Source organism: Drosophila suzukii (genome assembly GCF_043229965.1).
Source record: "Drosophila suzukii chromosome 2 unlocalized genomic scaffold, CBGP_Dsuzu_IsoJpt1.0 scf_2c, whole genome shotgun sequence".
In the NCBI taxonomy this organism is placed as follows: domain Eukaryota; kingdom Metazoa; phylum Arthropoda; class Insecta; order Diptera; family Drosophilidae; genus Drosophila; species Drosophila suzukii.
This window is the reverse complement of record NW_027255896.1, coordinates 7784836-8073193: the sequence shown is the minus strand read 5'-3', so window position 1 is coordinate 8073193 and position 288358 is coordinate 7784836. Positions and strand designations below refer to the sequence as shown.

General features: G+C 40.6%; 1 protein-coding gene across 1 annotated transcript; it reads left to right on the top strand.

Moving 5' to 3' along the window:
* Positions 1–110616: 110616 nt before the first annotated feature.
* Positions 110617–115928, top strand: LOC139354282 (uncharacterized). Its single transcript, XM_070998502.1, has 2 exons — positions 110617–111009; positions 111180–115928. Exons 1-2 carry the CDS (start codon positions 110617–110619, stop codon positions 115926–115928), a joined length of 5142 nt encoding a protein of 1713 aa, XP_070854603.1.
* Positions 115929–288358: the final 172430 nt, after the last annotated feature.

The following is a 288358-nucleotide window of genomic DNA, read 5'->3' as shown; positions in this document are numbered from 1 at the left end:
CCAGCCATGAACCGAAACAATGGAAGTCAGTCGTTTAACAGACAGAACAGAAATTCCTAGAGGCAGACTAGCAGACTTCAACAACATGACGGGAACATCGAAAATGACAGATCAATAGAAATACTACCCCAAGAACCCGTAACGTATATCCTGGACCGCGGTACATCAGCAGCTCGGTCCACTGGAAGAAAGCAGCAGGCCTTTGCGGTGCCAGCAATTGTTTATTCCAGTGCAGGGCAATGCCGTGTGGACTTCACTCGTCATCGGCAATGTTTCAACGGGCGCTGGGCCAAGTAATTGGACCCGAAATGTCACCAAACGCGTTTGCCTACCAGAATGACATCATAGTGATCTTAGGCGCGTTGCAAGAACACAAGAGAAACCAAAAAGAATTCTTCCGACGGCTAAAGGGAGCAAACCTGATGTTCTTGTCTAAGTTAGCTAGACAAAAATCGGATCACTCCGCGGGACGAGGAGGGGTATGGACGCTCGTCGCGGGCACGGGGACGCTGTGTATTACAGTATGATCGCGTCGCGACACGGGTGACTACGGGTAGCACGGTGCCGGATGACAGGCGATATGGACTGTGTGGGGAGAGTTAACGAATGTTCGTGTAACCGGGGATCAACAATGTGTTGGGGTCACGCCGCGGGACAAGGGGGGTACTGACACACTTGTCGCTGGCACGGGGACACTAGATAGAACAGGACGATCGCGTCGCGATACAGGTAACTAGAGTAGTACGGTGCCGGACCACAGGCGATCGAAGAACTGTGCTAGGGTCAGTTGACAAGAGTCTCCAGGTGATGAAAGTAATAAGTCTTGTGGGTGTTTAGATTTGTAACTGACTTTATTGAGCTGTTGATCAGAGCTTAAATACTATCATGACCAGGAAGTTTGGGTGCAGACATTATCTGCTACGTTAAGCCTCATGTTGGGGTTTCACCTACATTTGTGTTAACCTAGTTTAACTTTAACTTTAACCAAGCAGTATGCTGTTTGTTGCTGCTGTCCCACTGAGTCTTGACCGACTGTTCCATACTTGTGCTGCTACTGTGCGCCTGGTCGCTGTTCCGTATAAGTTGCATTGGTCGTATGTCTACTCGTCTCTTACAAGGACTGCACCTTCTTTATCCAAATGGTTCTAACATCTTTCGTCGAGGAAATCAACTATGGATACGTAGTCCGATTGGTTTTGTTTGGCGTAACCCACGATATCCAGCTGATCGTGCTGTCCAACTTCATCCTGAGTCTTCTCTTATTGGACGACGGGTCCGTTTTTCGGCGTGCTGTCCTGGCCTTGCACCGTAGCGGTAGTCCTGTTTTCCGCGGCAGATTTCGGTGTTGAATGCGATATTGGATCTGCCAGTGTTTAATACTTAATAAATTGCTTTCTCTACCATTAAATATGTATATATATTTATGCTGAGGTCTCGTTAGTCATCTATAAAAACTGCGGTGTTCTGTTTGTCGCAATGGTGCTTGAAGATCATTGCGAAATCGTTTTGGACCTTGACGGTTCGATGCGTTACACTTGTGTTCCCACCTGTTGGTCTTTACTGGATAATATCCCAGGATCTTATGTACGTCGTAAACGCCGTACGGTCTTGATCCGTACTCCATAAGGGCCTATTATAGATGGTCTGCGTTATCCTCCCAATCGGCCTGTGACGGTCCACGACGGCTCCTTCATCCTTCTTCTAACAACCGTTTTGCTGTTGTTCGATTTGCTGTGCTTGCCGTTACCTTGCGTGGTCTTCCAGTGCCGGACGCCGATCCCCTGAAGATGTATTATGACTCCACAAGTGATTTGGGTCATTAGTAGTAACCACGTCCTCCTTTTTTTTTTTGATTTACTTTAAAACCTCAATATATTCTTACATCATATTGATTTTTGTATATTTTTTCGCCGTCAGCGTTTTCACCCGACTTATAGGTATTTGAGAAGTGACGCTCTGTTCTGCGACGTTCTCTTGGTGACACATTCTTGTCTGTTTACTCTTTTTGATAAGTACAAAAATTGCTGCTAGCAACAGTAATATTACGAGTCCTTCTGCAATGGAGATTGGTTTAACGTAGCTCACCTGCATATTCGATGTTGTCTCTGAATCCCCTCTGTCTAGCTGCTATGGAAGTTGATGGACTTCTTCCTGCAGATGATTTATGTTGATCGTTGTACTGCTATGTATTTTCGTGTTTTGATGGCTCTTGAACGAATGTGTAATAATTGTCGCCGGTTAGAGAAAACTCTATTGTCGACCTTAACGCTGGGTGTCCCTGTAGCGTAACGATTGGACCCCATGCAATGCAGTTGCCACTGCAACGGCGGCATATTGTTTTCCTTTATTACCACCAGGTCTCCTACGGCAACCGTCTTTTGTTTTCTTGTCCGGTTTTGTAATTCCTGCTGGTACTCGTGGCTCCATTTTTCCAGAAATCCTGTCTCACCTTGTCTACTTGTTTCCATCTTGTCACTAGCCCCTTCTTGTTATGAATGTCGGGAGATGCGGTGCCTTAATGTCGATAAAAACTGTTTCTAATTCTTCATATGTCAAATCTGCCGTTGACACCGTGCGGATCAACAAATGTTTTGCAGATTTCACTGCCGCCTCCGGAATAAAATGGAATAATTGGAATAAAATGGATAGTAATTGTTTCTCGAGCCTTATCCGAATATATCGTAGATTTTAACTCTCGCAACTCGCTTTTCGCCACGACAAAATTCGTGGCGTTGTCACAATAGATGCTCCTTGCGACTCCTCTCCTTCCATTAAATCTTTTAGGTGCTGCCAAGAACGTTTGAGTGGTTAGATCCGACACCACTTCTAAATGTACTGCCTTGGTGGTGAAACAACAAAAAATGGCTAATGGATAAATGGATTTCATCGAATGCTAGACTTGAGTTCTGGAGTCGCCCTCCTACTCGTAGTACCTTGGTATTGTCCAGAAACGGGTCTAACGACCGGTAAGGATCTGATACTGCCACACTACCGTTCTTCTGCAACTGAGTAATAGTGGGCTGGAATGCTATTCCTTGTATCTGTCGTAATATTCGTTGTAACGCCTTTGCTCGTTGTTCCTGAGTTATTGGTCCTGCTTCTCTCTGAGTATCTGGTCGACAATTGTTTCCAAAACGCAACAGCCATGCTGTTATTCCTACCAGCGTGTCAAATGACCCGTGGTGACTGATTTCCGTGGTCCAATCATCGATTTGGATTAGACTCAGGACGGATTCGTGCTCAGCACATGCTTAGTTTGTTGATTCCAGGCTTCTCCACAACTCCTTTCTCCTGAACACCCTCTTGACGCAAGGTCTGCTGGGTTGTCTTCTGATGCTACATGCACCCATTTCTCCGGATTTGATAGTTCATGAATCCGAGCAATTCGGTTTGCCACGAAAGTGTAGAACGTTGATGCTGTTGCGTTTATCCATGCTAAAACTTTTGAAGAGTCCGTCCAATATTGGACGTTATCGATCCTTATCCGTAGATCCCTTTTGATTCTTTCTCCTAGCTCAGCTCCTAGCATAGCTGCACATAATTCTAGTCTAGGCAATGTTTGTTTTGCCAAGGGTGCCACTCGTGATTTTGCGCATAGCAGCCTACTTACTATTGTACCGGAGGATGTGATCGTACGAAGATATAAAGCCGTTCCCTAAGCGACTTCTGACGCATCAGAAAATATGTGCGGTTGAATAGCTGCTGGGTCTGCCGGTGGAAACGGATGCCTGGCGAGCTCAATGGTAGCCAATACCTGACTATCATCTCAAAACGCCTGCCAATGGGTTGTATCTTCCTTGTTCAATTCAGTATACCAGCCTAACGCCATAGTTGCTGCATAAATATTTTAGCTGCTGTCGTTATAGGGCATAGTAACCCTAGTGGATCAAATATTTTTGTTAATTCACAGCACACAACTCGTTTTGTGACCGTCCCTTGTTCGTATGGCGCGGCATTGGAGCTTATCTTCCTTAGGGTTCCAAACTATCCCTAGTGTTTTTATTGTTGAATCCGAGAATTTGCTGAAATCGAGTTCCAACGCCTGGTCGTCCCTTGGAATATCCTTAAGCAACTCGGGGTGGTTTGCGCACCACTTCCTCAACCTTAGTTTTGCCGACCCTAGAATTGCGCAATTTTAATCTCGTTGCCTTATCGCCTCTTCCAGCGTGTCGGCTCCAGATAAGCAATCGTCGCTGTACCTCCGTCATGAGATTCAAACGTTCAGACTCATCCAAAAAACTCACGTATCCTTCTAGCATTGCCGGATCCCGTTCTAAGCGACGTTCTAGACTGGAAAATCTCCGTTGAGCCAAAGCTAATGTTTTCCCTAGTACCTTTGGATTTCCTGCGAACGGCCACCTTACCATTAGTCATTGATCCGGGCAGAATTGGACGTTTGATAGAAAGTGCTCTTCACAAAGCCTCTCTTGGACTGTCATTGCTGGTACCTCGGTGTTAAACGTATCTAGCTTCCAAAATTTTTCCAGGGCTGGTAACGGATCCTCCCGTGTGTTGTCATGACATTTCCTGCCATGGCTGCTGGCAATCGTCATCTCACTGCGCCGAACACAATCCACCCAAGAGAGGTTTCTTGTAGAGTTGGCTTATCATTCCCCAAATCGATAAGTCCGGGTCTTATCAATCAAGAGTATACCTCGGCTCCCAGAAGTAAATCTATGCTTCCGGGTTGGCCGAACTCTGGGTCCGCCAACACTACCGTGCTCGGAATACTAAGTCCTTCATCTATTTTTCGTCAGTTGTGGTAAGATAAATACATCGATCTCTTTTTGAAAGTCCGACCTGAACGATGACAGCAGCACACGTGCCCATGACGAAGATCCCTGCGCCTGTTGTTCAACTCCTTGAATACCTTGCGATGTGCTAAAGGTGGGGAGAGCAAGTTGATCTGCCATCCTTCTGAACATGAGATTTAGCTGAGAGTCAAGGTCGATGATTGCTCGACAATTTTCTCGCGTTGCGGTTTGTCCTTGTATTGCCACAATGGCTGTGGCGAGTAATACGTACGTATTCGGCTGTTGTTCGAGGGCGCAGACACCTTGTTGATCATTGGGGCTTGCTGACTTGGACCTGAAGCATCCATCGCTTGCAAAGGTTGATCTCGGGTAGCAATGGCAACAACCGGCGCCGTGGAATCTGGATGTTTGTGTAACATGGAATGATGCCGTTGACGGCAAAAACGACAGGTCATTGACAACGGGCAGATGTTTGTCTTATGGTAGTTTGACAGACAATTGGCACAGCCTGCAATCTTCGTCATTGCCTGCCGACGTTCTTCCGAGTTCATTCTTCGAAACATGTTGCAGGATAATGGCCGGTGTGTGGCTATGTTGCAAATTTTACAAATGTTATCTCGTGATACCAATGTTTTGGGTTGAGCGTCCAATGTTTCCAACATGCCGGATCGCCGTTCTAGAATGGCTAAAACACTTTCCAGCAACGGGACTTCTGTCGGTGAGTTGGCTGAGTCTTCGAGAGCGGCTAACGTATACTTGTCTAGTTTCCGCCGCACTAAGAACCCTATAATTGGATCCCAGCTCTTTGTGCACATTTCCAGGTTTTTTAGAGTACTCATTGAATTCTTGATCGTGTCATGTAAGGCTCTGAGTTGGCGTGAAGAGCCATCTATAGGCTTATAGTCAACGATTTTTGCTATGGCGGCGAATACTAGTATTTTTCCGTTCTGATACCTGGCCTTTAAACGCAACCAGGTGTCGTCATAGCCACCCTGTGAGAAGGCTGTGTCTGTCAAGACGCTCCTCGCTTCACCACGAAGCGAACTCTGTAGAATATGTAGTTTTTGACTGGCCGAATATGGTTTGTTATGTACCAATTCCACAAAGAGATCATGGAACCGTGGCCAGTCTAGATACTCGCCATTGAATTCCGGAATGCTAATTGGCGGTAGTGCCAAGTTTAGGCTCATTGGCGCATCGTTTTCTCGAAGCAAGTTCATTGAGTATTCCTCATATAACGTGTGGAATTGGGCTAGCTCTGCTTCTGCCCGAGCTGCGGCTACAGGTGTGCTATCCAATTCATCGTGGGCTTGCCTCAGTAATGCCCAATGGAGATCCAAGTGTCTTTGTAGGGCTGGGGTGACGGTTGGAGCGTTTGAGGCTAATGTTAATGATGATTCCAATTCGTTGCATCTTCTCTGCAACTGTCGAATTACCGTGTCATTTATGGAGCTTCCCTTTACTTGCTCTCCTGTTGTGATCTTGATGTTGGCTTAAGTTCGTCTGGGGGCCTTTGGTGGATCGCTTCCAGTCGGTATATTGTCATGGAAGACCTTTTGATACTTCTCGACCAGCTCCTTAAGTGCGATTAGTCGTGAGGAGTATTCACTTCCCGTGGGTAGTGCCGCTTGCTGGACCTCTTCATCCAGATCACAAAATTGTTGCCAGAGCTCCGTTAGTTGTTATAATCTGCCGGCATAATAGCCTTTTCGGAGGCGTCGGTCGGCAGAATCTTTGCCATAGTTCTTAATAAGCTGTTGTATTTTTCCTTTCAGCTCGTTTTGATCGTCTAACAACCGATTGTGTAAATCGATTCTGGTTTGGTTTGTCTGCTCGATGAATGAAGTCGACATAGTCGGGGTCACCAATGTTCTTGCCTAAGTTCGATGGACAAGGTCGGGTCACTCCGCGGGATGAGGAGGGGTATAGACGCTCGTCTCTGGCACGGGGACGCTGTTTATTGCAGTCGGATCGCGTCGCGACACGGGTGATTATGGGTATCACGGTGCCGGACCACAGGCGATATGGACTGTGTGAGTAGAGGTACCGGATACTCGTGTAACCGGGGATCAACAGTGTGTTGAGGTCACGCCGCGGGACAAGGAGGATAATGACACACCTGTCGCTAGCACGGGGACACTAGAGAGCACAAGACGATTCGCATCGCGACACAGATAGCTAGGGTAGTATGGTGCCGGATCACAGGCGATCGATGAGCTGTGTTAGGGTGAGTTGACAAGAGTCTTTACGTGAGAGAAGTAATAAGACTTGTGAGTGTTAAGATTTGTAACTGACTTTATTGAGCTGTTGGTTAGCGCTTAAATACTATCATGACCCGGAAGATATGATGGACGTTGATGCACTACGAGCAGTACAAACACGTGGCCCAACGACACCAAGCACGTGCTTGTTACGCGCGGGGCCCTTTTATCAATTTTGGCAAAAAATACGAGTTCGCGAGGAAGATACAAAAAACAAATAGAGACGGGACACAAATGAAAATAAAAGAAGCATCTAAGATTGAAGCAAATGAGTTAAAATATTTGTTTTAAATACCGGGATAGAAGTTGAAGTGCAAATTAAATGATAAAGGTTGTTATAATTATTACATAGAACGCGAAAGGGCTCGTGCAGACAAAAATTAGATGTACATCGTGGCAAATTTAGGGGATAATAATTTCGTGTTAGTCTAACAGGAACATTGAAAGTTAGGCGGTTTACAAGTTCTACAGAATTAATATCACTGTTGGGGCGGTGCGGCTTGATCTTTGAAATAATTGAAGCCCCAAGATCGAGTGGTACGCATAAAAATACGCGGGTACTTTTGGGTTTTTTACGCGACGTGCGTAGGTGTTTATTAGTACACTTTGAAACATGAACTGCTTAAGCCTAACTTAACTTAAGCGCTCCAGAGCAGAGCGGAGACTTAGGGGAGAGATGGAGAGGGAGAGCGGACGGCAGTGCGAGCGCGCGAGATATAGAAATCTGGATAAAACTGCCGCTCGACACTGTCTCCTGAAATTAAACGCGCTTTTGGCGTGAACATTCTCCCCCCCCTTGCGAGGACACCCGTAGCAAGAACCTCAGGATAGTAGGCTCAGGAATATGTTGGAAGTGTAGATCGGTCGTCCGTATGTAGGAGAGTGTGGTGGGCCTTTCCACACTTGTGGCAGTGATGACCACTGCGGCAGGAGTCCTTGGAATGATTGTGAGCCAAGCAATTGGAGCAGTACTTCTGGATATGTACTTCCTGAAGCCGATTCTGGGGGCTTAGCCGTAGAAAGTGGTGGCACTTCCGTAGAGGATGGATCTTTTGGCAGACTCGGCATTGGTAGGATTTAATACCTCGAGTACGTCTGCCATCCAAGGCGGGGTATGGAACCCAATATTCGGATGGAGTATTCTTAGGAGGAACTTTTTGTACGGAAACTTGCGTTGAATAGGACGAAATGATGTGTGGAACTGAGGCGGATACTGGCCTTGGAGGGTCGGATGGAATCGTCGGAGTAGTAGGACCGCTGTTTCGATGCAGCAATGTGTGATGCCGATCTTGGCAAGTGAGACAGTTGTGAGCGCTTGTGCAATCCCGGAATTGATGGCTACTTGCAAAGCAATTGGAGCACAACTGCTTCCTTTGGATATAGGCTAAGCGATCTTCTACCGTCATCTGTAGGAAGCGTGGACATATACGCACGGGGTGGTTCTTCTTCGAACACAGATCGCAGCCTTTGGTTATCGGAACTAACCTTGTGTTGAAGGAATTTATTTTTGGAAATTCTGCCTCTCGATTTGTGTCTTTGGACTGGACGTGGTGGAAATTGGCAGATCGGAAGCTATCGACGGCCTCAAGAGTTAGATGGCGCTCCGTCAAATATGCATCAAGCTCAAGCCACGTAGGAATTTCGGCTTTATTTTGGATGGATTGCTCCCATAATGAGAGAGTGAGCTTTGGTAGTTTTGTCGAGCAGATATAAACCAGGATAGGGTCCCAATTCTCAATATTAACACCGGAAAATTTTAAGGAAGTTAAGCAACCTTGAAAAGTGCGTTGAAGTTCCTTTAAGGCTGCTCCCGACTCCTGTGCTATGGATTGCACATTGAAAAGTGTTTTCAGGTGACTGTTCACCTGCAATCGCTTATTTTCGAAACGCTCAGTTAGGTTATTCCAGGCTGAGCGAAAGCCATCATTGGTGAGTGGGGATCTTGAAACTATGGAATGAGCTTCGCCACTTGTTTTTGAATTTAAGTGGAATAATTTTTCAACGGGCGTTAGACTCGGATTGTCTATGTATATTGCCGTGAAAAGGTCCCGGAAAGTCGGCCAGCGAAGATAATCGCCAGAGAAAACCTCTGTGTCGATAGGAGGGAGCCGACAGCCATAAGACGTCGAATTTTGGGACGGAGTTACTGGAGCTTGAGGTATTTGGGAGGAGCCCTTTTGGATTTGTTCCATCAGCTGCGCGGCAAATATTTCGTAAGTGGAGTACGTTTGGTAATACTTGGACTTTAGTATGGATTTTGTGTCTGCGGCGCTCTCGCCTGCGGCTATAATGCAGTCGGAGCATATGTCGTATGCTGCCTTTACCGTTTGCCACAAGGAATTGAGATGATCGCGACGGATTTTATAGGCGGATAACGTTGGTGTAGGAGCACCTGGAGCGTTCACAGTGGCCTCAAAGTGGATCAGACAGTCAGCTGTGGCCATAAATCGGGTTAAAGCGGATTTTACTGATGTTGCCATGACGTTAAATAATTTAGAATTTTAATTCTGATGTAAGGAAACGGATTGGAATCAAATTGGAATTTAGGAACCAATTAAGATTGTAAATATATACGGTCACACTGTCGGATAGGCAATAAATATTTAATATATCGGATGGTCGGACTTATGTAAGGAATTAAGGACTTTAATATTGTTTGTTTGAAAGGAACACTTTTTTGTGAGCTCTTGACCCACTGTGCACTGGCGATATACGTATGTATGTACACTGTACATATGTACATATGTGGGGTGCGAATAGCGGAATAACGTTGCGGGAATTGGAAAGACTTCGCTTATGTTTGTATGTCGGTGCGTTTGTTTGTCACCTGCACAACTAAATTGCAAACGATTTGCTGGAGTAAATTTGTGGATATTGTCACTTTGTTTTTAATTTTAGAAATAGTTTAGCCGTATTTGTAGGTCGAGAAAAGTAGTTGGAGTGGACTGTATTAGATTGTTTTTGTAAATATACACATGCAGCTGGAACACAGTAAAAAATAAAGAGTGCAAATCTTAAGGGAAAATTTTATGACCGGGAATTTTTTACTGCGGCTGAGTTATATTTTACACACGATTGGAATTGAAAATATATTTGGGCAAAGGAAACTGGAATATTGTCGGGCACAAGTAACGGAATTGAAATACATATATTAAATGCCGTTGCGTCGGATTAATCTCTTTTGGATTTAGACAATATATCATACAGAAAGTTAGTCGAAATAGGGTTCGAAAACCTGGCTGTATGACCGGCAATTATAGTAAGCGGAACTTATCTGGAGTGTTTCAAGCATGCTGGGACAAAATCAAAGGAAACTCCAGGAGAGGAAAGTCCAAAGATTTTGAAATCCGGCTCGAACTGGACCAAAATGTTGGGGCGGTGCGGCTTGATCTTTGAAATAATTGAAGCCCCAAGATCGAGTGGTACGCATAAAAATACGCGGGTACTTTTGGGTTTTTTACGCGACGTGCGTAGGTGTTTATTAGTACACTTTGAAACATGAACTGCTTAAGCCTAACTTAACTTAAGCGCTCCAGAGCAGAGCGGAGACTTAGGGGAGAGATGGAGAGGGAGAGCGGACGGCAGTGCGAGCGCGCGAGATATAGAAATCTGGATAAAACTGCCGCTCGACACTGTCTCCTGAAATTAAACGCGCTTTTGGCGTGAACAATCACCTCTTATAAGATTTTGCATAAAAATAGTACCAAGCATTGTTCTAGTATTTGCAAGGGTAGGTAAATTAAGCAATAGTAATCTACTCTGATAGGAAGGTAGCCTTATGTTTTGATCCCAGTTCAAACTACGAAGGGCAAAAAGAAGAAATTTTTTTTGTACCGACTCAATACGGTCAATATGCACTTGATATTGTGGACTCCAAACCGAAGAACAATTTTCCAAAATAGGACGGACAAGGGAGGTAAATAATAAATTGGTTGTATAAGGGTCATCAAATTCTTTTGACCAACGCTTTATTAACCAAAGAACACTCATGGCCTTGCTGACAGTGGACATTATGGGGCAGTCAAATTTAAGTTTTGGGTCCAGAAGAACGCCTAAGTCATTAACTGAATATATACGGTCGAGTGGCGTACTTTGAAGAGAGTAACTAACAAAAGTTGGAGTACCCCTATGAAAAGTCATAACGTTGCATGTAAGGCAGTTCAAATTTAAAAGGTTATACTCACACCATCCCTGAAAACAATCAATATCTGACTGTAAGTTGAAACCCGACGCTATATCATTATGTGATAAACAAAGCTTAACATCATCAGCATACATTAGTACACGAGAGTGTGTTATGATAGAGGGAAGATCGTTAATAAACAAAGTAAACAGCAAATGGCCCAAATGACTACCCTGAGGCACTCCAGATGTCACATAGATCAGTTTTGAGGCAGCGTTCTTGAATAAAACCCTCCTACCATTCAAATACCTTGAAATCCAAGTTAATAGATTACATGGAAACCCAAGCTGATTTAATTTGAATAAGAGAAGAGAGTGGTTGACAGAGTCAAAGGCCTTACTAAAATCTGTGTATATAACGTCAGTCTGCATTTTATTCTTAAATCCATTTATTACAATAGATGACAATTCCAGAAGGTTGGTGGTGGTCGATCTTCGCTTAACAAAACCATGCTGACACGGTGATATTAGCGAGGAACATAAGTGTTGCAAATGAGAAGTAATAATACGTTCAAATGCTTGAGGAATTGCCGACAATTTAGAAATACCTCTGTAATTCTGGGCATCCGCCTTCGCACCCTTTTTGTGAAGTGGAATGATAAAAGAGTCCTTCCAGATAGTAGGAAAAACTGACGATGAAATAGACAAATTAAAAAGTTTAAGAATCGGTTTACATATGGTTGACGCACAAAACTTAAGCACACACCCGGGGAGTCCATCAGGACCGGGAGAATAAGTTGGCGTTGTTTTTTCTAAGTCTCTTACGAGAGAAATTTCCGAAATTTCAGGGGTAAAGATACAATTTGCCTTATTTAAGGGATTAGGGTAGTTAGAATTTGACCAAGCAGCCGAACTATAAGTAGTTTGGAAAAACTCGGCAAAAAAAATCAGCAATTTCAGAATCCGTCGATGCCTCCATTGAGTTAAAACGTACCGATGAAGGCAATGCTGACGACTTACGCTTGACATTGACAAAGTTATAAAACAGCTTCGGATCATCTGAAAATTCAAATTTACATCGACTTAAATACATAGAATAGCAATGACTATTGAGAACATTAAAATCCGATCGAGCCACCACATATTTCGAAAAATCAGATGGCCTACCCGATTTCTTATACTTTTTATAAGTGTTTGTCTTAAGGTTTTTAAGTCTTTGAAGCGCATTGGTAAACCAAGGTGGCCTGTTTGTCTTTGAAGGAAACCTATCAGGAACGCATTCATTAAAAAAGGTATTTAACACTATATAGAAGTGTTCAGTGGCACTTTCAATATCCATACAATTGTACAATTCTGTCCAATTATATTGAGAAATCATGTCGTTAAGTTTTTTATAGTTACATTTTCGGAAACATCTCACTTTAGTTTGAGAAACTAAAGGAGAGAGGGTATCAACGCATGGGAGGCAGATTGTCAATTCCATTGTTGGATGATATCGGTCTTCAGGTACAACAAGAGCGTCAATTCTAGATACCGTGACTTCAGACGGGTCTGAAACAAACACAAGATCTAGTTGTCTATTTAATTGATTCCGTATAAAGCTTACTTGCTGTAACGATAAGAAGACCATCAACAAAATCATGGGCGGATAGAGGTATAGCGACTAGTGAGTCAGTAGGAGGAGACCAAGAAATATCAGGGAGATTAAAGTCACCCAAAACAATCAAAAGGTCACTGTTAGAAAGAAGGGATAGAACAGATTTTATCGCAGACAGGTGGTGCTCATAAATTATTAAATCAGAGCCAGGTGGAATATAGGAACATGTAACAAATATTGAGAATGATTGCAAGGAAACTTTCACACTAACAAATTCAATTTCATTAGGAGTATCAGAGTGAATTCTCTCGGATGTTAGGCTAGTGCTAACGGCAATCAGCACACCGCCTCCCCTACGTGAGGAGCGATCGGTCCTATAGGCATTAAAATTGTTTGACAGAACTTCATTGTCAGATATCTCTGGTTTCAGCCAAGTTTCCGTAAAAGCCAAAATATCAGCAGTAAATGCAGAGGAGTCAGCATAAAGCTTGGGTAGCTTCATATTTAGTCCCCTAACATTTTGATAAGCCAAAAATAAACTTTTTAGTTTTTTGGCGCAGTGGAAGGTCTGTTATTTGTTCTCGGTTTATTGGGAACAAATTCTTTTATTACTAAATCATCATTAAGCCAAAAGCTTTCAGAAAGTAGTACCTTAAACACATCAGGCGGAGCAAATATTTTAAACGACGATATACTACGAGCATATGAAAATCTAAATTGTTCCACTGAAATATTCTCGGATGGGAATTTTTCACGAATAAATTCCAAAACATCCTCAGATGTGGTATCTGGGGTGAATCTCGAAACAAATAATTGTTTTCTTTGTGGAACAACTGATAATTTCTTACGGCCCCCAGCAGCAGATTGCACCTCACTAAGCTGAGAGCCAGAAACGGTAACTTCTGTACCTATAGGTACGGTCGGCACCGTAGCCGGCACTGAAGGTTTGTTTACCATCCGACTTCGAGAAGCAGTGACTTCACCTAAAACAGCTGTATCCATAGGCGCAGTGGGTTCACTTACCACAGTGTCAACAGAGACTGCTGCAGCCACCAAGTTCGGATTTGGGGTGGATACCGTGACCGTATTAACTGCCGCTGAGCTGGTTTTTTTTACGTTTGGGCGACTCAGTTAGTAATTTTTAATTATTAAATGACCACATGAGTCCAGAATTCTGATCAATGAAGTCTTTGACTCTACCAGTAAATCCTGCGCATTTAACGTGCATTATCGACTCGCAGAGCCAGCAGAAAATAAAAGGGTCTTTAGTTGAAGACGAAAGAGTACAATTTTTTTTAGAGCAGATAAGAGCCATTTTAAGGAAATTAAATAAAATAAAATAATATATGAAAAATACCTCGAGTAAATTTGGCACTGGGATCAAATTCCAAAACCACAAAAGCACAAAACACGAAAAAAAATAAGAGCGCGAGATCGCGTATAAAATCAAATGTAAGAGAGCACGAGGGAATAAATCTTCTATCGACTGAGCATTGCTTGTGGGACACTGACAACTTTACGCAGGAACAGTAACAATGCAAAGCAAGCAAGAGAGAGAGAGAGAGAGAGAGAGAGACAAGAGAATAGCACACCAAAAGTCTACCAGAAATTTGGCAGGTTCAGAGAGAGTTTAAGTTACAGTTGTAATATAGAGCGGGAGAGAGAGTGAGAATCAAAGAGTTTTAGCAAGTTAAGTGAGCATGCAAATTAATACCTTAACTCGTGAATTTATTAAAAAAATTTATTTTTATTTTTTATTCACTAAGTTACACTTTACAACATTTCTTTAGTATCGACTTTTATTCTTGGCGGTTCTTATACAACCGATCTTCTCGGATGCAAAAACGGACTGCCTGGCCAAGGGCCGCTTATCTGATAATCAAACCTCGGTTTAAGAGAATTGGGGAACTCATTAAGAGTTGGACAAGGGTTGGACTCAAGAGAGTCGGGAAATCGGATGATCTAATTCTCTGCTCGATTGCCAAACGGATTACGCTGCAGTTTTGGGGCTCGCCGGGTGTTGACCGGATGCTTGTGTTTACATTAGCTGGACCCAGCTTAGTTTATGTTAGGAGGACTGCGGCGCAATTGAATCTTAATAATGAACTTCGATTGAAGTGGAGGAGCTAATTGAGATTCTGTGGGAACGCTGAGTAAGGGGATCCCAGCTAAGAATTGTTTATAGGAAATTGTTTACGACTTGGGTAAGGCGGCTGGGCGCTCGAGCTGGAAAGCGTTCTCAGCTAAGAATTGTATATGAAGAGTTTGTTTATAAATTGGGTAAAGAGGCTAGGATCTAGCTGGTTGTCTATGCTGCAATGTCAGCAGTATGCTGCTTGCTGCCTGACCCATACTGCAGCGCCGGCACTATATTGTGCTGCTACTGTGCGCCTGGTCGCTGTTCCGTATAAGTTGCATTGGTCGTCTGTACTGCTTGCTGACAACTTAGGGGGTTGGGGGTTGCGTGCGTTTGACCCGTGCTGCGCAACCTTGCTAGATTGAGCTGAGTACTTTGGTTACGAACATTCTCCCCCCCATTGACGGGTTCGTCAATAAAAAGCGGAGAGTAGCCAATGTTTGTCTGTTGTCGACATGTTGCTCGTTCCGTATACGGATCTTGTGTATTAGTTAGCAAGTGAAGAGGAGTCTACTCGTCTTCCACAAGGACTGCACCTTCTTTATCCAAATGGTCCTAGAATTTTTCGTCGAGGAAACCAACTGTGGATACGTAGTCCGATTGGTTTTGTTTGGCGTGACCTACGGTATCCAGCCGATCGTGCTGTTCAAATTCATCCTGAATCCTTTCTCTTATTGGACGACGGGTCCGTCCTGGTTTTTCGGCGTGCTGTCCTGGCCTTGCACCGTAGCGATAGTCCTGTTCTGCGCGCTGACGTGTCATCCTGGTATGATGACTCAGATTCCGGTGTTGAATGCGATATTGGATCTGCCTTTGTCAGTTTTTAATACTAAATAAATTGCTTACTCTACCATTAAATACGTCTATATATTTTTTTGCTGAGGTCTCGTTAATCATCTATAAAACTCGGGGTTCCGTGTGTTGGGTCTCAGTTTGTTGCAATGCTGCTTAACGATCATTGCGAAGTCGTTATGGACCTTGATGGTTCGATGCGTTATACTCGTATTCCCACCTGTTGGTCCTTACTGGATAATATCCCAGGATTCCATGTACGTCGTAAACGCCGTACGGTCTCGATCCGTACCTCATGTGGCCCTATTATAGATGGATCGCAATCGGACTGTGACGGTCCACGACGGCTCCTTCATCCTTCTTCCTAACAATCGTTTTGCTGTTGTTCGATTGGCTGTGCTTGCCGTTACTTTGCGTGGTCCTCCAGTGCCTGACGCCGATCCCTTGGAGATGTATTACGACTCCACTAGTGATTCGGGTCATGAGTAGTGACCTCCAATTTTTTTTTTTTGATTTACTTGATGACTAAATATATTCTTACATCGTAATGAATTGTGCTTTTTATTATTCTGTGGTCGTCAGCGTTTTCACCCGACTCATAGGTATTGGGGAAGTGACGCTTTGTTCCGCGACGTTCTCTTGTTGGCATATTCTTGTTTGTTTACCTTTTCTGATGAGTAAACCAATTGCTGCTAGCAACAGCAATATTACGAGCCCTGCTGTAATGGAGATTGGTTTAACGTAGTTCACCTGCGTATTCGTAGTTGCCTCCGAATCCCCTCTGTATAGCTGCTCCTGAAGTTGATGGACTTCTCCCTGCAGATGATTTAGGTTGCTTGTTGTATTGCTACGTATGGTCGTGTACTGCTGTCTCTCCTGTATTGGACTCTTGAACGAATGTGTAATAATTGTCGCTGGTTTTTCCTCTATTGTCGATCTTAACGCTGGGTGCCCCTGTAGCGTAACCACTGGGCTTCTTGCAATGCAGTCCGCATTCATTGTCAGGATTCCATTATTATGCACTTGTATTTTTCCTCGTTCATCCCCGCACACGTAGGTTAATGTTATTTCTTGTGTTGTAGCAAAAATCCAAGAATTGTGAGTATCAAGAGGGTACCACATGCTTGTCGTGTTGATCCTTTCGGGCTTGCAGCTGGATTTTTGTTCAGATTGAACGGCTGCTAGGGCGCATTGGAACAGCTCGTGCGCGGGGCCCAACGTTGTTTGTTTTATATTGCACAGCATTGGTCCTTTTGACATCTTCGTGCATTGGTTCAGCTCCTTTACCGTTAGTGCGAAATGTCGATCCCGATGATCACTAATCGCAAGATATTTGGTTTCTGTCTCCGTTGCGAGTATATGATTGTGGGTGGCTACTGGAATTGGCGTTAGTTGATACACGTCTACTAATGGTATTTTAGTATGGAAGAGTATTGTCCAATTCCTGAACTTCTGATACGATCACCTGATAGATATCATGCAACGTCTCATGCGTAACAGGTAGCCGCCTCCCCTTCGGGAGATGGGCCTGTATGTTTATAAGCTACTTTTGTAGCTGAGTTACGGAGATTCAAGCTGGGCTGACTATGCCCCTTTGTGATCCGGTTATGATGTTGATAACTGCCGTCTGTGTCCTCTTGATATGCCCTGCTATTAATGTTAGCTCTGATGACACCTGCGCTATGTTCCCAGTTCGTATGGTGTTTTCGAGGTCTGTGACGTGTGTTTCCATGTGTCTTATCCTGCGTTCCATTTCATCAGTACTCGTTCTCATCACGTTTATTGTGCTATCTAAGATCGACGTCTGATTCTTGAGTAAATGTGTGTTGTGCAATTCCTTGGCTTGGATTCTCTTCCATATTTTGCGCATATTGAGAGTCTTAAACTATAAATAGACCGTTGGCGAGATTTCCTACCAGATTCAGGGCTCCTCTCCGTTGTCGATGATGATTGAATAGCTGTTGACCATCATATAGCTCGCTGGCCTCTTGTTCGATATTATTGTTGGACATGACCCGCCTCGAAGGCACCAGGTTGATAATTCTTCAATATTTTGCTTAAATGCAGTGATTTCCTGCGCTAACAGCTGCGCAAAATATGATAAGATCGTCCATTCTGCTGACATCAGAGCTATTCTATTCCTTAACTCTACATATGTTCCCGTATTATTAGGTAATGGACCTACTTTTACGGGAAGTTCAGCCATTATTGGGACGGCTTGGGTGATGTTGGCAGCGGCCAGCAGTACTATGAATTGGAACATAACCTTGGGGATCTTCTGACACCCTTTTCCACTTCTTCGGGTGCCCTTTGAGTGTCTACTGGTAGCACCGCAAGCCGATGAATCGCTCTCGTGCATTCTCCTGCAGAAGTCCGGATGCTGACGATTCGGACTGCACCGTCCTTTCCTGTGTGTACCGTCAGTATTCTCCCAAGCGGCCACTGTAATGGTGGCATATTGTCTTCCTTTATTACCACTAGGTCTCCTACGGCAACCGTCTTTTGCTTTCTTGTCCATTTTGACCGGTTTTGTAGTTCCTGCAGGTAATCGTGGCTCCATCTTTTCCAGAAATCCTGTCTGACCTTGTCTACTTGTTTCCATCTTGACACTAGACCCGATCGTACCTCCTTGCTATGAATGTCGGGAGATGCGGTTATTGGTCCAGACAGATCGCGTGGGCTGGAAGAAATAGGAGTAAGAGGCCGTGAGTTTAATATTGCCTCTATGTCGATGATCACTGTTTCTAATTCTTCATATGTCAAGTCTGCCGTTGACACCGTGCGGACCAACAAATGTTTTGCTGATTTCCTCCGAAGTGAGGTGCCCGTAGTGGAATAAAATGGAACTCTGTTCCTAACCTTGAGCAAGTTTTAGTAATCGTCTCTCGAGCCTCATCCGAGTATATCGTGGTTTTTAACTCTCGCAACTCGTTCTTCGCTCCGACAAAATTCGTGGCGTTGTCACAATAGATGCTCCTTGCTACTCCTCTCCTTCCATTAAATCTTTTTAGTGCAGCCAAGAACGCTTGAGTGGTTAGATCCGACACCACTTCTAAATGTACTGCCTTGGTGGTGAAACAACAAAAAATGGCTAAATAGACCTTATGGGGTTTCTTTCCTCGGATTTTGTAATGCACAAAGAATGGTCCGCAGTAGTCCACCCCACTAAGATTAAACGGTCTTGCAATTTGTACCCGATCGGTTGGTAGCGGACTCATGACAACACAGTGTGTTGGGGTCACGCCGCAGGACAAGGGGGGTACTGACACACTTGTAGCTGGCACGGGGACACTAGATAGAACAGGACGATCGCGTCGCGATTCAGGTAACTAGAGTAGTACGGTGCCGGACCACAGGCGATCGAAGAACTGTGCTAGGGTCAGTTAACAAGAGTCTCCAGGTGATGAAAGTAATAAGTCTTGTGGGTGTTTAGATTTGTTACTGATTTTATTGAGCTGTTGATCAGAGCTTAAATACTATCATGACCCGGAAGTTTGGGTGCAAACATTATCTGCTACGTTAAGCCTAATGTTGGGGTTTCACCTACATTTGTGTTAACCTAGTTTAACTTTAACTTTAACCAAGCAGTGTGCTGTTTGTTGCTGCTGTCCCACTGAGTCTTGACCGACTGTTCCATACTTGTGCTGCTACTGTGCACCTGGTCGCTGTTCCGTATAAGTTGCATTGGTAGTATGTCTACTCTTCTCCCACAAGGACTGCACCTTCTTTATCCAAATGGTTCTAACATCTTTCGTCGAGGAAAGCAACTATGGATACGTAGTCCGATTGGTTTTGTTTGGGTAACCCACGATATCCAGCTGATCGTGCTGTCCAACTTCATCCTGAGTCCTTTCTCTTATTGGACGACGGGTCCGTTTTTCGGCGTGCTGTCCTGGCCTTGCACCGTAGCGGTAGTCCTGTTTTCCGCGGCAGATTTCGGTGTTGAATGCGATATTGGATCTGCCAGTGTTTAATACTTAATAAATTGCTTTCTCTACCATTAAATATGTATATATATTTATGCTGAGGTCTCGTTAGTCATCTATAAAAACTGCGGTGTTCTGTTTGTCGCAATGGTGCTTGAAGATCATTGCGAAATCGTTTTGGACCTTGACGGTTCGATGCGTTACACTTGTGTTCCCACCTGTTGGTCTTTACTGGATAATATCCCAGGATCTTATGTACGTCGTAAACGCCGTACGGTCTTGATCCGTACTCCATAAGGGCCTATTATAGATGGTCTGCGTTATCCTCCCAATCGGCCTGTGACGGTCCACGACGGCTCCTTCATCCTTCTTCTAACAACCGTTTTGCTGTTGTTCGATTTGCTGTGCTTGCCGTTACCTTGCGTGGTCTTCCAGTGCCGGACGCCGATCCCCTGAAGATGTATTATGACTCCACCAGTGATTTGGGTCATAAGTAGTAACCACGTCCTCCTTTTTTTTTTTGATTTACTTTAAAACCTCAATATATTCTTACATCATATTGATTTTTGTATATTTTTTCGCCGTCAGCGTTTTCACCCGACTTATAGGTATTTGAGAAGTGACGCTCTGTTCTGCGACGTTCTCTTGGTGACACATTCTTGTCTGTTTACTCTTTTTGATGAGTACAACAATTGCTGCTAGCAACAGTAATATTACGAGTCCTTCTGCAATGGAGATTGGTTTAACGTAGTTCACCTGCATATTCGATGTTGTCTCCGAATCCCCTCTGTCTAGCTGCTATGGAAGTTGATGGACTTCTCCCTGCAGATGATTTATGTTGATCGTTGTACTGCTATGTATTGTCGTGTTTTGATGGCTCTTGAACGAATGTGTAATAATTGTCGCCGGTTAGAGAAAACTCTATTGTCGACCTTAACGCTGGGTGTCCCTGTAGCGTAACGATTGGACCCCATGCAATGCAGTTGCCACTGCAACGGCGGCATATTGTTTTCCTTTATTACCACCAGGTCTCCTACGGCAACCGTCTTTTGTTTTCTTGTCCGGTTTTGTAATTCCTGCTGGTACTCGTGGCTCCATTTTTCCAGAAATCCTGTCTGACCTTGTCTACTTGTTTCCATCTTGTCACTAGCCCCTTCTTGTTATGAATGTCGGGAGATGCGGTGCCTCAATGTCGATAAAAACTGTTTCTAATTCTTCATATGTCAAATCTGCCGTTGACACCGTGCGGATCAACAAATGTTTTGCAGATTTCACTGCCGCCTCCGGAATAAAATGGATAGTAATCGTCTCTCGAGCCTCATCCGAGTATATCGTGGTTTTTAACTCTCGCAACTCGTTCTTCGCTCCGGCAAAATTCGTGGCGTTGTCACAATAGATGCTCCTTGCTACTCCTCTCCTTCCATTAAATCTTTTTAGTGCAGCCAAGAACGCTTGAGAGGTTCCGACACCACTTCTAAATGTACTGCCTTGGTGGTGAAACAACAAAAAATGGCTAAATAGACCTTATGGGGTTTCTTTCCTCGGATTTCGTAATGCACAAAAAATGGTCCGCAGTAATCCACCCCACTAATATTAAACGGTCTTGCAATTTGTACCCGATCGGTCGGTAGCGGACTCATGATCTGATTTAGCAACCTTGGCCGAGCTCGACAGCAGGTGATGCAGCGTCGTACTGTCGTCAATGCGAGCTGTTTTCCCTTGATCGTCCAAAATTGTTGTCGCGTGTTTGCCAACAGTGCCTGAGGGCCACAATGCTTAAGCTGCCGATGCTTGTTCTCAAATATGAGCCGTGTTACTTCATGACCTGCAACATGCAGCAACATAGGATGTTTTTCATCGAATGCTAGACTTGAATTCTGGAGTCGTCCTCCTACTCGTAGTACCTTGGTATTGGGGTCTAATGACCGATAAGGATCTGATACCGCCACACACCCGGTTTTCTGTAACTGAGTTATAGTGGGCTGGAATGATGTTCCTTGTATCTGTCGCACTATTCGTTGTAATGCCTTTGCTCGTTATTCCGGAGTTATTGATCCTGTTATGGTCCGTTGTTCTGGGTCCTTCGTGTGCAGCATATGCTTAGTCTGTTGCTTCCAGACTTCTTGGTTTGTTGTCAGAAATGGTTGACCATTAAACCACAACTCCTTTTGTTTAAGCTGTGTTGCTGAACATCCTCTTGACGCAAGGTCTGCTGGGTTGTCTTCTGATGCTACGTGCCCCCATTGCTCCGGATTTGATAGCTCATGAATCCGAGCAATTCGGTTTGCCACGAACGCATGAAATGATGACGCTGTTGCGTTTATCCATGCTAACACTATTGTAGAGTCCGTCCAATATTGGACTTCATCTATCCTTATCCGTAGATCCTCGTGATTGATTGAGTTACTCGTGATTTTGCGCATAGCAGCTTACTTACTATTGGACCGGACGATGTGATTGTACGAAGATAAGCACTTCTGACGCATCAGAAAATATATGCAGTTGAATGGCTCCTAGGTCTGCCTGTGGAAGCTGGTGCCTGACGAGCTCAATGGTAGCTAATACCTGACAATCCTTTCGAAATGCTTGCGAATGGGTTGTATCTTCCTTGTCCAATTCAGTGTCCCAGTCTAACGATTTTTGCCATAGCTGCTGCATAAATATTTTTGCTGCTGTCGTTATGAGGCATAGTTAACCTAATGGATCAAATATTTTAGCTAATTCAGAGCACACAACTCGTTTTGTGACCGTCCCTTGTTCGTATGGCGTCGCGCGTCCTTGGAGTTTATCTTCCTTAGGATTCCACACTATCCCTAGTGTTTTTATTGTTGCATCCGAGAATTTGCTGAAGTCGAGGTCCAACGTCTGGTCGCCCTTTGGAATATCCTTAAGTAAGTCCGGGTGAATTGCGCACCACTTCCTCAACCTTAGCTTCGCCGACCCTAGAATTGTACAAATCTGATCTCCTTGCCGTATCGCCTCCTCCAGCGTGTCGGCTCCCGATAAGCAGTCGTCGACATAGAAGTTTTGCTGAATGGCGATCGCGCCTAGCTGCTGGCTTGTCGGCGCGCTCTGTGCCAGATGTTGTAAACATTTTGTTGCTAAGTAAGGTGCATTGAAATGGAAGTAACGTATTTTTTCTAGTGGGTTTCGTCACCATACTATGAGTTGATAGCCCCTGTCTTGAGGATGAACCCAGATTTGTCGATACATTTTTTCTACGTCTGCTGTGAACACGAACCGGTGAGTCCGGAACCGTAACAAAATTGATAGTAAATCACTCTGAACTGTCGGCCCGACCCTTAGAATGTTGTTAAGGCTCTTTCCTGTTGAGCTAGGCGCCGAAGCGTCAAGAACAACTCTTAATTTTGTGGTGGAGCTGTCTGGTTTCAGGACGCAATGGTGGGGAATGAAGTAATGATTCCTTGGTACACTGGAAAGTTGTACCGCCGTCATGTGACTTAAACGTTCATACTCATCCATAAAACTCACGTATCCTTCTAGCATTGCTGGATCCCGTTCTAAACGACGTTCTATGCTGGAAAATCTCCGTTGAGCCAAGGCTAATGTTTTTCCTAGTTTCCTTGGATTTTCTGCGAACGGCATTCTTACCATTAGTCGTTGATCCGGGCGGAATTGGACGTTTGATACAAAGTGTTCTTCACAAAGCCTCTCTTGGACTGTCATTGCTGGTACTTCGGTGTTAAACGTGTCTAGCTTCCAAAATTTTTCTAGGGCTGGTAATGGGTCTTCCCGTGTTATTGTCATGACATTTCCTGCCTTGGCTGCTGGCACTCGTCGTCTCACTCTGTCTGGACCACAATCCACCCAAGACCGGTTTCTTGTAGAGTTGGCTTACCATCCCCCAAATCGATAAGTCCGGGTCTTATCGATCGAGAATACACCTCGGCTCCCAGAAGTAAGTCTATGCTTCCAGGTTGACCGAATTCCGGGTCCGCCAATACTACCGTGCTCGGAATACTGAGTCCTTCATCTATGGATTCCGTTGGTAGGTTTTTCGTCAGTTGTGGTAAGATAAACACGTCAATCTCCTTCTGAAAATTCGAACTTAACGATGACAGCCGTACACGTGCCCATGACGAAGAACCCTGCGCCGTGTGTCCAATTCTTAGGATACCTTGTGAAGTGCTGAAGGTGGGGAGACCAAGTTGATCTGCCATCCTTCTGGACATGAGATTTAGCTGAGAGCCGAGGTCGATAACTGCGTGACATTGTTCTCGCTTTGCGGTTTGTCCTTGTATTGCCACAATGGCTGTGGCGAGTAATACGTACGTGTTTGGCTGTTGGCCGAGGGCCAACGCAGACACCTTGTTAATCATTGGGTTTTGCTGATTTGGACCTGAAACATCCATTGCTTGCAAAGGTTGATCTCGGGTTGGAATGGCACCAGCCGGCGCCGTGGATTCTGGATGTTCGTGCAACATGTAATGATGCCGTTGAGGGCAAAAACGACAGGTCATTGGCGATGGGCAACTGCTTGTCTTATGGTAGTTGCCACAGCCTGCAATCTTCGTTATTGCCTGCCGACGGTTGTTCGGATCCATTCTTCGAAACATGTTGCAGGATAATGGCCGGTGTGAGTCTATGTTGCAAATTTTACAATTGGTTCTCGTGAGGCCAATGTTTTGGTATTTCCCATGGGTTGAGCATCCAATGTTTCCAACATGCCGGAACGCCGTTCTAAGAAGGCTAAAACACTTTCCAGCAACGGGACTTCTGTCGGTGAGTTGGCTGAATCTTCGAGAGCGGCTAACGTATACTGATCTAGTTTTCGCCGCACTAAGAACCCTATAATTGGATCCCAGCTCTTTGTGCAGATTTCCAGGTTTTTTAATGTACTCATTGAATTCTTGATCGTGTCATATAAGGCCCTGAGTTGGCGTGAAGAGCCATCTATAGGCTTATAGTTAACGATTTTTGCAATGGCGGAAAATACTAGTATCTTTCCGTTCTGGTACCTGGCCTTTATCACTCCACCCTGTGAGAAGACTGTGTCTGTCAAGACGTTCCTCGCTTCACCACGAAATGAGCTTTATAGAATATGTAGTTTTTGGCTGGCCGAATATGATTTATTGTGTACTAACTCTACAAAAAGTCATGGAACCGTGGCCAGTCTAGATACTCGCCATTGAATTCCGTAATGCCAGAGCTGCGGCCCCAGGTGTGCAATCCAATTCATCGTGGGCTTGCCTCAGTACCTTTGTAGAGCTGGGGTGACGGTTGGAGCGTTCGAGGCTAATGTTAATGATGATTCCAATTCGTTGCATCTTCTCTGCAACTGTCGGCTTACCGGCCAATTGTGGAGCCTCCCTTTTCTTGCTCTCCTGTTGTGATCTTGATGTTGGCTGAAGTTCGTCTGGGGGCCTTCGGTGGATCGCTTCCAGTCGGTATGTTGTCCAGGAAGATTTTCTGATATTTCTCGACTAGCTCCTTAAGTGCTATTAGTAGTAAAGAGTATTCCCTTCTCGTGGGTAATGCCGCTTGCTAGACCTCTTTATCCAGATCACAAAATTGTTGCAAGAGCTTCCTCAGTTGTTCTAATCTACCGGCATAAAAGCCTTCTCGGAGGCGTCGGTCGGCAGAATCCTTGCCATAATTCTTAATGAGCTGTTGTATTTTTCCTTGCAGCTCCTTTTGGACGTCTAACAGTCGATTGCGTAAATCGATTCGGTTTTGGTTTGTCTGCTCGATGAATGAAGTCGACATAGTGAAGGTATTCAGTAGTTCGTAGCCGACTGCGGTTCTTAAGATAGGCTTGACAGGAGATTGTGTGTTGCTGTGCAAACCGGCGTGTGTGTTGTCATGTGGAAGGCGGATGCTGAAGTGCGATCCTTTGTTTGTAAAGGATCACGTCGGGGTCACCAATGTTCTTGTCTAAGTTAGCTGTATAAGATTCGGGTCACTACGCGGGACGAGAAGGGGTATGGACGCTCGTCGCGGGCACGGAAACGCTGCGCATTACAGTATGATCGCGTCGCGACACGGGTGACTACGGGTAGAACGGTGCCGGACCGCAGGTGATATTGACTGTGTGTGGAGAGTTAACGAATGCTCGTGTAACCGGGGATCAACAGTGTGTTGGGGTCACGCCGCGGGACAAGGGGGGATAGTGACACACTTGTCGCTGGCACGGGGACACTAAATAGAACAGGACGATCGCGTCGCGACACAGGTAACTAGAGTAGTACGGTGCCGGACCACAGGCGATCGAAGAACTGTGCTAGGGTGAGTTGACAAGAGTCTCCAGGTGATGGAAGTAATACGTCTTTTAGGTTTTTAGATATGTAACTGACTTTATTGAGCTGTTGATCAGAGCTTAAATACTATCATGACCAGGAAGCTTGGGTGCATACATTATCTGCTGCGTTAAGCCTCATGTTGGGGTTTCACCTACATTTGTGTTGACCTAGTTTAACTTCTGGTTAGTTGACTGGTCGTCTACGCTGCAATGTCAGCAGTATGCTGCTTTTTGCTGCTGTCCCACTGAGTCTTGACCGACTGTCCCATACTTGCAGCGTCGGCACTATATTGTGCTGCTACTGTGCGCCTGGTCGCTGTTGCATTGGTCGTATGTTCTGCTCGCTGACAACTTACAACTCCGTCGTGTTGGGGGTTGCGTGCGTTTGACCCGTGCTGCGCAACCTTGCTAGACCGAGCCGAGTGACCTTGGTTACGAACACTTGAGGCTAAACCTGAAAAAATCAAATTTCTTAAGAAGAAACTGCTTTACCTGGGACACCGAGTAACCGGCGAAGGAATAGGCACAGATCCGAAAAAAGTGGCAGCCATTGTTGAACAGAGCCCTAGACCGTTAGAGAATTCTGGCAATACCTGGGAGTAGCTTTGTGGTACGGCCGAATGTGACAGATTTTTCAACAATTGTCAAACAATTGCAGTAAGTAGGTGTGGACACCGGAGACCCAGATGGCGTTTGGGGAAGTATATAATTAAATGTCTGTACCATAAGTGTATTATAAAAAAAAAACTTTATTTAATTTACTCTTACACTGGTTACAATATTTTGGGTTGGAAGAACACCGACTTGCTGTTGACGAATCTCAAGCTGAACTCACTGTCTAACTCCTACTTCATTAACGATCATACCTCGGTTTTGAGCTTTAGAGCTTTTTGTGAGTGGGACTTATTTGGACTTTGGACTCCAGACTTAGGTCCCGAAATCTGAGTATCCTGAATTGTGGGAACGTGCCGATAGTCTGAACAGCGGCTCGTTCTAATTGTTTAGTCTATAAACTGTGGTTTTTTGTTTCATGGTAATTTTCCTCTTGCTTGCTTATAGTTCGGTAATTTTCCGTTGGCTTGTTGACAATTAAGTTTGGGTTCTTATTTCTTAGAGGGTGTCTCGAGGGTGACTGCGTTATGTGAGCATGTAAGTATAGGTGTGTGGACATGTTTTTTTTTTAATAAATGAAACTTAAATATATACAGGAATAAGAGTGGTAGAAGAAGAGAAGAGATAGAAGTGTTCCGTGTCTGCGGGACTGCCGCAAAGCTATACTTCGCGGGACGGATCGTCATTATGACTCGTTGCGTCGACTCCGTTCTCGACGCCTTAGATCCTTCAGGATGCCAGCGGCCATGTTGGCTATCGCGTCCCACTTGCTTTGGTTTTCCAACATGCAGCTGATCACGTTGTCCGCTGTTAGGTTACAATCGGTTGTTGTTTCAGCCTTGATCGTGTTACTGCGCTGGGTGCTGCTTCCGTTGCTCCCAGTTCTTCCCAGGTCTATCGGTATAGTACCGGCTACCACTAGCGCGTCTTCCTCAGATACCGTGCAGAAGTTCCTTGTGATGCGCAGTGCGCAGCGTCTGTAGACAGCTTTGCACTGGCGGCTGTATGATGCGGTCTTCATAGCTTCGGCCCATATGGGCGCGGCGTACAGTATAGTAGATGTCACCACTGTGGCTGTGATCCTTCTGCTGTGCTGCTTTGGTCCTCGAGTATTGGCCATAATCCTTGAGATGGCTGCAGTCGATCTGGATGCTTTGGCTGCTGCGTACGATAGGTGTGTCTTAAACGATAGCCCGTGGTCGATTAATACTCCAAGATACTTGATTGAGGCACTTCTTTCTATTGGAGTTGATCCGACTCGTATAGTTGCCTTCTCCACAATCTTCGTGCTGCTTATGAGCACTGCCTCCGTTTTGTGCTCGGCGACTGCTAACCCGTTGTCTCCGAGCCAGCACATGAGGGTGTCTATCAAGAGGCTGCATCTATCCGTGTTCTCTTCGAGGGTTTTGACTACTGTTACCAGCGCTATGTCGTCCGCAAATCCCACAACAGTGCTTCCTTCGGGTAGTACCTGCCTTAGGATTCCGTCGTACATGACGTTCCATATTATCGGGCCCACGATTGAGCCTTGAGGTACTCCTCCTGTCACCTGGTACTCATACTCTCCGACATCAGAGGAATATGTGAGCACTCTGTCCTTGAAGTAGTCCGCTACGAGGTCGATCAGGTAGTCCGAGATTCCCATGCGATCAAGTGCTTGCAGGACCAGGTTCCAGTTGGAAGAGTTACACGCATTCTTGAAGTCCAGGGTGCAGACGAGGCAGTAATCTTTTGAGCCACCTAGCACCCTTTCTCCTTCGATTGCGTTAGCAGCCAATTGGGTGACCGCTTTGATCGCGTCAATGGTGCTTCTTTTTATCCGGAGGTGTGTGGGCATGTACATCCGTTGAATTTGGCCTGTCCTCAGGCGGATAGTCTTGGGTATAACATTACATTGTCTTCTATGTTAATCTGATTGGGTAGATCGTTTACAATTTCTGTGCCCTTTGGTGTTTCTTCCTTTGATTTTACATATTTTACAATACGTTTTCTTGGGATGCTCTTAAACTTATACCATAAATACAATAGAATGCTTATAACAATGATTACAAAGGTTGTTAAAGTAATAGTTTGAAATACATTATAATATTTTGTATGTGATTCTATTATCTCTTTTGTTTGAATATAAGACAATGGTTCTAATTTTGTTACATTATTATTTATTTAAACACTCTGTGTGTAATCTAACATTGAATTTGAAAGAGTGAATTCATCTAATTGTATTGAACAATTAAAGATTTTAACGAGGTTACTTCCGACTATAGAAATTTCCTTATTAATGCAATTTTGATTCAGCAATGTTTTAGGGATATTTCATGTCAATAAAATATTGGGTTCAACATAATTGTTATTATTTCACTTATACAATCATCAATTACAATTTTCCCCGTTTCTTTATTAAATATTTTATCTTCGTATAGGAAATATTTATCAAGTATATTTTCTGTTAAAATATTGTTATTTTCATCGGGATAAGGAATAATTTCAAAAACGGGAGATTTGATTATCTCTGAAGGAATGTGGGAAATAATCAAAATTTAATTTGTGTCTGTTTTAGGCCAAGTGGAAGTTTTGATTTTCAACAATTTCTCAGGGTTCATATTTTTTAAATAATCGTGTTTTAATAGTTTTGGATTAATCAGTCCCAATCTTGTAATTTGCGTTCCAAATTCGATATCTTCTTCATATTCCGTAAAGTGTTGTAAGTTAAATAATAAAACGTTGACTTGCTGCTCTCTTTCTCCGTTTTCTTTTAATTTGTTAAATATTTCGATTCCATTATTTATGACATCGATAATCATATTTAAATCTATATTTTGAACTCTAGTATCTACCAAATTATTGATTTTCTGTTCCATCTCATATTTATCATCCTGATCTAAGGTTCTGAATAAATATTTGTAAACTGTTCCTACGATATTGAATAGACCTCTTTTACTACGTTTTGCTATTGTAATTCCATTGATTAAATGTTCGAGTGTATTCGTAATGACCATGTTTTGTTGAGAATGCTGTTTTCGCTACTGATTCTGGCTAAATCAATGGGAGTGAAATGTTGACATCTTCCTAATCTCTCCAATATTTCGTACATTCTGGGTATTAGGAACATATCATTGATAGTGATTTCATTTAAATTTCTGTAATCTACCACTAGTATGAATTTCGGTTTTCCTGAGGCATCACTTTTTTTGGAACTATTGGTGAGCAATAGGGAGATTTTGATTTGCGAATTATTCCCTGTTCAATCATTTCGTTTATTTGTTTGTTAACCTCCACGTCGAAACTTTGAGGATATTTGTATGGCTTTCTATATACTGGGTCCTCATGTTTTGTTTGTATCGACCGATGGTGGACTAAGGCATTTTACTGCAGTCGTGTCCTTTACTATATTGTTTTCGCCATACTTTATATAAAGTTGTGTGTCTCCTAGCATAACTGTTTCTTTTTCGTTATGTATTTTTGCCTTACTGTCTTTTAAATAGTCTCTGCCTATTAGGATATCGTTATTGTCGGAAAATTTATGTAAATAAGATTTTTGGTTAGTCAGACAAATTTTGCAAGGATCTAATGATATGCTTTTCTTCAATTCCATTGATCCGTTTATTGTAAACACTTTTAATTTCTCTTCTTGTTCTTTATTGTTTCCAAAGTTTTCTGTCATTAAATTGATAGATGACCCGGTACCTATCATTGGTCTAAGGAGTTTTCCCTTAATCATCACTCTGACATATGGGCAACACTTTCTAGTCCGAGGCAGTTTGCTAAAAATTTACATCCATTCTATTCTGTGCACCATCGTTTTCTCTTTGTCTTTTGATGGGTGCGTTTGGGGAATTATTTGATGTAGAGGGTTTTAGGCCCTACCATGGTCTAAGTTTCTCCTAAACTCATAAAAATTTCCCTGGTTTCTAGGGGAATTTGATTTCGGTTCGTTGAACCTTGAGGATTTGTTGAATTGTTTAAATTGTTATTGTAATTATATCTTGGATAACTATGTGTCTGAGAATTATATTTTTGATAGTAATGATTTTGATGCGAAAGGTTACCTCCCGAATTCCTTCGGTTATCTTGACGTTTGGGTTTATAATTGTCAAAAGGGTCTGAGTCCCAATGACCTAAAATCATTGCTGCTTCTTTTAAGTTAGCATGTGTTGTGATATCCTTTTTGGATAGGGAATTATATAATCTATCGGAAAGTTTTCTCTCGATACAATCTTTAATTGTTTTGTTTAAAAAATTTGTCTAACTCTAACTTATTATGTACTTTTGAAGAACTAAATTTTAGTTCATTAACGAACTTACTAATGCTTCCTTGATATGGGGTGTCCCGAACACGTTGTATGATGTCCTCGTCTGGCTTGTGATCCTTGGTCGCACGTTGGTTTTTTGAAGTGTCACGCCCAGGTGCCCCGAAAACGGCTACCACGGAGGATAACGTGACAAAAATCCACGTTCTCGTATTGGCAGACCGCCAATTAAAGCATGTAGGCATGTCAAAAGACCGCGTGGGTCATATCCTGCATGACATTTTGGGCATGAGAAAGCTGTCGGCGCGATGGGTGCCGCGTTTGCTCACTCCGGACAACAAACGCAACCGTGAGACTACTTGAAAGCAGTGTTTGACGCTGTTTAAGCGCAATCCGAAGGAATTTCTGCCTTGTTTCGTGACCGTCGACGAAACATGGATCCACTAGTACACACCAGAGACCAATGAACAGTCGAAACAGTGGATTTCCCCCGGCGAACCGGCTCCGAAGAATGCGAGGACTGTCCCATCGGCCGGAAAGGTGATGGCCATCGTTTTTTGGGATTCACAAGGTGTGATCTACATCGACAGTAGGGTGTATTTATATGTTCTGGATAAAACGATGGTGTATTTGTATGCTCTGGATAAATTTGTATTGTATGTTCTGACTCACTGTTTCGCTGGTGCGGGGGCGCTTATCGCTTGCGTAAGTTGTTGTTGTGGAAGTTGCTAGGGCCGCGCTCACTCCCCCTCCCACTCCCCCTCCCAGTTCCCCTCCCGCTTGTCCTCCTGCTTGTCCTGGTGCTTGACCCTCTGGGGGGTTGCGCTCACTCCCCCTCCCACTTCCCCTCCCACTTCCCCTCCCACTTCCCCTCCCACTCCCACTCCCCCTCCCCCAAATGGTTAAACGTAAAGGCATATTTCCGTATAGCTATTTAAATTCAGTTGAACGCTTGTCAGATACACAATTACCGTTGCGCGAAAATTTTTATAACCAATTAACTGATAGACACTGTTCTGAAGAGAGTTATCAGCACGCTCAAAACGTTTGGAATGCCTTCGAGTGCACAAATTTATTAGATTATTTATTATTATATTTGAAGGTAGATGTGCTGTTGCTATGTGATGTTTTTGAGAATTTTAGAACAGTATGTAAAAAAATCTATAATTTAGATCCTTGTCAATATTATACAACTCCTGGTCTATCGTGGGATGCTATGTTGAAGACAACTAAAATTGAATTAGAACTACTCACAGATATTGATATGTATAATTTTATAATGAAAGGTATTAGAGGTGGTCTTGTTCAATGTAGTAAACGTCATTCTATTGCAAATAACAAATATCTAAATAACGATTACGACTGTGAGAAAGAATCAAATTATATTGTATACTTAGATGTTAATAATTTATATGGGTATGCTATGTCACAAGCTATTCCGTATAAAAATTTTAAATGGCTAGAAGAAACAGAAGAGGGAAATTTTGAAAATTTTGATTTAAACACGTGCGTAGATGATCAACCAATTGGTTATATTTTAGAGGTCGATTTGGAATACACTGAAAACTTACACAGCCAGCACAATGATTTACCATTTTGTTCGCAGAACAAAAAAAATGAAAATATGCAACAATCAAAATTGATTGCAGACTTGACAAACAAATATAATTATATAATTCACTATAGAAATTTGCAGCAATGTCTTCGACATGGACTGATTTTAAAGAAAATTCATCGAATATTACAATTTGAACAATCTGATTGGCTTAAAAAATATATTGATTGTAACAATCATCACAGAACATTGGCTGTTAATGATTTTGAAAAGAATTTTTTCAAACTGCTAAACAATGCAGTCTATGGCAAGACAATGGAGAATGTCGACAAGAGAAAATCAATTAGATTAGTGTCCAGGTGGGAGAGTGATGGTAAAAAATTGGGAGCTAGAGCACTTATCTCAAAATTTAATTTTAAGAATATATTGCAATTGGCCGATGATTTCTTTGCAATTCAAATGAAAAAAGTGCATGTTGTCTATGATAAGCCTGTCTACATTGGCTTCACCGTTCTAGAATTATCAAAATTTAAAATGTACAATTTTCACTATGACTATATGAAGCCGAAATATCAAGAAAATATAAATTTAATGTATATGGATACTGATTCTTTTATCTATGATATTAAGACTATAGATTTTTATGATGACATTCGTTTTGAAATTGATCAGCATTTCGATACTTCAGAATATGATAAGGATAATGTTTTTAAATTACCATTGATAAACAAAAAAAAATTAGGTATGATGAAAGATGAGTGCAGGGGGGATATAATAAAAGAATTTATTGGACTCAGAGCTAAAATGTATTCAATACAAGTCTCTAATATAAATAATGCTGAAACAACGGAGATCAAAAAAATTAAAGGAGTAAAGGCGAGTGTGACCTCAAAATTAACTATTAACGATTTTCGAGATTGCTTGTATAAAAAAAATAAGCAAGTTGGAACAATGTACTTATTTAAATCGAAATTACATCAAATTTATACGCAAGAGTATACAAAAGTCACCCTAAACTATTTAGATGATAAGCGCTATATAAAAGAGAATAATATAGACACACTTGCATGGGGTCACAAAGATATAGCCTACTAAGTTAAGCTAAAAATAAAAAAAATTGTCTTTTTTGCTTTATACAAATATATTACATTTTATTTTTTCGAAATAAAAATTTTAAACATAAATGACCACAGTTATATGTATTGAATTTTTGTTCATTTCTATAGTTATATTCAATGGGTGGTTTTAAATATTTCACAATTTCAATGGGCGGTTGCAAATCACCAAAACTATCATAGTATTCTTTATAATTTCTATTCTTGAAATATGCTACCCAATGCGTACCACTACCGCTTTCGTTATCTAAATTAATTATCCCACATTCGTTGGTCCATGGTTTCTTGGGGAGACGATCACGCATAAAAACACCACGAAAGTGTCTAAAATGCTGTTTACCAAAATCAATTAAATCAATATCGGTAAGTGCTTGTTTGGGTAGCATATTTATTAGTTTTTTGCTGAATATGGCTTATAAAATAGTCCATATCCTTTCTTATAAGGTTTCAAGAAAAGTCCTTTTCCCATCGCAATTGATTCCATATAGCGGTTATGACGTGTCGCTTCGGCTAATTGTTCTTTACCATTTTTGACAGCGTTTATTGCTTTAGCAACAGCAGATCCACCACTAGCAAGACCACCAACTGCACCAAGTGCAGTCAATATTGGTATCAACGGTAGGAATCCTCCAATTTTTGGTAATGGTATCACCCTCGGAATATTGGAGATATTATTCGCTAGACCTCGTCTTCGTCCTCGTTGTCCTCGTTGTCTTCGATGAAAACTAGGTGGGATTGATTGTTGAGATATCTGAATTGCTTCATCGATACTCGTAGGATTTCTTCGTTTCAAAATTCGCTTCGTTTGACTCACAATGCTTGCGAATGATTTTTTTCTTGTTTGTCGATGACGTCGACGTTGTTTTTTTTTATTACTAGCTGGTTTCCTCTTACGTTGACGTCGATTAGATTTGTTTTTAGACATACCTAGACCGAATTTAACTTTTGTTTTCATAGCGTTAGTCACAAACCAAGCAGCAGAACGTTCTTTTAGACCGCTATCTTTTGCTTTAAAACGTTCCCACGCTCTATCACCTAAAATATCATCGGCTTGATGACGATTTTTCAGGTCTTTGAATTGTGAATATGCAATATCGTGTTCTCGACACGCTGTATCTAGCGGATTAATCCCTTTGTCTCCACGTTTCAAACGCTCTGCAAGTTTTGTGCCTGGTCCACAAAATTGATATCCTGGCAAATGAAGTTCAATTGGTAGTTTGTTAATCAAGTTGTTAACGAGTCCACTACCAATTCGATACTGATATGAATTTAATTTATGTTTATAATTTATACGCATTATTGCATTTCCTTTTTTTTGTTTTTTGTTTATGACTATTCTGTTTCAATGACAATCGTACATTAAACAAAAACGAAATATATACTCAAATATTTATAGTATTTTCATTAGTAGTTGTAAAAATTTGTCCAATAAAACAACAACAACAACAACAACAACAACAACAACAACAAAATGAGATTTATAAAACAAACCAGACAAATTAAAGTTCGAAATGTCGATCAAATTTGTGGTGAGGGGGATAGGAGTGGAAAAATTACACATAGCCCATTGTTACCGAATTCGATACGTGCTCTAATTGTGGGGCCATCTAATTGTGGAAAGACAAACGTAATGATAAGTTTGATCGAAAGTCCCAATGGACTTAAATTTCAAAATATATACATTTATTCAAAATCGTTGTATCAGCCAAAGTATCAATATTTAATGAAATTGATTAAACCAATTAAGGGGATACACATGTTCACGTTTTCAGACAAGGAAAAAGTCGTCAGTCCAGAAAGGGCTAGACCACACTCAATAATGATATTTGATGACGTAATCTGTGATAAGCAAACAGCAATAAGAGATTATTTCTGTATGGGTCGCCCCAAACACATAGACTCCTTCTATCTATGTCAAACTTATACAAAAATACCAAAACATTTAATACGTGACAACGCTAATTTGATTATAATTTTTAAACAAGATGAAATGAATATTAAACATATTTACAATGATCATGTTATAGGCGATATGACTTTTAAGCAATTTATAAAAATTTGTGAGGAATGCTGGAAGCAAAAATATGAATTCGTTCTCATAAGTAAAGATAATGATATTGATAAAGGACGATATAGAAAAGGATTCGATAGTTTTATACATCTTTAATCATCATCATCTCTCGATCAGCTCTGGATCAGCTCGGCATCAGCTTTGAATCAGCTCTGAATCAGCTTCGGATCAGCTTTGGATCAGCTTTTGGATCAGCTATATATATATATATATATACATATATATATCATATATTTTACTAGTAAATAAATGGTTTTTAAACAAACAACAACAACAACAACAACCACAGCAGCAATGGTCAAATCAAAAAATAAGACTAAAGTGTTGGATGATCTGATTCAAACCAGATTGTTGTTGACACAGAAATTGAAGAGCATGAAGTCGAATGAAATGGATCGAATTAATATGCTGGAAAATACCTTTAAACCAATTACAAAACCTTTGAATGTGATTGCGGAAAATTTTCTAAAAAAGAACAAGAAGGCAAACAAATACAACAACAACAACAACAACAACAACAATAATAAGCGTGAACTGATAAAATATGATGATCATCAGCATCGAGGTCTTCAAGAAGGAGAACAACAGCAGCAGCAGCAACAACAACAACAACAAAAACAACAACAACATGTTGAAATGCTTAAACACAAAAGACGATACTCTCCAAAGAGGGTTATGCGAAGAAGACTAGATAACACCGACAACACAAACAACGATTTGGAGATAAAAGTGAGAAAATTTAAATCCTATAATGCAAACAGAAGGAAAAGAAGACCTTATCAACGAAGAAACATCCAGCATGAGGATGCTGCTGCTGCTGCTGCTGCTGCTGCTAATGATGATGATGCTAATGTGTTTGATATGGAATTTAATCGTCCGCAAATAACGAGTTTTCCAATAACCAACAACAACAACAACAACAACCCACCCGACTTGATAGATACTTCCAACGAAATCCTATCAGACTATACTTCATTTTTGGATAGTCAAAGAGCAAAATACTCTAATTTATTAGAAAAAAACAGTCCTGCACACACACTAAAACGGGGGAACGATGATGATGACCACAATGCAGTAGTTAGTAGTAGTACATCTGCTGCTCTCCCTCTCCCTCTCCCTCCTGCTCCCCCTGCCCCCCCAGCTCTCCCTCTCCCCCCTGCTCCCCCTGCCCCCCCAGCTCTCCCTGCTGCTGCTGCTGCTGCTGCTGCTGCTGCTGTTGATGATGATGATGATGATTATGATTTAAAATTAAGTCTTTTTAAAAATCTCAAACGTAATGCTAACATTGAGAATTTATCTTTAGCAGCAGTCCAGCCTAATAACAAGAGATACAAATTACCTTTTAATCTGCTACAAAGAGATTCTATGCTTGAAAAAAGTCGTAAGGTCAATGGTCCCAAATTTAATAGATTTAAAAAAACAGCACAGACATCGTCATCGAACATTATAAATTTTATACCGAGATCATACACACACACACACAAAAAACGAAGTGCTCACACAGAAAATTTACCTCTGCCTCAGTCTTCTTCTTCCTCTAATAAAAGATTAAAATTAATCGAAAAAAGAGATTCTATGCTTGAGAAAAGTTTTTTGATAAATGGACCCAGATATCCAAGATATAACAAGACAAAACAACAGCCACAACAACAACAACAACAACAACAGCAACAAAACAACAACAATGTGATCAAAAAGGAAAAACAAATTGCAATCAAGAGAAAAGTTTCGATCAAGAAATCACCGTTTTTGCATAATATTCAGCTCTTAAAAAGTCAAAAACAATTGGACATGTTGTATGGTCTGAATATAAAAGAAAATGGTGAATGGTATTTTGCCAATAGTAAATTGAAATATAATAATAATAACACAATTATTATTGATAAGGAAAAATGGAAATTGACTCCTGGTCTATTTCAATTGTTATTTCACACGAAGCCCGCGCATTATTCAAATCTGGACTTGAAAAATTATCGAGATATTCTCTTAAGAACAAACGCACACAAACGAAAATATCAGAATAGTTCACAAGTTAAGGGGTCTAAATCCTTTAAGTATCAGCATATTATAAAAAATCTATTCAAACCGAAAACACAACTTATTGGTAAAGGTTTGCTTACAACACAAACAGCAGCAGCAGCAGCAACAACAAAATCTTACTCCAAGGAGGATAGAGGATACAAGTATTGGGATGATCCGAATGAATTAATCGAGAGATTACGATTACTATTAGCATCCGAGAGTGCTGGAAATACCAATCACAAAAACGAAATTATATCCATTATTGAAGAGCTTAGAGAGGCAAATATAATAAAATGAATCAGATTAATAAATTTGGTGAAAGCTTGTCGTCCGGAGGAGTAGGATGAGGAGGAGGAGGAGCAAGTCTAAAAAAATATATTTTAAATCGACAAGAGAAAACGGATATTGATTTAAACAGCTTGAGACAGAGCATAAATATTTTAAAAAGCAAAATAATTACATTGGAAACAAACCTTCAATCAGAGGTCAGTGAAAGTGCGAATCTTATAAAATTAGCTCTAGAGGACTACTCTCAAGATATTTATACTAAGTATATAGAGCGATTAGAAGAAAATATTCAACGACTTGAGGACGTTCTCTTTAAATTACTCTCTACACAGCTACCTACGGATGAGGTGAAAAAAATTAAAGTACAGTTCCCCATTGTTGTTAAATATATTGACAATAAAATAAAACAAAATGAGTGACAACAACAACAATAACTTGAATGCGGATAAAAGACAACTCACCGAAGAGTTGCATAGACAAGGACGAAAAAATTTTATCAGACGACGTGTGATAATGAAGGGGATAGATGATTTATGGCAAGCCGATTTAGTTGAAATGATACCCTATCAGTTATATAATAAGGGATATCGTTATCTTTTAACTGTTATTGACACGTTTTCGAAGCAAGCATGGGCTGTTGCTATTAAAAACAAAACAGGAGACAGCGTCACAAAGAGTATGAAAAGCATTTTCGATGATGCACAAAGAAAACCGAAAAACTTACAAACAGATGATGGTAAAGAATTTTTCAATAAGACATTTCAAAATCTGATGAAATTAAATCATATTAATCATTATTCAACGTATAGTATTTTAAAAGCCAGCATCGTTGAACGATTTAATAGAACCATCAAAAATATGATGTGGAAAGAGTTCAGCTATCAAGGTAGCTACAAATGGATTAATATCTATAAGGCATTGATTGCTAAATATAATAACACATACCATAAAACAATTCTGATGGCGCCAAACGATGTAAGTTTTCTAAATGAAGAATTACTCCTCCAAACCGTTTACAATCATCTGAAAATCACTCATAAACCAAAATTCAAAGTTGACGATTATGTGCGAATAAGTAAATATAAACATGTGTTCGAAAAAGGTTATACTCCAAACTGGACAACTGAGATATTCCAAATCAAACGGATACAAAATACCAATCCCATTACGTATATATTGAAAGATTATCAGGGAAATGATATTAAGGGAGGATTTTACGAATATGAGCTGATGAAAACTAAATTTCCCGATACATATCTAGTGGAGAAGGTTATTAGACGTCGAAATGGTAGAGCATTCGTTAAATGGTTAGGATTCTCATCAGAGCATAATTCCTGGATTGATTTGTAAACACACACACACACACACACGCACACACACACGCAGCATACTACATATGTGTATGTGTAAAGCCTATAAACATTTCATTCCCTCCCGAACCGTTAAGATGTCGATAACATTAACACTAACAGGCAATACGTCAGTACTTGTTGCAGATTATTTTCCTCCAATTGAACTTGAACAGAACTATCAGTGTGCGTTAATCAGTCTGGACACTTATAATTCGATTCCAAACGTTGACGTAGACAATAATTTATTTCATATTGGTAAACATTTGATAAAAATCCCCGTAGGTTCCTATGAAATCAGCGATATTAATGATCTATTGACACGAAAATATAGAAAGTTTACACAGAATGAGAGCGACGGAAGTCCCAAATTCTATCTAGTTCCAAACTATAACACTTTGCAATCAGAAATTTTCTCTGCAACTGATGAAATATATTTCAATAAGGAAAAGTCAATCGGCTCTTTATTGGGATTCACTTCGAATATATTAAGCCCTAATATATTACATACTTCTGATAAGGCAATTGATATCACAAAAATTAATACCATTTGTGTACAATGCAATATTATAAATGGTACATATATAAACAACGAAACAACACACACACTACATCAGTTTGCGCTTGTCGTTAGTCCTGGATATAAAATAACTGAGGTACTACAAAATGTTATATATCTACCAGTAAACACAAAAGAAATACGTTCGATAACTTTAAAAATCTGTGATCAAGACGGTAATCTGATTAATTTTCGCGGTGAAAGAATTACAATAAGATTACATTTAAAACCAATATAAAAAAAAATGATTATATACAACAACAACAACAACAACAACAACAACGTCTATAAAAAGGCATTATCACTCAATTCTCCCTCACTCGCTTCACCAACGCTGACCAGATTAGCTAATCGACAACAACAACGACGGCGACGACAACAAAAACAAATCCCATTAACGGAGTGCAATAAAAAATTTTTATTGAGTTTAGGATTCAAATTAAAAAAAAAAAAAATGTCACATATAATTAACGTGCTCGAGAAACCGACTATTGATAATTCAATAATAAAGAAAGATTATCATAGTTATTCACCCTATTTGCGATCGTATGAGAACAATGACGAAATTCGGATTGCCATACAAAATCAAGATTTGTATGTGTTGCCGAGCGAAAGTTTTCTTCACATTCAAGGGCATATCCCAAAAGTTGATGATCAAATCGAAACCACAATAGCTTTATTGAATAATTGCATGGCGTATCTATTTAGTGAAATACGATATGAATTGAATGGTATTGAAATTGATCGAACACGACATTTGGGTGTAACAAGCGATTTAAAAAATTATTTATCAATTAAACGAAATCAAGAACACTTGCTCGAAAATTGTGGATGGTCCATCACAGACAATTTAAAACTTGAAAGAGGAAACTTTAATTTTTGCGTGCCGTTGAATCTGTTACTTGGATTTGCTGAGGACTACAATAAAATACTGCTGAATGGGAAACACGAGCTAGTTCTATTAAGAGGAAAAGATAACGATGATGTTTATAAGAGCACTGCTGAAGCTTTAACAATGAGTCAATTGAAAATGACGATTTCGAGCATTGTTTGGAAAATGCCCCATGTACAATTGTCTGATGCTTATAAATTGTACATGTTTAATGTGATAAACAAACAAACGCCATTATTGATTCCCTTCAGGAGTTGGGATATATACTATAACCCAGTAGTTCCACAGACAACTACATTTATTTGGAGTGTTAAATTAGCTGCTGAAACTGAACGCCCTCGCTATGTTATTATCGCATTTAAAAACAATAAGAAGTATGTTCATTGTGATTTAGTCGATGTGAAAGTATATCTCAATTCTGAAGTATATCCGTATGACGGATTAAATCAAAATTTTTCTTATAATAGATATGCACTATTATACGATATGTATATCAATTTTCAAAAAAGTTACTACGGCTGTGAGTCACAACCGTTATTATCGCTAGAGACTTATAAAAATAAGGCTCCCATTATTGTCTTAGATGTAACGCATCAAAATGAAGCAGTAAAAAGTGGACCCATTGATATACGAATTGAGATTAAAACACAAAGTAATATCCCTTCAAAAACATCTGCATACTGTCTCATAATTCATGATAAATTATTCGAATATACACCGCTATCAAACGAGGTTAGAAAAATATTATAAATATATATATATATATACAATGTACGTATATGTGAATATTTTTTCTATTGCGTTCTCTGTGAGAATGCAAGCAAGCAAGCAAGCAAGCATTAGTAGCAAGTCGAACTGCAAGCTAGAAACTACAATCAAAACGAGAATAAAAACCAAATAAAAAAAATATAAAAAATAAAAATAAAAATGTTGCGAATAATAATCATTGTAATTATTTTACTATTCGGTTGCAATTTCGGGGAGGGAAACTGTAATCCTATTCCGAATCCTGAATTTGCTTCTATTCTGAATATCACCAATAGTATCAATACAAATACAAAAAGTGTAGAATTTAATATAACATTATCGAACAACGAGGTGTTAAAAGTAAACCTCTCATTAGAATTTATGAGACAACCATCATCAACACCACCACCACCACCACCACCACCACCAACCACAACAATAAAACCCAGTGAGTGGGTGGAATTGATAACTGAATCGTCAACACCAACACCACCAACATCAACAGCTAACGATGAGGACAATGCCGAGGATAATATTAAAGTTACGGTTGATCAAGTAATCGAATTGTTTCAAGCAAACCTAATAGAAAAGGAGAAAAATATTGGAGGAATACTGAATGCAACAGTACCATTCTATAGGCACTTTAATCTCCAATATAAAGAGTCGGCTATATCAATTCGTTGTTTGTATAAAAGCAATTATGAGAAGAGAACACTAAATATAAAATGCAATCAATATATTGAGACAATCATTATTGAACGTTTATTAGCAAACGGTGAGGTAGAACAAACATTTGTCGAAAAAAACCCCAACACCCTGAAGAACATTATCCTCAACGAAGACATCAACAACTATATACAAACTGAGACGATGACAATCACTTGAGAGAGAGAGAGAGAGGGGCACGCGCTAGAAGTCGATTACAACACACAAACAAACAGACGCAGCCAATAAACGATAATCAGTGGAGAGCCGGAGCCCCGAGAGAAAGAGAGCAGACAAAAAAAACTTTTTTAATCTTTTTTTATACTTATACCTATATATATTTATATACACATACTTTATTCATGCATTTACTTACTAGTGTTGTTGTTGTTGTTACTAAGCTATCAGCCCAAAACAAATGCAGCTAATACTCAATAATCAGTAGAGAGAGCCAAAGCCAGAGCCCGAGAGAGAGAGACGTCAAAAAAAAAATTTATATTCTTTATACCTATATATTATACATGCATTCATGCATTTTTTTACTTTAATCACAATTCTGTAAAACTAGTCTTTAAGCATTCACCCACAGGGAAAGTATATAATCGCATAATAAAAATTAATAATAAATACACAAAATAAAAATAATTATGGTTTTGATATTATTATTTGTACTTGGAATCCTCGTTGGAATAGCGTCAGTAAAAAGCGAATATGATATCAAAAAAATTCCCTACCAAACGGAAATTAAATACTCTAGTTTTGATCTCGTTGTAAACGAAACATTGACTGTCAAAGTAAATTTAATTTTTGAACTCAATACCGCATTTGTGGAAGTGATTCGAGAGAGCAGCAGCAGCAGCAGCAGCAACAACAAAAATCAAAATGATATTAGATTTAAACGAGATTTGGTACTATTCGAACATATGCCTCTTACTTTCCCCACGATCGATGAGGTAGTTGAAAATTTCCGCCGAGAGTTAATTAGAAAAGAAGAGGATATTGGTGGAATAATTGACTCACCCGCTGTAATTTGTAGATATTTCAAATTAAAATACTTGAGAAGTATTGTCAATATTCGATGCAATTATCATAGCGATTTCGAAAATAAAACATTACGAATTTTTTGTCATCACTATAATGCTGTAAGCAATACCAATGAGCGAAACCTGATAGAGAAAAATAATTTTTTTGAACGAGACTTTACCAACGATGAGGGAGATGATTATTACGATAAAGCCAACCCCACCAACCTTCAGTTAGAGAGACACATCGGAACGTATAACATCAATGATTATCAACAGGTTTGTCATATGAATATTCAATAATAACAACACACAAAAAAAAATAATGACATTTACAAAAAAAATTATTGATTTTATTCAAAATTATCTACACATTCTGTCGCCCGAGGATAAAGAAACTCTCCAAAGTATACATATGCGATTAGAACATATTAAAAATTTAAATATTACCTTTGATCAAATGGAAACGAATAAAGAGATGAGTACAACTTATGCTGCTGCTGCTGATGATGTAGTAGATTGTGAAAAAGAACAACATTTCAAGTACATACAACAAAAATTGGTTGATGAACATGACGCATTACAAATTATGACTTCCTATCAAATTTTGTAAGTATACTACTTATAAATATATATATATATCAGTTATTTTATTTGTTATATATATATATATTTCAGATCATCATCATCATCATCATCGTCAACATCTAGTATATCCGAACAATAAGTGGGAGGCTTCCTGTGTTGTTTGTGTGTGTGTGTGTGTATTATAGAGCGAGAGATTGTAAAAAGGAAAACAAAGAAAATGGGATGGAAAATTAAGGCAAGATAGAATGTGATATATAGTATATAGATTCAGCTATAAAATTGAGTGTATGTTGGTCAGTAGATTTAGTATGTTGAAAATTATTCTCGAGTCTCTCTCTCAAGCATTTCGAACAAAAAAAAATGCATTTTCGCGTATTCCTATTACTGTTAGTATGCGCAGTCGCTAAAATCACTTCAAATCAAACAACAGCAACAACAACAACAACAACACCACAGCCTCGACAACAACAGAAACAGCAACAACAACAACAACAACAACACAAACAACAACCAGCACCAAAGAACCAGACTCATCAGCAGCAGCAGCAGACAACACAACATCAGCAACACAAACAACAACCAGCATCAAAGAACCAGACTCATCATCAGCAGCAGCAGCAGCAGCAGCAGACAACACAACAGCAGCAACACAAACAACAACCAGCATCAAAGAACCAGACTCATCATCAGCAGCAGCAGCAGCAGCAGCAGCAGCAGCAGCAGCAGCAGACAACGATGACATTTCAAAAACATCACTTGTACCAAAATATGTCTATCATATTAACATTACTATTATATTTTTATTATTGCTTTTGTTAGTCTATCTTGCAATTGTAATATTTCAAATAATCTTTTCTTGTTATATAGACTGCATCAAAGTTGAGATGACTGAAGATGCAGCATCACCAGTTCGAAATAATAATAATAATTACGAACTTAATAATGCATATTGTACTCAAAATATTTAAAAAACAAAAAAAAAAAAATTAGAAATAAATTAAAATACTAATATTTCATATTGTGGTGAAACTAAAAAAAAAAATCGTATTTAATATTGGGGGTGAGCGGGAGGGAGGGCGGGAGGGAGGGCGGGAGGGAGAGCGGGAGGGAGAGCGAGAGCGGGAGGGAGAGCGAGAGCGGGAGGGAGGGCGGGAGGGAGAGCGAGAGCGGGAGGGAGGGCGGTAGGTAGAGCGAGAGCGGGATTTTTTTTTATCACTCACTTGTTGTGCAGTTGAGGAATTTAAATCACCCACTCAGCCAATAAATTTAAAACACTTTATTTCTTCGTTATCACAAGAAGAAAAAAAATACAAAAAATAAAAATACATACTTTGTATTGCAAGTTATTGTGTGTGTGTGTGTGTGTGTGTGTGCACTTATTGCGCAGTTGTGAATTTAAATCACATTTTTTTTCTCAAAGCATACTCTTATCATCCACTCAGCCAATAAATTTTAATGTCCTTTTTTTCTTCGTTATCTTTCACATAACTTTAAAAAAAAAATACCCAGCAAGCCACCTACTCAAATAAAAAAATTGAGCGTGGGGGTAGAAATAAACAAATTAATAATTTTTTTTTGCAATGGATGCAGTTATCGCACATCCGGTGTTCAAAAGGGATTTCAAACAAAAAACACTTACTTTGTATTTGCAAGTGATTGCGAGAAAATGTAGCGTCCACATACACACACTCAATCAGCGAAAAGTTTCCAATAAATAGCGCTGAGACAGTCAAATTCAAAGTCAGTTCATAATTGAATTAAGTACGTGAACAATATATATAACCAAAAAACTAAGCAAGCAAGCAGAAGTTAACATGGAGTCACAAACGATCAAATACAAGAAAGTGGTAGTAGGAGCAGAAGAAGCATCCGGTTCAAATTGGTTAAGCAAATTGAGTAGACCACCGAAAGCGCTTCGATGCTCCAATTGCAAATGTGTGGTGTGTACCCACAGACAACCCGGTTACGCAACCTCAGAAGAAGACGAAGAAGAAGAAGACTATACCGTCCACGATTACAAGATCTTAACTCAAATTCCTGATGACACCATTGAGGATAATAACGTAGGTCTCCACCATAACCATACCTGCTGCGCCTAGACAAAACAAGAAAAAAAACATAAAAAAGAATGTAAAATTATAATTTATTCTTCATCTCTTTTTTTATTTATATTATTTCAATCAAAAAAAAAAAAATAAAGGGTTCCAAAAACACACAAGTTTCTAAATCTATCATTGATGGTGATGGTGATGCTGCTGCTGCTAGTACTGATGATGGTACTACTGATGATGCTGCTGCTGCTGCTGGTGTTGCTGATGCTGATGCTGCTGCTGCTGCTGGTGTTGCTGAAAAGGAAGATCCTCGACCCAATAAGTTGGTTAAATCCACCACTGAGAGTTAACGTTGCTAAACGAAGATCTATCAACAGTGAAGACGCTGTTGGTGTTGCTGATCGAGAAATTCGAGAGTTAAAGGATGAAATTGAAGAGTTTCGTACGTTATACGATGATGTAATATCTAGCGCTGATCTGAGAACCTTACGCACTGTAAAAAGACTTTTGACAGTAAGAACAGTACTTACTCCGGGGGACTACAGAGCCTTACGCCCAATCAGGGGGCAGTTCATGTGGGGAGCGTTTAATTTAATGCAACGTTATCGCTTCTTGCGTGAAAACCTAACAAAAAAAATCCTAAAATTAGTATTGAAGATGATGATGACGTTTTCGGTGCGGGATACAATAATAGGAAAGAATTAAGCAGTTATGAGATTGAAACATTCGTTAATACAGACGAAGTTGATGAGCTAAAAAAAGAAATCGACGAATTTTGCATTGAATATGAAGACATTCTCCCTGATTTCGAACTACAGACCTTACGAAATATGAGAAAATTGATGACGATAGGGGCACACTTATCAGACAGCGAATTGACGTTTTCACGTAACATTAGAAAACGTTTTAAAGTTGGAGGAGGGGGATGGGAAGTGGGAGGGGAAGTGGGAGGGGGAGTGAGCGCAACCCCCCAGAGGGTCAAGCACCAGGACAAGCGGGAGGACAAGCGGGAGGGGAACTGGGAGGGGGAGTGGGAGGGGGAGTGAGCTCGGCCCTAGCAACTTCCACAACAACAACTTACGCAAGCGATAAGCGCCCCCGCACCAGCGAAACAGTGAGTCAGAACATACAATACAAATTTATCCAGAGCATACAAATACACCATCGTTTTATCCAGAACATACAAATACACCCTACTATCGACTACTTGGAGAAGAGCAAAACGGTCACAGGGCTGTACTATGCCGAATTTTTGGGCCGATTGGCCGCCGAATTGCAGAAAATACGGCCCCATTTGGCGAAGAAAAACGTGCTATTTCATCATGACAACGCACCGGCTCACACAAATTGGTCGAATTGGGCTACGAACTGCTACCCTTTCCACCATATTCTCCAGATTTGGCCCCGTGTGACTTCTTTTTGTGTTCAAACTTGAAAAAGGGACTCCCTGGACAGAAATTTGCGTCAAATGAGGAAGTCGTCGCCGCCACAGAGGCCTATTTTGTAGACCTCGAGAAAACGTATTTTTCAGACGGGTTAAAGAAGTTGGAGCATCGCTGGGTCAAGTGTATCGAGCTAAAAGGAGATTATGTTGAGAAATAAATTGCCACTTTTCCAAAATTTTAGTTTTTCTTTTGGAGGCTAAATACTTATCGGACCACCCTCGTAATTCTGATGGGTTTCCATTGAAATACGACAACTCCTTGATTTGTCCGATTAATTGATTCCAGTGAATCTCGGTCAACTGTGTTAATGCTGAAGGGTTTGACATTCTTTTTGTTCTTTCCAATATTTGCACTTTAAATTTTCTTTAGCGCGTATTGACCGATTTGGATTTTAAGTTAGTCTACTGGTTGTGGAAATTACACATAGACTTTTTGTTTCTCAATATTGGCACTTTTATTTTAGGTTTTTAGGCGCACATTGACCGAATTGGAGTTTATTGTTGTAAGTTATTTTTGCGAAATTTACACAAAGATTCTTATGCGGATCTTGATGATTGTCTTTTGTTTGTTCACGGATTTCTTTCGCTGATCGGGATAAACTAGTCGTTTAGTATTATCCTTCTAGTTGATCAGTACCGGTGACTTTTTAAAGGACTTTTGAGATCCTACCGACTGCGCCAATTTAATGTCTGTACCATAAGTGTATTATAAAAAAAAAACTTTATTTAATTTACTCTTACACTGGTTACAATATTTTGGGTTGGTAGAACACCGACTTGCTGTTGACAAATCTCAAACTGAACTCACTGTCTAACTCCTACTTTATTTACGATCATACCTCGGTTTTGAGCTTTTTGTGAGTGGGACTTATTGCTATTGAGTGACTTTCTGAATTTGGACTTTGGACTCTAGACTTGGGTCCCGAAATTTGAGTATCCTGAATTGTGGGAACGTGCCGATAGTCTGAACAGCGGCTCGTTCTAATTGTTTACTCTATAAACTGTGGTTTTTTGTTTCATGGTAATTTTCCTCTGGCTTGCTTATAGTTCGGTAATTTTTCGTTGGCTTGTTAAATTTGGGTTTGTATTTCTTATTCGAGGGTGACTGCGTAATGTGAGCATGTATGTGTAGGTGTGTGGACATGTACATAGGAGTATGTGGTACTATGGTTATGTCACTATATATATTTCTGATCAGCATCACTAGTCTGTTCATTTCTACAGAAACCTTCCAAAAAGTGTTTTTCCTTTCTATACTAGAAGTCGGAACGAGCCGAACCTGAAAACTATATCCGATAGCTCCCAAAAGAACGATAGACAATTTTTTTCTTTTAATGTAAAAAAAATATTACTTCAGAGATTTTTTTCTACTCTTGGGAATATTATTTGTATAATATTTCAGAATTTCGAATCAAATTAAAAAAAAGGATGACTTTATTATATGGCTGCCTAGGAACGGTCGTATAATTGATGTAAAAACAATACAAGGACCGTTATGTTTCGTTTTCGGTAAACACGTACGGTAGTAAATTAAAATGGAAAACTGTCTATATTTCCGTAATTAGTTTTAAGTTCTTATACCCGTTACTCGTAGAGTAAAAGGGTATACTAGATTCGTCGAAAATAATGTAACAGGCAGAAGGAAGAGTTTCAGACCCTACAAAGTCGAGTCGATCTTGCCATGTCCGTCTGTCCGTCCGTCCGGATGAAAGCTGAGATCTCGGAAACTATAAGAGCTAATCTTCTTGCGCAGTGCAAGTTTGTTTCAGCAGCGTAGCACGCCCACTCTAACGCCCAAAACTGTGACTCCTACAGTTTTGATGCTAGAATAAAAATTTTAACTGAAATGTATTTTTCTCATCAATGCCTATCGATTGACCCCAAAAAAAAGTTTCCTGCTCCCACTTCAATGCCCACAAACCGCCCACAAACTGCAAATAGTCGTATATATGAACGCAGATATCTAGAAACTATCAAAGATAGAGACTTGGGATTTCAGATTTAGATTCCGTAGTCTGTACGCAGCGCAACCCACCTACCGCCCAGACCTGTGGCGCACACAATTTGCATGCTAGACAGAAAAATGTATCTGAAATGTTTTAGTCTCGACAATACCTATCGATTGATCCAAAAAAGGTTTGCCACGCCGACTCTAACGCCTAGAAACCGCCTAAGCCTGTGGCGCCGACAATTTTCATGCTAGATAAAAAATTTTAGCTGAAATGTATTAGTCTCGTCAATACCTATCTATGGATTAAAGTTTACCATGCCCAATCTAACGCCCATAACGCTTTAATCTGTCTACCGCACACATAACTTTTTATTGAGATCGCGGGTAGGTGGCGCATTTCAATCTAGCTTTGCTGCTTGCATATCTCCATTCGGCCCCTATAGTTGAGTAACGGGTATCTGATAGTCGAGGTACTCGACTATAGCGTTCTTCCTTATTTAAAATTGGAAAGTTCTGTACATACAATGCTCCCACGAAAACAACTTGCAAGGCAGGGTATAGAAACTTCAGCTTGCCGAAGCTAGCTTCCTTTATAAATGTGTTACAATGTATATTATATTTTAAGACACTTATATATCCAAATTTTCAGCCTATATACCTACATTAGTGCGTGTGTGATCGTATTACGTCGCACTCAAATTTTGTTTACGTAACAAAGTGTTACAGTGTGTTTTCCCCTAATTGTACCAAGCACAGTGGCTAATTTTGATATGTGCATATTTCACAACCCTTGTTGTTCTGCTGGGTGTGCGGCAAAGTCGGTGTCAGGAGAGTCAAGTTCTGGCCAGCGATCTTAGCTGCAGAGAGACGAGCGGAGATCGGAAGGTGCTACCTATCCAAACTAGATGGTAAGCTAATCGAGGAGTAGCAGCAGGTGTCCGCAGCAGTGATGATTGGTGGAAACACTTAAACAGCCAAGGTCGACAGCGGCGCAACGGCGATCTTCGTTAGCGGAGAACTGGCGGATAATCTTTGTGCTCTAGGAACGTTTACAAGGTAGATACCGAAAGTTAGGTTGGCAGACAGAAGATGCAGTAAATTAAACGCACAGCTCGAGGTGATAGTAAAAATGATTTTTGTTGATTTACCCAGGGTAGTGGATTCGTTGTTGTTGGGATGGAACTTTACAGCACTTACTTTTTTATTTATTTATTTATTTATTTCGCCAACTGTTGGTACCTTAACTGGCTACTTGTCTATTACTAAACTAAATACTAAGGGACGAAAAGTAATTGTAAAGGGTTTTCTTAATTAATTCCCTTAAGGAGCATGGGTCCGCCCGCATGTGAGATGGAAGTTTGTTCCAGTAGAACAAGGCTCTACACAGAGGCTCATTAAAAGGGCAGTCTATTTTGGAGGACAGCAGGTCACAATGTTGTAGGGAAGAAAGGTGCACAAGATGACATTTCGCAGAGTAAGAGGGAACCGGGTCATTAAAGTTTAGAGAAAGAAGGGCAAAAGATAGGAATTTTTTTTGAACACGCTTAATACGATTGATGTGTGTAGTACCAGTCGGACTTCAGACAAACGAAGCATATTCTAATCTGGACCTAATGAACGACGAAAATAGGCTTAGTTTCGTGTACGGATCTTTAAATTGCGTGGAATTTCGTTTTACAAAACCATACATAGCGTATGCCTTTGCAATTATGTAATTTGTGTGATTAATGAAAGTAAATTGGGTGTCAAACATAACTCCTAGGTCCAGTGATTCATTTCTTAAGGAAAGAACATGGGAACTAATGGAATACGAGCTAAGGACATTAAGTAATTGTTTGCTGTACCTAACGTAGAAAAATTTTGACACGTTCAGAGGCAACTTATTACGAGAACACCAATTTCCCACCTTTTCAAGGTCATTTTGAAGAAGTTCACTATCGGAGATTGAATTCACCGACCTAAATATTTTAAGATCGTCCGCAAACAACAGGAATTCAGAATTTGTTATGCAATAGCTTAAATCATTAATGAAGATGATGAAAAAGAAACGGACCCAATGCACTTCCCTGAGGAAGGCCAGAAGTAACCACATACGGGTTTGAGAAAACACCATTGCTACTCTTTAAATCCGCCCATCTAAATAAGATTTAAACCAATTTCATATTGATGAATGAAATCCCAATTTCTGCAATTTTGCCAATAAAGCATTATGGGAGACTTTGTCAAATGCTTTGGCGAAGTCGGTGTAGACTACATCAACTTGATGATGACTGATGAACGAGTGGATGCAAAAAAGATTAAACGTAGCTAAGTTAGTGGTAGTTGACCTGCCAGGCATAAAACCATGTTGGTTAGGACTGCAAGAAAAGTTAGCTGCTTAGCTACAATTAGTTCAAACATTTTTGAGACATTACTTAGTTTTGCAATAATAATTTGAAACAATATTTTTGTAACCAGACTTGAATATAGGAGAAACTGTGGCAAAAGGAAAGAGACTTGTTGAAGATCATTTTTAGGGGCTCAGAAAGGCCATCGCAGTCTAATTTTCCTGAGTCGTTAAAACTCTCAGCCGCCATATGACAGTCCAAATCAGTAACATCTAAGCACCCAATATTTAGCATCGTGGAAATGGCACTGAGTGAATCATCGTCATTCCACAGCGAGCTCGGTTCAAAGTTAGATGCAAAGTACTTAGCAAATAGACTAGCGACCCCAATATCTGAAGAAGCTGAAAGACTTTCATATGACATAGGGGAAGGAAAGTAGGAGGTTGTTCGTTTAGAATTGACAAAGTGCCAGAATGCATTAGGATTGGTAGTTAGTTTGCACTCTATATCAGCAATATATTGGCTGTATAAGAATTTATTGAGGATCAAAGTCAGCAGCATCACCGCTTTCTATGTAGCGCTTACAGAATTTATTTCGGAGATTTTTGTATTTTTTTAGTCTTTGTGTGTACCATGGTAGTCTATAAGTACTTTGAACTCTAGTTTTAGCGTATCTGCCTATAATAGCAGAGAGAAAAGATATAAAAACTTCATAGGTTGTATTCACATCCGCATGCGAGAGGACTTCCGCCCATCTGATATTAGAAATATCACTACGGATAGAATCTAAACTGCTAGAATTAATATAGGTAAGAGGCAAGCGAGAATTATTTGGTGAGAAAATATAACAAGTAATTAAGATTAATAGGGGATTGTGATGAGCATCACACGCAGCTAGAGGATTATCGCTGCAACATAAAGTAAGGCATAAATCAGGGTGTACAAAAATTAGATCTAGAAGCTTATTTAAGTTATTAAACACATGGTTAATCTGGATTAATCCCATACTAAGAAGCTCATCGATTACTAAGATTTCGTGGGGAAGATGCAAATTACTGGGAACCATTGATGAATACTCAATATCATGAGCAAAGATAGGTTGAAGTCGCCCAAAACACATATATATTGGCCATCTTCCAGCTCCTGGTATAGGTGGGCAATGTTGTCCACATGCGCTTTATATAAATCAAAGCTGCTGCTTGGGGGTATGTATGATACTGTCAGGAAAATTGTTTCCGTAGGACCAGCGAGAGATACACAGAGTTGGTCGAGCAGAGAATCCTCGTTCTGGAGACGAATAGCAATCCAACGCAGCTCACGCCGCACAGCAATTAAAACTCCGCCACCTCTGGAGCATCGTGTTTTAACGGAATCTCGATCCTTACGGAACACATGATAAAGATTTGTATCAAAGAATTCATTATCGAAGAAATCCATATTGATCATGATCACCATGAGACGTTGCCTGGAAAATGGATTGAGCTTTCGTACGCATACCACCGATATTTTGAAAATAAGTATTGCAATTTGTATTGTTATCATGCTATCAATAACTGGTCCAGCATCATGGCCCGAATCCGTAAGAGGCCTCGCTGGGATTTTATCATAATTAATAAAATTATTTGTAAGAACCTTCAGTAAAGTAATGGTACGGATACGAATAGGCTGTTGATCGGCGCTCCAAATATTAGGTGGGCAGTCAATATTAGCATTCAAAATATAACTGCACGCAGGTGAATCCACTCCTGGTAATAATGAGCGAGAACGTACTACAGCAGCCGCAGTCCATTGTTGTTGTTGATGGCGAAAGCATCTCCAGAAAGCACCTTCAGAGAGAGCACTCTGAGAGGCTCGCCATCCAGCCAAATGTGTCGATAAAAGTTGTTGTAGAAAGTCGAACGACAGAAAGGTAGAGACGGAGAGCGCATAACTATTAGGCGATGAAGAGTGAGAATCCAGCCGACTATCTAGGTACTTCGGGAGAGAGGCGCAAGATGATGAGAGCGCAACTCCGAGGAGCGCGCCGATATTAGAGCCAGGCGGACGACGAAAGTCGCGCACGTGCAACGGGAGAGAGGCGCAAGATGATGAGAGCGCAACTCCGAGGAGCGCTCCGATATTAGAACCAGGCGGACAGCGAATGTCGCGCAAAGCAAACAACAAAAGCTCCGGCTGATGTTGTTGATGAAGCATCAGGAGAGCAACGGAAAATGATGTGAGCGCAACTCCGAGGAGCGCGCCGAAATCCGAGCCAGGCGGGCGGCGAATGTCACACAAAGTGGACAACAAAAGCTCCGGCTGATGTTGTCGATGGTGCGTTAGGAGAGAGTCAGAAGATGAAGAGAGGGCAGTGAGAAAGGCAAGCAGCTGCCGATGTTGTTGCCAAAACGACTCCGACAAATGAGGAAATGTTGCAGGGGTTTTTTGATGGCTGAATTGATGATGAAGTTTGTCCAGGCTCCGGCAAATTAGATAAGATTCCATCCCCTACCACAATGGCCCGTTCTCTATGAATAAATCTTTTGACCTTAACTGAGTGCGGCCAGAAATCGTTTTTGAAGACTGTATCGTAAAGCTGATCGGGGATACCATGCTTGAAATTTATAAACTTTAAGGTTGTAACGTTTGGCAGACCTTCTGCTCAAACATAGAGGAAACAGCCGATGCAGCTCGGCTTAGGAAGGTCCTCTCCAAAACAACCCCCTCCCTGGGGTACCTTCAAAAACCAGATGGCTCGTGGACAGACTCTAGTGAGGAGTCCCTAAGCCTACTACTAGACACCCACTTTCCGGGAAATCATGCAGGTCTAAGCATTGACTTGGAAACGCTTCTTTCCGAACGCAACATAAGTTGGGCCATAAACAGCTTCAAACCCTTCAAATCACCAGGACCCGATCATCTCTCACCTGCGCACATCCAACACGCAGGTCAACTTGCCATCAACTGGCTAAAGACAATTTTCCGTACCATTCTTAGGATAGGAACGTTGCCATCATCATGGAGGGAAACAAAGGTAGTCTTTGTACCCAAAGCAGGCAAAGCCTCGCACACGACGACGAAAGATTTTAGGCCCATAAGTCTGACATCCTTTCTCCTTAATAGCTTCGTGCGACTGATTGGACTGCACATCAGGTCAGTCATGGACTCGAAACAGTTATCAGCAGCGCAGCATGCATATTCAAAAGGCAAGTCCACCGAATCAGCTCTACACGCGGTAGTCAGCCAAATCGAAAAGTCACTCAATCACAAGGAATACGCACTTGCTGCATTCCTGGACATAGAGGGCGCTTTCAACAATGTTCTCCCTACAGCCATAACCGAATCCCTCACCGACCTGGGTGTTGAGATCCAAATCGTGGAGTTAATCCATAAATTGCTGATGAGCAGAATGGTAACCTCCACGCTAGGAATCTCAACACAAACAAGGTTCGTGAACAGGGGAACCCCTCAGGGTGGTGTACTCTCCCCCCTGCTATGGAACATCGCAGTAAATAAGCTGTTGTGCTACATGGAAGGGGGTGGATGCAAGGTTGTGGCATATGCGGACGATGTAGCTATTATTTTCTCAGGAAAATTTCCTCAGACACTATGCGATCTAATGACCGCCAAACTTAAAATACTCTCTGACGGGACAACAGAAAGAGGTCTAGGTGTAAACCCCTCGAAAACGGAACTGGTGCTGTTTACAAACAGATACAAGATTCCTCAACTAAACCCACCAATATTAAATAACTGCTCTCTCTCCTTCAGTAACAACGCCAGGTATTTGGGGTTAATATTAGATAAGCGTCTGACATGGAGACTAAACAGCCAAGAGAGAACGAGGAAGGCAACAATTGCCCTCTACTCCTGCAAAAAGGCCATCGGAACGAAATGGGGCATGTCCCCAAAAATCGTCAACTGGATACACACAGCGATAGTTAAGCCTATTCTGCTCTACGGAGTGTCAATATGGTGGCCCGCGCTAATGAAGCAGACAACCACAACAAACCTAAACAAGGTACAACGAATGGCATCCTTATGCATAAGCGGAGCCCTTCGCACCACCCCCAACGAGGCGCTAAATGCTATTCTGAACCTTCCAAGTCTGGACTTAGCCGGCATGGAACGAGCTAAGATAGCTGCGGTTCGGATGAGGGACTTAGGGCAGTGGAAGCCCCAAATATACGGTCATGCCAGGATACTCCAGCAGGACACAATGATCCCACCCAGTACAGATCTATGTAAACCTATTGAATACATCCACACCCCCTTTGAAGCCTTGCTCCCAACCAGAGAAGACTGGGAACAAGGCCAGCCGGGCCCTACAGAGGCAGTCAATTTCTACACTGACGGCTCAAAATTAAATAATCAAGTCGGAGGAGGTATATACTCCGAACAACTTAATATCAGGAAATCCTTCAGACTTCCGGATCACTGTAGCGTCTTCCAGGCGGAAGTATTTGCCATAATTGAAGCTTTGATGCTTCTGAACGATGCAAACTGTCAGAATAAACTGATTAACATCTATAGTGATAGTCAAGCGGCTATCAGGTCGATTATCTCGACCAATACAAACTCCCACACCATATCAAACTGCCGCAAATCTCTGCAGGAGATGGCTCTGCAGTTTAAAATTTACCTGATTTGGGTCCCGGGTCACCGGAACATTACAGGCAACTGTATTGCAGATGAGCTGGCCAGGCATGGCACTACCGTTCCTCTCCTTCCGGACAAGGAGAACATCGGTATGCCGATGGCCACCTGCAAGCTTAACATTAGAAATCAATACAAGAAACTTGCGAGCCTAGCATGGACACATGTTAAGCACTGTCGCATCTCTCGCCAGACATGGCCAATCATCGACGCGAAGAGAACTTCGGAACTATTAAGACTAAACCGTACCGAGTGCGGAATGGTAATAAGAGTGTTAACAGGCCACTGGTTGGTTGGCACACACGCAAGCAGATTGGGCGCGCCCCGAAACGATTTCTGCAGAAGCTGCAGGGACGAGGAGGAAGAGGAAACGGTGGAACACCTGTTCGGCCCTGTGCAGATCTAGACTGTACCACTTAGGGAATCCCTTCATGAACAGTCTATCCGAACTGGCGAACATAAGCCTAAAACGAATAATAAAATTCATTGAAGAAACCGGATGGGAATTATGCTAAGCCAGCTGCAATAATGGCAGCAGATTTTTAAGAAAGGGGATACAGATCCACGCGGTACCACAATGGACCTTTTAAGGACTAAGTGTGTCAATGATTTGGCAGCCGCTCTAACCTAACCTAACCTAAGGTTGTAACGTCAACATCTTTTTTTACAAGATTTACACAAGCGAGAGAACTAGCATCCACCTTAAGCTTGGTGGACACATATTTTAAAACAGTATTCGGCTCTGTATCAGTTGCAAGCTTTCCGACATTCAAAAATTTCTTGGTCGGCAAAACATGAAGATCTTCGGCATTAGGAGCCACTCCAACAACATGTTTGTTGGGCTTGTTGTTGTTCCTTCTCCTCTTATCTCGAACTTGTATGAAATTTCCTCTCTCAATATCCAGAGCATGATTAGAAGGGTCAACGACCGCGGAAGACCCGTAGCAGCAGCAGCCACATATGACTGGGGAGCTGCAGCTACGTTGGTAGGCCTCGGTAGACGAGGCTTGGGATTTACATTCTGATTCAATGCATCATCTTTAGGGGGGACCGCCTCCAAGAATTTATTATGAAGGCCCTGATATAAGCGCTCCAGGGCTTTCAATTTATCATCGAATTCATCGATTTTAGAATGCGAATTATTCGCAACCACACAGCTATCACATTGCCACAGTATATTTGGATTTAATAAGAGTTTGAGCACATCGTCCGGTACGGCTACGCAAGAAGTATGATAGGCGCGACGGCACAAAGAAGAGCAGCGAAAAGCATCCGAAGCGCGAGGCTGGGCCAATGTAAAATCGGTTTTGCACTCGGGACAGCGGAGAAGTAACATAGCGAAAATTTTAAGCACGTCTAAGCGCAATGAAAGCTAGATGACGACTTTCGTTTACAAGTCGGAACCGAAATGAAGTGTGCTGGACATGAGATTATAATACCAGCCAGGAACGGACACAATGGAAGTCAGTCGTTTAACAGACAAAGCGAAAAGAAGCCAGAGCACCAGATGGCGTTTGAGGAAGTAAGGGCAAGACTGGTGGCAGAACTGGTACTTGCGTGCCCGGACATTGAAACATAGGAGCCGACCGAGCCGAAAAAGTAATTTCCGACTCAACGGCGCTGAGAAAAACTACTCAACAACGGTGAAGGGGTGCTTTCCAATTGTCTGGGCGATCCGGAAACTGAACTGAAGGATCGCCAGATGGGACTTGGAGTTACAGCACTACGACTTTGAGATAGCGTACAAGAAGGGCCAGTGTCTCCGAATTGAGACACAGGTAGCGGAGGTCCTTATAGGCATAATTGTTGCTTTTATTAGCCGAACGGTCAGGTTTATTTAAAATGTGGTACTGAGCTTAAATTTGGTAGCGACTAAGTATAGAAAAACAGTTCGATACATCTGGCGCTGATGCATCGATGGCGGAAGCTTCAGAAGGCTGAATTTAAGATATGTGCGAAAAGATAAACTCCCAACCGCATAATTACCCGGACTACGTGATGAAAGGCATCGAAGATGTCGCAAAGTGCAAGATGTGCGTCCCAAAAGCGCTACGGGAAACTGCCCGGGGAAAGAATGGTCAACAGCGCGGCCTACCCGAGCTCCGCTGCGGTTTCTGAAGCGGGCCGCAGTCGAGCCTGAACCTGTCGTCAGCTCCGACAGTGAAGTGAAGATGGGGGATGATCCAAGCCTGAAGCGAAGCCAGTGACGACTTTTAAATGCCGCAGATCAGAAATGTTCGGCCGGCATGGGAGATGGAACACGCAACCCGAAAAACAACAGCGGCGGCAACCAAAACAACAACGGCACCAGCAACCGGAAAACCAACAGCAGCGGCAACAGGAACAGCAACAGCGGCAGCAACCCGAGCATCAACGACAGTAACAGTCTGAGCCGCAGGAATGACAACAACAACGGGAGCAGGAAAAGAATACATGCCAATGGCACACGGACATTCCTGTCTGAACGGACACGGTGGCGGCAGCTAAGGATTGTCAGGACGTGGACAAGCGACGGAGAGGCCGACCTGAGAAATAGACCGCGTTTGTGGGCGTTAGAGTAGGCGTGGCACGCTGCTGAAACAAACTTGCGCTGCGTAAGAAGCTCAGGAATCTGCATGCCAAATCTCAATAGCCTAGCTCTTCTAGTTTCCGATGTCTCAGCGTTCATCCGGACGGACAGACAGACGGACATGGCTGGATCGACTCGGCTAATGATCCTGATCTAGAATAAATATACTTTGTGGAATCGGAACCCCTTCCTTTAACCTGTTACATACCGTCCGACGAATCTAGTATACCCTTTTACTCTACGAGTAACGGTTATAAAAAGCGGCATTGTGGAGAAAGGAAGCTAATAAGGAAACGAAAGATGACGACCCAGAGCCGAGCTACTTACCGAATCTGCCAACTCTTCGAAAACTTCGTGGAGAGGCAACTAACTAACACATAGGGATCACAAAGGATCGTGATCCAATTTTAAGTTTATACCTTAAAAAGTATGAGGGTGAATTGGCTGGATGCATTCTGACAGCGGGTTGGACGAATTTTTCTGCATTTATTGCACAGGAGCCCAAATTAAAACGTACACATCCAGGATAAACAAGGAAGAACGCTATATTCGAGTGCCTCGACTATCAGACACCCGTTACTCAGCTAATGGGACCAAAGGGAAATAAAGATATGCAAGCAGAAAGTCAATCGATAGGTATTGATGAAAAGATTACATTTCAGTTAAACAATTTTTTTTTTTAGCATCAAAACTGTGGGATCCACAGTTTTGGGGGCTTGTGGGCGTTAGAGTGGGCGTGGCACTCTGCCAAATCCCAATAGCCTAGCTCTTATAGTTTCCGAGATCTCAGCGTTCATACGGACAGACAGACAATGCTAGTTCGACTCGGGTAGTGATCTTGATCAAAGGTATATATACTTTATGGGGTCGGAAGCGCCTCCTTCTGCCTGTTACATACTTTCCAACGAATCAAGTATACCCTTTTACTCTACGAGTAACGTATATAACAAGGAAGAACGTTATAGTCAAGTGCCTCGATTATCAGATACCCGATACTCAGCTAACGGGACGAAAGGGAGATGGAGATTGTACCAAAGCCAAAACATAAAATTTGTGTAGAGCTTTCCTATAAGAATACAAGAGTAGTCGTAGTCTAAATTCCCAATATATGCGAATCCCCTGCCTGCTATCCAGACTATTTCAAATAAACTTTCAGATAGGGATCAGATAGGTGACTTTAACATACCTAAAGTGACATGGTACACCGTAGAAACATCCAATATATTATTAACTTCGGTGCACTATAATTTACTTGACGGACTGCTTGTTATTTCACTATCTCAGGTAAATTATGTTGGAAATATGTTAGGATGCTTACTGGATTTGTACTTTGTTTCCAGTCCAGATTGTGTTTGCAAAACTAGAACCTCTACAATTACATTATCGGAAGACCCACATCACCCCATGCTTGAGCTGACTATCGGAACGGGTACAAAACTGAATAAAATATCTGAAAAGTCAGATAAATGAATTTACTGCTTTCGTAAAGCAGACTTTCAAAGCTTAAATAGGATAATAGCGTGCTTTGATTTGTCAGATCTTTACTTATTCACTAATATGACTGAGGCTGTTGATATATTTTCTAATGTATTAGACTCAGTATTTGATACATAACTAATATTCTTCGATTTCAAATAAGCCTCCGCGGCTAAACAAAGTGTTGGTATGACTGAAAAATTTAGAGTTTAGCCTCTACAAAATTTGAGAGCTCCCGGATCACAATCTGTCTCACTTTTCAAAACTAAAGTCCGCGGTCCGCGTATAAGTGAAAGCTTATATCCTTTATATTTGTAAAAGGGTTTAACTGGTCTGCTCTCCGGAACCTGAGAGATTCCCAGGCTATGTGCTCGGGTACTGCGCAGAGGGTGTATACCACTGCAAAATCTTTTAAACTTGTGTTTGGATACCTTCAAATTTTCACACAGATGGAAGGAGTCGTTTGTTATCATGCTTCATAGAAAGGGAAGCAAATTGAACGCATGTAACTACCGAGGTATCTCAAAGCTATCTGCTATACTGAAGCTGTTTGAAAACATTATTACACTCCATTTGGAACATAGATGTAGGTCAATTTTTCCTCATGCCAACACGGACGTGGGTCACCGACAACAAAGATTTTAGAGTTTACTTCATCATTGACAAATGGTTACATTTTCAGACTGACGTGGCTTAACCTGATTTCAGAAAAGCGTTTGAAACTGGACCCATTTGCGTTTCCATGTGATCTCATTAAGTAGATCTAATCCGAGTTACATCAGGTGTACCACAAGGAAGTCATCTTGGTCCGCTTCTTTTTACATTGTTCATTAATGAACTTCTTCTTTGTTAAAAAGTCACGTGCATCTTTGTACGCTGATGATGTTAAGTTGCGCTAGCAATATAATGAGCCCGCTTTACAATCAGATCTTGATGCATTTCAAACTTGGTGCAATAACGATAAATTAATTTTAAATGACTCAAAGTGCAATGTAATAACCTTATTTTGTGTAAGACCCCACTGCACCGACTATACTCTTTGAGATTATGAGTTAATTAGGATAACGCATGTTGACGACCTTGATGTCTATATGGATCCCAAGCCTAAATTTTTTGACCGCACTACTACCATAGTGAATAAAGCCAGGGGTGTTCTTGGTGGTCGAAGGAATTTGATGACCGTTATGTCACACAAACCTTGTTTAATTTTTTAGTCCGACCAATTCTTAAGTACCGAGCTTCGTTAATTCCCCAATACGGGGTACACATAGAATGGATTGAGTTTGTGCAAAAAACATTTCGACATTTGCCTCACGGGGACTTAACTGGGGCCTAAGCTTCATACTTCCATCCTACTCTATAACTAGAGTAGTTTTAAAAGACGGGTTCTGAGACAATTAGAATATTAATGGCCCTCCGGCCCCTTCCCTCCACATTAACATATGCGGGTTCCAGGACAATTAGCACAATTCAATAAATTAACTGATTTTTATGGGCTTTAAAGTCATAAAAATGTCACGATCATGTTCATAAAGAGTATAGTTAATGGCCCCCGTCGCCCCCACATCCCCATGTGACAATACTGATCATGTATCCTTCCCCTCATTATCCGCAATTAATAGTCACGTGAGAAAGGTGCACGCGAGAAAGGTCGCTTACCTATAGTATCCAAATTGTATCCTTCCCCTCATTATGTGCAATTAATAGTCACGTGAGAAAGGTGCACGTGAGAAAGGTCGCACAACCATAGTTTCCAAAGGTTGTTATCTTAGAGGAGCATATCCGATCATGTTGGGGAAAGGTGTGAACACGTACCCTTTTGCCTCATTATCACAGGTGTTGCTGTGCACGTGAGCACAGCCAAAGTATTCAAAGATGGTTATCTTAGAGGAATATGTCCGATCATGTTGGGGAATAATGTTTTCTATGATTGTAAAACCAATTTAGAAATCAAAACCCCAATAAAAAAAATCTCACAAGTTAATGATTCTCAGATGTGGAATATTTTCAAACACACATTTTTTTCCGCCCCAGAACGTTTAACTGGTAAATTGTCTAAGATTATCTTCTTTCCACAATTAGGTCATAAACATATCATAAAAGGGATTCAAGCCAGAGCTACAAGAACATGCGCACCTGTTCATTACCTGACCGCAATAAAAGGGAAATATGCACAAGCCGGAAGGCGCACGCTCATTGGCAAGCGCAATAAAAGGGACACATGCACAAGCCTGAAGGCGCAAGCTCAACGACCTCACGGCTGACAGCTATCTCTAATACGTCCCATAGTAGGGGTTGAAATCACGACCGCGAAACAACTCCCGAGTAGCCGACATATCTCAGTCAAGGAAATATTTTCCACTCTCCGTACCTAAAATTTTAACTCTAAATAAAAAATCAGAAGTTTATTTTGTAGCATAATAATTCATTTATTTTGGTATTGCGAACATGTTTTTTTATATATTGAAATTAATTGTCTGGCTTCATTCCGGCGATTTGCATAGAAGAGGCAGGCACACGTTTCCGACGTCAATTCAGGATTACAAAATGTAAAGTGTTCACCATAATTCGTAGTTTTCAGATCATGTCCACCTCGATTTATGAACATAGTTTTTGTATTAAGAAGGTATTTAAAATGTTGACCAATTATCTGTCCTTTAAATTGATCAATATATTGGTCATTTTCCTCATGAAATTTCATATAGTTAATTTTATTTTTTTGTAGGTCTGTACACATCTAGTCTGAACTTTAAAATGATGTATAAAAATTATTTTATTGTTTTGGAGCTACTTTTAAAAAATGTTAAAATATTGTATGCATTGTTTAGAGCACAAACCCCGCTCTTAAGGTGTGTTTCACAATAGGGAAACCGGTTTCCTTTAAACCTGTTTAATGACGGACAGCCCATTTCCTCGACATTAATGAGCTGACGACTCCCAAAAAACGTCTGTAGAAATTGTTTCTTTTCCACACCTTTACAAATAATTTGTTTTCCGCTTGTAATTGTCCTTAGATACTTTCGAGTTTGTGGAAAACTATTTTCTCCATCGTTCAAAAAAATTTTGTGATGTGTATTGGTTAACCAAATTGCAGTCTTTCGAGATTTTGTATTTAGCAAAGTAAAATCATATGGTGGTTCTATTAAAAAACTATTATTCAAGATTGGATCTTTTTCGAATAAAATTCCAATTTCCTTTAGAATAAAATTATTATTATTATCAAAGAAACCTTGAACATCAACCGAAACAGTATCTCTCAACATTTTTCTATTGTTAAACAACTCGTTGTGCTAGTCCGTTTAATTGGTCACATTCAATAAGAGACAGTAAGCTTGGGTATTTTCATGATTTGGTGTCTTCAATTCTATTGAAATTCTTACATCAATAAGACCAGTTTTCACTGATTCGTTTTGATATCAAAGAACAACCACAACAATAGGGGCCTTCAATTTAAATTCATTTGGGGTCAAAAATGGTTGTGATTCACGACTATAGTAACTACAATAGATTAAAATCTTGTATACATTTCATATAGGTGAGCATGCTGATTCTTACTAAAATCGACATTAAGATTATCATAGGGATATGACTCAGTATTCTAGTGAACCTTCAAGTTTGATAAATTATTTGTGATAAGTTCTCTAGTTAGTATAAATCCAATTATTGCAAATCTTTGTTTTCGCTGTTAACCGACAATTTCACATTCCAGCTGTGTTGACTCCCATACCCCAACTTGGGGTTAACATATGAATCCCAACTCGGGAATGCGATTGGTAGTTTTACACCACTTTTAATAATATTGTACATCTAGATTTTTGCAAAATCGGTCGGAGTTACATCAGGAATTTTCCAGGTTATATTCGTCATTTCCAGCTTAAAAGTTTGTTCATTTCTGGTTTGTTCAAACACATCACCAAGATTCTTAGATAATTTCCATTTCCACCCTCAGAGACGGGAATCTGCTGATTCTGGTTAAGACCAAAGATGTAGCCGAAAAATTTCTAAAAACCGACCGTCTACACGGTATTTGCGAAATTGAAGCTAAGTACCACGAAGCACTTAACTTTGTTAAGGGGACCATCAATGCGCCTTACTTAATCATCATTCCCGAAGCTAAGATAAAGGCCGAATTGAAATCCCAGAACGTCCATGAAGTTTTTAAATTCACCCGGCGTGATCTTGGTAACCTTTTACTTATACAACCTTCCGAGCAAACTGGATATTTGTTGGCACACAGTCAAGGTTAGGGAATGTATACCCAAACCAATGAGGTGCAAAAGCTGCCAAAAAATTGGACATACGGCAAAATACTGCAAAAGCACTGCTATGTGCTGTAAATGTAACCTCCCCCCTCACGAACCTACAACATGCACTAAACTGAATGCGCAAACTGCGCTGATAAATACCCTGCCTTTTCACCCGTCTGCCCGTCATATCAACAGCAAAAAGAAATACTCCGAATCAAAACTTCAAAGAAATGCAGCAAGCGCGAAGCTAAAATCATCCACAAGCAGCAACAACAAACTTTATCGCCAAAAAGGACATTATCGACAATACACTTCCAAAACTTTATCTACCCAAAAGCTTATGTTGGCTATTTTCACAACGTTTCACATAATAACTATTCGAGAGGGACTATGCCAACTTTCCTCTACAGTGGAAACCAAACTCTATTAACCACCAAGTCGCTCAAGTAACCAAATGCATCCGAGCCGCGGCCAATAGCAGTATTCCGCAAAACAAGTGTATACGGCACAAAGCCAAAGTTCCCTGGTGGAATAGCACCCTTCAGGAGCTTAGAAATGAAAAACAAGCTTTGTTCTACACTTTCAAGTCCAACTTCACCACTTCAAATCTCTTGAATTACAAGAAATCCAATTCCCGGTTCAAAAGGGCCGTCCTGACTGCTAAGCGATCCTGCCTGGAAAAATTTACCTCACGAATCTAGCCCCTGTCCAGCTCAAAAAAGATATGGTCCGATGTCAAGCGCCTAGCGGGAGTTCCTCCCACCCCAATCAATTGCCTAAAAGCCGAAGCTGGGTTTGTTACCAGTGAGTGTGAAATAGCTGAGGAATTTGGTAATACTTGGTCAAATTAGTCTGCAGACTGCAATTTCTCTCGGAATTACTTCGATCAAAAACAAAGCTACGTAAACAGCACAAACCGTCAAAACTCAATATGCAATGCTGCGAAGCAACTTGAGCAAAAATGCTGTCTATTGGAAATGGAACTTGCCATTCGAACTTCCAAAGGGAAATGTCCTGGGTACGACAGAATATCGTATGCATTGCTGAAAAATATTTCCCCCACTCTTAAGGAAAAGGTCCTTGAAATCTTCAACCTCACTCTTGTCACTGGTTCCAAACCACACGTCTGGAAATCAGCCACAGTAATTCCTATCCCGAAACCGAAGAAATCTCACCACAGCACAAATAGTTTCCATCCCATCTCGCTCCTCTCCTGCCTTGGGAAAATAATAGAAAAAATGATAGCTCGTAGACTCATGTAGCTTATCACCTAAAAAAAGGAGCCAATCTACCATGGACGCTCTGCTGGGATGTCAACACATCACGTCGAAGGCCCTTTCTACAAAAAATCACGAATACGTTCTGGCTACGGATTTTCACAATTCTTTCGACCGCGTTATACCAACTTGAACTTTGGGGTGTTGGTCCAAGGCTTTTATAACCTTATCAAAGCCTTTATGACCAATATAACTTTTAGGGTCCGAAATAACAACTCAACCTCAAAACTACATAAGCCCTACAACGGTATACCTCAAGGTTCCCCTTTATCGGTGGTGCTCTTTTTGGTTGCCTTTGAGCAAATCACCTCCATCTTTAACAGGCATAAAGATATATCCATCTCGCTGTATGCGGACAATGCCTTTATTTTTACCAAAAAAGGAGATCTCGATCCTGTCAAGGAAATTTTCTCTGAAGTTTTGCAAGAGAAGGAGCAATGGGGTGCTTCATCTGGGGCTTCACCCTCCATTGAAAAATGCCAGGTCCTACATATATGTCGTAATCACAATTGTAACTTTCCCGAAATTGTATTTAGGAACAAAAGTATAAGCTTTACGGAGAATCTGAAATTTTACGGATTACCTTCGACTCTTTGCTTACATTTAAAACACACTGCGTAATATTAAGAAAACCGCTAGAATCTCGCCCAAATATAATTAAATTTCTTAGCTCTAAGTATTCACATGTACATATTAATACTCTTATAAACATAACCAGAGCATTAATGCTCTTCAAAGTAGACTACGGTCTCCCGATTTTCGGCTGGTGCGCAGGCACATATATCAAGAAATTTCAACCACCATACCATGGAGCTGCATGAAGATTTCGTGTTTACAATTTAACAAAACTTTTTTATAATCCTCAGCAAAACCCATTCAACTTTTTAATGGTACAGAAAAGTAATTTCGTTTTCACAGCTCCATCCAAAATTTAATAAATTTGAATTATCCAGAGATATCAAATTTTTTAGGGTAGTAGTTATACCGACAAATCGTGTTTTATCAATATCACTGAATTTCATCCAAAAATTAAGCCAAACAATTATTTTTAAAAAAAGTGGTAACATTATCAGTTGTAGGTCCATTCGGTAAATCTTTTCTAATAATTTCTTGAAAATTAAGTTAACTTTCGTGAGGAAGCACGTACAAGTCTTGATTTTGAATAGTAATTCGAATTTCATCGTTTGGTTTAAATGTTTGATTATACGATGAATAAATATGAAACTCTTTCTTCGAAATACTCTCATCTGAGTAAACTTTTTTCCATTCAAGGATAATGCAAGTGATCTAGACATATTGAAATCTCTTGATAAACTGTGGGATTGTAAGTATCTAACCAAGCTTTGAAGTTACTCCTTAAATCATAAACAATTGATCAAATCCTTTTCTGTATCTTCCGTTATCCATTTCGTTATCCTTGCTAATTAATAGGAATCCGTGCTTGCCCTCCCAACATTTTTGACAAATTTTCACAAATGTTTAATAGTTCATATCAGTGTTAATATGGTCCCGATATATATGCCGCATACTTAAACAATCTTGTTTAAACATTATAATAAAGTTGGCATTGTCACGAATCAGATGTTTCGGTATATTACTATATGTTTGACATAAATAAAAAGAGTCGATATTTTTATGTCGACCCATACAAAAATAAGATCTTATTTTACCTTGTTTTTCACAAGCTACCTCATCGAATGTCATAATGGAATTGTTTTTGGCTTCACAGTGGTCTAGTACACCGTTATTATGGGAGAATGTAATATATTTCATTCCTTTAATCGGTTTGATTTATTTCTCCAAAAACTCATATTTATGTTGATATAAACTTTTTGAAAATATATAAACATCATCGAATCTTAATCCATTAGGACTCTCTATTAGACTTAACATAATATAAGTTATACCACAATTCGAAGGCCCAACAACTAGAGCCCCGTTTCATCGTTAATATTTCGAACTAAAATTTTTGTTTTTGAGTTATTAAACGCATCTTTTAACCTAATGTACCTCATTCAAAGAGAAATCTTTGATGATTAAACATCATTAATATGGGGAAACGTTTTTATAATCGCATCAGTCGTATTTATAATTGTAAACACGGTGGTGGTGTTGTCGACAAGCTAATCAATACATTATCGTTTGAAGCCCATATTCCGGGATATAATTTTTGTGGACCGGGTACAAAGTTACAGAAACGGTTGGAACGTGGTGATCAAGGAATAAACCCATTGGATGAAGCTTGCAAAGAGCACGATATTGCATATTCTCAAAACAAGGCATTGAGTGAACGACATAGGGCAGACTCCATATTAATTGACAAAGCCTGGTCGCGTGTCAAGGCACCAGATAGCAGTCTTGGTGAGAGAGCAGCAGCATACTTTGTTACAAATATAATGAAAGCCAAGAAAAAATTTGGTATGGGATTGAGTAAAACGGATAAGAAAGGAAGGAAAAAGATATTTAAGAATAAAATGAAGAAGACAAACCTTTCGACTGTTATTAATGTTGCTACTAAAACATTAAAAAAGCAAAAACCAGTAGACATTATGAGTGCAATTAAAGTTGCACGTAAATCAATTCATCAATCAATGGGTTCTAAGAAAAATGTTAAAGTACCTCGTGTAATTAATGTACCCAAAATTGGAGGTTTTCTACCAATCGTACCGATCTTGACAGCCCTCAGCGCTCTTGGTAGTTTAGCAAGTGGTAGTGCAGCAATTGCAAAAACAATTAACAATGCGAGAATGGCTAAGGAAGATATGGAGGAGAAAAAACGTCACAATAGGAAAATTGAAAGTGTTGCTGTAGGAGAAGGATTATATCTCAAGCCCTATAGAAAGGGTTATGGTTTCTTTCTTAAGCCCTATAGTAAGGGGAAAGGAATTAAGAAGCGAAAAAACTAATTTCTCTGCTACCCAATAGACCACTATCAAATATCGACATTATACATTTTGCTAAGAAATATATCCCACATTTTAGAGGAGTGTTTATGAGAGATCTACTCCCAGAAGCACCAAAAAGTAGGGAGTGTGGTATAGTAAACTTAGATAATTCCCGATCAAGTGGTACACATTGGGTTGCATATAATAAAAATAAAAATAATATACATTATTTCGACAGTTTTGGAAATCTTCAGCCACCTAGAGAAGTTGTGAAATACTTGGGACATAGAATACAATACAACTACGATAGAGTTCAAGACTTTGATACATACAACTGTGGACACCTGTGCCTCGCTTTTCTACTTTCTTTCGTAGAAGATATGGAGTCAAAACCGGTATATTTAAATGGTTAATTTACATTTGTTGGGTTGAAAATAAATGTATGGGTACGTGTACATGTAAACTCTGTATAGTATAAAAAGTGGACCTGCATGCGTTCAAGCTCACAGTCTAAGTTTTTACTTCACATCGAACGTCGTCTAGAGGGCAAGAATTTTTGACCATTCTCAAGAATAAATAATAAACTATGCTTATTACAACTAGTAAACAACTAGTAAACAGCTACTATACAGATAGTAACCATCTAAAAAAAGCTATTAACCAGCTAAAGCAACTAGTAAGCAAATACGAAACAAGTACTAAACAACTGCTAAACAGGTGGTAAACATCAAAATACAGCTAAATACAACGTGTAACAACTGTACCAAGTCCAAAAAACCTCAACATCCATCATGAATCAGGAAAACCCGATGAACATTCTAATTAAAGAGTTCAATACATTTAATAAACAGACACTGCTATCGAAGACAAGGATGCCTGAAAATGTAAGATTCCCGATCCTCAAGGCAGAGCGCAAAACAACAAAGTTTGGAGAATCTATTGCTCTCGAGTTGGAGGAGCACATCCTGAACATGCCAGAAAGGAACACCTCTCTTCAGGATGATATCATCAATGAAATGGGTGATGGACAATTTAATATACATAAAAGTAATGACAATTTGTATTTAGAAATTGGTCAATAATCATTAAAAAGATTGAGACTTTAAGAATATAACATAAATACACTTTTTTAAATATAATTAAGAAAATGTATAAAATCTTTTATATTCGGAAATGGTATATAAATATTACAGATTATGGCGTTCCCTAAACAGTCTTTGTTTAGTAAATGAGCAGTGATTACATGAATTTTGAAAATTTTAAATCTTTCACCTATAAAGTTTGAAAAATATACTTCAATGAATATTTTGTCACAGTTAACCAAAGCTAGATTTGCTTTGAAGCGAAAATTCGATGATCTCAAACAAGTTAAAAATCATACGAATTTACAATTGGAGGGAACTTTTAAACCCATTACTGAACCCTTACATGAACTCGTTAAGGAGAATAATAAAAAAAATATTTCTAATGTAAAAGATAGTATAAAAGTAAAGCGTGAAATGAAGCAAATTAAAAAATACGATGATGATGAGAGACAGCTTGACGATTTCTACTTTACAACTAATGAGAAAGATCTGATCTAAGTCTAATCAAAATATAAGTCCACCAAGCTCTTTCGATGATAGTGATTCCTATAATGAATTCTTTTCACAGACGAATATAGAAAAAGATATAGAAGATGAGAAAAAGGAGACGGAAAGGAGTGTAGAAGAAGGGACAACACCTCTACCAGTGTATTCCGGAAATTATGATTTTAATATCAGTTATTTGACCAGAGGAAATGTGTTGGATAGCTATGAACCTAAAAAAAATGCAATCAATTCATTAACATTGGGAGATAAAGAACTAAAAATTAAAAATAATAAATTAACATTTTCTAGAGGAATGAGTTGTAATCTGACTTTTGGTATGTACTCTCTAATTTTTCTTAGTAAACCTGAAAATTATGATGATCGAGATTAGAAAATGTATAAAAAAACAAGGAAGAACGCTATAGTCGAGTACCTCGACTATCAGATACCCGTTACTCAGCTAAATGGAGATATGCAAGCAGCAAAGCGAGATTAAAATGCGCCACCTACCGGCGGTATACAGATTTAAGCGTTATGGGCGTTAGAGTGGGCGTGGCAAATTTTTTTTTGGATCAATCGATAGTTATCGACGAGACCAATACATTTCAGTTACAATTTTTTATCTAGCATGAAAATTGTGGGCGTCACAGGTTTTTGCGGTTTGTGGGCGTTAAAGTGGGCGTGGCAAACTTTTTTTTGAGTCAATCGATAGGTAATGACGAGACGAATACATTTCAGTTAAAATTTTTTATCTAGCATAAAAATTGTGGGCGTCACAGGTTTTCGCGGTTTGTGGGCGTTAAAGTGGGCGTGGCAAACTTTTTTTTAGGTCAATCGATAGGTATTGATGAGAACATTACATTTCAGTTAAAATTTTTATTCTAGCATCAAAACTGTAGGAGCCACAGTTTTGGGCGGTTTGTGGGCGTTAGAGTGGGCGTGGCACTCTACTGAAACAAACTTGCGCTGCGCAGGAATCTCAGGAATCTGCGTGCCTAATCCCAGTATTGTAACTCTCATAGTTTCCGAGATCTCAGCGTTCATACGGACAGACGGACAGACGGACAGACGGACAGACGGACAGACGGACATGGCTAGATCGACTCGGCTAGTGATCCTGATCAAGAATATATATACTTTATGGGGTCGGAAACGCTTCCTTCTGCCTGTTACATACTTTCCGACGAATCTAGTATACCCTTTTACTCTACGAGTAACGGGTATAATTATTTTAGAAACGAATATACATAGAGTAGGCTTTAAACCTAATAACAGAATAAAGGGCATACAAATATAGCCATATTATTAAGAAGTTGAAAGACAAAGATTTCAGTCCTACAACGTCTACTCCACTTCGCTCAAAAACAGGTTTTGGATACATTACTCTTTAGAGATAAAATCCAAACTATGTATATTGGAATGATGTAAATGAGTAGCATCAAAAGGAGCCGGTAACACCAGCCACAATAACGAAATTTTTTCAATATTAGAAGAATTGCGTGAGGAAAGTATTATATTTGAATGGGTATAAATAGGAAGAGCAAATATGTTTTACATTTATAAACACCATATCTGTCGACAAGTTTGGACATTTTTCTGTTAATAAGGAACGATCAGAAAATTTGAAAAGACGTGTTAAGCCTACTGTAAAATTATTCATCGGTGAGGATGGTAATCTAAATGCTCAAAATAAACGCATCAAAAAAGAAACAAAACCTTTAGACAACAATGATCTAGTACGAAACAATATACTGATGAAATCCTCGGAAAGTTGGGAGAAGATTTAAGAAAAATTAGAACTTAAAATATTAATCGTCGACTCACAAAACTTTCAAGCTTAGGAAATAAAATTTAGTTGTATAATAAGAGGACAGACAGCGCTGACCAAATTTTTGCAAAATTCTGGAAAAGATTAAAACCATTGAAGACTATATATTTAAACACGTAACAAACCCGATATCATTACCGAAAAAAAAAACACTATTGAGCTAGAAGGTGTCACTTTTCAGCCTACTAGAAGAATATTATTAAGCAAAAAATCGTAAATGAGTTGCACGGACCATATCGAAAAAACTTTCAACGAAGACGAGTGATTACGAGGGGTATAAGCGATCTTTGGCAAGCAGATTTGTTTGAAATGGGAGCCTTTTCAAAATCTAAAGATGGGTACCGATACTGTTGACTGTTATAGACACATTTTCGAAATATGCTTGGGGTGAGGCATTAAAATCAAAAAATGCACATGATGTTTCCCAAGCCATTGAGAGAATATTTAATTAGGGTCATGGAACACCAAAAAACCTGCAAACTGATGATGGCACTGAAATCATTAATTCGAAATTTAATGTATTAATGAAAAGGTATAGGATAAATAATTATTCAACCTTCAGTACTCTAAAAGCATCAATAGTTGAACGTTTCAATAGAACTCTTAAAGAATTAATGTGGCGTGAGTTTAGTTTCAATGGAAAATATAAGTGGATAGATATGTATAAACAATTAATTAATAAATATAATAATAGAGAGCATAGAACAATAAAAATGAGTCCAAGTAAAGTCAATTCTTCCAATGAAAAACAAAATTTATAAACATCGTATAATCACCTTTAAATATTTGTTGCAAGTCAATTTCGTAAGCGGGACCACGTTCGTATTAGTAAATATAAACATGTCTTTGAGAAAGGGTATACACAAAACTATACAACTGAAATCTTTAAAATTAGAAAGGTGAAGAGTACATTTGAGAAAGGGTATACACAAAACTATACAACTGAAATCTTTAAAATTAGAAAGGTGAAGAGTACATACCCTAAAACATACTTACTTGAAGATTTAGATGGTAGCCCGATTCAGGGCGGATTCTATAAAGAAGAAATCAAAAAAAATATAAAATAAATTAGGAAGACATATTGTAGTATAACAAATGATTTATTTGATTAATTTTTATTTATATATTTATCTTATCTTATATTAAGTTAATATTAATATTTTTGTACAATGTTTTAAAGTAAAATTAAAAATAATAAATATACTTTTTACAAACTAAAAATCATTTTCATTTATATTTTCCAAAGTCTCGATCATAATAAAACATCTCCAATTCAACTGATTTATAGAAAAGTTCTTCTTCAATATGTTCCTATTGAAATTTAAGGCTATCTAATGAATCTCCATCGTTCACATAATTATTTTGTTTCATCTCACCCAAGCAAAATGAATTTGACTCTAGCCATTCAACATTTTCTAACATTTTTCATTTTTTTTATTAAATTTAACTGTAATTATTTTGTGTGCTTTTGATCCAAACATTGTTCTGTTACCATATAGTGAGGCCCCAGATAATAGAACGTTTTTATAGTGTTTAGTTTAAGATTCAACTTGATCTATTCTATAACAATAAACCTTAGAGCACAGACCTACAAATTCTGCCATGAGTTTACCGTTAAGCTCATCTTTAAAAACGCTAAACTTTTTTTGTTAACTCTTTTGAAGTTATACAGATTAATTCTTTCATCTGATGTATCAAATTTTGCTTCAAGATCTATTTCAATATCTTTATAAAATTCTTCAGTTTTTATTGTATAGATAAATGAATCAGTATCCATATAATTTAAGGGTAACTTTTCCTGAAACTTTGGCTTCATATATTGATAGTGAAAATCATACATTTTCCATTTCGATAAGTCTAGTACTGCAAATCCTAAATACATTGGATTATTAAATAGAACGGACAATCTTTTCATTTGAATTGCATAGAAATAAGCATTAATTTTAGTTGCACTATGAAAATTGGATTTATAAATTAAAGTTTTGGCACAATGTGCTTCTTGTCCAGTCTTCGTGCTATCCGGAGCTTCCCATGTACTAATAAGCTTAATATCGACCCTGCGCTTGGGATCTTCCATTGTTATACCCGTTACTCGTAGAGTAAAAGCGTATACTAGATTCGTCGGAAAGTATGTAACTGGCAGAAGGAAGCGTTTCCGACTCCATAAAGTATATATATTCTTGATCAGGATCACTAGCCGAGTCGATCTAGCCCTGTCCGTCTGTCCGTCTGTCTGTCCGGATGAACGCTGAGATCAAAAAATCGTAAATGTGAACGTGGATATCTCGGAAACTATCAAAGATAGAGAATTTGGATTTCAGATTTAGATTCCGTAGCCTTATACGCAGCGCAAGTTTGTTACGCGAATATGCCACGCCCACCCTAACGCCCACAAACCGCGAAAACCTGTGACGCCCACAATTTTTATGCTAGATAAAAAATTTTAACTAAAATGTATTGGTCTCGACAATACCTATCGATTGGTCCAAAAAAAATTTGCCACGCCCACTCTAACGCCCTTAAATCAAATATTTGATAATTCATTGAATTGTTCTATTTAGCAGATAGGATTAGAGATCATTGTCATTTCACAGGTCGCTTTAGAGGTGCAACCCACTCTAAATGTAACTTGGATTATAAAGTGAACAAATTTATTCCAGTATTTTTTCATAATTTTTCGAAATACGACGAATATTCAAGAGTTAGGAAAGATTCCCGGTGAAATTGCCGTAATACCAGTAAGTAAGGAAAACTATACTTTCATCTCAAAAAAAAAAAATGTTAAGTGGAAATAGTTTTGAAATTCGTTTTCTCGATATATATAGATTTATGCCATTAAGCTTAGCTAGTTTAGTTGATGATCAATTGCCTACTGTAAAGTCATTTTTTTTGGAAATGATATTGAATTTCAACTAATGCGTAAGAAGGGTATATTTATATTTAGATTCCGCAAGTAGACTCGAGGAAACTTCCCTCCCGCCAAGGGAAGCATTCTTTAGTAATTTAACGGAAAGGGAATGCTCTCATGAATTTTATGATCACGCTCTTAAATAAATATTTTTCTGATTATGATTCCTCGAAGGAGTCTTCGTTTTTAATGTATGTGAATGCGAATAACTTGTATGGTTGGGCATTGTCACAACCTTTACCATATAAAGATTTTAAGTGGATGTCTATCACAGCCATAGACAATTTTGATATTCATAATATTCCAATTGATAGCACATATGCCTATTTTTTGCAAGTGGACTTAATATATCCATACCGTTTACATAATCTTCATAATGATCTTCAATTTTGTCCGTTAAATAGTCTGGCCTCAAAAGAGGATAAGGTAAAAAAATGAATTGCTGACCTGGGAAATAAGAAAAATTATGTAACACATTATCGAAATTTGCAACAATGTATACAGAATGAGTTTGTACTGAAAAAGATCCATAGAGGAGTTGAGTTCTTACAAAAACCTTGGTTAAAGAATTACATTAATCTAAATACTTTACATAGGCAAAATGCAAAAAATAAATTTGAAAAAGATTTTTTTAAATTAATGAATAATTGTTTATACGGAAAAACAAGGAAGAACGCTATAGTCGAGTACATCGACTATCAGATACCCGTTACTCAGCTAAATAGAGATATGCAAGTATCAAAGCGAGATTAAAATGCGCCACCTACCGGCGGTATACAGATTTAAGGGCGTTAGAGTGGGCGTGGCAAATTTTTTTTGGACCAATCGATAGGTATTGTCGAGACCAATACATTTTAGTTAAAATTTTTTATCTAGCATAAAAATTGTGGGCGTCACAGGTTTTCGCGGTTTGTGGGCGTTAGAGTGGGCGTGGCATATTCGCGTAACAAACTTGCGCTTATTGTTAGTCATCCAAAGTCATTCTCTTAGGAACTATTTTGTGGAAGTACTCATCACCCAATTTAGTTAAATTTTTTATCAATGCATTTACAAAACTTATTCCTGAATTTTTTCCTGTTTCTAAAACAATTTTATCTAGTCTAGAATCAAATGCACAATTTATTTAATAAGCAAATGATATTGGAATATGTTCATTATTATTAAACAATTTCGGGCTCACTTCAAGATTTTTCGGTTCCTAAATGCATTTAATGTCCGCATAGGCAAGGAATGGAACTTGAAGCTGATGTTGAACTTGGGTAAATTCCACTGTGTTATTCTGGGTCTGTGGCAGCTTTGAGACCTTCCTACTACAGAGCGTTTTGTGTTTCAATGCAGCTTCCTCAGTTTTGGAAAAATTTAAACATACATTGGAGAAATATTTCTCCCTCTTCTGATTTTCTCTTTGAGCAGTCATTAGTCTTTGAAACAATAATATATACAAATTATTTGATTGCTTTAAAGAGATAAGATTGAATAAAGGAATTTACCTTGAAATATTATTAATGTACATACATTTCCCCCGTCTTCCAAAAACAACATATTGATATGAAGAGGTTTTTCCACTTCCGATTGAAAAAGTGGTCCAGTTATTTCCTTCGTATCGTCATTATATCCAAAAACGATTAAGCTCATATGAGTTTTCTATTTTAAGAAATGTTTTATACATTTTATTTCAAGGGGGAAAGTCAACCTTGTGCAATCTAACTTTATTTCATCACCTAAACGAATTATCTCCAGCGATATGTCAATATTATATGCCGAACATCTTTGCGGCCTGTTAACCATTTTTAAGGCAGAAATCAAGGCCCATTTAAAACAATATTGATCATTTTCGTTACAAACGTTAACTATTGCTATACTAGATTCGTCGGATATTATGTAATGGTCAAAAGGAAGCGCTTCCGACCCCATAATCTATATATATTCTTGATAAGAATCACTAGCCGAGTCGATCTAGCCATGTCCGTCTGTCCGCATGAACGCTAAGATCTCGGACACTATAAGAGCTAGGCTATTGAGATTTGGTACGCAGATTCCTGAGCTTCTTACGCAGCGCAAGTTTGTTACAGCAATGTGCCACGCCCACAAACCGCCCAAAACTGTGGCTCCTACAGTTTTGATGCTAGAATAAAAATTTTAACTGAAATGTATTGTCCTTATCAATACCTACCGATTAAAAAGAAAAAAAATTGCCACGCCCACAAACCGGAATACTTATATCTCGGAAACCATCAAAGATAGAGAAATGGGATCTCAGATTTAGATTCCGTAGCCTTGTACGCAGCGCAAGTTTGTTACGTACCGCGCCCACTCCAACGCCTACAAGCCGACCAAGCCTGTGGCGCCCACAATTTTCATGCTAGATACAAAATTTTTACTGAAATCTATTAGTCTTGTCAATACCTATCGATTGATCATTGCCACGCCCACTCTAACGTGCATAACGCTTAAATCTGTCTACCGCCCACATAACCACATATTGAGATCAAGGGTAGGTGGTGCAATTCAATCTCTCTTTGCTGCTTGCATGTCTCCATATTCCTTTGGTCCCATTAGCTGAGTAACAGGTATTTGATAGTCGAGGTACTCGACTATAGCGTTCTTCCTTATTTTACTTTGAAAACTATTCATATAAATTTCTTCAGATTCATCTTTAAGAAGTATATACTCTGCAAACAGTTCAAAGTTGACTTTTGCTGAAGTATAACTTTCTAATAGAATGCTGAGATGAGGTAGCAGTAACAACCCAGCTTCCAGTCCGATCCGTCATTTACATACATGTAATGCAGTATTTTTCCCTTGAATCCCTCAGAAAATTTTTTGACTCTTCCGTCAAGGGGTTGAATTGCATTTCGCTTATACAACTACGAGCGGTCATGATTTGCCCACTTATTATTTTGCAAGAAACACTTGCAGGATTGACAAAATTGATTTTGGTTATTCATTTTATTTTATTCTTTTTGTTTAAATTCTTTTTTCACGATCACTTTTACACTTTTACTTAAGTTGTGTTTGACGTAGCGGAGTATCCCACTTCAAGACTATTTTTGGTAGACTGACTATTGTCCTCTTTCATTTATAGTGTTTGTAGTGGGCGTGTACGATAATATTGAAGATGAGAAAACAGGTAATTCTAGTCGGTTACATCGACTATTCATTGGTAAGAAGAAATGAGAACTAAAGGGACACCATCAAATCGATAAAGGAGACACAAAATCATAGAATAAAGGAGAGTGTTGGTTAGAAGAGTTCGCACATACTTTGCTTGCAGGTCGGAAAAGAAAGATCATTTTTTATACACACCATCATACTCAGGTAGCCAAAAGGGTACAGTTTGAATAAAATCATTTAGACTTTGGGAAAAATCAAAGACTTTTATTTGTTGAATTTCGATAATGTACATCTTTAGGTAAAAGAAGAGGAAAAACCGAAGATTTTCATTTGTTGAATTTTGAGAATGCTCATCTTTGGTTAAAAGAAGTAGACGAAAATATATATAAAATTTGTTTACAAACTGTGTAAGCATATTTAAAAGTGTTAAACGTTGACTTAGATAGACAACATGCATTCAGTTAAAATAATAATTCTGTTCAATGCACACTATGTAGGGCTCCAGTTCATACAATCCAAATTCTTTGAATGTGATGGAGGTAACATGAAAACATCTATTCATGGAAATCATATGGACACCTGCGTATGGAGCAATGATGCATCCACTAAGGGAGTTGATACTTGTGTATGCCATTGAATTTCGGATTACAAAAAGGAAGCACTCAACATTATGAATATATACTATAATCTAGAAAAAAGAATTAAAAAGATTAAGTAACATAATAAAACATGTTCGCAATACCAAAGTAAGTGAATAAATGTATAAGGTTAGGTTAGGTTAGGTTAGGGCGGCTGTCGGTCCGACACACTTAGACCTCTATGGGTCCATTGTGATACCGCCTGATCTCGTTTTTCCTTCTCTAGGGTCCGGTTCCTAGTAGTTTCAACCTGAATTAAGCTGATCAGCATGTCTTCCACCCGGAAGACTTTATAAAGGCACTTATGTTTTTGAGATTAATCTCTGATATTTCGGTAAGACCGTCGATGAAGGGACTTCTTAAGGGTTTCAGTCTGAGTCTGCATAGGGCTGGGCATAAGCGGAGAAGGTGTTCTACCGTTTCCTCTTCTTTCTCATCCCTGCAACTTCTGCTGAAATCATTTTGCGGGGCTTCTAGCCTGCCGGCATGTGTGCCAACAAGCCAGTGGCCTGTAAGAGCTCAAATCAACATGCCACATTCTGTGCGGCTCAGTTTGAGTAATTCCGAGGTTTATTTTTGTTTATCACAGGCCATGTCTGGTGAGAGATACCACACTGTGGTGCGTTTTGCCAATGCGTTGCCTACGATATCCCGGTGACCCGGAACCCATATTAGGCTGATAGTAAACTGATTTGCCATCTCGTGGAGAGATCTGCGACAGTCTGCTATTGTACGGGAGTTGGTGTTTGTCGAGTAGATCGATTTAATAGCGGCTTGGCTGTCACTATATATGTTTAGGTGTCCCCTTTGGAGGCTTAAGTTCCCTAAACAGGTCAGTGCTTCTTTTATAGCGTGGACCTCCGCCTGAAAGACGAAACAGTGGTCCGGGAGTGACTGAATGACTTCCTGATATCGGATTGTTCGGAGTATACACCTCCGCCAACTTGTCCTTCTAATTTGGAGCCATCTGTATAGAAGCAGATTGCATTCGTTGTGCCCTGCTCCCATTCCTCTCTATCTAGAATCAGGGCCTTAAAAAATGTGTGACTATATTCAATGGATTTGCATAGATCCGTTATCTTCGGAATCGATTTATCATGCTCGAGAATTTTAGCATGGCCATAAAATTGGGATTTCCACTGCCCTGTGTCCCTCAGTCGAATAGCTGCCGATTTGGCCCTTTCCATGCCTGCTAGGTCCAGGCTAGGGAGGTTCAAGATCGCATTCAGCGCTTCATTCGGAGTGGTTCGAAGGGCTCCACTAATACACAAAGCCGCCATTCGCTGTACTTTGTTTAGAGGAGTCAGTATGCATTGTTTATGCAGAGTGGTCCACCACAGAGCCATTCCGTACAGTAGGATTGGCTTGACTACCACTGTTTATATCCAGTTGACTATTCTAGGGGACATGCCCCATCTTAGCCCAATTGCTTTTTTACAGGAGTAAAGTGCAATGGTCGCATTCTTGGTTGTCTCTTGGTTTCTTAAGCCCCATTTGAGGCGCTTATCTAATACTAACCCCAAGTATCTGGCGTGATCGCCAAAAGAGAGATTACAATGGTTTAGATTGGGTGGGTTCAGTTGTGGAATTTTGTATCTATTTGTAAGTAGAACAAGTTCCGTTTTCCATTCCGATAGTATTTTCAGATGATTAAAGATGATGGCGACGTCGTCTGCGTATGCCACAACCTTACAACCTCCTCCTTCCAGAATCCGCAGTAGTTTATTTACTGCGATATTCCCAGAAGAGGCGATAGTACACCTCCTTGCGGGGTGCCTCTGTTCACTAGTCTAGTCTGGGTTGAGGTCCCTAGTGTGGCTGTGACCAGTCTGCTTATGAGCAATTTATGGATTAGACTCACCATTGGCGGCTCAACCCCTAGTTCTGTGAGAGATTCTGTTATAGCAGTGGGGAGTACGTTATTAAAGGCTCCCTCTATATCCAGGATGGCGATCAGTGTGTATTCCTTGATGCTGAGTTATTTCTCGATGCTGCTTCTCGATGTTGACTTACCTTTGGTGTAAGCGTGCTGTGCTGCTGATATTTGTGTCAGGTCTACGGTGGCCCTTATGTGTAGGCTTATCATTCCTTCAAAGCTCTTAAGGAGGAATGATGTTAGGCTTATTGTCCTTAAATCCTTTGCTGTGGTGTGAGTGGCCTTCTCTGCCTTGGGAGTTAAAACCACCTTTGTTTCTTGCCACGCTGTTGGTAGTTCTCCTACCGCCAGGATGGATTGGAAGATTTTTTTAACCAGTTTATGGCTATTTTTCCTGCTTGTTGGATGTGAGCCGGTGTTATCCCGTCCGGTCCCGGCGATTTGTATGGTTTGAAACTATGAATAGACCATTTTATGTTGTGGTCTGATAGGAGTGGGTCTAATTTAAATCCCTCTCCTTTTCCTCTTTCAGGAGGACGACCTGCTTGTTGGCTCCCTGGGAAGTGAGCGTCTAGGAGCAGGTCCAAGGACTCTTTACTGGAGTCTGACCATGATTCATTTGCTTTTTGAAGATAGCCCAAAGGCGCGGCTGTCTTAGAGAGTATTTTCCTGAGTCTTGCGGCATCAGTTGTTTTTTCTATGTCAGAGCAGAAGGTCTGCCATGCCGTTCGTTTTGCTCTTCTAATGGCCATTTTGTAAGAGGCTAGTTCATACTTGTAGTTCAGCCAGTTAGTGTCCTCATTTCCCGCCTTTGCTCTGTTAAACAGGCATCTGCATTTGGTTCTGAGGATTGATAGTTGTTGGGTCCACCAGAGGGGTTTTTTCTTCCCCTTGGTTTCCCAGTGGGGCATGCCACTTTGAAGGAAGTGTTGCATGCCTCTGTGAATTTATATACTGTTCCGTCCAGCTCCTGTGGGTTTGTGATGCTTTCTCACGGTTCCATGGGGAGGATATTCGTCAGAACTTCTTTGTACCTGTGCCAGTCGGCTCGTCTGGGGTTAGCGAAGCTGACCGGCAAGGGCGAATCAAGGGACAATACGGTTTCTATGAATCTATGGTCCGAAAAGGAGTGCTCGTCAGAGACTGCCCAGTTTTTGACTGCGCCTACGAGTGAGTCTGATACCAAAGTTAGATCTATGATCGTTTGGCAAGCTTTAGTTATGAATGAGGGACATTGCCCCTATTGCACAAGAATAGGTTCGAATTTAGAATAAAATCAAAAAGAGTTGTTGTTGTCGTCGTCGTTGTTGTTTGGGCAACCCCACTGGGTGTGATGGGCGTTGGCGTCACAGCAAATTCCAAACCTTTTCTGAGCTTTTCGCATTCCTTTGACCAGCGCATCTGGGGCGTTTTCCTTTTCAAAGGCCAAGTAGGCCGATAGGACCCTTATAGAGCCACTTTGCAGCTCCAGGCTTACTGCGGTGTTGTATCCGTTGCTGTAATTGCGAAGCAGATATATACTAAGATGCCTTTTGGCTAGTATGCAGGTTCGAATTTTACCTTTTTTGGGGTCAAGCATAAGCTTGTATTCCTTTGTTTCTAGGCCAGCAACCTTGCCTCCTACTACCCAAGGTTCCTGTACAAGGACTAGGTCGGCTCCGCCTTCGGTCACGCGAAGCAGAAGTGAAGCAGACGCTGATTTACTGTGGTGCAGGTTTATTTGTAGAAGTCTTAGTGACATCTACAGCTGCAACCTCCACCACAGTGACGTCCTCTGTGTCGATGAGGTCCACGTCCTCGATAGCCGGTCCGAGCGCTCGCATCTCTCTGCTTAGCGATGAATCAGTAGAGTAGCCGGCCTCCGGCCCACCAGGTGCCTCCAACTCCTCAGCAAGCACCTGCTCGGCTGGGTTGCCGGCAGAGCTGCTAGCGGCGTTGGAGTCGCCCTTGTATACCTTGATGTGGATCGCACTGAACCTGAAGTTCAGCACTCCTCGAGCAGTCTCGATCGGAGCAACTGACTCCTTGTTCAGGACATACACCGCCTGGTTTACCCTTCGTCCTTCGTGGGGAGGTGCGGGTTGCTTTCTTGCAACATGAAGAGGATGTCCTCCGGCGCCTTGATCGCTGCTGGGAGCCAAATCCTGGCTCGGGGCCTACTGGGGACATCACACCAGTCTAGTGCGATTATGTTCGCCCCTTCGTTAACCTCACCGAGGTGAGGTTGCCTTGCTTGTCGCCTGTTTGTACAAGTCGGCCGACCGCTGACTGTCGCAGGCCACCACCTTGACGCTGCCCTGGTACCAGCCAGCGTCCATGCAGCAGGGCGATGTGCCTGGCTTCTCCCGTACCATGAGCAGGCAAAGAAGGGAAAGGTGGGACTCCACTGCCTTCCACTTGTTCCAGGGAATCCTGCCCTCCGGATTTGCCTTGTCAATGAGGCCGAGTAGGACTCGGTCCTTCGTGACTTCGGCGATCGAGACCGATGGCTGGATCTAAGATCTCTTCGCCGATGGTCCGGGTAGTTCGAGGGACCGCTGCCCTTTCGCCTGAGCCCCATCTTGAGTGGGCTTTCCCCGCCCGTAGTTAGGAAGCACCTTCCTTGCCCACTCTATCTTCTTTAGCCATAAATGTAGTATTATGCTACAAAATAAACTTCTGACATTTTATTTCGAGCTAAAATTACAGGTACAGAGAATGGAAAATATTTCCTTGATATTTCCCCTATTATGGGACGTATTAGAGCTAGCATCCAGCCGTGAGGTCGTTGGCGTGAGGTCCATGAACTTGTCAATAAGCGTGCGCCTTCAGGCTTGTGCATGTGTCCCTTTTATTGCGGTCAGGTAATGGACAGGCGCGCATGTTCTGGTAGCTCTTTCTTGAATCCCTTTTATTACATGTTTATGACCCATTTGACGAAAGGAGACAATCTTGGACAATTTACCAGCTAAACGTTCTGGGGCGGAGCCAAAAATGTGTGTTTGAAAATATTCCACATCTGAGAATCATTAGCTTGTGATATTTATTTTATTGGGGTGCTTTTGATTTCTAAATTAGTTTTACAATCATAGAAAACGTTATTCCCTAACATGATTGGACTTGTTACTCTTAGATAACCATCTTTGAATACTTTGGGTGTGCGACCTTTCTCACGTGCACAGCAACATCTATGCTAGTGAGGCAAAAGGGTACGTGATCACACCTTTCCCCAACAAGATCGGACATGTTCCTCTAAGATAACAACCTTTGGATACTATGGTTGTGCGATCTTTCTCACGTGCACCTGTCTCACGTGACTATTAATTGCACATAATGAGGGGAAGTATGCATGATCAATATTGTCCCCTGGGGATTTGGGGGCCATGGGCGCAGTTAAGTATACTCTTTATGGACATGATCGTGACATTTTTGTAAATGCAAAGCCCATTAAAATCAGTTAATTTATTGAATTATCCTAATTGTCTTAGAACCCGCATACGTTAATGAAGTGGTGGGAAGGGGGTGTTGCGGGGTCCATTAATATCCTAATTTTCCGAGACGGCATCTTTTCATACTACTAATTTTGTAGAGTCTTTTGTAATGATTATAATAGTTTTAATTATCACCTAGTTTCTACCTCAGACTACTGTCTATCTTAAAATAATTAATATTATTTGACTATTTGTATTTTCTCCTGCATGTGTTTTAATTGTCTATTGTTATATTGTCTTCTTCTATGTCCGTGATTTCGTTCATACGCCCAAATGGGAACAGGGCTCCGCGCGTAACAAGCATTGCTTGATGTCGTAAAGGCCACTTGCTTGTACTGATCTGCTGCCGACGTCCTGCTCTGCTCGGAGGATCTGTTGTCCCGCTGGACGATCTCCTTGCTCTGCGTAATTGGGCCTCGAGCTCTCGTCTTCGATATTGGACTCAAGGAAGCCAATGGCTGCCCTTTCAAGACAACTGTCGGGGTCTACAACCTATCGACTCCAGTTTATATATGGTGCTGATGCTTTTCTATCTCTACATTCAATTTGTACTGTTTTCGTTCAGTTTGATAATTATACATGTGTACACAAACACGAAGCCCTGAAGGGACCTTAGGGTTCTCTCGAATACATATTATGTAGTTAATGCTGACCTTAGGGTTCTCCCGAATACATACTATGTAGTTAATGCTGAAAACAATCGGGGGAGGACCGGCGAATTCGGAGAAATTTTTAGGTCTGGGTCTAAACCCTTGACAAAAATTTGCCTGAACCGGCAATAATACTCGCAACAAAACTACATACAAATATACAGTCACAGTATCATAATATAATTGGCACCGCCCATGTTTGTGCAAAAGGTGTAGAAAGCCCCCAGATCCTGCTCAGAGATGCAGCTGACGAAGAAGAGCGCCATAAAGCCCAAGCTGTTCACCTTGATGACACACGCAGAGGAGCTGGTTGGAAATTTAATAGGTGACGAGTTCCACTGGATTTGGTAGATTCCCTTCAAGGTAGCTAACGGCTGCGCTTTCCAGACAACCGTCGGGCGCTAGGATCGGCAGGATACTCTTCCCGAGCTTAACGGCATCTCGTTTAGATGGATTGCCTCTGATACTTTACTCAAGTTAGTCAAAGACTGCGCTTCCAGACCGTCGGGCGCAACAATCAGATAACTCCACGTCAGGATCGACAGGATACGTTCCTACTCAACTATTCGGGATACCGTCCGACGCAGTCCTCGCAACAGCCAGACGAGTCTCCACTCAACTTAACCGTGTATTTTTCTTTAAGGACCTTATCAACCTGTGTTTCAATTTGGAGACTTATGCTGTCTCGAACGACTCGACACAGCGATCTTGTTTCTTGCGGACTGTCTCCGCAGTATCTCCTTGACTTTGACTTGCTTGACGTTGTTTACTCGCGATCTGATTCTCGATGACTGCTTCAGCTTCCTGCGCTGGGCCTGCTTATATAGGGCTCCTGGTACCGTTAATCCTCGGGTTCTCCTATTTGCCCTCTGCGCAGGGCACCACATTAGCTCCCAAAGTGCGGCGATGTACCGTTGTTCCTTTGCTCACTGCACTCCTGCGCTCTGTCTTTCTCTCTTTCCTCGTAATCTGCAAACTCTCTCCAGCTGTACTCTCCAACTCTCTTTTCCCGCAGTGTCGTTACTATGCGAGTTCACTGCGTATTCAGCAACTGGCAGGCCTACCTACAGTTATTATTCACTTTAGTTGTGCGAAGTTATGTAAAAGCATATATGTATACACACACAAATGTATTCATATATACACACTCACGCATATCATGTTATCAGTGTTCTTGCTTTCATAAGAGTTCTACTTGGAGGTTGGAGACGGGTAGACAAAGGAAAGCAGTACTGAGTTATGTTGTTATCGATGCCTAGTCTGTCCCTGTACTGCATATGCCGAAGTTTTTCCAAGTAAGTAAACAACTTACAGACTTGATCTTCCGACCCGACTTGATGTTGGAGTTTTGATTGCAGTTGACTTAGAATTAACGTCTGAAGAACTTACTCTCGATGTAAGAATCGACATCGAATTTCTGGGTATAAAACTATCCCTTCCCGGTAGTTCTAGAAGCATAACATGTTCCTATATTCCGCGTCGTCTGAATTCTTAGTATATGCCAATCACCTGTCTGCTATCTAGACTATCTCAAATAAAGCTTCAGATGGGGATCAGTTAATAGTTTTAGGTGACGTCCAATATATTTTTACCTTCGGCACAGCATGATTTTCTTGTCGGCTTGCTTGATATTTCGTTATCTCAAGTAAACCATGTTCAAAATATGTTAGGACGTTTCTGGATTTGTGCTTTGTTTCCAGTCCAGATTGTGTTTGCATAGTTAGAACCTCTGCATTACGTTACCTAAACCCCCGTTATCAACCTTCACCCAACGCTTACTGAGCTAACTTCCGATTCGGGTACGAAATTGAATAAAATATCGGAAAAGTAAGCTAAACAAATTTAGTGTTTTCGTTAAGCAAACTTTTTACGTTTTATTAGGAGTAAAGCTTGCTTGGATTGGTCCTATCTAAACTCATGCCCTAATATAAATGAAACTGTCGATATAGAAAATAATGTATCAAACTCAGTATTTGATACATGTGTATCTACCTATTATCCTTCGATTCGAATCAAACCTCAGGTCTGGCCATAGCCGATCATTTTGCCCAATTTGTTCAAACTACTTACTCAGATCCCACTCTCCCAGTTCTGTCTTTTATGCCATATGCCATATTTATATATATATATATATATATTTGTTATCTCACTCATTAAAAGGGAAGCAAATTGAACGCATGTAACTTCCGGGGAATCTTAAAGCTATTAACTATACCGATTTGTAACAGTTGTAGGTGTCTTTTTTATAAAACGTAGGTCAACGACATCGATCCTTTTAGAGCTTACTTTATTTGTGACAAACGGTTTTGCATGTTTGATTCCTTAAGTCGCCCGCTTCTTGTTTAAAAATTTGACCTATTAGGGTTTCTATGTGATTTTCTTAAGTGGAACTCAAGTTATTTGAATGTCATGACACAACAAGTCATTTTTATTTATTTCTTATCTCCAATCCGAGATACTTCAGGTACACCACGAGGAAGTCACCTTGGTCCGCTTCTTTTTACGTTATTTATTAAATATCTTTCTATAGTCCTAACAAAGTCATGTGTACCTTTGTTATGTACGCAGATGATGTTTAGTTGTGCCAGCATTATAATGAGCCCGCGCCAGGCCTTGCCTCTCATTTTTTTTGTAGTATTATTTGTATCTTGACTATTAGTATTTTTCATGCATGCAAATTAATTCTTTCGCTCGTGAATTTATTAAAAAAATTAATTTTTATTTTTTAATCACTAAGTTACAACTTCGCAACATTTCCTTAGTATCGACTTTTGTTCAACGGTTTACAATTCTTTTCTTATTCAACCGATCTTTTCGGATGCCTGGCCAAGGGCCGATTATCTGATAAACAAACCTCGGTTTAAGAGAATTGGGGAACTCATTAAGAGTTGGACAAGGGTTGGACTCAAGAGAGTCGGGAAATCGGATGATCTAATTCTCTGCTCAATTGCCAAACGGATTACGCTACAGTTTTGGGACTCGCCGGGTGATGACCGGATGCTTGTGTTTACATTAGCTGGACCCAGCTTAGTTTATGTTAGGAGGACTGCGGCGCAATTGAATCTTAATAATGAACTTCGATTGAAGTGGGGGAGCTAATTGAGATTCTGTGGGAACGCTGAGTAAGGGGATCCCAGCTAAGAATTGTTTATAGGAAATTGTTTACGACTTGGGTAAGGCGGCTGGGCGCTCGAGCTGGAAAGCGTTCTCAGCTAAGAATTGTATATGAAAAGTTTGTTTATAAATTGGGTAAAGAGGCTGGGATCATGAGCTGGATAACTTGCATTTAAATTGCCTGTTGCTATATTGTCTTTTTCTATGTCCGCATTTCGTTTATACGCCCAAAAGGGGATAGAGGTACGCGAGAGTTACCTTAGAGGCACGGCACATTGAGCTCCCAGCCAACCCTCCCAGAAGTACCATTGTTTCGACACATTGAAAATAATAAATAAATATAAATTATAGGAACAACGACCAGCCGAAGTCCAGTCGTTGCTCGTTAGACTCACTTCTGTCAACAAAGAACTTGAGAAAACACCCCTCCTCCTCTCGAGCCAGGAAATCGGACAATCACTCAGCAGATCGCGGTTCGGGGCAGCGACATTTCTTATACGCATTTTTTTATTTCCGACGAATCTAGTATACCCTTTTACTCTACGAGTTACGGGTATAAAAAATTTGAGATGAACTTCTTCGAAATAAGCGTTTATATGGGAGCTATAAAATAAAGTCGACCGATCCAAAAAAGTTCGTCGCCATAGTGCTCCGCTGATTTAAGGCAGGCTTTTGCCTGTTGGACCGACTTTGCGCTATCAGGCCCTTATTACTTTGGGGCGACCTCTGCCTCGTCGTGGCGCCGCTGAATGATGCTCTTGGCCAGTTCGTCATCGTTTGAGGACTCATCTTGTGGATCGCTGCCGGTCATCTCGATGTCTCTCTATTGAAACCTGACACATTCATGAATTTAACATCTTTGCTGAACAGTATCGAGATAGTCGTCAATAAACGTGACAAAATATTTGTATCCTCTTATGGACTGGTACTGGAATAAACGTGACAAAATATTTGTATCCGCTTATGGACTGGTGGGTATCGGTCCGCACACATCACTGTAAACAGTTTCCAGGGTACTTTTAGTTATTCTCCCAGTGGCGCTTTTGTAGAGCCTCGCTGCTTGCTTTCTGTGATACAAATTTCACACAGCGAAAGTTTATCCCCTTGCTTGATGTATATTCCGTTTAAATGACCATGCGATTATACCACATGTCAATCTTGGTTCAACAGTATTCAGATAGTACAAATTTCCGTACCGTTTTGCACTAAGCTAGACGTCCTAATTTTTTTTCCACTGGTCCGGCTTCTTGTTTACGAATATGATCTTCATAGACTCTGTTCGTGATTCTTGAATCCGAAGTCAAATTTTGTCTAAGCTCCGTAACAAACTAAATTTCTTGCAGGGCTATTTTATTTATCTGCTTTCCTTTCCGACTGCATTTCCTTTTGCAGTGCTATGATCTGCCCCTTGCAATGTTTTTTCAACTTTTGAAATCTTCTCAAAGATGCATTCGTTGGGACTCATGCGAGTCGAGCAGCCGATGTCATCATACTACTGTGTCCTTCATCTTCTTGTTTTGACTTTTGCTTGTTTTGCCTTGCTCGTTTTATGCGTTACTTTTGAACTTCATTTGGCAATTTTGTGCAAGATGGCAGACCTTGTTATACGTAAATCATTTCCAAATTTATTTTTGAAACTTCTCTTCTTGGACTGACCTTACGGTCAGTTTTCGTCTTACGTGCTTGCGATTCCTCTAGAATTTTAATACAGAGAATATCTGGGGTTGGTAATTCGTCTTGTGTTTTAATCGCAAACGCATCAGACATGGTCTCAAAGGAATCCAGAAAAGAGGATCGCAATCAAATAAAATACTGAGTCAAAGAAATTATTGATGTGAGCACGCGCGACGCTTCCTTTACTCATGCGAGGCAATGCTACTCGTTTTAGCAAACTAGCTTTGCGTACAGGACCCTACGATTGAATTGTATTTTGGTGATATTCTCTTGCAGATCTACTGATCGTAAACAGCGGCATCTTTAGTTAGCTTGAAGCGAGTGAATGACAAAAATTCAAAAGTAAAAGAACTACAGAATGTGGTGAAAAAATAAACATGAGTCAGATCGAACTTCATGAAAGAGTTACCTGATTGGTATAGCAAGTTTGAACACCATGGCCTCAGGAAGACTTATGAAGTACTACTGAGAAGAAAACAGCGCTAAAAATATCATCAGGAGAGTACTCGAAACGAGATGATCCACAAGTGAGTGTTCGGTTCAGATCGCCAGCTAGTCATGTACGACGGCACCTGCAGCGCTCTTTGCTTATCCTTGTCGCCATCTTTCTTATACTAGCTTTCGCTTATCTATTCAGGAAGTACTTTGTAAGCCTGCATATGTCTATATGAAGATCTTGGAGCCGAACTTTTACACATTCCGTCTGCCGCTCCGAATCAACGCTATACATTTAATATAACCTATTCGTGCGTTGTTAATTATAAATATAAGGGCGGCATATTTGTTGTCTTCCCCACAAACATTTGGTGACCCCGACGCGATATAGTTCTTATCGGAGTTTGCAACTCGCTTTGTTTCGCTGTCGTTATCGTGCATTTGGTCAAAAACACACGAACATACATACATATGTGCATATAAAAGTGCACAGCCGGCCGTTTGATTTTTTGTACATTTTGCGCAGTGAAAAAATACCAAAACTGTGCTGTGCAAATAATTCTTAGCAAAGTGAATCGCATTTAATCTTTGTTAACAGCGCATATTACATATGCATATATGTACATATAGCCATAAATACATTCGTTTGCCAGTTACATATATCCGCTGTTGCTAGGCAGGCAATTTATCGGCAAGAACAACAACAACCAAGTTAAAGGTTCCGTTGCATCTCGGCGACGCTTGTTAACCTCTACATTTTCGCGGTAAAAGGTATACGGTGTTTTGTGCCTCTAACGCGGTCGGACATTTTATTTTATTTCATTTTTTTTGCTCGTGATTGAAATATGTCTGATACGGAAAACTCGGTTCGGGCTCAAAATGAATCCACAAGTGGCGTTGACTACTACCGAGTCAAAGCCCAATCTATTTTGCGGCAAATGAGCTCGATGAAATGTTATTTGAACGCTAAAGCGGTTAGTCAGTTTGACGAAGCTGATTTGCTGGCGCGAATGGAATGGATCAATTCCTTAAACCAGGCATTTGATTCTGCGCCGACATCGTTGGAAAGACTGGATTTTGCAGAGATCTCGAGCGACCATCGGATTGAATTTGCCGAGGTTTTCATGGATGCGAAGGCGAATCTAGGCCGAGGCTTGGCTGCTCATCGCAAGTCACAATTGCCGGCTTCAACCGCTGCAAATTCAACATTTATTGACATCACTTATGATGCGGATCTTTCTTTTCGATCTAGAAAGCCTCGGCTCCCTTACTTGGAAATTGGCCGTATTCATGGTTCCTACTCTGAGTGGCCGGATCATCGGAAATGATGATGAGCTAAGCGACATTGAAAAATTACAATATTTGCGTTCGAGTTTGGGCGGCGTGGCTATGGAAACCATACGCTCGCTCGAACCCTCGAATGCTAATTATAAAAAGGCTATGAATTTTCTGGTTAATCGATTTGATAATGAAGTTTTACACTTTCAGGCACACGTTCAGGAAATATTCGGTTTAAAGGGTGTCGAGAAGGGATCTTCAAAGGGTCTTCGGAAGCTTAGTGATTGCATGAATTCGCATCTGAGAGCAATTAAAACCCTGGCCACTACGCAAAAAACTTTGGATGGACTTTTAATTCACATCGTCACTCGGATAAGAGGACGCGGGAAAAATGGGAAGAGGATTTGTCAATCACTGAGCTGTCTAGGAAGTCGTTTTTGGAAAAGAGGTGCAGGATGATAGAAAACTTGGATCAAGTCTTGGTAACTCAAACACCAGGCCAGCAGGTGGGAAAAAACCTGCACAAATATAACCAAAATACACTTATTGCTTCTGCTACTAACTCAAATCATTTGATATGTTTATTTTGCGATGCACGGGATCATTATTTGCCAAAGTATTCTCGATTTTTAAATTTGAGTCCGAATCTTCGATATAGAGAAGCAAAGAAGTTGCAACTTTGCCTCAACTGTTTGCACAAGGGGCATAGTTTACAGCAATGCAAGTCGAGTCACTGCAAATATTGTCGCATAAAGCACCGTTCATTATTACACATGAAAAATGACCCAACCGCAACATCCACCTCATTTTCATCTCCATCATGCGATCTATCCTCGAGTTCTCAGCCACTACCACCTACTTCATTAGCATTAGTATCATGTTCGCATACATCATCGCATCCTGATCATCATTTACTAAACCTCAAATATTTTGCCGATCGACTACAATACTTAAATATCGCAATGGGACTCTGTACATGAGAGTACCAGTTTTAGTTTAGCTTATGTCTGGTCCCAATAAATCTCTGGTAAAATTCTCTAGTGAATGGACGCTTACCAATAAAACTTCCACAACATATGGAACGCAATCTTCATCAATCGATAGGTACTGACGAGACCAATTCAGTTAAATTTGTTTGTTTTTATTATCAAAATTATGGGGGCCACAGTTTTTCCCGGTTTGTGGGAGCTAGAGTGAGCGTGGCACATTGCGCTACGTAATAATCTGTATAATCTACATGTCTATTCCCACCCACTTTCTAGCTTTTGTAGTTTCCGATACGACAGCGTTTATACGGACGGACAATCAGGCGGTCATGGCTAGATCGACTCGGCTAGTGATCCTGATTAAGAATGTATATTCTTCCTGCGGTCGGAAACGCTTCCTTATACCTGTTACATAATTTCCTCAACAGTTTCGTTGCGAGTCTGTTAAACGCATAAGAAAGAAAAGCGAGCTTGACGCTGGAACTGTTTGGATCTGTGGATTCGGACTCTCCTGGCCAAAAGCATTCAGGTCATGGAATCAGCTTTGTAGCTTGTTATTAAACAAAAACTCCATCCACAGGGAAATTTCTAGTACAGCTAAATCTTCAAATAAAGCACCTTAGTTAGTTAGTAGCACCTTGAGCTAGAGCCAATCACTGTATTCCCTCTTGAGCCCCGAGATGAAGTTGTTAGGTCTTATAATTGCCAGTATGTTGGACACACAAAAGCGTTGGTTCTTGCCTGCCAAACCCGGCAAATGTGGAGGTGACCATGAATCCTGAAACCCTGTTTGGCCCGCTAAGTCTCAGGATTAATTAAAGTGCATCAATTGCGGTTCCAACCACAGTGCAGGCAACTGCAAATGTTCAGCTTTTCTGGAATCAAACAAACCGAAAAACAATCATCAATCAAACCTATTCACAGTGCTTGGGTCCCCGCCACACCCTCCCCTTCTTTTGGTTCAAGCAGTTCCAATTTATTGCAACGCCTGTATTGAACAGATGATTTCAATGATGTTGAAAATGATGGAGCTTCTTGTGAACCAGATTACCAGAAATTCCTATTCTGATACATCTAGGATCAGGAGACTTGTCTAATTTAGGCATTCGGTTCTTATTTTGAAACGCCAATGGTCTCTGGCAAAAGTGTCTAGTTAGGGCACTGTTTTACCGCTAATTCATTTGATGTGATGCTAATAAACGAATCGCATTTCAGCAGTCGCTCACATCTCCCGATGTGTAGATATGGTTTATTGACAGCCAGTAAATTATCCCTCTGACCGCCTTTGAGCAGGCACTGCTATTTTGGTCTACTCTCACTTGCAATACTCCCCTTACAGTACAGCCTCAACTGTAAAATGTCAGGCTAATGCAATTACGAGTACTACGCCTTCAAGTCTGCAAATCCTAGCTACAGGAGGACCTACGCATTTTCCTTCTGATGCAAGGAGGAATCCAACGCCTATTGATTTTGCTGTTTATAAGGGTATTTCGTCCATCCCAATATGCAACACCGAGACTACTGTCTAGTAGGACTAACATTGCACGTTTTAAGGATAATCTTACAAACCCTATTGAGTATGATGAATTTGCTAATCTGAGTTGTCCAATGGGTTTTGATGCTGCCGTTAATAACCTGACTTTCGAGAATCAGTCTGCCGCTGCCGCATCCACTGTCAACAATAATCACATTGCTGTTCCACATCTAAATAATGCTTTTTTATATCCGGCAGTAACGACTCTGGTTAAGCAGAAAAGATCACTACGGCGACGCTGGATGCAAACGCGTCATCCGCATGCTTCAAGGCCCACAAGGAAGTGTACTAGGCTCCCTCCGATATACTATATTCACCTAGGATCAGCCATCGCCCAGAAGCAGGAATGTTCTAACAGCTACTTATGCCGACTATACTATAAAACATACACTTGTTTGGTGTGTGTCGCTCACATCTACAGATACTTACTTGACCAAAAGAGAATCAACATGTAAGAACGCTATAGTCGAGTCACTCGACTATCAGATACCCGATACCCCGCTAAAGTGACCAAAGGGAGATGAATAATGCGCCATGCGCTATCGCAATATAGGGTTATGTTGGCGGCAGACAGATTTAAGCGTTATGGGCGTTAGAGTGAACGTGGCAAACTTTTTTTGGGTCAATCGATAAGTATTGACGAGGCTCATACATTTTAGTTAAAATTGGTTTTCTAGCATAAAAATTGTGGGCGCCACAGGTTTGGCCGGTTTGTGGGCGTTAGAGTGAGCGTCACCCTGCTGAAACAAACTTGCGCTGCGCAAGAAGCTCAGGAATCTACATATTTAACCCCAACTTTCTAGTTTTTGTAGTTTCCGAGATCTCAGCGTTCATCCAGATGAACAGACAGACGGACAGACATGATCGACTCGGCTAGTGATCCTGATCAAGGATACGAGATTCGTGCTGCTAGCTCAGTAGATCGTGCGTTCGTACCACCAAATTGATATAACGTGACTGCACCGTTGATCAGTGTGGAAGCACTGAATACAAAGGATTTCAGTGAGCTTATTTTGCGTTGCGTGCACCGTTGATCAGTGTGGAAGCACTGAATACAAAGGATTTCAGTGAGCTTATTTTGGTTGGCTTATTGCAGCGGGTGGGTGGCTCGGTTGGCCTCGATGTCACCACGCGATGACTTCTATAGCTGCTGATGGTGCTCGTTCTTGCTCGTCGACGAGTTGATTCGAAGATAGCTCGCCTCGTTGACTCTGTCCTCTGATCGTTCGCTGAGAGTTGACTCGATGGCTGCTTGTCTCGCCTTGGAATAGCAAAGCGATTGGCCGTGCGGGTTTAGGGAAGCGTTACCGTTCTTAAACTTTTGCCATTTACTCGCCCTGGGCATACTAGAATCGGCTCTAGTTTGGCTCGTGGGAAAAAATGCCGAGAGAATTTTCCCCTTTCCTTCTGCAACAATTAAGCTCCTTAAGACATACCACCTTTCTTATTTGCTAACTCCTTCCGTTAAGTCGGTTACTCTTAGAGTATAAATGTATACTAGATTCTTCGTACCCTATAAAGTATATATTATATGTTCTTGATCAGGAAATTCTTGATCTAAATGCAGTCTAGCGCCCATATTTTTGAAGATTTTGTAAAAGTGGAAATTTTTTTTTTTTCTATTTTTCTTTCATTCCAAAACTTGTCGAAATTGGACCATCAATTAAAAAGTTATTGCAAATACAGAAATATACCCCCGCAACGGAGCGCGTGGTGTGCAGTTGTGAACAGTCGCTTTGCTACATATCTCCATCTCCATTGCACTCCTCTTAGCTGAGAAAGTATTTTATAGTAGATGGTATGAACTACAGCGTTTTCTTATACTTTCTTTTTAGGTTTGCTGCTCGGCCTTGTGTTTCGTGATTATGTTTCCCGAACTAGTTTAAATTTTATTTGCTTGTAAAGAAATGCTCCCTGTCGGCATTTTAAAGTTTTATTTTTCGGCATTGCTTTTATCTACTCGCCGAACACCCTATTCCCCGCGACCCCCAGCCTTACCCGGAATGTGCTTTCAGGCCGACTTCACTGCGGATGCCTGCGCGATCCCTGCGGGTCACTTGTCTTGGGCGATCTCACGCCAGCGTTGCTCGTACCGGTGCCGACGTCTGCCGCATCAATTTCGGTCGCTCCGCTTTCTTCAGTGGCTCATTCTGCTCCACAGCCGCGGTCACGCTCTCCGTCGGTGTTGTTGTTGGTGTGGGCGGGTCCGTACTCGGCGTCAGCGCGGTCCACTACTCAGGTCGGCCTCTCTTCCTCGGGTCCCGAGGGGTCACACTAGGGGATCCCTCCTTCCATATCCTGGGCTCCTCTCTCGTGTGCCGCTCCATCGAGGGTCCCTCCGTCCACGTCCACACGATCCTCTGCTGCCGCCACCGTGTCCCTTCAGCTAGGAATGTCCACGGGCTGTGGCTGGCGCGTGTCATCGGGATCTCCGTCCGGATTTGCTGCTCCGCCGGGATCTTTTCCTGCTCCCGTTGTTGTTGGCGGTGCTGCAGCTCCGGTTGCTACTATCGTTGTTGTTCGGGCCTCTGCCGCTGTTGTTGTTCCGGCTGCCGCTGCTGTTGTTGTTCGAGTTGCTGGTGCTGGTGCTGTGGCACATATCGCAGTGTGGGTGGTCGAGCTGAAGTCCACGGTGGTGTAAGCGTTGATGCCTCAAGACCACTGTCTACGCTCTGCTCGACCCCCCTCGTACAGAGGTGTGGGTGGTTTCTCCGACATCCACTGTGAAGGTGACCACATCTTCTATTCCATCTTCCTTGCCGGACAGAGTTTTTCGGGCACGTATCTGGGTCCCATAGATGCCGCTTTTCCTCTTCAGCCAACTGGAGCCGGACTTGCACGCTGCCTACTTCTTATCCTTCCTTCGCTGCTCCTCGCATCTTCTCCGGGGCCCCAGCATTTCCCGGGCTACCGTTTCGGCATGCCCTATGGTTTCTCCTCGATCCTCGGATGAGCCTGCGACGTTCGGGTCGACCTCCGCAGAGCCAGTTGCGACAGCTGTCAATGCTGACGACGGGCTCGGACGCGGAAACCTCGTCTGCGGACCGTTTCAGGATCCGTCGCGGAGCTTGGGTAGGCCGGGCTTAATGACACCTCGGCTATGAGCCTTTCTCTTTGCTCGTTACCGCTATATTCTTCCTGGGCGGCTGCTTGCTTTCTCACGGTACAGCTCTCTTTTATGTGCTGCCTTCCACCTCTCCTAGGGTAAAAAATAAGCATTTTTCGTCGTTATTGGTGTAATCATGGATGACTCTTGCTTGCCTCGTTGCTTGGATCACGTACACCTTTGACCATGTGCCACATCCTTGCAAATGTCCTTTCCGCCTGTCGTAATCACGGATGACGGCAAATATCCGACGCAGAACCCTGTTGCCTTGCGGCCTGGCATAGCCATGGATGACTCTGGCTGTACTGAACTGTACGACGCAGAATCCTTTTGTCTCGCAGTTTCGATCACGTACGTGCTTTTATTAATCTTTCATGGTGCCAAAAGGCCACTTGCTTGCGTTTTGTGTTTGTTGTCGCTTAAGCTCGCCAACGTGGATAGTCTACAAGTACTTAGTGTTTATGTGGCGTATTTTGCAGATCATCGGAGAGTTGAAATCTACGACCTAGTAGTGCCCGTTATACTTCGGGGCCAGTTTTGTTGAGAATCCTTCGTCAGCTATTGATAGGTGGCGTTCCCTGACCCATACAACGTCGCCCACCCTTGCGTTCATTGCTTCCTCCTCAGATTGTTGTGATTGACTTGGTCCTAGGACACCTTTTCCAGATTTCGCCAGACATTCTTAAAGATCTCCCTGAGCTTGTTGGGGTTTTCGTTCGGGCTCACACATGGGCTCATGCGTCTCAGTGCATACCTGCCCAGTAGTATTGGGCTGCCAACCAACTGGGATGTTGTCCTATGGCTTTCTACGTGCCCCACTAATGGTGTGTCCTGGTTTTTCTTTAGCACTGTTTTCCGAAGCGATTTTGGGACGCTTATCTTCCATGATGCGACGTCTTTGCTGTCCGCTCTATGTGGTATATTTCTATATAGAGTCTCGCCTCCCATCACATAGTCCCGGTACTTTTGCGGTTGGGTCCTCATCCTTTCGCACATGTCCTTGATCTAGCGGCGACCTTCTGCAGCCAGTCTCGACAAGGCGTCCGCCACTACATTTAGCTAACCCTTTCTGTCTACTTTAAAGTGGTAACCTTCCAGATACGATTTCAGCGTCCGAATCGTCCAGACAATTGCCAAACACTTTTTCTCCCCAATTAGTATTCGTCTTGAGTAGGACGCCTCATTCGGTTTCCTGTGTTAGTATTGCTCCGATGCCAGTACAGGCTCTGCCAGTATTGCACTGATGCCGGTACAGGGTCTGCCACGAGTCTTGCCTTTACTTCCTCAAACGCCATCTGGTGCTCCGGTGTCCACTCACACCTAATGCTTTAGCATAGTAAGTCTAGACTATTTAAGCAAAATCTAGCACAACCGGCGGTACCAAGACGCCCCTCCCAGGTATTGTCATAGTTCTTTGACGGCCGAGGGTGGTTACAGTTCAGAGATGAATACTTTTTTCGGATCTGTGGCTGTTTCTTTGCTAATCACTAGATGTACCAAATACAGCAGTTAAAAAATTTACATTATTCTGCGAAGTTTTTACGGCTTTCCTCAGGTTTGCTTCCTTTAGATGCCAGATTATTTTATATTTTTCTAGCTTGCGTCCGATTACAATTATATCACACTGGTTGGTAAGTGCGTGGGGTGACATTTCGGAGCCAATAACTTTGTCCAAAACCAGCTGAAAACTAGTAGAGCCCAAACGGCATCACCCTCCACTACAATAGACCTTTGCCTGGCACTGTGAAAACCGTGTTTTGCACGCTGTTATCTTCCAAGGGGTACTGCCAGTATCCATCCTTTAAGTTCAAGCTGATGTTTCCGACCCCATAAAATATATATATTCTTGTTCAGGATTACTTGCCGAGTTGATCTAGCTATGTCCGTCTGCCCGTCTCTCTGTCCGTCCAGATGAACGCATAGATCTCGGAAACTATAAGAGCTACGCTATTGGGACTTGGGCATGCAGAATCCTGAGCTCCTTAGAAAATAGTTGGCCACGCCTACTTTAACGCCCACAAACCGCCCACAAACTTCAAAAAATCGCAGGTATGAACTCGGAAACTATCAAAGATAGAGAATTGTGATTTCAGATTTAGATTCTGTAGCCTTGTACGCTGCGCAAGTCTATCATGCGAATATGCCACGCCCACTCTAACGCTCACAAACTGCCTAGACCGTGGCAACCATCATTTTCATGCTAGATAAGAAATGTTAACTTAAATATATATGTTTAGATAATACCTATCGATTGATCTAAGTCTGTGGCGCCCAAAATTTTCATGCTAGATAAAAAATTGTAACTGGCATGTATTAGTAACGTAAATACCTAACGATTAACCCCAAAAAAGGTGGCCACGCCCACTATAACGCCCATTACGACTAAATCTGTCTATCGCCCACATAACCATATGTTGGGATTGCGGGTAGATGGCGCATTTCAATCTTGCTTACTGCTTGCATATCTCCATTTCCCTTTGGTCTCTTTAGCTGAGTAACGGGCATCTGATAGTCGAGGTACTTGCCTATAGCGTTCTTTTTTGTTTTTTATTTTTATTATTATTACTTTAGTAAAAGGTTAAAATGAATAATCACTTGTACACTCAGAGAGAAGAGCGTTCTTGATTTCAGTATATTCGATCTCAAAAGTTAGCCAAGATCGACTCATACTGAAAATCCTAAAATCGTCATCGAAGTCTTCTCGGATTGTGAACGGGCTTTTGATCTTTTTTTCGGTATGAATCGTTCTCGGTTTCAACATCGAATCGATCTCGATTTCGAGAAATACCGTTCGAAAAAACCGTTCTTGGTTTCAACATCGCATCCATCTCGCTCCCATTCTCAATAAAAAAGCTAAATTATTTCAATTTATATATACAGGGGTGGTCAAAAGTATTTTCACAAAACAAAAGTTAAATATACTCATAATACGGTACAGGACAAGGGTACCGTCTTTAATTAACACTGCAGGAAAATTGGAAATTTTGAATGGTACAAAGAAGAATTCGTATTGACCACTTTGGGTGACGAATGCGGTGTATTTGCGAGAGCTTTCCAGCACGGGGACATGGAAAAATCCGTTTGATAAGCCCAGCGTTGTAAATACTTTTCCCTTCTGAAGCTTATGTAAAACTTCGTCGATCAAGGCCATAGGGAAGTTGTTGCGGTTAATCTTCCGGTTCAATTCGCGGTAGTCGCAACAGGGTCTTTTGATGCTATCTTTTTTGGCAACCAACACTATGGGTGAGTCGTATTCGGAAACACTTTGACGATTCCTTCCTTAAGCCAATCCCTGATCTGCTTGTCGACCTTCTCAGTTTCCTCGTACGGTAAGCGCCTAGCTCTCTGAAAGACTGGGACTTCATCGGTGAGGAGTATTTTCCTTTCTAATGGGCTTGACTCTATCTTTAATGGCTTGTAATTTTGAACTAACCCAACCACTACTGATCTTATGTCGTTGCTCAAGTGAAGTAGATGTAAATCTGGAATTAAATTGTCTTCAATGAAATTGGATGCCATTAACTGATGAAAAGTTTCTGTCAAGCCTGAAATACCAGTGGAATACGCATCTACAGCCAAATTTTAATTGTCACTATAACGAATGAGATTTATTTCTACCTAAGGTGAGATTAGACAAATGTCCAAGATGTACTGGATGAACTGCGTGGAAAGCGACTACGTTTGCTCCAATTATTGCGGTTACAATACTAAAGACATCGCTACCGATAAAGGGTATCCCTGTAACGCACTACATGAAAGCACATATTAACGTCAGCGTCATCTAACTTCGTCGTAACTGTGAACGAACTTAGAGTGTATATCTTCTTCCCACCTATTCCAAGTAGCTCTTTAATATCAGGTTTGAGAATGTCGGGGTGTATGCGAGTGTAAGTCGTCTCGCAAATGGTAAACATTTCGCTGTTAGAATCGAATAAAGCCGTAATCTGGTCGTTACCAATGCTAATGTTTTTAAAGGCTCCGTTGAAAGTTAACTGTGACTTCTGCTGAATATTTGAGTTTTCATTTTCACTTTCTTCTTAATACAGCATTGATTTGCCTTGTGACCAAACTGATTGCATTGAAACCTTTTATACCTACTTCTTACAATCCTTTGCAATAAGATTGTTGCTACCAAACTTAAAGCAACGTTTGCCATCGTGGTTAGTTTTAACTAAAGAACCGTCAAACTTCGGGTTGGTTTAAACACCTGACTCGCGAAAATCTTCTCGAAAACTTTAAGTTTCTCACGAAACTCCTTAAGATTGGTCGCCTGTTACAAACAACTTTTATTTTGCCTCGAGTCTGGTATATCCTCCACTATGTATTCTATAATAATTTCTTCGTCCAACTTTGACTGATTTGCCAATGCGGTCATACTGTAGAAATATTCTATCAGACTCTCTTTCTGGGTTTTCTTCCTGTAAGCTTTTCTCCAAATTTGTAAAGCTTCTTTTAGTGCATCCCAATCATTTATTCCTGGTTGGCTGCCCAAGAATAGTTTTGCAGCTTTCTTTACCAACTGTCTGCCGTAAATGAAGATCAGTCCATCGAACTGTAATAGAATTAAGCTCAAAATCTGCAAGCTACTTATCAATATCTGAAGAACCATTTCCAGTGAATGAAGAAAGCGAAACTTCAATATCTCTCAGAGTGAATGCCATGGCTAAGGGTTGAGAATCAGAAGAATCTGACTCTACGAAGTTAGATTCCTCGTACACTGACTCCTCAGAACTTTCTGTGTTTTCCTCAAAATAGGAGACGAGTCTTTCCTGTAATATTGCTTTGAAGCCTATACTTGGTAATCTTAATTCTATTAGCTTGTCTTTAAGCTCTGCAACAGAAAATCGTGTGATCTCTTCAACATTCATATTTTCTAAACTTACATAACTTATTTTTTTTCTAAAGCGAACCAAATATGTACTGCTTATTTTTCTCTTAAATTAAAACATAAGAACAATTTCCTGCTGTATCTAGTCTTTTGTTACTCATCTCTGATATTTGCCACAGCTTTTCAAATTCGTCTTTGGTAAACCGTTGCAATAAAAGCTGCAACCGTTGTCTGCTCTGATGACTGCTTTTCAAACTGCTTTTCAACTCCCTGTTCACTCGCGCCTTCAACAACGCCTTCAATCGCTTTTAACCTCAGTGGCGTCACTTTGCCGCCTCGTATCAATCACCTCATCTGGATCTCTGCTCCGTCGTAATCTCCACCAGCATTTACGTTTTCAAGTGCTCCTCCTGGTCAAGTTGTCGCCTTAGCCATTATTGTCGCTGTCTGCGACAACGGATTGTATAAACGCCTTTCGTCGTCTTCCGTTAGGAATTTACTTGTCGCCCACAACCAATTTTACACTCAGATTGACAAACTGCCCAATAAATTTTGTAGTTTTGTAGTTTCCGAATTTTACAATACTTTGCAAAACTTGGTGGAATTGCGCAACAATTCCCAGCTCTTCTGGATGGTTTTTTAGTCTGTCTTTCTCGTAATCACCTCAGTTTTATAACTTTCTTGTTTCTCCTTTTCGTTATGTTTATTAAACTGCAATAGATGGATTCTTAGCACAAGAACTTGATGGTTGTTTAGCCGCGTATCACACTCAATTTTTCGTTTTCTTGGTCGAACCCCCTAAAATTTTAAAGAAAGGCTTCCATTGGCTTCCGTACATTTATTTATTGATTGTTAATGGTTTATTCTTCGATTAATAAACTTCATTGATACAGTTTTTGTACTTAAGTTGACAAATTAATATAACAGACACACGCGACCTTCCTCTGCTGATTCAATCTCTACTCTTCTTGCGCATTTTTCATGCTTTAAAATGTAGTTTCTTGATGGATTTTTTACAACGAACGATCTTAAATGATGAATAAATGATAAACCTCATTCCACTCCGTCAACCCTGAAAAGCACACGGAGCCCAATCGGTAAGATGGCGTCTTTAATTTCAACATTATTTATACAGGGTTGCCCATATTCGACGGACCCATCTGACGACGCCATAACTTTTGACAGAGATGCCAGATCGCTTAATGACATACCGCGTTTGAAGCGTCAGTCCAAGCAGATTTTTACCATGGAACAATACACGCCACGCGAGCGCTCTGAAATAGTTGAAATTTACATTCAACAGAACAAGTCAATTGTGAAAACTCAACGTGCTTTTAAAAAATTAAAAATGTGAAAAGTGCGCCTTCTAAGAACACCATTAAGCGTTTATACGAAAAATTTACGACTGGTGAGGCTCTTTCTAATCCGAAGAGGCCAAATAAAAGTCGACCAAGGCGTTCGGACGAGAATATCGCTGCGGTACGAGCCAGTGTTGAGATGTCCCCAAGAACATCCCAAAAACGCCGTTCTCAGCAGTTGGGCATGGCTCGGTCCACTTTACAACGGATTATTCGCGTTGATTTGCATTTGTTCCCGTACAAAATTCAATTGACGCAAAGATTGTTGCTTACGGACAAGCCTCGTCGATTGGAATGGGCCCAAAGAGTCATCGAAATGGCCGAAGATGACGATCAATTTTGGAACAAAATTATCATGTCCGATGAAGCCCATTTCACATTGAATGGGACCGTAAATAAGCAAAATTGCCGTATTTACGCCACTGAAAGTCCTGAGAAGATTCAAGAAGTGCCTCTTCACGACGAAAAAGTCACAGTTTGGTGCGGCGTTAGTTCGAAAACGGTCATTGGGCCGTTTTTCTTCCAAAATGAAAATGGCCATGCTGTTACCATCAACCAGGAGCGTTATCGCGACATGATGACCAATTTTGTGATGCCAATTATTTGTCGAAAGCGTATGAGGCAGTTCTGGTTTCAACAAGACGGCGCTCCACCGCACACAAGTCGCATAACAATCGATTTTCTGAAGAAATTGTTTCCGGGCCGTTTGATGTCGAAAAGTGGTGATTTGGACTGGCCACCGCGTTCGCCCGATTTGACGCCGCCCGACAACATTCGTGAAGAAATAGCCGCTATTCCGGCCGAAATGTTGGCGAAAACGATGGAAAATGCTGCAAAATGGACACAATACGCCATCAACGCCAGAGGCGGCCATTTGAAAGATATCATATTCAAAAATTGATGTAAACAAATCTACTTGGAACAAATTAAATGATAAAGATTGCCAACCGCCAAATTTTTATTTTTTTCTTTGATTTTTAAAAAAAAAACATGGGTCCGTCGAATATGGGCAACCCTGTATAATTGAAAGAACGCATGCTGGAGTGCTGTCATTTACGACTGGGATACATTAATATATTAACAAGCACAGAGTTTTATGAACATCCCAGTCGTAAATGACAGCGTTCCAGCATGCGTTCTTTCATTATGAAATGGCATCAAAAATGTGTTCCGGAAGTGATGAGTGTGACCATTCTTTTTAGACGGGTGCGGGACAAAGAAAAATGCACCCGTTGCATGCTTCTGGAAGCATATATATGGAATGCACCTGGAACTAACAAACTAAACACATTCTGGGTGCACTCTTTTTTAATGCACCAGGAAGCAACAACCTACCTAAACTCCTTCTGGGTGCTCTCTTTTTTAATGAACCTGGAAGCAACATTCTAAACACCTTCTGGGTGTACTCTTTTTTAATGCACCGAGAATCATTAAGAAATCAAATATCTGGATGTTTTCCCCAGGAATACATAAAACTGGATTTCAATTTCATATTTATTTTTTAATTCAATATTCAAGAACGCAACTAATCTTTGATCGGAGTAACTCCCCTTCTGTACGGGGCTTTGCTGCTTCCTTCTTGTTCATGTTTTTTTGTCATTGTGCCTTTTCAATGATTTAAAGCAAATTGAATATTATATATTTTGAAACATGTGTATATATATTACAAATATACAATATATTTATTTTGGCACAAGAACACTGTTGTATGTACAATTTACATACAAATAATTATTATTTAATTTGTTTAATATGTTTTTAGTTTGAATGTTCAATGTACATGTACTGTGTTATTTTATTGTGTTCATATTGAACTAAATTATCTACACTTTACTTACCTGTGCAAATATTGATTTAAAATTGGTGGCAGAAAGCAACAAACTTTTTAAAAACACGTGGCACGAACTTCACTTTTCAGAAATAAAAATGCAACTGACGAGAAATGCAAGAGACAAGAAAAACCGCTCGCTTCCTTGCATGTTCCCTTTTGTCTTTATTATTTGTTTGTCAAGAGAACAGTACCGGAAAAAGACGATTATAAAAAAATGGGCATCGGCAACCTTCGGGTTTGAGTTTGGTTTTTTTTACATTCCCACTAAAATACACCTGGATGCACTATATTGAAATACAGACGGTGCCCAAAAGACTGCACCCAGCACGCACATTTGCTAGTTACATTTGCATGCGCGCTGTTTTGCGTAAAAAAGATGGGACCCATAACTATTATTACGTTCCCGAAACCCGTTTGGGCATGCTTCTGGATGCACTATATTGAAATACACCCAGATGGCACCCAAAAGACTGCCCCACCACGCACATTTGCTAGGTAAATTTGCATACGTGCTGTTTTGCTTAAAAAAGATACGACCCAGAACTATTTGTTTCGGAATACGTTCCCGAATACCCGTTCGGGCATGCTTCTGGATGCATTGTTCTGAAACACATCTAGAAGGTACCACAATAGAGTGCACCCAGCACGCACATTTGCCTTGGTAAATTTGCATGCGTGCTGTTTTGCGTAAAAAAGATACGACCCAGAACAATGTTTTTTTAAAACACGTTCCACAACTTACGACTGGGTAGCATCAAATTTACTTAATTAGCTTATAAGCTAATAATTATTAGTTTACGTTACGTTACGTTTATGTTTGTGTATATATTTTTGTAAGAAAAACAGTCATTACAACACATTACCGATTTCGTTTTGATAAGAAAAACGTGTTCGAATAAAAATCAAAGATAAACACACACTCTATCACAAGTTGTAAAAAAAAATTTTACTTGCGCTTTAAATATGGAAGGCCTTTTATTAGGTTAATTTCCTGGAGAAGGTCCTCCAATATTTGGTCGTTGTCACTCATTAAACCGCACAGTTCCACCATATAAAATTAAGTGGATTTGCAGCGATATAGACGCCGCTTATTTCGATAACTTTGCGGTAATTTCTAGAGAGGAGTTCGGTCTTTTTCCTCTCACTCAAATTTTTTCTACGTTTTCTCCCCACGTCCCTCGTCAACAGCCGCAGAAACGAGATTGGTTTTAGTTCGGAATACTGAAATCGACATCGCTTTCGTCATGAAACCGAACAGAAAAATGTTAGAAGACACAATACTAAAACCGAGAAGAACCGATCTCGGTTTTTTCCGTTTTCAATTTATTTGGGTGTAAAATTTTAAAATCTAGATCATCTTCCAACTGCGACGCTACTAAAATTTTCGATCCTACTCCATGCGTGCGTGACTCTAGCAAATCAGGACCTTGGTCAGGACAATATAATAGAAAAACCTCAGAAGATATATCTGAAATATGTGAAAAAGAGCATATTTATAATATGGCTGACCATTTTTTGGATCTACAAACCTTAATTTGCAATTAATATCAGAAGGTGTTTTATAGGATATGTTGCATTTAAAATACTTCCTCTAATAGATTGTAAAAAATGCTTCACCAACTTCAGAAGGTCATATCAACTCCAAATAGCTGATCACAATTAACTCCATCACAAGTTTTAATGGAAGACTCTTCGAAGCAAATATCTATCTTTTATAAAATGTTTGAGTCAGCCGGAAAAGTTACCAATAAAGACATATATAAATATAGACAGAAGTATGTAAAAGGTCTACGCCAGAGTATTTTACTGGGGATTGTGCAGATCATAAAATTAGAACTCTTGATTTTCATTTGATTTTTCAAATGCAATGTTTTTATAGCTTTGACAACTGAACCAAAAACAAATAAAATTAATAATAACTGAGAGAAAATCATTTATTATGTTGGGGTAATATTAGGGGTATTTTGCATATTTATTTATCTGTTTTTCTATACCCTTTCAGTGGGTATAATGATTTCAGTCAGAAGTTTGCTACGCAGTGAAGACGTTTCCGACCACATAAAGTATATATATTCTTGATCAGCATCAATTGACCAGTCGAACTAGCCATGACCGTCTGTCCGTTTCTACGCAAACTAGTCAAACTTTTTCAAAAGTCTTCTTTCTTTTGCACGTATCTCTATATTTTAATCTCTTATATTTTAAAAAATTATATCTTTGGTGTTTTTTAACATATAACCTCCTACGCTTGGAATAACATATTTTTATTAGTTCTGAATTTCGAATTTAATTTTATCAAAATCGGGCGACTATATCATATAGCTGCCATAGGAACGAACGGAAAATTGCTGGGAAAATAATATGAAACAAATTATAGCTTCGGTGTTTTTTGACGTATTATCTTATACTATTGGGAATATCATTTTTTGTATTTTTAGAAATTTCGAATTAAATTTAATACATATAACTGCAAGGGTATACAAACTTCGGCTTGCCAAAGCTAACTTCCTTTTTTGATTTTAATTATAATACACATAAAAACTTGCATACCATTCAAAAAATCAATTAGTTTGGGAGAAAGAGCGCTGAAAGTGGAAGTGTTTAGAAAATTTGATCTCTTGGGGCCGTTGGGGATACAGGCACAAGTTCATTAGTATAGTTGTATTTTGACTTAAAATACGCGCCGAATGACACCTAATTTGTTGATGCTCCGTTTAAAAGTTATAATCAAAACAAGAATTTGGGGGACTTCTCAGAATAAAAATTTTATTTTGTTTGTCAGTTTGTCGATAACGTTATTTTAGTGTCCTGGAAATTTTGGAATTAAGTTAAACAGCTTTACTCGCTAGTTTGACGAAAAAACAGCTAAAGAAAAACCTAGATTTCGTACACCCTTAACTTGTGAACTACTAAAGTATTTGTATTTATTTAGTAGATAGTATAAAACATTTTTGTCACAAAAGTTGATATCAGAAATTGTGGTTGTTGAATGTGCGATCGACCTCAGATTTGTACCTCGTTAGGAAGTGTTTTTGTTTGATGAAGAGTACAGGAAAAGGAAATGGAAACATTTAAATAAAAATACAAAAAAATATTTGTAAAAAAAAAAAACATAAAAAAACTTTAAAACACTACTAAAAATCGAATAAACATGTAAAAGAATTATGAAGTTTTGTATTTTAAATTAAAGTAAAAAAAAATTAAAATAAAAACTAGAGAAACGCTATAGTCGCCACCCTCGTCTACCTGATACCCGTTATTCCACATATCGTTCATTTTTATCGGCTTCTTACGAGATTTCACACGCGTTATCGTGAACCATAACTGGCGCTAGTGAAATTTTGTACGCAGCCGATTTTCTTTGTAAATATATCTCCGTCCCTCTCGCTGTCTATTGTGTTTGCTAATTATTTATTATTGTTTGGTTATAATTTTTTAATGAATGGTCCGATTTTAATACCTTTTTGAATTAAGATGAGTATTCATAAAACAAAAAAAAACAAAAATAAAAATCTCATTTACATTCTTAAAAAATATTGAAAAAACAAGGAAGAACGCTATAGTCGAGTACATCGACTATCAGATTCCCGTTACTCAAAGGAAAATGGAGATATACAAGCAGGAAAGCGAGATTAAAGTGCGCCACCTACCAGCGGTAGACAGATTTAAGCGTTATGGGCGTTAGAGTGGGCGTGGCAAATTTATTTTTGGATCAATCGATAGGTATTGACGACACCAATACATTTCAGTTAAAATTTTTTATCTAGCATGCAAATTGTGGGCGTCACAGGTTTTCCCGGTTTGTGGGCGTTTAAGTGGGCGTGGCAAATTTTTTTTTAGGTCAATCGATAGGTATTGATGAGAACAATACATTTCAGTTAAAATTTTCTATCTAGCATAAAAACTGTAGAAGTTACAGTTTCGGGCGGTTTGTGGGCGTTAGAGTGGGCGTGGCAGTCTACTGAAACAAACTTGCGCTGCGTAAGAAGCTCAGGAATCTTTTCGCCAAATCTCAATAGCCTAGCCCTCATAGTTTCCGAGATCTCAGCGTTCATCCGGACAGACAGACGGACAGACGGACATGGCTAGATCGACTCGGCTAGTGATCCTGATCAAGAATATATATACTTTATGGGGTCGGAAACGCTTCCTTCTGCCTGTTACATACTTTCCGACGAATCTAGTATACCCTTTTACTCTACGAGTAACGGGTATAATAAAGACGCTAGACGGGTTGTAGCATTATGGGCGATCGTGGGCGTAGCACCCTGCTGAAACAAACTTGCACTGTGCAGGGAGCCCAAGAACCTACATGCCACTTCCCAAAATTTCAGCTCTTACAGTTTACGAGATATCAGCTTTCATAAGAACAGACGGGCGGACGGACAGATGGAGTCGGAAACGCTTTCTTCTACCTGTTACATACTTTCCGACGAATGTAGTATACCCTTCTTCGAGTAAAAGGTATAATAAGGGAGAATCGACTTATCGATCAGATATCTGTATAAATAATATAAATACATAAAAGCAAAACATTTTGCGTGAAAAGAAAGGGTAAAACCATTTTAGAAAGTAAAACGCTTCATACAAATGAAAAATGTTATGTTAAGAAATCTGAGGCAATCCTACCCTTAGTCTTCGTGTGAATCAGGGGTTGAGAAGATTGACACCACCGTAAGTCCGTATCCGTGCGGGTAAGGAATCTGAAGTGATTTGTAAACAAATTAAAGGCAGGCACGTGTCAGACTTGTTAAGCCTCGACTGCTCCTCTGTGGTGAATAAGGCCTTGGCGGCGAGAAGATGCAAATACGCCTACGCTAGAGTCCGACTATAATGCTCCATTGTAACGTAGGTAGCAGTTGGGAGGGGAATGTTATTGACTGAAAGTGTCCTTAACCTGGCCCGCTGTCGGACCTGATCATTCACATTTTATGCTCATAAGCGCATTTAAATAATAATTTTCGTAATCAGAAAGCCGTTGTGGTGTGGAAGTCGAGTGGCGGTGAATAAAATGCTTGTAGCCTTCGGATTCCAAACATAATACAAGAAACCAAAAGAAAGCGCTTCCGACCCTATACAGTATGGGATTGTGGGATATAGTGACGATCGATTCATTTTTTGAAAGTGCCTTTCGAAAAATAAATATTTTTAAAAACTTTTTAAACTCTATCGCGTCAAGCACCCACATTTTAGAATATTTACGAAAAATTTAAATGATATTTTGTTTTGAATATCAATGTGCAACTTCATGCCAACAATTGTCCAATTCGAGCCATTGTGCCTTAAGATTATGACGATAACACTTTAAAACCACTTTGACATTATTTATGGTAGATTTTTGAATTATTTGGGCGGCTTGTGGGCCTTTAAGTGGGCGTGGCAAATTTTTTTATTAAGTCAATCGATAGGTTTTGATGAAAAGATTACATTTCAGTTAAAAATTTTTTTTTTTTTTTAGCATCAAAACTGTGGAAGCCAGTTTTGGGGGCTTGTGGGCGTTAGAGTGGGCGTTGCACTCTGCCAAATCCCAATAGCCTAGCTCTTATAGTTTCCGAGATCTCAGCGTTCATACGGACAGACAGACAATGCTAGTTCGACTCGGGTAGTGATCTTGATCAAAGGTATATGTTCCTGAACGGTTGCAGTCTTTACTAATCTCTCATCATTAGGCGCATAATGCCATCTCTGTCCTATGTAATATAATATCGATATACATATATATATATACCATTTTTCGTTTCTGGCAACGCCGCTACGTCGGCGTCTTTTTGTGAAATTCAGATCAGTATCAAATAGGCTTCGAAACCGTCAAGAATAAAAATTACATACAGTCCACACACAAATCGTTTATATTTCTAACCATATTGCTGGTCCATCGTTCCGGATTCTTGGACAGTTTTGAAGTGCTTTGATTCTCAATTGGTAATTGTTTGCAATGGAACAATTAAAATCATTAGTAAAGAGCCGTGCCAGACTCAAGGCCAACATCACACGTGTCTTGGCATGGGCTGAACACACGGAGATCGCTACACACACAGAGATCACCACACGGATAGATCTTCTCAACGAAGTTTGGAAGGAGTTCAACCAGTTTAGCGATTGCATTGCGCTTCACGAGGAAGTGGAAGGCTATGTCGATCCGGAGATTGACAATGCGGTCTATGAAGCAAAATACCTAAGGGCAAGCGCTATTCTCAAGGAAAGGAGTAATGACCTACAACCGGGGACATCTACAAGCGGTGCGAGTGGCAGCAACGGGCTACACTCAAACAACGATGCAATCTTAAACTTGCTGCACCAAAACCAACAACTATTCGAGCGACTTGCTGTAAGTCAGAACACACCGAACACGCCAGATCATGTTGGTGGTGACGTCACATTAGCGAATTCTCGGAACTCGGTACTCACGGCGAATTCAAATCAAAACGGTTCTCGGGCAACTACACAGAGTGGCCATCCTTTCAAGACATATATGAAAGCACAATTCATAACAAACAGCATTTGTCCAACACCCAGAAGTTCCATCACTTAAAAACACTACTCGTTGATGAGGCTGCCAACTTGGTTCGACACTTGGCAATTACGGACACGGCTTACAACACTGCATGGGAACGTCTTAAGGAAAGATACAATCGTCCACGGCACATTGTAAACTCGTTTTTGGAACAGTTTATGAGCCTGCCAGCAACTACAAAGATCGATGCAACAGTTCTACGGAAGGTTTCGGACGGAGCAAACGAAATTGTTCGTGGATTTGATGCGGTGAATCAGACGGGACGCGATTGTTGGATCATATATCTAGCCCTAGAGAAACTTGACGCTGACACACGGCGCAGGTGGATTGAGCGCAGCATGGAGACCGATTCGCCCACTCTAGAGGAATTCTTCAAGTTTCTCGATTCTCGCTGCGAGGAACTGGAGCTGAGCAAAAGGGAGCTTGCGACTGGAAGCAAGACAACAACACATCCTGAAAAGCCAAAACGGATCACACACTCGATGGTTGCGGTTGAGAGTAGTGGCTGCACCAAATGCAGTTCTACGGAACACACTCTATATGGCTGTCAGCAGTTTCTGGATATGTCTGGACTGCAGAGGCGATCATTTGTGAAGGAGAAATCACTATGCTACAACTGCTTGCGACCTGGTCATGGGGTCAACAGGTGCAAGTCAACATACAAGTGCAGGCAATGCAAAGGAAATCATCACTCCCTTCTTCATGTTCAACCGAATCCACAGGCTAGTGGGAATCTTGCCCAGATAGCGGAGGGAGACGAGCAAAACTTAAGCGCGTCTAACACAAACTCAGTGACACTCAGTCATGTGGCCCAAGGAGCGGGCACCCAAACGGTTGTATGTGCACAAGGCACTGCAAAATCTACACATCAAACGGAATTCAAACGGAGCATATTACCAACTGCTATGGTGTATGTTAAAAACGCGAAAGGTGACCACGTAACATGCCGTCTTCTATTGGACACAGGATCAGAGCTATCTTATGTATCTGAGCGTTGCATCCAAGCTCTCGGATTGACACGGTCGGCATCACGCATTTTGGTTACGGGAATCTCTTCCGTAAAAGCAGACACGACAAGGGGATGCAGCACGCTGCAAATCAAGTCTCGCATATCTGATGATCGTTTGGTTGTCTATGCCCACGTGCTAGGCAGAATCACCTCATCTCTGGAACGTCAAAATATCGACGCATCGACACTCGAGGTATTTAAGGATCTGCAGCTGGCGGATACACATTTCAACGCAAACACCCCAGTAGATATACTATTGGGAAGCGAACACGTATGGTCAGTGTTCACAGGACGAAAGATGTACGACAACAAGGGTAATCTTATCGCTATTTCCTCGGTATTCGGATGGGTAATCACTTCACTCATCACATCGAACGCAAGCAACGCTGTTGCACTAACCACAACCATGGATATCGACAACACGCTTCAGAAGTTTTGGGAACTGGAAAACGTTCAAAGCAACACAAAATTGGAACCGGAAGACGATCAGGTCGAGAAGCACTTTCTCGCCACCCACAGTCGGGATGAAAACGGGAAGTATATCGTTGAACTTCCATTCAACACGGAAAGTCCTGAATTCGGAGAAACTCTACATGGAGCTCTTAAACGTTTCAAATCGGTGGAGCGACGACTACAACAAAACGAGCAGCTGCGGACACAGTACGTATACTTTATGCGAGAGTATATCAACCTGGGGCACATGCGTGAGGTGCCGCCAGAGGAAATCGCTACTGGGAGTCACTTCTTTCTTCCCCATCACCCAGTGCTAGGCCGAAAACTGCGAGTGGTCTTTGATGGATCCTTTCGCGACGCTAATGGTAAGGCCTTAAATGACACTCTTTTCACAGGGCCCAGCATCCAGCGCGATCTATTTGCTGTGTGCCTACGCTTTCGAATGTACAAGTTCGCATTCTCAGCGGACATCGTTAAAATGTTCCGCCAAATATGGGTAAACGAAAAGCACAGAAACTATCAGAAGATCGTTTGGAGAGAGGATCCATCCGATCCGATCAAGCATTTCCAATTGTGCACTGTAACCTACGGAACGTCATGTGCACCATTCCTGGCGGTACGAGTGCTGGAACAACTCGCTGTGGATCATCAAGACGAATACCCGAATGCTTCAAAAATCCTACTGGAGGATTTTTATGTAGATGATGTTCTTACTGGATCAAACAATGAGGATGAACTACGTCGAAACCGAGACGAGTTGATTCAGCTGATGTCGTGCGCAAATCTGGAACTCGGGAAATGGGTATCAAATACCTCATTTATACAAAAGGATGATACCAACGCACAACCTTCGCCAGTTAAGGTTCTCGGACTATACTGGGATCCTGGAAAAGACATTCTGACGTACAACATTGGTCTAGCAGCAAATCCTGACTGCACAAAGAGACAAGTCTTGTCCGACGTCTCGAGGATATTTGATCCTCTCGGACTCTTGGCACCCATTGTCATCCAATTTAAGATTACCTTCCAAAAACTCTGGCTCTTAAACTTGGATTGGGATGACCCGCTTCCAACTAAACTAGCGGACAACTGGCTGAAGTGTAGAGCAGACCTAGACACTCTACAAAAATTCCAATTACCACGCTTCGTTGCCAACGACGCAGACAATATCGAACTTCACGGATTTTCGGATGCCTCAACCAAGGCGTATGCTGCTGTGGTGTACAGCAGAGTTACAAATGTCGACGGATCCATCTCGGTGTCCCTTGTGGCTGCGAAGACAAGGGTGGCGCCACTGAAACAACAATCTTTGCCACGCCTGGAGCTTTGCGCAGCACTTCTTCTAAGCCAACTCGTTCGTTCGATCTCTTCTGGATTACGCCACAAGAACATAACTGTTTTTGCCTGGTCCGACTCTTCAATAGTGCTCTCCTGGTTATCTTATGCACCAGCCCAACTAAAGACCTTTGTTGGAAACAGAACCTCGGAAATCCTTGACACTCTTCCTAGGAAGGCCTGGCGGCACGTAGACTCCAAATCAAACCCAGCTGACTGCGCTTCCAGAGGTCTGATGGCTGCTGACATCATCGACTTCCATTTGTGGTGGAATGGACCTTTGTGGCTTCGGGACAAAGATCAATACCTGGTAAAGTTGAACGATTCACGTTTTGGATTATCTCTTTCAGACAAACGCATTCAAGGAGAAGTCAAGTCCAACTGTTTGGCTACCGTGGCTGCTGCAACTCAGGTTCATCTACTCGATGAGCTGATCGCACGAGTTTCTTCTTGGCTCAAGCTCGTTCACATTGTCGCCTATGTGAAGCGATTCATTCAACGCACACAAAACCCGTCCAGCGATAGGACCTCGAAAGCGCTTACGTTTGAAGAGATTAAGGCAGCAAGGATCATTTGTATAAAACACGCGCAACGCTGTTTCCACGAAGACTACCAATTGCTCCTTGCCAAGAAACCCCTAAGGAACCGATCGCAGCTGGTCAAACTTGCACCAATGATAGACGAAAACGATTTGCTGAGGGTAGGCGGAAGACTGCACCAATCGCAGTTGTCACGAGAGGCAAAACACCCAGTTTTGCTACCAAAAACGCACCGAATCTCGAAGCTGATCCTGGAACACGAGCACCGAGTAAATCTTCACCCTGGCGTTTCTTCCCTGTTCGTAATCGTTCGGCAGAGATTCTGGATATTTGGAGCACGTAATCTCATTCGCAGAATAACACACGACTGTTTATCCTGCTTTCGTCAGCGCCACCACACCGCCCAACAACAAATGGCTGATTTACCCAGCGTGCGTGTCACTCAAGCCCTTCCATTTGTCAATACTGGTTGCGACTATGCAGGTCCAATCCTTCTAAAGGATGCCAAAGTTCGGAAGCCACGTATCAGCAAGGGCTACATTTGCCTGTTCGTCTGCATGGTCACCTCGGCCATACACCTGGAACTTGTCACAGACCTGACAACAGAAACCTTCTTGGCTGCCTTGCGCCGCTTCACATCCCTACGTGGCAAGTGTAGCAAGATCTACAGCGACAACGGAACAAACTTTATTGGAGCTAAGCGATCCCTCAACGAAATGCAAGAATTGCTTGCATCACAACGACATAAGGACATCGTCACATCCACTTTGGCGGATGACGGAATTCAGTGGGTACTCATTCCCCCCAGAGCTCCTCATTGGGGAGGGAAATGGGAGTCGGCAGTTCGCTGCGTCAAACTGCATCTGCGCCGAGTCACCGGCAACTCAACGCTCACCTTCGAGCAAATGCGCACCTTGCTTGCTCAAATCAGCGCAGTGATAAATTCACGCCCCTTATGCTACACATCTGATACCGAAGACAACTACTTATCACCCGCCCACTTCTTAATTGGGCGACCGTTAACAACCGTGCCAGATCCTGACTTAAGCCACATCCCTGTGGGTCGATTAGGATATTGGCAAAGCATCCAGGCTATGCTTCAAGGATTCTGGAAACAATGGCATCAGGAGTATCTGACTTCTCTGCAACAACGTCCAAAATGGACCACTTCAACACCCAACCTCTCGATTGATGATGTAGTTCTCGTTAAGGAGTCCAATACGCCACCAGCATCGTGGCATATCGCACGGGTTATGGAAACCTATCCAGGGAAGGACAACCTCGTTCGAGCAGTCAAGCTGAAGACATCAACAGGAGAGATGACCAGACCAATCACGAAGATTGCCGTTTTGCCCAGTTCAGAAACTGTGTTTCAGGGCGGGCCGGGATGTTCCTGAACGGTTGCAGTCTTTACTAATCTCTCATCATTAGGCGCATAATGCCATCTCTGTCCTATGTAATATAATATCGATATACATATATATATATACCATTTTTCGTTTCTGGCAACGCCGCTACGTCGGCGTCTTTTTGTGAAATTCAGATCAGTATCAAATAGGCTTCGAAACCGTCAAGAATAAAAATTACATACAGTCCACACACAAATCGTTTATATTTCTAACCAGTATATATACTTTATGGGGTCGGAAGCGCCTCCTTCTGCCTGTTACATACTTTCCAACGAATCAAGTACACCCTTTTACTCTACGAGTAACGTATATAACAAGGAAGAACGTTATAGTCAAGTGCCTCGATTATCAGATACCCGAACTCAGCTAACGGGACGAAAGGGAGATGGAGATTGGCATTGCGGATTGTAATATGTCACCTACCCGCGATCTTAATATAAGCTTAATGGTTCGATAAAATAAAATTTTTTAAATTTGTAAACGGGAATCGTTTGTCTATTGCTTGTCCACCTCTTAGTTTTTTTTGTCCACGTCCAGTTTCAAAAATATAAGATTTCAAAATTTCGAAAATTTTCGAAAATTATAATTTAAATTTTTCAAAAAAATGTTATTGGAATCGTTTGTCTATCGTAAGTCTACGTTTGTCCACCCTTTAGAATTTTAAAAAACTCAAAACTTTAGTTAATTTGACATTTTTTGGGGTTTCACCACATTTCAAAAAACTAAATGGTTTAATTTTCCAAAATTTTTTCATGGAATCGGTTGTCTATCGTTAGTCTACGTTTGTCCACCCTTTACAATTTTAAAAAACTCAAAACCTTAGATAATAATCTAATGTTTAGTTTTTCACAACTATAGAAAACTTTACAAGGAAGAACGCTATTGTCGTGTACCTCGACTATCAGATATTTGTATGAAAAAGAGATAAAATATGGCCTAAATGCATATTTCTAAGCAATTTCAAGAAATCATAATAAATAAAATCAAAAGGATTTTTCAAAAATTCTTTAATTTAAGTTTTCAAGACGAGGAAAAAAGTTTAAAAAGCAGATTTTCACACAAATTCGTCCTTTTCAATAAGTACTAAATGGGTTAAGAAAAGTATTGCATCATTCACACGGCATTTAAATTACCTTTCCATTGATGCCAACGTTAACAAGAAGTAAGTTCAAATTACGAGTATATTTAACTTTTGTTTTGTGAAAATACTTTTGACCACCCCTGTATATATAAATTGAAATAATTTAGCTTTTTTATTGAGAATGGGATCTGGGAGCGAGATGGATGCGATGTTGAAACCAAGAACGGTTTTTCTCGAAATCGACATCGATGCGATGTTGAAACCCAGAACGGTATTTCTCGAAATCGAGATCGATTCGATGTTGAAACCGAGAACGATTCATACCGAAATAAAGATCAAAAGCCCGTTCACAACCCGAGAAGACTTCGATGACGATTTTAGGATTTTCAGTATGAGTCGATCTTGGCTCACTTTTGAGATCGAATATACTGAAATCAAGAACGCTCTTCTCTCTGAGTGTACAAGTGATTATTCATTTTAACCTTTTACTAAAGTAATAATAATAAAAATAAAAAACAAAAAAGAACGCTATAGGCAAGTACCTCGACTATCAGATGCCCGTTACTCAGCTAAAGAGACCAAAGGGAAATGGAGATATGCAAGCAGTAAGCAAGATTGAAATGCGCCATCTACCCGCAATCCCAACATATGGTTATGTGGGCGATAGACAGATTTAGTCGTAATGGGCGTTATAGTGGGCGTGGCCACCTTTTTTGGGGTTAATCGTTAGGTATTTACGATACTAATACATGCCAGTTACAATTTTTTATCTAGCATGAAAATTTTGGGCGCCACAGACTTAGATCAATCGATAGGTATTATCTAAACAAATATATTTAAGTTAACATTTCTTATCTAGCATGAAAATGATGGTTGCCACAGGTCTAGGCAGCTTGTGGGCGTTAGAGTGGGCGTGGCATATTTGCGTAACAAACTTGCGCTGCGTACAGGGCTACGGAATCTAAATCTGAGATCCTATTCCTCTACCTTTGATAGTATCCGAGATATCCGGGTTCATACTTACGATTTTTTAAAGTTTGTGGGCGGGTTGTGGGCGTTAAAGTGGGCGTGGCAAACATTTCATTTAAAATTTTTACTCTACCATCAAAACTGTAGGAGCCACAGTTTTGGGCGGTTTGTGGGCGTTAGAGTGGGCGTGGCACATTTCTGAAATAAACTTGCGCTGCAAACATTAAAAAAAGGAGCTTTCCTCCTGCTGGAAGCGTTGTATTGCCCATAATAAAACCGAACGGCGATTCAAGCTATGTATTTTTATATCACATCATATTTCCTGTGTTCCAAATTATGTCGGCAAAACATGATACTGCCAGCACATAATTTTGGCTGAGCAGATATATTACTAAATCGGGACAATTTCACTGGAGGTAGTGTCCGACTTTTCACTGGATCTTCTTAATGGAATATGCTTGAGCTTTAATGAATGTCGCCCAAACACATTTATTTGCAAATGTTTCTTCACGCTTTCATTGGAGAAACAAATGGACCTGCCGCGGTGCTTTATTCGGTTTCACATCGCTCACCTTTTAAAAATTATCTGAAGGAAAATCGTTTTTAAAGGAAAATTGCCGAACGTGAAGGATTTTTATGTAAGATGCATTGGTGTAGCGACGACATCTGATAAAAAGGAGACTTTTGAGGAAATTATAAAAGCAATGCTTATAGTTGCACTGAGCGAATCCTCTGGAGAAGATGAATACCTTTCGACCTACACGAACGAAAAATATCTCCTCACCCGAATAGCCACGTTTTCTGCCCGGACCATGAGGAAAATGATTTTTTGCTGGAAGTATCGGAGGAGATTGACGGAGATGTTTCCAATTTTATATACATTATCAAAACCTTCGCCGAAGGTGAATCGTCGAAGTGCAATTCTGCGAACTGCGGGTCAAACCCCTATTATATGCCCGAATTGATGCCACTACTATTGAAATTGTGCCGATACTGTGTTCTATGGACTAAAGTAATGAGGAAAAATTTACCTCGAAATACGATGTCGGCTCCTCAGCTCTGGTGGAAGCATATTTTAAGGACCTGAAAAACACGGACATGAGTATTTTCCACCGACCAGTGCGTGCAGATAAATTTTTGCTGCAACATATTCGCTGCATCGAAGCTGTCTGCAAATTGGAACGCGCAGCCATGAAAAGAAAACTCCTAAAAGTTCCCAAATTTATTATAGAGAACCCAATTTAAAAAGAAAATCCGAATAGATAACAAAGTTGTTATGAAGCATATGTCTGATGAAAGCGACTTGGAATATCTTTAAAAGGAAGAAAACTGGAAGGTCAAGAACAACACAAAAAAGACTTTGTATAATAATATCAGAGAAGGCGACGAAAATGAAGGCATTTCTCAGTCAATCGCTTTGGAAAACAAACTAAACTTACCAGAAGAAAGGAATAAAAGAACTAGGGAAAATACCTGAAGGAATGCCCTAAAGTCGAATAAATTTATAATCGACCTCATCGAAGGAAAAGGGATGAGATATTGCATAATGGCAGTGCAATGGGCCCTATTTGTATTGGAACACAGCTTATACAATTTAAAAACACTTGCTCATTTGATATTCTTGTTGAAATATTATCGATTGCGTGTATTGACAATTTGTAATTTAAAATTATATTGGATTCCTCTTATACAGAAAACGTAACATTGGCTTTGGTTAGAAAATATGCCGTCGATGGAATTTGTAAAAGTCTATATTTCGAAAGAGGACTGGTTTTAATGACTTTTTTTAATGAAGTGAACAACACCGTTCTGTGCCACACCAATATCGGATCTTTTATTGATAATGCTTTGAAAGGAATACAAAGTGCAGTGAGTCGCCGTTCACATAAGACAAGTGACAAGGATAAGCGCGAGAGCCACGCATCTTTATACCATAGGCCTGAGTTTATGGACTCTGAAAATTTTAAGGATTCCGCGATTTCCAAGGCATTGCTTTCCTTTGTTTAGGAATTCTTTGAAAACTCTTATGAAATATGCAGGAACTGCAAGAGATCCTTGAAAGAGATCCAGGTCCCCGTGTCATTATAGACATAGAATTTGCTGCGCAATTTCCAACCGGCTCATCAGGATCAGCAACGTTGCTTCAATTGCCACAGGAAATATTTATAAAGAACAGAAAATACATTCTGAGTGGCGCCATTGAATACGTCTGGCGCCAGATACTGAAATCGGACATTATATTTCATATTGCCACAGAGTATCCGGATCATGGGAAGTTCACGACGATATGTGCAAACAATGGCGAAAATTTACGGCACGTACAACGAAAATGATTTTCCATATACTCGTAGTTATATTTACACAGACCGGATAAGTTAAACACGTGTAATATAAATTATTTATTCTTGTCAACAAAATCATCGAGCTTATTGGAAAGCATAACTTCCACATAATACCCCTTGTAAAGGGCAACATTCAAGAAACAAAAGTTCAAATGAAGGCTGAAGATAATTACAGAGTATTATCGAAATATCTTGCCGAGAATAAAATTAAATTTTACACGTAGCTAAAAAGCAGCAAGGGCCTGCAAGTCGTACTTAAGGGCATGGACTCCGACGTAACGACTGCAGAGATAACAATGGCGCTACAAGAGAAGGGATTTACCGTTATGACAGTCTTCAATATCCTCAACACGGATAGAAAGCAGTCACTCTTTAAGGTAGAGTTCGCACCAAAAAAAAATGATCCGAAAAAATACGAAGTGCATTCCATATACAATCTTTAGTTCCTGTTCCACCGCAGAATTGCAGTTGAGAACCGCACAAACGCTATGGCCCGGTACAATGTACGAAATGCCAAGAATAAGAACTGCGACCGGTGTATGTAGTTTGTGGAGAGCTTCCACACACTGCCCAGCGAGCAAAGATGACTGCAACTCGAAAAAGTGCGGCAACTGCGGTGGCAATCACAGTGCTAACTACGGAGGTTGCCCAGTTTATAAGGAGCTGAAAAGTCGCATCCATCAGAGAGGAACTACTGCCCGCACCCAAAATAAACAGTTGACTGCTTCTCGACTGCAGCCAGATTCTCAATAGGACCCAGAAACTTTGACACAAATGTGACTTTCGCAAGCGCTCTAAGATCGGGGCTGCCTACCCCTGTCTCAAAAAGTTCATTTTGGCAATCAGCTTATCAAGAACCGAACACGGCTCTGCAGCATCAATCGCCGGAGCAGTAAAAAAGCAACTTTGAAGCTATGATTTGCAGCCTGCAGCAAAGCCTTACGGAGTTTATGCCGCTTACAACCATGCAAGATTCGAAATCAAAATCTGCCAATTTAAATGCTGATCTCATAACAATCCAAATATTGATTTCACTATGGATATCTACGTGGAACGCTAACGGCGTTTCATAGCATAATCTTGAGTTACCTCAATTCCTACTCGACAATCACATCGACGTAATGCTCCTTTCAAAAACACACCGTACAAGCAAATACAACTTTCATCTACGAGGCTATTCATTTTACGGAACTAATCATCCAGATGGTAAGACACAACCGTATTAAGCACCACTATCATAACAAATTTGCTAAAAACTACATGCAGGCCACATCTGTAGATATAGAACTAAATACTGGCAACCAACTTACCCTAGCCGCCGTATACTGTCCCCCTCGCTTCACTATAGCTGAAGATGAGTTTATGCAGTTTTACAACTCACTAGGAGACTACTTCATAGCAGCAGGAGACTACAATGCCAAGCACACACACTGGGGATCTCTTCTCGTAACTCCAAGAGAAAAGGAACCCTATAATGCAAATATAAAAGCCAAGAACAAGCTCGACTATGTTTCTTTTGGCAGACCAACATACTGGCCAGCAGACCCAAAGAAACTACCCGACTTAATAGGCTTTGCGATTACCAAAAACATTCCTAAAAATCTGAAAAGCGCCAAATGCTTTTCGGATCTTTTATCTGATCGCTCGGCTGTCTTGTTTATTCTACTCCGACATCCAGGAACTTTAGAACAATCGAAAAAATTGAATTCACAGGCGGCTGGGCGCGACGCGATGCGGACATAGCCAGCACGTTTGCTAACCACCTTAAAAACGTCTTCCAACGAATAAAAGTGGGAGGCCACTAGCTCGTTCAATTTGCCGACTTTACCATATGAGCCTCAGCTTCTACATGAGCCAATTGAGTTTCGCCCAAACGAAATCGTTAAAATCTTCAAAATTCAGCTGAATCCGAGCAAATCACCGGGCTCCGTCCTCATAACCCCCAAAATGATCATTGACCCCCATAATGCGCCGTTTGCACAGTCTATAGGGGTTTTCTAAGTGTTTCAGTCTGAGTCTGCATAGGGTTGGGCAGAAGCACAGAAGGTGTTCTACCGTTTCCTCTTCTTCTTCATCCCTGCAGCATCTACAGAAGTCATTTTTTTGGGCTTTTAGCGTGCCGGCATGAGTGCCAACGAGCCAATGGCCTGTAATAGCTCGAACCAGTTCCGAGGTTTTTTTATTGTTTACCACAGGCCATGTCTGGTGAGAGATACGACACTGTGTGCTGGTGTTATCCCGTCCGGTTTGAAACTCTGAATGGACCATTTCATGTTGCGGTCTGATACGAGGGGATCTAATTCGATTCCCTCTACCACACTTGTTTCTGGAGGATGACCTGTGTGAGCGTCTAGGAGCAGGTCCGAGGACTCTTTACTGAAGTCTGACCATAATCCATTTGCTTTCTGAAGATAGCCCAAAGGCGCGGCTGTATTAGAGAGTATTTTCCTGAGCCTTGCGGCATCCGTCGTTTTTTCTATGTCAAAGCAGAAGGTTTGCCATGCAGATCGTTTCGCTCTTCTGGTCCACCAGGGGGGTTTTTTCCTCCCCCTTGATTTCCCTGTGGGCATGCAACTTTGAAGGCAGTGATGCATGCTTCTGTGAATTTATCTACTGTTCTGTCCAGCTCCTGTGCGTCTGTAATGCTTTCTGGCGGTTCCATGGGGAGGATATTTGTCAGAACTTCTTTGTACCTGTGCCAGTCGGCTCGTCTGGGGTTAGCGAAGCTGACCGGCAACGGCGAATCAAGGGACAATATTGTTTCTATGAATTTATGGACTGAAAAAAAGTGCCCGTCAGAGACTGCCCACGTTAGATCTATGATCGTTTGGCAAGTTTTGGTTATGAAGGTAGGAACATTGCCCCTATTGCATAAGAATAGGTTCGAATTTAGAATAAAATCAAATAGAGACTTACCTCAGTCGTTATTGTTTGGGCAACCCCACCGAGTGTGATGGGCATTGGCGTCACAGCCTTTTACCAAACCTTTCCTGAGCTTTTCGCATTCCTCTGCCAGTCCTCTGACCAGTGCATCTGGGGGGATTTCCTTTTCAAAGGCCAGGTCGATAGTATCCCTATAGAGCCACTTTGCAGCTCCAGGCTTACTGCGGCATTGTCTATGTTTCTGTAATTGCAGAAATATACTAAAATGTCTTTTGGCTAATATGCACGTTCAAATTTTACCTTATTTGCGGTCAAGCATAAGCTTGTATTTCTATGTTCCTAGTCCAACAACCTTGGCTCCTACTACCCAAGGTTCCTGTACTAGGACTAGGTCGGCACCGCCTTCGGTCAGGCGAAACAAAAGTGCAACCGACGCTGCTTTACTGTGGTGTAGGTTGATTTGAAGAAGTCTTGTTAACATCTACAGCTGCAACCTCCACCACAGTGACTTCGGCTAGATAGAGTAGCCGTCCTCCAGCCCACCAGGTGCCTCCAACTCCTCAGCATGCACCTGCTTGGATGGGTTGCCGGCAGAGCTTCCAGTGGCGTTGGAGTCGCCCTTGTACACTTTAATGTGGATTGCACTAAGCCCGAAGTTCCGCACTCCTCAAGCAGTCTCGATTGGAGAGACTGACTCCTTGCTAAGGACCTTGATCGCCTGGTTAAAATCTTCTTCATGTTCCTCCACCTTGACGACTTCTAAGTCCGTCGTGGGGAGGGGCGGACTGCATTCTTGCAACATGAAGAGGATGTCCTCCGGCGCCTTGATCGCTGCCAAATTCTGTTGGGTGGGCTTATCCTGCCCGAAATTTGAAGGCACATTTCTTGCCCATTCCACCTTTTTTAGCCATTCCTGCTAAGGTGCCTACCGCTGTTGTAGGCGCAGAAGCGGCCGTGGCGGAGGCGTTCGCGGCTGGCTTTCTGCCACCCGTCATCCCCAGTTTGGGACGACGCCCGAACCAGTGTTCAGCGTTTCCGTGGGTTTTTCGAGAGTTCCCGTCTCTGTGTTTTGTTTTTCTGTATTCTTTGTTGCTTCCGTAGTAGGACCCACGAGTTGCGGAGAAGGGGGAAGGTCCCCCGGGCAGAGATCCGCGATGCCCGGGTAAGGCGATAGTTAGAACAGGGGGTCGCCATGTCCCTGAGCACACCGTTTGAGACTGGGCTAGTTTTTGATCCGGGCCCCCAGCCAGGCTGACGGTCTGTATTACACCGTAGTTCGGCCCGGAGTGAGATGTTGTTTTGGGGGAGGAGATGGGTGGGTATTGTGTTGGGTATGCGTTTGTGTAAAGCAACTATTTAGATGCGGCTGAACAATTCGCATCGTCGGTATTGCTTCGTTACAGGATACCCGCTGGCAGTCCGGGACTGTTTATTTACTGGGGTTTCCGTCCAGGATTCCGTGTTTGACATCCCCCACCAGCTTATTCACAGTTGACCCCGAGGAGGTCGTCCGATATGCTCAACCAGCGACCCGCTCGGTTGCCCCAGCTAGGAGACTTAGGAACCATCTCACAAGTTCCTCAGCCGAGACCAATATGCCTTCTTTCATGCTTATCCAAACTCTTTGAAAAATGCGTACTGACTCGGATTAACACATACCTAAGAATCCAGGAAAGAATCCCGTCACATCAATTTGGGTTTCGTGAAAAGCACGGAACAATTGAGCAGGTCAACGGGATAACATCAGAAATTCGGAACGCGTTCGAAAAACGGGAGTACTGTACTGCCAAATTCATAGATGTCTCTCAACATTTGATAAAGTTTGGCTAAAAGGTCTAATGTACAAGACCAAGACAATGCTCCCCTACAACACCCACAAGCTTTTAGAGTCTTGCCTCTACGACAGAAAATTTGCTGTGAGGTGCAACATTGCTATAAATGACGATTTTACTATTGGAGCTGGAGTTCCTAGAGGTAGCGTGCTTGGGCCAACATTATATGTCCTCTACACAGCAGACATACCAACAAGCACAAGACTAACATCCACGATTGCTGATGATACAGCATTCTTAGCCGCTCAAAATGCCCGATGCAAGCAACTGCGCAGCTAGCTCTTCATCTGGTCGTTGTAAAAAAGAGGCTATCAGATTGGAGAATTAAAGTGAACGAACAAAAATGCAAGCACGTTGCGTTTACCCCTAAACAACACTCTACTTCCGCAAGCAAACGAAGTGACGTATCTAGGAGTACATCTCGACAGAAGACTCACATGGCGCCGGCATGCTAAAAAAAAAGCCAACAGCCTGCACTGGCTATCGGTCTCCCCTTAGCCTTGAATATAAAGTCCTGCCGGCTCCCAGTTATGGGGGAATGCCAGCAATAGCAATATTGACATAGTCCAGCGAGCTTAGTCGAGGATTCTGAGAACAATCACCGGGCACGGTGGTACGTTCGCAACGCAACGTTCGTTACATACATCATGACTTAAGCATTCTATCAGTCAAAGTGATCGCAGAACAGAAGGAAAAGTACTTTACCAAGCTTTCTTTGCACCCTAACCACCTGGCGAGAGGTCTTAGAATGTTGAGCAACCAATCACGTCTCCGTCGCAATGACTTACCCACCCAGCAAACGACTTGAGGGACGCGCAACTAGAATGCAGTCTTTGTATACTGTTAATTAAATTTTAATGTTATGACTCGTAAGCTTATTGTTAGTCTAAAAACTAAGAGAAGATTCAATAAATAGAAGCAAAGTTAAATAAAAACAAAATATAAAAAACAAGGAAGAACGCTATAGTTGAGTACCTCGACTATCAGATACCCGTTACTCAGCTAAAGGGACCAAAGGGAGATGGAGATATGAAAGCATATATTCTAAAGTTTTCAGTTTTTCAAAATTCTAAAGGGTGGACAAACCAATGGACAAAAGATTCCATGAAAAAATTTTAAAAGATTCAACTTTTTGATTTTTTAAAATGTGGTGAAAACCAATAAATTGGCATATTGTCTAAAGTTTTGAGTTTTTCAAAATTCTAAAAAATTAAAAGGGTAACAATCGTGGACAAACGATTCCCGTTTACAAATTTAAAAAATTTAATTTTACCGAACCCAGCTTCATCAAGCTCTCAATATATGGTTATGTGGGCAGGCGGCAGACAGACATGACATGTATCGACGAGACAAATACATTTCAGTAAAACTACTGTTTTCAAAAATTTCTAAACTAGTGGGTTCCACAGGCTTGGGCGGTTTGTGGGTGTTGCCTCTTCGCGTAACAACCCTGCTCTGCGAACAAAGCTACGGAATCTAAATATGAAGTGCCAATTATCTTTCTTTGATAGTTTCCGAGATAGCCGCGTTCATATAAACGATTTTTTTAACTTTGCTGTTTGTGGGCGTTAAAGTAAGCGTGGCAAACTTTTTTTTGGGTCAATCGATAGGTATTGATCAGTAAACCTTTTGAATAAAGTATGAAAACTGTGGGCGCCACAGTTTTGGGCGATTTATTGGCGCTAAAGTGGGCGTGGCACCCTTCTCACGGATCTACATACCAAGTCCCAAACTTCTAGCTTTTATAGTTTCGAGATCACAGCGTTCATAAAGATACACCGAGAGACCGAAATCGGCTCTTGTAGTGTTCCTGATCAAGAATATATATACTTTATAGGGTCGGGAACGCATCTTTCTACCTGACGCTAGTATAGTCTTTTACTCTACGAGTAACGGGTATAAACATTACGGTGAGATTTATAATGGCACCGCAAAGTGTAATTTGTGCAATAAACTAATAAGAACAAGTGAAATACGACTTTCTTGTCGTCACACCTAAAAATAAGCATTACGATTCTTGAATTTGTGTACGAATACTAAGATTTCTGCCGTAAGCACACGACCGTTTACAGTCGTTTACACTGTCGGCAGGCAAGCAGAGGCCAGACAGAGAAATTTCTGGGCACATGTGGGAGAGTTTTGGGCATCGCTGATATATGTAAAATTTAAACAATAACACACTGAAAACACACGAAATAAAATTTCATTTTGAATACTTTACGATCATCCTCATTTTTATACCCGTTACTCGTAGAGTAAAAAGGTATACTTGATTCGTCGGAAAATGTGTAACAGGTTGAAGGAAGCGTTTCAAAACCCATAAAGTATACATATTCTAAAGTAGACTTAAACATTAATTCTTACACACACATTAATAATAACACACAGTAATGGGTTCAGTAATATAATTGATTGATGCAAAACAACAACAAGACGACAGGTGACATCCGAATGGTGAAGCCGCTCATGGTCCCGTTTTCTGCCACTGAAAACGAGAAAGCTCTCAAGTGGACTTTGGATTTTGAGAGAATCTGCAGAGATGTTATTGAGTGTAAAAATGTTCAATTGCGCTGCGTACGAATGCTTATGAAACCGGGTACATATGCGGACTTGTTTGTGCGTGCTGACCGATCGAGTACTTACGACGAATTTAAGAAAAACTTCATAGAAACATTTGGTCATTGCAGTTCAACTGGTGATATTGTATTGCTGTTAAAGGAAACCATTTTCAACCCTGCGAAGAACACCGATATGGGTTACATACTTCTTATGGAGGAAATTCCTATGCGTGCTAGCATCGACGATAAATTGACAGTCCAGTTCATCATTGATGGTTTTTGGGATCTTTCAGGCAATATCGCCCTATTGTACACAGCAACAACAATCGGACAATTGAAAGAGTTGGCTCGGAAGTATGCACATTTCTAGTAAACACGCAACCAGTGGCGTTTTGTAAATATGTTGCAGATAAGTTGAGCGTTAAGGAAAACTTAATTATTTGCAATTCTCTAACTAAAAAAGTCGTGGATATTAACATATTATATTATCAATTTCAAACTTGGGGTACCGGAACAGTATTACCAAAAGGTTTTCAGTAATGAATTTTGGTCACAATAAGTAAAAGTGATCCAGTTCATTCATAGGGAGAGATCCAAACTTCCCTTGGACTCTACGGTTGTTCATTTCTTAGAAGAAGGACCGTTGCGTACTTCGACTCCTTCTAAAGGTGAATCAAAAACCCCCAATAGTCAACGTCACTGACATAGAAGTTACTATCGCCCTGTTCTTGGATCCTACTGCTCTTCGTTACTCTCCCATACTCATCGAAAATATGTTCTCTACACATTCGCCGCTAGAGTTAAATCATCATCGGATCCTGTTATCTTCGGATGTTGATACTAATGAGCTCATCGCGTCTCTTGGGATAGCGCTCCCTTATATGAGTAGTCGGATAGACTCTTCACTGTGCTCTTCACCGCCTCTCTCTATTGATGCAATTTCTTCTGCGCTCTTCGGATGGCCGTCACAGAACAGAAAAATCAGAAAAAACCGTAAGAAAATCATTTACATATTATCAGTTCGGCTGCACTATTATTCCTTGGAACGACGGTCTTAACCTGCCTATAAACATACGTTCGGATACGTTGCGCAGGGTACATAATAGTACTAATGATCAGGCAAGGCTGACATCTACGAGTGCAGTCCGATAAGTACTTAGCCTCACCGCCCGATGGCGTCCCTATCGCAAGAGAAATTTACTACCGTGTAGTACATTCTCGTAGACGGCTACTGTCGAATCGGACTCGTGGTTTTGTTATAACTGCGTGTGGAATCGGACGTGTCCGCGGATTTTAGAAAAATGGAGAAAAAACAATATGGGTCTGTGATTCGATTCTTGTTTTTGGAAGGGAAATTGCACAGAGAAATCAAAGAGTGCTTGGATGCTGTATACGGTGACTCTTCTTTGGTTTAACGAGTTTCAACGTGGTGGAACGTCGGTTTTTGATGAGCCACGCCCAGGTGCCCCGAAAACGGCTACCTCGGAGGATAACGCGACAAAAATCCACGATTTCGAATTGACAGACCGCCGATTGAAGATACGCGAGATAGCTGAGTCAGTAGGCATGTCAAAAAAAATTTTTGGGCATGAGAAAGCTGTCGGCGCGATGAGTGCCGCGTTTGCTCACTCCGGACAACAAACGCAACCGTGCGAGCAGAGCAGTGTTTGACGCTGCGTCGTTTCGTGACCGTCAACGAAACATGGATTCAATGGTACACACCAGAGACCAAGGAACAGTCGAAACAGTGGACTTCACCCGGCGAACCTGCTCTGAAGAAGGCGAAGACTGTCCCATCGGCCGGAAAGGTGATGGCCACCGTTTTTTTGGGATTCATAAGGTGTGATCAACATCGATGCCCTGGAGAAGGGCAAAACGGTCACAAGGTTGTACTATGCCGAATTAAACTTTACTCTTAACTCTCTCTCTCTCTCTCTCTAACTCTCTCTTTACTCTTTACTCGTACCACATAAACAACTCGAGAAACCCTTATGGAGGGGTAGCTCTTCTACTTCACAACTCCTTGCAACAACAACAAACCCAAATCCGTAATATAAATTTTGACTCAATCGCCGTTACAGTACAATCTAAAATTAAATTTACTATAATTTACAGTTATATACCCCCGAACAAACCATTTACATTACATGATCTACAAGATACTTACAACTATATTGACACCCCTCTCTTAATAACAGGTGATTTCAATAGCTGTCACAAAAGCTGGGGATCACAAAAAAGTAACACAAGAGGAAATCTACTGTTAAAATTTATAAACCAATCCTTACTAACCACACTCAATAATGGTTCACCCACCCACATATTGATCTCTCCCTATCTTCTCCTGAACTAACCTTATACTCTAAATGGACAATCGACAGTCACCTCTCAGTAAGCGACCACTTTGCGATCTCAATCGAACTTTTTAAAAGTGAAATAACTGACTTCTCAGTCATTAAACCAAAATTTAATATAGAGAAAGCCAACTGGCCTCTTTACCAAATATTAAGTAAGCAATCTTCCGACGGCAGACTACCCAGCCAACAAATAAACCAAGAAACAGCTTATCTTTGTTCTATAATAAGACACAGCGTACAATTATCCATACCGCAATACCACCCAAATTCAGCCAAACAAATCCCCTGGTGGAACAAAGATCTGCAAAAACTAAAAACCAATAAAAAATTAGCCTGGCGGAACATGTGCCAAAATATAAACACAACCAACATAATCACGTATAAAAAAGCTAATGCAACACTAAAACGGGAAATAAAAATAAAAAAACTCAAAGCTCTTTACGAGTTCACTTCAGACATCAACCCACAAACCCCCAAAATCAATAGATTCTGTGGCCTCAAAACCCATATCCAAATTCATTGCCTTGTTAACCCGAATAACGCAGCAGACACTTATACAAACAAATATGATATCGCAAAAGCCCTGTGCGGATTCTGGTCAAAAGCCTCACTTAACAATTACTTTCATTCCACATTTATTTAGGTCACACAAAGAAAACCTAAACTACAATTTCAATCACAACACATCCCCTCTCACCCAACCCTTAGAATGCGATATTTCAATTATTGAACTTAAAAGCGCCATAAACAAACTTAAAGACAAAACACCAGGCAGGGACCGTATCAGCTACCCAATGATTAAAAACCTCCCAGATTCTCTAATGCAAAGGCTGCTGAACCTTTACAACAATATACTTATCGCACATATTCCACAACAGTTTAAAATAAGTAACATAATACCAATATTAAAACCAGACTCAAACAAAACCGAAATAACCTCTTACCGACCCATATCATGAAATAGCTGTCTATCCCAAGTCATGGATAAAATAATATCTAAAAGACTATGGTGGCTAGTTAACAACAGCCAGCTACTCGATAGTCGTCAGATAGGTTTCAGAAAGGGAAAATCGGTATCAGATTCTCTAGCAATGCTAGACTACCTGACTACCACCACCCTATCCAGAAAGAGCCACCTCTCTATAATCTCACTAGATTTCTCAAAAGCATTCGATAAAATAGGAATGCATACCATAATTGACGAGCTCGTTGACTGGAAACTATGGCCAAAAGTGATTAAATACATAATAAACTTCTTAACTAATAGAAAAATTTGTGTTCAGACCCAAAACGTACAATCCCAACCTTTACCGCTAGAGAATGGAATCTCTCAAGGATCACCACTATCTGTAATCCTTTTTGCAATTGCCTATAATAAACTTAATAGAGTTATAGGTCTACACAAATCATTCGAATTCACTGCATACGCCGACGATTATACAATAATAAGGGGACAAAAAAAGAAAGATACAAAATGCAACTTTAGAATACTTAGCAGTTTGAACCTAAAAAATGAAACAACTTTTAAAATATTAGGTATTACTATAACGAATAAATATAAATGGGACGCACACATAGAACAACTAGTAATACAAATAGCTAAAAGGCTAAATATTATAAAATGTCTCTGCAACACTAGTTTCAACTGTCACAAAAATTGACTTTGGGTAATTCCTATACGGAAGAGCACCCAAATCAAAAATTAACAAAATTAAAACCATATACCACTCAGCTGTTAGAATGGCACTCGGTGCCTTTCGCTCCTCACCAATCTACAATTTACTATACGAATCCAACATAAAGCCAATAGAACACAGAACCAAACACGCCATATTAAAAAACTTTAAAATCATATCCACCGCAAAAAAAAACTCCATTAGAACAAGTCATTAAAAAAATTTCAAAAGCGAAAAGAATACCAAAACTATTATCAACAATTAAGAATACTATTGACCAGTGCAATGCGATATCACTTTATCCCGTCCCCATAATACATAAAAAAGAAACCACTCCAACGTGGGCTTCTAACTTCTCTAACATAAATAAATCCCTTCACATCTCATTAAAGCCCAACACATCTCCGATAGTATACTATCAAAAATTCCTAGAAATGAAAGATTCTCTCAAACAACATACATTCCTATACACAGACGGCTTTAAATCCGATAGCGGAATAGCCTTCACTGTAACTTCCACACAACACATCATAACCCAGCAAATGCTCCCACCTTATTCCTATGTTTTCACTGCAATTCTCTACGCATGTAGATATGCGGAAAAACAAAAAGAAAAATTTGCCATATGCTCCGACTCACTATCAGCTCTTACAGCACTAGAAAACCCTAACAACCATAGTTACTACACACTATAAATTAGAAAAATTATATCAAAATACAAACACAAATTTACTCTGATATGGGTCCCTGGACACTGCGGCATTATTGGAAACGAGCTGGCAGACCAAACTGCTAAGCAAGCACTTACATTGCCCTTAATATTAGAAAAAAACCACAACATACCAGATACGCTTAAATATATTACTAAATACATGAAAACACAATACGAGCTAGTTTGGAACAACACTTCTCCACACTACAAGCTCATCAACTCAAAAAAGCAAAACAATATCGAATCTTTAAACCCAACAATCTCCCGAATAGACATCATAAAATTTATGAGACTTCGAATCGGACACACTAAACTGACACACAGCCACCTATTTGGCAAAACACCTCATCCCACATGCCAACCATGCAATCACAACCTATCCCTACACCACATATTCCTAGAATGTCCCCTTTACACAGAGCATAGACAAAAGCTCGTCCAAAAAACCCTAGAAGAAATAGTAGATCCCAAAAATATAGATACAACAATTCAATTTCTGAAATTCATAAAACTTGACAATAGCATATAAATTTAATATTACTTTAAGTAACTAGAATTAATAGAAACATTCATATATATATAGACTTGTTATCATACATATTAACTATTTGTACTATAAATTCCATTGTTAAACCAATATTGTTACTTATTACAACATAAGATTTAAGCAGAAGGACATTGCAGCTATTGCTTAACACAAACCGAAAATTGCCCGCACTTTGTAATTGCCGGTAATTTCTTTATAATAATAATAATAATACTTTCAAAATATATCCGGCATAAGAATTAAAACGCAGAACTGACTATGCCATTATCATACTGGTTGAGACTTGGCTAAATTCTAACTTTCGTTCGAATGAATTCTTCGATCCTAAATTATTCAAAGTTTGTTGTAAAGATAGAGACTTCGGCAAAAGAGGAGGTGGTGTCATCGTGAATTTTAGCCGTAAATTTTGTTGCACTGTAATTCGACTCCTAAATGATGACTCGCTTTTGGACCAGTGGCGGTGACGGTGTCTGGCTCATCCGGGAAGATATCGATTGTGGCTTCCTATTTTCCACCTGGCAGTGATTCTGGGCTTTACCAGGCTCGCTTAGACAACATCTCTAACATACATGCCAGCTTGGAGGACTCTGATGGCATATGTGTGGCTGGAGACTTCAACCTCAGCTCTGTTTTCTGGACGTGGGACCCACAAGCATCTGCTATTGTGCCCGGAAAATGTGCATAATTCACATGATATAATTGTCATTAATGACTCTTTTAGTATGGGCCTCACCCAAATTAATTATATTTTCGATGGCTTGCACAAGCTTCTTGATTTAATCTTCATTAATTCTATTGTTAATTCTTACATCGCAAACCCTTGTGCTTAAACGTCGAATTTTACAGCTTTCTGTCATTCAATAATTTTAGTCCTAGATGTATATTTGATCCCTTTAGTTTGAGTTCCCTAAGGGATTGCCTGCTATCCTTAAATTGGGGTGCCTGGTTTTTGAATCCTTGCATTGAAACTAATTATAAAACCTGTCTTTCAAGGATTAGAAATACTCTTGACAGCATAGTCCGTTCCAAGGTACGGGGTTCCTACAGGCTTCCTTGGTATACTAAAGGACTGCAAAAATACAAAAACCTTAGGAAAAAATACTACAAAAAATGTTCTAAAACACATAACCCAGCCGATGGTGAAAGATGTAGGCAGCACAAAAGTGAGTTTAAGATTCTTAATAAATTTCTTTATAGCCAATACTTTTGTGAAGTTGAGCATAGTTTGAAAGCCATCCCTAAGGCGTTTTGGCGCTTTGTTGACTCAAAAAAATGACATTCTTCTATACCTTCAACAATGTCGTACATTGACGTTGTTGCTTCCACCGAGGCCGATGTCGCCAATTTGTTTGCTACCTGTTTTTCCTCGAACATTGAACCTTCCGATGATTGGTATGACCAGGAAACTTTAAATAAAATTTCAGAATTTTGCAACATTGGAAGCCTGGACTTATCATATGATGACATTTCGGAAGCAATTAGTTATTTTGATGATTTCCCAAGACTAGACTTTGATGGAATTTCTTCATTCTTCCTTAAGAATTGTATTGCCAGTCCTTACCTACCCCTGCAAATTATGTTCTCTTCTTCTTTGTCTCAAGGTAGATTCCCAATTAGATGGAAAATTTCTAGAGTCATGCCGGTCCATAAAGGAGGAAGTAAATTTGATATTTCTAACTATAGGACAATTGCTAAAATCAGCAACATAGCTAAAAAGAATAATTTTCAAAAATGTATCTTTCTTAATAAGGTTTTACATCGAACCCAATCAACATCATGCCCGGTTGATCTACAACGACCAGCTTGGCTATTTTTACCAATCACTGTATACATGCATTTGAGGATCATTCACAGATGGACACGAATTACGCAGATTTTGCCAAAGCTTTTGACAAGGTTTGCCACTATGCCCTAATGACTAAACTTTCCAAACTTGGCTTTCACTCCTCTTTTCTTAACTGGATAGCATCGTATTTGGATAACCGACGTAATCATGTTGAAGTATGTGGTGCATAATCGAATCCTTGTAAAGCGACATCTGGACTTTCTCAGGGTAGATTTCTTGGCCCTTTACTTTTCATTATTTTTATAAATGTTTCGCTCTTAGCGCGAGCGAGTCATTCATGAACCCATAAATCGGTTGCTCTCTGAGTCTTTTCGTAAAGAATCAGAAAAAGACACTTATTTGCAGACAACGAGAAACGGTCGACAGTTATTTGCGAGCTCTGATTAATTTTAATGTTCCTGCCAGGAATCTCCGTACCATGGTTCCATTCCTGGACCGTGTTGTCAAAACTAATTATGCACGCAATGAGCCATTCATAAGAGCTTTTTGATTGTTTAATTCCCTGCCTTCTAGCATTGGATTCAGCTGGCCCCCAGGAAGATATGCTAAGGCAAACCCTTAGGGAATATTAATACCCGCTACTCGTAGAGTAAAGGATTCGTCGGAAAGTATGTAACAGGCAGAAGGAAGCGTTTTCGACCCCATAAAGTATATATATACTTAGTCAGGATCACTAGCAGAGTCGATCTAGCCATGTCCGTCTGTCCGTCCTTCCGGATGAACGCTGTGATCTCGGAAACTATAAGAGCTAGGCTTTTGAGATTTGGCGTGCAGATTCCTGAGCTTCTTACGCAGCGCAAGTTTGTTTCAGCAGCGTGGCATGCCCACTTTAACGCCCACAAACCGCCCAAAACTTTGACGCCCACAATTTTCATGCTAGATAAAAAATTTTAGCTGAAATGTATTAGTCTCGTCAATACCTATCGATTGATCCAAAAATAAATTTGCCACGCCCACTCTAACGCCCATAACGCTTAAATCTGTCTACCGCCGGTAGGTGGCGCATTTTAATCTCGCTTTGCTGCTTGCATATCTCCATTTCCTTTTGAGTAACGGGTATCTGATAGTCGAGGTACTCGACTATAGCGTTCTTCCTTGTTTCATATGCATTCGCAACGTATGCAGGCAGCAGTTAATAGCCTCAATTATGCCACTTCTACATGGCTGTTCAGTTTATGGAAAAGGCAAAGGCAGAATATAAAACAAAAGCAAAGGCTGAAGGCAAGGGCAACATAGCTGAGATTGAATTCAAACACGTTTCCGATGTCAATTCAGGATTACAAAATGTAAAGTGTTCACCATTATTCGTAGTTTTGAAATCACGTCCACCTCGATTCATGAACATAGTTTTTGTGTTTGGATGATATTGAAAAATGCTGTCCTTTAAGATGTTCAATAAAATGGTCTGACCGTCACAATGGTCACATGCCCTAGACTCAAGGCGCAGGACCACTGATAAGATCATACATCCCAAGACCATCGATAAGTGATTGCACGACCGTGCAACAACTCGCAAAAAGCCGACGTACCTCCCATCTTTCGTACCTGTAGTTTTAATTACAGTCAGAAACATATTTTGTAGGATCATTTAATATTGGGGTATGGCAGTCACCACAGCTGGAATGTGAAATTGTCGACTAACTTGTCACTTGAATTCTGAGTCATATCCATAGAATAACCTGAATGTCGATTTTAGTAAGAATCAGTATGCTCACCTATATGAAATGTATACAATATTTCAATTTAGTAACTATAATCGTGAGTCAAAACCATTTTTGACACCAAATTAAATTAAATTAAAGGCCCCTATTGTTACGGTGATCTCTCACATCAAAACGAATCAGTGAAAACTGATGAGAGAATTTCAATAGAACTGAGGACACCAAGTCGTGAAAACACCCAATCTTATTGTCTCCTTATACATGACCGTTTGGTAGAATATAACCTATTAAACCGACTAGTACAACGAGTTGATTAACATTAGTGAAATGTTGAAAGATTCGGTTCGATTGATGTGCAAGGTTTCTTTAATAATAATAATTTTATTGTAAAGGAAATTGGAATCGTATTCGAAAAAGATCCATGCTGGAAAAATAGGCCTTTAATAGAATTACCATGTGACTTTACTTTGCTTAATACAAAATCTCGTGCTCTTACCAATGCATACAATATTTTGATATTTTTGCCAGTTTGCACAACAGTTAAGTCATTTTGATACATCGTTATACCCGTTACTCGTAGATTAAAACGGTATACTAGATTCGTCGGAAAGTATGTAACAGGCAGAAGGAAGCGTTTCCGACCCCATAAAGTACGAGGGTGGTCCGATAAGAACTTAGCCTCCAAAAGAAAAACGAAAATTTTGGAAAAGTGGCGATTTATTTCCCAACGTAATCTCCAACTTCTGTAATCCGTCTTAATAATACGTTTTCTCGAGGTCTGCATGATTGGCCTCTGTGGCGGCGTAGACCTTCTCATTCGACGCAAATTTCTGTCCAGCGAGTGACTTTTTCAAGTTTGGAAACAAAAAGAAGTCAAACGGTGCCAAATCTGGAAAATATTGTGGATGGGGTAGCAGTTCGTAGCCCAATTCGACCAATTTGGCCTTGGCGAGGGCGGAAGTGTGAGCCGGTGCATTGTCATGATGGAAGAGCACTTTTTTCTTCGCCCCATTTGGCCGTATTTTCTGCAATTCGGCGGCGAATCGACCGGCATAGTACAGCCTTGTGACCGTTTTGCCCTTCTCCAGGTAGTCGATGTTGATCACACCTTGTGAATCCCAAAAAACGGTGGCCATCACCTTTCCGGCCGATGGGACAGTCTTCGCCTTCTTCGGAGCAGGTTCGCCGGGTGAAGTCCACTGTTTCGACTGTTCCTTGGTCTTTGGTGTGTACCAGTGAGTCCTTGTTTCTTTGACGGTCACGAAACGACGCATTTGTTGTCCGGAGTGAGCAAACGCGGCAACCATCGCGCCGCCAGCTTTCTCATGCACAAAATTTCATGCAGGATATGACCCACGCGGTCTTTTGACATGCCTACTGTCTCAGCTATCTCGCGTATCTTCAATCGGCGGTCTGCCAATACGAAATCGTGGATTTTTGTCACGTTATACTTCGTGGTAGCCGTTTTCGGGGCACCTGGGCGTGGCTTATCAAAAACCGACGTGCGACCACGTTGAAACTCGTTAAACCAATTTTTGACGGTCGCCATCGAAGGAGAAGAGTCACCTTACACAGCATCCAAGCGCTCTTTGATTTCGCTGTGCAATATTCCTTCCAAAAACAAGAATCGAATCACAGACCGATATTGCTCTTTCTCCATTTTTCTAAAATCCGCGGACACGTTCGATTCCACACGCAGTCATAACAAAACTACGAGTCCGATTCGGCTGAAATTTCGACAGTGGCCGTCTACGAGAATGTACTACACTATATTAAATTTCTCTTGCGATAGTGACGACATCGGGCAGACAGACTTAAGCGTTATGGGCGTTAGAGTGGGCGTGGCAAACTTCTGTTGGGTCAACCGTTGAAAAATGAAAAATGAAAAATGTGGGCGCCACAGATTTGGGCGGTTTTTGGACGTTAAAGTGGGCGTGGGAAACTTTTTTTAGGTCAATCGATAGGCATTGACGAGACTAATACATTTCAGTTAATAAATTTTTTTCTAGCATAAAAATGTTGTTCTAAAATAAATAATTTTGAAAATATACAAATAAGAACTATGTATTATTCATGGGATACTATCACAAAAACATTATTATCTCTGTTGGCTTAATAATTTTTAATAATTTAATTCTAAGAATAAAATGAACTCCAAAACCAGTTTTTGAAATTTTTTAATATTGATTAGAAGAAAAGAGACAGAAATATATTGTACATTACAGATACCTTGAGAGTCAGTTCTATGAGGTTGTAAACCAGTGTCTGAATGGTATGGAGTTGGCAGCCATTTGTTAAAAATTGGTATTCACCAGCGGGAATCTGTGAAATCAATAAATTTTAAAATTAAACTGCAAATACTAAGCTCTTCTCCGGGGATTGTAGATGGTAAATTGAATTGTAGGTAAATCTAGTCTTTCTAGAGTCTGATATTTTTTACTATATTCTGCTAGTTACATGTTATGAGCTAATATCTGGGATTTCGGGTGCTCAATAATCCCATAAAATGATAAAAGTTTAACAACCTACTGTTAGGAAAAGATCAGAAATATAACGAAAATAAAGTAGAGGATGCCATTAAAGCGGGAGGTCAGAACCAGTTTAAAAATTTTGTACATTGCTTAGAAAGGAAAAGAGAAAATCAAAAGAAATGTACAGTTTAAGTAGCTGGGGCAGCCATTGGAAAAGTGAAATCTGTTACAGTGGTGGGTGTGGCTAGGGGTTGAAGCACGCAATACAATTCTAAACCTGTTCACATGATGGATAAAAGGATATTAGTTAGAGAATGATGTAAGTATCTTAAATAAGAATTACAAGTACCCATCTATGACAAACCATCATTATTAAATATGAGGAACATATATCCAAAAGATCAATTTTATGAGAGAAGACTAATACTGACTAATTAAATAGGCACATGAAAACATATTACTCAATTAGTTAGAGAATATCAAACAACTAGATTTATCAAGCATTTTGATTGAAAAATCAAAGTATTGAATTAATATATATTTTTTTATTATCCAAATAGAAGAAATTTTCGTTTTTGGTCAAGGGATAATATTCCATGAGTTTTTCCATTACCTTGACCTTTGCGCCTGCATCAAGGTATTTTAGCAATCCTTTGTAACAACTATTTGTGTTGTTGGTAACATTTATAAATTGTTCGCAAATAAAAAATACTTTCCTAATTATATATTTTATGACCTCTTTTATGAAGGAATAATATTCCATGAATTTTTTTTCCAATACCTTGATCTTCGCGCCTGCGTCGAGGCATTTAAGCAAATCCTTTGTAACATAACTATTTGTGTTGTTGGTAACAGTTATAAATGGTTCGCAAATAAAAAATACTTTCCTAATTATATTTTTATGATCATTTTTTATGACATTTGCGCCTGCGTCGAGGCATTTTAGCAATCCTTTACACCACCACCTATGTTTATTGTAGGTAACCAACTTGACTCTGGGGTTATGGTACGGTTAGCAATGGGTGGTTTGCTTAATGGGATTTAAATTATCGGTGACAAATTTATAAGTGAAAGTCACAGACATTTTTGGACAAAGGATACAATTGGTCATTTAGGTGTGGGTATACACATTTGTTATGGTGATAGAAAATGGGATATTCATAGTGTTTTTTGTTTTTTACTGTATTACGCCGGAGCGATTTCAATTACTTTCCCAATTATAGTTAGTTTTAAATCGTTTTTTGACATTCATATATTTTTTTCTTTCTAGACATTTTATTGTAGCTATGTTAGTAGTAGTTAGTAGTTATGGGATGTAAGGCTAGCTATCGTAGTTAAAATTACATTTATTATACCTACATAAGATAAAGGAACATGAAAAATAGAATTGTTTTATTTTAACAATATACTTGTTAAAGTGGATGTTATTTTTATATATTCTTAATATCTGTAATTATGAATCAAAATTGATTATCAAAGCAGTTTCTACACAGCTTTTAGACAACTTGTGAACAATTTATATCTTAATTAGTTTTACAATCACAGGATACATCTTCCCCCAACATAATCGGACATGTTCCTCTAAGATTTATATATCTATCTTGAGCTATTTTGGCTTTGCATTCTTTCTTACGTACATAGCAAACACGTTGAAAATCAGAGTGTAAGGTTTTACTTCACATCGAATGTCGTCTAGTGATCAAGAATTTTTGATCATTCTTAACAAAAGACTGTAAAAGCTCGTAGACGTTAATAACAACTAGTAACTAGCTAATAATAATTAGTAAACATCAAGTAAACAGATACTAAACATATATAAACCAGATACTAAACAGCTAGTAAACAACTTGTATACATCTACTATACAACTTGTATACATCTACTAAACATATAGAAACCAGATGCTAAACAGCTAGTAATCAACTTGTGTACATCTAGTAAACAACTTTTAGACATCTATTAAACATATAGAAACCAGATACTAAACAACTTGTATACATCTACTAAATATATGGTAACCAGGTACTAAACAGCTAGTAAACAACTTCTATTAAACATATAGAAACCAGATACTAAACAACTTGTATACATCTACTAAATAGATAGTAACCAGCTAATCAGAATTGTAATTAAAGAGTTTATTAAACTTATTCAGAATCTTAGACAATGATGCCTTACTCATACAAATAGTATACAAATAGAATAGAATTAGAAAACTAGAACTAGAAAAATAGTTGACAACAAAAACCGATATTACCAGGTCCCAACACCTCTATCATAAACTTGAATCAGAAATTAAATTGAAAGACGCTCCTCTGCTAGCTAATGATGCTTTCGAAATATGTTACAATATTATTATGGGATGGAACAAATGAATGCTTTAAAAATAATTCAACATCTGAGAAAGATTACATTGTGAGAACTATTTTACATCTATCTATGGGAACCAAGCGAAAATCTGCGCTTGGAACGAAAATTAATAAGCGACATATTTCTTACAGAGGGATGGAGTAAGAAAATTAATTATATACAAATATACATAAAATATAATTAATTATGAATTTAATGAACTATGTTTACAATAATAAAATATATAAAAAAATATTGAATGATCCTACAAATTTTGTATCTGACTGTAATTAAAACTCCAGGTACAAATGAAGGGGAAGTATTTTATTCAATGTCCTTGGGTCTTGGGCATGTGACTTTGATGACGGTCAGGTAATGATAGTTCACTGCAAGTGTGTTTGGCTAACACATCTTAGAAACTTTAACTTGTGTACTTTGATAGTTCTTAATAAGAGACTATAGCGACTCATAACACTTCTTAACATTTAGTTACCATCTAAACCCAAGTACTGTACAGGTACTATACAAAAAGTAACCATCCAAAAGCAAGATTAAAATGAAAGTAACCATCAAAATACTGCTAGGTAACAACTAAATACAACGAGTCCAACGTGTCAAGTCTATGTCGGTATGACTACTACCCTAAAAAATTGTATATCTCTGGATAATCTCAAAGTCAATACCTATTAAATTCTGGATGGAGCAGTGGAGACGAAATTTCTACGGGATCCCCACTTAAAATTTTTCTGCACCATTAAAAAATTTGTTGGGATTGGCTGAGGGTTATAAAAAAGTTTTGTTAAATTGTAAACACGAACTAGTGTTGATGCTAACTAAGAATCTTGGTGAATCTTGAGCAAATCAGAAATGAACAAACTTTTAAACAATATTACGAATAAAATCTGGAAAATTCCCCATGTTACTCTGAGCGATTTTACAAAAATTAAGATGTACGATATTATTAAAAGTTGTGTAAACCTACCAATCGCATTCCAGAGTTGGGATTTATATGTTAACCCCAAATTGGGGCACGGGAGTCGAGACAGCTGAAATGTGAAATTGTCGGCTAACCGCGAAAAACCAAGATTTGCCATAATTGGATTTACACTAAATGGAGAACTTATCACAAATAACTTATCACTTGAATTCTGAGTCATATCCATAATAATCTGAATGTTGATTTTAGTAAGAATTAGTATGCTCACCTATATGAAATTTATACAAGATTTCAATCTAGTTACTATAATCGTGAATCACAACCATTTTTGACCCCAAATGAATTTAAATTGAAGACCCCTATTATTGTGGTTGATCTTTCATATCAAAATGAATCAGTGAAAATTGGTCCTATTGATGTGAGAATTTCAATAGAACTAAAGACACCAAGTCATGAAAATACCCAAGCTTACTGTCTCCTCATACAAGACCGTTTAGTTGAATATAACCCACTAAACGGACTAGTACAACGAGTTGTTTAACATTAGAAAAATGTTGAAAGATACTGTTTCGATTGAAGTTCAACGTTTCTTTGATAATAATAATAATTTTATTCTAAAGGAAATTGGAATTGTATTCGAAAAAGATCCAAACTTGAATAATAGTTTTTTAATAGAACCACCATATGATTTTACTTTGCTAAATACAAAATCTCGAAAGACTGCAATTTGGTTAACCAATACACATCACAACATTTTTTTGAACGATGGAGAAAATAGTTTTCCACAAACTCGAAAGTATCTAAGGACAATTACAAGCGGAAAACAAATTATTTGTAAAGGTGTGGAAAAGAAACAATTTCTACAGACGTTTTTTGGGAGTCGTCAGCTCATTAATGTCGAGGAAATGGGCTGTCCGTCATTAAACAGGTTTAAAGGAAACCGGTTTCCCTATTGTGAAACACACCTTAAGGGCGGGGTTTGTGGTCTTAACAATGCATACATTATTTTGACATTTTTAAAAGTAGCTTCAAAACAATAAAATCATTTTTATACATTTTTTTAAAGTTGAGACTAGATGTGTAAAGATGTGCAAGAAAACAAAATTAACCAAATTAAGTTTCATGAGGAAATTGACCAATTTATTGAACAATTTAAAGGAGAGATAATTGGTCAGCATTTTCAATACCTTCTAAACACAAAAACTATGTTCATGAATCGAGGTGGACATGACCTCAAAACTACGAATTATGGTGAACACTTTACATTTTGTAATCCAGAAATGACGTCGGTAACGTGCGCCTGCTTCTTCTATGCAAATCGCCGGAATCAAAGCCGAAAATAAATTTCTATGTATAACAAAAATGTTGGTAATACCAAAACAAATAAATAAATGTATGATTATGGTACAAAATAAACTTCTGACATTTTATTTCGAGTTAAAATTACAGGTACGGAGAATGGAAAATATTTCCTTGACTGAGATATGTCGGCTACTTGCGAGTTGTTGCGCGGTCGTGATTGCAACCCCTATTATGGGAACGTATTAGAGCTAGCACTCAGCCGTGAGGTCGTTGTCGTGAGGCTCATGATTTTGTCAATGGGCGTGCGCCTTCAGACTTGTGCATGTGTCCCTTTTATTCCGGTCAGGTAATAGATAGGTGCGCATGTTCGGGTAGCTCTTGCTTGAATCCCTTTATGATATGATTATGACCCGTTTGTAGAAAGGAGAGATCTTGAAAAATTTTAGCAGTTAAACATTCTGGGGCGAAAAAAAATGTCTGTTTGAAAATATTCCACATCTGAGAATCATTAACTTGTGAGATTTATTTTTTTGGGGTTGGGGTTGGAAACATTATTCCCCAGCGTGATCGGACATGTTCCTCTAAGGCAACCAGTTTTAGATGTTTTGGGTCTGCGACCTTTCTCACGTGCACAGCAACACCTGCTGAATATTAATTGCTGATAATGAGGAAAAGGATACATAATCAATATTGTCACATGGGGATGTGGGGAAAGTGTGCGACCTTTCTCCCGTGTACAGCAATACCTGCTGAATATTAATTGCTGATAATGAGGCAAAAAGGTCACGTGATCAGTATTGTCACATGGTGGTGTGGGGTTGGAAGGGCAATTTAGTATACTCTTTATGGATATGATCGTGACATTTTTATGACATCAAAACCTTTTAAAATCAGATAATTTATGGATTATGCTAATTGTCCCAGAACCCGCATTCATTAGTGAAGAGGCAGGAGCCATTTATATGTTAATTAGTGAGAGGCGGGGGTCATTAATATGCTAATTAGTAAGGGGGCGGGGGCCATTAATATGCTAATTGTCCCAGAACCCATCTTTCCCTACTACTCATTTTGTTCTATTTCAACAATACCAGTTTTGTATAGACGGTAATCAAGTTCTTGATAAGCGAAATAAAAGGTGACTTTCATTCTTGAGTTTATTTATATTTTTGAAGGATTAAATTTCATTAATTCTGAAGAGTATGAAGAGGAAATGATGCCGTCCCGTACTTACGGCAGCAGCTGCTAATGTGGATTAAGTTTGCTTTACTGTTTATCGAAATGGAAACTTTCACGGTTTTGGATTAGAATATAGCCCTGTTAAATTATTAAAATGTATGAATCAACACCGTCAACAGATTCACCGTCACAGAGCTAATTTAAAAGTACCGCAAAAAAAGCTCCTAAAAGGCGAGTTCGATTTTCTGAGTACCTGAGCCTCCTAAGAGCATAATCCTAGGCGGTCATTCCAAGCATTCCCACTTCTTAGATCTATATATTTTGTTGGTGAGGATGAAAAGGAAACAGAACTAAGATGTAAACATGCGTCGTGATTTGGTAAAGACTTTACAATCAATGTTTTATAAAATTAAGCCATTCAATAATGATTTAAAAACAACTATTGACAAAGGTCCTGGAAATACAAAATAAATATTCATGCTGATCGCACACCATCTGGATCTCACAAAGGTTGCTATAATGCACTGCGAGCAAGTGAAGTAGGTTTTCTTATTATTATAGTTACTATAGATAGAAAAGTTTACAAAACTAATCTAACTTATATGAAACAGCAGTGGCAACAGGGCCTTCGGCTATGTGAGTTAATGATTTTAGGATGGTGTAATTACATATTGTATCTTAACCGTGTATTAATATTATTATTATTTGCTATGTTGTACGATTAATTTGTTATCGAATGTTTTTTTTTTTATAATTGGGTTGTTTTTACGAATTGTAGGATTTTTTCAATGTTATCTGGGTTGAGGTCTCTGAGAAGGTCTATTCCTCTTTTTATGTGCCTTTTTATGTCTGTGGGATTTATAATGGACTTCTTGGACTTTTATTGGCTAATTTTGCTGCCTGGTCGGCTAGTTCATTTCCCGCTTAGCCTGCATGGCCAGGAATCCACATTAATTTAGTTTTATGGCGCTAACTGAGATATTATTGATCTAATTATACCCCTTACTCGTAGAGTAAAAGGGTATACTAGATTCGTCGGAAAGTATGTAACAGGCAGAAGGAAGCGTTTCCGACCCCATAAAGTATATATATTCTTGATCAGGATCACTAGCCGAGTCGATCTAGCCATGTCCGTCTGTCCGTCTGCCTGTCCGTCCGGATGAACGCTGAGATCTCGGAAACTATAAGAGCTAGGCCTCTTACGCAGCGCAAATTCGTTTCAGCAAAGTGCCACGCCTACTCTAACGCCCACAAACCGCCCAAAACTGTGGCTCCTACAGTTTTAATGCTAGAATAAAAATTTTAACTGAAATGTATTCTTCTCATCAATACCTATCGATTGACCCAAAAAAAGTTTGCCACGCCCCCTTTAACGCCCACATACCGCCCAAGCCTGTGACGCCCACAATTTTTATGCTAGATAAAACTGAAATGTATTGGTCTCGTCAATACCTATCGATTAATCAAAAAAAAATTGCCACGCCCACTCTAATGCCCATAACGCTTAAATCTGTCTACCGCCAGTAATCTCGCTTTACTGCTTGCATATTTCCATTTCCATTTGGTCCCTTTAGCTGAGTAACAGGTATCTAATAGTCGAGGTACTCGACTATAGCGTTCTTCATTGTTATACCCGTTACTCGTAGAGTAAAAGGGTATACTAGATTCGTCGGAAAGTATGTAACAGGCAGAAGGAAACGTTTCCGAACCCATAAAGTATATATATTCTTGATCAGGATCACTAGCCGAGTCGATCTAGCCATGTCCGTCTGTCTGTCCGGATGAACGCTGAGATCTCGGAAACTATGGGAGCTAGGTTATTGAGATTTGGCGTGCAGATTCCTGAGCTTCTTACGCAGCGCAAGTTTGTTTCAGTAGAGTGCCACGCCCACTCTAACGCCCACAAACCGCCCAAAACGGTGGCTCCTACAGTTTTGATGCTAGAATAAAAATTTTAACTGAAATGTAATGTTCTCATCAATACCTATCGATTGACCCAAAAAAAAGTTTGCCACGCCCACCCTAACGCCCTAAAGCCGCCCACAAACTTCAAAAAATCGTAAATATGAACGTGGATATCTCGGAAACTATCAAAGATAGTGAATTTGGATTTCAGATTTAGATTCCGTAGCCTTATACGCAGCGCAAGTTTGTTACGCGAATATGCCACGCCCACTCTAACACCCACAAACCGCGAAAACCTGTGACGCCCACAATTTTTATGCTAGATAAAAAATTTTAGCTGAAATGTATTGGTCTCGCCAATACCTATCGATTGGTCCAATTTTCCACGCCCACTCTAACGCCCATAACGCTTAAATCTGTATACCTCCGGTAGGTGGCGCATTTTAATCTCGCTTTGCTACTTGCATATCTCTATTTAGCTGAGTAACGGGTATCTGATAGTCGAGGTACTCGACTATAGCGTTCTTCCTTGTTATACCCGTTACTCGTAGAGTAAAAGGGTATACTAGATTCGTCGGAAAGTATGTAACAGGCAGAAGGAATCGTTTCCGACCCCATAAAGTATATATATTCTTGATCAGAATCACTAGCCGAGTCGATCTAGCCATGTCCGTCTGTCCGTCTGTCTGTCCGTCCGGATGAACGCTGAGATCTCGGAAACTATGGGAGCTAGGCAATTGAGATTTGGCGTGCAGATTCCTGAGCTTCTTACGCAGCGCAAGTTTGTTTCAGCAATGTGCCACGCTCACTCTTACGCCCACAAACCGCCCAACACTGTGGCTCCTACGGTTTTGATGCTAGAATAAAAATTTTAACATAAGTGTATTCTTCTCATCAATACCTATCGAGTGACCCGAAAAAAATTGCCACGCCCACTCTTACGCCCACAAACCGCCCAAACCTGTGACGGCCACAGTTTTCACGCTAGATAAAAAATTGTAACTGAAATGTATTGGTCTCGTCAATACCTATCGATTGATCCAAAAATAAATTTGCCACGCCCACTCTAACGCCCATAACGCTTAAGTCTGTCTACCGCCGGTAGGTGGCGTATTTAAATCTCGATTTGCTGCTTGCATATCTCCATTTCCCTTTGGTCCCTTTAGCTGAGTAACGGATATCTGATAGTCGAAGTACTCGACTATAGCGTTCTTTCTTGTTTTTATTGATTTCATTTAAATTTCTTTAGATTTCTGATGCAGACAATGCAAATAACCAGTGTGCCCATTGTGATTCCAGTGATTCCCATAATAGGTCTACTTAAAAAGGTTTTTAGTTACTCAACACACACAGCGACCTAAAATTATATCTCAGTTTGCCCCAGACATCATGGAAAAGTAATCCGTTAACATTTTGGATTCCCATAAGGCGACTATTCCAGTATTATACCAACTTGCTCTAAAGTACTTGATTACATCTCTGAGTTCAATGCCAATGGAGAGACTTGCATACGCTATAAAATGCGTCGTTTGTGACTCAAGGAGTCGAATGACCGGTACACACATAACGAAACGCGTATTTTCAAACTCCATTAATGCCAAGTAATGGCAATAAAATTACTTAACCCTTTTATACCAAAGAGTGCTGTAAAGAATTCATCATATAATTTAAAACTAGAAGATTCTAGGAAATTTGAGTTGAATTTGAATCATATCTTTATGTAAGGTTTATAAAACTTGAATAACACGTAAGGCTCCTAGTTATACCCGTTACTCGTAGAGTAAAAGGGTATGCTAGATTCGCCGGAAAGTATGTAATAGGCAGAAGGAAGCGTTTCCGACGCAATAAAGTATATCTATTCTTGATCAGGATCACTAGCCGAGTCGATCTAGCCATGTCAGTCGGTGTGCCACGCCCACTCTAACGCCCACAAGCCGCCCACAAACCTTAAAAATCGTAAATATGAACGCAAATATCTCAGAAACTATAGAAGATGGAGAATTGAGATTTCAGATTTAGATTCCGTAGCCTTGTACGCAGTGCAAGTTTGTTACGCAAAGATGCCACGCCCATTTTAAGGACCACAAACCGCTCAAATCTGTGGTGCCCACAATTTTTATGCTAGATAAAAAATTTTAGCTGGAGTGTATTGTTCTTGTTAATACCTATCAATTCAAAAAAAGTTTGCCACGCCCACTGTAACGCCCACAAACCGCCTAAGCATGTGGCACCCACAAATTTCATGTTAGAATAAAATGTTAACTGAAAGGTATTTGTCTTGTCAGTACCTATCGATTGACCCCAAAAAAAGTTTACCACGCCTACTCTTACGCCCCTAACGCCCAAATCTGTCTACCGCCCACATAACCATATATTGAGATTGCGGGTAGGTGGCGCATTTAAATCTCGCTTTACTGCTTGCATATCTCCATTTCCCTTAGGTCCCTTTAGCTGAGTAACGGGTATCTGATCGTTGAGGTACTCGACTATAGCGTTCTCCCTTGTTTTAATTTGTTTTACTTATAATGTTCTCTTAGTAATTTTTCTCAGGCTAATTCAATAATGTACAATAGAATCCACAATATTTTTATTTGTTTAATCTTAATTATTGCTTCGTGGGCATGTTAGTGCCCGACTGTTGACAGGGACTTGGGCGGAGGGCACCATTTGTCGGCATAAGCTACGTCATGTTAAATAAATAATTAAAGTGCCTGGAAAATAATATAAGTCCCTATAGTTCGTCAGTTGTCAGTCCACACTGCCCAACGAGCTCAGCTGTCGCTTGATCGCAATACGATCGGGCTGTGTTTCGGCCATATTTCCTCCCCTTCACACATTCGTGTGCCAAATGGATCGTCGAAAGTTATGTCAATGTTCTTGACCTACTCCACTTCTTGCGTCAGCACACCCCCCTTAAAAAAGACCTAACACACCATGGCTTGGAATTCTTTTTCACATTATAAATTTATTGAGTAATATATATGGGCGAGCGCCGTGGATGAGTAATATAATATTGGCTAGAGCATATAAAATTTACTTAATTGTCAATTATTTTTATTAGCGGAAAGAATCGAATTTACCACCTACTAAGGTGCACACATCAGCAAATCGCTTACTATTTTCGACTACAAACGTCGCCATAAGGGCTCTTGCAATTGTACATACAACTACAAGGCTGATACTCGCCGCTGAAAAGTTTATAGTATATAAAATTGTAGGATACTGATCGAATATTTATATATGTATGTTTATAAGAAAAGAACCGTATTCCGTCAAAACTTACCCCCATTTTAAATCCTGGGCGATGAGAACTCGTCGCGCCGAATCCTGGGAAATATAATATTAATATAAATATTATATATGTCAGGGGCTGAGACATTTGCTGGTCTCCTTCTTGCATTTTTGCTGCAGTTGCGTAGTGAGTCGCGGTCAACGTCTTCTCCGTTTAGATATCAAAAGCAAAGTGAAGTCGGCTTCCTTCTGCCGGCTTCTTCTGACACACGTCAAAGCGTATTGCCTCATCCAATTGCAAATTCCTTTTTTTCTCTCTCTTATTTTAATGCATGTTTAAATGCTTTTAATGTTTTTTTTTAATTTCTCCAGTTGTTTTACTTGAGGATATTGGTCTTTGGTTACGCATAAGTTCACTTCAGCTGTGATTGGCTCGAATAACACATTCATATTGCATCACAACTTTCTCCGAAGTATACTATTGGTCACTACGCCTCTGAACTGATGGCTCCAACAGCTGAACAATTTTCTGGAGCATGGGAATCACGGGTACTGCGGTCACAAACATCACAGTATGTCGGATGTCGTCCTTATTGTTGGTGGTTCGACGCATAAGATTTGAGTTGCTATTTGTGTCCTCCCTAAAGACTGTTGGATAGGGTGGCTGGTCCTGGGGGCAGAAGACTCTGTGGACGACTACCCTTCGGAAAGTCGCCGGCTACCGTCAGCAAGACAGCCAAATGAATTCTCCCCATTTCTCTAATTGTGTAAGGTCTTTTATACCAAACTAGAGCTTTTACTTGGCAGCCGGTAAGGATCGGATTAACTAGGTGTTCCCACCCAGTATTACTGTTACTTGATATCTGCTATCTTGGGAGTCAACGGCTGGCTCTTGCACTTTGCCAGCTAGCGGAGTATGGTTACCAGTACCCGAGAACTGCCGAATTTCATTTTCTTCTGTCTTTACCAGAATGAGTCGGGTTAGTCAAATGCAACCCTATCCCGACTAGTCGTTTTTTCTCTATGTGAATATTTCTACGTGGAGGGCGTTCGTAACATTATATTGGAAATATAATGAATTATAAATTTCTAAAGACCTATTATTGATGTCTTTAAATAATATTACTTTTTATTCCGAGGCATTTCTTGGGAAAGTGGAATACTAAAAACATCGATATATCGTTAATTTATGGCGATATATTATATATCATTTTGATATTTTTGTAAAACTGAAAATATTGTCAATACTTTATTTTTAAAATATTCGACATCCCTAGTAAAAACCCTGTTCTCACATTTTTTATAGCTATCAAGGTGTCCCGCTGCTTCGCCCTTTGTAAATAGATCGTAGAGGTTTCTGTGTGTGGATGCTTTTGTAATTTCCTCACGGACATATTGTACAATTAATTTTTTTTTTTAAATTAATATTTGAGGTCTGACCTTGTGATTAATTGATTGTCATTGCAAAGCAAACATCTACAGGGAATCGTAGTATTTTAACCCAAGAGGTTAGTTTTTATGGTATTGGAGGTATTCGGGTCAAAAACAATTCTACGGCGCTGCCCGTAAAAACCACAGTCCCTATTACATTTTTATAAAGTGCTCTTACTTGCAATCTTGTACCGTAACACAGTTTTAGTGGTCTTAAATTTCTTAGCAGCATAGTTGGTGAACCAATCCTAGGTCTAAGAATATGTAAGGGAAGTCCTGATGGATTTTGATGGTTGAAAAATGATCTCGTACTATTGCTAACAAACATAAAAAAAAATATTTCTCCGTTTTCTTTTTGAACACTTTGTAATATTTTTTAAAATGTCATTTTTTATTCATTTGTTAGGCAACTAACGGCAATACTTAGTGCAAATAATAGACACTTCCCTCCAATGGACAATCTTATATTTTCTATCAAAATATGACACTTATTTAACTCTACCTATTAAAGCTGGAGTGACTTTTGGAACTATCAACGTACCTTTGTACAAAATATCTTCTGAATGGCCTTCTTTCTATTTCTCCCAAAGATGTGTAACGACAGCAAAATGGCAATTTACTAACATCACCAAAAATAATTATCGTAATTAAATTGGTGATTAACACAAAGCTGCTTCCTCTTCTTCCTTTGCCAAAGCATAGGGAAAATTTGGTGGACATAATGAGAAAAGAGTTTCTGAGATAGATCCATTTAGCCCGGATATAAATATTCGTAGAGCATTGCCACTTATTGTTTGGTTTGTTTCCTTGGTAATTAAGCTGTCCTTTCCGTATGCCATTATGGTTTTGTTTATTCATAAAGACATTTTTTCTTGTCTTCATTATAGTATTTAGTAACTGTCATTCGTCCCTGCCACAGGATACTTAGTTCTGACTCGTGAATATGTTTTGGTTGTTTATCGCTATATATAAAGTCCAATCTAGATAAGATTGCTCGAAAGTTTAAGACGGTGCCATGATTGGTAAGAGCATCACGGGCAGTTCCCATAATTTTATTTCGTAAACTTTTAAGGCGATAAAATATTGTTCACTTTGAATTTTATAAATACTCATTACAGTTTATGCGGCTTCCCTCCAACCTACATATTGTGTTGGTTCCCCGGTGAATTTTGGTAAAGATTTTACCACTTCAAGTGTTGTATCGCATTTTATAGTTGGGTCGATTGTTTGTATTTTATAATCCTTCACAGAGTTTGCATCTGTGGTTAACCTTCCTTCTTCACCTTTGTTTGTGCCTAACCGAAGTAGACACTTCCGGGTCACACCGCGGGACAAGGGGGTAATGAGCACTTGTCGCTGGCACGGGGGCGCTTTGCTGGCAGGACGATCGCGTCGCGGCAATGGTAACGATGGTTACTGCGTTGCCGAACCACAGGCGATGCGGAACTGCGCTGAGGTTGAGCTATTAGTATTACGAGCCCTATTCCCAGAGGTAGGAAATAGAACCGCGGAGACATGAGACGCGTTGATAACTGATTTATTCTTCATTTGATACATGTTTATATACTACTTGGAACACTGAAGTTTAGTGTACTGATTAGTGAAGTAAGCTATATTCTAAAGAAGTTAGGTAGGTCAGGGAGTTTTGATTATGGTAGCAGTTTGTGTCGTTGGCTTGGCAGACACTGCAAAATGTGCTGACTGCATTGGCGGGTCAGTGTGCCGTTGAGTCGGTGAGACGGTGAGTCAGTGAGACATATAATATGCTGATCAGCAATTCTCATATGCATTGGGTGCTTCTGAGCGCCTGGTACTGTTCCCAACTTGGCTATTGCTTGATTTGTTGGGTGTGGTCATGTTGAGCACCTTTGGGTACGAACATTCTCCCCCCCATTAAGTCGTGATGTCGGTCAGCCCTTGACCGAATTGTAAAGGAAGCACCTAACAAATCATTGACCGAGGTGGACCCTTCCTTCTACTGTGGCGGTTCCTTTATTTTATGATCCATCAATGTTAAGTTCGTTAAATGAATCCTTTCTTCATCGAGTGAAATCTCATTTTGCCGTTTGCTATCTTCTATATCAAAATGATTATCATTCAATGGATTTTTATCTTTCGTTGGCTCATAAACAGCATTCGGTCCTGAAAGATCATCTCTGTCTTCTACCAGAATAGGGTTGATTTCCGTATCAGATGAGGTTTCTTTATTGAGATAACCTGTGATTACATAACCAAGCCTAATGCCTTGTTCCAAAGGTTCATTAGGTCCTAGTTCAAGAAGTTCACCGGTTAATACACGAGAATACACCTCAACCCCTAAGGTTAAGTCAATGGGTCCAGGTTGCCGAAAGTCAGGATCTGCTAACGGCAGTCTCTCGCGAATATTAAGATCGGTTGCAATCGGTACTGACGGTTGGTCTGTGAGCATAATAAAAACCTCTAATAGTGTTTCAAACCCTGATGTACATGATGAGAGCTTTAGTTTTGATTTGATTGCTGTTGATATTTTTCCTCCGATTCCAGATATTTCAATCGGTGACATTTCCTTAAGAGATAGCAGATCTGCCATCCTCCTTGAGATAAGATTCACCTGTGATACACCATCTATTACAACGCGACATAGTAGTTGACCGTTTTGCAGTTTTGCTATGGCGGCGATTAATAGTATTTTTCCGTTCTGGTACCTGGCCTTTAATCGCAACCAGGTGTCGTCATAGCCACCCTGTGAGAAGGTTGTGTCTGTCAAGACGTTCCTCGCTTCACCACGAAGCGAACTCTGTAGAATATGTAGTTTTTGACTGGCCGAATATGGTTTATTATGTACTGATTCCACAAAGAGATCATCGAACCGTGGCCAGTCTAGATACTCGCCGTTGAACTCCGGAATGCTAATTGGCGGAAGTGTCAAGTTTAGGCTCATTGGCGCGTCGTTTTCCCGAAGCAGGTTCATTTCGTATTCCTCGTATAATGTGTGGAACTGAGCTAGCTCTGCTTCTGCCAGGGCTGCGGTCCCAGGTGTGCTGTCCAATTCGTCGTGGGCCTGCCTCAGTAACGCCCAATGGAGATCCAGGTGCCTTTGTAGGGCTGGGGTGACGGTTGGGGCGTTCGAGGCTAATGTTAATGATGACTCCAGTTCGTTGTATCTTCTCTGCAAGTGTCGGATCACCGTGTCAATTGCGGAATCTCCTTTGACTTGATCTCTTGTTGTGATCTTGATGTTGGCCGACGTTCGTCTCGGGGCCTTCGGAAGCCCGCTTCCAGTCGGCATGTTGTCCAGAAAGATATTCTGATATTTTTCGACCAGCTCCTTAAGTGCTACTAATCGTGAAGAGTACTCACTTCCAGTGGGTAATGCCGCTTGCTGGACTTCTTCATCTAGGTCGCAAAACTGCTGCCAGAGATCGTTTAACTGATTTAGCTTACCGGAATAATAGCCGTCTCGGTGGCGTCGGTCGGCAGAATCCTTGCCATAATTCTTAATGAGCTGTTGGATTTTCCTTTGCAGCTCGTTTTGGGTGTCTAGTAATCGATTGTGTAAATAGATTCTTGTGTGACTTGTTTCCTCAAGGAATGAAGTAGACATATTGTGTGTCTTGGAACCAAAGAATCCTGTGAAGCCGGATAACGCGGTGTGTCCTGTGAAGCTGGATGATGCCGAGTATCCTGTGAAGCTGGAAGAAAAAACGTATCCTGTGAAGCTGGATGAAGCTGAAGTTCCTGTGACGCTGGAAGAAGAAGCGTATCCTGTGAAGCTGAATTAAGCTGAAGTTCCTGTGACGCTGGAAGAAGAAGCGTATCCTGTGAAGCCGGATTAAGCTGAAGTTCCTGTGACGCTGGAAGAAGAAGCGTATCCTATGAAGCTGGATTAAGCTGAGTATCCTGTGAAGCTGGATGAAGCTGAGTATCCTGTGACGCTGGAAGAAGAAGCGTATGCTGTGAAGCAGTCAGAGGTTCAGCCTTTGGTGGGAAGGGGGTTGCTTAAGTGTGATCCATTGTGGTTAAAGGATCACGTCGGGGTCACCAATGTTTGTGCCTAACCGAAGTAGACACTTCCGGGTCACACCGCGAAACAAAGGGGTAATGAGCACTTGTCGCTGGCACGGGGACGCTTTGCTGGCAGGACGATCGCGTCGCGGCAATGGTAACGATGGTTACTGCGATGCCGGACCACAGGCGATGCGGGACTGCGCTGAGATTGAGCTAGCGTAGGTTAGCTGCTGGTGGAGATAGTGGGTTACGAGCCCTATTCCCAGAGGTAGGAAGTAGAATCGCGGAGTTATGAGATGCGTTGATAACTGATTTATTCTTCATTTGGTACATGTTTATATACTACTTCGAAGAGGGAAGTTTAGTGTAATGATTAGTGAAGTAAGCTATATTCTAAAGTAGGTAGGTAGGTCAGGGAGTTTTGATTATGGTAGCAGTTTGTGTAGTTGGCACTGCAGACACTGCAAAATGTGCTGACTGCATTGGCCGGTCAGTGTGCCGTTGAGTCGTTGAGACGGTGAGTTAGTGAGACATATAATATGCTGATCAGCAAATTCTCATATGCAGTGGGTGCTACTGAGCGCCTGGTACTGTTCCCAACTTGGCTATTGCTTGATTTGTTGGGTGTGGTAATGTTGAGCACCTTTGGGTACGAACAACCTTCTATTTTTCTGCTCACTTCATTTAATTGAACATTTATCAATCTATTTGTTAATTGCACTGTTAAGCCGCCAGCTGTGGGTATACTACCTGCAGAAAAAGTATATGCTGAACCTCCGCTTGCCATTTTTAAATTTATTTCACCAAAGCTATTTATCAAATCTTCCAGATTGTTTCTTGATATTATTTATTAAATCGCGAATCTATCTTACTTTTTATCAATTTTTAATCTTATATTACTTTTCTCGAATTTCCTGATCTTAAATTAAAATCTTTAATTTTTTATTATTGTAAATTAGTTTCTTACGAGACTGTCCCGATGGGGTCTTCTTTCTGCGAGGTTGTGGGTTAAACTTCCTTCCTGGATTCAGTAAAGATTAAGGGCTATAGAATGCCCTTCCTTCTTTCTTCAGTTTTTCTTGTTTCAGCGAGTTGTGTTTTATTTTGTTGTTGCTTTTGTTAGTTCTTGTTTGTTTAAATGTTTTAGTTCAATCTGTTTCTGGTTTTAAATAATTTTTTGCGTCATTTTAAATTAATTTATTTTGTGCGTTGTTTTACTTATTTTGTGTTCATGTATTTTTTTTGGTTTAAGATTTTGGTCCACCTTTATTTTAAATTCACCTTTAAATGGATTATTGTATTTATTAATTTCCATTTAATTGTTGTTAACGATCACTGTCATTTTGTTGTGTCTTTTGGTGGATTTTTTAATTTCTCCACTAGAAATGTTGAGTTGTTGGCCACGCGAGCTCCGTTTATATTTAACTTATTTTTCATTAAAAAATTTTTGGAACTTTTTTTTAACGCGGCCCCACGGTGACCGCCAATTAAGTTCGTCGTTTGTGAATGCTTAAAAAAAATTATTATACCCGTTACTCGTAGAGTAAAAGGGTATACTAGATTCGTCGGAAAGTATGTAACAGGCAGAAGGAAGCGTTTCCGACCCCATAAAGTATATATATTCTTGATCAGGATCACTAGCCGAGTCGATCTAGCCATGTCCGTCTGTCCGTCTGTCCGTCTGTCCGTCTGTCCGTCTGTCCGTCTGTCCGTCTGTCCGTCTGTCTGTCCGTCCGGATGAACGCTGAGATCTCGGAAACTATGGGAGCTAGGCTATTGAGATTTGGCGTGCAGATTCCTGAGCTTCTTACGCAGCGCAAGTTTGTTTCAGCACAGTGCCACGCCCACTCTAACGCCCACAAACCGCCCAAAACTGTGGCTCCTTCAGTTTTGATGCTAGAATAAAAATGTTAACTGAAATGTATTGTTCTCATCAATACCTATCGATTGACTCAAAAAAAAGTTTGCCACGCCCACTCTAACGCCCACAAACCGCCCAAAACTGTGGCTCCTACAATTTTGATGCTAGAATAAAAATTTTAACTCAAATGTATTGTTCTCATCAATACCTATCGATTGACCCAAAAAAAAGTTTGCCACGCCCACTTTAACGCCCACAAACCGCGAAAACCTGTGACGCCCACAATTTTCATGCTAGATAAAAAAATTTTAACTGAAATGTATTGATCTCGTCAATACCTATCGATTGGTTAAAAAAAAAAATTTACCACGCCCACTCTAACGCCCATAACGCTTAAATCTGTATACCGCCGGTAGGTGGCGCATTTTAATCTCGCTTTGCTGCTTGCATATCTCTATTTAGCTGAGTAACGGGTATCTGATAGTCGAGGTACTCGACTATAGCGTTCTTCCTTGTTTTTTATTTTAAAACTCGGGTGTTAAACCTTTATTCTTAATACACAATTAATACAAGACACTTTTAAAATTTGTTAACCGATCGCGGTCTCGGACAAAATAGGACTGACTTCTTAATTCTAAAAATTTATCCAACGAACATCAGCCAGAAGCTTTTCTTTCTTAAGCTTCCAGAACTTTAATTTTTGTTTAAAATAAAAGCTTATGCTAAAACTGTCCCATCTTGTTGTGAAATGAAATTATGCTGACCGATGCAATTTGATTGAAAATCGGAACGCAATATGATCTGAACTTAGAACGCAATACTGTGGGCTTTGAACGAAAGAGTTTGGGCTTCGATCGGAAGGTTGTGCTTACCTTACGATTGGTTTATTTATCTTAGCAGGACGGTCAAGCGCGGCCCTTGAAGTTAATGGAAAAGGCAAAGGCAGAATATAAAACAAAAGCAAAGGCTGAAGGCAAGGGCAACATAGCTGAGATTGATTTCAAACACGTTTCCGATGTCAATTCAGGATTACAAAATGTAAAGTGTTCACCATTATTCGTAGTTTTGAAATCACGTCCACCTCGATTCATGAACATAGTTTTTGTGTTTGGATGATATTGAAAAATGCTGTCCTTTAAGATGTTCAATAAAATGGTCTGACCGTCACAATGGTCACATGCCCTAGACTCAAGGCGCAGGACCACTGATAAGATCATACATCCCAAGACCATCGATAAGGGATTGCACGACCGTGCAACAACTCGCAAAAAGCCGACGTACCTCCCATCTTTCGTACCTGTAGTTTTAATTACAGTCAGAAACATATTTTGTAGGATCATTTAATATTGGGGTATGGCAGTCACCACAGCTGGAATGTGAAATTGTCGACTAACTTGTCACTTGAATTCTGAGTCATATCCATAGAATAACCTGAAAGTCGATTTTAGTAAGAATCAGTATGCTCACCTATATGAAATGTATACAATATTTCAATTTAGTAACTATAATCGTGAGTCAAAACCATTTTTGACACCAAATTAAATTAAATTAAAGGCCCCTATTGTTACGGTGATCTCTCACATCAAAACGAATCAGTGAAAACTGATGAGAGAATTTCAATAGAACTGAGGACACCAAGTCGTGAAAACACCCAATCTTATTGTCTCCTTATACATGACCGTTTGGTAGAATATAACCTATTAAACCGACTAGTACAACGAGTTGATTAACATTAGTGAAATGTTGAAAGATTCGGTTCGATTGATGTGCAAGGTTTCTTTAATAATAATAATTTTATTGTAAAGGAAATTGGAATCGTATTCGAAAAAGATCCATGCTTGAAAAATAGGCCTTTAATAGAATTACCATGTGACTTTACTTTGCTTAATACAAAATCTCGTGCTCTTACCAATGCATACAATATTTTGATATTTTTGCAAGTTTGCACAACAGTTAAGTCATTTTGATACATCGTTATACCCGTTACTCGTAGATTAAAACGGTATACTAGATTCGTCGGAAAGTATGTAACAGGCAGAAGGAAGCGTTTCCGACCCCATAAAGTACGAGGGTGGTCCGATAAGAACTTAGCCTCCAAAGGAAAACGAAAATTTTGGAAAAGTGGCGATTTATTTCCCAACGTAATCTCCAACTTCTGTAATCCGTCTTAATAATACGTTTTCTCGAGGTCTGCATGATAGGCCTCTGTGGCGGCGTAGACCTTCTCATTCGACGCAAATTTCTGTGCAGCGAGTGACTTTTTCAAGTTTGGAAACAAAAAGAAGTCAAACGGTGCCAAATCTGGAAAATATTGTGGATGGGGTAGCAGTTCGTAGCCCAATTCGACCAATTTGGCCTTGGCGAGGGCGGAAGTGTGAGCCGGTGCATTGTCATGATGGAAGAGCACTTTTTTCTTCGCCCCATTTGGCCGTATTTTCTGCAATTCGGCGGCGAATCGACCCAATAATTCGGCATAGTACAGCCTTGTGACCGTTTTGCCCTTCTCCAGGTAGTCGATGTTGATCACACCTTGTGAATCCCAAAAAACGGTGGCCATCACCTTTCCGGCCGATGGGACAGTCTTCGCCTTCTTCGGAGCAGGTTCGCCGGGTGAAGTCCACTGTTTCGACTGTTCCTTGGTCTTTGGTGTGTACCAGTGATCCAGTGACCATCGGCGGTCTGCCAATACGAAATCGTGGATTTTTGTCACGTTATCCTCCGTGGTAGCCGTTTTCGGGGCACCTGGGCGTGGCTCATCAAAAACCGACGTGCGACCACGTTGAAACTCGTTAAACCAATTTTTGACGGTCGCCATCGAAGGAGAAGAGTCACCGTACACAGCATCCAAGCGCTCTTTGATTTCGCTGTGCAATTTCCCTTCCAAAAACAAGAATCGAATCACAGACCGATATTGCTCTTTCTCCATTTTTCTAAAATCCGCGGACACGTTCGATTCCACACGCAGTCATAACAAAACTAAGAGTCCGATTCGGCTGAAATTTCGACAGTGGCCGTCTGCGAGAATGTACTACACGATATTAAATTTCTCTTGCGATAGTGACGACATCGGGCAGACAGACTTAAGCGTTATGGGCGTTAGAGTGGGCGTGGCAAACTTCTGTTGGGTCAACCGTTGAAAAATGAAAAATGAAAAATGTGGGCGCCACAGATTTGGGCGGTTTTTGGACGTTAAAGTGGGCGTGGGAAACTTTTTTTAGGTCAATCGATAGGCATTGACGAGACTAATACATTTCAGTTAATAAATTTTTTTCTAGCATAAAAATGTTGTTCTAAAATAAATAATTTTGAAAATATACAAATAAGAACTATGTATTATTCATGGGATACTATCACAAAAACATTATTATCTCTGTTGGCTTAATAATTTTTAATAATTTAATTCTAAGAATAAAATGAACTCCAAAACCAGTTTTTGAAATTTTTTAATATTGATTAGAAGAAAAGAGACAGAAATATATTGTGCATTACAGATACCTTGAGAGTCAGTTCTATGAGGTTGTAAACCAGTGTCTGAATGGTATGGAGTTGGCAGCCATTTGTTAAAAATTGGTATTCACCAGCGGGAATCTGTGAAATCAATAAATTTGAAAATTAAACTGCAAATACTAAGCTCTTCTCCAGGGATTGTAGATGGTAAATTGAATTGTAGGTAAATCTAGTCTTTCTAGAGTCTGATATCTTTTACTATATTCTGCTAGTTACATGTTATGAGCTAATATCTGGGATTTCGGGTGCTCAATAATCCCATAAAATGATAAAAGTTTAACAACCTACTGTTAGGAAAAGATCAGAAATATAACGAAAATAAAGTAGAGGATGCCATTAAAGCGGGAGGTCAGAACCAGTTTAAAAATTTTGTACATTGCTTAGAAAGGAAAAGAGAAAATCAAAAGAAATGTACAGTTTAAGTAGCTGGGGCAGCCATTGGAAAAGTGAAATCTGTTACAGTGGTGGGTGTGGCTAGGGGTTGAAGCACGCAATATAATTCTAAACCTGTTCACATGATGGATAAAAGGATATTAGTTAGAGAATGATGTAAGTATCTTAAATATGAATTACAAGTACCCATCTATGACAAACCATCATTATTAAATATGAGGAACATATATCCAAAAGATCAATTTTATGAGAGAAGACTAATACTGACTAATTAAATAGGCACATGAAAACATATTACTCAATTAGTTAGAGAATATCAAACAACTAGATTTATCAAGCATTTTGATTGAAAAATCAAAGTATTGAATTAATATATATTTTTTTATTATCCAAATAGAAGAAATTTTCGTTTTTGGTCAAGGGATAATATTCCATGAGTTTTTCCATTACCTTGACCTTTGCGCCTGCATCAAGGTATTTTAGCAATCCTTTGTAACAACTATTTGTGTTGTTGGTAACATTTATAAATTGTTCGCAAATAAAAAATACTTTCCTAATTATATATTTTATGACCTCTTTTATGAAGGAATAATATTCCATGAAATTTTTTTTCCAATACCTTGATCTTCGCGCCTGCGTCGAGGCATTTAAGCAAATCCTTTGTAACATAACTATTTGTGTTGTTGGTAACAGTTTCCTAATTATATTTTTATGATCATTTTTTATGACATTTGCGCCTGCGTCGAGGCACTTTAGCAATCCTTTACACCACCACCTATGTTTATTGTAGGTAACCAACTTGACTCTGGGGTTATGGTACGGTTAGCAATGGGTGGTTTGCTTAATGGGATTTAAATTATCGGTGACAGATTTATAAGTGAAAGTCACAGACATTTTTGGACAAAGGATACAATTGGTCATTTAGGTGTGGGTATACACATTTGTTATGGTGATAGAAAATGGGATATTCATAGTGTTTTTTGTTTTTTACTGTATTACGCCGGAGCGATTTCAATTACTTTCCCAATTATAGTTAGTTTTAAATCGTTTTTTGACATTCATATATTTTTTTCTTTCTAGACATTTTATTGTAGCTATGTTAGTAGTAGTTAGTAGTTATGGGATGTAAGGCTAGCTATCGTAGTTAAAATTACATTTATTATACCTACATAAGATAAAGGAACATGAAAAATGGAATTGTTTTATTTTAACAATATACTAGTTAAAGTGGATGTTATTTTTATATATTCTTAATATCTGTAATTATGAATCAAAATTGATTATCAAAGCAGTTTCTACACAGCTTTTAGACAACTTGTGAACAATTTATATCTTAATTAGTTTTACAATCACAGGATACATCTTCCCCCAACATAATCGGACATGTTCCTCTAAGATTTATATATCTATCTTGAGCTATTTGGCTTTGCATTCTTTCTTACGTACATAGCAAACACGTTGAAAATCAGAGTGTAAGGTTTTACTTCACATCGAAAGTCGTCTAGTGATCAAGAATTTTTGATCATTCTTAACAAAAGACTGTAAAAGCTCGTAGACGTTAATAACAACTAGTAACTAGCTAATAATAATTAGTAAACATCAAGTAAACAGATACTAAACATATATAAACCAGATACTAAACAGCTAGTAAACAACTTGTATACATCTACTATACAACTTGTATACATCTACTAAACATATAGAAACCAGATGCTAAACAGCTAGTAATCAACTTGTGTACATCTAGTAAACAACTTTTAGACATCTATTAAACATATTGTAACGAACTGATTTTGTATGTCTGCTCGCTACGAGATTCGTGCGGCTAGCTCAGAAGATTGTGTGTTCGTCCCACCAAATTTATATGACGTGACTGCCCCGTGGATCAGTGAGAAAACAATGGGTTCAAATGGCAACAGTGGGATTTATTCTCGTGGTATTGGTACAGCGGGTGCGTGGCTATGCTGGCTTCTGTATCTCCTTGTTCTGGTTCCGCCGGCTGCTGGTGCTCCTCCTTCTGGCTTGTCGACGCGTTGACTCGGCTTCCGCTTGGCTCCTGGGTCTCGGGACGCTCGTAGTGGACGCCTCTGTTCACTCGCCGACGCGCTGCCTCGGGGTCGCTTGTTGCCTTAGACTCGCAGAGAGTTCGGCCTTGTGGGCTTAGGGAAGCGTCACCGTTCTCAGACTAGGGTGAACAAGCCTTGCTCTCCAGGCTGACGCCTTTCGAGGCAATACCTGTCCCTTGCTCTGTCCCGGACGGTCCCGCTAGGTTCTTGCTCAGTTCGCGCTGACAGTCAAGGCTGCCGCCCGGAGGCTGTCTAGCGGTTCACTTCGCTTTACGCCTAGCGCAGACGAACGTTCCACACGGCTTCACCCTAATGCGTGACGTCCGCGACGCTCCTGCGCTCCCCAATGAGCTCCGCGCGGCGATGGTAACGTGGCTGCGGGAAATGTCTGCTGGCGTCGCTGTCGATGTCCTCTGCGCTGTCTTCTGACCAGTATCTCGTTGTTCTGGCGCTCGGGGAGCTGGGCGGTCGCTGCTCGGGAACTTCGCCGGTAATCGCAGGGCTCTCCAGGCTGCCGCCTCTTGAAACCGCAAATCGATCTACCGCTCGTCCGTCACGCCAGGTCCTGCTTGGTCGGGCAAGGTACGCTGGGTCGCAGACAACTTTCCTCCCCAAGCTGACGGCTCTTCGTCGTCGGACTCTTTTGCTTGTCTCTGACAGATCCGCCGGGCGACTCGCCAGGGTGTGGTCGTGACAAAGTTAGAAAACAAACGCCTTGACTTAGCCGCGTGATGCCTTTCAGAACTCAGCCACCTGTGTCTCAATTCGGAGATTCCTGATGTCCTAATCCCGAACGTCTCGACGTGGCGATCTTGCTCCTTGTATGCTTCCCACGGCGCTGCTTCCGACGACTCGCTTGGTTGTAGCTCCCTCGTAGATTACTTGCTTGACTGATTGCTCACTTGGTACTTTGACTGATCTTGAAGGCTTGACTCCTCATGATCGACTGATCCAGCTGCCAGCGCTGTGCGGCCTTATATAGGGCCTCCAAGCACCGTTATTTCCCTTTTGCGCACGGCCCGCTGGATCTCTCCACTCTGGGTCCAAAGTCCGTGCCTCCTGGATGACCCACTTCTCCTTCACGTACCGCTTTCAATCGATGCTCCGCCCACTGCTGCAGTCCCGCTGATTCCCGGGCCGCTTGTGGCACGCCTGTGTGCCGCTCCACTGCCGAGATGTGGCACTTCCTCTCCCGGTCCAAAGTTCGCGGGAGAGTCCAAAGTCCGGTGGAGTTCCGTTATCGCCTTTTGCATACGACACTCTTGCTCTGCCCGCGAAGTCTCCATTCTCTCTCGATCTCCATCCTTGGTCTCCAATCTCTCTCGCTCTCCTTCATTGGTCTCCAAACTCACTCGCTCTCCTTCGTTGGTCTCCAAACTCTCTCGCTCTCCTTCGTTGGTCTCCAAACTCTCTCGATCTCCACCCTTGGTCTCCAAACTCTCTCGTTCTCCTCGCCACGCCGTTACTACGCGAATTCGCCGCGTATGTGGTAAGCGGCCGGCCATCTGCTGCTGCTTCTATTTGTGGGGAGTTATTCAACTCCTCACATTCCCCCCTTACTTCGGGAAACATTTAAGACTGGTTCCTACTCTCCGGCGTTTCCTTGCTTATCCTAGCCTTTGAGTCCTTGTGATTCCCGCGGCGCTCCCTCGTTGCTCCCTCGATGCTCCCTCGACGCTCTTAACTCCCTTGAGTTTCTACAGCGGGGGTCATCCGCCTCGTAGCAACTTTAAATCTCCCGCGCCGATATTTCCTGTGTTCCCACTGGGACATCGATACTCCTGGGCTATCGATCCCCAGCTCGCTGCTCATTGCTGCGTCTCACTCCTTTCCGTGTTTCCTCCGCCTGGTCACACCATTCGTGCGTGATCGATATTTATTCGCATATCGATACCGACGGTGCGGCGTTGCCACCTGCTCGTTTGCGATATTTCCACCTTGGCCGATTTTTCCATTGTCGTGTGCCTATCGATCGCACTATCGTCCAGTGCCAATCGATCGCCTATCGAGGCGCCCCCTTCCCCGGGCTCGTGGTGACTTTGCAACTTTCATACTATGAAATTCATAGGTAAGTTTCTTTTGCATTTCCTTCACTCCTTTTCATCTCATCCTTTCGTCCTCTCTCGCCCTTCACTCGTCCTCTGTTGGCAGCATATGACTCCACATTGGCAGCTTTTGAGAGCGGTTGCGGAGAGGACTTCGCATTCGCTTCGCAACCAGGACAGCCGGTAAGTATTTATGATGTCTTTCTGCTTCCTGCATTAAGCCCCCTTTAAATTTCAGGTTGCTGGTGCGGCCTATGCATGCCCCGTTCCTTTTCTTGTTTTTAGTCAACTGTTGGTGTGGTGCGTGTTTCTGTTTTTTTTTTGTGACCAGCTGGCTACGGTGTAGATCTGATTCTGCACCGTCCTCCCCTTTTCCTCGGGTAACAACTAGTCGAGCTCGTCCGGCGCATTCCGTATAGAATCTCCGGATGCTGCGGTGTATGTCTGGACTGCGCGTCTTGTGTTGCTTGTCTCCTTCCGCGCATACTCTCTTCTACGTTACCCGTATCCTTGTGCCGTTTTGTAAGTGTCCCTTCCGCCTGGCGTTATCGCGGATGACTCTGGCAACTGCCCGACGCTGAATCCTGTTGCCTTGCGGTCGGGATCACCATCCATCCCTATCCACGTCCTTGTGCCCTACCCTTATGGTTGACCTTTCTGCTTGGCGTGTGGATGACTCTCGCTTCGGCCTGACGCCTAATCCTGTGGCCTCGCAGTCTGGATCAACGTGTGATCCTTATCCATGTCCTTGTTCTATCCTGATTGTCCTTTCCGTGTGGCGTATGGATGACTCTCCCTTCGGCCTGACGCCTAATCCTGTTGCTTGAGCTCGCCAACGTGAACTGTCTTTTCTTTCTTCGACTGTGTGTGGCGAATTTTGCAGATCACTGGAGAGACGAAATCTACAACCTGGTAAGGGCCATCGTACCTCGGGGCTAGTTTTGCAGCGAATCCTTCAGCCGCTTTGGACAGGTGATGTTCCTTGGCCCACACTATATCGCCCACCGCTGGTGACCATTGTCTCCTTCTCAGATTGTAGTGTCTGGCTTGGTCCTGGGACGCCTTTTCCATATTTCGCCGCACGATCTCGAATACCTCTCTTAGTTTGTTGGCATTTTCCTCAGGGGTCTCCGTAGCTCGTCCAGTTCCTAGGGTTTCCTTATCGTATAGGCTGCTGGGTAGACGTGGTTTCCTTCCCTGGGTAAGAAACGCCGGTGTATGGCCGGTGGATTCCGATGCGCTCGTGTTCACTGCTAGCATAATCTCCGGCCACTTCTCGTCCCAGTTTCTCTGGTCTTGCCCTGCGAACTGCGCAATCATGGTCTTGACCGTTCTGTTTGCTCGTTCGGTCGGATTTTCTTGTGGTGTGTATGGTGCAGTGAACTGTTGTCTGATACCCATCTCGGCCAGAAAACTCTTGAAGATACGGCTTGTAAACTGCACTCCGTTGTCCGTTATGACCACCTTCGGGACCCCGTACCTTGCGATTATGCGCTCCCTAAACGCCTTCTTGAGCGACTCTGCTGTCGCACTGCGTAGGGGCACCAGTTCCGTCCATTTCGAAAACCTGTCTATCATGACCAGCAGCATTTGGTTCCCGTGCTTAGATCTTGGTAGGGGTCCAACGAAGTCTGCGCATACCGTGGCCCATGGTTCCTCCGGCACTTGGGTCAACATCTTCCCGGTCGCCTGCATCTGATTGGGCTTAAACCGCATGCAAATCTCGCATTTTCGTACGTGGGCTCGGGCGTCTCTATGCATGCCTGGCCAGTAGTATCGGGCTGCCAACCGTGCAAGTGTCCTTCGGCTTCCTACGTGTCCCGCGGACGGTGCGTCGTGGTTTTCCCTCAACACTGTTTCTCGTAGCGACTTCGGGACGCACATCTTCCATGACGCGACGTCTTCACTGCCTGCTCGGTGAGGTATGTTTCTGTACAGTGTCTCACCATCCATAACATAGTCCGGGTACTTCTGCGGTTGGGTCCTTATCTTTTCGCCCATGTCCTTGATCCAGCTGCACCCTCCTGAAGCTGTAGTTGCCGATGCCTCCTTTAAACCTCGTAGCGTTTCCGGTAGTGGTTGTCTCGATAATGCGTCGGCCACCACGTTTAGCTGGCCCTTTCTGTACGCTACCTCAAAGTCGTACTGTTGTAGCTCCAGGGCCCATCTGGCGATGCTTCCTGAAGGGCTTTCGATGCTGTTGAGCCACTTCAGGGCCATGTGGTCGGTTACTACCTTAAAGTGGTAACCTTCCAGATATGGCCTGAGCTTCCGGATCGCCCAGACGATCGCCAAGCACTCCTTCTCCGTTGTCGAGTAGTTCTTTTCCGCGCCGTTCAGTGTTCGGCTCGAGTAGGAGATAACTCTTTCGCCCTTTTCGGTGTCCTGGGTCAGTATCGCTCCGATGCCGTAGTCGCTGGCGTCTGTTTGCAGGATGAAAGTTCTACTGAAGTCCGGGCATGCTAGCACTGGATCTGCCACGAGTCTTGCCTTAACCTCCTCAAACGCCATCTGGTGCTCTGGTGTCCACTCCCACTTACTGCCTTTGCGCAGCAGGTCGTTCAGGGGTTTGACGATTCTGGAAAAATCTGGTACAAACCGGCGGTACCACGACGCTACTCCTAGGTATTGCCGGAGCTCTTTGACAGTCGATGGCGGTTCTAGTTCGGCGATGGCGGCTACTTTTTCTGGATCTGTTCCTATTCCCTCGCTAGTCACTCGATGGCCCAGGTACAGCAGCTCCTTTTTGAAGAATTGGCATTTTTCTGGATTCAGCCTCAGATTTGCCTCCTTTAGACGCCGGAACACTTCCCTCAGGTTTCTTTTGTGTTCTTCCAGCGTGCGACCGATCACTATTATGTCATCCTGGTAAGCGAATGCGTGAGGTGACATCTCGGGGCCAATTACTTGGTCCAAGACTCGCTGAAACGTTGCCGACGCCGAGTGAAGTCCGAACGGCATTACCCTCCACTGAAACAGACCTTTGCCTGGTACCGTAAATGCTGTATATTGCCTGCTACTTTCTTCCAGTGGGATCTGCCAGTATCCATCCTTCAGGTCCAAACTGCTGATGTACCGCGCTTCTCTTAGTTGATCTAGGATGTAGTTTATGCGGGGCATTGGGTAGGCATCCTTCACTGACTTCGCGTTGATCTGCCTGAAGTCGACACACAGTCTCCACTTGCCTGTCTTCTTTTTCACCATCACGATGGGGGAGCTGTATGGGCTCTTTGAATGCTCTATGAACCCCATTTGGAGAAGCTCGTCCACCTTTGCGTTGATTTCGCCTTGAATTTTTGGGTTCTTTGGGTAGTATCTCTGCTTGATTGGCTTGTCGTCCTTCATGTTGATCTGGTGTTCTGCCATATTCGATGTTCCCGACATTGTGCTGAAGTCTGCCAGCTCTGTTTCAAGGAACGTCCTCTCGTCCTGGTAATCTTTCCTAGAGCAGCAATATTGTCCGCCAATTCTTCGCTAACGAAGCTTGCCGTTGCTAACAACTAGTCGAGCTCGTCCGGCGCATTCCGTATAGAATCTCCGGATGCTGCGGTGTATGTCTGGACTGCGCGTCTTGTGTTGCTTGTCTCCTTCCGCGCATACTCTCTTCTACGTTACCCGTATCCTTGTGCCGTTTTGTAAGTGTCCCTTCCGCCTGGCGTTATCGCGGATGACTCTGGCAACTGCCCGACGCTGAATCCTGTTGCCTTGCGGTCGGGATCACCATCCATCCCTATCCACGTCCTTGTGCCCTACCCTTATGGTTGACCTTTCTGCTTGGCGTGTGGATGACTCTCGCTTCGGCCTGACGCCTAATCCTGTGGCCTCGCAGTCTGGATCAACGTGTGATCCTTATCCATGTCCTTGTTCTATCCTGATTGTCCTTTCCGTGTGGCGTATGGATGACTCTCCCTTCGGCCTGACGCCTAATCCTGTTGCTTGAGCTCGCCAACGTGAACTGTCTTTTCTTTCTTCGACTGTGTGTGGCGAATTTTGCAGATCACTGGAGAGACGAAATCTACAACCTGGTAAGGGCCATCGTACCTCGGGGCTAGTTTTGCAGCGAATCCTTCAGCCGCTTTGGACAGGTGATGTTCCTTGGCCCACACTATATCGCCCACCGCTGGTGACCATTGTCTCCTTCTCAGATTGTAGTGTCTGGCTTGGTCCTGGGACGCCTTTTCCATATTTCGCCGCACGATCTCGAATACCTCTCTTAGTTTGTTGGCATTTTCCTCAGGGGTCTCCGTAGCTCGTCCAGTTCCTAGGGTTTCCTTATCGTATAGGCTGCTGGGTAGACGTGGTTTCCTTCCCTGGGTAAGAAACGCCGGTGTATGGCCGGTGGATTCCGATGCGCTCGTGTTCACTGCTAGCATAATCTCCGGCCACTTCTCGTCCCAGTTTCTCTGGTCTTGCCCTGCGAACTGCGCAATCATGGTCTTGACCGTTCTGTTTGCTCGTTCGGTCGGATTTTCTTGTGGTGTGTATGGTGCAGTGAACTGTTGTCTGATACCCATCTCGGCCAGAAAACTCTTGAAGATACGGCTTGTAAACTGCACTCCGTTGTCCGTTATGACCACCTTCGGGACCCCGTACCTTGCGATTATGCGCTCCCTAAACGCCTTCTTGAGCGACTCTGCTGTCGCACTGCGTAGGGGCACCAGTTCCGTCCATTTCGAAAACCTGTCTATCATGACCAGCAGCATTTGGTTCCCGTGCTTAGATCTTGGTAGGGGTCCAACGAAGTCTGCGCATACCGTGGCCCATGGTTCCTCCGGCACTTGGGTCAACATCTTCCCGGTCGCCTGCATCTGATTGGGCTTAAACCGCATGCAAATCTCGCATTTTCGTACGTGGGCTCGGGCGTCTCTATGCATGCCTGGCCAGTAGTATCGGGCTGCCAACCGTGCAAGTGTCCTTCGGCTTCCTACGTGTCCCGCGGACGGTGCGTCGTGGTTTTCCCTCAACACTGTTTCTCGTAGCGACTTCGGGACGCACATCTTCCATGACGCGACGTCTTCACTGCCTGCTCGGTGAGGTATGTTTCTGTACAGTGTCTCACCATCCATAACATAGTCCGGGTACTTCTGCGGTTGGGTCCTTATCTTTTCGCCCATGTCCTTGATCCAGCTGCACCCTCCTGAAGCTGTAGTTGCCGATGCCTCCTTTAAACCTCGTAGCGTTTCCGGTAGTGGTTGTCTCGATAATGCGTCGGCCACCACGTTTAGCTGGCCCTTTCTGTACGCTACCTCAAAGTCGTACTGTTGTAGCTCCAGGGCCCATCTGGCGATGCTTCCTGAAGGGCTTTCGATGCTGTTGAGCCACTTCAGGGCCATGTGGTCGGTTACTACCTTAAAGTGGTAACCTTCCAGATATGGCCTGAGCTTCCGGATCGCCCAGACGATCGCCAAGCACTCCTTCTCCGTTGTCGAGTAGTTCTTTTCCGCGCCGTTCAGTGTTCGGCTCGAGTAGGAGATAACTCTTTCGCCCTTTTCGGTGTCCTGGGTCAGTATCGCTCCGATGCCGTAGTCGCTGGCGTCTGTTTGCAGGATGAAAGTTCTACTGAAGTCCGGGCATGCTAGCACTGGATCTGCCACGAGTCTTGCCTTAACCTCCTCAAACGCCATCTGGTGCTCTGGTGTCCACTCCCACTTACTGCCTTTGCGCAGCAGGTCGTTCAGGGGTTTGACGATTCTGGAAAAATCTGGTACAAACCGGCGGTACCACGACGCTACTCCTAGGTATTGCCGGAGCTCTTTGACAGTCGATGGCGGTTCTAGTTCGGCGATGGCGGCTACTTTTTCTGGATCTGTTCCTATTCCCTCGCTAGTCACTCGATGGCCCAGGTACAGCAGCTCCTTTTTGAAGAATTGGCATTTTTCTGGATTCAGCCTCAGATTTGCCTCCTTTAGACGCCGGAACACTTCCCTCAGGTTTCTTTTGTGTTCTTCCAGCGTGCGACCGATCACTATTATGTCATCCTGGTAAGCGAATGCGTGAGGTGACATCTCGGGGCCAATTACTTGGTCCAAGACTCGCTGAAACGTTGCCGACGCCGAGTGAAGTCCGAACGGCATTACCCTCCACTGAAACAGACCTTTGCCTGGTACCGTAAATGCTGTATATTGCCTGCTACTTTCTTCCAGTGGGATCTGCCAGTATCCATCCTTCAGGTCCAAACTGCTGATGTACCGCGCTTCTCTTAGTTGATCTAGGATGTAGTTTATGCGGGGCATTGGGTAGGCATCCTTCACTGACTTCGCGTTGATCTGCCTGAAGTCGACACACAGTCTCCACTTGCCTGTCTTCTTTTTCACCATCACGATGGGGGAGCTGTATGGGCTCTTTGAATGCTCTATGAACCCCATTTGGAGAAGCTCGTCCACCTTTGCGTTGATTTCGCCTTGAATTTTTGGGTTCTTTGGGTAGTATCTCTGCTTGATTGGCTTGTCGTCCTTCATGTTGATCTGGTGTTCTGCCATATTCGATGTTCCCGACATTGTGCTGAAGTCTGCCAGCTCTGTTTCAAGGAACGTCCTCTCGTCCTGGTAATCTTTCCTAGAGCAGCAATATTGTCCGCCAATTCTTCGCTAACGAAGCTTGCCGTTGCTCCGGTGTCGATTGTGGCTTTGTAGCTTTTCCCACCAATCATCACAGCTGCGGACAACTGCTGCTCCTCCTCGATTAGCTCGCCCGTTAGTTTGGAGAGGTGGCATTGTGCGATCCCCGCTCGCCTCTCTGCGGCTGAGATCGCTGGCCATTTCCCGATCGTTGGCAGCAATCGACGCTCCTAACACCCACCTTGCCGCATATCCAGCAAAACAGCAGCCGCTGGTTACGACATCCTCTAGCCCAGTGTCCGTTCCCACCGCATTTCCGACAGGCCTCCTGCGGGTCTGTGATATGGGTGGCATCTTGTGGCCTCTTTGTGTTGCTTGGCGGCCTCCACAAGGTATTGTTTGGCTGTCTCTGTTGCTGTGGGGGTGGTGTCCCATGACCTCCGCGTGGTGCGTCTGTTGCCTGCTGTCGTCTGGCTTGGTGTGGTGGTGACCATTGGTCGTTTCCTCGTATGTCCTGGTTATCTGTCTCCTCGCATCTTCTGCATGTCACCTGTGTTGGTGACGCCGACTTGGTCCTTGAGAACTTGTTCTCCTGTGCGAAAACTTCCCGTTCCTTTTCAAGTTCTTCGTACTCGTCTGCTAATATCATCAGCGTGTCCAGGTCCGACACTTTGTATGCCCTTAGGAAGATCCTTAGACTAGGGGTGCAGTTTTCCTTGATGATCCTTAGGGTCTCTTTAGCGGAGTAATTAAGTGGCCTCACCATCGTCTGCATGTCGATCATGTAGTCCTTGAACGACTCGCTGAAGCCTTGCTTCCTTTGCCGGACCTGGTCCGCCAGCCTGGTGAAGAAATCTCTTGGCAGGAAATATGTGTGGAAACTTTCAATGAATTCTGCCCAAGTTCTCCACTGCTTGTTGTTGACGATGAACCATTTCAAAGCCCTTCCTTTTAGCAACTCCGGCATCGCTCGAGGGATCATATCGAGCTCCAAACCGTACGTGTTGGCGGACCATTCTACTTGCTCCAGGAACTCGAATGGTTTTTCCGCCCCGTCGAACCTAAACGACCTGTTTAGCGACCTTTGCATGGTCTCCAGGCTGACGCCTTTCGAGGCAATACCTGTCCCTTGCTCTGTCCCGGACGGTCCCGCTAGGTTCTTGCTCAGTTCGCGCTGACAGTCAAGGCTGCCGCCCGGAGGCTGTCTAGCGGTTCACTTCGCTTTACGCCTAGCGCAGACGAACGTTCCACCCGGCTTCACCCTAATGCGTGACGTCCGCGACGCTCCTGCGCTCCCCAATGAGCTCCGCGCGGCGATGGTAACGTGGCTGCCGGAAATGTCTGCTGGCGTCGCTGTCGATGTCCTCTGCGCTGTCTTCTGACCAGTATCTCGTTGTTCTGGCGCTCGGGGAGCTGGGCGGTCGCTGCTCGGGAACTTCGCCGGTAATCGCAGGGCTCTCCAGGCTGCCGCCTCTTGAAACCGCAAATCGATCTACCTCGTCCGTCACGCCAGGTCCTGCTTGGTCGGGCAAGGTACGCTGGGTCGCAGACAACTTTCCTCCCCAAGCTGACGGCTCTTCGTCGTAGGACTCTTTTGCTTGTCTCTGACAGACCCGCCGGGCGACTCGCCAGGGTGTGGTCGTGACAAAGTTAGAAAACAAACGCCTTGACTTAGCCGCGTGATGCCTTTCAGAACTCAGCCACCTGTGTCTCAATTCGGAGATTCCTGATGTCCTAATCCCGAACGTCTCGACGTGGCGATCTTGCTCCTTGTATGCTTCCCACGGCGCTGCTTCCGACGACTCGCTTGGTTGTAGCTCCCTCGTAGATTACTTGCTTGACTGATTGCTCACTTGGTACTTTGACTGATCTTGAAGGCTTGACTCCTCATGATCGACTGATCCAGCTGCCAGCGCTCTGCGGCCTTATATAGGGCCTCCAAGCACCGTTATTTCCCTTTTGCGCACGGCCCGCTGGATCTCTCCACTCTGGGTCCAAAGTCCGTGCCTCCTGGATGACCCACTTCTCCTTCACGTACCGCTTTCAATCGATGCTCCGCCCACTGCTGCAGTCCCGCTGATTCCCGGGCCGCTTGTGGCACGCCTGTGTGCCGCTCCACTGCCGAGATGTGGCACTTCCTCTCCCGGTCCAAAGTTCGCGGGAGAGTCCAAAGTCCGGTGGAGTTCCGTTATCGCCTTTTGCATACGACACTCTTGCTCTGCCCGCGAAGTCTCCATTCTCTCTCGATCTCCATCCTTGGTCTCCAATCTCTCTCGCTCTCCTTCATTGGTCTCCAAACTCTCTCGCTCTCCTTCGTTGGTCTCCAAACTCTCTCGCTCTCCTACGTTGGTCTCCAAACTCTCTCGATCTCCACCCTTGGTCTCCAAACTCTCTCGTTCTCCTCGCCACGCCGTTACTACGCGAATTCGCCGCGTATCTGGTAAGCGGCCGGCCATCTGCTGCTGCTTCTATTTGTGGGGAGTTATTCAACTCCTCACAATATAGAAACCAGATACTAAAGAACTTGTATACATCTACTAAATATATGGTAACTAGGTACTAAACAGCTAGTAAACAACTTCTATTAAACATATAGAAACCAGATACTAAACAACTTGTATACATCTACTAAATAGATAGTAACCAGCTAATCAGAATTGTAATTAAAGAGTTTATTAAACTTATTCAGAATCTTAGACAATGATGCCTTACTCATACAAATAGTATACAAATAGAATAGAATTAGAAAACTAGAACTAGAAAAATAGTTGACAACAAAAACCGATATTACCAGGTCCCAACACCTCTATCATAAACTTGAATCAGAAATTAAATTGAAAGACGCTCCTCTGCTAGCTAATGATGCTTTCGAAATATGTTACAATATTATTATGGGATGGAACAAATGAATGCTTTAAAAATAATTCAACATCTGAGAAAGATTACATTGTGAGAACTGTTTTACATCTATCTATGGGAACCAAGCGAAAATCTGCGCTTGGAACGAAAATTAATAAGCGACATATTTCTTACAGAGGGATGGAGTAAGAAAATTAATTATATACAAATATACATAAAATATAATTAATTATGAATTTAATGAACTATGTTTACAATAATAAAATATATAAAAAAATATTGAATGATCCTACAAATCTTGTATCTGACTGTAATTAAAACTCCAGGTACAAATGAAGGGGAAGTATTTTATTCAATGTCCTTGGGTCTTGGGCATGTGACTTTGATGACGGTCAGGTAATGATAGTTCACTGCAAGTGTGTTTGGCTAACACATCTTAGAAACTTTAACTTGTGTACTTTGATAGTTCTTAATAAGAGACTATAGCGACTCATAATACTTCTTAACATTTAGTTACCATCTAAACCCAAGTACTTTACAGTTACTATACAGATAGTAACCATCCAAAATCAAGTACTGTACAGGTACTATACAAAAAGTAACCATCCAAAAGCAAGATTAAAATGAAAGTAACCATCAAAATACTGCTAGGTAACAACTAAATACAACGAGTCCAACGTGTCAAGTCTATGTCGGTATGACTACTACCCTAAAAAATTGTATATCTCTGGATAATCTCAAAGTCAATACCTATTAAATTCTGGATGGAGCAGTGGAGACGAAATTTCTACGGGATCCCCACTTAAAATTTTTCTGCACCATTAAAAAATTTGTTGGGATTGGCTGAGGGTTATAAAAAAGTTTTGTTAAATTGTAAACACGAACTAGTGTTGATGCTAACTAAGAATCTTGGTGAATCTTGAGCAAATCAGAAATGAACAAACTTTTAAACTGAATATTACGAATAAAATCTGGAAAATTCCCCATGTTACTCTGAGCGATTTTACAAAAATTAAGATGTACGATATTATTAAAAGTTGTGTAAACCTACCAATCGCATTCCAGAGTTGGGATTTATATGTTAACCCCAAATTGGGGCACGGGAGTCGAGACAGCTGAAATGTGAAATTGTCGGCTAACCGCGAAAAACCAAGATTTGCCATAATTGGATTTACACTAAATGGAGAACTTATCACAAATAACTTATCACTTGAATTCTGAGTCATATCCATAATAATCTGAATGTTGATTTTAGTAAGAATTAGTATGCTCACCTATATGAAATTTATACAAGATTTCAATCTAGTTACTATAATCGTGAATCACAACCATTTTTGACCCCAAATGAATTTAAATTGAAGACCCCTATTATTGTGGTTGATCTTTCATATCAAAATGAATCAGTGAAAATTGGTCCTATTGATGTGAGAATTTCAATAGAACTAAAGACACCAAGTCATGAAAATACCCAAGCTTACTGTCTCCTCATACAAGACCGTTTAGTTGAATATAACCCACTAAACGGACTAGTACAACGAGTTGTTTAACATTAGAAAAATGTTGAAAGATACTGTTTCGATTGAAGTTCAACGTTTCTTTGATAATAATAATAATTTTATTCTAAAGGAAATTGGAATTGTATTCGAAAAAGATCCAAACTTGAATAATAGTTTTTTAATAGAACCACCATATGATTTTACTTTGCTAAATACAAAATCTCGAAAGACTGCAATTTGGTTAACCAATACACATCACAAAATTTTTTTGAACGATGGAGAAAATAGTTTTCCACAAACTCGAAAGTATCTAAGGACAATTACAAGCGGAAAACAAATTATTTGTAAAGGTGTGGAAAAGAAACAATTTCTACAGACGTTTTTTGGGAGTCGTCAGCTCATTAATGTCGAGGAAATGGGCTGTCCGTCATTAAACAGGTTTAAAGGAAACCGGTTTCCCTATTGTGAAACACACCTTAAGGGCGGGGTTTGTGCTCTTAACAATGCATACATTATTTTGACATTTTTAAAAGTAGCTTCAAAACAATAAAATCATTTTTATACATTTTTTTAAAGTTGAGACTAGATGTGTAAAGATGTGCAAGAAAACAAAATTAACCAAATTAAGTTTCATGAGGAAATTGACCAATTTATTGAACAATTTAAAGGAGAGATAATTGGTCAGCATTTTCAATACCTTCTAAACACAAAAACTATGTTCATGAATCGAGGTGGACATGACCTCAAAACTACGAATTATGGTGAACACTTTACATTTTGTAATCCAGAAATGACGTCGGAAACGTGCGCCTGCTTCTTCTATGCAAATCGCCGGAATCAAAGCCGAAAATGAATTTCTATATATAACAAAAATGTTGGTAATACCAAAACAAATAAATAAATGTATGATTATGGTACAAAATAAGCTTCTGACATTTTATTTCGAGTTAAAATTACAGGTACGGAGAATGGAAAATATTTCCTTGACTGAGATATGTCGGCTACTTGCGAGTTGTTGCGCGGTCGTGATTTCAACCCCTATTATGGGAACGTATTAGAGCTAGCACTCAGCCGTGAGGTCGTTGTCGTGAGGCTCATGATTTTGTCAATGGGCGTGCGCCTTCAGACTTGTGCATGTGTCCCTTTTATTCCGGTCAGGTAATAGACAGGTGCGCATGTTCGGGTAGCTCTTGCTTGAATCCCTTTTATGATATGATTATGACCCGTTTGTAGAAAGGAGAGATCTTGAAAAATGTTAGCAGTTAAACATTCTGGGGCGAAAAAAAATGTCTGTTTGAAAGTATTCCACATCTGAGAATCATTAACTTGTGAGATTTATTTTTTTGGGGTTCTTTTGATTTCTAAATTAGTTTTACAATCATAGGAAACATTATTCCCCAACATGATCGGACATGTTCCTCTAAGGCAACCAGTTTTAGATGTTTTGGGTCTGCGACCTTTCTCACGTGCACAGCAACACCTGCTGAATATTAATTGCTGATAATGAGGAAAAGGATACATAATCAATATTGTCACATGGGGATGTGGGGAAAGTGTGCGACCTTTCTCCCGTGTACAGCAATACCTGCTGAATATTAATTGCTGATAATGAGGCAAAAAGGTCACGTGATCAGTATTGTCACATGGTGGTGTGGGGTTGGAGGGGCAATTTAGTATACTCTTTATGGATATGATCGTGACATTTTTATGACATCAAAACCTTTTAAAATCAAATAATTTATGGATTATGCTAATTGTCCCAGAACCCGCATTCATTAATGAAGAGGCAGGAGCCATTAATATGTTAATTAGTGAGAAGCGGGGGTCATTAATATGCTAATTAGTAAGGGGGCGGGGGCCATTAATATGCTAATTGTCCCAGAACCCGTCTTTCCCTACTACTCATTTTGTTCTATTTCAACAATACCAGTTTTGTATAGACGGTAATCAAGTTCTTGATAAGCGAAATAAAAGGTGACTTTCATTCTTGAGTTTGTTTATATTTTTGAAGGACTAAATTTCATTAATTCTAAAGAGTATGAAGAGGAAATGATGCCGTCCTGTACTTACGGCAGCAGCTGCTAATGTGCATTCAGTTTGCTTTACTGTTTATCGAAATGGAAACTTTCACGGTTTTGGATTAGAATATAGCCCTGTTAAATTATTAAAATGTATGAATCATCACCGTCAACAGATTCACCGTCACAGAGCTAATTTGAAAGTACCGCAAAAAAAAGCTCCTAAGAGGCGAGTTCGATTTTCTGAGTACCTGAGCCTCCTAAGAGCATAATCCTAGGCGGTCATTCCAAGCAATCCCACTTCTTAGATCTATATATTTTGTTGGTGAGGATGAAAAGGAAACAGAACTAAGATGTAAACATGCGTCGTGATTTGGTAAAGACTTTACAATCAATGTTTTATAAAATTAAGCCATTCAATAATGATTTAAAAACAACTATTGACAAAGGTCCTGGAAATACAAAATAAATATTCATGCTGATCGCACACCATCTGGATCTCACAAAGGTTGCTATAATGCACTGCGAGCAAGTGAAGTAGGTTTTCTTATTATTATAGTTACTATAGATAGAAAAGTTTACAAAACTAATCTAACTTATACGAAAAAGCAGTGGAAACAGGGCCTTCGGCTATGTGAGTTAATGATTTTAGGATGGTGTAATTACATATTGTATCTTAACCTTATATTAATATTATTATTATTTGCTATGTTGTACAATTAATTTGTTATCAAATATTTTTTTTTTTTTTTATAATTGGGTTGTTTTTACGAATTGAAGGATTTTTTCAATGTTATCTGGGTTGAGGTCTCTGAGAAGGTCTATTCTGCTTTAATGTGCCTTTTTATGTCTGTGGGACTTATAATGGACTTCTTGGACTTTTATTGGCTAATTTTGCTGCCTGGTCGGCTAGTTCATTTCCCGCTTAGCCTGCATGGCCAGGAATCCACATTAATTTAGTTTTATGGCGCTAACTGAGTTATTATTGATCTAATTATACCCCTTACTCGTAGAGTAAAAGGGTATAATAGATTCGTCGGAAAGTATGTAACAGGCAGAAGGAAACGTTTCCGACCCCATAAAGTATATATATTCTTGATCAGGATCACTAGCCGAGTCGATGTCCGTCTGTCCGTCTGCCTGTCCGTCCGGATGAACGCTAAGATCTCGGAAACTATAAGAGCTAGGCCTCTTACGCAGCGCAAATTCGTTTCAGCAAAGTGCCACGCCTACTCTAACGCCCACAAACCGCCCAAAACTGTGGCTCCTACAGTTTTAATGCTAGAATAAAAATTTTAACTGAAATGTATTCTTCTCATCAATACCTATCGATTGACCCAAAAAAAGTTTGCCACGCCCCCTTTAACGCCCACATACCGCCCAAGCCTGTGACGCCCACAATTTTTATGCTAGATAAAACTGAAATGTATTGGTCTCGTCAATACCTATCGATTGATCTAAAAAAAAATTTGCCACGCCCACTCTAACGCCCATAACGCTTAAATCTGTCAACCGCCGGTAGGTGGCGCATTTTAATCCCGCTTTGCTGCTTGCATATCTTCATTTCCCTTTGGTCCCTTTAGCTGAGTAACGGGTATCTGATAGTCGAGGTACTCGACTATAGCGTTCTTCCTTGTTTTTAATATCTGCGTCTGTAGTCTATTATGACTTCTAGGGTTACATTGCGGTTAAGCGCTTTCCAAGCTAATTGTTTTTCTTTTCGTAGCTGGTCTACTTTTTTGTTCCACCATAACACCATATATGGCTTAATGTTTGGTGAGGTTTGTGGGATAGAAAGGTTTGCGCTATATAAGATAATTTTATTGACTTGGGCGTCTTCTTTGTTAACATATTGGGAAGGTTGGAATCTGTAATTTATGTTTTGGGTAAGTATATTGTATTGTACCCAATTTGCTTCTTGCAAAGCGAGATTGAAATGCGCCACCTACTGGCGGTAAACACATGGCGTGGCAAATTCCCTTTTTTTTGGATCAATCGATAGGTAATGACGAGATTAATACATCTCAGTTAAAATTTGTATCCTAGCATCAAAGCTGTAGGAGCCACAGTTTTGGGCGGCTTGTGGGCGTTGGAGTGGGCGTGGCACATTGCTGAAACAAACTTGCGCTGCGTAAGAAGCTCAGGCATCTGCATGCCAAATCTCAATAGCCTAGCTTTTATAGTTTCCGAGATCTCAGAGTTCATCGGGACGGACAGACAGACGGATATGGCTAGATCGACTCGGCTAGTGATCCCGTTCAAGAATATATATACTTTATGGGGTCGGAAACGCTTCCTTCTGTCTGTTACATACTTTCCGACGAATCTAGTACACCATTTTACTCTACGAGTAACGGGTAGAATTACAAAAATTTGATATACAATTAATATACATCAAGTAGATCCTTCATCAAAAAAAACATTTAAAGAAGACCGCATAGGCAATAAATTTGTATACTTACCGAATAATTGCAAAGTTCTTAATTGCAAAGTTCTTTTTAGTCAGTATTTAGTCGATATGTTTGCCAAAATTGAAACAGAACGGCTTATTTTTATTCTAAAGAATCACGAACAACTTAGGGCTGATAGCTATAGGTAGACAAGAAGTGAGTCCAGCCCAGCTCAGCGGTGCCAAATGGTTATTTTATCATCTTCATTCACGAGTTCTGCACGATATATGCAAATTAATTTTAATTGTTGTCGTTGAGTTAAAAAAATATATTTTTTATTTTAAAATTATATTTTAATTGTTGATTGACCTTAATTCACAAACTCTCTTATACATCAAGACACTTTTACTTCTAATTATTAGGTATGACCGATCGCGGCTTCAATCCGAAAAAGACAGCCATCCTAATTCTAACAAGGGAGAACGCTAGAGTCGAGTACCTCGACTATCAGATACCCGTTACTCAGCTAAAGCGACCAAAGGGAAGTGAAGATATGCAAACAGTAAAGCGAGATTGAAATGCGCCACCTAAGCGCGATCTCAATATATGGTTATGTGGGCGGTAGACAGATTTAGGCGTTATGGCGTTAGAGTGCGCGTGGCAAACTTTTTTTGAGGTCAATCGATAGGTATTGACGAGACTAATACATTTAAGCTAACATTTATTTCTAGCATGAAAATTGTGGGCGCCACATGCTTAGGCGGTTTGTGGGCGTTCGAGTAGACGTGGCATCGTCAAGTAACAAACTTGCACTGCCTACAAGGCTACGGAATCTAAATCTGAAATCAAAATTCTCAATGTTCTATAGTTTCTGAGATATCCGCGATCATATTAACGATTTTTTGAAGTTTGTGGGCGGTTTGTGGGCGTTTAAGTTGGCGTGGAAAATCAGATATCCATACCACATATTACAGACTACGTTCCATACATAGTCGACTTCGAAAGAAAATACAAGATCTTTATACCTACCCGTACAAACTGGGACAATCTCCCACACCAATTCGAAAACGCCGTCAGCATATAAACAGACGGCTCCAAGATTAACTCCCAAACAGGAGGGGAAGTTTTCTCTCCCAAGCTAGACATAAAAGTCTCATTCCGCCTACCAGACCACTGTAGAGTTTTCCAAGCGGAAGTCATGGCAATTCAGGAAGCCAAGTCCCACCTGGATACATCAGAACATCACGACATAGACATTTTCATCTTTTCGGATAGTAAAGCAGCCCTCAGGGCCCTCGACTCCTGCACAACATACTCAAAAACTATCTCTGAATGCCGCAAATCTCTGAGCGAGATGGCCACTCGTCTCAGAATCAACCTCATCTGGGTGCCTGGACACCAAAATATTGAGGGCAACTGACGAGCCAGTGCAGACGAGCTAGCAAGACAAGGGAGAACCGCCGACATCCTTCGCGATAAGGACTCGGTGGGTATGGAGCTGCAAGGTCCACCTCAGGCAGACACTGAACACCCTCTCCAACAACCGATTGAACACAATCTCAACATGCCACAATTTTAGACTCACGTGGCCAAATTACAACTCGAAAATAACTAAAACTCTTCTATAGTGGGGGGATTAGTTATCTAATCTCCAACCACACCTACCTAACCTAACCTAACGTTGTGTTTTTGATTGAGTCTATCGCAGCGAGAGAGTCAGATTAGATTACATATGTGCCTCTTTTGTTTTTTATAAGTTCGATCGCTTTAAGAATGGCAATGATTTCAGCTGTAAGTACAGAGGAATATGGTGGGAGGGTATCGCATCTCCGGATGTTTGATTCAGTTGTAATGGAATATGTTGTGGTGTCCGTTATTTTTGAACCGTCAGTGAATATAAGATTGTATGAATTAAGGCACGCTTTTGAGTCCTCGTATAATTTCTGATATGTTTCTCTGGGTGTGTTTCTCTGCTTATGCAAACGAATCGATGTGTCTATGAGGTTGCGACGGTCCCAAGGTGGTTTGTGTTTCCATAGTTTTTGTGGTTCGTAGTGAAAATTGAGTTCCTGGCAAAGGTTAATCATGTGGTCAATGATTGGTGGCATTTTCTTTCTTCGTTTACTTTGTTTCACAAATTTATGTATCGGTGTTTGGAAATCTCGTTTTATTTCTATTCTTCTTTGAGTAGGTTATTTGTTGGCGTGGAGCGGAAGGCTCCGAGGGCTTGGATAGCGGAGTTGAATGGAGATTTTATTTTATTTAATAGGTTTTTGGGTGCATGTCCGTATAGGAATATGCCATAAATCTATTTTAGCGATTACTGTGGCTTTTACAACGTGAGGACTGGAAAGGCATTTTATTGTGTTTGGTTTTTTGTGAAGTTCAAGAATAAGTTTATTGATGTGTTTGTTCCATTTGTATTTGTTGTCTATATTTATTCCTAAGATATTTAGGGAGTCTACAGTGGGAATTTGCATATTGTTGCAGCTTATGGTGCAAGTCCAGTTGTGTTTTTCGCAAATATGAAGTGGTTGGCATTTTGATAGGGATAGGGAGGCCCCTGAGTATGAGCCCCTCTTCTCTATGTCATTTAAAAGGTTATCTAGGTAGAAGTTAATATTTTTGTTTTTGTTGAAATAAGGAAAAGTGAGGAAAAAATCGTCTGCATATGCATTGAGTTTAATTTCAGTATGTAAGGATATAATGTCAGATAGCTTATTGAATGCTATGAGGAACAATACTATTGAGATTGGTGATCCTTGTGGGAGTCCTTTAGTTAGGGGTAGTGAGTTTGATGTGTGGGGGCCGACACGGACAATTAATTTTCTGTTTAGCATAAAATTTCTAACGTAATTTGTTATTTTTGGTCCTGTTTTCCATTCCTGGAGTTGGTTAATTATGGAATGCACACCTACTCTGTCAAACGCTCTTGAAAAATCAAGGGTGACTAGTGAGGTGTGTGTGCTTCAGTTCGATATGCGTAGAGTAGACTGTCCGATGTCGATTGGCCTTTTTTGAGTTGGTTTTTATTTACCACCACCAAAAGTCACAAACCACCAAAGTCTTTTGGCTATGATTTTGTCATTTTTTTTTCTAGGCAACAGTTTAAAGAGATGGGTCTGGATGGCATGGATTTGTTGAATCAAGGCAACGGATGAAGGGGTTGAATGTTGAATGGCTGAGGTAAAAGACAGTTATGTCTTTTATGAGATATATGTGGAAAATACGTTTACATTTAGTTTGGATTTGTAGTAGGATAAGTGTGTTGTATATATTTAAGTATAACTCTTTGTTGTAAATGTATATCAACAAGTATTTGAATGTAACGGCTAGCTGTTTAATAGTCGTTAGCATCTAAAAGTGTCTCCTGTTGTAAAGTGGCCAACCTGGCAACTCTGCTAAAATGTTAAGTATCGATATTGATCGCAACCAACTTCACGTAATCGTATGTAAAACCGACGCTATGTAAAACCAGTCAATTGCGAACAAGAAGTGAAGGAGAACAGTTCAGTTTAATAAAGTGTTTAATAAGTATAGCAGTTTATACTACTATAAGCTTCAGAAGTGGGATCTGACCCATAAAATGGATCTAATTGATGTCCAAAAGTTCACGGTCGTCCAGCTCAAAAGGTGGTTGGCGGCATTAAACTTGCCGACGATCGGCAATAAGGCCGAACTGGCGGCACGACTAAATGGCGTGGACCCGCTAGTTCGTGGAACTCGCCTGGAGTCCCCACTGCCGCAGTACGCTGACAACGAGCTCCTGGCTGATCGGGCTCAGGAGTTAGAGCCGGAAGATGACTTGGGGGCGCAGACGAACGTTCCACCCGGCTTCACCCTAATGCGTGACGTCCGCGACGCTCCTGTGCTCCCCAATGAGCTCCGCGCGGCGATGGTAACGTGGCTGCCGGAAATGTCTGCTGGCGTCGCTGTCGATGTCCTCTGCGCTGTCTTCTGACCAGTATCTCGTTGTTCTGGCGCTCGGGGAGCTGGGCGGTCGCTGCTCGGGAACTTCGCCGGTAATCGCAGGGCTCTCCAGGCTGCCGCCTCTTGAAACCGCAAATCGATCTACCTCGTCCGTCACGCCAGGTCCTGCTTGGTCGGGCAAGGTACGCTGGGTCGCAGACAACTTTCCTCCCCAAGCTGACGGCTCTTCGTCGTAGGACTCTTTTGCTTGTCTCTGACAGACCCGCCGGGCGACTCGCCAGGGTGTGGTCGTGACAAAGTTAGAAAACAAACGCCTTGACTTAGCCGCGTGATGCCTTTCAGAACTCAGCCACCTGTGTCTCAATTCGGAGATTCCTGATGTCCTAATCCCGAACGTCTCGACGTGGCGATCTTGCTCCTTGTATGCTTCCCACGGCGCTGCTTCCGACGACTCGCTTGGTTGTAGCTCCCTCGTAGATTACTTGCTTGACTGATTGCTCACTTGGTACTTTGACTGATCTTGAAGGCTTGACTCCTCATGATCGACTGATCCAGCTGCCAGCGCTCTGCGGCCTTATATAGGGCCTCCAAGCACCGTTATTTCCCTTTTGCGCACGGCCCGCTGGATCTCTCCACTCTGGGTCCAAAGTCCGTGCCTCCTGGATGACCCACTTCTCCTTCACGTACCGCTTTCAATCGATGCTCCGCCCACTGCTGCAGTCCCGCTGATTCCCGGGCCGCTTGTGGCACGCCTGTGTGCCGCTCCACTGCCGAGATGTGGCACTTCCTCTCCCGGTCCAAAGTTCGCGGGAGAGTCCAAAGTCCGGTGGAGTTCCGTTATCGCCTTTTGCATACGACACTCTTGCTCTGCCCGCGAAGTCTCCATTCTCTCTCGATCTCCATCCTTGGTCTCCAATCTCTCTCGCTCTCCTTCATTGGTCTCCAAACTCCCTCGCTCTCCTTCGTTGGTCTCCAAACTCTCTCGCTCTCCTACGTTGGTCTCCAAACTCTCTCGATCTCCACCCTTGGTCTCCAAGCTCTCTCGTTCTCCTCGCCACGCCGTTACTACGCGAATTCGCCGCGTATCTGGTAAGCGGCCGGCCATCTGCTGCTGCTTCTATTTGTGGGGAGCTATTCAACTCCTCACAATATAGAAACCAGATACTAAACAACTTGTATACATCTACTAAATATATGGTAACCAGGTACTAAACAGCTAGTAAACAACTTCTATTAAACATATAGAAACCAGATACTAAACAACTTGTATACATCTACTAAATAGATAGTAACCAGCTAATCAGAATTGTAATTAAAGAGTTTATTAAACTTATTCAGAATCTTAGACAATGATGCCTTACTCATACAAATAGTATACAAATAGAATAGAATTAGAAAACTATAACTAGAAAAATAGTTGACAACAAAAACCGATATTACCAGGTCCCAACACCTCTATCATAAACTTGAATCAGAAATTAAATTGAAAGACGCTCCTCTGCTAGCTAATGATGCTTTCGAAATATGTTACAATATTATTATGGGATGGAACAAATGAATGCTTTAAAAATAATTCAACATCTGAGAAAGATTACATTGTGAGAACTGTTTTACATCTATCTATGGGAACCAAGCGAAAATCTGCGCTTGGAACGAAAATTAATAAGCGACATATTTCTTACAGAGGGATGGAGTAAGAAAATTAATTATATACAAATATACATAAAATATAATTAATTATGAATTTAATGAACTATGTTTACAATAATAAAATATATAAAAAAATATTGAATGATCCTACAAATCTTGTATCTGACTGTAATTAAAACTCCAGGTACAAATGAAGGGGAAGTATTTTATTCAATGTCCTTGGGTCTTGGGCATGTGACTTTGATGACGGTCAGGTAATGATAGTTCACTGCAAGTGTGTTTGGCTAACACATCTTAGAAACTTTAACTTGTGTACTTTGATAGTTCTTAATAAGAGACTATAGCGACTCATAATACTTCTTAACATTTAGTTACCATCTAAACCCAAGTACTTTACAGTTACTATACAGATAGTAACCATCCAAAATCAAGTACTGTACAGGTACTATACAAAAAGTAACCATCCAAAAGCAAGATTAAAATGAAAGTAACCATCAAAATACTGCTAGGTAACAACTAAATACAACGAGTCCAACGTGTCAAGTCTATGTCGGTATGACTACTACCCTAAAAAATTGTATATCTCTGGATAATCTCAAAGTCAATACCTATTAAATTCTGGATGGAGCAGTGGAGACGAAATTTCTACGGGATCCCCACTTAAAATTTTTCTGCACCATTAAAAAATTTGTTGGGATTGGCTGAGGGTTATAAAAAAGTTTTGTTAAATTGTAAACACGAACTAGTGTTGATGCTAACTAAGAATCTTGGTGAATCTTGAACAAATCAGAAATGAACAAACTTTTAAACTGAAAATTACGAATAAAATCTGGAAAATTACCCATGTTACTCTGAGCGATTTTACAAAAATTAAGATGTACGATATTATTAAAAGTTGTGTAAACCTACCAATCGCATTCCAGAGTTGGGATTTATATGTTAACCCCAAATTGGGGCACGGGAGTCGAGACAGCTGAAATGTGAAATTGTCGGCTAACCGCGAAAAACCAAGATTTGCCATAATTGGATTTACACTAAATGGAGAACTTATCACAAATAACTTATCACTTGAATTCTGAGTCATATCCATAATAATCTGAATGTTGATTTTAGTAAGAATTAGTATGCTCACCTATATGAAATTTATACAAGATTTCAATCTAGTTACTATAATCGTGAATCACAACCATTTTTGACCCCAAATGAATTTAAATTGAAGACCCCTATTATTGTGGTTGATCTTTCATATCAAAATGAATCAGTGAAAATTGGTCCTATTGATGTGAGAATTTCAATAGAACTAAAGACACCAAGTCATGAAAATACCCAAGCTTACTGTCTCCTCATACAAGACCGTTTAGTTGAATATAACCCACTAAACGGACTAGTACAACGAGTTGTTTAACATTAGAAAAATGTTGAAAGATACTGTTTCGATTGAAGTTCAACGTTTCTTTGATAATAATAATAATTTTATTCTAAAGGAAATTGGAATTGTATTCGAAAAAGATCCAAACTTGAATAATAGTTTTTTAATAGAACCACCATATGATTTTACTTAGCTAAATACAAAATCTCGAAAGACTGCAATTTGGTTAACCAATACACATCACAAAATTTTTTTGAACGATGGAGAAAATAGTTTTCCACAAACTCGAAAGTATCTAAGGACAATTACAAGCGGAAAACAAATTATTTGTAAAGGTGTGGAAAAGAAACAATTTCTACAGACGTTTTTTGGGAGTCGTCAGCTCATTAATGTCGAGGAAATGGGCTGTCCGTCATTAAACAGGTTTAAAGGAAACCGGTTTCCCTATTGTGAAACACACCTTAAGGGCGGGGTTTGTGCTCTTAACAATGCATACATTATTTTGACATTTTTAAAAGTAGCTTCAAAACAATAAAATCATTTTTATACATTTTTTTAAAGTTGAGACTAGATGTGTAAAGATGTGCAAGAAAACAAAATTAACCAAATTAAGTTTCATGAGGAAATTGACCAATTTATTGAACAATTTAAAGGAGAGATAATTGGTCAGCATTTTCAATACCTTCTAAACACAAAAACTATGTTCATGAATCGAGGTGGACATGACCTCAAAACTACGAATTATGGTGAACACTTTACATTTTGTAATCCAGAAATGACGTCGGAAACGTGCGCCTGCTTCTTCTATGCAAATCGCCGGAATCAAAGCCGAAAATGAATTTCTATATATAACAAAAATGTTGGTAATACCAAAACAAATAAATAAATGTATGATTATGGTACAAAATAAGCTTCTGACATTTTATTTCGAGTTAAAATTACAGGTACGGAGAATGGAAAATATTTCCTTGACTGAGATATGTCGGCTACTTGCGAGTTGTTGCGCGGTCGTTATTTCAACCCCTATTATGGGAACGTATTAGAGCTAGCACTCAGCCGTGAGGTCGTTGTCGTGAGGCTCATGATTTTGTCAATGGGCGTGCGCCTTCAGACTTGTGCATGTGTCCCTTTTATTCCGGTCAGGTAATAGACAGGTGCGCATGTTCGGGTAGCTCTTGCTTGAATCCCTTTTATGATATGATTATGACCCGTTTGTAGAAAGGAGAGATCTTGAAAAATGTTAGCAGTTAAACATTCTGGGGCGAAAAAAAAATGTCTGTTTGAAAGTATTCCACATCTGAGAATCATTAACTTGTGAGATTTATTTTTTTGGGGTTCTTTTGATTTCTAAATTAGTTTTACAATCATAGGAAACATTATTCCCCAACATGATCGGACATGTTCCTCTAAGGCAACCAGTTTTAGATGTTTTGGGTCTGCGACCTTTCTCACGTGCACAGCAACACCTGCTGAATATTAATTGCTGATAATGAGGAAAAGGATACATAATCAATATTGTCACATGGGGATGTGGGGAAAGTGTGCGACCTTTCTCCCGTGTACAGCAATACCTGCTGAATATTAATTGCTGATAATGAGGCAAAAAGGTCACGTGATCAGTATTGTCACATGGTGGTGTGGGGTTGGAGGGGCAATTTAGTATACTCTTTATGGATATGATCGTGACATTTTTATGACATCAAAACCTTTTAAAATCAAATAATTTATGGATTATGCTAATTGTCCCAGAACCCGCATTCATTAATGAAGAGGCAGGAGCCATTAATATGTTAATTAGTGAGAAGCGGGGGTCATTAATATGCTAATTAGTAAGGGGGCGGGGGCCATTAATATGCTAATTGTCCCAGAACCCGTCTTTCCCTACTACTCATTTTGTTCTATTTCAACAATACCAGTTTTGTATAGACGGTAATCAAGTTCTTGATAAGCGAAATAAAAGGTGACTTTCATTCTTGAGTTTATTTATATTTTTGAAGGACTAAATTTCATTAATTCTAAAGAGTATGAAGAGGAAATGATGCCGTCCTGTACTTACGGCAGCAGCTGCTAATGTGCATTCAGTTTGCTTTACTGTTTATCGAAATGGAAACTTTCACGGTTTTGGATTAGAATATAGCCCTGTTAAATTATTAAAATGTATGAATCATCACCGTCAACAGATTCACCGTCACAGAGCTAATTTGAAAGTACCGCAAAAAAAAGCTCCTAAGAGGCGAGTTCGATTTTCTGAGTACCTGAGCCTCCTAAGAGCATAATCCTAGGCGGTCATTCCAAGCAATCCCACTTCTTAGATCTATATATTTTGTTGGTGAGGATGAAAAGGAAACAGAACTAAGATGTAAACATGCGTCGTGATTTGGTAAAGACTTTACAATCAATGTTTTATAAAATTAAGCCATTCAATAATGATTTAAAAACAACTATTGACAAAGGTCCTGGAAATACAAAATAAATATTCATGCTGATCGCACACCATCTGGATCTCACAAAGGTTGCTATAATGCACTGCGAGCAAGTGAAGTAGGTTTTCTTATTATTATAGTTACTATAGATAGAAAAGTTTACAAAACTAATCTAACTTATACGAAAAAGCAGTGGAAACAGGGCCTTCGGCTATGTGAGTTAATGATTTTAGGATGGTGTAATTACATATTGTATCTTAACCTTATATTAATATTATTATTATTTGCTATGTTGTACGATTAATTTGTTATCAAATATTTTTTTTTTTTTTTATAATTGGGTTGTTTTTACGAATTGAAGGATTTTTTCAATGTTATCTGGGTTGAGGTCTCTGAGAAGGTCTATTCTGCTTTAATGTGCCTTTTTATGTCTGTGGGACTTATAATGGACTTCTTGGACTTTTATTGGCTAATTTTGCTGCCTGGTCGGCTAGTTCATTTCCCGCTTAGCCTGCATGGCCAGGAATCCACATTAATTTAGTTTTATGGCGCTAACTGAGTTATTATTGATCTAATTATACCCCTTACTCGTAGAGTAAAAGGGTATAATAGATTCGTCGGAAAGTATGTAACAGGCAGAAGGAAACGTTTCCGACCCCATAAAGTATATATATTCTTGATCAGGATCACTAGCCGAGTCGATGTCCGTCTGTCCGTCTGCCTGTCCGTCCGGATGAACGCTAAGATCTCGGAAACTATAAGAGCTAGGCCTCTTACGCAGCGCAAATTCGTTTCAGCAAAGTGCCACGCCTACTCTAACGCCCACAAACCGCCCAAAACTGTGGCTCCTACAGTTTTAATGCTAGAATAAAAATTTTAACTGAAATGTATTCTTCTCATCAATACCTATCGATTGACCCAAAAAAAGTTTGCCACGCCCCCTTTAACGCCCACATACCGCCCAAGCCTGTGACGCCAACAATTTTTATGCTAGATAAAACTGAAATGTATTGGTCTCGTCAATACCTATCGATTGATCTAAAAAAAAATTTGCCACGCCCACTCTAACGCCCATAACGCTTAAATCTGTCAACCGCCGGTAGGTGGCGCATTTTAATCCCGCTTTGCTGCTTGCATATCTCCATTTCCCTTTGGTCCCTTTAGCTGAGTAACGGGTATCTGATAGTCGAGGTACTCGACTATAGCGTTCTTCCTTGTTTTTAATATCTGCGTCTGTAGTCTATTATGACTTCTAGGGTTACATTGCGGTTAAGCGCTTTCCAAGCTAATTGTTTTTCTTTTCGTAGCTGGTCTACTTTTTTGTTCCACCATAACACCATATATGGCTTAATGTTTGGTGAGGTTTGTGGGATAGAAAGGTTTGCGCTATATAAGATAATTTTATTGACTTGGGCGTCTTCTTTGTTAACATATTGGGAAGGTTGGAATCTGTAATTTATGTTTTGGGTAAGTATATTGTATTGTACCCAATTTGCTTCTTGCAAAGCGAGATTGAAATGCGCCACCTACTGGCGGTAAACACATGGCGTGGCAAATTCCCTTTTTTTTGGATCAATCGATAGGTAATGACGAGATTAATACATCTCAGTTAAAATTTGTATCCTAGCATCAAAGCTGTAGGAGCCACAGTTTTGGGCGGCTTGTGGGCGTTGGAGTGGGCGTGGCACATTGCTGAAACAAACTTGCGCTGCGTAAGAAGCTCAGGCATCTGCATGCCAAATCTCAATAGCCTAGCTTTTATAGTTTCCGAGATCTCAGAGTTCATCGGGACGGACAGACAGACGGATATGGCTAGATCGACTCGGCTAGTGATCCCGTTCAAGAATATATATACTTTATGGGGTCGGAAACGCTTCCTTCTGTCTGTTACATACTTTCCGACGAATCTAGTACACCATTTTACTCTACGAGTAACGGGTAGAATTACAAAAATTTGATATACAATTAATATACATCAAGTAGATCCTTCATCAAAAAAAACATTTAAAGAAGACCGCATAGGCAATAAATTTGTATACTTACCGAATAATTGCAAAGTTCTTAATTGCAAAGTTCTATTTAGTCAGTATTTAGTCGATACGTTTGCCAAAATTGAAACAGAACGGCTTATTTTTATTCTAAAGAATCACGAACAACTTAGGGCTGATAGCTATAGGTAGACAAGAAGTGAGTCCAGCCCAGCTCAGCGGTGCCAAATGGTTATTTTATCATCTTCATTCACGAGTTCTGCACGATATATGCAAATTAATTTTAATTGTTGTCGTTGAGTTAAAAAAATATATTTTTTATTTTAAAATTATATTTTAATTGTTGATTGACCTTAATTCACAAACTCTCTTATACATCAAGACACTTTTACTTCTAATTATTAGGTATGACCGATCGCGGCTTCAATCCGAAAAAGACAGCCATCCTAATTCTAACAAGGGAGAACGCTAGAGTCGAGTACCTCGACTATCAGATACCCGTTACTCAGCTAAAGCGACCAAAGGGAAGTGAAGATATGCAAACAGTAAAGCGAGATTGAAATGCGCCACCTAAGCGCGATCTCAATATATGGTTATGTGGGCGGTAGACAGATTTAGGCGTTATGGCGTTAGAGTGCGCGTGGCAAACTTTTTTTGAGGTCAATCGATAGGTATTGACGAGACTAATACATTTAAGCTAACATTTATTTCTAGCATGAAAATTGTGGGCGCCACATGCTTAGGCGGTTTGTGGGCGTTCGAGTAGACGTGGCATCGTCAAGTAACAAACTTGCACTGCCTACAAGGCTACGGAATCTAAATCTGAAATCAAAATTCTCAATGTTCTATAGTTTCTGAGATATCCGCGATCATATTAACGATTTTTTGAAGTTTGTGGGCGGTTTGTGGGCGTTTAAGTTGGCGTGGAAAATCAGATATCCATACCACATATTACAGACTACGTTCCATACATAGTCGACTTCGAAAGAAAATACAAGATCTTTATACCTACCCGTACAAACTGGGACAATCTCCCACACCAATTCGAAAACGCCGTCAGCATATAAACAGACGGCTCCAAGATTAACTCCCAAACAGGAGGGGAAGTTTTCTCTCCCAAGCTAGACATAAAAGTCTCATTCCGCCTACCAGACCACTGTAGAGTTTTCCAAGCGGAAGTCATGGCAATTCAGGAAGCCAAGTCCCACCTGGATACATCAGAACATCACGACATAGACATTTTCATCTTTTCGGATAGTAAAGCAGCCCTCAGGGCCCTCGACTCCTGCACAACATACTCAAAAACTATCTCTGAATGCCGCAAATCTCTGAGCGAGATGGCCACTCGTCTCAGAATCAACCTCATCTGGGTGCCTGGACACCAAAATATTGAGGGCAACTGACGAGCCAGTGCAGACGAGCTAGCAAGACAAGGGAGAACCGCCGACATCCTTCGCGATAAGGACTCGGTGGGTATGGAGCTGCAAGGTCCACCTCAGGCAGACACTGAACACCCTCTCCAACAACCGATTGAACACAATCTCAACATGCCACAATTTTAGACTCACGTGGCCAAATTACAACTCGAAAATAACTAAAACTCTTATATAGTGGGGGGATTAGTTATCTAATCTCCAACCACACCTACCTAACCTAACCTAACGTTGTGTTTTTGATTGAGTCTATCGCAGCGAGAGAGTCAGATTAGATTACATATGTGCCTCTTTTGTTTTTTATAAGTTCGATCGCTTTAAGAATGGCAATGATTTCAGCTGTAAGTACAGAGGAATATGGTGGGAGGGTATCGCATCTCCGGATGTTTGATTCAGTTGTAATGGAATATGTTGTGGTGTCCGTTATTTTTGAACCGTCAGTGAATATAAGATTGTATGAATTAAGGCACGCTTTTGAGTCCTCGTATAATTTCTGATATGTTTCTCTGGGTGTGTTTCTCTGCTTATGCAAACGAATCGATGTGTCTATGAGGTTGCGACGGTCCCAAGGTGGTTTGTGTTTCCATAGTTTTTGTGGTTCGTAGTGAAAATTGAGTTCCTGGCAAAGGTTAATCATGTGGTCAATGATTGGTGGCATTTTCTTTCTTCGTTTACTTTGTTTCACAAATTTATGTATCGGTGTTTGGAAATCTCGTTTTATTTCTATTCTTCTTTGAGTAGGTTATTTGTTGGCGTGGAGCGGAAGGCTCCGAGGGCTTGGATAGCGGAGTTGAATGGAGATTTTATTTTATTTAATAGGTTTTTGGGTGCATGTCCGTATAGGAATATGCCATAAATCTATTTAAGCGATTACTGTGGCTTTTACAACGTGAGGACTGGAAAGGCATTTTATTGTGTTTGGTTTTTTGTGAAGTTCAAGAATAAGTTTATTGATGTGTTTGTTCCATTTGTATTTGTTGTCTATATTTATTCCTAAGATATTTAGGGAGTCTACAGTGGGAATTTGCATATTGTTGCAGCTTATGGTGCAAGTCCAGTTGTGTTTTTCGCAAATATGAAGTGGTTGGCATTTTGATAGGGATAGGGAGGCCCCTGAGTATGAGCCCCTCTTCTCTATGTCATTTAAAAGGTTATCTAGGTAGAAGTTAATATTTTTGTTTTTGTTGAAATAAGGAAAAGTGAGGAAAAAATCGTCTGCATATGCATTGAGTTTAATTTCAGTATGTAAGGATATAATGTCAGATAGCTTATTGAATGCTATGAGGAACAATACTATTGAGATTGGTGATCCTTGTGGGAGTCCTTTAGTTAGGGGTAGTGAGTTTGATGTGTGGGGGCCGACACGGACAATTAATTTTCTGTTTAGCATAAAATTTCTAACGTAATTTGTTATTTTTGGTCCTGTTTTCCATTCCTGGAGTTGGTTAATTATGGAATGCACACCTACTCTGTCAAACGCTCTTGAAAAATCAAGGGTGACTAGTGAGGTGTGTGTGCTTCAGTTCGATATGCGTAGAGTAGACTGTCCGATGTCGATTGGCCTTTTTTGAGTTGGTTTTTATTTACCACCACCAAAAGTCACAAACCACCAAAGTCTTTTGGCTATGATTTTGTCATTTTTTTTTCTAGGCAACAGTTTAAAGAGATGGGTTTGGATGGCATGGATTTGTTGAATCAAGGCAACGGATGAAGGGGTTGAAGGTTGAATGGCTGAGGTAAAAGACAGTTATGTCTTTTATGAGATATATGTGGAAAATACGTTTACATTTAGTTTGGATTTGTAGTAGGATAAGTGTGTTGTATATATTTAAGTATAACTCTTTGTTGTAAATGTATATCAACAAGTATTTGAATGTAACGGCTAGCTGTTTAATAGTCGTTAGCATCTAAAAGTGTCTCCTGTTGTAAAGTGGCCAACCTGGCAACTCTGCTAAAATGTTAAGTATCTATATTGATCGCAACCAACTTCACGTAATCGTATGTAAAACCGACGCTATGTAAAACCAGTCAATTGCGAACAAGAAGTGAAGGAGAACAGTTCAGTTTAATAAAGTGTTTAATAAGTATAGCAGTTTATACTACTATAAGCTTCAGAAGTGGGATCTGACCCATAAAATGGATCTAATTGATGTCCAAAAGTTCACGGTCGTCCAGCTCAAAAGGTGGTTGGCGGCATTAAACTTGCCGACGATCGGCAATAAGGCCGAACTGGCGGCACGACTAAATGGCGTGGACCCGCTAGTTCGTGGAACTCGCCTGGAGTCCCCACTGCCGCAGTACGCTGACAACGAGCTCCTGGCTGATCGGGCTCAGGAGTTAGAGCCGGAAGATGACTTGGGGGAGGATTTATCTGCTGAGGATGCCAACCCTAGGTCGGAACTGATTCCTGCAGCGGCTTCAAGGCCCAAGGGAGACGATTGGTTTGCTGTAGCCGAAGGAGTGTTGTCGCTACAACAAATACGCGCTGAAATCGAAGCTGGTAAAAAGGAGCTCCAGAACATTCTTGCACAAGTAAGAGCCGCGTCGCAAGCAGTTGGCAATGACGTCATCAACATGGCCGAAAACTGCAACCAAGCAGTGAGCAGCGAGGGAGTAAAGCGAGCAGTGCAAGGCGAAAACTTCGAGGAAGCAGTTGGCGGAAAAATACCAAGCACCGATGGAAGTGCTGATATCGATAGCGAAACCGATATCGATGTAAGAAACAGTGTTGAGCAACAATGAGTGGCAGTTGTAAACAAAGGACTAGAAGCGCCAAATATGTCACCTTCCTTTGCCAAGGAAATCATCATGGATTTTGATGGATCTTCTTGTGCAAACATTTGGACCCAGCAAGTACGCAACATTGCTGAAATGTTCAACCTGGATGCAGTGGGCATGAAGATGGTGATTGGGTCCAAACTGAAGGGTGTCGCTCAGCGCTGGTTGCATGCAAATGCAACGCGTATTATGGAGCCGGCAAAGAATCTTTTGGAACAGCTGATATTAGCATGCGGCGATAAGCTTTCAAAAGCAGAGACGCGACGCAAATTTGAAGATTTAAAGTGGCATCATTCCGAAAAATTCGCGGTGTATTTTGAGGCAAAGACAATGCTTGCCAACAGCATCAACATCGAACCGGACGAATTGGTTGACCAGATAGTCGAGGGAATACCAGCACAGAATTTGCGTGATCAAGCCCGGATCCAATGCTTCACAGATCCGATGCAAATTCTCCGTGCGTTTTCTGGTATCCGTTTGGACAAGCCAAAGGAGTTGGTGTCGAAGGAGCTGAACAGGAATAGGAGCGACAACGGAGGATTCCGCTGCGGTAATTGCAACGCCAGAGGACACATCGCTAAGGATTGTCGAAAGCCAGCAAGGGTGCCAGGATCCTGCTATGCTTGTGGCAAGTTCGGCCGCTTCGTAGCCCAATGCGAGGAAAGGAAGGGGAATGCTGAAAATAAATATGTAAGGTGTATTAAAATTTATTTTGACAATCAAATTATATCTCCTATGGTTACAGCATGCATCTTAGACTCTGGCAGTCCAATTTCATTGATTAAATTATCTTTGTTGCCCAGGGAGGCCAAACTACATGAAGTTAAAGAACATTATTTTGGTATAAATAGAAGCCCATTACATAACTATGGAATAATTTTATGTTTTGTATTAAAATAAAAAATAAAATGGGACTTCAACTTAACAGTTGTTGCCAATCAGTCTATGATGTATGATGTGGTTTTGGGTAGAAATTTCATGGATTCTTGCGATTTAAATTTAGATTTAAGAACTTTAAAGATGATAACTGTAGAAGATATATCAAAACATAACCCGACGAGTGCTACTAGTGATCTGTCGTTGCGCATTGCTGAAGTAAATCAGAATATTGAGTGTTTAGATGACTATATAACCGAGAATGTTTTGGAATTGGCGACTGAAGCTGTAAAAGCGGAACATGCAGTCGTGAAAGATCATAATAAAAGAATAGGTCACAGGGCGATGATACAAAACAATGAAACAACGAGTCAAACAGTTACGAGACGAAACAATGAAACAATGTCAAACAGTTACGGGACGAAACAGTTAAACAATGAGTCAAACAGTTACGGGAGGAAACAGTAAAACAATGAGTCAAACAGTTACGGGACGAAGTAGTGAAAATGACGGTCAAACAGTTACGAGACGAAATAGTGGAAATATCGGTCAGACAGTTATGAGACTTAACAATGAAACAACGGAATGTACAAATGTAAACAGGCAACTGGAAATTGACAATTTTGAAACCGAAATACTTAATATCGACTGTACAAACAACGAAACGATTGAATTTAACTGGGACAAAAGCACTACTTATCAAATACAATGTCGTTTCTTGAAAATAATTGAAAACAGTTATGTAAAAGCAACTAGACCTGAAAAGCCAATGATTAGAGCAGAAATGAAGCTATGCCTAGATAATGCAAAACCTTTCAGTTGTAGTCCTCGACGATTATCATATACAGAAAAGGATAAGCTTCAAAAATTACTAGACGAATATTTGAAAAGCGATATAATAAGACCAAGCGAATCAGAATTTGCATCTCCGATAGTATTAGTCGAGAAGAAAACAGGTGAAATTAGATTATGCATTGATTATAGGAAACTTAACAAAGCACTGCTAAAAGACAACTACCCACTGCCACACATCGATGATTTATTAGATAAATTAGTTGACAAAAAAGTATTTTCGAAGTTAGATCTTAAAAATGGATATTTTCATGTTTTTGTAAATGAAGAATCTGTCAAATATACTTCATTCGTGACTCCACTAGGACAATTTGAATTTTTAAGAATGCCAATGGGTATCAAAAACGCACCGGCTGTTTTTCAACGCTTTGTTAATAAAATTTTTGATGACATGATTAGAAACAACAAAGTAGTAGTGTACATGGATGATATAATGGTCGCCAGCAAAGATATTAATGAGCATTTGGAAACATTAGAAGAAATTTTTAAAAGGCTTACACAGAACAGATTAGAACTTAGAATGGATAAATGTGAGTTTCTAAAATCAAATATAAAGTATTTAGGATTTTTGATTTCCGAGAATGGCATCAGGGCAGACGATAAGGGCATTGAAGCCGTAAAAAATTTTCCAGTTCCCTCCAAGGTACAGGCAGTACAAAGTTTTTTGGGACTTTCTTCATATTTTCGAAGGTTTATAAAGGATTTCTCTACAATAGCAAAACCTTTGTACGACCTGTTAAGGAAAGACAAACCATTTCAATTTGGTGAAGTAGAGATGAATTGTTTTCTCAGTCTAAAGGAAAAACTTATTGAGTCACCAGTACTAGCGTTATATAATTACAAAGACGATACAGAATTACATTGTGACGCCAGCGCTCTAGGATTTGGTGCAGTACTGTTACAAAAGAAAGATGATGGCAAGTTACACCCTGTATTCTATTTCTCTAAGCGTACTACAGCAGATGAGGCTAAATTACATAGTTTTGACCTCGAGACTTTAGCGGTTATTTATGCTCTTCGTAGATTTAGGATATATTTGCAAGGAAAGCATGTGAGACTAGTGACCGACTGTATTGCACTTAAGTTAACACTTAATAAGGCAGAACTTAATCCGAAGATATCGAGATGGGCCTTGGAGATGGAAAACTATGATCTTGAGATATGTCACAGGGCTGGAAATAAAATGCAACATGTGGATGCTCTCAGCAGGTATAATAATATTCTAATAGTAGAAACCAACAGTTTTGAAGAAAATTTAGTCATTTGTCAAGGAAAAGATTTAAGAATTAAGAAGCTTAAAACCGTTTTAGAGAAAGCAGAACTTAAATTATTTGAAATGAGAAATGGTGTAGTGTACAGAAAAGCAAATGGCAATAGAATACTATTTTACGTGACAGAAGAAATGGAAAATCAGGTACTATATAAATTCCATAACGAAATAGGACATGTAGGAAGAGATAAAATGATGGACATAATTTCAAAAACGTATTGGTTTCCAAGCTTGAAAGAAAAGTGTGTTGCGCATATAGAAAATTGTTTAAAATGTGTAGCGTTTTCACCAAAATCAGGTAAAGGAGAAGGTTTTTTGAACAGTATTCCCAAGGGAAGCAAACCATTCGAGTTAATACACATTGACCATTATGGTCCAGTAGACTCATCGTGAGCAAAAAAGCATATTTTTGTGGTAGTCGACGGACTTACGAAATTTGTAAGACTCTATTCAACTAAATCAACAAGTACTAGGGAGGTAATAACGGCATTAAAAGATTACTTTAGGGCATACAGTCGTCCAAAATGTATAATTTCAGACCGCGGTAGTTGTTTTACGTCTAAGGACTTCGAAGAATTCATGGAAGAGTATAATGTGAAGCATATCAAGATAGCCACAGGCTCACCACAGGCAAATGGTCAAGTCGAAGGGATTAACAGGAGCCTTGGACCAATGATAGCAAAATTAGTTGATCAAAGTAAAGGTGTATACTGGGACAATGTTATAGATAAAATAGAACATGCTCTTAATAATACGTTGCACAGAAGTATAAGACAACTTCCGAGTAAAATGCTGTTTGGAGTAGAACAAAAAGGAAAGATTGTTGATGAACTTAAGGAAAAGCTAGAGGACATAAATGAAAATACAAAATTTGATAGTTTAGCACAAATAAGAAAAAAAGCTGCGACCCAGCAAAAACAAGTTCAAGATTATAACAAAAAATTATATAATAAAAGACGTGTAAAGGCTAAAGGGTATAAAAAAGGAGACTATGTAATGGTGAAGAATTTTGACTCGACTGTTGGGACTGCTAGGAAACTGATTCCCAAACATAAGGGACCATATGTGATTGCAAAAGCGATGCGCAATGACAGGTTTTTATTAAAAGACGTCGAAGGGTTTCAATTAGCACGAAGTCCTTATCTAGGTGTTTGGAGTGCGCAAAATTTAAAACATTGGATAAAGAATAAAAATAAAAGTAAAAAAACAAAAATAACAAGGAAGAACGCTATAGTCGAGTACCTCGACTATCAGATACCCGTTACTCAAAGGGAAATGGAGATATGCAAGCAGCAAAGCGAGATTAAAATGCGCCATCTACCGGGGGTAGACAGATTTAAGCGTTATGGGCGTTAGAGTGGGCGTGGCAAATTTATTTTTGGATCAATCGATAGGTATTGACGACACCAATACATTTCAGTTAAAATTTTTTATCTAGCATGCAAATTGTGGGCGTCACAGGTTTTCGCGGTTTGTGGGCGTTTAAGTGGGCGTGGCAAATTTTTTTTTAGATCAATCGATAGGTATTGATGAGAACAATACATTTCAATAAATTTTTTATCTAGCATCAAAACTGTAGGAGTTACAGTTTTGGGCGGTTTGTGGGCGTTAGAGTGGGCGTGGCAGTCTACTGAAACAAACTTGCGCTGCGTAAGAAGCTCAGGAATCTTTACGCCAAATCTCAATAGCCTAGCTCTCATAGTTTCCGAGATCTCAGCGTTCATCCGGACAGACAGACGGACAGACGGACAGACGGACAGACGGACAGACGGACATGGCTAGATCGACTCGGCTAGTGATCCTGATCAAGAATATATATACTTTATGGGGTCGGAAACGCTTCCTTCTGCCTGTTACATACTTTCCGACGAATCTAGTATACCCTTTTACTCTACGAGTAACGGGTATAAAAATGTAAAGTATAACAAGAAAATGAAACTTATGTAACCATAACCATAACCATAGATATAATAAGCATAACTTTTAAATCAATATATCTTGATCAGGTGATCAACCAGTCAGGATGGCCGAATTGTAGTAGGATAAGTGTCTTGTATATATTTAAGTATAACTCTTTGTTGTAAATGTATATCAACAAGTATTTGAATGTAACGGCTAGCTGTTTAATAGTCGTTAGCATCTAAAAGTATCTCCTGTTGTAAAGTGACCAACCTGGCAACTCTGCTAAAATGTTAAGTATCGATATTGATCGCAACCAACTTCACGTAATCGTATGTAAAACCGACGCTATGTAAAACCAGCCAATTGCGAACAAGAAGTGAAGGAGAACAGTTCAGTTTAATAAAGTGTTTAATAAGTAAAGCAGTTTATACTACTATAGATTGAATGTATATTGCTAGTGCTTCATGATCGTCTGGGATGTTAAGTGTAGAATGTTGAATTGATTTATCTATTAGTAGTGAAACACTCGGCAAAGTCGCCTAGCTGGGGCAACAGAGGGGTCGCAGGTTGCGGATAGCGGACGACCTCTCTCGAGGCCAACTGTGAATAAGCTGGTGGGAGAAGTCAAACACGGAATCGTGGACGGAAACCCCAGTAAATAAACAGTCCCGGACAGCCATCGGGTATATTGCAACCCTCATCTAAATAGTTGCTTTACACAAACCCACTCCCAACACAACACCTTCCCATCTCCCCTCCCAGACGACATCTCACTCCGGGCCGAACTACGGTGTAATACGGACCGTCAGCCTGGCTGGCTCTCAAACTCTCAAAAAACCCTCGGATAAGCTGAACACTGGTTTCACCATCCGCACCAGCACGGTCCCGAAAGGGCCGCATCCCAAACTGGGGATGACGGGTGGCAGAAAGCCTGCCGCAAACGCCTCCGCCACGGGCGCTTCTGCGCCTTAAGCAGCGGTAGGCACTGCCCAGGTGTTCGGGCCACCCGCTGGAGCAAATAAAATTACATAAGCAGAAAGGCGGACTGCCGCACAGACTCTGCGCTCTCATACTAGGAGCAACGTTGCTACAACTTCGCCTGAATGCCTAAAGAAGGTAGAGTTGGCAAGGAAGGTGCTTCCTAACTACGGGCAGGATAAGCCCACTCAAGAAGGTGCTCAGGCGAAAAGGCAGCGATCCCTCGACCTACCCGGACCATCGGCGAAGAGATCTAAGATCCAGCCATGGGTCTCGTTCGCCGAAATCACAAAAGACCGAGTCCTACTCGGCCTCATTGACAAGGGCAATCCGGAGGGCAGGATACCCAGGAACAAGTTGAAGGCAGTGGAGTCCCACATTTCCCTCATTTGCTTGCGCATGGTACGGGAGAAGCCAGGCACCTCGCCCTACTGCATAGACGCGAGCTGGTACCAGGGCAGCGTCAAGGTGGTGTCCTGCGACAGTCAGCGGTCGGCCGACCTGTACAAACAGGCGACGAGCAACAAAGCGACGAAGGGGCGAACATCGTCGCACTAGACTGGTGTGATGTCCCCAGTAGGCCCCGAGCCAGGATTTGGCTTCCAGCAGCGATCAAGGCGATGGAGGACACCCTCTTCATGTTGCAAGAATGCAACCCGCACCTCCCCACGAAGGACAGGAAAGTCGTCAAGGTGGAGGAGCATGAAGGGGACGTCAACCAGGCGGTGTTGGTCCTGAACAAGGAGTCAGTTGCTCCGATCGAAACTGCTTGAGGAGTGCTGAACGTCGGGTTCAGTGCGATCCACATCAAGGTGTATAAGGGCGACTCCAACGCTGCTAGTAGCTCTGCCGGCAACCCAGCCGAGCAGGTTCTTGCTGAGGAGTTGGAGGCACCTGGTGGTTCGAAGGACGGCTACTCTACCAATTCGTCGCTAAGCAGAGAGATGTGAGCGCTCGGACCGGCTATCGAGGACGTAGACCTCAGCGACACAGAGGAGGAGGTTGTGATGGAGGTTGAAGCTGTAGATGTCACTAAGGCTTCTACAAATAAACCTTCGCCACAGTAAAGTAGCGTCTGCTGCACTTCTGCTTCGTCTGACCGAAGGCGGAGCCGACCTAGTCCTTGTACAGGAACCTTGGGTAGTAGGAGGCAAGGTTGCTGGACTAGGAACAAAGGAATACAAGCATTTGCTTGACCCCAAAGAAGGTAAAATTTGAACCTGTATATTAGCCAAAAGGCATCTTAGTATATTTATACTTCGCCATTACAGCAACGGAGACAACACCGCAGAAAGCCTGGAGCTGAAAAGTGGCTCTATAAGGGTCCTGTCGGCCTACTTGGCCTTTGAAAAGGAAACCCCCCAGATGCGCTGGTCAGAGGACTGGCAAAGGAATGCGAAAAGCTCAGGAAAGGTTTGGTAATAGGCTGTGACGCCAACGCCCATCACACCCAGTGGGGTTGCCCAAGCAACAACGACAGAGGTGAGTCTCTTTTTGGCAATGTCCCTACATTCATAACTAAAGCTTGCCAAACGATCATAGATCTAACTTTGGTATCAGACTGACTCGTAGGCGCAGTCAAAAACTGGGCAGTCTCGTACCATAGATTCTTAGAAACCGTATTGTCCCTTGATTCGCCCTTGCCGGTCAGCTTCGCTAACCCCAGACGAGCCGACTGGCACAGGTACATAGAAGTTCTGACGAATATCCTCCCCATGGAACCGTCAGAAAGCATTACAAACCCACAGGAGCTAGACGGAACAGTATATAAATTCACAGAGGCATGCAACACTGCCTTCAAAGTAGCATGCCCCACAGGGAAACCAAGGGGAAGGAAAAAACATCCCTGGTGGACCCAACAACTATCAATCCTCACAACCAACTGCAGATGCCTGTTTAACAGAGCGAAGGCGGGAAATGAGGACACTAACTGGCTGAACTACAAGTATGAACTACAAAAAGGCCATTTGAAGAGCAAAACGAACGGCATGGCAGACCTACTGCTCTGATATATAAATCACAACTGATGCCGCAAGGCTCAGGAAGCAGCCGCGCCTTTGGGCTATCTTCAAAAAGCAAATGGTCATCCTCCCGAAAGAGGAGCAGGAGAGGGGATCGAATTAGATCCACTCCTATCAGACCGCAATATGAAATGGTCCATTCATAGTTTCAAACCATACAAATCGCCGGGACCGGACGGGATAACATCGGCTCACATTCAACAAGCAGGACAAATAGCCATAAGCTGGTTGAAAAAAATCTACCAATCCATCCTGGCGGTAGGAGAACTACCAACAGCGTGGCAAGAAACAAAAGTGGTTTTCATTCCCAAGGCAGGGAAGGCCACTCACACCACAGCAAAGGATTTTAGGCCAATAAGCCTAACATCATTCCTGCTTAAGAACTTTGAAAGAATGATAATCCTACACATAAGGGCCACCGTAGACCCGACACAAATATCAGAAGCACGCTTACACCAAAGGTAAGTCAACCGAATCGGCGCTACACTTGTTGGTAAGCAGCATTGAGAAATCACTCAGCATCAAGGAATACACACGGATCGCCTTCCTGGATATAGAGGGAGCCTTTAATAACATGCTCCCCACTGCTATAACAGAATCTCTTACAGAACTAAAGGTTGAGCCGCCAATGGTGAGGCTAATCTATAAATTGCTGATAAGCAGAATGGTCACAACCACACTAGAGACCTTAACCCAGACTAGACTAGTGAACAGAGGCACCCCGCAAGGAGGTGTACTATCACCCCTCCTGTGAAATATCGCAGTAAATAAACTACTGCGGATTCTGGAAGGAGGAGGCTGTAAGGTTGAGGCATACGCAGACGAGGTCGCCATCATCTTTAATGGAAAATATCCACAAACACTTTGCGATCTTATGACCGCTAAACTTAAAATACTATCGGAATGGACAATAGCGAACGGACTCGGGGTAAATCCCTCGAAAACAGAACTTGTTCTATTTACAAATAGGTACAAAATTCCACAACTTAACCCACCCATTTTAAACAATTGTAATCTCTCCTTTAGCGATCACGCCAGGTACTTGGGGTTAGTACTAGATAAACGCCTCAAATGGGGCTTAAACAACCAAGAGAGAACCAAAAAAGCGACCATTGCACTTTACTCCTGTAAAAAAGCAATTGGGCTAAGATGGGGCATGTACTTTAGAATAGTCAACTGGATATACACAGCGGCAGTCAAGCCAATCCTACTATACGGAGTGGCTCTGAGGTGGACCGCTCTGCACAAACAATGCATACTGACTCCTCTAAACAAAGTACAGCGAATGGCCGCTTTGTGTATTAGTGGAGCCCTTCGAACCACCCCGAATGAAGCGCTGAATGCGATCTTGAACCTCCCTAGCCTGGACTTAGCAGACATGGAAAGGGCCAAATCGGCAGCTATTCGACTGAGGGACACAGGGCAGTGGAAAGCCCAATATTATGGCCATGATAAAATTCTCCAGCATGATAAATCGATTCCGAAGATCACGGATCTATGCAAATCCATTGAATATAGTCGCACACCCTTTGAGGCCCTGATTCCAGATAGAGAGGAATGGGAGCAGGGCCGACCGGGCAGGACGGACGCAATCTGTTTCTATACAGATGGCTATAAATTAGAAGGACACGTTGGGGGAACAACGAACAATTAGATATTAGGAAGTCATTCAGGCTCCCGGACCACTGTAGCGTCTTTCAGGCGGAGGTCCACGCTAAAAGAAGCACTAACCTGTTTAGGGAACTTTAGCCTCCAAAGAGGACACCTAAACATATATAGTGATAGCCAAGCGGCTATTAAATTGATCTACTCGACAAACACCAACTCCCGTACAATAGCAGACTGTCGCAGATCTCTCCACGAGATGGCAAATCAGTTAACTATCAGCCTAATATGGGTTCAGGGTCACCGGGACATCGTAGGCAACTGCATAGCGGACGAGTTAGCCAGGCAGGGCACCACCAAGCCTCTCCTCCCAGGAGAGTCAAAACTTATTGGCAAAACGCATCACAGTGTCGTAACTCTCACCAGACATGGCCTGTGATAAGCATCAAAAATCTCGGAATAACTCAAACTCAGCCGCACAGGGTGTGGAATGTTGATTCGAGCTTTTACAGTCCACTGGCTTGTTTGGCGCACAAGCCGGCAGGCTAAAAGCCCCGCAAAATGATTTCTGCAGAAGTTGCAGGGATGAGGAAGAAGAGGAAACGGTAGAACACCTACTCTGCTTCTGCCCAGCCCTATGCAGACTCAGACTGAAACACTTAAAAAGTCCCTTCATCGACGATCTTACCGAAATATCGGAGATCAATCTCAAAAATATAAGTGCCTTTATTAAATCCACCCGAAAGGGTGGAAGACATGCTGATCAGCTTAACACAGGTTAAAGCTACAAGAAACGGGACCCTAGAGAAGGAAAAACGAGATCATGCGGTATCACAGTGGACACAGATTCTTAGTTTAAGGTCTTCGGTGAGTTCTGCTAAGTGCGGTGTAGTCATTGGTGTGGAAGGGTTTATGTAGTCGGTGTTCATTTTTCCTAATTTGTCCTGGTTGTAATGGTGTTGATGGTGTTGGTGTTTGTTGTGATGGTTTGATGATGTGGTTGTTTTGGTTGATCCGGATGCGATTGTCTTGGACAAGTTGCTGTCTCGGGGTACTTACTTATTGTTGCTTTTCTTATTGTTGGTCAGCAGTTCAAGGAGAGAGATATTATAATTGAAAGTTTTAATAAAAAACCAAGGAAGAACGCTGTAGTCGAGTACCTCGACTATCAGATACCCGTTACTCAGTTAAAGGGACAAAAAGGAAATGGAGATATGCAAACAGCAAAGCGAGACTAAAATGCGCCACCTACCTCTGATCTCAATATATGGTTATGTGGGCGGTAGACAGATTTAAGCGTTATGGGCGTTAGAGTGGGCGCTCTCATACTAGGAGCAACGTTGCTACAACTTCGCCTGAATGCCTAAAGAAGGTAGAGTTGGCAAGGAAGGTGCTTCCTAACTACGGGCAGGATAAGCCCACTCAAGAAGGTGCTCAGGCGAAAAGGCAGCGATCCCTCGACCTACCCGGACCATCGGCGAAGAGATCTAAGATCCAGCCATGGGTCTCGTTCGCCGAAATCACAAAAGACCGAGTCCTACTCGGCCTCATTGACAAGGGCAATCCGGAGGGCAGGATACCCAGGAACAAGTTGAAGGCAGTGGAGTCCCACATTTCCCTCATTTGCTTGCGCATGGTACGGGAGAAGCCAGGCACCTCGCCCTACTGCATAGACGCGAGCTGGTACCAGGGCAGCGTCAAGGTGGTGTCCTGCGACAGTCAGCGGTCGGCCGACCTGTACAAACAGGCGACGAGCAACAAAGCGACGAAGGGGCGAACATCGTCGCACTAGACTGGTGTGATGTCCCCAGTAGGCCCCGAGCCAGGATTTGGCTTCCAGCAGCGATCAAGGCGATGGAGGACACCCTCTTCATGTTGCAAGAATGCAACCCGCACCTCCCCACGAAGGACAGGAAAGTCGTCAAGGTGGAGGAGCATGAAGGGGACGTCAACCAGGCGGTGTTGGTCCTGAACAAGGAGTCAGTTGCTCCGATCGAAACTGCTTGAGGAGTGCTGAACGTCGGGTTCAGTGCGATCCACATCAAGGTGTATAAGGGCGACTCCAACGCTGCTAGTAGCTCTGCCGGCAACCCAGCCGAGCAGGTTCTTGCTGAGGAGTTGGAGGCACCTGGTGGTTCGAAGGACGGCTACTCTACCAATTCGTCGCTAAGCAGAGAGATGTGAGCGCTCGGACCGGCTATCGAGGACGTAGACCTCAGCGACACAGAGGAGGAGGTTGTGATGGAGGTTGAAGCTGTAGATGTCACTAAGGCTTCTACAAATAAACCTTCGCCACAGTAAAGTAGCGTCTGCTGCACTTCTGCTTCGTCTGACCGAAGGCGGAGCCGACCTAGTCCTTGTACAGGAACCTTGGGTAGTAGGAGGCAAGGTTGCTGGACTAGGAACAAAGGAATACAAGCATTTGCTTGACCCCAAAGAAGGTAAAATTTGAACCTGTATATTAGCCAAAAGGCATCTTAGTATATTTATACTTCGCCATTACAGCAACGGAGACAACACCGCAGAAAGCCTGGAGCTGAAAAGTGGCTCTATAAGGGTCCTGTCGGCCTACTTGGCCTTTGAAAAGGAAACCCCCCAGATGCGCTGGTCAGAGGACTGGCAAAGGAATGCGAAAAGCTCAGGAAAGGTTTGGTAATAGGCTGTGACGCCAACGCCCATCACACCCAGTGGGGTTGCCCAAGCAACAACGACAGAGGTGAGTCTCTTTTTGGCAATGTCCCTACATTCATAACTAAAGCTTGCCAAACGATCATAGATCTAACTTTGGTATCAGACTGACTCGTAGGCGCAGTCAAAAACTGGGCAGTCTCGTACCATAGATTCTTAGAAACCGTATTGTCCCTTGATTCGCCCTTGCCGGTCAGCTTCGCTAACCCCAGACGAGCCGACTGGCACAGGTACATAGAAGTTCTGACGAATATCCTCCCCATGGAACCGTCAGAAAGCATCACAAACACACAGGAACTAGACGGAACAGTATATAAATTCACAGAGGCATGCAACACTGCCTTCAAAGTAGCATGCCCCACGGGGAAACCAAGGGGAAGGAAAAAACCCCCCTGGTGGACCCAACAACTATCAATCCTCACAACCAACTGCAGATGCCTGTTTAACAGAGCGAAGGCGGGAAATGAGGACACTAACTGGCTGAACTACAAGTATGAACTACAAAAAGGCCATTTGAAGAGCAAAACGAACGGCATGGCAGACCTACTGCTCTGATATATAAATCACAACTGATGCCGCAAGGCTCAGGAAAATACTCTCTTAGACAGCCGCGCCTTTGGGCTATCTTCAAAAAGCAAATGGTCATCCTCCCGAAAGAGGAGCAGGAGAGGGGATCGAATTAGATCCACTCCTATCAGACCGCAATATGAAATGGTCCATTCATAGTTTCAAACCATACAAATCGCCGGGACCGGACGGGATAACATCGGCTCACATTCAACAAGCAGGACAAATAGCCATAAGCTGGTTGAAAAAAATCTACCAATCCATCCTGGCGGTAGGAGAACTACCAACAGCGTGGCAAGAAACAAAAGTGGTTTTCATTCCCAAGGCAGGGAAGGCCACTCACACCACAGCAAAGGATTTTAGGCCAATAAGCCTAACATCATTCCTGCTTAAGAACTTTGAAAGAATGATAATCCTACACATAAGGGCCACCGTAGACCCGACACAAATATCAGAAGCACGCTTACACCAAAGGTAAGTCAACCGAATCGGCGCTACACTTGTTGGTAAGCAGCATTGAGAAATCACTCAGCATCAAGGAATACACACGGATCGCCTTCCTGGATATAGAGGGAGCCTTTAATAACATGCTCCCCACTGCTATAACAGAATCTCTCACAGAACTAGGGGTTGAGCCGCCAATGGTGAGGCTAATCTATAAATTGCTGATAAGCAGAATGGTCACAACCACACTAGAGACCTTAACCCAGACTAGACTAGTGAACAGAGGCACCCCGCAAGGAGGTGTACTATCACCCCTCCTGTGAAATATCGCAGTAAATAAACTACTGCGGATTCTGGAAGGAGGAGGCTGTAAGGTTGAGGCATACGCAGACGACGTCGCCATCATCTTTAATGGAAAATATCCACAAACACTTTGCGATCTTATGACCGCTAAACTTAAAATACTATCGGAATGGACAATAGCGAACGGACTCGGGGTAAATCCCTCGAAAACAGAACTTGTTCTATTTACAAATAGGTACAAAATTCCACAACTTAACCCACCCATTTTAAACAATTGTAATCTCTCCTTTAGCGATCACGCCAGGTACTTGGGGTTAGTACTAGATAAACGCCTCAAATGGGGCTTAAACAACCAAGAGAGAACCAAAAAAGCGACCATTGCACTTTACTCCTGTAAAAAAGCAATTGGGCTAAGATGGGGCATGTACTTTAGAATAGTCAACTGGATATACACAGCGGCAGTCAAGCCAATCCTACTATACGGAGTGGCTCTGAGGTGGACCGCTCTGCACAAACAATGCATACTGACTCCTCTAAACAAAGTACAGCGAATGGCCGCTTTGTGTATTAGTGGAGCCCTTCGAACAACCCCGAATGAAGCGCTGAATGCGATCTTGAACCTCCCTAGCCTGGACTTAGCAGACATGGAAAGGGCCAAATCGGCAGCTATTCGACTGAGGGACACAGGGTAGTGGAAAGCCCAATATTATGGCCATGATAAAATTCTCCAGCATGATAAATCGATTCCGAAGATCACGGATCTATGCAAATCCATTGAATATAGTCGCACACCCTTTGAGGCCCTGATTCCAGATAGAGAGGAATGGGAGCAGGGCCGACCGGGCAGGACGGACGCAATCTGTTTCTATACAGATGGCTATAAATTAGGACACGTTGGGGGAACAACGAACAATTAGATATTAGGACGTCATTCAGGCTCCCGGACCACTGTAGCGTCTTTCAGGCGGAGGTCCACGCTAAAAGAAGCACTAACCTGTTTAGGGAACTTTAGCCTCCAAAGAGGACACCTAAACATATATAGTGATAGCCAAGCGGCTATTAAATTGATCTACTCGACAAACACCAACTCCCGTACAATAGCAGACTGTCGCAGATCTCTCCACGAGATGGCAAATCAGTTAACTATCAGCCTAATATGGGTTCAGGGTCACCGGGACATCGTAGGCAACTGCATAGCGGACGAGTTAGCCAGGCAGGGCACCACCAAGCCTCTCCTCCCAGGAGAGTCAAAACTTATTGGCAAAACGCATCACAGTGTCGTAACTCTCACCAGACATGGCCTGTGATAAGCATCAAAAATCTCGGAATAACTCAAACTCAGCCGCACAGGGTGTGGAATGTTGATTCGAGCTTTTACAGTCCACTGGCTTGTTTGGCGCACAAGCCGGCAGGCTAAAAGCCCCGCAAAATGATTTCTGCAGAAGTTGCAGGGATGAGGAAGAAGAGGAAACGGTAGAACACCTACTCTGCTTCTGCCCAGCCCTATGCAGACTCAGACTGAAACACTTAAAAAGTCCCTTCATCGACGATCTTACCGAAATATTGGAGATCAATCTCAAAAATATAAGTGCCTTTATTAAATCCACCCGAAAGGGTGGAAGACATGCTGATCAGCTTAACACAGGTTAAAGCTACAAGAAACGGGACCCTAGAGAAGGAAAAACGAGATCATGCGGTATCACAGTGGACACAGATTCTTAGTTTAAGGTCTTCGGTGAGTTCTGCTAAGTGCGGTGTAGTCATTGGTGTGGAAGGGTTTATGTAGTCGGTGTTCATTTTTCCTAATTTGTCCTGGTTGTAATGGTGTTGATGGTGTTGGTGTTTGTTGTGATGGTTTGATGATGTGGTTGTTTTGGTTGATCCGGATGCGATTGTCTTGGACAAGTTGCTGTCTCGGGGTACTTACTTATTGTTGCTTTTCTTATTGTTGGTCAGCAGTTCAAGGAGAGAGATATTATAATTGAAAGTTTTAATAAAAAACCAAGGAAGAACGCTGTAGTCGAGTACCTCGACTATCAGATACCCGTTACTCAGTTAAAGGGACAAAAAGGAAATGGAGATATGCAAACAGCAAAGCGAGACTAAAATGCGCCACCTACCTCTGATCTCAATATATGGTTATGTGGGCGGTAGACAGATTTAAGCGTTATGGGCGTAAAGTGGGCGTGGCAAATTTTTTATAGATCAATCGATAGGTATTGACGAGACTAATACATTTCAGTTATAATTTTTTATCTAGCATGAAAATTGTGGGCGCCACATGCTTGGGCGGTTTGTGGGCGTTAGAGTGAACGTGGCATATTCACGTAACAAACTTGCGCTGCGCTTAAGGCTATGGAATCTAAATCTGAAATCCCAATTCAATATCTGTGATATTTTCCGAGATATCCGCGTTCATACTTACGATATTTTGAAGTTTGTGGGCGGCTTGTGGGCGTTAAAGTGGACGTGGCAAAATTTTTTTTCGGTCAATCGATAGGTATTGATAAGAACAATTTATTTTAAACTGAGCCAAAGTTTTGGGCGGTTTGTGGGCGTTAAAGTAGGCGTGGTACGCTGCTGAAACAAACTTGCGCTGCGTAAGAAGCTCAAGAATGCATGCCAAATCTCAGTAGCCTACCTCTTATAGTTTCCGAGATCTCAGCGTTCATCGGGACGGACAGACAGGCGGACAGACGGATATGGCTAGATCGACTCGGCTAGTGATCCCGTTCAAGAATATATATACTTTATGGGGTCGGAAACGCTTCCTTCTGCCTGTTACATACTTTTCGACGAATCTAGTATACCGTTTTACTCTACGAGTAACTGATATAAAAATGTATTCAACGAACCTCGGCCAGAAGCTTCAAGAACTTTAATTATACTTTTGCAGAGGATATAATGATTTCAGTCAAAAGTTTACAACGCAGTGAAGGAGACGTTTCCGACCATAAAGTATATATATTCTTGATCAGCATCACTAGACGAGTCGATCTAGCCATGTCCGTCTGTCCGTACGTTTCTACGTAACCTAGTCTCTCAATTTTAAAGCTATCGAAAAAAAAAATTTAAAAAAATTATATCTTTGGTGTTTTTTAAAATATAACCTCCTAAGCTTTGAAATAACATTTTTTAATTAGTTTCGAATTTCGAATCAAAATTAATCAAAATCGGACGACTATATCATATTGCTGCCATAAGAAAGATCGGAAAAGGTGGGAAAATAATATGAAACAAATTATAGCTTCGGTGTTTATTACTTTTGCAGAGGGTATATTGATGTCAGTCAGAAGTCCGACCACATAAAGTATATATATTCTTGATCAGCATGACTAGACGAGGCGATCTAGCCATGTCAGTCTGTCCTCTCATTTTTAAAGCTATCGGGCTGAAACTTTCCCAAAAGTCTTAAGTCTTTTGCAGGTAGTATATAAGTCAGAACCAGCTGGATCGGACAACTATATCTTATAGCTCCCATAGAAATAATCGCAAAAAATAAACTTTAAAAAATATATCTTTGGTGTTTTTCAACATATAACCTCCTTAGCTTGGAAATAACATTTTTTAATTAGTTTTGAATTTCAAATTAATCTTTATCAAAATCGGACAACTGTAGGAACAACATAGGAACGATCGAAAAATTGGTGCGAAATTAATATGAAACAAATTATAGCTTAGGTGTTTTTTAATATATGTTGAGAGAGGCTTCCATTGGCGTCCGTAAATATATTTAAAGATTATTATTAGATTATTCTTTGATTAATACACTTCATTGATGCAGTCTTTTATACTTAAGTTGACGCATTAATTATTACTGAGACACACGCGACCTTCCTCTGCTGATGCTCAATCTCTACTCTACTCTTGCGCAGTTTTCACGCTTTTTAATACTACCGAAAAATGTTACGGAACAGAACAACTGATCTGTTATTAATAGGGGTGGCAATCCTACATTCGGCTAATGTGACAATTCATTCGACCCGAATGAGGATGACCAAATTTTCATATATTCAGCGACAGTGTTCGTTTTATTTGGACCTTCATCATCTCCTACTTTTCGACAAGGTATCGACCACGTCTCAACTTACGAGTAACGGCGTAAGGCCCTAAGTACTTCTTTTTCAACTTCAATCCTGCACCAAACTGTGTTCTTTTATTAGCTACTAAGTCTCCGAGTTTGTACTCAGACTCTGGCTTCCTTGATTTGTTGAATGTCTTGCGATTCTCGTCCTGAATCTTTGCGATGTTCTCTTTAGCCTCCACTCTAATCTTCTCCTTCTCTTCCTGCAACTCATTTAAGAAATCTTCCTCTAATAGCTTGACTAACTCCTTATCGTACTTGGTCTTCATATTGATCCCAGTAAGGCTCTTGAATGGAGCTATCTTTGTACTTCTAAGAGGAGAGGAATTTATAAACTGTTGAACCCAGCCTACATGCTCATACCACGTTTTTGGGTCTTCCGCACAAAGTTTCGTCAATATAGTGATGACAATCCTGTTGATACGCTCCACTTGACCGTTGCCACGTGCCACTCCTGTGGCTACCAACAAATTCTGGATATTGTTAGCCTTACAGTACTCCTGAAAAGCATTGTCTGTGAATGCCGTTCCACGATCCGTGATTATACGACTTGGATTGCCGAAAACATCAGACTGCCTTTCCATTCTATCCACTACCTCGTCAGCGCCAGTACTCTAAGTGGGGTAAAGCCACACAAATTTAGAGAAAGCGTCGACCACTACCAAAACATGATTGTATTGTTTTTTTGTCATATCCATGGGGCTAATGTGGTCAATACGATAGGTCTGTAACGGTTCGTCTGCCTTGTTTATCGGGTTTAAGAAACCCTCTTTTTTCCCATACTTAGCCTCGGCAAATGTGCACTCTACACAGGACTTCACGATAGTTTGAGCCTTCCTCTCTAAATCTGAAATGTAATAATCGCGCTGAACCAAGTCAATTGTCCTTTTGATGCCAAAATGTCCTTGTCGGTGAGCTGTGTTGATTATTTCGTTCTTCATGGCTGATGGGATTACTATGAGCTCTTTTATAGGATTCTTTTAAAGAACTTCGTGCTTCAGATAGAAGTCGTCGTAGGTATGTGTTTCCAGGACCTTACAAATGGCTTTTATCCATTCATCCTGACGTTGAGCCTGTTGAATTCGATGTCTGACTGACTCTTGGAGCAACAAGGTATGTACGCGGCTTAAGGCGTCGACATGTTTCATTATGTACTCAAAGTCTTGTAAAAACATAGCCCAACGAGATACTTTCACTGGGACATCATTCTTCCGCATGGTCATAGCAAACGCATTGCAGTCGGTGACGATCTTAATCTTTCTTCCCAGCAAGTAAATTCTCCACTTCTTCAGAGCCTGTACTATAGCGAGCACCTAATTAATTAATATTAATTACTAACATCAAATTGTCGTAGTTTCTTAGTTACAATTATTATTGTTTTTAAAATATATATATATATTTTTATTTTTTTTTTTGGTTTTATTTCATTTTATTTAATTTGTATATGTATGTGTATTGTATGTGTACTGGTATTTTAAAAGATCTTTAACTTTATTGTAAAATTGAGTTGCGCTTCTAATTGTTTTATATTGGTGCGGTAGATTGTTCCATAGCCGGATACCATTTATGAAGAATTGCCTTCTAGAACACAGTGTTTGTATTCGAGGGCATATGTAATTTTTGGTTCTTACAGATGTGGCTGGGGTAAGTTTATTGAAAAGATATTTTGGTTCTCCACTCGTCACTATTTTGTGAAAGAAGATTAAAATTCTGAGATCGATCCAGGAGGTCAAGTTAAGGTCAAGTATTTTATATGTCAGTTCTGATACATGGTCCAAACGTCTTAAGTTAAACACATAACGGACAACTGAATTAAAAGCTACAGTTAATGTACGCAAATCCCGCGCATCACAATTTCCAAAAATTTCTATGCCGTAAAAGAGAGTGGGCAGGAGGATAACTTTGGCGATTAATAGTCTAACTTCCTCAGTTAGGAAGGATTTGGAGAATGAAAATTTTCTCAGCAGAGCATATGTACGCCCTGTCGCTTTGACTATATGGTTGCTCCATGATAAAGTATTGTTAAATGTTATCCCTAGATTAACTGCATTCACTTCATAGCTTATCGGCGTATGGTTTATATATAATTTTTGGAGTGAAAGTGTTGAAAATTGCTTTTTACCAATTACCAAGCACTTCGATTTTTTAGGATTTATACCCAAGCCATTTTCCTTTGCCCATTTTTCAATTAGCCACAACATTTTATTACTTATACGGACACAGTCATGTATTTCAATTACGGGTCTACTAACATATATTTGGACATCATCAGCATATAAATGTACTTCACACTCAGACAGGAGTGAGACTAGGAAGATCATTGACATATATAGAAAACAATAAAGGGCCTAGCACAGGGCCCTGTGGCACTCCCCTGGACAAGTTCCGGAGAGAAGAAACTAGCGTTCCAGAGACGATTGCTTGAAACCTATTCGTTAAGTACGACCTTATAAGCTTCGTCGCATTAGTTGAGAAATTAAACATATTCCTAAGCTTGGTACAGAGAATGTTATGATTCATAGAATCAAAAGCCTTGCTGTGGTCAAGGAGCGTCAAAAACGTTACGCAGTTAGTGTCCAGTTCTTGTCTTATATCCTCTACAATATTAGTGATTGCAGTAACACAACTCCTTTTCTTACGGAATCCTGATTGTTTTTCGTCAAGTAGATAATTATTAGCTAAGTATAGTTGAATATGTGAGGACATAAGGTTTTCAAAGACTTTTGATAGAAAAGGTAATATTGAAATAGGTCTATAGTCATTGTTTGGCTTAGGAATTGGGAAAATTTTGGCGTTTTTCCATATTAACGGAAACGGGAGCAAAAGCTTAACAAATTTTGGACTCATATTATCGAGACCAACAGCATCGGACTTGACATGCAGAATACTAGCTAGGACATCACTTTGGTTTATACATATAAAGCTAATACTATTAACACAGAGGGGTTGAGTATTCAGGTACGGATTGCATGTTGCTTCAGGTACATCTATTTCCAAAAACTTTTTGTTTATTAATTCGACATCCACCTCAGACTCTGTCTGCTACTTACACTTTCCAATACCTAACCGTTTTAGTTTGTTCTATCTGTTTTTTGAGTTAACACAGTTATTAAATTGTATGTTATAATGCTCTTTCTTTGCTGATTTTATCTTTTTGTTTACTTTTACCCTAGCCTCTTTGTATTGTTTTCGAAATTCATCAGTTTTGTATCGCTTCCACCGGAGGTAAGCTACATCTCGCTGACGGGTTAGGTTTTTAATTTCACTACTGAACCATGGATTTTGCATTGGCTTAATCACCTTGGTCCTTAGGGGCACAAACTTGTTGAACAAATACTGGACATTGTTGGTTAAAACCTCTAATTGACAATCTACATGACGAAGATGGTAAATACATGACCAGTCACAACACAAAAATTCCGTAAAAGAATTGATTTTGCTGTCAAAGGTCAAGTCGTATGTAAAAAATATTAGGTCATGTCTGGAGAAGGCTGGTACAGAAACCTGGTCATAAAGTATGATTTTGCTAGGGTCATTGATAAGAAATAAGTCAAGTAATGTATCACAGTGGCTGCTATAGTGCGTGGGAATCGTTTCGTTTACGGAAAACAAACCTAGGGACTTAAAGTTATCTACGAGATGGCTTTCTGACAATAGGTTGCTGTTAAAATCACCTGCCAATATGATGTCAGTGTACTCCAACGAAATGTCTGAAACAACATTAAGTAATGACCCGTAGTCAATTGTCCGATTCGGTCTATATATGCAACCTAGAAGGGTTCTTCCATGGGATTTATTGGGAAGTTCTAACTACTGTCACTTGGTTGTTTAAGTACCACTTTACATTTCAGCTTCACATTCACGTATCGGACCGATAAACATTAAAGCCTTCACAAATAATAGACGAATCACATAGATCATTTACAAACCACGTCTCAGACACACATATCACATCGATATTAGACTGAGTGAAAAGGAATCTACACTCATCGATCTTCCTTAGCAAACTTTGTGCATTTAAGTAAACAATTTTTAGACCAATTTTATAACTACTTATAGTTTTTATCATGGCACTAGCTATGGAAAAAGCTTCCTCATCCTGCGTTGTTGTTATCAATGATTATTAGGGGCGCAATCTTAATATTCAATGCGTATCTTATACATTTGCTAAAGTAAACTAGTTTTAAACCTATCTTAATTAAGAGGATTCGATTTATACGCTTAAGAACGAAAGCTATCAGCTTCAGGTCCAGCCGAAGCGTTAGTGAGAGATGTAGAAAGTGGATCAGGCGAAAGATTAATGGACGAAAGTTCCTCCATACTGTTAATGCAACAGACACCCTCTCTTCGAGTGCAGCGTACGTGCACAAGGCCGCGTCGTGTAAAGACAGCCGTAAGGATTTTATGTTTTTTCATACGCATAGCCTCTTTAAAGATGAGATAATGCTCTTTTAACAATTGCTCATTAATACAAATTAACGCTTCTGAATTGAATCCCAGAAACTGCAAGCTACGTTGTTTCTTGTGCTCGCGCCTGTTCATTCCGACTTGACCAAGCAGCTTGATCTTTGATTACCGGATCCACATGTGTTTGTTGTGATTTCCTTGCTCGGAAGATATAACAGACTTTCGGTGGTGGAGTCAGCTGGAGATTAAAGCATAGCTTGTGATAGAGCGCTCTGAGATCTTCACCTTCGACATAGGGAACTCCATAAACCCTCAGATCACACGAGCTAGTCTCCCTGCATTGCGTTGCCAGCCTGGCCTCCAGTGCACCCAACCTCTGACCTGCTTCTTATAGATTTTCTACCTCCCGGTTCAGCGTCTCAACCCGCTCACCCATTCGGTCCCTCTTTTGATCGAATAACTTCAGAACAGGCGAACTAGACAAGGATAATTTTAATTTATTAAACGATGCTAGCTCTTCCTCGCCCATCTTAAAGGAAGTGTTCTTCCTAAGCAAGTTCGACAAAGGTCTGGCAATGATAGCGAAGTTTTTCACAAACCTTCGGAAATAGGATGTTAGGCCAAGATACCGTTGAACTCCTTTTTTGTCTCGCGGGACTGGGAAGTTTTTGACTGCACAAGTCTTCTCTGCTGATGGTTGGATAGTGGCGTTTTCGACTATATAGCCAAGGAATTGGATCCTCTTCTGTAAGACCTGACACTTTTCCCACTTTATACGCAGACCTGAACACATTGCGACTTCTAAAACTTTCTTTAATTTCTCTAAACCTTCCCGTTCGTCCTTTGATAAAATATTCAAATCTTCCATGTACAAGACAAGGGTACCGTCTTCAGTTAATGGCCTGAGCACTGCAAAAATGTATCGCATAAACACTGCAGGAGAATTGGAAATTCCGAATGGTACGAAGCAGAATTCGTATTGACCACTTTGGGTGATGAACGCGGTGTAATTGCGAGAGCTTTCCTGCACGGGAACATGAAAAAATCCATTTGATAAGTTCAGCGTTGTAAATACTTTCCCCTTCTGAAGCTTATGTAAAACATCGTCGATCAAGGCCATAGGGAAGTTGTCGCGAATAATCTTCTGGTTCAATTTGCGGTAATCGCAACAGAGTCTTTTAGTGCCATCTTTTTTAGCAACCAACAGTATGGGTGAGGCGTATTCGGAAACACTTTGACGAATGATTCCTTCTTTAAGCCAATCCCTGATCTGCTTGTCGACTTTCTCAGTTTCCTCGTACGGTAAGCGCCTAGGTCTCTGATAGACTGGGACTTCATCGGTGAGGAGTATTTTCATTTCTACTGGGCTTGACTCTGGCTTTAATGGCTTGTAATTTTGAACTTACCCAACCACTGCTGATCGTATGTCGTTGCTCAAGTGAAGCAGATCTAAATCTGGCATGAAAATGTCTTCAATTAAATTAGATGCTATTAGCTGATAAAAAGTTTCTGTCAAGTCTGAAATGCCAGTGGAAGACGCATCTACAGTCAAATTTTGATTGTCCCTTTAGTGAGTGAGATTTATGTCATGGTTTGGACTAATTTCATCTCTACCTAAGGTGAGATCAGACAAATGTCCAAGATCTACTGGATGAACTGCGTGGAAAACGACTCCGTTTGCTCCAATTGTTGCGGTTACTGTATTAAGGACATCGCTACCGATCACACCTTCATAAAGGGTATCCTTATCGCGCACTACATGAAAGCATCAACGTCAGCGTCATCTACAATAACTTAGTCGCAACTGTGAACGAACCTAAAGTGTATATCTTCTTGCCACCTATTCCAATTCGCTCTTTAATATCAGGTTTGAGAATGTCGGGGTGGATGCGAGTGTAAGCCGTCCCGCAAATGGTACAAATATCGCCGCCAGAATCGAATAACGCCGTAATCTGGTCGCTACCAATGTTTATATTTTTAAATGCTCTGTTGAAAGATAACTGTGACAGCTGCTGAATGTTTGACTTTTCATTTTTCATTTCCTTACGAGCTTCCTTGGTACCGCATTGATTTGCCTTGTGACCAAACTGATTGCATTAAAAAAATTTTATACCTACTTCCTTACAATCCTTTGCAATATGATTGCTGCGACCACACTTAAAACAACGTCTGCCATCTTGGTTAGTTTTAACTAAAGAGTTTTCAAACTTCGGCTTCGTAAACCTTAAGTTTCTCACGAAACTCCTTAAGATTGGAAGCCTGGTACAAACAACTTTTATTTTGCTTCGAGTCTGGTATATACCGTCCACTATGTATTCTATAATACTTTCTTCGTTCAACTTCGACTGATTTGGACTCAGACTCTTTTTCTGGGTTTTCTTCCTGTTTTCGAGCATCTTGTGCACCTGTTTTGCTGTAAGCTTTTCTCCAAATTCATTTTTTAAAGCTTCTTTTAGTGCATCCCAATCATTTATTCCTAGTTGGCTGCCCAAAAATAATTTTGCAGCTCCCTTTACCAACTGTCTGGCGTAAATGAAGTTTTGAAGATCAGTCCACCCAAATGTAATAGAATTAAGCTCGAAATCTGCAAGCCACTCATCAATATCCGGAGAACCATTTCCAGTGAATGCAGAAAGCGAATCTTCAATGTCTATCAGAGTGAAAGTCATGGCTAAGGGTTGAGAATCAGAAGAATCTGACTCCACGACGTTAGTTTCCTCGTACACTGACTCCTCTGAACTTTCTGTGTTTTCCTGCTGGTCAATATTTTCTCACTCAAAATAGGAGATGAGTCTTTCCTGTAATACTGCTTTGAGGCCTAAACTTGGCAATCTTAATTCTTTTAACTTGTCTTTAAGCTCTGCAAATGAAAATCGAGTGATCTCTTCAACATTCATATTTTCTAAGCTTACATAACTTATTTTATTTCTTAAACCAACCAAATATGTACCGCTTACTTTTCTCAAAAATTAATAAATAATAACAATTTAAATGGCAATAAAATATTGTTAACGTTGCATAAAATTGATTTGTTTAACTTCAAATTCGGTATTTCAAGTCAATATAATGTATGCATGTATGGATTTATACTTGCGTATCGCCTGCTGTATCTAGTCTTTTGTTAGTCATCTCTGATATTTGGCACTGCTTTTAAATTTCGTCTCTGGTAAATCGTTGCAATAAATGCGGCAACCGTTGTCTGCTCTGATGACTGCTTTTCGAACTGCTTTTCAACTCCCTCTTCACTCGCGCCTTCAATATCGCCTTCAACCACGCCTTCAATATCGCCTTCAACCACGCCTTCAATATCGCCTTCAAACGCTTTCAACTTCAGTGGCGTCACTTTGCCGCCTCGTATCAATCACCTCATCTGGATCCAGCTTTTACGTTTCCAAGTTTTTCTCCAGGTCAAGTTGTCGCTTTAACCATTATTGTCGCTCTCTGCGACAACGGATTGTATAACGCCTTTCGTCGTCTTCCTTTAGGAATTTTCTTGTCGCCACAGAACCAATTTTGCACTCAGATCGGCAAACTGCGCAATATATTTTGTAGTTTTGTAGTTTCGGAATTTCATAATACTTTGCAAGACTTGGTGGAATTGCGCAACATAAAAATTCTCCGCTCTTTTGGATATTTTTTTTAGTCTCTCTTTCTCGTAATCAGTTCAGTTTTATAACTTTCTAGTTTCTCCGTTTCGTTTTGTTCATAAAACTGCGATCGATGGATTCTTAGCATAAGAACTTGATGGTTGTTTGGCAGCGTATCACACTCTATTTTTCGTTTGTCTGTTGTTCTAGGTCGAGCCCCCAAAATTGCAGTGAAAGGCCTCCATTGGCTTCCGTAAATATATTTAAAGATTATTAATAGTTTGTTCTTTAATAAATACACTTCATTGGTACAGTCTTTTATACTTAAGTTGACGCATTAATTATTACTGAGACACACGCGACCTTCCTCTGCTGATGCTCAATCTCTACTCTACTCTTGCGCAATTTTCACGTTTTTTAACACTACCGAAAAATGTTACGGAACAGAACAACTGATCTGTTATTAATAGGGCTGCCAATCCTACACATATAACCTCCTACGCTTGGAAATAACATTTTTTAATTAGTTCTGAATTTCGAATTTAATTTTATCAAAGTCGGACGACTATATCATATAGCTGCCATAGGAACGATCGGAAAAGTGGTGGGAAAATAATATGAAACATTATAGCTTCGGTGTGTTTTGACATATTATTTTATACTAGTGGGAATATCATTTTTTGTATTTTTTAAATTAATAATTATATCTGCAAGGGTATACAAACTTCGGCTTTCCGAAGTTAACTTCCTGTCTTGTTGTATTTAATAATAAGTAGGGAAATCAATATATTATCCAAAGTGAGCTCTGAGTTATTTGATAGTAAATAATCGGATATTTCATAATTTTTAAAGTGGTTCATAGTTATAAAGCTAAGAACTTTGTTTTCAAAATTGGTATATTTTCCAATTTTTTTTTATTAATTGTGGTTAATTGTGTGTCCGCTTAACTCGGAGTTGTTGACAATATTGTAACCATTTATTAAAATGGCACCGTTTTGGATAATGTCTATTATTTTATTTTTCCCTCTTATTTTTATACCCGTTACTCGTAGAGTAAAAGGGTATACTAGATTCGTCGGAAAGTATGTAACAGGCAGAAGGAAGCGTTTCCGACCCCACAAAGTATATATATTCTTGATCAGGATCACTAGCCGAGTCGATCTAGCCATGTCCGTCTGTCCGTCTGTCCGTCTGTCCGTCTGTCCGTCTGTCCGGATGAACGCTGAGATCTCGGAAACTATGGGAGCTAGGCTATTGAGATTTGGCGTGCAGATTCCTGAGCTTCTTACGCAGCGCAAGTTTGTTTCAGCACAGTGCCACGCCCACTCTAACGCCCACAAACCGCCCAAAACTGTGGCTCCTACAGTTTTGATGCTAGAATAAAAATTTTAACTGAAATGTATTGTTCTCATCAATACCTATCGATTGACCCAAAAAAAAGTTTGCCACGCCCACTTTAACGCCCACAAACCGCGAAAACCTGTGACGCCCACAATTTTCATGCTAGATAAAAAATTTTAACTGAAATGTATTGGTCTCGTCGATACCTATCGATTGATCCAAAAAAAATTTGCCACGCCCACTCTAACGCCCATAACGCTTAAATCTGTATACCGCCGGTAGGTGGCGCATTTTAATCTCTCTTTGCTGCTTGCATATCTCCATATAGCTGAGTAACGGGTATCTGATAGTCGAGGCACTCGACTATAGCGTTCTTCCTTGTTTACAAGTTGATTTCTCACCTTTTAATAATCGGGTAAAACAAGTTTTTTCTAAACTTAAAGTGCAATTATTATTAAAGACTTCTTTCTTAAATGTAGACATTTTGTAATATGTATTTGCGCATTTTGCGACTGGATTACATATTATTAATTTACCATCGGATTGGGAAATGGATCGGGCGTTATATATTTCGCAACTGTTTTTTTATTATTGGGTGTATTATATAAATTATTAAAAGGTCTTTATGTAGTGCTATTTTGAATACAGAGATATCCATTAAGTCAGCGATAATTACTGGCGTTTGTGCGGGTTTTAATATTCCATTAATATCTTCATTATTTCAAATTTTTGTATTAAAAACCTCAATTATTATTTCCTTATAAAAACTTAAATTAGTTACGTGGAATAAATCGTTGTACGATTCATAGGTAAGAACATCCATGTTGTCATTGAACAGAAAAAATTCATAGTTCGAGTAATCAATTATTTCTGAACTGCCCAATATTATGAATGATAAATATAATATATATATAATATATATGTATAAAGGAATGCATTTTTTGTAAGTTAAGAAAAAATAGTTTATTAATTCTTATTATTATCTTTGTGTTTGATTCTGTTTCTACTGTTAATTATTATTTTATTAGGCATAACCTCCTTAACTGTTACATTGGTTTAAGCTCATTTCTTTCTCCATATTTATTTACATAAGAAACTTGTCCTACATGATATTGTTTTTCTTTTCCGTTGTCATTATGTGGTTGTAGCATTTTCTCTTGAGTTTTTTTCAATATTTGAGGAATGTTTTCGTGTTCGATTTTATTATAAAGAATGTCAAAAGGTGTCTGGTTTGTTGTGGAATAAATACTCTGATTATATTCCTGAGCTGCTCTAATTACAATTTCAGAATAATCGGTTATACTAAATTCTTCTTTTATGGAGCGTGCAAATTCTGTTACTATCGAATGTGCCCTTTCAACCTGTCCGTTTGAGGTACTGTGCCTCGGATATGCGTAGTGTAAAGTTAATCCCCACCTTTGTGCAAAAGATTTAGATTGGGACGATGTAAAGCTCGGTTCATTATCTGTCATAAGTACTTTGGCTTGGGGAAAATGTTGAAGTAGTTCCATTACTTTATTTTCGACATTACATTTATTTTGAATACTAGGAATTCAGAGTACGCGTCAATACAAGTTATAAAAGTTAAACCTTGCGCATAGTATATGTAAATGTGTAAATTTTATCCTTCTTTAGTCGGTATTGGGGCTTCTCCGTCTGGAATTTTAATGGGGTGTCTGTTATATATGTTTTCATTGCAAATCTTTCAATTTTGTATGCATTTTTTTTAGTTTTGAATATAGATTGGGCCAATAATATTGTCTACTGACTTGTTTACAATTTTCGTCAAGTTCCCTATGAGCTCGATTGCGTGTTTCCTCTATTAATATACCTCTATCTTCGGCTTTTTCTACGTCTTGTAGACATATTCGCGTAAGAAGAAATAGTTGTTAGTAAAGTTATTTTTTAAAGATTCTTAAATATGATATAAATCTTTTAAACTGCAATGAATTTCAACCGTTATGTTAGGTGAAAGATACTCTCTTAATATGGTTACTAAGTTCTCAACTTTATTAATATACCTCTATCTTCGGCTTTTTCTACGTCTTGTAGACATATTCGCGTAAGAAGAAATAGTTGTTAGTAAAGTTATTTTTTAAAGATTCTTAAATATGATATAAATCTTCTAAACTACAATAAATTTCAACCGTTATGTTAGGTGAAAGATAACTCTATGGTTACTAAGTTCTCAACTGTATCATATTCGATTATGTGTCTCGGCTTGTCAAAAATTTCCAGTGACTCATGTATTGTATACCCCCCGTTGTTGATAACAATGGTTGTTTAAATTGATTTAACGGCTTACGGGTCTCTTGTATTACATTTTCAAAACTACTTTCAGCAGAATGCTGTGCGTCTTGATCTGAGTTTGACTGTTCAGAAACGTCTATATCGCTGTTCGTAATATTATTTATCTGTATCCGTGATAGAGCATCGTCTACAACAGTTGTTTCCCGGGCTTGTATATTATATTCCGGGTAAAACTTTCAATGAAAGGATACCATCTTTTCATTTCTACGTTTGGATTTTTATCCGAAACTGTGAACGATAAGGATTGATGGTCCGTTTGTATTTCTATGCCAATTACTCCATATAAATACTGTGCGTAATCGGATATATTGCAATTATGGCAATTTATGAGAGACAATGCATCCAAGAAATGCAGTTTCTAATTAAAATAAATTAGATTTGTCGAGTGAAATTTTCATATTTGCTCTTTGTAAAATATTAATTATAAATATTAATTTATTATAAATATTAAATAATTCAGCATAATGTTGTTCAACAGTGTTTAAAAAAATATTTATAACATCATCTATATAGACACTGCAAGTCTTTCCTACTTGTTCCCTTAGGATATGATGCATGGCTCTTTGAACAATTCTGGGTGCGTTTGTTAACCAAAAGGCATTTGTAAAAATTCAAATTTTCCGTTAATAGAAAATGCTATTTTTTCATTATCGGAATCCTTCATTAAAACTGGTGGAATACAGATTCTAAATCAATTGTTGAGAAGTATTAAGCCTTTCCTAAATTAGCTAATATTACAGACGGGGGTTGTATCGGGTATTGTGTTTTCGTTAAGTTTTTTGTAATCTATCACTGGTCTATGTTTGGGACTGCCATCTTCATTCTGTCCTTTCTTGGGTACCACTAACACTGGTGAATTATAAGGGCTTATACTTGGTCTTATAATATTTTCCTTAGGCACTCTATTGATTTCAGTATTAACGAAAACTGAAAGTGATAAGGCATAAGGGATATTACTTACTACAAATAGCCCTGTCATTTTCGGTGTTTATTCCACTTCGAATATCGATTCGAAATGGAATTTGTAAATTTATTTTAGAATGCTCTTCTTCAATTATGTCAATTATTTTCTTATACAGTGCTTCTATTCGATTGGTACTTGACATATTAATATTGTTCATTTTGTTTCGCTTTGACTCTTTAGTTCCAATATTCTTTATTTTTTTGTTGACGGATGAATCGACGTCGGGGTGTTTAGGTTTTTTAGATCTTAAACAGTTAACTTTTTGCTGATGAAAATTTCATCGTCGGCGTGCTCAGGATTTATTGATCCCAAACTATTTAATTTTTTGCTGAAATTGCGGAAATTTCATCGTCGGCGAGTTGAGGACTTATTGATGCCAAACTATTTAATATTTTATTGACGGATGTTTTTACGTCGGCGTGTTAAGGATTTTTTGATCCCAAACCTGGTAGTTTATTATTGACGGATATTTCTATGTCGGTGTGTTCGGGACTTATTGATCCAAACTTTTCTCGCTACTTTCCACAAATATAGAATCCGTGTTTTCGTAACTTTTATAATCAAAATATTTTTATACCCGTTACTCGTAGAGTAGAGGGGTATACTAGATTCGTCGGAAAGTATGTAACATGCTAGATAAAAAATTAGAACGGAAATGTATTAATCTCGTCATCGATTAATAAAAAAAAATTGTGGGCGCCACAGGTTTGGGCGGTTTGTGGGCGTTAGAGTGGGCGTGGCATATTCACTTAACAAATTTGAGCTGCGCTAACAGTTCATATCAGTTAAAATTTTTACTCTAGCATCAAAACTATAGGAGCCACAGTTGTGGGCGGTTTGTGGGCGTTAAAGTGGGCATGCCACGCTGCTGAAACAAACTTAAATCTCAAACCAAATCTCAATAGCCTAGCTCTAATAGTTTCCGAGATCTCAGCGTTCATCCGGACGGACAGACAGACGGAAAGCCGGACATGGCTAGATCGACTCTGTTAGTGATCCTGATCAAGAATATATATACTTTATGGGGTCGGAAACGCTTCCTTCTGCCTTTTACATACTTTCCGACGAATCTAGTATACCCTCTACGAGTTTACAAAATATATGAGATACAATTGATATATATCAAGTAGATCCCTTATCAAAAAAAACATTTAAATAAGACCGCATCGGCAATAAATTTGTATGCTTACCGAATAATGATTCGGAATAGTGAAGTTAAGCATTTAATTAATTGCAAGGCTCTTTTTAGTCAGTATTTAGCCGATATGTTTGCCAAAATTGAAACAGTACGGCTTATTTTTATTCGATGTTGATTGACCTCAATTCACAAACTCACTTATACATCAAGACACTTTTACTATTAATTATTAGGTACGACCGATCGCGGCTTCAATCCAAAAAAGACAGCCTACCTTATTCTAAAAACTTATCCAACGAACCTCGGCCAGATGCTTTTCTTTCTTACACAGAGAAAAAAAAATACCAAAACTGGTCATCAATCGGGTATTTTTTCATATCAATTTTGATCCCTTATATTGCCATATCATATTCATATTTTCGAACATATGACATTGATATTTTCGAACATGTCAATTTGGTATTTTTCATACCAGATTGATATGAGCACATATCAAAGTTGTGACCAAATTGTGGTATTTTTTAATATCCAACTGATATGCTTTCATATCAAACTGATATGCTTTCACATCAAACTGATATGCTTGCATATCAAACTGATATTTTGTCAAATCAATTCGACACTTAACTCATACTCAGCTTTATATTAAAATCATTTTATTGAGAGAAACAAATTTGTAGTTTTATTTAAAATTTATTTTCATTCAAAGTCTTATGTTACATATTGTTCACGCCAAAAGGGCGTTTAATTTCAGGAGGCAGTGTCGAGCGGCAGTTTTATCCAGATTTCTATATCTCGCGCGCTCGCACTGCCGTCCGCTCTCCCTCTCCATCTCTCCCCTAAGTCTCCGCTCTGCTCTGGAGCGCTTAAGCTAAGTTAGGCTTAAGCAGTTCTTGTTTCAAAGTGATACAATAAACACCTACGCACGTCGCGTAAAAACCCAAAAGTACCCGCGTATTTTTATGCGTACCACTCGATCTTGGGGCTTCAACTATTTCAACGATCAAGCCGCACCGCCCCAACATTTTGGTCCTTCGAGCCGGATTTCAAAATCTTTGGACTTTCCTCTCCTGGAGTTTCCTTTGATTTTGTCCCAGCAGGCTTGAAACACTCCAGATAAGTTCCGCTTACTATAATTGCCGGTCATACAGCCAGTTTTTCGAACCCTATTTCGACTAACTTTCTGTATGATATATTGTCTAAATCCAAAAGAGATTAATCCGACGCAACGGCATTTAATATATGTATTTCAATTCCGTTACTTGTGCCCGACAATATTCCAGTTTCCTTTGCCCACAGTTGCACACTTGAAACAATTCCAGTAAATATTTCAGTGCTACTATTCAACGAAAATATTTGTCAAATATATTTTCAATTCCAATCGTGTGTAAAATATAACTCAGCCGCAGTAAAAAATTCCCGGTCATAAAATTTTCCTTTAAGATTTGCACTCTTTATTTTTACTGTGTTCCAGCTGCATGTGTATTTACAAAAACAATCTAATACAGTCCACTCCAACTACTTTTCTCGACCTACAAATACGGCTAAACTATTTCTAAAATTAAAAACAAAGTGACAATATCCACAAATTTACTCCAGCAAATCGTTTGCAATTTAGTTGTGCAGGTGACAAACAAACGCACCGACATACAAACATAAGCGAAGTCTTTCCAATTCCCGCAACGTTATTCCGTTATTCGCACTCCACATATGTACATATGTACAGTGTACATACATACGTATATCGCCAGTGCACAGTGGGTCAAGAGCTCACAAAAAGTGTTCCTTTCAAACAAACAATATTAAAGTCCTTAAGTCCGACCATCCGATATATTAAATATTTATTGCCTATCCGACAGTGTGACCGTATATATTTACAATCTTAATTGGTTCCTAAATTCCAATTTGATTCCAATCCGTTTCCTTACATCAGAATTAAAATTCTAAATTATTTAACGTCATGGCAACATCAGTAAAATCCGCTTTAACCCGATTTATGGCCACAGCTGACTGTCTGATCCACTTTGAGGCCACTGTGAACGCTCCAGGTGCTCCTACACCAACGTTATCCGCCTATAAAATCCGTCGCGATCACCTCAATTCCTTGTGGCAAACGGTAAAGGCAGCATACGACATATGCTCCGACCGCATTATAGCTGCAGGCGAGAGCGCCGCAGACACAAAATCCATACTAAAGTCCAAGTATTACCAAACGTACTCCACTTACGAAATATTTGCCGCGCAGCTGATGGAACAAATCCAAAAGGGCTCCTCCCAAATACCTCAAGCTCCAGTAACTCCGTCCCAAAATTCCACGTCTTATGGCTGTCGGCTCCCTCCTATCGACACAGAGGTTTTCTCTGGCGATTATCTTCGCTGGCCGACTTTCCGGGACCTTTTCACGGCAATATACATAGACAATCCTAGTCTAACGCCCGTTGAAAAATTATTCCATTTAAATTCAAAAACAAGTGGCGAAGCTCATTCCATAGTTTCAAGATCCCCACTCACCAATGATGGCTTTCGCTCAGCCTGGAATAACCTAACTGAGCGTTTCGAAAATAAGCGATTGCAGGTGAACAGTCACCTGAAAACACTTTTCAATGTGCAATCCATAGCACAGGAGTCGGGAGCAGCCTTAAAGGAACTTCAACGCACTTTTCAAGGTTGCTTAACTTCCTTAAAATTTTCCGGTGTTAATATTGACAATTGGGACCCTATCCTGGTTTATATGTGCTCGACAAAACTTCCAAAGCTCACTCTTTCATTATGGGAGCAATCCATCCAAAATAAAGCCGAAATTCCTACGTGGCTTGAGCTTGATGCATATTTGACGGAGCGCCATCTAACTCTTGAGGCCGTCGATAGCTTCCGATCTTCCAATTTCCACCACGTCCAGTCCAAAGACACAAATCGAGAGGCAGAATTTCCAAAAATAAATTCCTTCAACACAAGGTTAGTTCCGATAACCAAAGGCTGCGATCTGTGTTCGAAGAAGAACCACCCCGTGCGTATATGTCCACGCTTCCTACAGATGACGGTAGAAGATCGCTTAGCCTATATCCAAAGAAAGCAGTTGTGCTCCAATTGCTTTGCAAGTAGCCATCAATTCCGGGATTGCACAAGCGCTCACAACTGTCTCACTTGCCAAGATCGGCATCACACATTGCTTCATCGAAACAGCGGTCCTACTACTCCGACGATTCCATCCGACCTTCCAAGGCCAGTATCCGCCTCAGTTCCACACATCATTTCGTCCTATTCAACGCAAGTTTCCGTACAAAAAGTTCCTCCTAAGAACACTCCATCCGAATATTGGGTTCCATACCCCGCCTTGGATGGCAGACGTACTCGAGGTATTAAATCCTACCAATGCCGAGTCTGCCAAAAGATCCATCCTCTACGGAAGTGCCACCACTTTCTACGGCTAAGCCCCCAGAATCGGCTTCAGGAAGTACATATCCAGAAGTACTGCTCCAATTGCTTGGCTCACAATCATTCCAAGGACTCCTGCCGCAGTGGTCATCACTGCCACAAGTGTGGAAAGGCCCACCACACTCTCCTACATACGGACGACCGATCTACACTTCCAACATATTCCTGAGCCTACTATCCTGAGGTTCTTGCTACGGGTGTCCTCGCAAGGGGGGGGAGAATGTTCACGCCAAAAGGGCGTTTAATTTCAGGAGGCAGTGTCGAGCGGCAGTTTTATCCAGATTTCTATATCTCGCGCGCTCGCACTGCCGTCCGCTCTCCCTCTCCATCTCTCCCCTAAGTCTCCGCTCTGCTCTGGAGCGCTTAAGCTAAGTTAGGCTTAAGCAGTTCTTGTTTCAAAGTGATACAATAAACACCTACGCACGTCGCGTAAAAACCCAAAAGTACCCGCGTATTTTTATGCGTACCACTCGATCTTGGGGCTTCAACTATTTCAACGATCAAGCCGCACCGCCCCAACACATATAAAAAATAATTGTAACTTAAAATTACTTATCATAATTAAATAAACTAAAATATTTTTCTTCTTATCATTTTAAGACCAGTTGGTGTGTAATGTACATGAATTGCTGGGCCTTCAAATTCGTTAATATTTATTATCTTAGTATTATTTATAAGTGAGCCAATTTCATAGGATTGGTAATGCCCATTAAAGCTGCTCACAAAATTCTTTTGTTGTGATGTCACCTTTTCTTTATATGTTGGTGTCGTATCCCCTGCGCAGACATCAATGTGCTGAAATTTGAAATTATTACAACCTATTATGAAAATATTAAAAATTAAACTTACTTGTGCTCGCTTCCATTTTTGGAGCTTCTCGCGGAACTCGGATTTCAGATGTTCTCTCTTGGAAAATATTAAATCAAGATCTGAAGCACTAATGTTCTGCAGCCTTTCGTAGTTGCAAAAATAAGTCTCAACTAATAATGGCTTACACATGAATATATATATATATATATATATATATATATATGTGCACATATGTTAATTTATAAACACCTAAAAGCAGGTCAAGCACAACCAAATCGACCTCGTGGTCCGTAAGGAATTGAAGCAAAAGTGGATCCTCCATGTTACTTCGACAAACTAATGCACAAATAAAGTAATTTAGTTAAAATTATACATACTTACCAAGTAATTACATTTATAAACACCTTAAACTTTTCTTTTGTTACGTTTTACACTAAAATTGACGCAGTAAATAAAAGTAAGACCACCGCATACAAAGCGTAATTATACCGTTGTACACAGAATATACAAAAAAAGGACGAATTTACAGTCATACTATTTTTTCGAAGACTTTTCGATGTTACGTTTGATATGAAATCTTATCAACTTGCTAAGTATTCATATCATTATGATACGGATTCATATTAAAATTTGAAGTTGATATGATTTCGTATCATATTGATCTGAATTTGAATCATTTTGATATGATAAAATTGATATGTGAAAATTGAGGAGACAATATCAAACGGGTATTGTTCAGTTTTTTTCTCTGTGTAAGCTTCTAGAACTTTAATTATACCCTTGCAGAGGGTATAATGATTTCAGTTAGAAGTTTGCAACGCAGTGAAGGAGACGTTTCCGACCCACTAAAGTATATGTCGGAGATGTACAAGAAGAAAGAAAATGTAAAAGAAACTGTAGAGCGTTAAGAAAGAGATAGAATAAAGAATAAAATAAACTAGTCACTAGGTTATTTGTGGTTCCTGTCATTTGCACAATTGCTGAGAGCGTGGATTGAGAACGAGGGAGAGTGTCGTCTCAGCCGAGTGTGGCGCGGTCATGGTCAAGGTCAAGGACTCTGAGAGAGAGAAGGACCAAAAAGGAATTGCAAATGAGAGAGAGAGAGAAAAGAAAGGAATTTGCAATTAGATGACGTGTGTCATTTTGACGTGTGTCAGAAGAAGCCGGCAGAAGGAAGCCGACTTCACTTTGCTTATGATATCTGAACGGAGAAGACGTTGACCGCGACTCACTGCGCATCTGCAACAATATGCAAGAAGGAGACCAGCAAATGTCTCAGCCCCTGACATCAGAAGTGGGATCGGCTCAGGCCCAGCGTGATAGTGAATGGCGATCTCTGTTGGAAGCACAAAATCTCCGATTCATCGAAATACTAAAAACAGTGCAGCAGCCTGCTTAACAACAACAAGTGAAAAATAATTGAGACTGCCAAAGTTTAATCCAGACGCGGCTGAAGCTGACGCCAGCGCGTGGCGCAAGACAGCCGACATGATTCTCACGGAGCACCTTATGTCGCTGAGTGGAGCACTAGAAGGGAGCGCTTCCCAATGGCTTGCACAGATCAGCTATGCTGGTATTACCTGGCCACAATTCCAAGAGTTGTTTGTTCAGCGCTACTACGATTCTGAGACGCCGGCCGCCACCTTGTTGAACATTCTCAACGGACGGCCGAAAACGGGCGAGTACGGTAGCCGATTAGTGACGCCATTTTTGACAAAATGGAAGTCGATGGACATCGAGGGAATAGCTGTTTCTTTCGTGATGGCACACACGTCACAAATCGACACTAGACTGCAGCGTCTACTGTTCACCACCAATATAACAAACAGAAATGAACTGCAGCAGCAGTTGAAGGCGTACGCATACAGCAAGCGAAGTGAGCATCTGGCCCCGACAGGAAGAGATTCAAGGCACACACACCAATGAAGTGCCATTACTGTGGAATTTCTGGACACAAAATGCTGGAATGCCGTAAAAGGAAGGCAGAACAATCAAAACCAAATCAATCGTTTGGAAGACCACTGGCGGTACGAGACAGGACTGGAGTGACTTGCTTTAATTGTGGAATCGTCGGTCATATTGCATCCGCATGCATGAAGGGAACAGCAGCATCGAGTAGCAGTATGAACGAGAAGCGAGTCTGTGCAGTGTTGGAGCCGTAAGGAATTTTGTATCAATTTGGTAAGGCCTTTCCATTCTTTTTCGACTCGGGTGCCGAGTGCTTCTTAATAAAGGAAAAGTTAGCAGTCAAACTGGCCGGAAAAAGATTTAATAATTTAGTCATTCTAAAAGGAATTGGAACAAATGTTGTACACTGTAATTTACAAATACTGTCCACCATACAAATTTGTCAATTTAATTTGGAAATCATGTTTAATGTAGTTATGGACGAGCATTTGAAACATGACATAATGATTGGTCGTGAAATCTTGGCACTTGGCTTTACCATAACGATGGATGCTGATAAATTTAGTATTTTTAAAAGTAAACAAATTAATTCAATATCCGATGAAACTATTACAAATTATGATAAGCTATTTGATGAAAATTATGATTTAAGTGATAATGATAAGTCTAAATTGAAGAACATTGTTGACCAATACACTGAGCATTTTATTGTTGGAATACCGAGCAGACGTGTCACGACTGGAGAATTCGTTTATTAGGTGCCAACAAGACTGTGCAGAGACGTCCATATCGACTTGGCGTAGATGAAAAAGAATTAGTTAGAGATAAAATCAAAGAAATGTTGGCGGTAAATGTAATACGTCCAAGTAATTCTCCATTCGCGAGTCCAATTTTGTTAGTTAAGAAGAAAGATGGCAGTGATCGTTTGTGCATAGATTATAGAGAGCTAAATGCAAATACAGTGGCTGACAAATATCCTTTGCCTCTAATATCAGATCAAGTAAACAGACTGCGTGGGGGTAAATACTTCTCTTGTTTAGATATGGCTAGTGGGTTTTATAAGATTTCAATAGATGTAGGATCTATAGAGCGAACTGCTTTTGTAACCCCTAAGGGCCAGTACGAGTTTCTATGCCATTTGGCCTGAAGAATGATTTTTAGCGGGCTATAGCGCGAGTACTGGGTGACCTGGCGTACTCCTATGCAATTGTTTACATTGATGATGTAGTGATAGTAGCAAGGTTAAAAGAGGAAGCATTTGAAAGATTGACAGTTGTGCTAAAGGCTCTATCGGAAGCAGGATTTTCATTTAATATAAAAAAATGCTCTTTTCTGAAAACTGAAATAGAATGTCTTGGCTACTTGGTCAAGGACGGTAGTATTGAACCAAATCCGCGAAAAATACAAGCTCTGGCTGGACTATCTCAACCAAAGAATGTTTCACAATTACGACAATTTATAGGATTAGTGTCGTACTTCCGTAAATTTGTCCCACAGTTCTCTGAACAGATGAAACCGTTATATCAGTTGACTTCCAAAATTAGTAGTTTCGTTTGGAAAGCTGAGCATGAAGAAACACGGCAGAAGATCATCTCAGTACTAACACATGATCCGGTTTTAATTATTTTTGATCCACAATATCCCATAGAGCTGCATACAGATGCAAGTGCAAGTGGCTATGGTGCCATTCTCATGCACAAAATAGACGGTAAGCCTAGAGTGGTCGAATACTTTAGCAAGTGTACATCGCCCGCAGAATCGAGGTATCATTTATACGAATTAGAAACCCTGGCAGTATACAACGCTGTAAAAAGTTTCCGACATTACCTTCACGGTCGATAGTTTGTAATATTTACAGATTGTAATTCATTGAAAGCAAGTCGTGCTAAAGTAGAACTAACGCCGAGAGTTCACCGTTGGTGGGCATATTTGCAATCATTTGATTTCACTGTAGAGTACCGCAAGGGAAATCGCAAGGCGCACGTGGACTTTTTATCCAGAAATCCGATTGTCACTGAATGTGAGACAACAAATAGAGTACCCGAAGTCCGCATCGACCTGACAGAGGTGACAGACAACTGTCTTGTAGCTGAGCAGCAGCGTGATTCGTGTGTAAGGGAAATTATAGTCCAGTTGAATGATGGAGAGTTGCTGGAGAGTTAAGCGAAGACGTATGAGCTAAGAGCAGGAATTCTATATCGGAAAATTCAGAGAAATGGAAAAACGCGCTGTCTACCTGTAATCCCAAGAGCCTTTAGGTGCCAAGAGCCATGAAGCAATCATGCATTTGGGGTGGCAGAAAACGTTAGACAAGGTTTATGAGCAGTATTGGTTCGAGCATTTGTCCAAGTATGTACGAAAATTTGTAGAAAACTGCATCACATGCAAACTAGCAAAGCCTCCATCAGGGAAAATTCAAATGGAATTGCATCCAATTCCGAAAGTTGAGATACCTTGGCATACTGTGCACATTGATATTAGTGGAAAGCTAAGTGGTAAAATTGATACCAAGGAATATGTCATAGTACAAATAGACGCATTTACTAAATTTGTTCACATATATCATACTTTGCATTTAGATGCAGAAAACTGTATTAAGGCTGTAAAATCAACAATATCACTTTTTGGGGTACCTAACCGTATCATAGCAGATCAAGGCAGGAGTTTCTCTTGTGGAAAATTTCGTGAGTTCTGTTCAATGCATAAAATAAAATTTGATAGCAACATGTGCAAGTAGGGCCAATGGACAGGTTGAAAGAGTCATGAGCACGATGAAGAGTATGTTGACAGCGGTAGAGATAGGTGAACGTTCCTGGCAGGATGCACTCAGTGAAGTACAGTTAGCCATGAATTGTACAACGAACAGGGTAACAAAGTATAGCCCATTAGAAATATTGATTGGAAGAGAGGCCAGGCCAATGGGCTTATTGCCAATAAATGAAGAAACTAAAATAGATTGTAAGCAAGCGAAGCCTCAGGCCAAAGAAAATATTGAAAAAAATGCGAAATATGAAAAGAATCGAGTTGATAAGAATAAGGCCAAGATTGTAAAACACAAGGTTGGGGATCATGTCTTGCTTAGAAGTGAAGAGCGGCATCAGACCAAATTGGATCCTAAGTTCAAAGGACCTTTTGTGGTTGCCGAGTTGCTGGAAGATGATCGATACCTGTTAAAATCGTTAACTTGCAAGCCAACCTACAAGTATTCGCACGAGAGTTTGAGAAGGCTGCCGGACGAGCAGATCTCTGATGAGACTATTGAGGAAAGTGACAGTGGTGAAAAAGACACTCGTCGTGAGACATCAAACACAGGGGCTAGATTTGATCAACAATAGTCATGCCTGGTATGGATGATATTGTGTGATGCAGTTTGGATCTGAGCAGATCGTGGCACTAAAGGTGCAAAGCGTCGCCTGGGGCGGCAAGAGCCTGTAACTGTGGTTTGATAACAAGGATAGCCAAATGGTCGGGTTTGCGCAGAAGAGTACGAGCTACTGAGAGAGTTGAACCAGGTCAAGCCGAAGGCACAAGTGTGGAACCAGGAGTGTTCTGTCATGGTGTGTGGCGCGGCTGACTGGTGAGACAAGTTTGATTTGACTCACTGTACGATGTGAGAAAGCGAGATAGCCTGCGAAACCGACATTTGATGACGCAATTTATAAAGTTGTGTGTGTATATTATTTGTTTGTTATTAAGAATGATGTTGAGAAATGTAAAAGATGAAAAGAGAAATTAAGCAAGAATGATACCAACCTAGTGTTACAGTATGCACACGAGGACGTGTGAAAGTCAGGATGGCCGTGTCGGAGATGTATAAGAAGAAAGAAAATGTAAAAGAAACTGTAGAGCGTTAAGAAAGAGATAGAATAAAGAATAAAATAAACTAGTCACTAGGTTATTTGTGGTTCCTGTCATTTGCACAATTGCTGAGAGCGTGGATTGAGAACGAGAGAGAGTGTCGTCTCAGCCGAGTGTGGCGCGGTCATGGTCAAGGTCAAGGACTCTGAGAGAGAGAAGGACCAAAAAGGAATTGCAAATGAGAGAGAGAGAAAAGAAAGGAATTTGCAATTAGATGACGTGTGTCATTTTGACGTGTGTCAGAAGAAGCCGGCAGAAGGAAGCCGACTTCACTTTGCTTTTGATATCTGAACGGAGAAGACGTTGACCGCGACTCACTGCGCATCTGCAACAATATGCAAGAAGGAGACCAGCAAATGTCTCAGCCCCTGACATATATATATTCTTGATCAGCATCACTAAGCGAGTCGATCTAGCCATGTCCATCTGTCCGTCCGTTTCTACGCAAACTAATTTCTCAGTTTTAAAGCTAGTATATAAGTCGGAACCAGCCGGATCGGACAATTATATCTTATAGCTCCCATAGAAAAAATCGGAAAAAAAATTTTACAAAATTTATATCTTTGGTGTTTTTTAAAACATAACCTTCTTAGCTTTGAAAAAACAATTTTTAAGTAGTTTCGAATTTCAATGTAAATTTTATCAAAATCGGACGACTATATCATATAGCTGCCACAGGAAAGATCGGATAATTGGTGGGAAAATAATATGAATCAAATTATAGCTTCGGTGTTTTTTTAACATATAATCTCCTACGCTTGGAAACAACATTTTTAATTCGTTTTGAATTTCGCATTTAATTTTATCAAAATCGGACGACTATATCATATAGCTGCCATAGAAACGATCGGAATCATATTTTTTTGAATTTTTAAATTTTATAAATATAACTGATAGAAACTTCGGCTTGCCGAAGTTAACTTCCTTTCTTGTTTTTGTTTAAAATAAAAGCCTATGCTGAAACTGTCGCATCTCGTTGTAAAATGAAATTATGCTGACCGATGCAATATGATCTGAACTTAGAACGCAATACTGTGGGCTTCGAACGAAAGATTTTGGGCTTCGAACGAAAGCTTGTGTTTACTTTACGATTGGCTTATTTATCTTAGCAGGGCGGTCAAGCGCGGCCCTCGAAATTAATGGAAAAGGCAGAATCTTTAACAAAGGCAAAGATGAGGTTGAATTCAAAAATGTGTTTATAAATTCGATAAGTAGAATCGTTTCACGGATTGAATAACTTCCATGAGAAAACTCGGTATGCTATGACATAAGTCTGGCACCATAGCCGTGCTGATTTATTCATAGCATTTAATTGTAATCCTAAGTGGAAAGAAGTATTAGAGTTATTATTACCCGGTCAGATGGCCTATGACCCCCATGATATCTTAGCACGAGTGTTTCATTTAAAAGTTAAAGCACTAAAAAATTCTGGTTTGGGCAGAGTTTATACCGTTCACCCACATAACAGTGAATGTTATTTTCTTAGACTTTTACTCCATGAGTATCTTTGTATTTAAAAACAGTAAATGGTGTAATACACACCACGTTTCAATTGGCTTGCAAAGCATTGGGGTTACTTGGGGATGATAGTCATCCGGATGGTCAACTCTCGGATTTTGTAGGTCTTTGGAATAAGTACAAGACTTACTTATCGGAAGATGTACTTCATTCATTCAAATGCCTTTAAACTGTGACATTAATGACGAAATTTTAAAAAAGTCTATAACAAATGCTTAATAAGCATTGAACATTTTGTATTGTCTATTGGTGGAACATGTCTTAAAAAAAATAGATCTAGCTGTACCCTCTTCTGGTATAACTGGTACCCTGCTTCTACCTTCGAACTTTCCTTGGAGATAGTTATTTTGGAACCCCTTATTCTTTTTTTTCAAAGCCATGTAACAAGGATGCTGCGTTTAAAAAAATATTTTTTAACGTTTCTTTTATATCAAACAAACACACCTCTTAACGAGGTAAAAAGTAGTGGCGAAAGCGCTCTTAACAAAACTTTCTGATATCAACAATTGTGACGAAAAATGATATTACATTCGATAAAATAAGTAGTAGGGAAACGCGGATTCCATCATTAACGTATGCGGGTTCTGGGACAATTAGCATAATCCAATAAATTAACTGATTTTAATGGGCTTTGAAGTCATAAAAATGTCACGATCATGTCTATAAAGAGTAAAATTAATTGACCCCATCGCCCCCACATCCCCCATGTGACAATATTGATCATGTATCCTTCCCCTCATTATGTGCAATTAATAGTCAGGTGAGAAAGGTGCACGTGAGAAAGGTCGCACAACCATAGTATCCAAAGGTTGTTATCTTAGAGGAACATATCCGATCATGTTGGGGAAAGGTGTGATCACGTACCCTTTTGCCTCATTATCACAGGTGTTGCTGTGCACGTGTGAAAGGTCGCACACCCAAAGTATTCAAAGATGGTTATCTTAGAGGAACATGTCCGATCATGTTGGGGAATAATGTTTCCTATGATTATAAAACTAATTTAGAAATCAAAAGAACCCCAAAAAAATAAATCTCACAAGTTAATGATTCTCAGATGTGGAATATTTTCAAATACTCATTTTTGTTTCCGCCCCAGAATGTTTAACTGGTAAATTGTCTAAGATTCTCTCGACCGCGCAACAACTCGCAAGTAGCCGACATATCTCAGTCAAGGAAATATTTTCCATTCTCCGCACCTGTAATTTTAACTCGAAATAAAAAGTCAGAAGTTTATTTTGTAGCATAATAATACATTTATTCATTTATTTTGGTATTGCGAACATGTTTTATTATGTTATTTAATCATTTTCATTCTTTTTTCTAGATTATAGTATATATTCATAATGTTGAGTGCTTCCTTTTTGTAATCAGAAATTCGATGGCATACACAAGTATCAACTCCCTCAGTGGCTGCATCATTGCTCCACACGCAGGTGTCCATATGATTTCCATGAATAGATGTTTTTATATTACCTCGTTCACATTCAAAGAGTTTGGATTGTATGAACTGGAGCCGTACATAGTGTGCATTAAACAGAATTCCGTCAAATACACTCAGAAAGTTATTTATTTTAACTGAATGCATGTTGTCTATCTAAGTCAACAATCTCGTCTTACCCTTTTAAATATGCTTACACAAATTTTATACAGGTTTTCATCTTCTTCTTTTACCCAATGCATTCTCGAAATTCAACAAATGAAAATCTTTGATTTTTCCTCTTCTTTTACCCAAAAATGTGCATTCTCGAAATTCAACAAATGAAAATCTTTGTTTTTTCCCAAACTCGAAATGATTTTTTCCAAACTGTCCCCTATTGGCTACCTGAGTATGATGGTGTGTATAAAAAATGACCTTTCCTTTCCCACCTGCAGCAAAGTATGTGCGACCTCTTCTAACCAACACTCTCCTTAATTCTATGATTCTGTGTCTCCTTTATCGATTTGATGGTGTCCTATTGGTTACACATGTATCAAATATTTTTCAAAATCAATACTTCTCATCTCTTCTAACCAATAAATAGTCGATGTAACCTACTAGAATTACCTTAGTTTTTGAATTAAAAAAAATCTTAAGTATGCACCTCTCATCTTCAATATTGTCGTACACGCCCACTTTAAACACTATAAATGATCGAGGACAATAGTTAGTCTACCAAAAATAGTCTTGAAGTGGGATACTCTGCTACGTCAAACACAACTTGAGTAAAAGTGAAAAAAGTGATCGTGAAAAAAAAATTTTACCAAAACGAATAAAATAAAATGAATAACCAAAATCAGTTTTGTCAATCCTGCAAGTGTTTCTTGCTAAAGAATAAGTGGGCAAATCATGTCCGTTCGGAGTTGCATAAGCGAAATGCAATTCAACCCCTTGACGGAAGAGTCAAAAAAATTTCTGAGGGATTCAAGGGAAGAATACTACATTACATGTATGTAAACGATGGATCGGACTTGATCTTACCAGAGAGTTTCTTGAGTGAAGCTGGATTGTCCCTGCTACCTCATCTCAGCATTCTGTTAGAAAGTTATACTTCAGCAAAAGTAAACTTTGAACTGTTTGCAGAGTATATACTTTTTAAAGAACAATCTGAAGAAATCGATATGAAAAGTTTTCAAAGTAAAATGACGATCATGAATAAAGATTCTGACTTAGAAAATATCTTCCATGAACATACCATGGAAATAATTTCAAAAACACAAGAATTTCAAGAGAGAGATAGTGGATGGTCTCTTATAAAATTTATTCGCTTGGAAATGAATTTGAATCATTATACACCGATGGCTGGTTCATCTTTCATACCACTACCTCGTTTCCTTTTAACGAAAAAAGCAGTAGTTAACGTTTGTAACGAAAATGATCATTATTGTTTTAAATGGGCTTTGATTTCTGCCTTAAAAATTGTTAACAGGCCGCAAAGATGTTCGGCATATAATATTGATATATCGCTGGAGATAATTCGTATAAGTGATGAAATAATATTAGATATCACAAGGTTGACTTTCCCCCATGAAATAAAATATATAAAAAAATTTTTAAAGAAGAATACTCATATGAGTTTAAACGTATTCGGATATAATGCAGAGACGAGGGAGATAATTGGACCGCTTTTTCAATCGGAAGTGGAAAAGCCTCTTCATATCAAAATGATGTTTTTGGAAGAAGGTGGAAATGGACATTACATGTACATTAAAAATATTTCAAGGTAAGTTCTTTTATACATTTTTATCTCTTTTAAGCAATTAACTAATTTGTATATATTTCTCTTTCAAAGACTAATGACTGCTCAAAGAGGAAATCAGAGGAGGGCGCAATTTTTCTGCAATGTGTGTTTTAATTTTTCCGGAACCCAGGAAGCTGCATTAAAACACAAGACGCTCTGCAGTAGGAAGGTTTCAAAGATGCCGCACCCCCAGAACAACACACTGGAATTTACCCAAGTTCAACATCAGCTTCAAGTTCCATTTGTTGTCTACGCGGATTTTGAATGCATTCTGGAACCAAAAATTTTGAAGTGAGCCCCAAATTATTTAATATTAATGAACATATTCCAATATCATATGCGTATTATATAAAGTGTGCTTTTGATTTTCGACTAGATAAATTTGTTTTAGAAACAGGAAAAAATTCGGGAGTAAGTTTTGTAGATTCATTGATAAAAAATTTAAGTAAATTGAGTGATGACTACTTAAATAAAATAGTTCCTATGAGAATGACTTTGGATGACCAGCAAATATTTGATAATTCATTGAGTTGTTCTATTTGTCAGAAAGATTTAGGGACTGATAGGGTTAGAGATCATTGTCATTTCACAGGTAGCTTTAGAGGTGCAGCCCACTCTAAGTGTAACGTGGATTATAAAGTTAACAAATTCATACCAGTCTTTTTTCATAATTTTTCGAAATACGACTGTCATTTATTTATTCAAGAGTTGGGAAAGATTCCCGGTGAAATTTCCGTAATACCAATAAATAAGGAAAACTATATTTCTGTCTCAAAGAAAATAAAAAGTTTAAGTGGAAATAGTTTTGAAATTCGTTTTCTCGATACATATAGATTTATGCCATCAAGTTTAGACACCCTAGCTTCTAATTTAGTTGATGATCAATTGAACACTGTTAAATCATTTTTCAGTAATGATATAGAATTTGGACTAATGCATAAGAAGGGTATATTTCCCTATGAATATTTAGACTCCGCTAGTAGACTCGAGGAAACTTCCCTCCCACCAAGGGAAGCATTCTATAGTAATTTAACGGAAAGGGAATGCTCTCTGGAAGATTATGATCAAGCTCTTAAAGTTTGGTCGCATTTCTCTTGTTCCACTCTTAAAGATTATTTAGAATTATATCTAAAAACTGATGTATTTCTTTTAACCGACATTTTTTAAAACTTCCGAAAAATTTGTATGCAAATTTATGCACTTGACCCAGCTCAGTATTTTACGACACCAGGTCTATCTTGGGAGGCAATGTTGAAATCTACAAATATTCAACTTGAATTGCTGACAGATATAGATATGTATAGATTTATTCAAAGTAGCATTCGAGGTGGTTTAGTTCAATGTTGTCATAGATATACAAAAGCAAATAACAAATATTTGTCAGATTCCTCGATTCCTCGAAGGAGTCTTCATTTTTAATGTATGTGGATGCGAATAACTTGTATGGTTGGGCAATGTCACAACCTTTACCATATAAAGATTTTAAGTGGATGTCTACCACAGATATAGACAATTTTGATATTAATAATATTCCATTCGATAGCAAATACGGTTATTTTTTGGAAGTGGACTTAATATATCCATACCGTTTACATGATCTTCATAATGATCTTCCATTTTGTCCGTCAAACTGTCTGGCCTCAAAAGAGGATAAGGTAAAAAAATTATTTGCTGACCTGGGAAATAAGAAAAATTATGTAATACATTATCGGAATTTGCAACAATGTATACAGAATGGGTTAGTATTGAAAAAGATCCATAGAGGTGTTCAGTTTTTACAAAAGCCTTGGTTAAAGAATTACATTGATCTAAATACTTTACATAGGCAAAATGCAAAAAATAAATTTGAAAAAGATTTTTTTAAATTAATGAATAATTCTGTTTACGGAAAAACAATGGAAGATCCCGAGACTGGACGAAAAGCACATTGTGCCAAAACTTTAATTTCAAAATCAAATTTTCAATGATAATTTCTATGCAATTCAAATGAAAAGATTGTCCGTTCTATTTAATAAGCCAATGTATTTAGGATTTGGAGTATTAGACTTATCGAAATGGAAAATGTATGATTTTCACTATCAATATATGAAGCCAAAGTTTCAGGAAAAGTTACTCTTAAATTATATGGATACTGATTCATTTATCTATACAATAAAAACTGAAGATTTTTATAAAGACATTCGTAATGATCTTGAAGCAAAATTTGATACATCGGACTATTCAGATGAAAGAATTAATCTATATAACTTCAAAAGAGTTAACAAAAAAAGTTTAGGGTTTTTTAAAGATGAGCTTAACGGTAAACTCATTATAAAATAGATCGAGTTGAATCTTCACATAATAAAGCAAAGGGAGTGAGTTCACGAAATCTTACAATTGAAGACTATAAAAATGTTTTATTAACTGGGGCCTCACTATATGGTAATAGAACAATGTTTAGATCAAAAGCACATAAAATAACTACAGTTAAAGTAAATAAAAAAATTCTTTGTGCCAAAGATAACAAAAGAAAACGTAATGTTAATGGAACACAATTTTTAGAGTTAAGAAATGAAGACCATGGTACGACATCAATAAAACATCAGAGATTAATTGAAAAAGATATTTTAGAAAATGTTGAATGGCTAGAATCAAATTCATTTTGCTTGGGTGAGATGATACAAAATAATTATGTGAACGATGGAGAATCATTAGATAGCCTTAAATTTCAAAAGGAACATATTGAAAAAGAACTATTTTATAAATCAGTTGAATTGGAGATGTTTTATTGTGATCGAGACCTTGGAAAATATAAATAAAAATGTTTTGAGTTTGTAAAAAGTATTTTTATTATATTTAATTTTAGTTTAAAACATTGTACAAAAATGTTAATATTAAACTTAATATAAGATAAAATAAATATATAAATAAAAATTAATATACAAATAAAAATTAATTAAATAAATCATTTATTATACTACAAAATGTCTTCCTTGTTTATTCAGCTAGTCTTTGAAACCCCGAGCCACTTAACCAAAACTTTATTTCCTTTTCGCCTTACAACTTTTTCAACTAGGTATGTGTGGGGAAATCGTGTTTTTTTCAGTTCTTCTTTATAGAATCCGCCCTGAATCGGGCTACCATCTAAATCTTCAAGTAAGTATGTTTTAGGGTATGTGTTCTTCACCTTTCTCATTTTAAAGATTTCTGTTGTATAGTTTGGTGTATGCCCTTTCTCAAAGACATGTTTATATTTACTGATACGAACGTGGTCCCCCTTACGGAATTTTCTTGCAACAAATATTTTCAGGTGATTATACGATGTTTGTAATATTTGTTTTTCATTGGAAGAATTGACTTTACTTGGACTCATTTTTATTGTTCTATGCTCTCTATTATTATATTTATTAATTAATTGTTTATACATATCTATCCACTTATATTTTCCATTGAAACTAAACTCACGCCACATTAATTCTTTAAGAGTTCTATTGAAACGTTCAACTATTGATGCTTTTAGAGTACTGAAGGTTGAATAATGATTTATCCCATAACTTTTCATTAATACCTTAAATTTAGAATTAAAGAATTCAGTGCCATCATCAGTTTGCAGGTTTCTTGGTGTTCCATGACCCGATTTAAATATTCTCTCCATGGCTTGGGAAACATCATGTGCATTTTTTGATATTAATGCCTCACCCCAAGCATATTTCGAAAATGTGTCTATTATAGTCAACAAGAATCGGTACCCATCATTAGATTTTGAAAAGGCTCCCATTTCAACCAAATCTGCTTGCCACAGATCGTTTATACCCCTTGTAATCACTCGTCTTCGTTGAAAGTTTTTTCGAGATGGTCCGTGCAACTCATTTACGATTTCTCGCTTAATCATATTCTTCTAATAGGCTGAAAAGTAACACCTTCTAACTCAATTGTGGTTTTTTTCGGTAATGATATCGGTTTTGTTACATATTTAAATATATAGTCTTCAATGGTTTTAATCTTTTCCAGAATTTTGGCAAAAATTTGGTCAGCGCTGTCTGCCCTCTTACTATTCAATTAAATTTTATTTTCGAAGCTTGAAATTTTTGTGAGTCGACGATTAACATTTTGAGTTAAAATTTTTCTTAAATCTTCTCCCAACTTTCCGAGGATCTCATCAGTATATGGTTTCGTTGCTAGATCATTGTTGTCTAAAGGCATAAATCCGTTTTTGATACGTTTATTTTGAGCATTTAGATTACCGTCCTCATCGATGAATAATCCCTCAGTAGAATTAACACGTCTTTTCAAATTTTCTGATCGTTCCTTATCAACAGAAAAATTTCCAAACTTGTCGACAGACATGATGTTTATAAATGTAAAACATATTTGTCCTTCCTATTTGTACTAATTAATATATAATCCTTTCTTCACGCAATTCCTCTAATATTGAAAAAATTTCGTTATTGTGGCTGGTGTTACCGGCTCCTTTTGATGCTACTAAAATTTCCAATCGTTCGACTAACTCATTTACATCATTCCAATATACATAGTTTGGATTTGATTTCTGAAGAGTCATGTAACCAAAGCCTGTTTTTGAGCGAAGTGGAGTAGACGTTGTAGGACTGAAATTTTTGTCTATCAACTTCTTAATAATATGGCTATATTTGTATGCTCGTGTACCCTTGATTCTGTTATTAGGTTTAAAGCCTACTCTATGTATATTCGTTTCTAAAATAATTTTTTTTATACATTTTCAAGTCTTGATCATCATAGTTTTCAGGTTTACTAAGAAAAATTAGAGAGTACAGACCAGGAGTCAGATCACAACTCATTCCACTAGAAAATGTTATTTTATTATTTTTAATTTTTAATTCTTTATCTCCCAAAGTTAATGAATTGTTTGCGCTTTTTTTAGGTCCATAACCCTTATCCAACACATTTCTGATATTAAAATCATAATTATAACTAGTGTTATTATCTTCTAGCTCTGCATCCACACCCATATCGGCCTCTCCTGTATACATTGGTAAAGGTGTTGTCCCTTCTTCTTCACTCTTTTCCGTCTCCTTTTTCTCTTCTTCTATATCTTCCTCTATATTCGTTTGTGAAAAGAATTGATTATAGGAATCACTATCATCAAAAGACCTTGGTGGAGTTATGTTTCGATTAGACTGCGGATCTTTCTCATTAGTTGTAAAGTAGAAATCGTCAAGCTCTCTCTCATCATCATCGTATTTCTTAATTTGCTTCATTTCACGCTTTACTTTTATACTATCTTTTACATTAGAAATCTTTTGTTTTTTATTTTCCTTAACAAGTTCATGTAAGGGTTCAGTAATAGGTTTAAAAGTTTCCTCCAATTGTAAATTCGTATGATTTTTGACTTGTTTGAGATCATCGAATTTTCGCTTCAAAGCAAATCTAGCTTTGGTTAACTGTGACAAAATATTCATTGTAGTATATTGTTCAAACTTTATAGGTGAAAGATTTAAAATTTCCGAAATTCATGTAGTCACTCCTCTGTAACTTAACAAATACTGTTTAGGGAACGCCAAGATCTGTAATATTTATATACCATTTCCGAATAAAAAAAAGATTCGATACATTTTCTTCATTATATTTTAAAAAGTGTATTTATTGTTATATTCTTAAAATCTCAATCTTTTTAATGATTACTGACTTATTTCTAAATACAAATTGTCATTACTTTTATACCATACAGAGTTCACACATACACGTACCCATACATTGATTTTCAACCCCCCAAATGTAAATTAACCATTTAAATATACCGGTTTTGACTCCACATTTTCTACGAAAGAAAGTAGAAAAGCGAGGCACAGGTGTCCACAGTTGTATGTATCAAAGTCTTGAACTCTATCGTAGTTGTATTGTATTCTATGTCCCAAGTATTTCACAACTTCTCTAGGTGGCTGAAGATTTCCAAAACTGTCGAAATAATGTATATTATTTTTATTTTTATTATATGCAACCCAATGTGTACCACTTGATCGGGAATTATCTAAGTTTACTATACCACACTCCCTACTTTTTGGTGCTTCTGGGAGTAGATCTCTCATAAACACTCCTCTAAAATGTGGGATATATTTCTTAGCAAAATGTATAATGTCGATATTTGATAGTGGTCTATTGGGTAGCAGAGAAATTAGTTTTTTCGCTTCTTAATTCCTTTTCATAACCCTTTCTATAGGGCTTGAGATATAATCCTTCTCCTACAGCAACACTTTCAATTTTCCTATTGTGACGTTTTTTCTCCTCCATATCTTCTTTAGCCATTCTCGCATTGTTAATTGTTTTTGCAATTGCTGCACTGCCACTTGCTAAACTACCAAGAGCGCTGAGGGCTGTCAAGATCGGCACGATTGGTAGAAAACCTCCAATTTTGGGTACATAAATTACACGAAGTACTTTAACATTTTTCTTAGAACCCATTGATTGCAGAATTCATTTACGTGCAACTTTAATTGCACTCATAATGTCTAATGGTTTTTGTTTTTTTAATGTCTTAGTAGCAACATTATTAAAAAATTATATCCCGGAATATGGGCTTCAAGCGGTAATGTATAGATTAGCTTATCGACAAGACCACCACCGTGCTTACAATTAAAAATACGACTGATGCGATTATAAAAACGTTTCCCCATTTTATTGATGTTTAATCATCAAAGATTTCTCATTGAATGAGGTACATTAGGTTAAAAGATGCGTTTAATAAGTCAAAAACAAAAAATTTTAGTTAGAAATATTAACGATGAAAACGAGAAAAATCTACCGCCACGACATAGTGCTCTCTTACCGATCACAATAAGGGCTCTAATTGTTGGGACTTCGAATTGTGGTAAAACTAATATTATGTTAAGTCTAATAGAAAGTCCTAATGGTTTAAAATTCAAAAATGTTTATATATTTTCAAAAAGTTTATATCAACCTAAATATGAGTACTTGGAGAAATTAATCAAACCGATTAAAGGAATGGGATATCATACATTCTCCCATAATGAGGGTGTACTAGACCCCAGTGAAGCTAAAAACAATTCCATTATGATATTCGATGACGTAGCTTGTGAAAAACAAGATAACATAAGATCTTATTTTTGTATGGGTCGACATAAAAATATCGACTCTTTTTATTTATGTCAAACGTATAGTCATATACCTAAACATCTGATTCCTGACAATGCCAACCTTATTATAATGTTTAAGCAAAGTGATTTAAATATGCGGCATATATATCGGGACCATATTAACACTGATATGAGTTATGAAACATTTGTGAAAATTTGTCAAAAATGTTGGGAGGACAAGCACGGATTCCTATTAATTAGCAAGGATAACGAAATGGATAACGGAAGATACAGAAAAGGATTTGATCAATTTATTATGATTTAAGGAGTAATTTCAATATAAAGCTTGGTTATATACTTACAATCCCACAGTTTATCAAGAGATTTCAACATGTCTGGATCACTTGCATTATCCTTGAATGGAAATAGTTCCATTATAAATACAAACTTTTTTGCACCTATCGAATTTAATGGTCGATATGAGTGCGCTCTTATCGATTTTAATATGTATAATTCGGTTCCAAATATTGATGAAAAAAATAACCTCTTCCACATCGGTGACAAGGTTATTTTAATTCCAACTGGATCATATGAATTGAATTATATCACCGATTTCATTTACAATAAACTAAAAGACTATAACCTTGAAAATACATTTAAAATTCAAAGTAATAATAATACACTTCAAGTTGAAATAACTACCATGCGAGTGTCAGTTTACTTTAATAAGGAAAGATCGGTTGGACAGCTGTTTGGTTTCCATCAAAAAGTACTAGAACCACATCCTACAAAAACCTATCAATCAGATCAGACCGTGAACATATTAAATATTAATACAATTCGTTTGGAATGTAATATAATCAGCGGTTCATATGTAGATAATACACCGAATCATACATTACATGAGTTTGGCATTAATGTTCCGCCTGGGTATAAAATGACAGTGACACCACATAACCTAATTTATTTACCAATCAACTGTGACGAAATAAGCACACTATCTATACGCATAGTTGATCAAAACGGTGATTTGGTGCATTTACGTGGTGAAAACGTTTCGATTCGCATGCACATTCGGTTAATACAATAGAATGATTGTTTATAATAAAAGACGTAGCTTAAGTCCTCAGCCAAGCATTACTAATTGTAAAGCTATAGAAAGAGGATCAAAAGTAAAAAGAAGCTCACTTACTTTGAAAAATAAACTATTTTTAAAGTCGTTAGGCTTGAAGCTTCGAGTATAATATAAAAGGTGGAAAGGAAAACAATGAACGAAGTTTTAAATGTTCGAGAAAAGGTTTACTCAGATGAGAGTATTTCGAAGAAAGAGTTTCATACTTATTCATCGTATAATCAAACATTTAAGCCAAACGATGAAATTCGAATTACTATTCAAAATCAAGACTTTGTAGTAGACAGCTAGGGTTTTTAGGCCTGCGTTCACTAGGCTATGGATAACCTAGTGTATAGGAAGATTCGGGTTCGTGCACTTCTAGCATTGCTCGGTGCTAAGCTCGTCGGATTGTCGTGGGATCTTCCTAGTCTTCTCTATAACACGCACCGTACTACGCGAAAAAAAGTTTTAAGTGCACTAAGCGGTAATCTAAAAGGATCGAACAACAAAATAATGGGTGTAAACGGACTCAAGGCACGCGGACGGACGTTGAAGGCACAAGCGAATCAGGAAACATTAAGAGTTAGGGTGGCTCGATGATATTGCCGCCCCTTTCTGTACCCTCCCTACCATGATAACTCGTGTGAAATTGTTTGCGGTTATCCCTTATTCAATGTTTATTCATTATTCACATTTTTACTTTATATAGCGGCGGCATAGCAAGATCAATCACGATTCCGCGTTACAAATTTATTCAACCATTGTTGAACTATCAACTTCAATTAACAAAAGAAAATTAGAAACTACAATCATGATTTCAATACAACTTAAATTATTTCATCTTCAAAAATCAAATTAACTCAAAATATAACAAGACTCAATCTGACCGAATAATCGTCCGTTTGTTTTGGCACGCATAATCATAATATCATTTATATATATAGGTCAAATGTCAGAAAATCAATATGGTGATAACAATATTTCACTTACGCAAAACTCCGGCGATGCAGGTTCGGTGGGCCCATCGAAGACGCTGTGCAAGGATGCTTTTAAGACAAGATATCATATTAATTTCTGACAAGATCAGTTATGTGGAATGTACGGATGGTCATTGTCAGAACTCAAAGAAAAATTACTACTAAGTCAATACAAAGGTACGCCACATGAGCTAGTACCGAAAAATTACTCTACATAGATCGAAAGTTAAACTACACAAAAGTTAGCGCCTCCGACAGCTCACTACATACGAAGGGATCTGCGTCTTCGCATGCCAGACAGCGGGTCTGATCAATCGATGCTTTCCTCCAAATACATTCGCCTATGGCGAGGCTCTTCCCATCGGCAAGCCGCACGTGGCGAATACGGGCGAAGTGCCGGGTCTGTTGCTCTCCTTCGAATACATTCGCCTATGGCGAGGCTATTCCCATCGGCAAGCCGTTCGTGGCGAATACGGGCGAAGTGCCGGGTCTGCTGCGCTTACAACACGCCTTCCGAGATACTGCTCACTGGACTAGCCAGAGCTGAGACTTCCTTTGCCGCGCGTGGCGCGTGTTGGCGAGGCGATGTGGGTGTAGCAGCAAAAGTCACATCCGGTATCCGTTCACTTCCTCATCCAAGTATGACCACGGCTTCGATCAGTGGTCCAAAAATGGCTGCTGTACTAGTACCATAACCCTCCAAAATGTCGCTCTATGGCTTAGCCAGAGCTGGGGCGGTGGATGCCGCGCGTGGCGCGTGTGGGTGAGGTTATGCACTAGCCACAGTGGTCACTCAGGTAGACTTCCTTCGATTAGGGCGGTTCCTACAAGGCCGCACGTGGCATGCGGTTGGTGGGATGCCGGGCCAGAGATTTACGCCGTTCGCGGCAATCTGTAGCCTAGGTCACCTTCCAGAATGTTCGCGCCTTTGCTGATCGCAGGGGGCACCTAGCGCGACACGTGTCCGCAGGTGGCAACCCTGCCGTGGCAGGTTGGCTTGAACTGTCACCCAGAAAACAAAGTCTCGTCTTGGCCGACCGGTTGCGAAATTAAAAACGGTGTGATCACGCCGCGCTGGCGCTGATGTTGCCGGCCGGCTTCGACAGAACCTCTTCTCCTTTCCTATTACAAAAAAAAAAATACATAGAAATACACGCCACTTAATAGCCTGCCTATGCGGTTCAATTTGTGTGTTCTTATTTACCAGTAGTTGGGTGTAAAATTATATATGATCCTCCTGTTAGCTTAGACTTGGCTGGTGCACACACACTTAGATAGAATTCGAACCGCGTGGGTTGTAATTTTCCGTTTGTATTCTACTTACGGCAGCAGCCTTGCGTCCGTTTTCATTCAAAGTTTTAAACGAAGTGAACGAGAACTCTTGACGCGAGAAGTTGGCTGTACGCTGCGACGTTGCTAAGCACACCTAACGGGATCTTTCCAGATTCTGTTCTCCTTTCCGCCTTCACACGTTTTCGGTGCGCGCGAGAAAGAGAGGCTGTTATGCTGACAGACTATACGTGTAAGCTGGTCAGCTAGACGATATTCGTTGCTCTCTGCTATACTCTACGTTTAGCTGTTAGACATATGCGAATTTACATGCAAAATGACTTTACTCTAATTTCTCTCAAAAGTTTATACTTCCATTTCGACTGGCCCCCACACCACAGTTAACTCGGCAAGAGATTGAACTCACAGAGGAGTTAACTGAAAGAAACAAAGGGTCAGTCAGCTCCATGATATGCACATTTTAGGTTCTGATATCTTTCAAATACTCCAAATATACTCCTAAGGACTTATTTGCTTCGTTCGTTAACTCGTAATATGTCGGACTGATCTTTTTTGTCACCGATGCCTTGATAAAGACAGGCGCAAGTTTGCTACTAAACTTTTTCGCTGCGTTACTCTGGGCGAAACTGCGAGCGAATACCGTGTCTCCAACGTGCAATTGAACGGTTCGGCTACGCAAATTATATACCCTAGCATTTGCGGCATGTGATTCTGAAATCTTCTTTTTAGCTTGCTGGCGTGCTACTTGCAACATGTCAGGTGTTTTCAGTGCCACATCGTCGGTCAACAAATCCAGATTCCTAAGCAATTCGTAATCCTGTCCGTTGGCTACCATGTTCTGACCGAAACAGAGAAAATACGGGGAAAATCCTGTACTGCGGTGTACACTAGATCTTAAAGACGCGCTTATCGCATCGATATTTAGATCCCAGTTAGTGTGGTCAGCGCCGACATAAGCTCTAACTGCGGCTAGTATCGATCTATTTACTCGCTCACTTGCGTTAGCTTGTGGCGAATAAATTGCTGTGCAAATATGCCTGACTCCGAATTTCGTTAAGAACGCTCTAAAATAACCTGATTTGAACTGCGACCCGTTGTCCGTGAGTATGGACTCTGGTGTACCGAAGGTGTAAAACACGTGCTTCTCCAGAAATTCGCAAATCCTTTCGGACGTGAATTTTCGCAATGGCTGTAGGAAGTGAAACTTTGTACAGTGGTCAACTATTATCAAAAGTCCTATATTTCCTTTCTTGGACCGTGGGTATGGGCCAAGAAGATCCATATACAGTCTCTGAAATGGGCGGTCTGAAGTTGTGGGTCTCCCCATGGGTGGTCTAAGAACTTTGTTTGGGCTCTTTGTCGACTTGCAAATGGAACACTGTGAAACAAAGCTGCGAATCTGCGTTACCATTCCTGGCCAGAATAGATGCCGCCTGAGTTTCTCAATCATTTTGTTCATTCCAATGTGTGCAGCATCGGGGGAATTGTGCGCCCGTATTAAAACCTGGTGGACGAGGTTGATTGGAACCCAAAGTTTCCATGATTCCTCTTCCTGCAACAAGTCTCCTTTCGCTGGTTCATTTCTCTTATACACAAAATTATCCACGACCCTGAGATCGGGTAGCTTTGACTGGTTGTCATGAATCCGTTTTCTCAGTTCGAGGTACTGTTCTGAATTAAACTCCTTTGAACTTAAGTCAATAATGGGTCCTCCGTCGGAAATGCAAGACACTACTTCTTCTTCGCGACGCGAAAGTGCATCGGCCACAACATTTTCTGATCCACGGCGATGTTTGATCGTGAATGAGAACCCTTGCAGACGAATGGACCATCTAGCCAAACGGCCGGACAAGTCCTTTTGTCGCATTAGCCATTGAAGTGAAGCGTGGTCAGTTATGACACAAAAATCTTGACCTTCAACGTAGGCTCTGAACTTATTGATGCCCTTAATGACTGCTAAGCACTCTAATTCGGTGACCGAATAATTTCGCTGCGCTTTAGACAGCTTTTCAGACATATACGCTATGGGTAGTTCGACTCCATCCTCATTTTCTTGAGCTAATACACAGCCGAGCCCGTACAGGCTTGCATCGCAAAGCAGAATGAAAGGTTTCTTAAAATTTGGTGTCCTCAAGATTGGAGATGAGACTAATTTGGTTTTTAGCTGGTTAAAAGCGTCCTCTGCCGCTTGAGTCCACGACAGAACTTTATTTTTCTTGAGCAGATCAGTTAGCGGAACGGCAATCGTGGCATAGTTATCCACAAAGCGCCGGTACCAACCTGCTAGACCGAGAAATCTGCGCAATTGTTTGACGGTTGTAGGTGCAGGGAACTTTTCGATTGCACTTACTTTGTCCGGGTCAACTTTCAGCTCACCGTGACCAATGACAAAACCTAGGTACTTAATTTCAGTCATACAGAACTTTGATTTGGCTATGTTTATTGTCAGGTTCGCCTCACGAAGATAGCCTGCGATTTCTTCTAACAGCTTCATGTGCGACTCGAAATCGTCAGACAAAACCAAGAGATCGTCCAAATAAACGAATACTCTCGTCCTCAATTTCGCTGGAATAACCAAATCCATTAGTCTACACAGAGTTTGAGCAGCGTTACATAGACCAAAAGGCATAACCTTATATTGATACAAGGGCCTGTTAGGTATTGTAAATGCCGTATACTGCCTGGACTTTTCCTCGAGCGGTATTTGCCAGAAAGCGTGTTTCATATCAAGGCCTGTGATATAGCGCGCGGGAGGCAATCGGCTAAGTATCCCGTCTATGTGCGGTAGTGGATAAGCGTCCTTTATAGTTAACTTATTCACTTCTCTAGAATCGAGACACAAGCGAACTTTCTGTCCTTTCCTCACGAGAACACAGTTACTGCTCCATGGGCTTTTGGATTCTTCAATCACGCCTAACGCTAACATATTCTCCAACTCGGAAAACATAAGATCCTCTTTGGCCGGCGAGATTGGCCAATGACGCTGCTTTACTGGTTTCGCGTCCGCTACGTCAATAATATGCTCCATCAAATGTGTTCGACCTAGACCGTTCTTTTCATAAGATGGTAATTTACTTATGACTAAGTCTAGTCTTTCTTTTTGCTGTGCTGACAGCACGTGAACTTTGGGCGACTCAACGGCTACGTCTTCTCGACCTACGTCTAACTCTGAAACTGAGACTTTGCTATCCAGAATCTTACTGAGTAATCCAAAATCACGCCAGAAATCTATTCCAAGATAAACATCTTGCTTAAGGTCTGGTATAACAAAAAACTGTACCGGCTTGGTAATTTCACGATAGGTAATTTCACACTCAAGTCTTCCGACAACTGAACACTCGTCATTGTTGGCTGTTCGAATCTTGCCAGAACACTTGCGCATTTTGGGATGCTGTCCCAATACTTTTGCTGCTGTACCACCGAAGCAACTTATGGAAGCACCTGAGTCCAGTAGAGCCACATAGTGATGACCAGCTACGTTTATGTCGGTATACAATCGGCTGTCTGAGTTCATAAAGAGTGCGGAGATCAGCTTTTGGCGACTTCCTTGAACTCTCTTCCAAAAACTTCGCATTCGCTTGGTTGAACGCTTGGTTTTACGCACGCGAATGCAAGAACTGACGTCTCCGAAGATCCGTTGTCTAGCAGCTGCATAACGTGCTGCTCTAATATGATATGGCTGTGGGTATTTGACACTAGTTGATACGGGTTCGTCCGGTTGGTTGATCGACTTGTCTGAGACTAATTCTACTAATTTATCTGTTTGGGTACCACTATCGGATTTTACTGCCTCGGATGCGACGTGTGGTTCTTGACCGACGCATCCATAGTGTAGTTTCCCGAAGGGTTGCACTTTTGGCATTTGGGCTTGTACGTGTTCTTCGCTCCACATCCGTAACAAAAGATGGTCCGAGCTTCGAAACACTCATCAAAACGATGACCTAGCATATCGCAGTTCCAACACTTCAATTGCTTGCGTTGTATCGCTGCCACTTCAGCTGATTCGCTGTCGTCAAAATCTTGTTCTATCTGAGAAACAAAAGCGCGTTGATGAAAACTACTCTTCATTGTTTGTGCTTTCATCTGTCTACAAAATTGTTCATGAGTTCTGACTTCTTCCCTGAGCTGAGCTAACGTAACTATACGTAAATGCATAAGTTCGTACCGCAGAGATGGCTTTGAATGTCGTATGAGAGGCCTCACTAACGATTCTTCTGAGATCGGAGTACTCAAACGAGAAACGAGTCTTTCCACCTGAAATTGGTAATCCTCAAAAGACTCTTTTTCAGCTTGACGCTTGCTGTTTATAAACTCCCAAATGTCCATATCGTTGTCGCTCTCCTTGAACTTATTTCGGAACTCTCTACAAAACTCTGTCCAGTTAAATTGATGGCATGAACGATGGAACTTCCAGTACCATTCGCTGGCCTTCCCCACGAAAAATAAATGTAAATGGTCACACAAAAGCTGACGATCTCCATTTAAATTTTGCTGAGCTAATGCTTGTACACGATACAGGAATTCTTCGGTCTGTAACCCGTCTTTGGATCCATCAAACTTGATGTGCCAGCTCTGAATGATGTTCGGCACTTTCTCTGGCTGCACTGCGGAATTTGACCTGCTGACGCGTTGAGCGTTTGGGTGAATGTCGTGATAAACTGTTCCTGCAGAATGAGCTTCCCCTGATTGACCCTGCCGTTCATCCAACCTCCTACTTGGGGTTTGAGCGGAACTAGCAATCTGCATATTTGCTATCTGTGCCCTAATGAAATCAGATAGTTCTTGTCTGAGGTTCAGTTGTTGCACCTGCATGGCTGTTTGTACTACTCGCTCTATTTCCTCTAAATTCTCTGCCCTAGAAGTATCTATTATCGAGTCTGTGTCCAGACTACGTTCGTGGTGACTCGCTGGGTTATTGCGATTTGATCTCAGTGTCATTCCTGTTCGCGGTCCAGCGCCTCTGCGTTGACCTGTATTTCTTCCTCTTCTTCCACCTGTCCTTCCTCTGTTCACATCATTGCTCGCGATACTGCCGTTAGCAGCGTTAGCTTCTCCTGTCCTTCTATCAGCAGCTGACAACTCTGCTGACAAGTTGTTGATCGGCATAGACAACTGTTGTATAGTACACTCCCTGTTACACACCGGACATCCGTGAAAATCAAGTATGTAATCCCTGATGCACTGTTGGTGGAATGTATGACCGCATGGGGTAGATGCTGTTATATCGTTCGCGATCAATGGCTGCGTACAAATTGTACACGATGTAATCTCACCGCCTATTGCGGCTGGTAGATCGAGATTGCTGTGACGCAATGACATCTTCACTAAACACTAGTTTCTTGAGTTTGTTGTGTAAAACATTAACTGGATCGTGATTGATATTACTATAAGTTCCTGCTCGCTATATAAATTAAATTCTTTAATGTTCCTTGATTGCTTGGCAAAAAAAAAAAAAATAACACTAACTAAAATTGTTTTGAATGCTTACTCCTCGAGTTACATGTTCTGAACCGGTCAAAGATCGAAGTTCCTCCGATACTTTGCAATTCCATTGCTCAGACGATCGTGATCTAAGAGTAAGTCTAAAGAAATTCCATTGAAATGAGATCTCAAGTAACCTGTTGGTTCTGGTCGACTATTCCGTAATAACTCGAAATACAATCGCAATTCCTAGAGACCTGGTTTACCGACATCCATATTCACAAATACTTTCTTATTCTCGTTAACCTCCAATTCTACATGTTTACATGACCCCCTTGATCTGAGTGGTCGACCCGATCCGCAGATTCTCGAATCGTCGTCGCTGTTCCGGCCTCACGATACAAGTGATCATTGTATAAACCGAGAAGAGGAAACTAAACTTCAGCAGACTCTAACAAAGACTTAATTGAAAACTGGTAAAGCAATACGTGAAGTTAAACCTCCTCCTAGTATCCTGCGCTTAGAAATCAACTAGAATCTAGGCGGTTTCGGTTTTTAGGGACGTAAATATTGATTGGTTTGCCCCACGTTGGGCGCCATTTTTTCTTTTTATGTAGTAGACAGCTAGGGTTTTTAGGCCTGCGTTAACTAGGCTATGGATAACCTAGTGTATAGGAAGATTCGGGTTCGTGCACTTCTAGCATTGCTCGGTGCTAAGCTCGTCGGATTGTCGTGGGATCTTCCTAGTCTTCTCTATAACACGCACCGTACTACGCGAAAAAAAGTTTTAAGTGCACTAAGCGGTAATCTAAAAGGATCGAACAACAAAATAATGGGTGTAAACGGACTCAAGGCACGCGGACGGACGTTGAAGGCACAAGCGAATCAGGAAACATTAAGAGTTAGGGTGGCTCGATGATATTGCCGCCCCTTTCTGTACCCTCCCTACCATGATAACTCGTGTGAAATTGTTTGCGGTTATCCCTTATTCAATGTTTATTCATTATTCACATTTTTACTTTTATAGCGGCGGCATAGCAAGATCAATCACGATTCCGCGTTACAAATTTATTCAACCATTGTTGAACTATCAACTTCAATTAACAAAAGAAAATTAGAAACTACAATCATGATTTCAATACAACTTAAATTCTTTCATCTTCAAAAATCAAATTAACTCAAAATATAACAAGACTCAATCTGACCGAATAATCGTCCGTTTGTTTTGGCACGCATAATCATAATATCATTTATATATATAGGTCAAATGTCAGAAAATCAATATGGTGATAACAATATTTCACTTACGCAAAACTCCGGCGATGCAGGTTCGGTGGGCCCATCGAAGACGCTGTGCAAGGATGCTTTTAAGACAAGTTATCATATTAATTTCTGACAAGATCAGTTATGTGGAATGTACGGATGGTCATTATCAGAACTCAAAGAAAAATTACTACTAAGTCAATACAAAGGTACGCTACATGAGCTAGTACCGAAAAATTACTCTACATAGATCGAAAGTTAAACTACACAAAAGTTAGCGCCTCCGACAGCTCACTACATACGAAGGGATCTGCGTCTTCGCATGCCAGACAGCGGGTCTGATCAATCGATGCTTTCCTCCAAATACATTCGCCTATGGCGAGGCTCTTCCCATCGGCAAGCCGCACGTGGCGAATACGGGCGAAGTGCCGGGTCTGTTGCTCTCCTTCGAATACATTCGCCTATGGGGAGGCTATTCCCATCGGCAAGCCGTTCGTGGCGAATACGGGCGAAGTGCCGGGTCTGCTGCGCTTACAACACGCCTTCCGAGATACTGCTCACTGGACTAGCCAGAGCTGAGACTTCCTTTGCCGCGCGTGGCGCGTGTTGGCGAGGCGATGTGGGTGTAGCAGCAAAAGTCACATCCGGTATCCGTTCACTTCCTCATCCAAGTATGACCACGGCTTCGATCAGTGGTCCAAAAATGGCTGCTGTACTAGTACCATAACCCTCCAAAATGTCGCTCTATGGCTTAGCCAGAGCTGGGGCGGTGGATGCCGCGCGTGGCGCGTGTGGGTGAGGTTATGCACTAGCCACAGTGGTCACTCAGGTAGACTTCCTTCGATTAGGGCGGTTCCTACAAGGCCGCACGTGGCATGCGGTTGGTGGGATGCCGGGCCAGAGATTTACGCCGTTCGCGGCAATCTGTAGCCTAGGTCACCTTCCAGAATGTTCGCGCCTTTGCTGATCGCAGGGGGCACCTAGCGCGACACGTGTCCGCAGGTGGCAACCCTGCCGTGGCAGGTTGGCTTGAACTGTCACCCAGAAAACAAAGTCTCGTCTTGGCCGACCGGTTGCGAAATTAAAAACGGTGTGATCACGCCGCGCTGATGTTGCCGGCCGGCTTCGACAGAACCTCTTCTCCTTTCCTATTACAAAAAAAAAATACATAGAAATACACGCCACTTAATAGCCTGCCTATGCGGTTAAATTTGTGTGTTCTTATTTACCAGTAGTTGGGTGTAAAATTATATATGATCCTCCTGTTAGCTTAGACTTGGCTGGTGCACACACACTTAGATAGAATTCGAACCGCGTGGGTTGTAATTTTCCGTTTGTATTCTACTTACGGCAGCAGCCTTGCGTCCGTTTTCATTCAAAGTTTTAAACGAAGTGAACGAGAACTCTTGACGCGAGAAGTTGGCTGTACGCTGCGACGTTGCTAAGCACACCTAACGGGATCTTTCCAGATTCTGTTCTCCTTTCCGCCTTCACACGTTTTCGGTGCGCGCGAGAAAGAGAGGCTGTTATGCTGACAGACTATACGTGTAAGCTGGTCAGCTAGACGATATTCGTTGCTCTCTGCTATACTCTACGTTTAGCTGTTAGACATATGCGAATTTACATGCAAAATGACTTTACTCTAATTTCTCTCAAAAGTTTATACTTCCATTTCGACTGGCCCCCACAACTTGTATGTGCTTCCTCACGAAAGTTACCTTAATTTTCAAGGAATTATTAGAAAAGATTCACCGAATGGACCTACAACTGATAATGTTACCACTTTTTTTAAAAATAATTGTATGGCTTACTTTTTGGATGAAATTAACTACGAAATAAATGGATGTGAGATTGATAAAACACGATTTGTCGGTATAACTACAACCCTAAAAAATTATATATCTCTGGATAATCTTCAAAGTCAAAATCTATTAAATTCCGGATGGAGCAGTGGGGACGAAATATCTACGGGACCCCACTTTAACTTTTCTGTACCATTAAAAAATTTATTGGGATTTGCTGAGGATTATAAAAAAGTTTTGTTAAATTGTAAACACGAACTAGTGTTGATGCTAACTAAGAATCTTGGTGAAGTGTTTGAACAAACCAGAAGTGAACAAACTTTTAAGTTGGAAATGACGAATATAACCTGGAAAATTCCCCATGTAACTCCGAGCGATTTTGCAAAAATTAAGATGTACGATGTTATTAAAAGTGGTGTAAACCTACCAATCGCATTCCGGAGATGGGATTCATATGTTAACCCCAAATTGGGGTATGGAAGTCAACACAGCTGGAATGTGAAATTGTCGGCTAACCGCGAAAAACCAAGATTTGCTTTAATTGGATTTACACTAAATGGAGAACTTATCACAAATAACTTATCAAATTTGAAAGTTCACTTGAATTCAGAGTCATATCCATATGATAATCTGAATGTTGATTTTAGTAAGAACCAGTATGCTCACCTATATGAAATGTATACAAGATTTCAATCTAGTTACTATAATCGTGAGTCACAACCATTTTTGACCCCAAATGAATTTAAATTGAAGGCCCCTATTATTGTGGTTGATCTTTCATATCAAAACGAATCAGTGAAAACTGGTCCTATTGATGTGAGAATTTCCATAGAACTGAAGACACCAAGTCATGCAAATACCCAAGCTTACTGTCTCCTCATACATGACCGTTTAGTTCAATATAACCCAATAAACGGACTAGTACAACGAGTTGTTTAACATTAGAAAAATGTTGAAAGATACTGTTTCGATTGATGTTCAAGGTTTCTTTGATAATAATAATAATTTTATTCTAAAAGAAATTGGAATTGTATTCGAAAAAGATCTAAACTTGAATAATAGTTTATTAATAGAACCACCATATGATTTTACTTTGCTAAATACAAAATCTCGAAAGACTGCAATTTGGTTAACTAATACACATCACAAAATTTTTTGGAACGATGGAGAGAACAGTTTTCCACAAACTCGAAAGTATCTGAGGACAATTACAAGCGGAAAACAAATTATTTGTAAAGGTGTGGAAAAGAAACGATTTCTACAGAAGTTTTTTGGTAATCGGCAGCTCATTAATATCGAGGAAATGGGCTGTCCGTCATTAAACAGGTTTAAAGGAAACCGGTTTCCCTATTGTGAAACACACCTTAAGAGCGGGGCTTGTGCTCTAAACAATGCATACATTATTTTGACATTTTTTAAAAGTAGCTCCAAAACAATAAAAAATTTGTTATACATCATTTTAAAGTTGAGACTAGACGTGTAAAGACCTACAAGAAAATAAAATTAGCAAAATGAAATTTCATGAGATAATTGACCAATTTATTGAACAATTTAAAGGAGATATAATTGGTCAGCATTTTCAATACCTTCTAAACACAAAAACTAAGTTCATGAACTGAGGTGGACATGATCTCAAAACTACGAATTATGGTGAACACTTTACATTTTGTAATCCAGAAATGACGTCGGAAACGTGCGCCTGCTTCTTCTATGCAAATCGCCGGAATCAAAGCAGAAAATTAATTTCTATATATAACAAAAATGTTCGCAATACCAAAATAAATGAATAAATGTATTATTATTCTACAAAATAAACTTCTGACTTTTTATTTCGAGTTAAAATTACAGGTGCGGAGAATGGAAAATATTTCCTTGACTGAGATATGTCGGCTACTTGCGAGTTGTTGCGCGGTCGTGATTTCAACCCCTATTATGGGAACGTCGTATGAGGTCGTATGAGGTCGTTGGCGTGACGCCCATGATCTTGTCAATGAGCGTGCGCCTGTTGGGTTGTGCATGTGTCCCTTTTATTGCGGTCAGGTAATTGACAGGTGCGCATGTTCGGGTAGCTCTTGCTTGAATCCCTTTTATGACATGTTTATGACCGATTTGTGGAAAGGAGAGAATCTTAGACAATTTACCAGTTAAACATTCTGGGGCGGAAACAAAAATGAGTATTTGAAAATATTCCACATCTGAGAATCATTAACTTGTGAGATTTATTTTTTTGGGGTTCTTTTGATTTCTAAATTAGTTTTATAATCATAGGAAACATTATTCCCTAACATGATCGGACATGTTCCTCTAAGATAACCACCTTTGAATACTTTGGGTGTGCGACCTTTCACACGTTAATATGCTAATTGTTCCAGAATCCGCGTTTCCCTACTATTAAAATAAATGAACTGTATTAAATTTATGATTTCGGCCCGCAACAGTAAATATTTATTTACCTACACATAAAATTTCTGCTGTTTTTTTTTGTTCATTCCAATGTGTGCAGCATCGGGGGAATTGTGCGCCCGTATTAAAACCTGGTGGACGAGGTTGATTGGAACCCAAAGTTTCCATGATTCCTCTTCCTGCAACAAGTCTCCTTTCGCTGGTTCATTTCTCTTATACACAAAATTATCCACGACCCTGAGATCGGGTAGCTTTGACTGGTTGTCATGAATCCGTTTTCTCAGTTCGAGGTACTGTTCTGAATTAAACTCCTTTGAACTTAAGTCAATAATGGGTCCTCCGTCGGAAATGCAAGACACTACTTCTTCTTCGCGACGCGAAAGTGCATCGGCCACAACATTTTCTGATCCACGGCGATGTTTGATCGTGAATGAGAACCCTTGCAGACGAACGGACCATCTAGCCAAACGGCCGGACAAGTCCTTTTGTCGCATTAGCCATTGAAGTGAAGCGTGGTCAGTTATGACACAAAAATCTTGACCTTTAACGTAGGCTCTGAACTTATTGATGCCCTTAATGACTGCTAAGCACTCTAATTCGGTGACCGAATAATTTCGCTGCGCTTTAGACAGCTTTTCAGACATATACGCTATGGGTAGTTCGACTCCATCCTCATTTTCTTGAGCTAATACACAGCCGAGCCCGTACAGGCTTGCATCGCAAAGCAGAATGAAAGGTTTCTTAAAATTTGGTGTCCTCAAGATTGGAGATGAGACTAATTTGGTTTTTAGCTGGTTAAAAGCGTCCTCTGCCGCTTGAGTCCACGACAGAACTTTATTTTTCTTGAGCAGATCAGTTAGCGGAACGGCAATCGTGGCATAGTTATCCACAAAGCGCCGGTACCAACCTGCTAGACCGAGAAATCTGCGCAATTGTTTGACGGTTGTAGGTGCAGGGAACTTTTCGATTGCACTTACTTTGTCCGGGTCAACTTTCAGCTCACCGTGACCAATGACAAAACCTAGGTACTTAATTTCAGTCATACAGAACTTTGATTTGGCTATGTTTATTGTCAGGTTCGCCTCACGAAGATAGCCTGCGATTTCTTCTAACAGCTTCATGTGCGACTCGAAATCGTCAGACAAAACCAAGAGGTCGTCCAAATAAACGAATACTCTCGTCCTCAATTTCGCTGGAATAACCAAATCCATTAGTCTACACAGAGTTTGAGCAGCGTTACATAGACCAAAAGGCATAACCTTATATTGATACAAGGGCCTGTTAGGTATTGTAAATGCCGTATACTGCCTGGACTTTTCCTCGAGCGGTATTTGCCAGAAAGCGTGTTTCATATCAAGGCCTGTGATATAGCGCGCGGGAGGCAATCGGCTAAGTATCCCGTCTATGTGCGGTAGTGGATAAGCGTCCTTTATAGTTAACTTATTCACTTCTCTAGAATCGAGACACAAGCGAACTTTCTGTCCTTTCCTCACGAGAACACAGTTACTGCTCCATGGGCTTTTGGATTCTTCAATCACGCCTAACGCTAACATATTCTCCAACTCGGAAAACATAAGATCCTCTTTGGCCGGCGAGATTGGCCAATGACGCTGCTTTACTGGTTTCGCGTCCGCTACGTCAATAATATGCTCCATCAAATGTGTTCGACCTAGACCGTTCTTTTCATAAGATGGTAATTTACTTATGACTAAGTCTAGTCTTTCTTTTTGCTGTGCTGACAGCACGTGAACTTTGGGCGACTCAACGGCTACGTCTTCTCGACCTACGTCTAACTCTGAAACTGAGACTTTGCTATCCAGAATCTTACTGAGTAATCCAAAATCACGCCAGAAATCTATTCCAAGATAAACATCTTGCTTAAGGTCTGGTATAACAAAAAACTGTACCGGCTTGGTAATTTCACGATAGGTAATTTCACACTCAAGTCTTCCGACAACTGAACACTCGTCATTGTTGGCTGTTCGAATCTTGCCAGAACACTTGCGCAATTTGGGATGCTGTCCCAATACTTTTGCTGCTGTACCACCGAAGCAACTTATGGAAGCACCTGAGTCCAGTAGAGCCACATAGTGATGACCAGCTACGTTTATGTCGGTATACAATCGGCTGTCTGAGTTCATAAAGAGTGCGGAGATCAGCTTTTGGCGACTTCCTTGAACTCTCTTCCAAAAACTTCGCATTCGCTTGGTTGAACGCTTGGTTTTACGCACGCGAATGCAAGAACTGACGTCTCCGAAGATCCGTTGTCTAGCAGCTGCATAACGTGCTGCTCTAATATGATATGGCTGTGGGTATTTGACACTAGTTGATACGGGTTCGTCCGGTTGGTTGATCGACTTGTCTGAGACTAATTCTACTAATTTATCTGTTTGGGTACCACTATCGGATTTTACTGCCTCGGATGCGACGTGTGGTTCTTGACCGACGCATCCATAGTGTAGTTTCCCGAAGGGTTGCACTTTTGGCATTTGGGCTTGTACGTGTTCTTCGCTCCACATCCGTAACAAAAGATGGTCCGAGCTTCGAAACACTCATCAAAACGATGACCTAGCATATCGCAGTTCCAACACTTCAATTGCTTGCGTTGTATCGCTGCCACTTCAGCTGATTCGCTGTCGTCAAAATCTTGTTCTATCTGAGAAACAAAAGCGCGTTGATGAAAACTACTCTTCATTGTTTGTGCTTTCATCTGTCTACAAAATTGTTCATGAGTTCTGACTTCTTCCCTGAGCTGAGCTAACGTAACTATACGTAAATGCATAAGTTCGTACCGCAGAGATGGCTTTGAATGTCGTATGAGAAGCCTCACTAACGATTCTTCTGAGATCGGAGTACTCAAACGAGAAACGAGTCTTTCCACCTGAAATTGGTAATCCTCAAAAGACTCTTTTTCAGCTTGACGCTTGCTGTTTATAAACTCCCAAATGTCCATATCGTTGTCGCTCTCCTTGAACTTATTTCGGAACTCTCTACAAAACTCTGTCCAGTTAAATTGATGGCATGAACGATGGAACTTCCAGTACCATTCGCTGGCCTTCCCCACGAAAAATAAATGTAAATGGTCACACAAAAGCTGACGATCTCCATTTAAATTTTGCTGAGCTAATGCTTGTACACGATACAGGAATTCTTCGGTCTGTAACCCGTCTTTGGATCCATCAAACTTGATGTGCCAGCTCTGAATGATGTTCGGCACTTTCTCTGGCTGCACTGCGGAATTTGACCTGCTGACGCGTTGAGCGTTTGGGTGAATGTCGTGATAAACTGTTCCTGCAGAATGAGCTTCCCCTGATTGACCCTGCCGTTCATCCAACCTCCTACTTGGGGTTTGAGCGGAACTAGCAATCTGCATATTTGCTATCTGTGCCCTAATGAAATCAGATAGTTCTTGTCTGAGGTTCAGTTGTTGCACCTGCATGGCTGTTTGTACTACTCCCTCTATTTCCTCTAAATTCTCTGCCCTAGAAGTATCTATTATCGAGTCTGTGTCCAGACTACGTTCGTGGTGACTCGCTGGGTTATTGCGATTTGATCTCAGTGTCATTCCTGTTCGCGGTCCAGCGCCTCTGCGTTGACCTGTATTTCTTCCTCTTCTTCCACCTGTCCTTCCTCTGTTCACATCATTGCTCGCGATACTGCCGTTAGCAGCGTTAGCTTCTCCTGTCCTTCTATCAGCAGCTGACAACTCTGCTGACAAGTTGTTGATCGGCATAGACAACTGTTGTATAGTACACTCCCTGTTACACACCGGACATCCGTGAAAATCAAGTATGTAATCCCTGATGCACTGTTGGTGGAATGTATGACCGCATGGGGTAGATGCTGTTATATCGTTCGCGATCAATGGCTGCGTACAAATTGTACACGATGTAATCTCACCGCCTATTGCGGCTGGTAGATCGAGATTGCTGTGACGCAATGACATCTTCACTAAACACTAGTTTCTTGAGTTTGTTGTGTAAAACATTAACTGGATCGTGATTGATATTACTATAAGTTCCTGCTCGCTATATAAATTAAATTCTTTAATGTTCCTTGATTGCTTGGCAAATAAAAATAAAATAACACTAACTAAAATTGTTTTGAATGCTTACTCCTCGAGTTACATGTTCTGAACCGGTCAAAGATCGAAGTTCCTCCGATACTTTGCAATTCCATTGCTCAGACGATCGTGATCTAAGAGTAAGTCTAAAGAAATTCCATTGAAATGAGATCTCAAGTAACCTGTTGGTTCTGGTCGACTATTCCGTAATAACTCGAAATACAATCGCAATTCCTAGAGACCTGGTTTACCGACATCCATATTCACAAATACTTTCTTATTCTCGTTAACCTCCAATTCTACATGTTTACATGACCCCCTTGATCTGAGTGGTCCCGATCCCGATCCGCAGATTCTCGAATCGTCGTCGCTGTTCCGGCCTCACGATACAAGTGATCATTGTATAAACCGAGAAGAGGAAACTAAACTTCAGCAGACTCTAACAAAGACTTAATTGAAAACTGGTAAAGCAATACGTGAAGTTAAATCTCCTCCTAGTAGCCTGCGCTTAGAAATCAACTAGAATCTAGGCGGTTTCGGTTTTTAGGGACGTAAATATTGATTGGTTTGCCCCACGTTGGGCGCCATTTTTTCTTTTTATGTAGTAGACAGCTAGGGTTTTTAGGCCTGCGTTCACTAGGCTATGGATAACCTAGTGTATAGGAAGATTCGGGTTCGTGCACTTCTAGCATTGCTCGGTGCTAAGCTCGTCGGATTGTCGTGGGATCTTCCTAGTCTTCTCTATAACACGCACCGTACTACGCGAAAAAAAGTTTTAAGTGCACTAAGCGGTAATCTAAAAGGATCGAACAACAAAATAATGGGTGTAAACGGACTCAAGGCACGCGGACGGACGTTGAAGGCACAAGCGAATCAGGAAACATTAAGAGTTAGGGTGGCTCGATGATATTGCCGCCCCTTTCTGTACCCTCCCTACCATGATAACTCGTGTGAAATTGTTTGCGGTTATCCCTTATTCAATGTTTATTCATTATTCACATTTTTACTTTATATAGCGGCGGCATAGCAAGATCAATCACTATTCCGCGTTACAAATTTATTCAACCATTGTTGAACTATCAACTTCAATTAACAAAAGAAAATTAGAAACTACAATCATGATTTCAATACAACTTAAATTCTTTCATCTTCAAAAATCAAATTAACTAAAATTTAACAAGACTCAATCTGACCGAATAATCGTCCGTTTGTTTTGGCACGCATAATCATAATATCATATATATATGTAGGTCAAATGTCAGAAAATCAATATGGTGATAACAATATTTCACTTACGCAAAACTCCGGCGATGCAGGTTCGGTGGGCCCATCGAAGACGCTGTGCAAGGATGCTTTTAAGACAAGTTATCATATTAATTTCTGACAAGATCAGTTATGTGGAATGTACGGATGGTCATTGTCAGAACTCAAAGAAAAATTACTACTAAGTCAATACAAAGGTACGCTACAAGAGCTAGTACCGAAAAATTACTCTACATAGATCGAAAGTTAAACTACACAAAAGTTAGCGCCTCCGACAGCTCACTACATACGAAGGGATCTGCGTCTTCGCATGCCAGACAGCGGGTCTGATCAATCGATGCTTTCCTCCAAATACATTCGCCTATGGCGAGGCTCTTCCCATCGGCAAGCCGCACGTGGCGAATACGGGCGAAGTGCCGGGTCTGTTGCTCTCCTTTGAATACATTCGCCTATGGCGAGGCTATTCCCATCGGCAAGCCGCACGTGGCGAATACGGGCGAAGTGCCGGGTCTGCTGCGCTTACAACACGCCTTCCGAGATACTGCTCACTGGACTAGCCAGAGCTGAGACTTCCTTTGCCGCGCGTGGCGCGTGTTGGCGAGGCGATGTGGGTGTAGCAGCAAAAGTCACATCCGGTATCCGTTCACTTCCTCATCCAAGTATGACCACGGCTTCGATCAGTGGTCCAAAAATGGCTGCTGTACTAGTACCATAACCCTCCAAAATGTCGCTCTATGGCTTAGCCAGAGCTGGGGCGGTGGATGCCGCGCGTGGCGCGTGTGGGTGAGGTTATGCACTAGCCACAGTGGTCACTCAGGTAGACTTCCTTCGATTAGGGCGGTTCCTACAAGGCCGCACGTGGCATGCGGTTGGTGGGATGCCGGGCCAGAGATTTACGCCGTTCGCGGCAATCTGTAGCCTAGGTCACCTTCCAGAATGTTCGCGCCTTTGCTGATCGCAGGGGGCACCTAGCGCGACACGTGTCCGCAGGTGGCAACCCTGCCGTGGCAGGTTGGCTTGAACTGTCACCCAGAAAACAAAGTCTCGTCTTGGCCGACCGGTTGCGAAATTAAAAACGGTGTGATCACGCCGCGCTGATGTTGCCGGCCGGCTTCGACAGAACCTCTTCTCCTTTCCTATTACAAAAAAAAAAATACATAGAAATACACGCCACTTAATAGCCTGCCTATGCGGTTAAATTTGTGTGTTCTTATTTACCAGTAGTTGGGTGTAAAATTATATATGATCCTCCTGTTAGCTTAGACTTGGCTGGTGCACACACACTTAGATAGAATTCGAACCGCGTGGGTTGTAATTTTCCGTTTGTATTCTACTTACGGCAGCAGCCTTGCGTCCGTTTTCATTCAAAGTTTTAAACGAAGTGAACGAGAACTCTTGACGCGAGAAGTTGGCTGTACGCTGCGACGTTGCTAAGCACACCTAACGGGATCTTTCCAGATTCTGTTCTCCTTTCCGCCTTCACACGTTTTCGGTGCGCGCGAGAAAGAGAGGCTGTTATGCTGACAGACTATACGTGTAAGCTGGTCAGCTAGACGATATTCGTTGCTCTCTGCTATACTCTACGTTTAGCTGTTAGACATATGCGAATTTACATGCAAAATGACTTTACTCTAATTTCTCTCAAAAGTTTATACTTCCATTTCGACTGGCCCCCACAACTTGTATGTGCTTCCTCACGAAAGTTACCTTAATTTTCAAGGAATTATTAGAAAAGATTCACCGAATGGACCTACAACTGATAATGTTACCACTTTTTTTAAAAATAATTGTATGGCTTACTTTTTGGATGAAATTAACTACGAAATAAATGGATGTGAGATTGATAAAACACGATTTGTCGGTATAACTACAACCCTAAAAAATTATATATCTCTGGATAATCTTCAAAGTCAAAATCTATTAAATTCCGGATGGAGCAGTGGGGACGAAATATCTACGGGACCCCACTTTAACTTTTCTGTACCATTAAAAAATTTATTGGGATTTGCTGAGGATTATAAAAAAGTTTTGTTAAATTGTAAACACGAACTAGTGTTGATGCTAACTAAGAATCTTGGTGAAGTGTTTGAACAAACCAGAAGTGAACAAACTTTTAAGTTGGAAATGACGAATATAACCTGGAAAATTCCCCATGTAACTCCGAGCGATTTTGCAAAAATTAAGATGTACGATGTTATTAAAAGTGGTGTAAACCTACCAATCGCATTCCGGAGATGGGATTCATATGTTAACCCCAAATTGGGGTATGGAAGTCAACACAGCTGGAATGTGAAATTGTCGGCTAACCGCGAAAAACCAAGATTTGCTTTAATTGGATTTACACTAAATGGAGAACTTATCACAAATAACTTATCAAATTTGAAAGTTCACTTGAATTCAGAGTCATATCCATATGATAATCTGAATGTTGATTTTAGTAAGAACCAGTATGCTCACCTATATGAAATGTATACAAGATTTCAATCTAGTTACTATAATCGTGAGTCACAACCATTTTTGACCCCAAATGAATTTAAATTGAAGGCCCCTATTATTGTGGTTGATCTTTCATATCAAAACGAATCAGTGAAAACTGGTCCTATTGATGTGAGAATTTCCATAGAACTGAAGACACCAAGTCATGAAAATACCCAAGCTTACTGTCTCCTCATACATGACCGTTTAGTTCAATATAACCCAATAAACGGACTAGTACAACGAGTTGTTTAACATTAGAAAAATGTTGAAAGATACTGTTTCGATTGATGTTCAAGGTTTCTTTGATAATAATAATAATTTTATTCTAAAAGAAATTGGAATTGTATTCGAAAAAGATCTAAACTTGAATAATAGTTTATTAATAGAACCACCATATGATTTTACTTTGCTAAATACAAAATCTCGAAAGACTGCAATTTGGTTAACTAATACACATCACAAAATTTTTTGGAACGATGGAGAGAACAGTTTTCCACAAACTCGAAAGTATCTGAGGACAATTACAAGCGGAAAACAAATTATTTGTAAAGGTGTGGAAAAGAAACGATTTCTACAGAAGTTTTTTGGTAATCGGCAGCTCATTAATATCGAGGAAATGGGCTGTCCGTCATTAAACAGGTTTAAAGGAAACCGGTTTCCCTATTGTGAAACACACCTTAAGAGCGGGGCTTGTGCTCTAAACAATGCATACATTATTTTGACATTTTTTAAAAGTAGCTCCAAAACAATAAAAAATTTGTTATACATCATTTTAAAGTTGAGACTAGACGTGTAAAGACCTACAAGAAAATAAAATTAGCAAAATGAAATTTCATGAGAAAATTGACCAATTTATTGAACAATTTAAAGGAGATATAATTGGTCAGCATTTTCAATACCTTCTAAACACAAAAACTAAGTTCATGAACTGAGGTGGACATGATCTCAAAACTACGAATTATGGTGAACACTTTACATTTTGTAATCCAGAAATGACGTCGGAAACGTGCGCCTGCTTCTTCTATGCAAATCGCCGGAATCAAAGCAGAAAATTAATTTCTATATATAACAAAAATGTTCGCAATACCAAAATAAATGAATAAATGTATTATTATTCTACAAAATAAACTTCTGACTTTTTATTTCGAGTTAAAATTACAGGTGCGGAGAATGGAAAATATTTCCTTGACTGAGATATGTCGGCTACTTGCGAGTTGTTGCGCGGTCGTGATTTCAACCCCTATTATGGGAACGTCGTATGAGGTCGTATGAGGTCGTTGGCGTGACGCCCATGATCTTGTCAATGAGCGTGCGCCTGTTGGGTTGTGCATGTGTCCCTTTTATTGCGGTCAGGTAATTGACAGGTGCGCATGTTCGGGTAGCTCTTGCTTGAATCCCTTTTATGACATGTTTATGACCGATTTGTGGAAAGGAGAGAATCTTAGACAATTTACCAGTTAAACATTCTGGGGCGGAAACAAAAATGAGTATTTGAAAATATTCCACATCTGAGAATCATTAACTTGTGAGATTTATTTTTTTGGGGTTCTTTTGATTTCTAAATTAGTTTTATAATCATAGGAAACATTATTCCCTAACATGATCGGACATGTTCCTCTAAGATAACCACCTTTGAATTGTTCCAGAATCCGCGTTTCCCTACTACTAAAATAAATGAACTGTATTAAATTTATGATTTCGGCCCGCAACAGTAAATATTTATTTACCTACACATAAAATTTCTGCTGTTTTTTTTTGTTCATTCCAATGTGTGCAGCACCGGGGGAATTGTGCGCCCGTATTAAAACCTGGTGGACGAGGTTGATTGGAACCCAAAGTTTCCATGATTCCTCTTCCTGCAACAAGTCTCCTTTCGCTGGTTCATTTCTCTTATACACAAAATTATCCACGACCCTGAGATCGGGTAGCTTTGACTGGTTGTCATGAATCCGTTTTCTCAGTTCGAGGTACTGTTCTGAATTAAACTCCTTTGAACTTAAGTCAATAATGGGTCCTCCGTCGGAAATGCAAGACACTACTTCTTCTTCGCGACGCGAAAGTGCATCGGCCACAACATTTTCTGATCCACGGCGATGTTTGATCGTGAATGAGAACCCTTGCAGACGAATGGACCATCTAGCCAAACGGCCGGACAAGTCCTTTTGTCGCATTAGCCATTGAAGTGAAGCGTGGTCAGTTATGACACAAAAATCTTGACCTTTAACGTAGGCTCTGAACTTATTGATGCCCTTAATGACTGCTAAGCACTCTAATTCGGTGACCGAATAATTTCGCTGCGCTTTAGACATCTTTTCAGACATATACGCTATGGGTAGTTCGACTCCATCCTCATTTTCTTGAGCTAATACACAGCCGAGCCCGTACAGGCTTGCATCGCAAAGCAGAATGAAAGGTTTCTTAAAATTTGGTGTCCTCAAGATTGGAGATGAGACTAATTTGGTTTTTAGCTGGTTAAAAGCGTCCTCTGCCGCTTGAGTCCACGACAGAACTTTATTTTTCTTGAGCAGATCAGTTAGCGGAACGGCAATCGTGGCATAGTTATCCACAAAGCGCCGGTACCAACCTGCTAGACCGAGAAATCTGCGCAATTGTTTGACGGTTGTAGGTGCAGGGAACTTTTCGATTGCACTTACTTTGTCCGGGTCAACTTTCAGCTCACCGTGACCAATGACAAAACCTAGGTACTTAATTTCAGTCATACAGAACTTTGATTTGGCTATGTTTATTGTCAGGTTCGCCTCACGAAGATAGCCTGCGATTTCTTCTAACAGCTTCATGTGCGACTCGAAATCGTCAGACAAAACCAAGAGGTCGTCCAAATAAACGAATACTCTCGTCCTCAATTTCGCTGGAATAACCAAATCCATTAGTCTACACAGAGTTTGAGCAGCGTTACATAGACCAAAAGGCATAACCTTATATTGATACAAGGGCCTGTTAGGTATTGTAAATGCCGTATACTGCCTGGACTTTTCCTCGAGCGGTATTTGCCAAAAAGCGTGTTTCATATCAAGGCCTGTGATATAGCGCGCGGGAGGCAATCGGCTAAGTATCCCGTCTATGTGCGGTAGTGGATAAGCGTCCTTTATAGTTAACTTATTCACTTCTCTAGAATCGAGACACAAGCGAACTTTCTGTCCTTTCCTCACGAGAACACAGTTACTGCTCCATGGGCTTTTGGATTCTTCAATCACGCCTAACGCTAACATATTCTCCAACTCGGAAAACATAAGATCCTCTTTGGCCGGCGAGATTGGCCAATGACGCTGCTTTACTGGTTTCGCGTCCGCTACGTCAATAATATGCTCCATCAAATGTGTTCGACCTAGACCGTTCTTTTCATAAGATGGTAATTTACTTATGACTAAGTCTAGTCTTTCTTTTTGCTGTGCTGACAGCACGTGAACTTTGGGCGACTCAACGGCTACGTCTTCTCGACCTACGTCTAACTCTGAAACTGAGACTTTGCTATCCAGAATCTTACTGAGTAATCCAAAATCACGCCAGAAATCTATTCCAAGATAAACATCTTGCTTAAGGTCTGGTATAACAAAAAACTGTACCGGCTTGGTAATTTCACGATAGGTAATTTCACACTCAAGTCTTCCGACAACTGAACACTCGTCATTGTTGGCTGTTCGAATCTTGCCAGAACACTTGCGCAATTTGGGATGCTGTCCCAATACTTTTGCTGCTGTACCACCGAAGCAACTTATGGAAGCACCTGAGTCCAGTAGAGCCACATAGTGATGACCAGCTACGTTTATGTCGGTATACAATCGGCTGTCTGAGTTCATAAAGAGTGCGGAGATCAGCTTTTGGCGACTTCCTTGAACTCTCTTCCAAAAACTTCGCATTCGCTTGGTTGAACGCTTGGTTTTACGCACGCGAATGCAAGAACTGACGTCTCCGAAGATCCGTTGTCTAGCAGCTGCATAACGTGCTGCTCTAATATGATATGGCTGTGGGTATTTGACACTAGTTGATACGGGTTCGTCCGGTTGGTTGATCGACTTGTCTGAGACTAATTCTACTAATTTATCTGTTTGGGTACCACTATCGGATTTTACTGCCTCGGATGCGACGTGTGGTTCTTGACCGACGCATCCATAGTGTAGTTTCCCGAAGGGTTGCACTTTTGGCATTTGGGCTTGTACGTGTTCTTCGCTCCACATCCGTAACAAAAGATGGTCCGAGCTTCGAAACACTCATCAAAACGATGACCTAGCATATCGCAGTTCCAACACTTCAATTGCTTGCGTTGTATCGCTGCCACTTCAGCTGATTCGCTGTCGTCAAAATCTTGTTCTATCTGAGAAACAAAAGCGCGTTGATGAAAACTACTCTTCATTGTTTGTGCTTTCATCTGTCTACAAAATTGTTCATGAGTTCTGACTTCTTCCCTGAGCTGAGCTAACGTAACTATACGTAAATGCATAAGTTCGTACCGCAGAGATGGCTTTGAATGTCGTATGAGAAGCCTCACTAACGATTCTTCTGAGATCGGAGTACTCAAACGAGAAACGAGTCTTTCCACCTGAAATTGGTAATCCTCAAAAGACTCTTTTTCAGCTTGACGCTTGCTGTTTATAAACTCCCAAATGTCCATATCGTTGTCGCTCTCCTTGAACTTATTTCGGAACTCTCTACAAAACTCTGTCCAGTTAAATTGATGGCATGAACGATGGAACTTCCAGTACCATTCGCTGGCCTTCCCCACGAAAAATAAATGTAAATGGTCACACAAAAGCTGACGATCTCCATTTAAATTTTGCTGAGCTAATGCTTGTACACGATACAGGAATTCTTCGGTCTGTAACCCGTCTTTGGATCCATCAAACTTGATGTGCCAGCTCTGAATGATGTTCGGCACTTTCTCTGGCTGCACTGCGGAATTTGACCTGCTGACGCGTTGAGCGTTTGGGTGAATGTCGTGATAAACTGTTCCTGCAGAATGAGCTTCCCCTGATTGACCCTGCCGTTCATCCAACCTCCTACTTGGGGTTTGAGCGGAACTAGCAATCTGCATATTTGCTATCTGTGCCCTAATGAAATCAGATAGTTCTTGTCTGAGGTTCAGTTGTTGCACCTGCATGGCTGTTTGTACTACTCCCTCTATTTCCTCTAAATTCTCTGCCCTAGAAGTATCTATTATCGAGTCTGTGTCCAGACTACGTTCGTGGTGACTCGCTGGGTTATTGCGATTTGATCTCAGTGTCATTCCTGTTCGCGGTCCAGCGCCTCTGCGTTGACCTGTATTTCTTCCTCTTCTTCCACCTGTCCTTCCTCTGTTCACATCATTGCTCGCGATACTGCCGTTAGCAGCGTTAGCTTCTCCTGTCCTTCTATCAGCAGCTGACAACTCTGCTGACAAGTTGTTGATCGGCATAGACAACTGTTGTATAGTACACTCCCTGTTACACACCGGACATCCGTGAAAATCAAGTATGTAATCCCTGATGCACTGTTGGTGGAATGTATGACCGCATGGGGTAGATGCTGTTATATCGTTCGCGATCAATGGCTGCGTACAAATTGTACACGATGTAATCTCACCGCCTATTGCGGCTGGTAGATCGAGATTGCTGTGACGCAATGACATCTTCACTAAACACTAGTTTCTTGAGTTTGTTGTGTAAAACATTAACTGGATCGTGATTGATATTACTATAAGTTCCTGCTCGCTATATAAATTAAATTCTTTAATGTTCCTTGATTGCTTGGCAAAAAAAAATAAAATAACACTAACTAAAATTGTTTTGAATGCTTACTCCTCGAGTTACATGTTCTGAACCGGTCAAAGATCGAAGTTCCTCCGATACTTTGCAATTCCATTGCTCAGACGATCGTGATCTAAGAGTAAGTCTAAAGAAATTCCATTGAAATGAGATCTCAAGTAACCTGTTGGTTCTGGTCGACTATTCCGTAATAACTCGAAATACAATCGCAATTCCTAGAGACCTGGTTTACCGACATCCATATTCACAAATACTTTCTTATTCTCGTTAACCTCCAATTCTACATGTTTACATGACCCCCTTGATCTGAGTGGTCCCGATCCCGATCCGCAGATTCTCGAATCGTCGTCGCTGTTCCGGCCTCACGATACAAGTGATCATTGTATAAACCGAGAAGAGGAAACTAAACTTCAGCAGACTCTAACAAAGACTTAATTGAAAACTGGTAAAGCAATACGTGAAGTTAAATCTCCTCCTAGTAGCCTGCGCTTAGAAATCAACTAGAATCTAGGCGGTTTCGGTTTTTAGGGACGTAAATATTGATTGGTTTGCCCCACGTTGGGCGCCATTTTTTCTTTTTATGTAGTAGACAGCTAGGGTTTTTAGGCCTGCGTTCACTAGGCTATGGATAACCTAGTGTATAGGAAGATTCGGGTTCGTGCACTTCTAGCATTGCTCGGTGCTAAGCTCGTCGGATTGTCGTGGGATCTTCCTAGTCTTCTCTATAACACGCACCGTACTACGCGAAAAAAAGTTTTAAGTGCACTAAGCGGTAATCTAAAAGGATCGAACAACAAAATAATGGGTGTAAACGGACTCAAGGCACGCGGACGGACGTTGAAGGCACAAGCGAATCAGGAAACATTAAGAGTTAGGGTGGCTCGATGATATTGCCGCCCCTTTCTGTACCCTCCCTACCATGATAACTCGTGTGAAATTGTTTGCGGTTATCCCTTATTCAATGTTTATTCATTATTCACATTTTTACTTTATATAGCGGCGGCATAGCAAGATCAATCACTATTCCGCGTTACAAATTTATTCAACCATTGTTGAACTATCAACTTCAATTAACAAAAGAAAATTAGAAACTACAATCATGATTTCAATACAACTTAAATTCTTTCATCTTCAAAAATCAAATTAACTCAAAATATAACAAGACTCAATCTGACCGAATAATCGTCCGTTTGTTTTGGCACGCATAATCATAATATCATATATATATGTAGGTCAAATGTCAGAAAATCAATATGGTGATAACAATATTTCACTTACGCAAAACTCCGGCGATGCAGGTTCGGTGGGCCCATCGAAGACGCTGTGCAAGGATGCTTTTAAGACAAGTTATCATATTAATTTCTGACAAGATCAGTTATGTGGAATGTACGGATGGTCATTGTCAGAACTCAAAGAAAAATTACTACTAAGTCAATACAAAGGTACGCTACAAGAGCTAGTACCGAAAAATTACTCTACATAGATCGAAAGTTAAACTACACAAAAGTTAGCGCCTCCGACAGCTCACTACATACGAAGGGATCTGCGTCTTCGCATGCCAGACAGCGGGTCTGATCAATCGATGCTTTCCTCCAAATACATTCGCCTATGGCGAGGCTCTTCCCATCGGCAAGCCGCACGTGGCGAATACGGGCGAAGTGCCGGGTCTGTTGCTCTCCTTCGAATACATTCGCCTATGGCGAGGCTATTCCCATCGGCAAGCCGCACGTGGCGAATACGGGCGAAGTGCCGGGTCTGCTGCGCTTACAACACGCCTTCCGAGATACTGCTCACTGGACTAGCCAGAGCTGAGACTTCCTTTGCCGCGCGTGGCGCGTGTTGGCGAGGCGATGTGGGTGTAGCAGCAAAAGTCACATCCGGTATCCGTTCACTTCCTCATCCAAGTATGACCACGGCTTCGATCAGTGGTCCAAAAATGGCTGCTGTACTAGTACCATAACCCTCCAAAATGTCGCTCTATGGCTTAGCCAGAGCTGGGGCGGTGGATGCCGCGCGTGGCGCGTGTGGGTGAGGTTATGCACTAGCCACAGTGGTCACTCAGGTAGACTTCCTTCGATTAGGGCGGTTCCTACAAGGCCGCACGTGGCATGCGGTTGGTGGGATGCCGGGCCAGAGATTTACGCCGTTCGCGGCAATCTGTAGCCTAGGTCACCTTCCAGAATGTTCGCGCCTTTGCTGATCGCAGGGGGCACCTAGCGCGACACGTGTCCGCAGGTGGCAACCCTGCCGTGGCAGGTTGGCTTGAACTGTCACCCAGAAAACAAAGTCTCGTCTTGGCCGACCGGTTGCGAAATTAAAAACGGTGTGATCACGCCGCGCTGATGTTGCCGGCCGGCTTCGACAGAACCTCTTCTCCTTTCCTATTACAAAAAAAAAAATACATAGAAATACACGCCACTTAATAGCCTGCCTATGCGGTTAAATTTGTGTGTTCTTATTTACCAGTAGTTGGGTGTAAAATTATATATGATCCTCCTGTTAGCTTAGACTTGGCTGGTGCACACACACTTAGATAGAATTCGAACCGCGTGGGTTGTAATTTTCCGTTTGTATTCTACTTACGGCAGCAGCCTTGCGTCCGTTTTCATTCAAAGTTTTAAACGAAGTGAACGAGAACTCTTGACGCGAGAAGTTGGCTGTACGCTGCGACGTTGCTAAGCACACCTAACGGGATCTTTCCAGATTCTGTTCTCCTTTCCGCCTTCACACGTTTTCGGTGCGCGCGAGAAAGAGAGGCTGTTATGCTGACAGACTATACGTGTAAGCTGGTCAGCTAGACGATATTCGTTGCTCTCTGCTATACTCTACGTTTAGCTGTTAGACATATGCGAATTTACATGCAAAATGACTTTACTCTAATTTCTCTCAAAAGTTTATACTTCCATTTCGACTGGCCCCCACAACTTGTATGTGCTTCCTCACGAAAGTTACCTTAATTTTCAAGGAATTATTAGAAAAGATTCACCGAATGGACCTACAACTGATAATGTTACCACTTTTTTTAAAAATAATTGTATGGCTTACTTTTTGGATGAAATTAACTACGAAATAAATGGATGTGAGATTGATAAAACACGATTTGTCGGTATAACTACAACCCTAAAAAATTATATATCTCTGGATAATCTTCAAAGTCAAAATCTATTAAATTCCGGATGGAGCAGTGGGGACGAAATATCTACGGGACCCCACTTTAACTTTTCTGTACCATTAAAAAATTTATTGGGATTTGCTGAGGATTATAAAAAAGTTTTGTTAAATTGTAAACACGAACTAGTGTTGATGCTAACTAAGAATCTTGGTGAAGTGTTTGAACAAACCAGAAGTGAACAAACTTTTAAGTTGGAAATGACGAATATAACCTGGGAAATTCCCCATGTAACTCCGAGCGATTTTGCAAAAATTAAGATGTACGATGTTATTAAAAGTGGTGTAAACCTACCAATCGCATTCCGGAGATGGGATTCATATGTTAACCCCAAATTGGGGTATGGAAGTCAACACAGCTGGAATGTGAAATTGTCGGCTAACCGCGAAAAACCAAGATTTGCTTTAATTGGATTTACACTAAATGGAGAACTTATCACAAATAACTTATCAAATTTGAAAGTTCACTTGAATTCAGAGTCATATCCATATGATAATCTGAATGTTGATTTTAGTAAGAACCAGTATGCTCACCTATATGAAATGTATACAAGATTTCAATCTAGTTACTATAATCGTGAGTCACAACCATTTTTGACCCCAAATGAATTTAAATTGAAGGCCCCTATTATTGTGGTTGATCTTTCATATCAAAACGAATCAGTGAAAACTGGTCCTATTGATGTGAGAATTTCCATAGAACTGAAGACACCAAGTCATGAAAATACCCAAGCTTACTGTCTCCTCATACATGACCGTTTAGTTCAATATAACCCAATAAACGGACTAGTACAACGAGTTGTTTAACATTAGAAAAATGTTGAAAGATACTGTTTCGATTGATGTTCAAGGTTTCTTTGATAATAATAATAATTTTATTCTAAAAGAAATTGGAATTGTATTCGAAAAAGATCTAAACTTGAATAATAGTTTATTAATAGAACCACCATATGATTTTACTTTGCTAAATACAAAATCTCGAAAGACTGCAATTTGGTTAACTAATACACATCACAAAATTTTTTGGAACGATGGAGAGAACAGTTTTCCACAAACTCGAAAGTATCTGAGGACAATTACAAGCGGAAAACAAATTATTTGTAAAGGTGTGGAAAAGAAACGATTTCTACAGAAGTTTTTTGGTAATCGGCAGCTCATTAATATCGAGAAAATGGGCTGTCCGTCATTAAACAGGTTTAAAGGAAACCGGTTTCCCTATTGTGAAACACACCTTAAGAGCGGGGCTTGTGCTCTAAACAATGCATACATTATTTTGACATTTTTTAAAAGTAGCTCCAAAACAATAAAATAATTGTTATACATCATTTTAAAGTTGAGACTAGACGTGTAAAGACCTACAAGAAAATAAAATTAGCAAAATGAAATTTCATGAGAAAATTGACCAATTTATTGAACAATTTAAAGGAGATATAATTGGTCAGCATTTTCAATACCTTCTAAACACAAAAACTAAGTTCATGAACTGAGGTGGACATGATCTCAAAACTACGAATTATGGTGAACACTTTACATTTTGTAATCCAGAAATGACGTCGGAAACGTGCGCCTGCTTCTTCTATGCAAATCGCCGGAATCAAAGCAGAAAATTAATTTCTATATATAACAAAAATGTTCGCAATACCAAAATAAATGAATAAATGTATTATTATTCTACAAAATAAACTTCTGACTTTTTATTTCGAGTTAAAATTACAGGTGCGGAGAATGGAAAATATTTCCTTGACTGAGATATGTCGGCTACTTGCGAGTTGTTGCGCGGTCGTGATTTCAACCCCTATTATGGGAACGTCGTATGAGGTCGTATGAGGTCGTTGGCGTGACGCCCATGATCTTGTCAATGAGCGTGCGCCTGTTGGGTTGTGCATGTGTCCCTTTTATTGCGGTCAGGTAATTGACAGGTGCGCATGTTCGGGTAGCTCTTGCTTGAATCCCTTTTATGACATGTTTATGACCGATTTGTCGAAAGGAGAGAATCTTAGACAATTTACCAGTTAAACATTCTGGGGCGGAAACAAAAATGAGTATTTGAAAATATTCCACATCTGAGAATCATTAACTTGTGAGATTTATTTTTTTGGGGTTCTTTTGATTTCTAAATTAGTTTTATAATCATAGGAAACATTATTCCCTAACATGATCGGACATGTTCCTCTAAGATAACCACCTTTGAATACTTTGGGTGTGCGACCTTTCACACGTTAATATGCTAATTGTTCCAGAATCCGCGTTTCCCTACTACTAAAATAAATGAACTGTATTAAATTTATGATTTCGGCCCGCAACAGTAAATATTTATTTACCTACACATAAAATTTCTGCTGTAGCGTGCCGAATACATAAATTTAATATAGTTTATTTATTTTAATGAATGTAATATCATTTTTCGTCACAATTGTTGATATCAGAAAGTTTTGTTAAGAGCGCTTTCGCCACTACTTTTTACCTCGTTAAGAGGTGTTTTTGTTTGATATCAGAAGTTTTTTTTGGACAAGAGTTTAAGTACCCCAATACCATGACTAGGAGTCGTCCCCATATGGCTTGGCTATTGAAAAACCAAACACACAGATTCGACCCCTAATCTTAGCTGAACGCCACCTTAAATTAGGCACTCTAGCGTCATTACCAGTCGGCACCCTCGAGGAGGGTTCAGTATGGGAATCTCAAGGGCTGTATAGTTTCAGATTCCAAGATAAACCTGTCGTTTCTTATATTTCCCGCCGAACTAGTGGGTTTTTCCAAAGTGGTAGAACAAATAGATCAAGTTTGCTATTTCGATTAGCTTCATGCAAGTAAAGGACCATAAAACCATAACGGTTTTTCCATTTGAAAAAATCTAATAAGAATATTTTTCATCAAATTGGTTTTTTTCTTGCTTATTCCAATAAGTATCGCTTAATATCTTCCAAACGGTAATTTTCAGGGCAAAAAGTGTTACATCAGAAGTTGAGAAATTTTGAGAAAATAGTCAAAAAGTGGTTTTAAAAAATAACTTTTTGTCATAACTCAAAATCTATTATATTCAGACAACTTTACTTTATGAAGGGTATTTAGCAAAATAAATTATCTTTTCAGGGACATAGAGCACGTTTCTGTAGCATTAGTTGTTTAGATACTATAAGCATTTTAAATATGGTTTTTTTTTTGATTTCCCGCTAAACTAGCGGGTTTTTCCAAAAGTCGTAGAACAAACGTTTTCTATTTCAAGCTACTTTATACACCCATAGGGTTTCCAAAACCCTAAAACTAAGATGGGATGCATACAAACCCACAAACAAAGGGACAAACATTTTCATTTTGGGAAGAAGAAGAAAATCTTGTTTTTTGAATTACTTTTGAACGGAACATCGGATTTCAACAAATGAGGTGTCATTCGACGCGTATTCTCAGTAAGAATAAAACTAGCTAAATAGCCGGGGGCTTTTATCACCACCGTATCCAGCAGCTCCAATTTTCTAAATTTTTACTTTTACATTTTCACCGCCTTTTCTCCCAAACAAATCTATATTTCGAAAATCTTGGTATACAATCCTCTTAGTTAGGGCGATACCTTTTGATTGGTGTATCACTCGTTATGATCGGACCATAATTGCAGATTTTCAATTCTGCGGCTATATATAGTAGTTATCTTCGCACGCTCTCTTGCGCGCTTCGCCACTACGTGTACTGCCGTCCACAGTGATATATATATATACGTGCACCAAAATAGGGCTGTTCTTAACTACACCAATTCACTTAAACACAAAATATATAGATATATTATGGCAGAGGTATGCGACATCTTTCACGGCTGGTGGAGAGATTCGTCCTCTCTAATTGTTCATCATGATTCGCACTTTGTCTATTGATTCGGTTGGTTTTAATGTATTTCAATGAAAATAGTATGTAGTATAGTAGAATGCTTCCAATGTTTTTTAGATTTTCAATTGTGTTATTTGAGGATATTGGTCTTTGGTTATGCATGAGTTCACTTTAGCTTTGGTTGTCTCGATTAACACGTTTCACTACTTTCTCAGACGTATGATATTGGTCGCTACGCCTCTAAAAGGGTGGCTCCTACAGCAGAACAAATTTCAGGAGCATGGGATCACGGATACTGCGTCCACAATATCACAGTATGTCGGATGTCGTCCTTATTGATGATCCTCTCCACGTTCTTTGATGACAATGGTGGCGGTGGTCCGAAACATAAAAGATAATTTCAAGCTCCTATTCGCGTCCTCCACAAGGACTGTTGGATAGGATGTCTGGTCCTGGTGCCGGAAGACTCCGTGGACGACTGCCCCTGAGGAAGTCGTCTTATCTCGGAGCTGCCGGCTTCCGTCAGCAAGACACACAAATGGATTCTCCCATTTTCTCTATTTGCCTCAGGTCTTCTTTACCAGACTAGAGCTTTTACTTGGCTGCCGGTAAGGATCGGATAAACTAGGTGTTCCCACCTAGGATTACTGTTTCTTGATATCGGCTATCTTGGGAATCAACGGCAGGCTCTTGCACTTTGCCAGCTAGCGGAGTATGGTTACCAGTAGGCCGATCGTGGGCGATGTTATGGCCACGTGACACCCAAGAACTCCCGTATTTTATTCTCTTCTGTCTTTACCAGTATGAGTCTGGTTAGTCAGCACAAATGAATTTATTGTGTTAGTTTTGGCAAAAGAACTTATAAGCCGTGTAAACGCTAAAATATCTAAAACTATTGGAGCTAGAATGTTGGGGTTCCGCATGCAGATTCTTGGGCATTCTGCGCAACCCAAGTCTGTTTCATCGGAGTGCAACGCCCACCTAAAACCAGTCTAGCCCCCAAATGAGATGATGAGAGTGAGTGAAATGATTCGTCTAATTTAGCGGGTGTTTCTTCATAGCTGTGCAAGTTGATAAGGTGGAATATTTTAAATGTTCCGCCTTGCTTAGCCGCTGGTCCGGTTTCAAGTGAGATGATTTGTGAGTTGTAGTAGTCAAGGACTGTGGGTATCCCAAAGCATGTAGGTAAAAATATCCTGAACAATTAAGTTCTTATATTATGTATGATTTTTCCAGTTTGTGTTTAGGTGGGGTTTCTACTCTTTGCCTTTTGTCAGCTTTCTAACTGGATGTGAGTTTCGTACCTAGTCCTTTATATATTTTTACATAGATCGCGTCGCCTGTAAAATGTATCGGCTGCTTTCTACCCTGATTGTGGTATTCTAGATCGGTTGTTTGTTTTTTTCTAAAATTTGATTTTTTCTTAGTTTTTTCAATGTCTTCTCTTGAACAGAAGATTATACTTCTGAACAAGGAAGAACACTATAGTTGTCGGAATCGCCTATAAGATACTCGTTACTCTGCTTAAGGGAGTACGTGGGAGATATGCATGCAGCAAATTAGCTGTTTCGGAGATTGCACACTTTATTTGCATATAGCCTCTTAATAAATGGTATTTTTTGGTATTTTGTATTTATTTGTTTGGTATGTGGATGGATGTTACTAATCAAAACAAAATTCCACTTACACTTTCACAAAATATTTAAAAATCTGGGATATTGAAAGTTTGTGGGCGATATGCTGAGCACCATGCTGAAATTAACTTGCGCTGCTCAAAAATCTTTACAATCTGCATACCTTATCCTAACGTTTTAGCATTTATAGGTTTCGAGATCTCAGCATTCATACGGACAGACAGAAAGTCGAATTGGTTTGACTTGGCTAGTGATCCTGATAAAGAATATATGATTTAGCGGGTATAAGAATATGTCTATATGGTTTTCTTAGGTTAATGAGTGGATCGTTTTATTATATTCCTGAACTGCTTTAAAGATTAAGTCCTCAAATGCCATGCTCCAGTTGTCGTTTTTAAGACACTGTGTGATTTCGGATAGAAATAAATAAAACCACTGTTTTCTTCCGTTACTAGTGCACTGATAGTTGATTCTCTAACATAAATCTGATTGCTGCTGAGCTTAACGCGAGTTCATTGTCCATTATTATCTATTTTGGTATACCCAAAGCAATTAGTATTTTCTTCAACGTAATTTTAATATCTTCAAATGCTCTTGACTCTAGAATATTAATAAGGCCATAATTTGTAAATCTGACGATACCAGTTAAGATTCTATGTTTTTCGGTAGTGTGAAGAACTGGAGCATTGTAATATTGCTGGAACTTTCGTTGTACATAGCTTGGGAAAAACAAATTCTTCAAAATCTGTTTGTTGTTTTTATTTATGTTTAAGTGTAATTAATTTAATGGAAGAACTCCATGACTTGAAGAGGATCTACATGGTTTTTAAGTTCTTAATTTATAATTGCTTCTACCTATTCTGCTATTCAAAATTTAAATTAGGGATGAATTCTGGGCCGATTCAATCAAAGTCGTCCGATTTAAGTACAGCGATAGACCGATTTTTGATAGAACTAGTCTGTATTATCACACATCAGATCCAAAAAACTTCAAAATTAGCCTCGATTTAGTCGCGGGACATTTTTGTGATGCTCTTCCACATCTTCATGTTCGTTTTCGTAACATCAACGACCGGTGGCTTTGTCAGTTGTCATATATGCCGCTCTCAGCGTACTTTCCGGAGATTTGCGCACTTCCCCATCCAATTGACAACAATAAACTGAATGCTTCGTTGTCTCCTTTGTGTGACGTTCGTTTCATCATACTCGCCGGTCTCAGCATGCTCTCCGAAATTGTGCGGTCTTCCCTATCAACTCAACAACAACAACAGCTGAATGCTTCGTTATATCCATTGGGTGACGTTCGTTCCATCATACTCGCCGCTCTCAGCACGCTCTCCGCAGTTGTGCGCTCATTACCATCAAACCAACAATAACGGCAGCTAGAGTAATTGTTGTCTGAATTGTGCGAAGTTCGTCATTCCATCACACTCACAATACAACAACACACAAATTGGCTTAAGCTTTTCATGTTCGCTTTGGGTGATATGCATGGCTCCAGTATCATCATTATATCAACGTCCTCTTCATTGATGCATCAACTATTGGTGTGAGTCTTCGACTTGAAGTGCTCTTTTAATCTTTCTGCTCGAATGACAATACAAATATATAATATATTTAATGATTTGAATAAAATTTTCGATTTAGTATTTGTCAGCTGTGATATTAATATTTCTCTAAACAAATGTAATATACCTATTAGCAACTGCGATATCCATGCCCTAAGTCGTGTTGCTCTTTACTGGCCAGTAATTGTGATACAATACCATTCAGACCTATGACAAAGGTGTTCAAAACTGTTTTCCTGTACATGGCTGTCAAAAAATATTTTAAATTCACTTTGTTGTTTGGCACTACCCTTTAACGCTTCCTCTAGGCATCTCCGCAATTTTGAAACCTTTTTTATTGAGCTACCGAGGACAAATTACGCACATAATGAACCACTCTACTGGCCCTTGTGTGAGTTTAATTCACTTCAAACTAACATGCCATAAGACTTTTTTTAAATAAATCAGTCTACAAAGTGTAAGTGAATACTTTTATAAAGCATATAGATAAGTAGCCAGTTAAGGGGTTATATACCTTTTTTTTCAAAAAAACGAAAAGTTTTTTTTTTGCTGAATCCTAAAGTATATCCCCTAGAGAACATTTCCCAAATTTTCGTAGAGATCCGAATAATAGTTCGATAGGAAAACAGCGTTTTGAGGCGCGGTTCGTCACGGCTGCGGACAGCGTCAAGCAGCGCCCGGCAAGCAATGACTACGCCGTCATCTAAACGTAAAACTTTGAATGCGATTATCTCAAAGTCGTGTTTTTCCAAAAGTGCCTTTGCTGTGACCGCGATTGCACAAGAACTATTTGATCGATCTTCTTCATTTTTTTTAAATTATTCGCAATGATTGTGCCGAGTTCGTGAACGATTCAGTTTTTATGCGCCAATTTTGATTTTGCAGATCAGAATTTTTTAATAAAATTTTTAGAACTCGAAAAATCAACTTTTTGGAAAAATTGTTACTGTATGCAGAAAAAACCAAATATTCTTGAAAATAATCGTTCACGAACTGGAAATAATACTATACTAATAAAATTTTTTTGGATTTTTGATTTTAGTTGACCTGCTGGACTTCCATCGTGGTCACCGCAAGCCGCTATAAAAAAAAGGGTTCCGAGAGAATTGCCATAACTTCGTAAATTATTTATATTTTTTCAAGAACAAACGCTTGTTGTTTCGATAAAAACATGTACTATCAATAAATAATAACTTCAGTGTCATATAATACTTGCTACACACCTGAATTAAAATCCAAAGTTCCCT

What these genes read in the sequence shown, in the direction of transcription:
- LOC139354282 (XM_070998502.1), top strand. Translation starts at nt 110,617, where the DNA reads ATGGAACAATTAAAATCATTAGTAAAGAGCCGTGCCAGACTCAAGGCC. An exon ending in AACTATTCGAGCGACTTGCT is followed by an intron (nt 111,010 to 111,179) that starts GTAAGTCAGAAC and finishes CATAACAAACAG; the next exon opens with CATTTGTCCAACACCCAGAA.